The 226,889-nt window shown below is 33.5% G+C and overlaps 1 protein-coding gene across 1 annotated transcript; it reads left to right on the top strand.

Moving 5' to 3' along the window:
• Positions 1-11,924: 11,924 nt before the first annotated feature.
• LOC114336429 (ras-specific guanine nucleotide-releasing factor 2-like) lies at positions 11,925-167,500 on the top strand. Its single transcript, XM_050663572.1, has 21 exons — positions 11,925-12,020; positions 52,302-52,568; positions 77,637-77,768; positions 77,899-78,005; positions 81,461-81,608; positions 90,227-90,710; positions 94,829-95,022; positions 99,388-99,513; positions 111,963-112,189; positions 112,562-112,662; positions 117,715-117,821; positions 117,880-118,147; positions 118,237-118,566; positions 119,977-120,168; positions 120,228-120,700; positions 129,234-129,379; positions 139,891-140,266; positions 141,037-141,134; positions 143,156-143,438; positions 155,623-155,820; positions 166,403-167,500. The coding sequence occupies exons 2-21, from the start codon at positions 52,410-52,412 to the stop codon at positions 166,595-166,597; spliced, it is 4,344 nt and encodes a 1,447-aa protein (XP_050519529.1). The 5' UTR covers positions 11,925-12,020; positions 52,302-52,409; the 3' UTR covers positions 166,598-167,500.
• Positions 167,501-226,889: the final 59,389 nt, after the last annotated feature.

The raw sequence follows: 226,889 nt of genomic DNA on the forward strand, positions 1-226,889 counted from the left end.
ACAGCATCTAGAGACTTGAGACTTACAACCATAGATAAATAATATAGTACATACGGATGCTTACTGGGGTATGCTTACAACTTTTTGCATTGTGTTCAGCGATGATGTCAGGAAAAAGTCTACTATATATAAATGGGTGGAAATGCATAAATTGCATTTTAAAGTGCATAAAATGCATCCAAAAGTGCATAAACATGTCAAAGTAAGTGTTCCAAGGGCCAGATTTTGTTACTCGGGGGTTTTTGGGGTCGCTGAAAAACCGACCACCGGAGCACCTGGTGCCCAGGTTCACTCCTAAGGCACGTCGTCTGGAGTTTCGAGGGATTTCGGCACTAAATTGATGCAAACAGATCACTCGGGGGGTTTTAGAATTACTAAACAAGAATACGCCATCAGATCCAATCCCCGGAGCACCTGGTGCCAAAAAACCCTCCAAACTCCAGAAGATAACATGTCTTAGCAATGACCTTGGGCACCAGGTGGTCCGGGGGTCAGTTCTGATGAAGAATTCGTATTTAGCGACCCCAAAAACCGCCTAATAATCTATCTGCATGCATTCAGTACCGAAACCTTCGAAACTCCAGAAGATGACGTCCCTTAGCAGTGACCGTGTGCACCAGGTGGTCTAGGAGTCGGTTCTGATGGCGTATTCGTATTCAGTATCCCCAAAAATCCCCCGTGTAGTTTGCATCAATTTAGTGCCGAAGTCACTCGAAACTCCAGAAGATGACGTAATCCTAGACACCAGGTAGGTACTCCGGCTGTCAAACTGATGGCATATTCGTTTTCAGCAACCCCAAGAACCCCCCAAAGAAATCAGTTTGCATCAATTTAATGCTGAAAACTCTCAAAACTCCAGTAGATGACGTGCCTTAGCAGTGACACTGAGTACCAGGTGCTCCGAGGGTCGGTTCTAATGGCGTATTTGTGTTCAGCGACTCCAAGAACCTGCAAGTAATCTGTTTGCATCAATTTAGTGCCGATAACCCTCGAACCTCCAGATGATGTGCCTTATCATGAATCTAAAACTTATATGAATCTATTTCTGCACCATGTTTATGTTATGCTGATGACTTAAAGATTTATTCATTGATAAGCGACCTTAACGATTGTCATTTTCTGCAGAGCGAACTGAATCTCGTACATGAATGGTGTAAGGAAAATCATCTGAATCTTAATGCCAATAAGTGCAAGGTGGTTAGTTATTCCAGGAAACAGTCTACTATATACCATCCTTATATTATTGATGGCAATGAACTGGAACGTTTGACTAAAATTAAAGACCTTGGAGTTATATTTGATCACAAACTCACTTTTGTTGAACATGTTAATGTAAAGGTTAGAGAAGCACTTAAATCTTATGGATTTATAATTAGAAATAGTCGAAATCTCACTGATACTAAGGCCATTAAATTACTGTTTTACAATTTTGTACGCTGTAAACTGGAATATGCCTCTATCATTTGGTCACCGTTTTATGATGTACACATCCAAATTATAGAACGGGTTCAGCGTAAATTTTTAAAATTTTTGTTTTATAAAATTAATGGTATATATCCTACGAGGGGTATCAGCAATAATGAGTTATGTAGCGGTTTGGACGTAGTGTCATTAGAATCTAGACGAATTAATGCCTCCCTGGTATTCCTGTACAAGCTACTACATAATCTCATTGACAGCCCTGATATCCTTCGACAAATAAATTTTAACGTTCCGTCTTATCCAGTAAGAAATTCGATTACGTTCAGAAATACACAAGCTAGAACTAACCTTATGTTAAATTCTCCTCTATTCGTCATGTGAAGCTATTATAATGCCTTAAGTATTTACTGCGATATATTTAACTGCAGTTTAAAGCAACTGATTTCTATGGCCAAGATCTACCTAGGTGGTTAATAATTTATTTCTTTAGATTCAAATTTAGTTTTGTAAAATTTTTGTTATTATCGATACCTATGAATTACTAATATTTTATTTAATTTTTTATTTATGTAATATTTTGTCCTGTAAATGGATTCTGTTGGACAATAAACGCTATTATTATTATTATTATTATTATTATTATTATCAGTGAGTGCCCCTAGGGTCGGTACTGATAGCACAATCGTGTTCAGCGACACCAACCCAGGCAACCAAGTGACGGCAGTATCGTCGAGGAAACGTCAGTTTTTGGTTGAATATATACACGTGTTTGAACATTACGTCGTTTAAACGTTTTTTGTAGGTAATTTTAAATACGTAAGATTAATGACGTTCAAACACGTTTAAAAACACGTTTTCATTTCAGACAGCCCAAGTCTGACGTCAAAAAATGGGAGGAGATTAGGTAAAGAGTTAATGCTTATAATGTTTAATGTTGTATATTGACTCCAAACAATTTCGTGTATAGCTTAAATTGTCACAAGAAATTTTTCATTTATTGTTTACGTACTTTGTGTGGTAAAATAAGACTTTTCATTTAGATATTTAGCTGAAGAAACGTGTTAATTAAGAGATTTTTATTCGTTTTTCTCAAGTGAGTTAGTTTAATGCAATAATTCTTCTTGAAAACTGTGTGAAGTTATGTTTTGGTGTTTATTTTCTGTTAATGAACTATAATTATTATGTGTTGTTCACGATTCTTTTTGATTTAATGAACAGCGTTAAATTAAGATATTATGCTGGATAATTTGTTAATAAATTATTTATTAGTTTATATGAAGAGTACAGGGGAAAAACAAGGAATGTCACTTTTTCATGAATTTTGGCTTTTCTCGCCATGTGGTAGCAAAAACTGAGTACTATCGACTAGACTATCGATTCAGAACAATAACCAGAAATATCAGTCTATATAAATTTTCTAAGAATTTGTATCCCGGCGAAGGACCAGGATTGTCCGCACGCCACTGAACAAAAATAAGGAACGTTAGCAGTTTTTTGGTGCATTATTAAATTAATAAGTTAATATAGATTAATATTATATTAAGATTATAGACTAAGAATTGCTAGAATTCTGCTAAGAATTTCCTAAGTAGTTTTTAGATATCATAAGAATTAAACATTTATTCGTGTTTATCTCAATATGTGTAAAATGTGACATTTCTTGCCTTTCCCCTGTATTCTTCAGTTGTTTCAGTTTTGATACAGTAAGTATACCTATCTATATAAAAAGTGAAAATTCTATAACGTTGAATTGAGGGTATTGTAATTCTATGCATTTTATAAAGTCTTCCATTTGGTTTTACTTTTAGCCTATAAGCTAAATTTAAAATAGTTAAATGAAAAATTGCAATACCAATAATGCCCATACGAATAATTATTATTGTGTAGTTTTAAAACCATAAAATGAAAAATAATCTAAAAAACGACATAAAAACTACGTTTTTGATATCACGTATTTAAAACGTGATAAAAATGACGTCAGTTATGGTAGGACATATTCACGTGACCTTCGACGTCGAAAAAACGTGATAAACTGACGTGGTTTGGTGATAATTATGACGTCTTTTCAACGTTTTGTAAATGTTATTTGGTAACCTGGGAAAAACCCCCGAGTAACAAAATCTGGCCCTTGGTACACTTACTTTGACATGTGCACTTTTGGATGCATTTTATGCACTTTCAAATGCAGTTATGCATTTCCACCCATTTTTATACAGTAGACTTTTTTCCTGACTTCCTCCTGAATACAATATACAATGCAAAAAGTTTCAAGCCCGTAAGTGCTGTATTTAAATTAAAAATCGATTTATTCGGGGGTTTTTAGTGCTAAATGCCCCGGTCTACTGTGTTCGTTGTTCTCTGATTCGGATCAAATTGAACAGAGCTAAATGGGCGTCGCCAGGCATCGGCAGGGAGGGGCTGTTGCCCCCCTAGAAATTCGCCAAATTAAAAAATAGTAAGATTAAATAACTACAACTAAATAATAAATAATTAAAAACAAGGCCGTTTGATAATGCCGCTAAAAACTTCATGTAAAAACAGAACGACAACGTTGGCAACACTGTTGTGGTGGTAAAACTATTGTCTCAAAATAATTATATCGTCTTTCGAAAATTTTTCTGTCATAATAAAGGCCTTGAAAACCTTGTCACAAAAGGGAAATAGTGCGACTAGAAAAAATGCCTATCAGCTCGATGCGGCAGCTTCTAAAGTTACGTTCATTCTGGTCTGGCTCCTATTTTGATAGCCAAATATTCAGCTATGATAGAACCAGTTGTAAACGTACTTCAGTATGTAACTTTGGATGCGGTTAAGGCATCCCAGCATATTAAACAACGCTTATTGCAATTGATAAAACAACACCGTGATAGTCCGGATGAGGTCACAGATGAAATTCTGAAAGATGGTAATATACTTGCAGAAAAAATTGAAGTGGAAGAGGACATGAAGTCATTACCCCGTATTGTTGGGAGAGGGTTGCATCGAAGCAATCACCCAGCAGAAAGCCCATCAGAATTTTGGCGGAGGTCTTTAGTAGTCCCATATTTGACTCCATAATTAGTTCTCTTGAAATTCGTTTTTCTAAAGAAAAGACCCCATCATTTGCATTATCTAAATTGCACCCCGTTCAAATGTTAACCATGCCACTAAAAGATCTCACAGAAGCTTGCGATCTCTTCTCACAATTTTAAGGTTTATCAAATATTAAAAATGAAATTGAACTTTGGCAGGAAAAATCTGAGTCAACAGCACTAAGCGATTAAGTGTCCTAAAAGAGACTGAACATTTTTCCCAAAAAATGTTACCGAAATAAATTTGTTCTCTGTTACCTGTAGCGATCAAAACAGAAATCAGTTTATTGCAGCATTTTCTATTTATCGTACAAAGCAGCAATTTAAATATTGTACCTACAGCATAATTTTTTAGAATCTGGGCATTCTTATATGGAAGTAGATTCCATGCACATGGTCAACTAATGCATATCTATGCGCATTTTAGTAGCGTATTTGCCTACTATCGAAATCGTCTGGGAAGCTCTAAAAGTATTGCAAAAGAAACTTGGTCCAATATAAACGATCTTCGAAATAAAACTCAAGCAACTCAAACATTTGCCCTTCCAAACCATGGAAATCTAAACGAATACTTCGTTAATGTGAGTAAAAATATAACATCAACTATTTTGCCGCAACAACAGGAGCGTCATTTGAAATTTTGTTTGGGGGGGGCAAGCACTATATATACAATACATTATATATGATGTTATGATGAATATTGATGTATTTTCTGTAAATTTCAGTCATTTTCAGGGCCAGGGGGGGGCAAATGCCCCCCCCCCTGGACGCCCAAATGACGCCCCTGCGCAACAAGATCCCATTTCCTATCTCCCTAATCCAGGAAAGGTCTCGAATTAATTCTTTATAAGACCAGTTGATAAATCTGAACTGATCCAAACAATCAATAGTATTAAAAGCAAAACATCCTGTAGTACTGATGGACTATATATAAAAATATTCTCAAATCTCCCAGAAAATGTGTTGGAACTCCTCGTCTCACTAATTGATGATTCCTTTGAAAAAGGTAAATTTCCAGAGTGCCTAAAGACAGCCATTATCATTCCTCTTCATAAAAGTGGTGAAAAATCTAATGCCTGAAACTATGTATATACCTATTGCCTTACTACCAGTACTTTCCAAAATTATTGAGAGACTCATAGAAACCCGACTTATGTCCTTTCTCGTTGATAACAAAATTGTATCACAAAACCAGTTCGGCTGGCTCTTTAACTAATGAATGTACCACTGATGCCATGTTTTCTGTACTACATGAGGTTTACCAAGCACTAAACAATCATCTTTATACTGCCACTGTTTTCTGTGACTATGCCAAAGCTTTTGATTGTGTAAATCACGACATTTTTATATAAAAAAACTTGGTTTCAATTGGAATTGAAATTTCAATTGGAAAAAAATTGGATTCAATCAAATTGGTTCCAATCTTACTTGGATAATGATAGGAAACAACTGGTTAGAGCAAATAATGATACAGACTCTAGTCTCAAAAATATTGTATGTGGGGCAGCACAAGGTTCAATATTGGGTCCTCTACTTTTTCTTATCTTTATAAATGACATCACTAATTTAAAAATTGATGGAAAAATTTTTCTTTTTGCTGATTGCAAAAACTTGCTCAATTTGCTTGGTTGTTGGAGCAACTATTGCAACTCTTCATAAAACTATAACTTCTGATCTGCTTACGATAAAAATCTGGTCTAATTTACTCTCTTTTAACGTGGATAAGACAGTAGCATTATCCTATAAAGGTGCTCTTCAACCCTTGCTTGTTAATAACAGCCAGATCTACCGTTGATTTTGTAAAATTTCTTGGTATATTTTTAGACAACAACCTCAAACGGTCCCTTCATATTGACTTGTTAAGTAAGAAACTCGCCTCAGCTTGTAATGCTACAAGATCTCTTTCAAAGGAAATCAATTTAGCATCTTCTAAAATAACATATTTTTCCTTGTTCGAGTCCACAAGGTTCAGTATTGGGTTCTCCACTTTTTCTTATCTTTATAAATGACATCACTAATTTAAAAATCGATGGAAAAATTTTTCTTTTTGCTGATTGCAAAAACTTGCTTAATTTGCTTGGTTGTTGGAGCAACTCAACTATTGCAACTCTTCATGCAACTATAACTTCTGATCTGCTTACGATAAAAACCTGGTCCGACTCTAATTTACTCTCTTTTAACGTGGATAAGACAGTAGCATTATCCTATTAAGGTGCTCTTCAACCCTTGCTTGTTAATAACAGCCAGATCACTACCGTTGATTTTGTAAAATTTCTTGGTATATTTTTAGACAGCAACCTCCAACGGTCCCTTCATATCGATTTGTTAAGTAAGAAACTCGCCTCAGCTTGTAATGCTATAAGATCTCTTTCAAAGGAAATCAATTTAGCATCTTCTAAAATAGCACATTTTTCTTTGTTCGAGTCTCATCTTCGATATTATGGTCTTCCTTTTTGGGGTTCTAGTACAACTGCCCAATCTGATGTTATTTTTAAATTACAAAGAAGAGCAATAAGATATCTGTTCGGTCTCAGAAGAACAACACATTGCAGAAGTTACTTCAAAGATCACGGAATTTTAACCCTTCCATCTTTATACAGGGTGTCCAGAAACTCTACCGACAAACGAAGACAGGAGATTCTTCAGATAATTTTAAGATAATTTAACTCAATTCATTTAGTCCGAAAATGCTTCCTAAGGGATCTAGAGCTCTTTGAAGATGGCGTCTTGTAATTAGTTTTTCTTAAATACCGCCAGAACGCTTCTATTTAGAAAAACAAAAATTAGTACGCGTATTTATCTTCAAGATATAAATCTAATCCACCTATAGTAAATTTCTTGTACCGATCATAGGCGTCCGTTTTGGGTAGGGCAACGGTTATTTTAACTCATAACTTTTTTATCTTTCACTTTTATGCATATCTGACACTGGATTATTAAATTGTGAAGTATTCTAGTACTAAAAGGTACTCTTGTTTTAAATTGGTAGGACACACCGTTTTCTAGAAAAATCGATTTGAAAATTTTTCGCTTTTTAAATAAAAAAAAAAAATTCAAAAAAAAAAACTTTTTAGAACGACGAAAACTGGTACATTTATTTATATTCCAGAGATAAATCGATTTCATTAATTTCGAATATCTAGTACTGGTCATAGGCGTCCCTTTTGGGTAGGTCAACAGTTATTTTATAGCATAACTTTTTGTCTTGAATTTTTGAACATTTTTGACACTAGATTATTAAATTATGAGGTATTCGAGTACTAAAAGTTACTCTTACTTTATGTTGGTAAAATACTTCGTTTTTTGTTGAAAAGTTGTTTCAATTTTTTTTCAAATTCCAAAAACGAAAAACTTTCAAATCGATTTTTCTAGAAAACGGTGTGTCCTACCGACTTGAAGCAAGAGTACCTTTTAGTACTAGAATACCTCACAATTTAATAATCCGGTGTAAAGAATGCATAACAGTTAAGGGCAAAAAATTTATGCGATAAAAAACCCGTTGCTCTACCCAAAACGGACGCCTATGACCGGTACTAGAAATGTGCAATGGATGGAATCGATTCATCTCTGAAAAGTAAATACGCACACCAATTTTCGTTTTTCTAAATAGAAGCGTTCTGGAGGTATTTAAGAAAAACTAATTTCATGACGCCATCTTCAAAGAGCTCTAGTTCCCTTAAGAAGCATTTTCGGACTAGGTGAATTGAGTTAAAATGTCTTAAAATTATCTGAGGAATCTCTCGTTTGTCGGTAGAGTTTCTGGACACCCTGTATATTTTAGAAACTGTTTGCTTAATTCGTAAACACCTACATGTCTTTTCAGCAGCAATGCCACATCATGACTACTCCACCAGAAATTCAACCTTTGATGTGTATTTACCGATCCCTCCACTGAGTTAGTAAAGAAATCTATATTATATTCCGCAAAAGAACTATAGAACCATCTGCCTTTACAACTTAAATCTGCAACGTCTTTTTCCAAGTTCCGTAAAATGTCAAAAGCCTATCCATCTAAAAGACCATATTATTCAGTAGAAGAGTTTTCTAATAGACCAGGGCGCATCTGTAAAAATATTAGTACATTTGGATGTTGAGAGGTGACTCACATTTTTTTGCAGAAATTGATTGGAAATAAATCATATAACTGAGTTATCCTCCCACTCAAAAAGGTCCGGAACATTGTTTAAATAATCAAAATGTCAAAAACTGAAGGAAAAATTCGGTTTTTTTCTTCGTTTTTTGATTATAACTTTAAAAGTGTTCATTGTCTAGAAAAGTTCTACCAACATAAAAGTTGCGTAATTAAATTTCCTACAAGATAGAATTGGTTAAAAATTTTAAACATTGTCAACCTTGTAGCAAAATAGCAATAATTGCGTAAAAACCATAAAAAAACAAGTATTCGCATTTTACTTTTTTCAACCATTTATGCTAGACTTTTCATTTCACATTTCACGCAGAAAAACTTTATGATACAATAAAATAATAGTGCAAATTTCATTAAGATCGGTTCAATAGTTTTTGCAAAATAAGTTGTGCAATCTAGCTTTTGCAAAAAATGCATTTTTTCAAAATGTTGCGGGACTGAAAATAAAGCAGACAGAAAGTTGAATTTTTTTACATGTAGAAGAATACTGTACCTTTTATTTGCAATTTGCAAAATTAAAATCGATTTAAAATCGATTAATAATTTTTTTAGCGAAAACTTTCTTTGTTCATATATATTTTAACTTGAGAATAAAAGTTTATTATTTTTAAACATATGCAATTGTTTAAACAATATTTCACAAAAAATACTCAAATTAGTTTGATTTTTGTGGAATTAAAATACAACAAAATATAGAGTAAGAAAATAATATATTAGATAAAGATTCGAAGAAATTTTGGTGGAAATCAACTTGTGTAAATCGAACACCGCTCTCCTGCGCGTAGCACCAAAAATTAATGTTTATTTAAAGAAATTCCTGACGCGGTGGTAAATAAACTTACGTGCATAGAAATCGGCCAACTTAAAAATTTGGTCATTTTTGATGTCTCATATTTCCTAAACCTGTTGGCCGATTTAAGTGATTTTTTAAACATGTTATAGTCTGTTTTTAGCAATACTACTCTACTGTAATAATATTGTTGTCAAACAGGTAAATTTTCATTGTATACTGGGTGTACCAATCAAACTGTGTTTTTTTTTCAAAGTTCGCGTCACCCTGTGTAATATTCTAGCATTTATAAAATACTTAAATTATAACCCAACTATAGCCTCAGGTTTTATTAACATTTTGTTTTTTTATTCATTCGTTTATGTTGAATAATAAAAAGTTAGGTATTTTAACAACTAGATACATTCTTCATCAATACACGGTGTTTTTAAATAAGTGCGACAAACTTTAAGGAGTAATTCTGCATGAAAAAATAATGACAGTTGGCTTTATAAACGTATGTCCGCAAATGTTTCGTTTCCGAGATACAGAGTGTTAAAGTTTTTCTTACAAACTGACGATTTATTTATTGCTTTAAAACCAGTGGAGATATGCAAATGAAATTTGGTAGGTTTTAAGAGATAGTTATTGCGGATTCTTTGGCATAAAATTAAGAATTTTATATTCACAATTAGCGTGCATACGGGTAACATGATCGGTAATATTACACGTATGCGCGGGTATGGTGAATATTAAATTCTTAATTGCATGTCAAAAAAATAGGCAATAATTACGGCTTAAAACCCACCAAATTTCATTGGCATATCTCAACCGGTCTTAAAGCAATAAAATAAATCATCAGTTTGTAAGAAAAAATTCAACATCCCGTATCTCGGAAAAGAAACATTTGCGGACATACGTTTATAAAGCCAACTGTCATTATTTTTTCATGTAGTTGTTAAGCATGTTAACAACATGTCTAGTTGTTAAAGCACCTAACTTTTTTATTATCCAACATAAAGGAATGAATAAAAAACAGAATGTTCAGAAAACCTCAGGCTATAGTTGGGTTTTAATTTCAGTATTTTATAAATGCTAGAATATTCCACAGGGTGATGCGAACTTTTAGAAAAAAACACAGTTTGATTGGTACACTCGGTATACAATGAAAATATACCTGTTTAGGAACAATATTATTACAGTGGTATTGCTAAAGAATCAGGCTATAATATGTTCAAAAAATCACTTAAATTGGTCAACAAGTTTAGGAAATATGAAACATCAAAAATAACCAAATTTTTAAGTGGGCCGATTTCTTTGCGCGTAAGTTTAGTTAATCGATTTTAATTTTAAAAATTGCAAATGAAAGGTACAGTATTCTTCTACATGTAAAAAAAATTCAACTTGCTTTCTGCTTTATTTTCAGGATTGCAACATTTTGAAAAAATGAATTTTTTTTGCAAAAGCTGGATTGCAAAATTTATTCTGCAACATATATTAAACCGATTTTAATTAAATTTACAGTATTGTTTTATTATGCCATAAAGTTTTTCTGGGTAAAATATTATGAAGGTGCCAATGCTAGCATAAATGGTTGAAAAACGTAAAATGGAAATACTTGTTTTTTATGTTTTTTTCGAAATTATTGCTATTTTGCAACAAGGGTGACAATTTTTAAAATTTTTAACCAATCCTATATTGTAGGAAATTTAATTACGCAACTTTTATGCCAGATCAACTTTTCTCGGAAATGAATACTTTTAAAGTTATAATCAAAAAACGAAGAAAATAATCGAATTTTTCCTTCATTTTTGACATTTTGATTATTTTATTTAAACAATGTTCTGGACCTTTTTGAGTAGGAGGATAGCTTAATTATTAATATATGAGTTGTTTCCAAGCAATTTCTGTAAAAAAAATATGAGTCACCTTTCAACGTCCATCTCAAAACAGATGCGCCCTGGACTATAACGACTAAATAAGAAATTACAGTAACGCACAAGTAACTAAAGTATATTTATCTATATTTGGGTGTCACACGCAGCAGCTTAAACTTATTAGTTCCTATGTTTGTATTTTATTTTGTTGTGTGTTCTATTTGCAATTTATATAAATTTTGCAATATATTATTTTTATTTTACTTTATTAACTTGTATTTTTTTAATACTGACGATTTATCTAAGTTCAGTAAATTGTATTTATTATTGTTATTTTTTTTGACTATATGTAAGCTTTTCCATAAATTGTAAAATTTCCAGTGACAATAAAGCATATTTATATTCTATTCCAACCCTAATAATCAATCATTAAGTTCTTGATCTTGCAGATACACCTGAGGTTCCTGAGGGTCAATACACACGTCAAAACACAAATATTTTAGTTTCATTTCTGTCTACTTGTTGCTCTAATGATTATGATTAGGTGAGCCAAACTCCTATCGATCTCATTTTGGTCAGAGTGTATATTCAACAAGTACGCACGCGCATTGGTCGTTTGTTTTCTCGGCTCTATATGGAGAAAAACTAGGGCCACTCTTCCAGTAGATCTCCAAAACGTGCTCGTGCAAGAACCAAAGTGTTGTGGTGCTCAAGACAGAAGGGCATGTATGTAGGTAAGTCATACAGGTATTTTTAATTTTTTTATTACTGAAATGTAACACAGTTACTCAAAATAAGGTCAGTTTATTTGATAAAAAAATGTAGGGTTGAGTTTTTTAATCTATTAGAGCCTCAAAACAAATTTTAAATGTCTTTTGGGTTTATCAAATATTCAAAATCCTATTTAATATATTAAATTTTAAATTGTCTTACTAAACGTAATAAATAAAAGAATTCTCATTACTATTTTTGTAAACTGCTATTTGTAGCAAATTAAGCCATCTATTACGAACTTTTTTGTTAATAAGACAAGGCAAAAATGATATAAACTAAGAAAATATACACTTCCAATTGAATTCTTATCATATAAATTGTAAAAACTACTTAAACCCTTTTAATACACTTAAAATTTAGAAAATAATTTAAAAAATTGATATATTTTAATTTAGGTAATATTCTTCAATTAATTATGTCTCCTGGATTAGTTTTCGAACAACTGCGAAAACAAATAATTAAAACAAAACTAGCATTTAATGTTAAATTAATATTGATTTAGCTTCTGAATTTTTTATGTTAGTTCTTCAATAATTACTCCACGACCAAAATTATTGAATGCTCAAACTCAAACATAGCTAATTACTTGTTTAATTAGCGAATAATAATTGATTCAAAAAGTATATCAGGTTATTATTACAATAGTTTTGCTGATGTTTTTTGACATTTTTACGAAGGTTATTGATTGGGATAGTGATCTTAAGTGTCGTATATTGCACCAGAGATTTCAGTTGCAGGATAATGCAACAAGTATCTTGTTGTAGCCGTGAAAATAAGTAGAAAGCAAGCTGAAAATTAACGAAAAACTTGTGTTTACTATGACAGAAGCATATAATTGAAGTGTTGAGCTCAACATCAATGTATATAGTTGATGTCGTGTAAATATATGTATATAAAAAAATAAAGGAAATACACATTTGCACGATGTATTTCAAAAATGTCTTTGACAGGATAGAAAAGAACAGTTGTGGAAATAATTAATAAGATGATAAAACAGAGCCTTTACTATTTGGGGAAGTAAAAAACAGCTGAAAAAAATCGTATACAGGTATTTAGAGATTGCAAAATGTATATTATGATTGATAGCTGATGACAAATCCTTGTATACGTTTAGTGTTTAGCTGATTTTGCTTTGTTTTTTTTAAACAATCATAAAAAATTTAAAAAAATATTTCTTGCCTATAAAACGTTTCTTATTTATAATTTTTCTATTACTAAAATGTAACACAATTACTTAAAATAAGGTTAGTTTATTTGATAAAAAAATTTAGGGTTCAGGTTTTTATATCCACAAGGAAGAATTTCTTGTAGCTGGCTGTATACCATTAATTACAAGTAAATTTAATGAAAAATTCGTCTTGGTAAAAGGTATATTAATTTTAAAAGCCCCTAAAAGGGCTACAAATACAGGGTGTCGCGGAAAATAGTGCGTTCCTTGAAGGTATGAAGTGAATACACAATTTAGAACAAAAAAGTCCTATATCATTCTTTTCTAAAGTTAACCGTTTCCAAAAAAAAAGATAACATTGTTTTCCATATAACTGTATTTTAATGTTTGGAAATTTTAATAAACTGGCAACATCGTACGCACTACGGAATAATAACAGATAATAAGAACTCGTTTGTGATTGTGATTTACAGTATTTAAAATAATCCAACCTAATAGTAGGTACTTATGTATTTATTACTATTTGTTGTTGTTTACTAAAATTATTTTCTTTTGAAATGTATTGAAATACCTATTGCATAATTTTAAACGATTTACACATCTTTTAACATAAAAACACATCTTTTAACTGAACTAGTATTAGGTATTTAGTAAGGTTTAAATGTGTTGAATGCTGATTGAATTAAATACACCAGATAATGTCTCAGTAATTTGTTTACTTGTGAACTGAAATAATTAAGTTGTACATACTTGAAAATAATTATTATACTGAATAGATGTTCCAAGTAACCCACTTTCACAAACATCATTCTTACGACGAGAAATACCGGTAAAACATTTTGAAAGAAATTAATTATTATGCCTCTCCATTTAGTGATCTGACATAAATAATCAACGTAATAATATAATAGGTAATACACTCACGATCCGAAAACATTTTCGGCATTGACACTAAACAGGATTCTTTAAAACTATCTGTTTACTATCTGTCTTCTATCTATTTACATGGGACATGGGAGTGTCTATGCTTAAATTTGCGTACCACACGTAGTTGTCAGATTTAAATTTGCATACCAAAATGTATTTTAATTTTTTGGTCAAACGGTTGCATTTAGAAAAAAATGTTATAAGAGTTTTTTGTTCTACATGGTACCTTCTACCTATACCTTTAAGGAACGCACTATTTTCCGGGACACCCGTATAAAAACAAAACGTTTTCGCTCTGTAACAAGAGCATCATCAGTGTTACAAGAACATAGTGAGCCATCCAAAAATACAACCTTTTAAAAATACACTAAAAGTCTTATATACTGGCGAGCAAAAAATTTAGGTCACTAGATGAATTATTTGATGCCTCGGATTTCCTAAACCTGTTGTCCGATTTGAATGATTTTTTTAGTATGTTATAGCTTTATTATTTAAGAATCTTAATGTGTTAATATTGTTGCTAGACAGGTAAATGTCATTTTATACCGGGTGTAACAATCATACTGTGTTTTTCCTTAAAGTTCGGAACACTCTGTGGAATATTATAGCATAGATAAAATATTGAAATTAGAAATCAATTGTAGCCTTAGGCTTTCTTAACATTTTCTTTTTTGATTCATTTGCTAATGTTGGATAATAAAAAAGTTAGGTACTTTAACAACTAGCCATGTTCTTCATCAATACAGGGTGTTTCTAAATAAGGGCGACAAACTTTAAGGGGTAATTCTACATGAAAAAATATTTTTTTTTGTTTATTAGGCAATCTGTTATAACATATAACAATAGGCACATTTTATCTGAGAAATAATGACATGAAGAGATTGTGACCAGCGCCACACATCTGTATAGAGATAATATTAAATAACTGTATTACATATATATTAACTTAGCTACTGTAACAATATTAATGTCTGTGCGGTAAATCTAATGGTGTCTGTCTCTTTAACCGTTTTGTTTCCTGACTGTTGTCTAACAAATTAATTGCAAGCACATTCGCGTGGCTTTCAAGACGTACGATGTATTTTGCACGTAACTCCACTATCACTTCACTGACGGTTTTCGTTTCCAGATCATTGTAAATATCTCTGTTAGTAACAAACCACGGAGCATCGATTATTGAACGTAACACCTTGGACTGGAATCTCTCAATTATGGATACATTCGACTTGGATGCTGTCCCCCAGAGCTGCAGACCATATGCCCAGACTGATTTGAATATTGTGTTGTAGACTAGCAGTTTATTTCTTGTCGTGAGCTTAGACTTACGCCCTAGAAGCCAATAATGCTTACTAAATTTTATGCCCAGTTGTTTCCGTTTGTTCCATATATGGGTTCTCCAGGTTAATCCCCTGTCCAAGTGCATGCCCAGATATTTTACAGAGGTAACTGAGGGAATTACCTTATTATTTATTGTTACTGTAGGTGATTCACCGTGACATTTTGTAAAAACAATATGGTTTGATTTTGTATGTATTTATTTGATTTAATACTCTCTGGAGTTTTGCAGCAGCTTCGACGGGATTTTTGTGTACTGCTAGGATTGCAGTATCGTCTGGAAAGGTGGTGGTCGTTGTATCACGATTTGTGGGTAAGTCTGCTGTGTAAATCAGATACAGTTGTGGTCCCAGAACGCTTCCTTGCGGTACCCCTGATCTGATGGGATATAGTTTTGTAAAGGCTGACTCAAACTTCACTCGAAAGTATCTTTCTGATAAATACGACTTAAGGAGTGTATATAGTTCCTCTGGTAAGTTCTTTTTCAGTTTATACAACAGTCCTTGATGCCAAACTTTATCAAAAGCCTGGCTAACATCGAGGAATGCCGCTGAACAGTAACTTTTTTCTTCAAATGTTTTATTTATAACGTTGACCACTCTGTGAACTTGTTCGACGGTACCATGCTCTTTCCTAAAGCCAAATTGGTGGTCGGGTATCATATTTCTGTCTGTTAGTATTTGTAGAAGTCTTTTTTCTATTATTTTTTCCATGATCTTAGACATTACTGGCATTAAACTAATTGGTCGATATGAAGTGGGCTCATTTGGAGGTTTTCCTAATTTTTGTATAAGGATAATTTCCGCAATTTTCCATTGGATTGGGAAGTGTTTTAGCTTTAGTACCGCATTACACAATTGAGTTAGCATTTTAATTGGTTTGGTAGGTAGATTTTTAATTACCTCACCTGTGATTAAGTCATAGCCAGGTGCTTTCTTTTTTATTAGATTATTGTTGATTATGTTTTGAACTTCTTTGGGTGAAACGTGTAGTGTGTTTTCTCCTGTCGGGGTTTGGTTCTGTAGGAAATTGTAAATTTCTTGATCGTTATTTGCTGCAGCAGCTGGTATAGGTGTGAAAACTTCTTCTAGGTATTCGCCGAAAGTTTCTGCCTTTTCATTGTTTGTTCTGGCCCATGTTCCGTTGGATTTTCTAATTGGTGGGGTATGACGATGTTGCTGTTTTAATTTTTTTGTAGCCTTCCATAGCGCATAATCGCTGGCATCTGACGGCGTTAAATTTTCGAGGTATTCTTGAACGCTGTTATTTTTTAGTTGTTTTAGTAGTTCCTTCAATTGTCGTGCTGCTCTATTGAGCCTTAACTTGTCATCTGGATGTCTAGTTTGCTTCCAAGTTCTACTCAGATACCTTTTTTCAATTATTTTTTCTCTGACATTTATTGGACAATTAATTTTTTGTTTTGCTTTTGTTGGGGGAGGTGTTGATTTCCATGCAGCTTCCTGAATCGTTGTTGTGTAATTTTGGATTTCTTTTTCTAGTTCTTCTGGTGACTTTAGTGATACGTTTAGTTCAATATTTGCTTCAACCACTTCTCTGAAAGCTTGCCAGTTGGTTTTGTAATTGTGCAACTTGGGCAGAGGCTCTTTTTCTTTAATTCCTGAATGTACCGGGTGTCCCAATAAGAATGGCTCTCGGCCATATCTCAGGAACCGTTTATACTACAGCTTTGGGAAAAAAAATTTATAACAAAAGTTGCCCCGAGAAAAGCCTGGAAATTATTTTCATAATTGTAAGTCCACCGCTAGAGGGCGTAATTGAATATCAAAAATTAAAAAATCGAAATTTTACAAACTTTGCCTAATGAAAGGGCACTGGAAATCCAATCATCGTATTCTTCATACAATTCTGTGCATATTTTATTTCACAAGTTTAAGTCTACCTGTGGAAATAAGAGGTGGGGGTGAGTGGGAACCTTGTTACGAAAAAATCGCTGTAAGTCCGGTTCTGCTTAATAGTTATAAATTGAAAACAGCCTATTACCTAATATGCCGGCTAGAAGGCGCTATTTATTTTTGTTTAGAAATCTAGTTTTCTTTGGAAAATATTAAATACAAGTATGTATTTTTTTTCCTGCATTACAAAATTAGACCAACTTAGCAACAAAATACCGAAAATCGCATGTCGATACCTTTTTTCTATCTCGAGATATCTTAAGAAACGTGTAAATTTTAAACATAACTGTTGCTGTCATATAAGTGGAAATATACAGAAGCACGTAGTGTGCTATGGAAAAAAAAAACAAAGGAACATTGTCCAGATGTCACCGTATATATTGAATCAAAACAACAATAAGACAAATAACACTATAAAATATAACAAAAAAAGAGTGTGTGTACTTTGTACGCGAGTAAGAAGTTATACTTCTATTATTATGATTTTAATGAAATAAATATATTTTAAACAGTTTAATTTTATTTTTATTTAAAAATTACACTAATTTTAATACTTAAAATAATACCCAAAAAATAGCGTTAATATGTAAATTTTTATGAATTGTTGCCTCCGCGCATTTGTTTTTCTCTCGATGAATCGTAGAAAATGTAAAAACGTCCGATTTTATACACAAATTTTTAATTTTTATTTCATTATATTTTAATATCAATTATCCTATTCCAAACTAAGATAAATACATAACTCTTATTGTCACCGGTAAACTAAGTTAAGGAAGTCAAAGTGAAAACAAGTAGTGTGCTATGGAAAAAAATAGAACTATTAGAAGTATTAACTTCAAAAAGTCATTATGTGTCAAATTATGTGTCAAATCAGTAAAACATAAAAATTTGTTTATTGATGCGGTTTGTTGCGGTTTGTTTCTATTAAATTTTATATAAAATTTATACAGAGTGAAATTCAAGATAATTCTTACAAACTAAGTTGCATTTGACATGATAGCCACATTCTTTGAATGCATAAGAAATGCAACTGTTACGGTTAGAATATATGCAATGAAATATCCCCAAAGACGTCAGCCCAGTAGTAGAGTTTTTCATATTTGTTTTGATTTATTATATACGGTGACATCTTGAAAATGTTTCTTTGTTTTTTCCATAGCACACTACTTGCTTCTATATATTTCCACTTATATGACAGCAACAGTTATGTTTAAAATTTACATGTTTCTTAAGATATTTCGAGATAGAAAAAAGGTATAGACATGCGGTTTTCGGTATTCTGTTGCTAATTTGGTCTAATTTTGTAATACAGGAAAAAATACATACTTATATTTAATATTTTCCAAAGAAAACTAGATTTCTAAAAAGAGAATAAATAGCGCCTCCTAGCCGCCATATTACGTAATAGACTGTTTCCAAATTAAAACTATTACATTAAGGAAAAAGAGCTGTTTTCAACAAGACCAAGTTTGCAAAAATCGATTAAGCAGAACCGGACTTAAAGCGATTTTTTCATAACAAGGTTCCCACTCACCCCCACCTCTTATTTGCAGAGGTAGACTTAAACTTGTGAAATAAAATATGCGCAGAATTTTATGAAGAATACGATAATCGGATTTCCTGTGCCCTTTCATTAGACAAATTTTGTAAAATTTCGATTTTTTAATTTTTGATATTCAATTACGCCCTCTAGCGGTGGACTTACAATTATGAAAATAATTTCCAGGCTTTTCTCGAGGCAACTTTTGTTACAAAATTTTTTCCCAAAGCTGTACTATAAACGGTTCCTGAGATATGGCCGAGCGCCATTCTTATTGGGACACCCGGTACAGTTGCTACTACAGGAGTATGATCAGACTCTATATCAAGATTTGATTCGATACTTAGATATCCCCTTGAGAAACCTTTTGTAACAAAGAAATCTAAACAGTCGGGATTTTTCTGCGGGTCGGATGGCCAGTATGTGGGCTGATACGTAGACAAATGGTCCAAGTGTTGTTCTGATATGATTTGATGTAGTACCCTGCCTCTTCCAGGAGCGCACAGTCTTGATCCCCAACTAGTATGTTTGGCGTTATATTCTCAACCTGCCAGGAAACGGTTACCAAGTTGGTTAAAGATATTACTTAAAGATTTTTTGTTAGCTCTATAATTTGGTGGGCAGTATACAGCAGCTATCGAGATTGGTCCGATCCAATCTTCTCTTTCAATGGAGACTGCTTGTAGATCTCGTTGTTCAATCTTTTGTAAAATATGGTGTTTTATACCCAACTGACGGTTTATTTGTTGCTCGAAAACCGCTTGAGATATGCAACTGAAATTTGGTAGGTTTTAAGAGGTAGTTATTGCGCATTGTTTGACATACAATTAAGAATTTTATATTCACCATTGGCGTGCATACGGGATGTATCTAAAATATTTATACCCGTATGCACGCCAATAGTGAATATAAAATTCTTAATTGTATGTCAAACAATGCGCAATATCTACCTTTTAAAACCTACCAAATTTCAGTTGCATATCTCAATCGGTTTTAGAGCAACAAATAAACCGTCAGTTGGTAAGAAAAAATTCAACATCCCTTATCACGGAAATTAGGCATTTGTGGACATATGTTTATAAAGCAAACGGTCATTATTTTTTCAAATTACCCCTTAAAGTTTGTCGCCCTTATTTAGAAACACCCTGTATTGATGAAGAACTGATGTATTAAGATTCTTAAATAATAAAGCTATAACATAATAAAAAAATCATTCAAATCGGACAACAGGTTTAGGAAATCCGAGGCATCAAATAATTCATCTAGTGACCTAAATTTCTTGCCCGCCAGTGTGTAAGTGTATACATAGTAAAATCCGAAGGATGGATATAATTCCTATGCATATGGCCTTAGGGTAACATTTGACTCCCACACGTGGTAAGTGGGTTGCTAGGTAATAATTAATTAGTTCATTATGTTGAAAGAGATGAAATACAACTTAGTTGTCTTTCACCTATGTCATATATTGCCCTAAGGCCATATCCATAGGAATTATATCCATCCTTTGGATTTTACTATGTATACACTTATATAAGACTTTTAGTCTATTCTTAAAAGGTTTTAACCTTTGTATTATTGGGTGGCTCTCCATGTTCTTGTAACAGTGATGATGCTCTTGTTACAGAGCGAAAACGTTTTTATATTTGTAGCCATTCTAGGGGCTTTTTATATTAATATACCTTTTTATATTAAAGTCATGCATTGCATTGCAAGCCTAGCACAAAGGGAGTATAGAATTCCGTTCCAGCATATGCGCGTATACCTGAGTACGATACTTGCCTCAATTGTAGGGTACGGTGCAAGTGTATGGGCACACAGACTAACAAATAATACAAATATTGAAAAACTGAATAAAGCACAAAGAGGTTTCCTTGTTAGAATGACAGGAGCCTTCAGTACTACAGCAACATCAGCTTTAACAGTATTGACTGGTGTAATGCCCATGCACTTGGAAACATAAAAACGTGCATGCAGATATTGGCAAAGAAAAGAAAATTATGAAAAAATAATACAATTAATGGGAATAGAAATCAGAGCAAAAAGAGAATTATAAGAAATATTAAATAGAAAATGGCAAAACGAATGGGATAATTCCCCTAAAGCAAGACGTCTCTAGAATTTTATTCCAAATTTAAATAATATACCAAATTATTTTAAACCAAAAAAAGAATTAATCCATTTTCTTACAGAGCACGGTCCTTACCCTACATACCTACATAGATTTAACTTAAAAGACAATCAATATTGTGAATGTGGAGAAATGGGCACACCAGAACACATAGTATTTATTTGCGAAAGACAAACAAATACACAAGAACTACAAAGAATGAGAAGAGACCTTGTTGGCATAAATATAGAAAATATAATACAAAATGAAGAATTATTTAATACACTTAGGGCCGGTTGTTCGAACGCTAATCAAAAATGATCATTATCAAATATTTAATTACTGTTACAACTGTCAATGTCAACTTTGATTTAGTAGCTGAAAACATAATTATTGATTACAATTATAAAATTAATTAATCAATTATGTTAATAATTGTTATGTTAATTGATTAACTAATCTCATAATTATAATCAATTATGTTTTCAGCAACCCAACCAAAGTTGACATTGACAGTTGTGACAGTAATTAAATATTTGATAGTGATCATTGTTGATTAACGTTCGAACAACCGGCCCTTAGGGCCAGTTGTTCGAACGCTAATCAAAAATGATCATTATCAAATATTTAATTACAATTATATTTGATTAAGGGTACTTCTGACAGATGTCACATTTTGAGGTTATGTTGACATTGTTGACTGATTTATTTTATTATTTTGGTTTTAATCTAAAATAAACCATAATTAAACTCTTTCTGATGTTAATTTCTTGTTTTTAATTACAAATCAATAATAATAATAAGCAATTTTTAATAATTTAACAGCTGCGGCTATATATTAATTACTGTTTTACCTACAACCAATGAATGATTAGTGTTTTACATGTATTTTTGATGTCTAGGTTTGATTCCCATCAAGAAAATTGATTACTATAAACTGATTGATTATAATCAACTTCTTGATTAGCGTTCGAACAACCGGCCCTTAGGGCACGGGTTCGAACGCTAATCAAGAAGTTGATTATAATCAATCATTTATTGTAATCAATTTTCTTAATGGGAATCAAATCGCGACATGAAAATTACATGTAAAAACACTAATTAGTTATTGATTGTAGGTAAAACAGTAATTAAAATATTGCCGCAGCTCTTAAATTATTAAAAATTGCTTATTATTATTATTGATTTGTAAGTAAAAACAAGAAATTAACATCAGAAAGAGTTTAAATATGTTTTGTTTTAAATTAAAACCAAAATAATAAAATAAATCAGTCAACATAACCTCAAAATGCGACATCTGTGAGAAGTACGCTTAATCAAATATAATTGTAATTAAATATTTGATAATGATCAGTTTTGATTAGCGTTCGAACAACCGGCCCTAAATAGTTTAGCGGACATAATCAGGGCCGCGCCGTGCACGTGTGCAATGTGTGCGGCGCACACAGGCGCCAGTAATTAAGGAGCGCCACTAGAGTATTCACAAAAATTTTAGGCGGATCAAAATAACACTTACCCTTTTTTTCAATTTCTACCGAACGTTGGGATAAAACAACACTTTGCAGGTCTGGCTTTAAAGCATTTATCTAATACACGCTGGTCCAGCAGATTTGATGCTTTAAAGCCATTATACAAAAATTTGTCAAAAATTTATTATGCTTTATGTGATATAACGCATTTTGATAAAGATCGTGATTGAAATTATCAAGCTAAATGTTTAGGATATAAAATATCAACATTTACATTCATATGCTCAGTTGTTCAGTTTCTAGGTGATGAAAGTTTACTTCGTTAAATTCGCAAAATTTTTCAATCAAAAACAATGAATATGCAGCTGACCTTAAATATTTTACTAGAGATAAAACAATAATTGTTGCTAGAGTTTCGGACAGATATCAAAATGAATGCTGTTATTACTACAGCAAATGAAATTGCAGAGAAACTAGATGTGGAGCGCAGTTATTATTAAAGCTGACAGTTCGATTACGAACGTTAATTCTTTCAAATTTTTCTATAATTTGTACAGAAAACTCAGAATTAAAACTTTCGTGTGGAAATTTGGAAAAAAAACTGAGATTTAATGATCATTTATGTATTATAGAGGGAGACGATTTATTTAAAGAATTATATGAAATATACAGTTTCACCTTTGTTAAAAGAATTAAATAATGATGTTTGTAATATTTTAAAATAAATATTTTTAAAGGAATTAACTATTTCTTCTTCTTGATGTGCCTATCCGTGACGAATGTTGGCGATCATCATGGCTATCTTTCTCTTAGCTATATCCACGCTATGCAGAGCGGAAAAGCTGCACGGATGTGGGTTCTGAGGTATTTTAACCAGGATGTTTTTTTCTTGCTGGGCCTCGCTTTCCAAATATTTTTTCTTGCACGATGGCTTGTAGTGGGTCATATTTGGATTCATTTCGCATAATGTGTCTTCTTCTTTAAGTGCCTCCTAATCGGAGGTTGGATATCAACATCACTATCTTTACTCTATCTACCGCTGCTCTGAAGAGCTTTATAGAACTACATTTAAACCAGTCCCTTAAATTTTTTAACCATGATACTCTCCTTCTTCCTATACTCCTTCCGCCTCTTATCTTTCCTTGTATTATCAGTCTTAGCATTTCTTATCGCTGCCCCCTAATTACGTGTCCCAGTTATTGTAACTTTCTTGTTTGTTATTTTTTGTTTTTATAATATGTACGAAGTATTTAACTTCGAGAGTTGACGGTCGTCAGTACCTCTCGGTTCTTCTTCATTTTTCCTTCTCATTTGTGACCCGGTCAGTCCACGGGATTTTAAGAATTTTACGATATAGCCACATCTCAAAGCTTCCAATTTTCTGTACATATCTTCGTTCAAGGTCCACAATTCAACACCATAAAAAAGGACAGAGAAAATGTAGCATCCCAGCATTCTTACTTTTATACCAAGAGAGAGGTTGTGACTCTTGAAGAAGGCCCCCATACGGTTTAAGATGGATTTAGCTTTTCCAATGCCCACTCTTATTTCTTGGTTGTTAGTCCATTCTTAATTTATTATGGTGCCGAGGTAGTTGTGTGCTTCACTATTTCTACAGGGGCTTGGTTGATTTAGAGTTGCCCTTCTGTTATCTTTTTCTTGCTAATGATCATAAGCTTTGTCTTCATTACGTTCATATTGAGTCCATATTATCGGAATGGGATGCCGCTGGTTCATCGCCAGTCCATTTCATCGCTGGCCGTTTCATCGCCAGTTAGTTAGTTGATCTTGTATTATGGGAGATGACACGACACGACGTTAAATTCAGTTCAAAACTTATGACAAATTAATAGATAAAAAATATTATTATATTAATTTACTGTTCTATTTCTACTTCCGCTAAATTTGATGCTAAACAGTATTAAATTTGTAGTGTTAAATTATATTTTATATTATAAAAGTTTAAAAGTCTATTAAAAGATTAAGTATGGCAACGGGAATGGTCATATCTCGCATTTCCTAGAATTCCTAATTAATCTTCTTCTTCTTAACGTGCCCTATCAAGTCCCCTTAACGTTGGCGATTAACATGGCGAAACTGTCTCTGTCTCGAGCTATTCTAAATAGGTGTTCTGCTTTCTTTATTCCTGTCCACTCCCGGATATTCTTCAACCAAGAGGCCTGCTTTCTACCAATTCCTCTGCGTCCTTCGATTTTACCCATCATAATAAGTTGAAGAATATTATACCGGTCTCCCCTTACTACGTGTCCAAAATAGGCCATCTTTCTATATTTGATGTTATCAAGCAGCTCGCGGGTAGCATTTGCTCTCTTAAGGACTGCCACATTTGTCAGCATAGCCGTCCATGGTATTTTTAGAATACGTCTGTGCAGCCACATTTCAAAGGCCTCCAAACGGTTAATGGTGGATATTTTTAATGTCCATGCTTCGACACCATACAAGAGGACTGACCAAATGTAGCATTTAATCATGCGCTTTCGAAGTTGAAGTTGCAAGGTATCATTACAGAAGAATGACCTCATTTTTAAAAATGTCGTGCGGGCTATCTCGATTCTACATTTTATCTCTTTATCTGGATCTAGTTGTTCAGTAATATGGCAACCAAGATATTTAAAACTGGGTACTCTTTGAATCATATTACCATCAACATATAACCGTGAATCTTGATGTGCCAAACGGCTAAATACCATGTACTTTGTTTTTGAACAGTTTATATTTAGGCCAAACTCTCTTCCCACTCTGTCAATGGCATTTAAAAGGTGTTGTAATCCATTCATATCATCACTTAAAATAACTGTATCGTCTGCATATCTGATTGTATTTATCAGAATTCCATTCAAATGTATATCCAAATCAGATGTATATATCATTTAAAAGGTGTTGTAATCCATTCATATCATCACTTAAAATAACTGTATCGTCTGCACATCTGATTGTATTTATCAGAATTCCATTAACCTTCACACCCCATTCCAAATTATGCAGCGCTTCCTTAAATATTCTATCTGAATACAAATTGAACAACAGTGGGGACAGTATACAACCCTGTCTGACGCCTCTTTGTATTTTGCATATTTCTGTTGATTTTCCATTTATGCAAGCTGTCGCTGTTTGACGCCAGTATAATTTTTCTATGATTCGTACATCTTGACTATCAACTCCTTTATCCTTTAGTATTTTAATTAATTTGTGATGTTGTACTCGATCAAAGGCCTTCTTATAGTCAATAAATACAGCAAAGACGTCTTTCCTTTGATCTCGGCATTTCTGCAATAACACATTTAGTGCAAAGAGTGCGTCCCGGGTTCCCAGTCCATTTCTGAAGCCAAATTGTGTTTCATCCTGGTCTTCTTCACATTTATCTCTGATTCTACTGTGGATGATACGTAGAAAGATTTTCAAGGTGTGGCTCATAAGGCTTATCATTCTATAGTCGCTACAGTTTTTCGGACGTTGTTTTTTTGGTAGGGTTATGAATTCGGACTTTAACCAATCTTCAGGGATATCACCAGTCGAATAAACATCATTGAAAAGTTTAACTAGTATTCCAATGTTTTCCTCATTTATGAGCTTCAACATTTCTGTAGGTATGTTGTCGGGATCAACGGCTTTCTTGTTTTTTGCCAATTTTATAGCATGCTGTATTTCTGATTTCAGTATTTCTGGTCCTTCACCTTCATCTAAAGTGTCCAGTTCTTCGGGTCTATCATCATTATACAGTTCATTTATATAATTATACCAGGTAGTTCGGATTTCGTGTTCGTCTATTATCATTTTTCCCGACGAATCGGTTATAGTATGTGGAGTTTTCTTATAATAAAGACCAGCTACTTCTCTAACTTTTTTAAACATATTAAACGTATCATGTTTTTCATTCAACTTTTCTAATTCCTTGCATTTATCCTCCATCCATTTTTCTTTAGCTACCTTTATTTTTTGTTTAATTAGTTTTTGTTTTTCTTTGTATTCTGTTTTGTTATCTTTCAGTTTTCTTCTCTGCTCCATCAATTCCAGGATTTCATCAGTCATCCATTGTTGTTTTTTGTGCCTCTGCATCGTTGTCGTATATTTTTCCATTACTTTCCAGGTAAGATCTTTAAACGTGTTCCATATTTCTGTATTGTTTTCATTTGTTGAATTCTTTAGCTGATTATTTAGGTCATTTTCTATTAGCGTTTTGTTGGATGCTGATATATGTAATTTTGGTGTTTTGGGGTTTTCTTCGACTTTTTTGAGCTTCACTTGGATGTCAGCTATTAGAGGGTTATGGTCTGAACCGATATCTGCACCAGGATATGTCGTTGATCTCTTGACACCATTCTTAAATCTCTTGTTTACTAGAATATAATCTATCTGATTTCTAATTATATGAAGCGAGTTATCTCCTGGTCCCTTCCATGTATATAATCTTCTTTTGTGTAATTAATACTAAAAATAAATAATAAATGTAACTGTCGAAAATTGGTCGAAAATTCGGAAATATATCAATTAGCGATTAACTGACTGGCGATGAACCGGCGGCATCGAAACGGCCGGCGATGAATCGGCCGGCGATGAACTGGCGGCATCGAAACGGCGGCGATGAACTGGCGGCGATGAAACGTCCTAGACCCCATATTATCGACTGTAATATGTGATTTTGTTCCTAAGGACTTGTAAGTCTTCTAGGTTGTCCGCAAATATTATGGAGCCATCTGCATACCTGATGTTATTTAGTAGGTACCCGTTTAGTAGAATTCCTTTTTCAGTTTCGTTCAAAGTTTCGATAAATATTATTTCAGAGTAGAGATTGAAAATTAGAGTGTACAAAATAGAGCCTTGCCTCAACCCACGCATGATGTTCACGTATTCGGTGTGTTCGTGTGTTCACCTTTAACTCTGAGTTTTGCAGTCTGATTCCAGAAAATGCTGGAAGGCGCAAAAAGTGAATTTTTTCTGAAATAGATATTTATTTTCAAGTTTACCTGTATCTTTAGTTATTTATATTGTTACGCCAAAGATTTATTTTTACTTAATTATTTTAACTTAGCTTATTTTCCTGTTGCATATATGAGAATTTTTAGTTATTTTTATTTGGTTACAATAAATAATTGTTCATTTTCACAATATTTAATTTAACGGGTCGATTTAAAAAATGCGTATTTTTGGGCGTCATTACATGTTTTGCACACAGGCGCTAACACGTGCTGGCGCGGCACTGGACATAATATCAAAGAAACAATTAGAATTATATAATATTAGACGAAGAAGAAATCAAGTAAATAATATCCAACCTCTATGAATTTGAATAAGAAATTATACAAAAAAAAAATTAAAATTACATATAAAAATATAAAATAAAATATTGGAATAATAAATAAATATTTATATAATAAATAATTAAAAATTAATATCAAATATAAAATAAAATAAAATGAAAAATTACAAACAAAAAAAAATTAAACTAAAAACCTGAAATTTTAAAACTCAATGGTCTGAGGCTCACCGAAATACCATTGAGAATATCATAAAGTCGATTAGACCTGCACTTAAAATTATTCGTAAATATTTTTAGATGAATAGTTTTGAGAATCTGAGAATGAGAAATGGGAGCACTTTTATAAAAATTATATGTTAAAAAAAAGTAATAATTTATCTTTTGTTTATTAGTTTTTGTTTAGTTGTTATTATTTGTTCATTAGAATTGTTTATTAGAATTGTTTACAATTTGTAGTTTTCATAATTAGTAGTAGATTAGGGCTATTGTTAATTAGTCAAATAGAAAAAATTCTTAAAGTAATAATATTGTAATAAACTACTGTAATCCCATCAGGAAACGACCTGAATTAGTCACAAGAGGCCAGGTCAATTGTATAGTACTATAAATAAATAAATAAATAAATAAATTTAATATACCTTTTACCAAGACGAATTTTTCATTAAATTTACTTAAGGTTTTTAGTCTATTAGAGCGTCTAAACAAATTTTAAATGCCTTTTTGATTTATTATACTAAGTAACTTTACACATGATAGACTAATAAAATTCAGGGTGATTAATTTAAAATAAGCACGTTATTACAGCTTGATTTTGTTAATAAAAAATCTAATATTTTGACCACCCTGTACAAATATAGGTATAGGAAACCCTAATAGAGATTGAAAGCTAAGTAAATTTTCCACAAGATAGACTAATAAAATACAGGGTGTTCTATTTAAAATAAGTACATACGTTAGTACAGCTTGAATTTGTTAATAGAACAATATAATATTTTGACCACCCTGTACAAAGTTTTGCTACAATAAACATCTAATTAAATATGCTGAGTAGTTCATTATTAAGATCCAAGGAAAAATTTGTCATCGATTCTTAGATTCGTAGATATTTATTATTTTCAAAACCTTACCTATATTTTTATAGAAATCAAAATAAATCAAAACACCCTGTATTTAAGTACAGGGAACCCTTATAAAACTATATCTTATTTTTTAAGGGCAATTCAAAAATGTTATCAGATAATAATGTAACTTTGATATACCACTATTTTTTGGAGCTAATAATATTTCATATATTTTATAACCTCCATAATTTTATAAATATTTCCTTTTATATTCACATTCACTTTGCGAGTTTTTGCCAATAATTTTCCTCATCTATATTTTATATACAGGGTGAGGCAGATAAAGGGCCTATTAGAAATATCTCGAGAACTAAAGGCAACAGAATCATGAAAATTTGAATTAAGGGGTTTTGAAGAGTCATCTCTTTAATGAAAATAGAAGTTGCTTATAACTTAGTTTTTTTAATGGGACACCCTGCATATTTTTACATTTTTGGATTCTCTCGATGTCTTCTTTCTTAAAATATGAGGTTTTGTAATTTTACACAGGTTATTTTAAAAGATAATTACGTTTTTTTTATTAATTTAGTAGCAACATTCACACCCTGTAGAATTGTAGTAGTTTGACATCTAAAACTCTACTTACGTTCAAATGATTTCTAATATAGTCTACTATTGTTAAGAATAATTAGTATAGCTAAATTTTTAATTTTAGTATAGAGGGTTGGTCGAAACTCGGAATGAGTATTTCCTGAGTTTTCTTAAATGGAACACCCTGTATTTTAGTATTGTAATGAAATTATATTTTATGGTACTTTTTTATTTCTTAAGCATTCCCTATACCTAACTGCTTTAATTTGTGCTTAATTGTTAATCGCACCAAAAATCTTAACTACGTAGGTATTTTGATAGCTAAACCATTACTGGTAATTTTAAGAATCAGTCTGGATTAATATGTATTTATTTCTGCAAAATTATTTGTGATTGAATCTTTTCACGGCCACCCTAATAAAATTTTACGTATTTTTTGTTGCAATTAATGTTTAGCTTGAATCACCAATAACTCATAAATTAAAGCAGTTAGGTATAGGGAATACTTATAAAATAAAAAAGTACCATGAAATATCATTTCATTTTAATACTAAAATACAGGGTGTTCCATTTAAGAAAACTCAGAAAATATTCAATCCGAGTTTCGACCAACCCTGTATACTAAAATTTCAAAATTAGCTATACTAATAATTCTTAACAATACTAGACTATATTAAAAATCACTTGAACGTAAGCAGAGTTTTTAATGTCAAACTATTACAATTCTACAGGGTGTGAATGTTGCTACGAAATTAATAAAAAAACTTAAATATCTCTTAAATTACCCCGTATAATATTACAAATCCTCATATTTTAAGAAAGAAGATACTGAGGAGAATCCAAAAATGTAAAAATATACAGGGTGTCCCATTAAAAAAAAAACGAAGTTATAAGCAACTTCCGGGAAGTTGCAAAGAGATGAAAATATTTTCATTTAATAGATCATCCTTCAAAACCCCTTTATTCCAATTTTCATGATTCTGTTGCATTTAGTTCTCGAGATATTTTTAATAGGCCAGTTATCTGCCTCACCCTATATACATATTTATATCAATTCAGATTTCAATTTATATATAGGGTGTACCAAAAGTAGCGGAACGGCCGAATATTTCGCGAAATGAAAATCGAATCAAAAAACTGAAAAATACGTGTTCAATAATTTTGAAAAAACAATCGAATGACACTAAATACGACTCGCCACTTCACCCCTGGAAGTGGGGTGTTAAGTAACTTTAAAATCTTAAATAGATACCCTTAGTTTTTATTGTAGATTTGGACACCTTACGTAAAAGTAAGACACTTTTTCGAATTATGAATAGATGGCGCTATAATCGGCAAACACGATTTATCGTGATACCATAGGTCATAGGTAAATCATAAAGACGGTCTAATATCTCGAGAAATACACTTCAAGTGAAAAACAAAAAAAAGGTGTTTAATATTTTTTAAAAACCTATCGAATAACACCAAACATGGCCCTCCACATCAGTCTCTGGATGTGGGGTCGGGGGTAACTTTGAAATCTTAAATAGGAACTACCATTTTTCATTACAGATTTGGATTCCTCGTGATAAAATAAGTAACATTTGTTTGCAATTTTTTTTAGAATTGTTGATAGATGGCGCTAATAAATCGTATTTTTCCGATTATAGCGCCATCTATCAACACTTTTAAAAAATGTTTCGAACAAATGTTATTTATTTTTTCACGAGGAACCGAAATCTGCAATAAAAAATTGGGGTTTTTATTTAAGATTTTAAAGTTGCCCCCACCCACTTTAAGGGGGTGGGGTAGAGAGTCATGTTTGCCATTATTCGATAGGCTTTTGAAAAATATTAAACATGTATTTTTGGTTTTTTATTTGGAAGTGTATTTCTCGAGATATTTATAATATAATACCTATGGTATCACGATAAATAGTTTTAGCCGATTATAGCGTCATCTATCAACAATTAGAAAAAAATGTCTCGAATAAATGTTGCTTACTTTTACGTAAGGAATCCAAATCTACAATAAATACTGGGCGGTTTCTATTTAAGATTTTAAAGTTACCCCCACCCACCTCCAGGGGCTGAAGAGGGGGGTCGTGTTTGGCATCATTCAATAGATTTTTAAAAATTACTGAAGACCAATTTTTCAGTTTTTCGATCGGATGTTCATTTTGCGAAATATTCGATCGTTCCGCTATTTTTGGGACACCCTGTATATACACTCACTTCACAAAATTCCGCCACTCAAAATTTTTAATTAAGTTTGACAATCTATAACTTTATTATTTGTACTCCGATTTTCAAGATTCTTGCATCATTTTGTAGGTACATGTATTGATGTTGTTTTTTTTATTATTCCCATAACAAACAGTTTTTGCTTAGAATCGCAATTATCGCATCTATTATGCGGGGATGAATGGAATCGTTGTATTTTCTCCTAACTTTAAAATTCTGTGGAAAAATTGGAGGGCTGATTTTGTTTCATGCTCCTTTTGTATTATCCTCCAGGTATCACTAAGGTTTTGTTTTTTGAATTATTATCCGGCTCTTTCCTTGTAAGAGTTGTAAATAAAAACACTGCTTTGAAGGTTTTTTGAATTAAAAATATCAAACCTACTAAAATTAACAAAACAAAACAAAACAATTAAATAGCGGGTATGTCTACCTCTTGCAGCAACGACTGCTCGCAATCTGTTTAGCAACGAATAAAGATGTGTTATCCTTGCCTGAGGAATAGCCCGATATTCCACTACCAGGGCCATAACTGTACCAAATTTTGTGGACGCCTAGGATGACGGCGAATAGCATTTTTTAATTCATCCCATAAATACTCAATAGGATTAAGATCTGGGCAGCATGCGGGCCATTCTAATCTTATCAATCCAACCTATATTTTATGAGTCAATCAGTGTTGTTATTTACAAAAAACGGTACAGCTCTTACAAGAAAAGAGATATTCGGATAATTCAAAAAACACAATTTTAGTGATGCTTCCGGGATAATATGACATGACTATGAAACAAACTCAGCTCTTCCATTTTTCCACAGAACGTTTTAAAGTTAGGAGAAAATACAACGCTTCAATTCACCCCTGTATAATGCCATGCAAGCACAATTTTTGTGTTACCGGACTAATACCAAACAATGTCAATACATATACCTACAAACTGGTGCAAGAATCTTGAAATTCGGAGTACAAAGTTATAAATTGAAATTAATTGAAATTGCCAATAAAGTTATTATAAAACTCACTACTTCCTTTATACATACGTAAATAGACGACGACGGATATTACAAAATGAAACACCATGTCCTTTATCGACTATTGTCCATCCAACAAAAACGTGTCAATTGTGTGGAAAATACAATAACATATTAGGGAAATAGTTCGGATCTTACCCTATTTTTATAAACTTTTATTAAAAATTATCTGCACCAAATAGCATAGGGAATGAATAAGATAAGTGTTAATCACTAGATTCGATAGAAACTTTAGGTAGAAAGAATTACAGACCATCCTGTATAAGCCTCGAAGGAAATAGTTTGTGTAAAAGTGCTAAAATATAATGCATATCAATGCTCAAGGCCATCTACAGGCGATAGGAGATAGGAGAAGATTGAAACCCAATAGAAAAGAGGGAAAGAGGCAGAATCCGCAGATTATGGAGGAATGAAGTGGACTAGGTATTGGAAAGCTGAGACCCTAGATATAGATATATCCATATGTATATTCACAGGGCCGAGCTTTTGATGTCCTCTTTGAAATCTTCGTCAGTACTTCCGAGGTCTCAGTCTTCTGAGGTCCCAGACATTACACTCTCCACTGTTCACTGTAGTACTACTATACTAAATTTACAATCAAGATGTAGTAGAAATATATCTACAAACCAAGGCACGTTAAATGCTACTAGGATCACTCCTGAATCATAATTTACAATGTATAAACTTTGGAAATCATGATTTGGGATTTACAATGTATATAGGTACGTTGTAAATTATGATTCGGGAGTACTCCTAGTAGCATTTAACGTGTCTTGGTTTGTTTATTTCTACAGCATCTTGATTGTAAATGTAGTATAGTAGTTTTTTGCTTATTATTGATAATAGTCGTGCATATTTATGCGCATACACTTCTTTACATTTGAATATGCATATTTGAATATGCATAAGTCTGCTTATGAGTCGATAACAGCTTGGAACTGTAAAAAGGAACAAAAGTAATTGGCAGGCAAGACAAAAGTAACTTGCTTTGGGTGCCAGGGCATATAGACCGGGCTGTATCGTCGCTCCCGCTAGCGAAATTATTCCGATTCGATTTTTTGCACAAACTTACTCAAAAAGAGGTCCTTCCTTATAACATATCAACAGGGTGATGGGCGGTTCCGTGGTCAAAAAATTGTTTAAACAATTTTTTTTAAGAAATTCACAAAAATAACTTTTTCATTTAGAACAACATTTTTTTAGATAATTTGGGTCATTCTGAGCAAAAAAGGTCTCTTGTCATTTTTCTCTAAAATTGATTGTTGTCGAGTTATATGCGATTAAAAATTTGAAAAATGTAAAAATGGCCATTTTGAAGGCTTGTCTAATAACTCGATTCAAAATTATTATTCTGAAATTCAAAAAGTGACCAAATCAAGTTTCAAATCCCTTCTTCAAGGTCCTTAAGAGATTTTGGTCATTATTTTATTACAAAGCTGCTATTTTTAATTAATAACAATTAGCGCTATAGTCCAACTATATCGTCGCCCCCGTTAGCGAAACTATTTCGATTAGATTTTTTTGCACAAACTTACTCAAAAAGAGGTCCTTATAACACATCCACAGGGTGCCGGGCGCTGCCGTGGTCGAAAAATTGTTCAAACAACTTTTTTAAACAAATTCAAAAAAATAATTTTTTCTTGCGAACGATTTTTTTTAGATAATTTGGGTTATTCTGAGCCAAAAAGGTCTCTTAGTTTTTCTCTAAAATTGATTGTTGTCGAGTTATATGGCCATTTTCGCATTTTTCAAATTTTAAATCGCGTATAACTTAACAACAATCAATTTTAGAGAAAAATCATAATAGACCTTTTCGCTCAAAATGTCCCAAATTATCTAAAAAAAAAATTGTTCGAAGTGAAAAAATTATTTTTTGTGAATTTAATTAAAAAAATTGTTTAAACAATTTTTCGACCACGGCACCGCTCGGCACCCTGTGTATATGTTATAAGGACTTCTTTTTGAGATAAGTTTATGCAAAAAAATCGAATCGGAATAATTTCACTAACGGGGGCGACGATACATCTTGGACTATAGCGCTAATTGTTGGTAATTAAAAAAAAAAAAGAATGTGTGTGTACTTTGTACGCACGTAAGAAGTTATACTTCTATTATAATATAATTTAACTTCATATTATGATTTTAACGAAATCAATATACCTATCTACTTTACATAGATTTTTTGTATTGTATTTAAATATTAAACTAATTTTAGAACTAACAAAAAGAATACCAAAAATTAAAATAATAAAAAAAGGATATGACTTTGCCAGGATTTGAACAGGGGACCTCTCAATCCATAGGCGGATGCTCTACCGATCAGCTACCACGGCTTTTGTATCAGTGGACCATTTCTCGGACATAATTACAATCTCGGTGACAGATACTTTAAACGAAAATAAACATTTTCAATAATACTTATTAGGAGGAAGACAAATCCACACAGACATAAAAATTATAATAAATATATTTACTAAAAACACTAATAATATAACTTAAAAGATATGCGAGACGTGAGATTGAAAGACACTTTCACAATGCCACAACACAGATCAGCTTGGTTCCAAAGGAGTTTTACCTACAACGCAGTAAAGCTGTATAATTCAATTCCTCATAATATTAAACTATATTCAATTAATCAATTCAAGTATAAATTTCGTTTATATCTTTTTGATAAACAATAACATTGCTTAACAATTGTGTTGTGCATTGAGCTTCATGGACATATTTTTGGTTGGGCTGTTTTGAAAGAATTTTTTTCCCAATGATGAGTTTGAAAAAAATATTTTTTTTGAGTACTTGGTTAATATTTAGTTTTTTTCCCCACTTTTTTTTAAGTTAGGTTTCTTTTTAATTAGTTAGTTTAGGTTTATTTTTAGATTAATTAAAGCGTCGGGGATTAACATTTGGTTAAGTAAGAGTAGCTTTAGCTAGACTTCGCCAGATGTTATCCCAATAGGGTTTAACTTTTTTGCTTTTGTTCTATATTCTTCAATGTGCTGTAACTATATGCTTATTTGTTTTACATACCAAATGAATAAAAAAGTCTTTATTATTATTATTATTATTAGATGTAGCGACTATTTTTTAATACCATACTGTCCGTGTGCGCATGTGCCGGGGAATGTAAAAATTCACCCTCCTGCCTAAAGAAGTATAACTTCAACGCACAATTGGTTGAACACCCACCTTATTCCCCAGATCTTGCCGCCAGCGACTTTTTCCTGTTTCCAAACCTAAAAAAATGGCTCGGAGGACGCCGTTTCGCAAAAAACGATGAAACTGTTGCTGAAGCCTAGGCCTATTTTGAAAAGCTCGAGGAAAAGTAGGTACTATTCGAATGGGAGAAAAAAATTGGAACAACGTCTTACTAAGTGAATCGAGCTAAAAGGGGACTTTTGTTCCCTATGTTCCCAGAGGCGGCTCTAGCCCATGTAGCGCCCGTGTGCAGTCGATGCCCTGGCGCCCTTTGGTAGGCGCGAAGTCAAAATGGAATAGTTGAATAGGTACCTACCTAGTATACTTGTACATAGGGTATTAAGTACTCTTATAATGTAAACAAAAATCCAGATGCAAATAGCCCAATATTAAATGATGCCGGGAGCCAATAGATATTCACGCGGCGTCAGAACAACCTACCCAAATCTGTTAAAAATATTTAATTAAAAACGAACTTTTAAGGTTGAAAATTGGTTGAGGTTGATAAAATGATGAACTACATACTTACTACGTATTTTCAAAATTACTTAAAAAACCAACAACAAATTTTTAATATGGATAATTTTTTAGGAGCTCTGACTCCGCTGAAAGCCTCAATAATTGTGGTAGTCTTCTTCTTAGGGTGTCTGTCCGTTCCGAACGTTGGGGATCATTCTGGCTATGATGACTTTGTTGGTTGCTATACGGAATAGTTGTGTTGAAGTCTTTCTATACCATGCTCTCAGGTTAGCAAGCCAGGATATTCTTCTTCGTCCTGGGGCCCTTTTTCCTTCAATTTTACCGTGTAAAATGCATTGGAGTAGCTCGTATCTGCCTTGATTTCTCATTATATGCCCCAAGTACTGCAGCTTACGGGCCTTCACGATGTTGACTAAATCTGCGGTTTTGTTCATCCTCTGTAGTACTTCTTCATTGGTGAATTTGTCTGTCCATGGTATCTTCAGGATCCTTATGTACAACCATAGCTCGCAAGCCTGAAGTTTCGATATATTTTCTGCCTTCAATGTTCAATGTCCACGTTTCTACTCTGTATAGACGCACTGAGTACACGTAACGAACCTTATTTTTGTTTTTAGGGTGAGGTCATGGCTCTTGAACCCAGAGCTCATAGTCAAGAATGCACTTTTTTCCTTTCCAATGCGGCATCTAATCTCTTGAGTATTGTCCCATGACTCATTGATTATAGTTCCCAAGTAGTTGTATTGTGAGACAGGTCCAATTATCATTTGGTTCACATACATATTTGCTCCAGTTAGGTATATTTTGCTTGCTGATGATCATTAGCTTGGATTTGCTGGTGTTTATATCTAGTCCATATCTTCTACTTGTTTCCATTATTTTGTTCATTAAGTTTTGCAGCCCTTCTATGGTATTGGAAAACATTATTGTATCATCTGCCTGCATACTGCAGGTTACTGAGCTTGATTCCATTTTTATTGAGATGCCTTCATCAATATCTTTTAGAGCTTAGAGCCTCTTCAAAAATGTGCTTTGAGTACAGATTGACCATCAGCGGTGAAATGATGCATCCCTGTCTCACTCCCCTTAAGATTTTGACCTGATCTGTATATTCTCCATATATTCAAGAGCACTGCTGATTGATTCCAATACAGGTTAGCTATTATTTTCAGGTCTCTTCCGTCAATCTTTGTCCTCTTCAGAACATCCATCATTATTTGTTCATGCCTGACTCTATCGAAAGCCTTCTTGTAGTCCATCAGACATGCAAAAACATCACAGCTGACATCTCTACATTTCTGAAACAACACCTACACGCTAAATAAAGCCTCTTTCGTACCAACAGCGTTCACAAATCCAAACTGATTGGGCGCAATTTATTCTTGGCATTTTCGGTAAATTGCGGTAGTAATAAAAGAAAATCTTCCTTTTAAATAATTTTAATCAAATGAAAAGCCGCTTTGACAAACGCCTTTGAAAATGCCCGACAAGTCCCAAGCAATTTGACCTTTATAGGTTCCACAACTGATTTCGGAAACATTGTCGGTATGTCTTCAAACGGATCAAAAGATCGCCGTCCGTCCGTTGGACAAACAGCCGGGCGGGCGGCATGCCAATGTAATTTTTCATTAATCGTTTTAAAGCATATTTTATGTTGAAACAAAGTAATGGACCCGCTCTTTGGCGATCGGCGCCCCCAACATCCCGGCGCCCGTGTGCACCGTACACCCTGCACAACACAATAGGTAAAGCCGCCTCTGTATGTTCCTTATGTTGAGAAATAAATCGATTTAATCCCAAAAAACTTTTTTTTTCTATCAAAGGCTAGTTTTATATCAATCCACCCTCGTATATGTAGAGGAAATGAAAAATACATATAGTTCTTCTAAGAAATCAAATAATGCTGTGGCAGCAGGACAAGCTGTAGCTTTTGCAACTAAATTTAGAGGGTGGGCGGCAAAAGTGTTTGCATAAAACAAAAATAATTCTATGTGAATAATTTGCTGATATTTTTTACGTTTAAGGCTTTGTGGGGGTCCCGGGCAGCTGCCCAGCCTGCTCTCCCTTAAATCAGGCCCTGACCCTGTCTGACACCTCGTTGTATTTCAATTGCCTTGACGTGTTACCTTTGGTCTTTATGCCTACTGTCGGATTCCAATAAATAGCTTCTATAATTTGAGAATCTCTTTTGTCGATTCCGATGTCGTTCAATCTTTCTATCAAGGTAATGTGGTGTACCCGTTCGAACGCCTTTTCAAAATCTATAAAACAACAAAAAGATCTGTTTGTTGATCTTTGTTACCTGTGTGTCAAAGTTTGAAGACAGAATATTGCTTTTCGTGTCCCCATACCTTCCCTGAAGCCGAATTGTTCTTGACAAATTGATCAAAATATTAAAGCAATCAAATACATATTTGAAATTGATTTGAAATAGAAAGAAAATAAACACAATACATATTTTCCATGACAACAATTGTTGCGTATGATTATAATTCTCGATTGAATTATGGTAAATTTCAGATGCCTGTTTCATTTGTTTTCTCGTATAAAGTGGTAGCTAACACCACTTTAAATATTTAATGGATGCAACTCTATAAATACTCGCTTAAAAGGCACACATTCATTAATAATATAAATTATAAATACCAATTTTCCAGAATAAACCCACATGTTATTAATCCTCCATTTCGACTAAACTAATGGCTTTAATTGGGATTCAAACGTTTTACCAAATCAGCTTTATGGATACGAGGGGAGGGACAAATATTTTAACTCACCTGCGTCCAATCAATCGTCACTATTTGGGTTATTTCTAGCATTTCTACTCATCACTGTGTGGCATAATTCCATTATAAAGTAGATATATTAATTTTGATAAAATTCTTGGTAAACCTAATTATTAAGTACTTATTGTGAACATTAGACAATGGAATGGAATTACCGGCGGTATTAAGAGCATTGGAACAAAGGCGAACAGACTATAGATACACAAGTTTGATAAAACATATATACAACAACACAACAGCATCTGCTAAACTCCATAATAATAATATCGTATGGCATTTTTGCCGGGGAGATCCTTTCGGACAGTTCCGGCGCCATTTACATCTTTAACCCTGTTTCAAGTAACTAGTGCCGATGTACACTAGCCCAGGGGGACCGACGGCTTAACGTGCTCTCCGAAGCACGGTGAGATGGCTCGTGTCATTATTGGAAATGAAAATGGTTTGTTTTTGGCAGGGCTCGAACCCACGTGCACTGGCGTATGAGGCCAGCGATTATGCCGTTACTCCACGGCCGTTCTGCTAAACTCCATGACCGATAAATATAGAATTGAGCAAGGAATTAGACAGGGCTACACCATCTCCCCCCCCCAACTATGTACTGCAGCTCTGGAATAAGCAATAAAAAAACTGGATTGGGCTAAAAGGGGAATAAATATTGATGGTGAAAATCTCAGCCACTTGCACTTTACAGATGACATTGTCATTATAGCCGAGAGTGTAAGTGAAGCTCACAAAATGATGGAAGAACTAAAACAAGCAATAGAACAAGTAGACAGTAGACCTGAACGTAAACTTACAGAAAACAAAATACATCACCAATTTTGTTCCAAGTGATGTTATGAGAGTAGGTTGGTACGAAGTACATCAAGTTTTTAGCTACATCTATTTAGGGCATGAAATTAGAATAGGAAAAGACAATCAAACTTGTGAGATTCAGCGTCGTATACGCTTGGGATGAGCAGCATTTTGCGACATATTCTAAAAGGAACGCTACCGATTCGCTTGAAGAAAAAAGTTTACAACGAATGCATACTGCCGGTAATAACATATGGTTTCGAAACCATAACTTTGACTAAACATTCTGCAAATAAATTGAGAATAACCCAAAGAAAAATGGAAAGAGCAATGTTGAGAATAACAAGAAGAGATATGGTACCAAATAGGACAGTGAGAGAGAGGACCAAAGTGACAGATGTCATAGAAAAAATTGCACAAGCAAAATGGAGATGGGCTGGACATTTAGCACGTTTAATATGATAATAGGTGGAACAAAAGACTCATATAGAGGAGACCCAGAAAAGATAAAAGACACCGAGGTAGACCATCAAAAAGATGGATGGATGACTTGAGAAAAACAGTGGGAAATTGGACACAGAAGGCACAAGATAGAGAAAAATGGAATAATATATAATATATACCTATAGGATACCTATATCTACCTATATCCAACAGAGAATGCAAGAGGTTGAGGAATGATGATGATGACACAATGTGTCGTTTCGTATATCAGTCACCATGGTCTATAAACATCTAACATTGCCCATTAATAACCTTGTACCTTCAGCAAATTACACTAAATCCCACGACTAGACATTGACTGAAATACCGGGTGGACCAAAAGTCAGTTAACCGTTTTGTATATTAATAAAAGCAAAAATAACTGAAGTAAAAAAATTATTGTTTATTGTAAATAAGTAGGTACAAAGAAGTGCATGCTTTACATTTTATGTTCAAAATGTAAACCACCTTCATCAATACATTTTTGGCAACGCTTATACACAGTCAAACAAGTCTTTCTACAGACTTCCAAGTTGGCACGGAGAACTTCAAATTGGCAAAAACTTTATCTTTAAGTACTCCCCACAAGGCAAAATCACAGAGCGTCAAATCTGGCGAACGTGCGGGCCCATTCAATTGTGTCTCTTCTCCCGATTCAATCACTAAATTGGTCATTTAGAAATTCACGAACTTGCAATCCGTAATGAGGCGGTGCACCGTCTTGCTGAAAATATCTAATACCTTGTAACTGTGGATTATTTGCAAGGCCCTTCACAGAGCATGATATATTTTCTTGTTGCGCGTGACTTGTTTTGATAGCGTTAATTGACTTTTGGTCCACCCGGTATATTTAAGCTCGCTTCTGAAGACCAAATTGAAGACAAAGGCTTATATTATTAAATTAAATATGTTAACGATTTAAAAGTTTAAGTTAAATATTGATGAAGTAAACTTTATTTATTCGAAATGTTGGCATTTTTACACGAATCTAAAAAATGCCCTTTTTAACTAACATCTTGGTTCCTATTATAAAGGGTCTTTTATTAAGAATGTTTTTTTTTCACCATATTTTCAGTGAGCCTACTTTCAAGCTCGTGGCATAAAAAATATTATTTTTAATAATAATAATAATGATCAAATGTTGAAATTTTATATATCTTAAAACTGAAGTCTCCAAGAATCGATTGCGATCTGCTAAGTACCAAGTACCACTAGAGTCACTGTTTGGGCAAGTACAGTTCTTAGATCAGGGCATTTAGCACTAAAAACACCCGAATAAATAAATTTTTAAATACAGCACCTAGAGACTTGCAGTTTTTTGCATTATGTTCAGGATGGCGTCAGGAAAAAAGTCTACTATTCAAAAATGGGTGGAAATGTATAATTGCACTGTAAAGTGCATAAAATGCATCCAAAATTGCATAAATATAAAAATAAAGTCAAAATGAGTGTACTAAGGGACAAAATTTATTATTTGGGTGGTTTTTGGGGTCACTGAATACGATTACGCCATCAGAACTGATCCCCGGATCACCTGGTGCTCAAGGTCACGGCAAGAGACGTCATCTTCTGGAGTTTCGATGGCTTTCGGCATTAAATCGATGCAAACGGATTACCCACTGGTTTTAGGGGTCGCTAAATACGGATATGATATCAGAATTGACCTCCGGAGTACCTGGTGCGCGGGGTCGCTACTAAGGCACGTCATCTTCTGGAGTTTCGAGGGATTTCGGTACTAAATTGATGTAACTGGAAACTAGACTACTTGGGGGGTTTTGAGGTAGTTAAACACGAAGATGCCATCAGGACAGACCTTAGGATTACCTGGTGCCCAAGGTCACTGCAAGGGACGTCATCTTCTGGATTTTCGAGGGTTTTTGGTAAAGAATTGACGCAAATGAATTACTCATGGTTTTTTGGGGTTTCTGAACAAAAATACGCCATCAGAACAGACAACGGAGCACCTGGTGCCTAAGGCACGTTATCTGCTGTAATTTTGATAGTTTTTGTACTAATTTAGTGAAAAACGGATTGATTACTCTTGAGTTTTTGGGGTTGCTGAACATGAATATGCCATCAGACCCAACCCACGCAGCATCTGGTGCCTAAGGCAGGTGATCTTCTGGAGTTTCGAGTGTTTTCAGTACTAAATTGATGAAAACGGATTACTCATGGGTTTCTGAGTTACCTTAACACTAAAACGCCATCATAACAGACACCGAAGCACCTGGTACCTACCTGGTACCTTGGAGTTTCGGGAGTTTTCGATACTTAATTGATGAAAAATGGATTACTTTATGGTTTTGGGATTATTGAAGACGAATATGGCTTACATGAGGAATTCTGGAGTATCTTGTGATTACGATAATAACTAATAACGTCAACGCATAATAACACTTATATAAAAAATTAATAGGTCAACATAGTAGAGTTCCTATTCCGCAAACTCAAAAACCCATGAGTAATTCGTTTACATCAATTTCGTACCAAAATTTTTCTAAACTCCATAAGATGATATACCTTAGGCACCAGGTGCTCCGGTGTTTGTTCTGACGGCGCATTTGTCTTCAGCAACCCCAAAAACCCACGAGTAATCCGTTTGAATCTATTTAATGCCAAAAACCCTCAAAACTCCAGAGGATAAAGTGCCTTAGGCCCAGGTGCTCCGGTGTCTCTTCTGATGGCGTATTTGTGTTTAGCAACCCCAAAAAATCCGTGAGTAATCTGTTTGCATCAATATAGTACCGAAAACCTCGCCTAGCGGATGATGCCCTTTGCAGTGACCCTGGGCACCAGGTTCTACGATGGTCTATTTTGATGGCATGTTAGTGTTTCCCGACCTCAAAAACCCCCGAGTAATTTATTTTCATAAATTTAATGCCGAAATTCCTTAAAACTTCAGAAGATGACGTCCCTTGTAGAGAACTTAGGCACTAGGTGCACAGGGGGTCGGTTGTGATGGCGTAGTCGTGTTTAGCGACCTAAAAAACCCTCCAGTAATCCATTTGAATCAATTAACTGCCGAAAGCCCTCGAAACCCCAGAAGGTGACTTGCCCTAGTAGCGACCCTGGGCACCAGGTATTCCGAAGTTCAATTATGATGGCATATTCGTGTTTAGCGACCCCAAAAACAAGTAAGTAATGCGTTTGCATCAATTTAATACCGAAATCCCTCGAAACTCTAGAATATGACGTCCCATGCAGTGACCTTGTGCACCAGGTGATACGGTGGTCTGTTCTGATGGCATATTCGTGTTTAACCACCCCAGAAACCCGTAAGTAATCCGTTTGCATCAATTTAATACACAAAAGCACTCGGAAGTCCAGAAGATAACGTCCCTTGCAGTAACCTTGGGCACCAGGTGATCCAGAGGTCTGTTCTGATGGCATATTCATGATTAACCACCTCAAAACCCCCGAATAGTCCAGTTGCATCAATTTAGTGCGAAATCCCTCGAAACTCCAGAAGATGACGTGCCTTATTAGCGACCCTGGGCATAGGCGTAACCAGGATGATCCTAAGGGGGGGGTTACAACTACTGGAAGGTCTCTGAGGGGTATGGTGTTAAGCGTATAGAGCTCAAAGTCCATCTCAATGGGGGGGCTATAACCCCCAAACCCCCCCTGGTTACGCCTATGACCCTGGGCACCAGGTATTCCGAAGGTCAATTCTGATGGCATATTAGTACTTAGTGAACCCTAAAACCCGTGAGTAATCCATTTGCTTCGATTTAATGCAGAAAACCATCGAAACTCCAGAAGATGACGTCTCTTGAACTGACCTTGGGCACCAGGTGATCCGGAGGTCAGTTCTGATTACGTAATCGTATTCAGTGACCCCAAAACCCCCCAAATATTAAATTTTGTTCCTTAGTATACTGATTTTGACTTTATTTTTATATTTATGTAATTTTGGATGCATTTTATGCACTTTACAGTGCAATTATGCATTTCCACCCATTTTTGAATAGTAGACTTTTTTCCTGACGTCATCCTGAGCATAATGCAAAAAACTGCAAGACTCTAGGTGCTGTATTTAAAAATGTATTTATTTTGTGCTAAATGCCCTCGTCTATCTGTTGTTTAAATAATCGCTCACCTCAATAAAAAATTACAATCTATTTAAAAGAGAAGTGAGAACTCCCAGACCTAAACAATAAATCTGAAACTTCTCGTGGAATCATTTTCTGGTAACATCCTCAATCTTTGCCTTTTACCATTTATAAGGCAAGGAGAAGACGAATAAATAAGACGAAAGGGATTCTACAATATGCAGTCACATTCCGCCTATTCGTCTAGGAAAAATTACAAAGAAAGTTGATTCCTTGTACTCAAAATATGCGGTGTTATCTAACTGCCCCACGAACTACCTGGGCCCATTAATCCCAAGTACCTACTGCCCCATCGCCATGAAAGTTGGGGATTAAGTCTTAATGACAGGAAATTTCAAATTTGATTATAGTTGAAAGTAAGAATATAAATATTTTCGGTTATTCACTTCAGTTGCAAGTATTACGGTATAGTGTCCGGTTTTGTCCGTTAGTGTTTAACTTTTAAATGGCGAATCCAACGACTATGTTTAGTCAAAGGGGAGAACTTTTATTAATAATTAATGAATATAAATATTCAAAGGCCCATGTCTCCGAAGATGGAAAAGTCAGATGGCGATGCATCAAAAAAGGGTGTCAACAAAAAGTGTACACAAAGGAAGGTGATTAAAATTAGGTTATTCTTGAAAAAACATCGGTGGAGCATAATTATGCTCCAGATAACCACGTTGACCGGCAAATTTTAAGTAATTCTACAAAGAGGAAAGCTGTAGAAGATCTATCTGAAAGACCTTTAAAGATTGTCCACAAGGAATTGAGGAAGGAAAATTTCAGCAATTTACCGCTGACGACGAAAGACATTTCTTGCGTTCGAAGAAATATCTATGCTGCAAGACGAAAATCCTCACCATCATTGCCCAAGTCACGGGAAGAAGTTCTACAAGTGTTAGCCAAGCCGCACACCAAAGAAACATGAAACGAAAAACATGAAACATGAAACGAAAAACATGTTTCATGAAAAGAAAACACTGCTAAAAAAATCTCAAAGTCCGCCTACTAATGAAACGAGTGTGATTCATGCTCATGACACATTTTTATTTTCGGAGAGTCTCATAAATGGCCGGATATATATTTGTTTAGCAGTGGTTTATTTCCATGAAACGTAATTTACGTTTCATGTTTCTTTGATGTGCGGCCGGGTTTAGTGAACTTAAATTTAAAAACAAATACAGGTGAAAACTTTTTATTATCTACGAAAAATAATTCCGCAATTTTTAGTTGTTTCACAAATCTTTACTTTTTGTGTATTGTAGATTCTTTGTATGTAGATGTAACTTTTCAATACTGTTCTAAATATTTTTGTCAGATGTTTACTATACATGGCTACAAAAATGGTTTTTATGTTCCTCTAGTATATTGTTTGTTACTAAATAAATCACAGCAATCGTACAAAAGTACTTTTGATACATTAATAACAATATGTACAGATTTGAATTTAAATTTCAAATCAAAGCGAATAATTTCTGATTTTGAAATAGCAATTCAAAATGCAGCCAAGTTAGTGTGGCCCGATATTATTATTTTTTGTTTCAAATTTCATTTAACACAAAATTGGTACCGAAAAATTCAAAATTTAGGTTTGCCCTCGGAAGTTTTGCAATTTTGTGATTACCTAGTTGATAATTATTTACCGGAAGATTCAACATTTCCATCTTACATGTGGGCTTCAAATTTATCATCTCTTATATTTACTACAAACGCATGTGAATCATTTCACTTGAAATTTAACTAATGTTTTTATAAATCACATCCTGACATATTTAAATTTAGACATTTTTTAAATTTTCAAGCAGAAGTATAATATGTGAAAATTAGAACTGCACAAAGATTCGAAAAAAAACTTGATAAAACGGTAAAAAGAAAAGTTGATTTTATTGAAAATAGGCTAAATGAATATTAAGTTAATCAAAACATTACTAAATTAGACTTCATTAAGTCAGTTTGCAATTATTATGCAGCTAACTTTTAAATTCTAAAATATAGTGTTCACTCTTACTTATTTTAATCACTAATCAGGACATTAGAATTAAGCATTGTTATTATTTAACTGTAGTTTTTGTTATTGTATATAAGTTAATGTAGATTAATAAATAAACTTTATTCGACTATATTGTTATAGTTTCATTATTGAATCATTTAAAATTTTCGCTCATGCTTTGGGAATTGGGTTCCTTTTTAAATACAATAAAGTAAAATAAAAACTATATATGTTCACAAAAATATTATCTAAGTACATAAGTAGCGTGGGGCAGTTCGTAGTCGCGTTTAATCCTACTATAAAACTGAACCCATTAAAATCTAGGTAGCGTGGGGGAGTTCGTAGTCGCCCCAAAATATGAGTAAAATCAAAATTTAAAAAACAGCTTATGTTTCAATTCGGTTCTTTTAAATAGTTAATTATATGCCATTATTCAAAACAAAAAGTTATTAACAACTATTATTTACTAAAAAAATAAGAGGTTTTTGAAATTATCTCGGTCAATTGTTTATGTATTTTAATTTAGAGCTCGCAAATTAAAGAACTTTTTAAGATCTACAACTTTTATTTGACTTATTTTTCTTTAAAATGTATAAGAAACGTTTCATAGGCAAAAAATATTTTTTTATGTAATATTTTTTATATGGGTCTCTTTTTTAAATCGTAGAGGACTTCCTTTTATTATTTTAATAATAATTTGATGGCTTTCGTAAGTAATTGAATTTTTAATGAGGGAAAATAATTAGCTTGACAGTGATCTGACACTTACAGTTTTAATATTCAGGAGAAATGTTCATCTAGCGTGTTCCGGTTGGGAATTTTTTAAACATGAATTTTGTATCAATCCATTTATAGAACTGCAGATAAATATGCCAATAATTGATTATACAAGGGATGGTGAAGTTTCACCTGACACAGATATAGGGATTTTGCAGATGGGATTACTAATACGGATAATATGGGATTAATAATAAGGGTTATTGATTATAGTTCTAACACCACTCGACTATCCAATAGCCCCAGGAAATACTGCTATTATAATATAGTATTTCCAATTAGCTAGTCTTCTCATGATTTTTCCAGAACATATACACACAACGCAAAAGTCTAGGGATATTTTTATAAATAGATGTATTTTGTTTATCTGTAATCAACTTAAAAAAAAGTAATACAAAATTTGAAGTTTAAATTGTTGTTTAATACGTCAAAAACCATAAATTGCAAAAAAAAAACAGAAAATTGGAGCAAAAAAATATATTGCAATCACCCATGTTTCACATACCACCATAAAATGTCAAAAATACGAAACATAAACTTGAAATAAAGTATAGCTACAACGTTGGTTTATCACAGCTCTACATCTACTGTTCATGCTCCGAATCACATTGTTACTGTCTGCTTGAGGTAGTTGTGTCCATTGTTCTCTCAGAAGCTCTTTTAATTTAAACTCATTGTATATATTGCCCATATGTGGAGTAATTCTTCGTTGGAGCATGTCCCATACATGCTCAATGGGATTCAAGTCCGGTGATTGTGCTGGACACGGCAATACATCAATACCCTCGTTATCCAACCAGTTTGTTAAAATATGCGCAACATGTGGTCGAGCATTATCATGCATAAAGTAAAAATTTTCTCCAACAGCAGTAGCAAACGGGCGCACAACAGGTTCAAGAATAGCGTCCAAATATTGCTGACTTCTGAGAAAGCCACGTGGGAAGATGAGGTCAGTTCTTCCGTCAATCATGATTCCGCCCCATACCATTAATGTACCACCTCTATATGCTTACACTTCTTGAAGATGTCGTAATCGTTCTCCATTTCCGGGTCGTCTCCAAATTCTTGTCCGACGAGAATATGGATGAAATCCATATCTAGGCTCGTCACTAAACAAAACTGTAGCCCAGTCATTGTCCGTCCAATTCTGAAACTCTTGACACCAGGTTAATCTTGCAGCTCGATTGCCTCTAGATAGAGGTGGACATCTCAGTGGTCGCCGACTACGAAGATTGGCTTCATGGAGACGATTCCTCACAGTACTGCGGCTAATTGTTACATTATGTGTAAGCTGTAATTCATTAACCAGCTCGGGTGCTGTGATTGTTGGCTGCCTTCTGGCATTTAAAATTTAAAAATAAATATCGGTCTTGAACGACGGTTATAGAGCGACCACGTCCTGGATGTTGCTCGGCTGGACTCCCAGTCTCACTAAACCGACGCCACAAACGACTTACGACGCTTTGGGAGACACCCAGCTGGTCAGCAGCTTGAGTTTGTCGCATACCAGCTTGAAGGAGGCCCACGGCTCTATTCATCTCGTCCAACGTGAAATGTTGTCGTTGCATGGTAAAAAGACAATATCTTTAACTCACCTATTAAGCAAGAATGGTATAAAGAGACTAAAATTAAAAATAAACAAAACATAAAAATGTCGATTTTTTTGTCCCTTATAAAAAACATTCTAAAACACGTATTGCTATCAGTTTTACAATTTTTTTTTTTGATAAGAAATGAGTGTCTGTATCAACAATTATAGTACAAGCAAATTTATATGGTCATGAAATTTCTGTCATTGGTATTGTCAAATTATTAAAATATCCTTAGACTTTTGCGTTGTGTGTATTATAAAATTAATAAAATACAAGGTTTTCTAATACCAGACAGAAGGTAGACATTTTAGTCTAGAGAAATAAGGTTTTGTCAGGAGACTTGAGCAGCCAGGTTGCAAATGGGTTTTTTTGGGTACTATATACCTAATACATTAAAAATACAAAAATGCCCGTCACAGTTCGGACGAGAATTTTAGTTATTAACAAATAATCGTCAAAAATGGCAGTTTTTTCGTTTAAATCGCTACAGCTAAAAATAGAGTCAATAAATATCTTATTTAGAGTATTCATCTTTTAGTAGATGAGCAAAGGATCAAAATGGCAGTTTTTGAATTTTGGTTCGATCATTTTGTTGCTTCGCTAATTGCAAAATAAAACTAAAATTTCGAAAATAAAAAATTTGCTATAACTTTTGCGAAAATGCAGTTAATACTTCGATGTTGCATGAAAAGTTGAGACAGCCAGTATATGCACAAAAAATTTCAAGACGATTCGTCAATTAGTATAAATTTTATTCAATTTGTTTATCCAAAAGAGCGCTTTTTTTGCAATGCTATTGTTCAGAAAATAATAATGATATAGCAATACTTTGGAAACCACATGCAAGAAGAACACTTATATTTTCAAAGCATTTAAAAAAATCTATAAAAAGTCATTTTTATCATTCCGAAAATATTTGACTAAAGTAGAGTCATTTTTGGCTTAAAAACAATTTGAATAGGTTTTTTAATATTGACTGTAGAGTAAATCTACTTTGGGATTTCAAAAGCTGGTATATTTACACGAATTAAAAAAAAAGCTTTTTGCCTAAAAGTTAGCCACTTTTATTATTTAATTCACAGTTACTTCTATATACATAAAATTCTTCTGTAACAGTGTTAGTTACCATACTCCTCCGAAACGGCTTGACCAATTTTTATGAAATTTTACACGTATATCCTGTAGGACTGAGAATAGGTTCTAACCTGTTTTTCATACCCATAAATTAGAAGGGTAAGGGGGTTGCCCCCTTGACATTTTTTTTAAATTTTTTTTTGAGAAAATTGTTTACCTTCATTTTATATGGTGTAGAATTAAAAAATACATACAACCCTTCATTTTCAGTCTTCCATCACCAACCCCTATTTTTTAATAGCCATCTATATATTTGCATCTATAAAATCCTCCTGTCACAGTGTTAGTTGTCATACTCCTCCGAGATCGCTTGACCGATTTTTATGAAATTATATATGTACAGTTGTGGCCATTGAATAGTTTACACCCTTTAATATCCAATGGCCAATTTTTTGAATTTTTAGCTCGTTTAAACGCATCTTTTACGTCAAAGTGACGTTACCAGTGGCAGACCCAGAATAGTTTGATTAAAATTAAAAAATCAAAATAAAATAAATCTCTTTTACAAAATGTAACAAAATGGAAATTATAGAAAGAAGTTTTTTTGAATAAAATTTAGATAAAATTATTGAGTTTGGGCATCATTTAAATGTCTATAGGCATTTTGGACGCGTTTAATAGCTTTTAATTTTATTTTTCGATACGCGCGAAATTTTTGACAAGCAATTTGACATTAATTTATTAACTCCGTACGACACTGCCATTTTACAGTATTACATTATAAAAATGAAGGTGTAAACTATTCAGTGACCGCGACTGTACATTCGGTATATTCGGTAGGTATATTCGGTAGGTCTTAGAATCGGTCGTAATCTATTTTTCATATTCCTGAGTGAGAAGGGGAGTTCCCCCTAACATTTTGTAATGTTAGGTGGGGATAAGTTTACATAACGTACTCTACAAGACTACGAGTACGTACAAATTAAAAAAATTATGATCAAAATCCATCAACAAGCTCAGGAGATATTAATTGCAGCATATGCTTGAAGAATCAATTTCATTTTTTGAGTGCACGGATTTTAATAATTCCCCTCCAGTGACCACGAATCGATTTCGTTAGGACGTAACTTTTAAAGCTTTATTAACCACTTTATTGAAGTTATAATTTTACTCAGACTTCTACACATAAACTATATCCTTGAACTTCAAAATGGCGCTAGTTAGATTGCTTAATTGTTATAAACAAAGTAGCTGTGAATTAAATAAAAAATGTGGCTAACTTTGACCGTGATTAACCTAGGCGAAAAAGTTTTTTTTGAAAATTTGTGTAAAAATACTAGCTTTTTAAATCCCAAAGTAGTTTTAGTCTAGAGTTAATATTAACAAAGTTATTCGAATTGTTTATATGCCAAAAATTACCCTACTTTAGAAAAATCTTTTCGGAATGATAAAAATGACTTCTTAATGTTTTTTTTTTAAATATGTTGGAAAAATAACTATTCTTATTTCATGTGGTTTTCATAGAATTGCTATATCAGTATTATTTTCTAAATAATAACATTGCAAACAAGCTCTTTGGGATAAACAAATTGAATAATATTTAACCTAATTGACGAATCGTCTTAAATTTTTTTGTGCATTATGTGGATGGTTTGACTCAACTTTTCGTACAATATGAAAGTCTTAAGGTCATTTTTGCAAAAGTTATAGCAAGTTTTTTATTTTCGAAAGTTTAGTTTTATTTTGAAATTTCCGAAGCAACAAATGATCGGACTAAATTTTAAAAACTGCCATTACAAACCTTTGCTCATCTACTAAAAGAAACATATTATAAATAAGATATTTAATTACCCTATTTTTACCTGTGGCGATTTAAACGAAAAAACTGCCATTTTTGACACTTATTTGTTAATAACTAAAATTCTCGTCAAAACTCTAACGGGCATTTTTGTATTTATATTGTATTAGGTATGCAGTACCCAAAAAACCCATTTGCAACCTGGCTTCTCAAGTGTCCCGAACATGGTATATTTTTTCCTTATTTCCCTGGCGTATTTGTTATCGTGAGATTAAGGGCCGGTACTTTCTACAACTTTCTGTCCCGATTAAACCCCGGTTAGAGGAATTTTGTTATGTGAAATTCCACTAACCGGGGTATAATCGGGACAGAAAGTTTCAGAAAGTAGCAGCCCTAAAAAATTATCTCGTCTATTCTTCTGCAGGTATATTTTCTGGCCATTTGGGGCTGTTTTTAGGCGGAAGAGTGTCTGTTAGGGGCGATCGGGGTGAGTGAATGGGCAGGTAGCATAACAGTAGCCTTTTTTTGCAGGATGCAAGGTTCCACATAAGGCATCTCCAGATGTACTGCTTAATGTCTGGATCGAACCTATAACACAACGTAGTTGATACAATAAAGCCAAATAACCTTGCCAGAATAATGTTAAGTCCTAAGATGCAAAGAACTATTCGTGTAAATGAAAATCAACTACTAATGTTGTCGGAAAGGGCTCACTATGATCATGCTAAATCAGGTTATCTTCACAAACGGTCTGCAGATAGCAGCAAGTGGCAACTGAGGTGGTTTGTGCTATATCAGGTAGGTCAATTTGATATACAAATAATATTATGAGCATTTTGGGGGTTAAACTGTAAGATATAGGTATGGGCAGCCAATAAAACAGTGCTACATACCACATAGCATATATTTTTTATTTTTTTTTTATTTTTTTTATTTAATCAGTTAAGCCCATTCGTACCTTTCGGTGTTGGGCATATATAGCATATATACTAAGGATTTCCACAATTTTCACTGTATTCCTTCACTCAACCGTTCTCTCCAGTTCTTTCTATTTTGCAGTCCCCGTCCTGCAGATTTCTTCTTTCCATTGCTTCATCCACTTCATTCCTGAAAGATTTTCGGCGTCTGCCTCTCTTTCTTCTTCCTATCGGAATCCACTCTGTTATTCTGTTTAGCCAACTTTTTTTTTTTTCTGCTCTTCTGACCTGTCCGTTAATCTCTTATATTCTATGTAGATTATTATATCTGAGTTATTTCCCATTATTTTCTTAATCTTTATGTTATTTATTCTATCTCTTGTTACTCTGTAGCTTCTCCGTAGGAATTCCATCTCTGTCGCTCTTATTTTGTTTTTGGTTTTCTTATTTATTATCCAATTTTCACACCCATGTCACGATACTTCTTGTCGTGTTCTTATATATTGTTCTTTTTGTTTTTATACTGATGTTCTTATCCCACAGTGCCGGGTTCAATTTTCGTACGCAATCTCTTGTTTGTCCTAGTCTATGTTTTATATCTTCTCTAGTTGTTCCTTTGTTTGATATTATGAAACCTAAATACATGTACCGGGTGTCCCAACAAGAATGGCCCTCGGCCATATCTTAGGAACCGTTTATAGTACAGCTTTTAGAAAAAAATATTTGTAACAAAAGTTGCATCAGGAAAAGCCTGTAAATTATTTTCATAATTGTAGGTCCACCGCTAGAGGGCGTAATTGAATATCAAAAATTAAAAAATAAATTTTTTACAAAATTTGCCTAATGAAAGGGCACTGGAAATCCCATCATCGTATTCTTCATAAAATTCTGCGCATATTTGATTTCACAAGTTTAAGTCTACCATTGCAAATAAGAGGTGGGGGTGAGTGGGAACCTTCTTATGAAAAAATAGCTGTAAGTCCGGTTCTGCTAAATCGAATTTTGCATACTTGGTCTTGTTGAAAACACCTCTTTTTCGTCAATGTAAGAGTCTTATTTTCGAAATAGCCTAATAAGTAATATGCAAGCTAGGAGGTGCTATTTAATTATTTTTAGAAATCTAGTTTTCTTTGAAAAATATTAAATACAAGTATGCATTTTTAACCCTGTATAACAAAATTAGACCAAATTAGCAACAGAATACCGAAAACCGCATGTCGATACCTTTTTTCCATCTCGAGATATCTTAAGAAATGTGTAAATATTAAACAAAAATGTTACTCTCACTGGTAAACGAGGTTAAGGAAAAGTAGTGTGCTATGGAAAAAAACAAATAAACATTTTCGAGATGTAAACGTATATAATTAATTAAAACAACAATAAGAGAAACAACACTATTAAATATAAAAAAGAAATAAAAGCAACTACTTATTTAGTACTTAGTGATTGCCTAAATGTTCAAATTGTTGCCCATCATTTTTGATGCAAGCATTTAAGAGTAGATTGAATAGCAACAGATTTAACTGTTTTAGACTTTTATTTATGGGGACGGATTAAAGACCTTGTATTTGACGCTAGACCCACTACTCGAGAAAACATAATCTAGAAAATACGAAACGCCATTCAAAGCATTGCGAAAGCAGAAATTGAGACTGCTGTTCAATCTACTCTTGAAAGAGTAAATGCTTGCATCGAAAATGATGGGCAACAATTTGAAAATTTAGGTCGTCACTAGGTAAGTACCTAGTTGCTTTTATTTCTTTGCTATATTTTATAGTGTTGTTTGTCTTATTGTTGTTTTTATTAATTATATACGTTTACATCTGAAAAATGTTTCTTTGTTTTTTCCATAGCACACTAGTTTTCCTTAACTTCGTTTACCGGTGACCTTTACAGTTGTTTAAAATTTACACGTTTCTTAAGATATCTCGAGATAGAAAAAAGATATCGACATGTGGTTTTTGGTATTCTGTTGTGAATTTAGTCTAATTTTGTAATACAGCATTAAAAATGCATACTTGTATTTAATATTCTCCAAAGAAAACTAGATTTCCAAAAATAATTAAATAACGCCTACTAGCTGGCATATTACTTATTAGGCTATTTCGAAAATAATACTCTTACATTGACGAAGAAGAGCTGTTTTCAACAAGACCAAGTTTGCAAAAATCGATTAAGCAAAACCAGACTTACAGCGATTTTTTCATAACAAGGTTCTCACTCACCCCCACCTCTTATTTGCAAAGCTAGACTTAAACTTGTGAAATCAAATATGCGCAGAATTTTATGAAGAATACGATGATTGGATTTCCAGTGCCCTTTCATTAGGTAAATTTTGTAAAATTTTGATTTTTTTAATTTTTGATATTCAATTACGCCGTCTAGCGGTGGACCTAGAATTATGAAAATAATTTCCAGGCTTTTCCCGACGCAACTTTTGTTATAAATATTTTTTTCTCAAAGCTGTACTATAAACGGAGCCTGAGATATGGCCGAGAGCCATTCTTATTGGGACACCCGGTACTTGTCTGTTCCTTTGATTTGTTGACCTTCGACTATTTCCAGCTGTTTTATTTCTGTATTCACCGATGTTAGGTATTCAGTTTTCTTTAGATTTATGTTCATTCCATTCTTTGTTTATTTCTGTTACAGTTTTCTCATCATAAAGCATTAAAGCTGAGGTAATTTTCGTCTCGTGTGATGACTATTTGGTCGTCAGCAAAACTTAGGGTATATAGGTATTAATTTCTTACTGGTATACCCATTCCTTCGCACTTTCTTTTCCATATTTTCAGGGTTTTTTTCTAGGAATATTTTGTACAGTGTATGGGATGTGGAGCAGCCCTGTAGTAGTCCCTTTATCGTCTTAAATGGACTGCATATTCTATTGCCCGTTTTGATAGCTACTTTGTTATTCTTGAAGAGTGCTTTTACTGCTTTTATTAATATTCGTGGAACTTCGAGGTTCTTCTCTAGCGTGATTCTAGGTATCGATTCATAGGCCTTCTTCTTCTTCTTCTTCTTCTTCTTAACTCAGGCGAGACTCGTTAGTCTCTGGCACTTGGTCATAAAAGCTTTGTACCAAACCCTGTTCTTCTCCTTAAACTTTAATAAGTCCTGTGGCCTCAACGAAGGCCAACAGTTTTCTTATTGGTAGTTTTAGGATCTCTTCTGGTTCAAACCTCATTAGACCAGTGAAGTCCTGACTTACATCACCTAGCACACTGCAATGGCATAGTATGTGTATGGCAGTTTCTTCTTCCATTTCGCACTTTCTGCACCATGGTTCATTCACCTTTCCTAGTTTGTATAGGCACTGGCGTACTGATAGATCAGCGGGCCCTGGTTCCTGTTAGGATGCGGAGCCCCGCCCAAAACATTGAATATAAATCATCATATATCATAAAATATTTCATAAAAACTCAAACTAATTTATAGTTCATTTACTCACGGTTTTTGCTGTGAATTTTAAAGAACTGCTCGGATTGAGATGAAATACCTATTGTACCGATGTGCGCTTCTACCCTAGGGGTGTTGCCCTAGGGGTGCACCTTCTCGGGTGAAAAACATACGTTCAATATAAGTCTGAAATTTAATAAACCGACTAATTCTAAGCAACCATAGTGTTTTCACTAAGTCAATACTTTTCGAGTTATTTGTGAATGAATATGTTGATTTTTCAAAAAAAAAACACGTTTTGAAACGGAAGTGTCATAAGTTTTAGAAACGGACCCTCAGGGAATATAATTGGTGACCCCTGGCTTATATGATCTGTAAGTTTTACCGCTTTAAAGTGCTCAATTTTGAAAACAATTTGGTTTTAAGTTAACAAAAAAATTAATACGTTTGAAAAAAAATTGGTTTTTCAAAATAACTCAACTTCAAAAATCTCAACTAGTATAAAAAAATATAGGTTTTTGCTGTTGTGAATATTTTGGACATTTTGTTTTCCTGAAGACAAAAATTGGTTATACGATATGCCTGTTCAAATTTTGCAAACACTTGTGTTTAGTGACTCGTTTACCCCATTTGACTACAGCCTTTTCAAAAATAAGCACTTTGAGCCAACGAATCTTACATATCTTATAAACAATATGTCAAGTCCTTTGTACTTAAAGGACGTAAGTATTTGTAATGAAATAATACTCGATGTAAAATACTTTATTTTAAAGAATTATGCACATGGTTTCCATTTTCTATCGCAGTATTAAGTATCTCCAGCTGTCGTTCAGATGACAGTAGTACCAACCTACATTCATGGTTAAGGGAGTTTTACACGAACATAACACCTCCTCCCTTGACCATGAATTACAAAAGTTAACTAGAAGTAAAAGTACTTACAAATTCAGTCTGGTAACAGGTTTCCTTACTCTAGTGGAACGCCTTAAAATGGGTTCCTCAGTTTCAGTTTGAGCCCCAGGTACACTATTCGAACTTTCCATATTGTTTGAAATTTCGGATTCATCAGTAATCACTTCGGTAGGTGGTGGTGAGACACTGTGCTCTGGAATTGATGCCTCCCTCGGAATCAAATTGTGAGTAATGGTATCCGGAATGTAACATGTTGGATTATTTTGAGATGGAGTATATTCCCCAATTTGCCGTATTTGGTCTACATGACGTTTCCATGTTCTACCATCATCTAACTGAATTAAATAATGCAATAACCCTAATCTGAGTACAATAATGCCAAATTGCCATTTAGAATGAAAATAATCCCTCACGGAAACCCTAGTTCCTATATCAAAGTTTCTTAGACTCATATCAGTATAGGTAACTCTATCACTACATGAAGGTTTAAGTAAATCTAATCTATTCCTTATTTGTCTTCCTAACATAAGTTCTGAGGGACTTTTACCTGTAACTGTATGTGGGCTTCTGCGGTATTGCATAAGTAGCTTACATAATTCAAACTCCCTGTCATTTCCCTCACTTCGCATAGCCCTTAAACATTTTTTTAGTATTTGGACATATCTCTCTCCCTGTCCATTAGTTGCAGGATGGTAGGGTGCAGTAAATTTTTGTGTAATTCCATTATCTTTCATAAAAGTTCTAAACTCATGAGAGTCAAATTGTCTACCATTGTCTGTAACAAAAACTTTAGGAATACCAAAAGTTGTAAAAATTTTTCGGCAAATTTCAATAGTAGTTTTTGTAGTAGTATTTTTTGTAAAATGAATTTCAGGCCATTTACTGAAGGAATCTACCAATATAAAATAATAACCTCCATTGAAAGGTCCAGCGTAATCAGCATGCACTCGTTCAAAACAAAATTTTGGTGGCTCCCATATATGAGAATTATCTTTAATTGGGTTGTTCTTGTGCTTATTGCACTCTAAACAATTTTTACAAAGTGACTCAATATCCTGGTCTATGTGAGGCCACCAGCAATAACTACGAGCTAAAGATTTCATTCTAACTATTCCAAAATGTGCAGTATGTAATTCTGTCAAAATTTTATTTCTCACTTTAGTAGGTATAACTACTCTTTGTCCTCTCATAATAACATCAGATTGTAATGAAAATTCAGCTTGATTTATATTGAAGCTAAATCGTTTATCAACAGGTTTTCCTGTTTTTAACCCAACAAGTAATTTTTTTAAGGTATGATCATTTTTTGTATGAAAAGCTAGATCTCTAATATTTGTAGGCAAAGTTTCAATTTGATTTATTTCAAAAATATCTGGCTCATCATGTGTGAAATTTTGTTCTGATTTTATAGGTAGACGTGAAAGTGCGTCAGCATTGAGATGAGAATCTGTATTTTTGTAACGAATGTCATAATTCAAACCTTGTAAGAAAATTGCATAATGTTGCATTCTTGTTGCACTTAAAACTGGTAGGCTTTTATCAGGTGCAAAAATTTGAACTAACGGTTTATGATCAGTGAGCAAAGTAAATTTCCTAGCACATAAATAATTGTAAAATTTTTTTACTCCAAAAATTATGCTGTAAGCTTCTTTGTCTATTTGTGAGTACCTTTGCTGTGTAGTAGTAAGAGTTTGAGAAGCAAACTGTAAGGGTCTCTCTGTACCATCTGAAAAGATATGTGAAAGTACTGCACCTACCCCATAGGGTGATGCATCAGTTGCTAGTACTAATGGTAAATTTGGGTCATAGTGACATAAAACATTTCTAGAATGAGTTTTTTTGCTTTGTCAAACGCAGTTTGACAAGTATTCGACCATTTAAAATTGACATTCTTTTTAAGTAAATTATTTAATGGTTGTAAAATTGTAGAAGTATCTTTTAAAAAACGTCTGTAATAATTAATTAGGCCACAGAAACTCCGAACTTGAGTTCTGTTTGTAGGTATTGGAGCATTTGCAATTGCAGTTACCTTATCTGCACTAGTAGACACACCCGTTTTACTCATCTTATATCCACAGTAGTCAATCTCGTCTTTGAAAAATTCGCTTTTATCCAAATTTATATGTAAATTATGTTCAGATAATTTCTTTAAAACTTGTTCAAGTCTTTGTAAATGTAAGGTATTATTTGGAGCTGTAATTCTTATATCATCCTGAAATATTGAAATACCATCTATTCCTTGTAGCATTTGCTCCATTAAACGTTGCCATTTGGCAGGAGCACTAGCAATTCCAAACATTAATCGATTTGGTTGAAATAAACCTTTATGGGTGTTTAATGTAAGTAAATGTTTCATTTCATCTTTTATTGGCAAGTGTAAGTAAGCTTTCGTAATATCTATTTTTGTATATTTGTCCCCACCTGCTAATTGGGAAAGTAGGTCATCTGGTGTAGGTAAAGGGTATTCATCCACTTCAATGCAAGGGTTTAATGTGATTTTAAAATCACCACAAATGCGTATGTCCCCATTTTGTTTAACTACAGGAACAATAGGAGTTGCCCAGTCCGAAAATGCTACTTTCTTTAAGACTCCCTGATTTACTAAGGACTCTAATTCTGCCTCAACTTTAGGGCGTAATGCAAAAGCTACAGGACGGGCCTTACAAAATTTTGCTTTAGTACCAGGTTTTAGATAAATTTCAGCCTCTAACCCTTTTATTTCACCAACTGACTTTTCAAATAAATGTTTATATTTATCTAACAAAGTTGCAATTTCAAAATTTTCATGTAGAATTGTATTTACCTGATGTAAATTGATTTCCAGAGCATGTATCCACTCTCGACCAACCAGTGAGTAGCCATCACCATCCACCACATACAACTTTAGAGTGTGCTTTAATTCCTGGTGCTCAACCTCCACTGAAACTAAACCTAAAACATTCAAATTATTTTTGCAGTATGTAGTTAATTTAACATCCGATTTTTGTAATTGTAATGCAGGAAAATATTTTTCAAATATATTTTTATTTATGATTGTAACAGCAGCGCCAGAATCAATTTCAAAATTTAAAATATTACCATTCACTTTTAAATTTATAAAAAATTTATCTTTGCAATTTCCAGCATTTACTTCTAAGACCTCTTGAGCAGAGTTTACTGAATTTACTTGCCTGTGTGAATTTTGTTGTGCCTTTAAACAAACTTTTTGAATGTGTCCGACGTTTTTACAAAAGTTACAGATTAAATGCTTTTTATTACATTTATCGGCTAAATGCGAGGTGTCTCCGCATCTATAACAAGCCCTATTACGGTTATTTGACATTGTAAAAGTATTATTAGGAGAGCTACTATGATTATTTACTGTATTATTATCATTAAATTTACTAGTGTTTGTATTTTTATGAAAACTTTTTGCTTTCGCATTTAAAACATTTATACTAGCCTGATTGTAATTATTGTTGTGAGAAAATTGATTACTATCCTTTTCTGAAGTTTCCATGCTTGCTGCAATTTCTACGGCTCGGTCCAAGTCCAATCCCTTTGTTTCTAATAGTCTGGCTTGAATCCTCTTTGACTGTAAACCAAAAACAAACTGATTTCGTATAGCACTTTTTAAATATGTGGAAAAGTTGCAGTTTATGGCAAGTTTCTGTAGAGAATGTAGGTATTCTTGTATACTTTCGCCTTCTGCTTGTCTTTTTGATTGAAACCTAAATATTTCAGCAATTTCAAGTGGTGCAGGGTTGTAAAAATTATCCATTAACTTAACTGTATCCTCATATGACTTGTCTTCAGGGACCTCTGGAGCTAGTTTATCGCACAGTGTATCGTATGCTTCCGACCCCATGTAATGTAGTAAATAGGGCAATTTCATTTCCTCTGGAATTTTAAAAACTTTGTATGCTCCTTCCAGCCGTTTTACCCACCTGGACCATTTTGTAGCTGTCTGGTTAAAAGGTTCAACGGAAAACTGGAATGTAGAAACTTGTGTAGACATTACTGGAGCTGTAGCAGGTGCAACTATCGCAGTTGTAGTCGAGGAACTCGTGTTTGTACCGGCTGTAGTTGGAACGTTGTAGTTGATGTAGTGTCTGTAATATTTGTATCCATTATCCTCGTCGCCAAATGTCAAGTCCTTTGTACTTAAAGGACGTAAGTATTTGTAATGAAATAATACTCGATGTAAAATACTTTATTTTAAAGAATTATGCACATGGTTTCCATTTTCTATCGCAGTATTAAGTATCTCCAGCTGTCGTTCAGATGACAGTAGTACCAACCTACATTCATGGTTAAGGGAGTTTTACACGAACATAACACAATAAGTAAAGTAATTTGTGAAGCTGTAACGATTAATATCATTTCGGACGCTAATTAGAAGGTGATTTTCACGACGTTTTTTAACAACCAAAAAAATAGATACTAACATTATTTTTATCGAAATTTACTTACTTTTGATGTTAGAAACTTAAAAAACAACAATAGACTATTAAAACAGTAAATTAATATTAATCCTATCGTTCTTCATTCTCATATCATTGATCACTTTACGCCAGCCGTTTTTATAAATAATGAAACTCAAAAATTTTCTAATGTTGTTCTGAAGGTATTTCCTTGTGGCATTTTTATGATTAACTATTTATATCGGAAATAAGCCACAATTAAATTGAAAAAAGTAATTTTATTAACGTTTCGACGCCCAAAATCGGGTGTCGTTGTCAAATCAGTATTATTTTGTATTTTGACAACGTCACCCGATTTGGGCGTCGAAACGTTAATAAAATTACTTATTTCAATTTAATTGTGGCTTATTTCTAGAACTGAACAAACTTATTAGGAGAAAAACCAGAGAGGATCTAAGAAAACACACTGAAAATGAAATCGAGAAAGTAATTGAGAGAAATAAGGGCCTAAAATGCTTACGACCAAATTTAGGGAAACCACTACTCATTTCAATAAAGGATGAAACAGGACGGGAAGAGAGGAGAAAAGATAAGATATCAGAAGAAGTAGAAAGTTTTTATAAAAAACTATACACCTCAAAGAAAGACGCAAACTTCAACACTCAGGAATATATCAAGAAAACAATCACGAATGTAAACTCAGAAACATTACCAAAAATAGAAAATTATGAAATAGAAGCAGCACTATCACAATTAAAGAACAACAAGGCACCAGGACCAGATGGAATCCTTGCTGAAATGTTGAAAGAAGGGAAAGAAGAAATCTTACAAACATTAAGAAATCTGTTTGATCAGTGTCTACATAAAGGAGAAATACCCGACGAATGGAACGAAAGTCTTACAATCCTGCTATTTAAGAAAGGCGACAGAAAGGACCTAAAAAATTACAGACCCATCTCACTGCTGTCGCAAACGTATAAACTATTCATGAGGATTATCAACAACAGGCTAACACACAAATTGGACTCGTATCAACCAGTAGAGCAGGCAGGATTCCGAAAGGGATATAGCACCACTGACCATCTTCTAACAATTAGGACACTAATAGAAAAAGCTAACGAATACCATATAGATCTGCACTTAGCGTTCGTTGACTACGAAAAAGCATTTGACAGCGTGGAAATGTGGGCAATAGAAAAAGCTATAAATAACTGTAGAATAGATTCCAGATAGAGAATGCTAATACATAATATATAAGAAAGCAACAATGACAGTACAATTGGAAGAAACCACAAAACCCATACCAATTAACAGAGGAGTGCGACAGGGAGATGTTATTTCTCCTTAACTATTTACATTAGCACTGGAAGATGTTTTCAAAACAATGGAATGGACAAACATGGGAATAAACATAAATGGAAAGAAACTAAACCTCCTAAGATATGCAGACGATGTAGTAGTCATAGCATCAAGTTTTGAAGAACTACAAACCATGCTAACCGAACTAGCAAATGAATCCGAGCAAATAGGTCTAAAAATGAATTTTGCCAAAACAAAAACAATGACAAACACACAAGACAATAGAAACGTAATACTAAACGACACCACAATAGAAGCGGTTAATAATTATATATATTTGGGACAGATGATAAAAATAAATAAGGAAAACCAAACAGCGGAGGTAAAACGAAGGGTCAGATTGGCCCTAAAGAATAAAAAAATACAACAATACTTAAAAACAAGAGTGTTTGACCAGTGCATACTCCCAATTCTCACATACGCATGCCAAACATGGACCTTGACCAAGGCAAACATGGATAAAATAATGAAGACACAAAGAGCCATGGAGAGAGCAATGTTAGGAGTAAAATTGACAGACAAAAAGCAAAACAACTGGGTCAGAAATAGAACAAAAGTCAAAGACGCAGGCCAACATATAGCCAGGCTAAAATGGAGCTTCGCAGGTCATAACGCTAGACAAACGGACAATAGGTGGAATAGTACGATACAACAATGGAGACCATGGACAGGAAAGAGAGCAAGAGGACGACCCCAGATGAGATGGGGAGACGACATTAAAAAGATAGGAGGAACGCACTGGAAACAGAAAGCACTAAACAGAAGCGAATGGAGGAAACTGGGGGAAGCCTATATTCAAAATTGGACGAATTAAAGGGTAAAAGAAGGAGAAGAAGAAGAAGTGGCTTATTTCCCATATAAATAGTTAATCAACAATTTTCTACATCCAAAATTCCAGTCATAATTAAAAACCTTAATATCGGAAAACTAACACAGCTTTTAAAAAATGAACATTGGAATAAAATTTATATGAACAAAATAGATTCTCAAATTGCATAATATGATACATTTATAAATAAGTTAAATAATTTCAGAGAGATAAATCGCTTAAATAAAAAAATATCAAAAAAACCTTGGATAACGGTAGGGCTGATATCTTTTATCAAACGACGAGATTTTCTTAAAAAGAAATTAGCGTATATTATAGTGTCTAGTTATCCTTACCACTATTGTCTATATTTAGAATTTAATTTCAATTTTTAAGAATCACCTACCTATATAAAAGTACAGGCTGAATGATGATGGTTCTATAAACACCAGTATCGACCCCATTGTATTGGGATTATTGCAATAAAACTTGCAATGCATATTTACAACTTTGTAGTTTACCTACATCTTATTCATGAATCGTGCTAATATACAAGTTTTTTAGTTATCACGTGTAGTCAGGCCCTGGCGGTTAGTCTTTATAAATGTTGAAACATGGTCTTTGGAAAGCAAAAGCAGGTAAAAGGTGTAGAGAACCTTACAACAGCATTCCCTGTATTTCAATATATTTTGTTTTCAAATTTTTTGAGGAATAGTTATTCTTCGTTTTACGTACACAAAAATTAAAATCTATTAAGTAGTTACATTTTTTATGTGTGTAGGTACTTGTGTAGTTCAAAATGTCCCCATCAAATTAGAAACTAAAGAAGCAAAAAGCGCATTAAAGCGGGCCCCTGCGGGGCCCGGGCCCTGCTTCCGCGGAACCCGCGGAACCATGCTCAGTACGCCACTGTGTATAGGTGATTTCTTAAACGGCAATGTCCAGTCACCATTTCAGTGACCGTTTTGATGTCTCGTTTATTTAGGTTCAACAAACTGTTCGAGAGTTTTTTATCAATATTCTTGATTATTTTTTTAGTCTGGATTTGCCCTTGAGTGGTTCTCCATTTATTTTGATGATTCTTTATCAGCCATTTCTGAACCTCGTTTTTCATAGCATTTTTAGTGATTCCACAGAAAGGTTCTGGGCCTTCAAAAGTTTCTCTCGAGCCTTGTTTCGCTAACATATCTGCTCGTTCGTTCCCATGCACCCCGTCATGACCCGGCACCTATATTAAAGACACTTTATTGTCTTTTACCAGGTTATTGAGGAGATCTTTGCAGTTTCTCACCAGTTTTGATTTGGTGAGAGGGTTCTTTACAGCCAGAATAGCCGATTGGCTATCTGTGTAAATGTTGATTCTCTTAGCTTTAGGGTCTTCATCAATGATTTCATCAATGCAGGCCACCAAAGCAAAAACTTCAGCCTGGAACACCGTTGTATGTTGACCTAGGCTGTAAGATTTATTATAGTTACATGTTTGCCCAAAGACTCCTGATCCAGTACCATGGGCAGTTTTAGATCCATCAGTGAACCATATTAAGTCCCCATTAATATTTGGGACTTTTTGTTCTCTAGATGGTATAATTGTGTTAATCTTCTCAGTGAAGATTAGTTCTGGTGTCATCATATCTGAGTTCATCATAAAGATGGATTCCTCAAGTATAGTCCCAGTAATGTTTGTGTGGCTATTCAATACATAATTTGGCCTCCAAGTATTGTTTGCTTTAAGTCTCAGGAGGGTCATAAAGGCTACCGCCGAAATATATAATTCCAGCGGAGGGAGACCTGTGATAGCCTCTAATGAAGCCGTTCCTGTTCTATTCAAGGCTCCTGTTATATCTAGAAGCGCTTGTCTTTATAGGGTGGTGAGAGTGGTCACACAAGATTGCAAAGCCGTTTTTCTCCACCAGAGTACTGACCCATAAGTTACTGTCGGTCGTATCACTGATGTGTACAACCAACATATCACCTTTGGTTTCAATCCCCAGGTTTTACCTACAACTCGTCTGCAGTTCCAGAAGAGCCGCTTAGTCCTATTGGTTATATGGGTAATATAATATGAGTATTCCAATTGAGTTTCGAATCCAGGGTTACCCCTAGATACTTAACCTCATTGGTTCTTTCCAGTACCTCTCCAAATAATTTCAGCTCACTCAGTCCAGTAAGCTTCCTCTTATTTGTAAAGGCTACCAGTTTAGTTTTAGAAGGGTTCACGGAGAGGTTCTCTATGTAGTGAAGGGCATATCGCATCTGATACGCAACGGTGCTGGGAAATTTTCCCCTAGTTACTATTACGATATCATCTGCAAAACCCTGGACCCAGATTCCTTGGGCGCTTAGCCCATGAATCAGATCATCGACAACTATGTTCCATAATGACGGTGACAATACACCGCCTTGAGAGCATCCCTTAGTTGCCCTCAGATTTATGGTATCTTTATGCGTATCTGTGGATATTATTCTGCTCTGAAGCATCTGAATAATCCACTTGCATGTTGTGTTGTTGATTTTCTTCCTCACCAGTGCGCTTTGTATAGACTCGATTGAGGTATTATCAAATGCACCTTCTATATCCAAAAATTCAGCAAGGGCGACTTCTTTCTGATGCAGACTTCTTTCTAGTTCCGACACTAGATTGTGCAGGGCTTCACCTGATTTCCCTGCCTTCTGAAGATCTACAAAAGCCAAATGGACGGATGTATTTTTCGCCATTCTTTTTCTATTAGTTGTTCGACCATGTAAATATGATCTAATCATGATTTTCCCGCTGCGAACCCTGCCTGATCTCCGATTTTCTCCTTTATATCTATTTCTAATTTTTCCTTTATGGTCTTTCCAAACTGTCTACCTATAGACGATATAAATCTGATTCCTCGATAGTTTTCGCAGTTTATTTCTTTTCTTAAATATTGATGTCATATATGCTTGAGTCTATATTCTGCTAGTATGTCTTCTCCATTCAGTGCTCTCTCAAACATTTTGTGTATCATGCGGAATAGCTTTTCCTATCCGATTTTTATTAATTGAGTGGCCGTTTGCCAAAAGCTAATATGTCCATTTTCGATATTTCTTAGGAGAGCAAATTCAAATGTCCACGATGTCCATAAAATCATAGTTTTAGAAATATCATATTTGGTTTTGAGTTTAATGTTTATACAGCCATTTATGAGTTCCATATAGGTTCGATATATGAGTTCCAAATACCGGAGAAACCATAGAAGAAACGCAAGACACTGCAATTTACACAAGGGAAGAATTTACACAAGGACTGGCAAAAATGAAAAACGGAAAGTCATCAGGGTACGATAAAATAACATCGGAGATGCTCAAATATATGGGAGTACAAGGACAACACATATTATTACAATTAATACACAAGATATGGAAAGCTGAAAGAATACAAGAAAAATGGAAGATATAGTTGATACTACCCATATTTTAATCTGGAGGTAAAATGGAATGCAAAAACTATAGAGGCATAATGCTCTTGTGGTCGGAGATGAAACTGTACGAACAAATATTACAAGAAAAGCTGCAAAAATTATCGATACAACATTAGCAGAATCTCAAACTGGCTATAGAAAAGGAAGGAGTGTGCAAGATAACATCTTCACAATTAAACAGATCATTGAGAAAACGAAACTCAGAAGAAGAAAAGCATATTTTGCGTTTATTGATTTACAAAAAGCGTTTGATCTTTTTCCTCGGCAAAAAGTATTGTCGCTCCTGGAAAAAAGAGGAATAACAACCAAACTAAGGAACAATATCGCATGTCTATATAAAAATACGACGGACTGTGTTATAACTAGAAACCTCAAGTCAGAAAATTTTATAACAAAAGATGGTCTAAGGCAGGGAGGAGGACTAAGTCCAACATTGTTTACGTTGTTTATGGACGAAATAATTAAAAAAATTAGTCAGAGACAGGGCCGCCGAGAGGGCGGTACAGCCGGTACATTTTACCGGGGCCCGGCGATGTAAGGGGCCCGGCGTCGACCAGACCAAAGACGTAATTTTTCCTATTTTTTTGCTCTTCACTTTATGTCCATAATACGTTTAATTAATCCTCGGCTATATTTAACATGACCTTAAAGTAGTTGATTTGGTGTTAAATTTTAACAGCAATAAATCACAGAAGTCAAATTCTGCAGTGCAGTCAGATAATTAACTATGGATATGGAGATTAAAAATATATCAGGGCTTCTAGAAGATTTACAAAAAAATCAGAAATTGGTTGAAGAATATAAAGGGTCAGAATCTAAAGGGATTAGGTCTTCTATTGTTGAAGAATCTAAATTAGTTACCAGCAATTATGGAATAAATCCAGAATTTACATCAAATAAAGAAAAAGGGCACAAGAGGCCTGTGAGATTTTTTGATGATTGCCTGGGCCTAGTAGTGATGCGACTGATAATTTTGAGCCCGACGCAATATTTCGCTGTGAACTATTTAATTTTAGGAAGAACTTAAAAAGTTGTGACTGGCTGAATGGCAAAAGTCTGTTAAAAAAACTATTTAATATTGCCAAATAATAAGCAATTTAACCAGAATATTTAATGCGGCAAATGAAATTCATTCGCTATTTAACATTTTGTGGACATTCCGAGATGACGATGACGAGAATATTAAGAAAAATATCGACATATTGCGCGAGTTTTATAAAGAAGACATCAGTGAAGAATTGATAGATCAAATTTTTCATTTGCGAGCGATATACAAGGATAATATTGGTAAATTTAAACTTTCTCCAATCGTCTTCTTTACGTGCCATCTCCGCAACGAAGATGGGCAATCATCATTGCTATTCTAACTTTTGACACTACAACCCGAAAGAGTTCAGTTGAGCTGAATCCAAACCATTCTCTGAGATTTATCTGCCAGGACATTTTTCTTCTACCTATGCTGCGCCTTCCTTGAATTTTTCCCTGCAATTTCTCCAATAGATTTACTTAATAAAATTAAACATCTCAAATTAGATTCATTATTTCCTAACGTCGTTATTGTGTTAAGACTATTTTTCACGTTGCCGGTGACAGTCGCAGAAGTGAAAAGATCCTTTTGTTTTCTTTCCCGCATAAGGAATGCTGTGATATCTACAATGAAACAGGATTGGTTAACTCGCCTATTAACTTTGTGCATTGAGAATGATTTGGTAAAATCATGCGATTTTTCGAAAGTTATAGACATTTTTTCCAATCAGAAAACTCGAAAAGCACCTGTATTATAAATATTTTCACTATTACAAATATAATCAAAATTTTAATAAAATTTATATTTTAAATGTTTCTGATTATATATTTTTACTATTAATAATTTTATTTCTATAAAAGTTGAACAATTTTTTTCGCTCTTCACTTTTTGTCGGGGGCCCGTTCGTCACTTCTTGCCCATCCCTCTCGGCGGCCCTGGTCAGAGAACAAAACACCTATTTGTAGGATACAAAAATTTGCAACCGATCGAAATATTAGAATGTGCTTTTGCAGATGATATCGTTATAATGGCAGCAAAAGAAAAGGACCTATAAGAAAACTTACAAACGCGGAGTGAAATATTAGAAGAAAATGGCATGAAACTAAACCTAACAAAAACAAAAGTACCTAATGGGAGTAGCAGAAACTAATGAAAACGTGAGTATTCAGATCAATGGTATACATATACAACAAGTTGAATGCTTCGAATACCTGGGTGTAAAAATTGAAGATACAGGTCAACATGGTTTAGAAATCGATAAACGTATAGAGAAAGCAATAAATTCATATTATGCAATGAACACAACTTTTATAGGAAAAAAGGAAATAGCGCAAAGTACAAAAATGAAAGTATTTAAGGCAATATATAGACCCATACTCACCTTCGGTTGCGAATCGTGGACATTAACAGAGAGGCAAAAGAGCAGAATACAAGCGACGGAAATGAAGTACCTAAGAAGAGTGAGAGGAGTCACAAGACTTGACAGGGTAAGAAATGAGCAGATAAGAGGGGACGTGGAGGTGGAATCAATCTTAGAATTCATAGAAAAATGACAAATCAGCTGGTGGGGACATTTACAAAAACTAGACGATAGAAAACCGGTAAAAATGATTTGGTAAGCGAGAGTAAATATCAAGAGGAAGAGAGGAAGACCAAGATAAACATGGGACCAAGCTTTTGGAAAAGTTCTACAAAAGAGAGGCAAATCCTGGAAAGAAGCAAAAGTCTTGGCACAAAATAGAAGTCAGTGGCGTAAATTTGTACACAATATCTAAGTTATTATTGTAATCCCGACACCAATATGGTAGAAGGGAATTTGATTATATACAGGGTGTCCAGAAACTCTACCGACAAACGAAGACAGGAGATTTTTTAGATAATTTTAAGATAATTTAACCCAATTCACCTAGTCCGAAAATGCTTCCTAAGGGAGCTAGAGCTCTTTGAAGATGGCGTCATGTAATTAGTTTTTCTTAAATAACTCCAGAACGCTTCTATTTAGAAAAACGAAAATTGGTACGCATATTTACTTTCCAGCAATGAATCCATTCCATCTATTGTGAATTTCTAGTACCGGTCATAGGCGTCCCTTTTGGGTAGAGCAACGGTTATTTTATCGCATAACTTTTTTGTCTTTAACTTTTAAGCATTTTTGTCACTGGATTATTAAATTGTGAGGTATTCTAGTACTAAAAGGTACTCTTGCTTTAAGTCGGTAGGACACACCGTTTTCTAGAAAAATGGATTTGAAAGTTTTTCGTTTTGGGAATTTGAAAAAAATGGAAAAAAATTTTCAAGAAAAAAAACGATGTATTTTACTAACTTAAAGCAAGAGTAACTTTTAGTACTCGAATACCTCATAATTTAATAATCTAGTGTCAAAAATGCTTAAAAATTAAGGACAAAAAAGTTACGCTATAATATAACTGTTGACCTACCCAAAACGGACGCCTATGACCGGTACTAGAAATTCGCAATTAATGAAATCGATTTATCTCTGGAATATAAATAAATGTACCAGTTTTCGTCTTTCTAAAAAGGTTTTTTTTGGAATTTTTTTTTTGAAATATAAAGAACGAAAAATTTTCAAATCGATTTTTCTAGAAAACGGTGTGTCCTACCGGCTTAAAAGAAGAGTACCTTTTAGCACTAGAATACCTCACAATTTAATAATGCAGTGTCAAAAATGCTTAAAAATTAAAGACAAAAAAGTTATGCGATAAAATAACCGTTTCCCTGCCCAAAACGGACGCCAATGATCGGTACTAAAAATTCGCAAAGGATGAAATAGATTTATCTCTGGAAGATAAATACGCGTACCAATTTTTGTTTTTCTAAATAGAAGCGTTCTGGCGGTATTTAAGAAAAACTCATTACAAGACGCCATCTTCAAAGAGCTCTAGCTCCCTTAGAAAGCATTTTCGGACTAAGTGAATAGGGTTAAATTGTCTTAGAATTATTTGAAGAATCTTCTGTCTTCGTTTGTCGGTAGAGTTTCTGGACACCCTGTATATTATATGAGTTTACATATAAGCTAAAACTGTAATTTTATGGCCGTCGTGGCCATTTGAATTTGCTCTCCTGAAAAGTACCAAAAGTGGATATATCTGCTTTTGGCAAACGATCACTGAATTCATTTGGTATTCCGTCGGGGCCTTCTAGCCCGATCAGGAACGTAAAATTTTACGAAAACCTCCAAAAAAAATAAAGGAAGGATGAAAATTTGGGAATAGGTAGTTGAAATTGTCTATTATTATATAAGAAAAAGTTTACAATTCTACATCCCCTCCATTTTACAAAAATTTGAAAATACGGGGTGAAATATTTTTTCTCGGGGATGAAAAAATATACGTTTAAAATAAGTCAGTCTTCTTCATGTACCATGTCTTTTCAGAACGTTGGTTACCATCATAGCTATCTTAATTTTATTCACTGCCACCCTAAATAGCATGCTTGTATCAACACCATACCAATCTCGCAAGTTCTTCAACTATGTGGTTCTTCTTCGTCCTGGACTGCGTTTGCCTGCTATTTTTCCTTGCATGATATTTTGTAGCAACCTATATTTGGGACCTCTCATTACATGTCCGAAATACTCCAACTTTCTCTGCTTGATGCTTTTTATGATCGCAGTAGTCTTGCTCAGACGTTCTAGTATTGTGGAGTTTCGAATCTTCTCCACCCAGGAAACTTTTGAAATTCTTCTATAGCACCACATTTCGAAAGCCTCAAGGCGATTTTGATCGATTTTATTCACAGTCCAGGACTCGACACCATAAAGTAAGACCGAGAACACGTAGCAGCGAAGTAGGCGGATCCTCAATGCCAATTTTAGGTCTCTGTTACATAACACCTTGGACATCCTTCTAAAAGCCGCTCTAACCTGCTCTATCCTAGATCGAATTTCGCCGTGACTTTCTGCGTTACAATTGAATTGCTGTCCAAGGCAAACTTATCAACTTGCTAAAGTTTGGTATTATTTACATATATAGACGGTTTTATATGCTGTTGTTTACTTATTACGAGTATTTTGGTTTTCCGTATGTTCAGATCCAGACCTGCCTCCCTACAACTCTCAACGACACTATCAAGTAGTGTTTGCAGATCTTCTTGATTAGAAGCTAGGAGTACTGTATCGTCCGCATATCGCAAATTATTGATGACTTCACCGTTCACAAGTATTCTTTCTTGTTTTTCAGAAAGTGCTTTTCTGAAAATTCTTTCGGAGTAAACGTTGAAAAGCAGGGGTGAAAAGAGGCATCCCTGCCGTACTCCTCTTTTAATATTAAGAGCCTGTGATTTCACACCATCTACTAAAACTGATTAAGTTTTAAACTTAATCAGTTTAAGCAATATTTAATTATTTAGCAATAGCAATAGCAATATTTAATAATAAATAATCTAAATTTGCAATTATTCGAACATCTCGGCCGTCCAAGCCAATGTCTTTTAGAGCTTCGATCAATATAGAGTGGTTAACACGATCAAATGCCTTTTGGAAGTCAATAAAACAATAGTATATGTCTACAGATATATCTCGACATCTTTGAGCAAGTACGTTAATTCCAAACAGTGCCTCTCTCGTTCCAAACCCGTTATAGAAACCAAACTGTGTGTCATCCAGGTATTCCTCGCATTTATTGTAGATACGACCATTTATTACCTTCAGAAAAATTTTCAATAAGTGGTTTAAAAAACGGATGGTTCCATAATCAGCACAGGTTTTTGCTGTTGTATTCTTAGGTAGAGCTATAAACAGTGAATTAGACCAACCATTAGGTAGTTGTCCGCTGGTATAAATGGTATTGAAAAACGAAGTTATAGCCTCTAAAACATTGATATCATTTATAAGCTTGTATATTTCAGTTGGAATTTCATCAGGACCAGTCGATCTGCCATCTTTTGATGATTGTATGGCTTTTATAACCTCAGAGCGTGTTATTAGGGGTCCGTCGCAGTTAGTAATATCGGGAGGTGAACTACTCCTATCGTCTTCGAATAGGTTCGTGACGTCGCATTTTTCCAACTTTCCCATTCTTTAAGTTTGTCCTCTACTTCAAATATTACTTTACCATGTTCATCCTGTAGCAATGCAGTTTGTTTCTTATTGAAGATACCAGCCGCTTCTTTCACTTTTTATACATGTTAAACGTGTCGTATCTGTTTTCAAGTTCTTCAATTGTCATGACACTGTTTGGCTATAGATGTTGACTCTTTGCTTCTCGTATTTTGCATCGAATTTATTTTTGTATGCTGTTATAAAGTTTTTCGTTGTTTTTCGCTAGTCGCCGTTGTTCCATCAAATCCATTATCATCATCTAAATCCAATCCAATGTCATCTAAAGTCATCTAAGTCATCTAAAAATAAGTCCGGAATTGGATAAAATGACTAATTCTAAGTATTTTTGTTCTATAGAGTTTTTTTTACTAATTCAATACTTTTCGAGTTATTTGCTAGTGAATGTGTTCATTTTTAACAAAAAAATGTTTTTGGACGGTTTTTCGGAGATAACTCAAAAAGTAAGTATTTCAGCGAAAAAATATTAGTAAAAATATAGCTTATAAAAAATTGAAAAAAATGGTGTATGCGTGAGGTCTGCAGACCCAGTAGAAGCAAAGTTGCAGCTAATGAAATGTAGGTTCTTCTTCGTCAAATTCCAAATCGAATATTTCAATGTGAAATAACCAAAAAACCGGAGCGCTTTTCGGGAAAATTAATTTCAACTTTTTTAAAGTGTTTAAAAAAGGTTTATTTTTGTTTTTAAACAAACTGCTAACATTAAAAGTAAGTGAGTTACGCTCAAAATATTGTTGGTCCCTTTTATTTTTTGGTAAAAAAATGGCGAAAATCATCCCTTAATTAGTTTCTCAAATAAAATTAATCGTTACCGCTTTACAAGTTACGTTACTTATGTATTGTTTATATTATCTATAACTTTCATTGGTTCAAAGTGCTCAGTTTTGAAAAAAATTGGGTTTAAAATAAAACATTTTTTTTAATTTTGAAAAAAATCGTAATTGATTATGGAATTAACTTAAAAACAATTAGGAATACCAAAAATCTCAAAGAGTAATAAAATGTACGTTTTGCTTTTCTGAATATTTTTGATGTTTTGTTTTCTTGTTAGACAAAAATTGGTTATGCTCTGGCTGTATGACCAACAATATTTTGAGCGTAATTCACTTACTTTTAATATTACAAGTTCTTTTAAAAAACAAAAATAAACCTTTTTTTTGCTATAAATGACAATGGTACTAGACTAATAGCCTTATGCGAACAAAATGATATGAAAATCACAAATGGATTCTTCCAACACCGAGATATCCATAAATATACATGGACACAAAATACCCGAGGGCTGAAATCAATCATAGACTATACAATCATAAGACAAAAGACTAAATTGATTGTACAGGATGTGCGGGTATATAGAGGAGCCACTTGCGGCAGTGACCACCATCTATTAAAAACAAAGCTCACAATAGGAATAGATAGAGCAAGAGATTTAAAAGAAGCTGCAGCGGAAATAGAAAAATTAACAGAAAAGAAATACAACCTAAACAGCTTAGAACAAGAAAGCGTGAGGGATTTATACAGGAGTAGACTAGATAAAAAGTTAGAAACCATGCAATTTACCAGCAATGAAGAGCATTATCATTATATAAAAACATGTCTTCAGGAAGCAGCAACAGAGGCCCTCGGACTCCAAATAAAAAACCACAGAAAAACTCCGTATTGGTGGGACGAAGAAATAGAACAAGAGATTAAAAATAAAAGAGAGAAGTATAAAAAATTTCTGAACACAAGGACCGACGCCGATAAGGTAGAATACAAGAGGGTCCAAGCTAAAGTGCGAAAAATGATATGCCAAAAGAAGAATGAGGCTTGGGAGCAAAAGTGTAACATGATTAACACACATTTAGGAGGACGGAGAAGTACAGAAAGTTGGAAAGTATTAAAATCGCTACGACAGGAAAAGAAAAGAGATATAATATCAGCAATCACACCGGATCAATGGGACGAATATTTTGAAAAACTCCTAAATGAGGACAGAGCGGAATTTTTAAATAACAGTGATACCAGCAATGTAAATATCTTAGCCTCACCATTACGAGTAACAACAAAAGAAGTAGAAGAAGTATGTAAGTCTTTAAAAAATAACAAAGCACCGGGACCAGGGAACATACCAGCTGAACTTATAAAATATGGCACAACAAAATTATATGAAAACCTGGCTAAACTCTTTCAAAGATGCATCAACGGAGCGGAAATCCCAGAAGAATGGAAGACATCATGGATATCCACCATACATAAAAAAGGCAGACGGGATCAATGTGACAACTACAGAGGCATCGCTGTAACGAACTCGATCAGCAGAATATACGGAAAACTGATTAAAAATAAAATCGAAAACGAATATAAAGATATAGAAGCTGAAGAACAGGCAGGATTCAGGGCAGGGAGATCAACGGTTGACCATCTGTTTTGTATTACACAGATTATTGAAAAGAAACTGGCCGTCAACCAGGAGGTGCATCTGTTATATGTGGACTTAAGAAAAGCGTATGATAGCATCCCACAAAACAAACTATGGGAAGCATTAGAGAAAACCAATATAAGCGCAAATTTAATAACAGCGACGAAACAATTGTATACCAAAACTGCAGCAAGGGTGAAAGTTGGAAGCAGGCTATCGAGAGGATTCCAAATTAGCAAAGGCCTAAAACAAGGGTGCTGCCTTTCACCGACATTATTTAAGGTCTACCTCGAGCAAACTCTAAAACTTTGGAAACGCAAATGCAAAAACATGGGATTACCGATCAACAACAATACAATATACACTTTGTCATTTGCAGACGACCAACTTGTACTAGCGCAAGACTACGATGATATAGAATATATGACAAGGAAATTAATAGAGGAGTACAAAAAAGGTGGTTTGGAAATAAACATAAAGAAGACCGAATATATGTGTATCGGTGGGACACAGCAGGACCTTACACTGGGGAATGGCGAAATTATTAAACATTGCGACGCATATAAATACCTGGGTATGACCATCACACAAGAAGGAAACGTAGACCGGACGATAGAAGAAAGAAACAACCAGGGAAGAAAAGCAATTACCCTTCTCAATAGCATCCTGTGGGACCAGTCAATATCAAACAACAACAAACATAGAATATACAATACAATTGTTAAGAGTATAATCACTTACAGCAGTGAAGTATGGCAAATAAAAGAAAGATACAAGAGAAAACTTGAAGCAACAGAAATGGATTTCTGGAGGCGCTCAGCAGGAAAATCAAGATTAGAAAGGGTAACCAACAACAGAATTAGGGAAATAATGAATGTGAAACACACAATAGTAGATGACATTAGTACCAAACAGCTTAGATGGTATGGACACGTACAAAGAATGTCCGAAGAACGACTCCCGAAACAAATCCTAACGTGGACCCCTCATGGTAGACGAAAAAGAGGAAGACCCCGCCTTAGTTGGAGAGAAGGCATAAATCGAGAAATGAGAGAAAGAGAATTGGATGAAGACCTTTGGATGGACCGAAGTGAATGGCGACTAGGCATCGGAAGACGTAGGAGAACGTTTTAAAACCGATATATATATATAAAAAAGTTAAAATGAATTTTCCCCTAAAAGTGCTCCGTTTTTGGGTTATTTCACATTGAAATATTCGATTTGGAATTTGGCAAAGAATTTTTTTTGACAAAGAAAACAAAGACACATTTTATTAGCTACAACTCTGTTTCTACTGGGTCTACAGACCTCATGTATACACCATTTTTTTTCAATTTTTTATGGGCTATATTTTTGCTAAGAATATTTTTTTTGCTAAAATACTTACTTTTTGAGTTATCTCCGAAAAACCGTCCAAAAACATGTTTTATTTTATGAACATATTGATTCGCAAATAACTCGAAAATTATTGACTTAGTAAAAAAACTCTATATAAGAAAAGTTGTTTAGAATCAGTCATTTTATCCAATTCCGGTCTTATTTTGAATGTATTTTTTTCATCTTCGAGAGGGGCTATTCCCATTCATTTTTGTAAAATGGAGGGGATATATAATTGTAAACTTTTTCTTATATAATAATAGACAATTTCAACTACATACCTATTCCCAAATTTTCATCCTTCCTTTATTTTTTTTTGGGTCAGATTTTTCTTTGATCGGGTATTCTGCTTTTTTGTTCTTTAGGATTTTGATCGTTCTTTTTACCTCAGTTAATTCGATTTCTTCATGTGTATAGCTTTCTATGCCATATATTTTTGCGTCTTTAAATTGGGGGCTTATATAAATTTTTGGTTAGAAATTTTTGCCAAAGTGTGGGTCACGAATACCTAGGGGGGTCACGTTAAAAAGCTGAGGGGGTCGCGAAATAATTTTAGAAAAAAGGAACTTTTTTACAAGAATGTTTATTTTACAGCTTAAATAAAACATGTCAAATAAAAATATAACGCCCTAATTATCATAACAAGGGCGTAGTTAAAAACTAATAGAATAATTCATGAAAAGTTATTTTCAAAAATATCAAAATAATTAGAATTGCATATTTTGCTCCTGTTTTCACAGAATCTCCTGTTTTACTACGAATCTGAGCAATGTAATCGCCCTTCTGGAATACTAATGCTAGAAGGTTGTTACTGTGAAAGGTTACCAACTACTGGAACAGCATCCAAATCAAAAGATAGTTCGGACAGGCAGGTGAGTGTTATCAATCCATAACGAAATTCGACATTTTTTATGTTCTGTTTTGTGATCACATTACACAAATATACATCTGCTTAAGTGAGTTAAAATATATATTTGGTGATTTTAAAATTGTTTGTTCTAGTTTTGTTTTGCTGTAACATATCGAAGAGAAAATATCAGACAATATGAGTTGCGCGCCCTCAATGAAATGGACTGCAAAAACTGGATTGAAGCGATCAGAGAAGCAAGGTAAAAAAAATGATTTATAATTCAAAAACATTCTGTTGTTGCCTCTGCGTTGTAATTATCTTTTAAATTACCCTATATAATATTACAAAACCTCATATTTTAAGAAAGAAGACATCGAGAAGAATCCAAAAATTTAAAAATATACACCATAATAAAACGAAGTTATAAGTATCTTCCGGTATAACCGGAAGTAGAAAATAGATGAAAGTTCACTCTTCAAAACCCCTTAGTTCCAATTTTCATTATTCGGTTACCTTTAGTTCTCGAGATATTTCTAATTGGCCCTTTATCTGCCTCATCCTGTACTGGGTGGTCTAATAAGCCGATCTCTCGGCTATATATCAGAAACTATTCATGTTATAACTTTGGGAGAAAAAATTCCTTAGTAAAAGTGGCCAAGAGAAATCGCTGGAAATAACTTTCAAGTTTCTGGGTTAACCGCTAGAGGGCGTAACCTGTGAAGAAAAATTTGAAAACCAGTTTTGTGAAATATGCCCAATTATACCAAGTGTTAAATAAGTAAACTAGAAAGAGGCCTAAATTCTGCACAAAGGTGTTCAAGTACTTTTTTTTATTTTTTCAAATAAAGGGGGGGGGGAGAGTGGGAAAGTATTTGTGGATAAATACCTATAACTTTGGTTCGGATCAACCGATTTTAACGAAATTAGTGTCATTAGAAAGAGTGTAGATGAATTAATTTATATCTACTATAAAATAATTGCATTTAGTTTTAATTGTCATAGGTAGAGGGTACTTTCAAATAGAAACAATTTAAATTTGTTTTTCTTCAAAATGTTTAATGGAAACACCTATTTATTGTAAATTATAATGGAACTGGATTAAATTCTTAACAAAATGGTACAAACCGCATGTTGATAGCTTTTGTCGAACTCGAGATATGAATAAAAACGCATAAACATAAGTAAGTATAGTATTGACTCACCTTGTATTATAAATTAAATTAAAAAATAAGTCAGTAGGTACTTTCAAATTTTTTTATAGCAGAAGAATCTTAATTTTGATATCTATTTTGACCATTGTTATTTCATACGATTAAAAATAGTTTTTTCGAAACTAAGTAGGCTACGACAATGAATTTGACGGGGAGTTCATATTGTTTATTTATTGACAGCAGTCAAAACATTGTTAAGAAGTGTTATATTATAATTCGAATTGAAGATTGCACTTTTTTCAATAGATATTAATATTGATAATATTAGTAATTAATTATCAGTACTAATAATTATTCGTGATAAGTATATCAAATGCAGAATTGTATGATATGATTGGAGTTTATTTCGGATATGGACGTTATGTCACCAAAATGCCGCTATTGCCTCACGTATATATTCTGTAAGATATCCTGACAGGAGACATTATGGCAAACAAGTATTTGAAAGAAAGGCAAGAAGATTAAGAGAAACTAGTAGTTTTCATCGTCCTTGTTTTAAACGACGTAGTAGAGGTATGACCGAAGATAATTCAATCAATGTTCTTGCTTTATTTCAACAGAATCCACATATAAGTAGTCGGCAAATCTCTATAGAATTAAACATACCCAAAACTACTGTTCTAAGGATTTTAAAACATCACAGGTTGGTTTTTCATATTATAAAGTGAACGTTTAAGTCAGAAACTTGGAATTCCCTTTAAACTTTAGATTCAACTGTTATTTTAATATTCCGATAAAAACGGCAACACGGTGCTTTTATCCTTTTATCCGTTTCTTAAAAATACTTATGCACGATTTATCTTGTGAAACAATTGTGGATTTTTCAAGATTTTTTGAGTTTAGTAAATATAGTGGTTTCTTTTTCATCAATATTTATTGTTCTGTTTTTTAGACTGCACCCTTATCATGTAGTTCTCCACCAAGCTTTACATGAGAGAGATTTTGATGCAAGGCTGGATTACTGCAATTGGACGTTAGGTCTGCTAGAAGAACAACCGCATATCATGTCAAAGATTTTGTGGACAGACGAGGCTACGTTTAATAGTGCGGGTGGTGTTAATCTGCATACTATGCATTAATGGACTGAAGAAAATCCATATTGGATACAGGAGGTGCAGCTTCAAGGTAGATAGAGTCTTAATGTTTGGTGTGGTATAGTTGATGGAAAGATCGTAGGTCCATATTTCTTTGATAGAACTTTAAATGGCGAAACATATTTGGATTTTCTGGAAAATCAGTTGCCCGTTTTACTGGAAGATATTTCATTACAAACAAGAAGAGATATGATATTACAACATGACGGGTGTCCTGCGCACTTTTCCAGACGAGTTCGAGATTATTTGTATGCAAGTTATCCAAATAAATGAATTGGAAGGGGAAGTATATTTTCATGGCCAGCTAGATCTCCAGACCTAACATGTGTGGACTTTTATCTGTGGGGAAGATTAAAGGACTTAGTGTACCAAACTCGACCAACCACGCGAGACGACATAAAACAGCGCATTATAAACGTAATAAATAGTATATCAACAGCTGAGATTGAAGCAGCTGCTATGTCTACGCGCGAAAGATTACATATTTGTGTGGACAACGATGGAAAACAATTTGAACATTTAATTGGACATTAAGTTTTAATGATCGAGATATTTGTATGATCTTTCTTTCACATATTTAATTTTAAGTTATAATAAAGGGTGAATCAATACTATACTTACTTATGTTTATGCATTTTTATTCATATCTCGAGTTCGACAAAAGCTATCAACATGCGGTTTGCTCTATTTTGTTACGAATTTATTCCAGTTCCATTATAACTTACAATAAATAGATGTTTCCATTAAACATTTTGAAGAAAAACAAATTTTAATTTTTTCTATTCGAAAGTACCCTCTACCCGTGACAATTAAAACTAAATGCAATTGTTTTATAGTAGATGTAAATTAAATCATCCACACTCTTTCTAATGACACTAATTTCGTTAAAATCGGTTAATCCAAACCAAAGTTATAGGTATTTATCCACAAATACTTTCCCACTCTCCCCCACCCTTTATTTGAAAAATTAAAAAAAAGTACTAGAACAACTTTGTGCAGAATTTAGGCCTCTTTCTAGTTTACTTATTTAACACTTGGTATAATTGGGCATATTTCACAAAAAACTAGTTTTCAAATTTTTCTTTACAGGTTACCCCCCTGGCAGTTAACCCAGAAACTTTGGTTTAACCCAGTTTAAACAAAATTATTTCCAGCGATTTCTCTTGGCCACTTTTACTAAGGAATTTTTTCTCCTAAAGTTATAACATGAATAGTTTCTGATATATAGCCGAGAGATCGGCTTATTGGACCACCCGGTACAATATATTTTTGTGTCAACCACGGAGTTCTTTAAAATGGGTTTCTGATTTTTCTAGTACCACACCTTAAACGTAAGCTCACCCATTGGCTGCTTTTGCATCTTCCTTTAGCCAGACTTCATTTCTTATATTTAAAATCTATTATTTTAGTTTTAACAAGCTACTACTTCAAAAAGAAGAACTGGAACAGAAGCATCTGCACTTACTACAGATTGTTGAATCGGAGAAAACAGCTAAGTGGCAGTATACTTTGCAATGCGAAGAGCTGGCAACAGAAATTAAGAAACTAAGGGCTGAAGTAAGTACTTAACTGCTGATTTTTGACAATTAATATACACTTCTCCAAGAAATTAACGCACCACCTTATAAATTAACGGTCATATTACCCGTATGCGCGCCAATGGTGAATATTAAATTCCTAATTGTATATCAAAAAAATACGCAATAACTACCTCTTAAAACCCACCAAGTTTCATTTGCATATCTTAACTGGGTTTAGAACAATAAATAAATCGTCAGTTTGTATGAAAAATTTCAACCCCCCCTATCTCGGAAACGAAGCATTTGCGGACACACGTTTATAAAGCAAACTGCCTTAATTTTTCATGCAGAATTACCCCTTAAAGTTTGCCATACTTTTTTAAAACACCCTTTATTGACGAAAAACAAGGCTAGTTGTTAGAGTACCTAACTTTTTTACTATCAAACATAAGCAAATGGATAAAAAAACAGAATGTTAAGAAAACACGAGGCTATAGTTCGGCTTTAATTTCAGTATTTTATAAATGCTAGAATATTCCACAGGGTCACGCGAACTTTAAGAAAAAATCACAGTTTGATTGGGATACCCGGTATACAATGACAGTTTACCTGACTAGCAACAATATTATTACAGCGATATTTTTAAAGAATAAGGCTATAACATATTAAAAAATCACTTAAATCGGACAACAGGTTTAGGAAATTCGAGACATGCAAAATGAACAATTTTTAAGGTGGAGCGTTAATTTCTTGGAGAAGTGTATTTTTTCGCATTTTTTATGTACAGGAAGCTCCTGATAAAACAAAGGTACAAACATAAGATACAATGAATTTTTTCAATTTTATATACAGGGTGATTGATTAGTGGGGTAAAGCTCCGTAGATCCGTTATAGTAATAGATAGCGATCAAAGTTAATAACAAAAATTGTAGCCAACTTTGAGCTTCATATTACAAAATTAGTTAGAATGTTACAGGGTGTTCGATAACATAGTTGCAGACCAAACTTATGTTTTTTTAATGCAACACCCTATATTTTATTTTATATTCGAAATCCTCTTAACTTCTCTAATAAATATAGTCTCCCGTTTTATACCGCTGACTCAGTTTTGGCATTATAGCAGGGTAGTCTGCTATATCTAGGGCATACGGTATACAAGGAAGGTCACAGGGCCAGTGCTACGTTCAACCGCCTATTACCTGGTTTTACCCAAGGTACTCGGCTGGGTCGACCTGGGGCCTATAGAAATTTTAAAAATGTCTAGTTGTTCTTGCCGACGCTAGGATTTGAACCCCGGGCTACCAGCACGCGAGCCAAGCGTACAACCGCCTGAGCTACGCTGGCCCCTTAACTTCTCCATTACAAAAATATAATGGATTGGTATGTTATACAGGGTATTTACAAAGTTATAACCAATATTATATGAAAATCGTAATAAGTTCAACTCCCTGTATAAATAAAAATAAGCACAAAGGCAGTGGTTTATTGATGCCATATTTTTTTATTTATTGTCAAAATTTTCATAAATGATTGATATCGCTACTTTTCTTTATATTGAATACAGGGTGAGTCAAAACGCAAGTACATTATTTTCTCAGTAATTTTAAATGGAACACCCTATATTTTATATCACTATCGAAAAGTACCATTACCGTATTTTAATTTGTATACAACATTCCCTATGTATAAATTTATTAGTTTTCGAGATATTTTCATTTTTCCATGGACCAGTAGCTTGGCCACCCAGATTACTAGAATTTAATAAACTGGACCGATTTTTTTGGGGTTACTTTAAGAATGAATGTTATAAAATGCCTCCAACAACAAGAGATGAGATGAAAAATAGAATACAAAGTGTATTTTGAAGTGTTCATTTGCAAATGCTTCGTAGTGTAAGTAACTCATTCAATGACCGTTTTTAGGCATGCATAAAAATGTGTTAGGAGGTCATTTTGAACAACTTATGTAATCAAATATTTAAAATATTTTATTAAAAGTAGCTTTTAATTTTTTCAAAAACGTATTTTGTGTTCATATTTTTCTTTGTAAAATTTTTTACTGATAAATTATTTTTCGCTCTTTATTTGTTACATTGTTGCATTTACATACAAAAGTAGTTTTTAATTGTTTTCAGAAAATGTTGAATTTTGTGTTTGTGTTTTTTTTTGGAAAATTTATAACTAATAAATTATTTTTCTTTTCTTATTTGTTACACTTACATACAAAAGTAGTTTTTAATTGTTTCAAAAATGTTGTATGTTGTGGTTGTGTTTTTTTGTAAAATTTATTACTAATAAATTATTTTTTTTTCTTTATTTGCTACAGTATTACATTTATTACCAGATTGATAATCAGTAATCGTAAATTGTCAGTTTTAGACAATTCAGTCATGGCTTACATAAAATTTGGAAAGATTTATACCCGTAATTAATAATTTGTTCTGAAAAATGAAAATATCTCGAAAACTAATAAATTTAGATACAGGGAATGTTATATAAAAATTAAAGTACGGTAATGGTACTTTTCGATAGTGATATAAAATACAGAGTGTTCCATTTAAAATTACTGAGAAAATAATGTACTTGCGTTTTGACTTACCCTATATTCAATATAAAGAAAATTAGCAATATCAATCATTTATGAAAATTTTGACAATAAATAAAAAAATATGGCATCAATAAACCATTGCCGTTGTGCTTATTTTTATTTATACAGGAATTGAACTTTTTACGATTTTCATATAAAATTGGTTATAATTTTGTAAATACCATGTATAACATAACAAACCTTTACATTTTTGTAATGGAGAAGTTAAGAAGATTTCGAATATAAAATAAAATACAGGGTGTTCCATTTAAAAAAACATAAGTTTGGTCTGCCACTATGTTATCGAACATCCTGTAACATTCTAATTAATTTGAAATGTGAAGCTCAAAGTTGGCTACAATTTTCGTGATTAACTTTTATTGCTATCTATTACTATAACGGATCTACGGAGCTTTACTCCACTAATCAATCACCCTGTATTATAATGTTTAATTAACTAATTACTATTTAATTTAAATTAATGAAATTCTGATGATATTGCATGTGAATGGTTTAAATAAGATATCTACGTTTAAATTGTTTTGTCCTATTTTAAAAATCACTATGAAGAAGGGGGATCAATTGACGTTTTATTATTTATAGACAACATACATTTTGTATTGTTGATCAATAGACTTAGAACTGCCCCGATTATTACTAGTATAATTATGAAAGCACGGTGTTTATACAAGGTTTTTTATATATTTGTGTACAGCATGTCTACAGAATATGTGCAAAACCAAAAAAAAATGAGAAATAATGAATTATTTTATTTATGTCCTAATAATTAGATTAGATACATAGATTGGAAGCATTTGAAATGTGGACATATCGAAAAATGCTGAGTATCTCCTGGACAGACAGAATAACCAATGAGGAAGTACTAAGGATAATACAGAACAGCAGAGAGATATTGGATTCCATCAAAATAAGGAAACTTCAATACTTGATCATATAACACGTGGCGACAGATATGAACTCCTAAAATTAATTATGCAGGGAAAGATTCAAGGAAGGTGCAGCATAGGTAGGAGAAAAATGTCCTGGCTGAGAAATCTCAGAGGATGGTTTGGATGCAGCTCAACTGAACTCTTTCGGGCTGTAGTATCAAAAGTTAGAATAGCAATGATGACTGCCAACCTTCGTCGCGGAGAAGGCACGTAAAGAAGAAGATATCAGAATAAGCTCTGATCTAGCTGGCTTTGCCAATTTCTCTTTAGCTGGCTATTGATTAGCCCATTGTGAAGTGTTTGGTACCACACAGCAGCACTATGGTCATAGAAGATGACCTTTGGTCACTTCTCTGCCTTCTCCTAATATCTAGATCTAGAAGGTTAATCCCAACAACTTAACAATTACATTAGACATTAGGCCATCACGTCAAGAGCATTATGAGATTCACCAAAAAGGTTCTGGAACTCCTAAGTGGAGTATAGAGCTTCAGTGAAAACGCGCAATTGAGTTTTGTTTATGCGCTAAGGCCTTCACCTCATTCCAAGACTTCCTTAATCTCTTATCTCGTCCATGATTGACCTCTTTTTCTCTTTCCTTGGGGATTCCACTCAAGGGCAGTCTTTGAGGCCCTAGTCTTTGAAATACTGGAGCTATTTTTCGGGACCGATTCAACTCCACTTTATGGACTTTGTTTCATTTTGTACCCTCTTCTGTTCGGTCAGGTGTAGCAGATCTTCGTTTCTGACGGTGTTTGGCCAGAAAATACGAACAATTCTTCGTAGGCATTTATTAAGAAAGACCTGTTTTTTGTCAATTTCTAGGTTTCACATCCGTAGAATAGAACAGACATGGCATTTGACTGGAATATTCGGATCCTTATCTTTGTAGTATTTAGTTTTATTAATATTGATTTTCAACCTATTTTATTGGCTTCAGTTGAAAGTGTTTCCAATTGGTCATCTACATCTTAGAACCTTTGTCCTATTAGGCAGATATTGTCGGCGTATTCTAGATCTGTTAAGCACACGTTTTATCCAGATTTAGCCATACGGCTCACACTCCCTCTAAGGGGAAAATTGACTCATCCCAGATACCTACGGTATCAAAAGGATTGAGCTCTGGTGGGACTATTTCCGTGTTATCGAGCCCTAGGTGACTTGGTATGCTGGAGTATCGGAGTATCTCCCAAAAATTTTCGTACACTTCTGGCCGTCGCGAGTAGTACAGCTTTCTGCATGGTCTTATAAAGATGTTCATTCAGACCCAGCTTTTTGATGCTTTCGAGGAGGGTCTTCGGAATGACTCCAATAGTAGACATAATAATCGGTATTGTCTGGGTACTTTGCATTTTCCATTGTCTCCGTATTTGAATTTCCAGATCTCTGTACTTGGCGATCTTTTCAGTAAATTTACTACGTAGATTATTGTTGTTAGGTATCGCCACATCAATTCGTGTTGTTTGTCTTGTTAATTTATTAACTACATAGTACGAGATCTGGTCTATTATGTGCCGCTGCTTGGTCTGTGAGCACAGTGCGGTCCAAGTATAGCTTGTAGTTGCCATCCTCAAGCATACTCTCAGGAACGTATTGCTAATAGGGAAGATGGTCCGTTTGAAGAAGTCCCAGTTTGATAGCTATCTCTTGATGAAGGATCTTTCCAACTGAGTCATGCCGTTCATTGTATTCAGTTGCAGCAAATGCCTGGCAGCCCCCGGTAATATGTTGGATGGTTTCTTGGGCTTGACATCCATATCGGCATCTGTCGTTTTGAGTCTGAGGGTATTTGACGATATATTTCAGGTAATTTCTGGTTGGTATAACCTGATCCTGAATGGTCAGTAATGATCCCTCCGTTTCAGGGAACATCCTTCATGATGTCAACCAATAGTTCTGGTTCCCCAGTTTGATCGGTGTTGTATCATCTACTGCGCAGATAGCGCGATGTAGAGTAGATGTCTCAGCCTGCATCTGAAAATAAGTTCTTAAGTTAGCAATTTGTTTGTCTAATTGCTCACCTATATCCATAAGTCCTCTTCCTCCTAAATTCCGTGGTAATGTCGTTCTTTCTACTGCACTTTTGGGATGGTGCTTTTGTGCCTTTGTGAGGAGCGTTCTTACTTTTCGCTGAAGATTTTCTATGTCCGTTTTTGTCCACTTAACAATGCCAAATAAGTAGCTAAGCGCGGAACATGCGTAGGTGTTTAGTGCCTTAAATAAATTTCTACTGTTAAGGTGTGAGCGAAGCAGCTGTTTTACCCTTCGTATAAACTCAGTAGTTATCTCTGTTTTCATTTGTTTATGGTCAATTTTCCGCGCTTGCTTTACTCCAAGATATTTATACATATCGCTTTCACCCATGGCCTCGATGATCTGGCCATTTTGCATAGCGAATCGTCTGAGCTGTACTTTTCCTGTGACTATTGACTATATTTAAAATACGGCACTTGTCTAGTCCAAAGTGCACATTAATATCATTAGAAAAAGTTTCTACAGTTTTTAGCATCTCATCGAGTTGGTTTCGAGTGGAAGCCATTAATTTCATCCATGTACAATAAATGAATAAGCTTCGCCACCACATTGTTGTTATTTTTGATGCTAAAACCTGCGTCTGTGGAGGTCAATAGCTGAGATAGTGGGTTCATAGCTAGACAGAACCACAGAAGACTCAACGAATCTCCTTGAAACAGGCCCCAAGCCATTCATGCGGCACTGAATCAAAGGCCTTCTTGTAATCAATGAAGGCAGTAAAAAGATTCCTCTTTTTGGAATATGCTTGGTTAGAAATGACTGAGTCGATGATGAGTTGTTCTTTGCAACCCATGGAACCCTTAGCGCAACCTTTCTGTTGAGGCTCTATGATATTGTTCAGAGCACAGTGTTGGTAGATACGCCGGGCTACACAGGATGTGACCAATTTATACAAAGTTGGAAGACAAGTAATCGGGCGGTATTTGGCTGGATCTTGGGTGTTATTTTCGAGCCAAATCAAAGCTTATATGGTTCAAAGTACAAAATAATTGTAGGTCTTAAACTAAATAATATAACATAAAACAAATTCTTACAAAGTAAAAATTAAATTAAAGCAAATATTCAAAAGAATTGATTTTTACAAAAGTTCTAACAACAAAAGCAAATTAAAAATAGATACAAAAATTAGAAAATAGGTATACCTAATAATTACAATTTTTTTTTCTCAAAGAAAAAAAACATAAAGTATATCCTTACATTTTATAACAACTATTTTAACAAAAATTGCTAGCATTACACAAACAATGTCCAGTTAGTCCTCATCAAACCTGTTTTTGAAACTATTTACGCTAATAGCTCCTACGATGTCATCACTTAAACTGTTCCATTTATCAAAAACTCGATTTACCAAAAAGTTTTGCTTCACAGTAGTTTTAAAAGGTTCCTTTTTCAATTTATAGTGATGACCTCGTAGTCTAGCATCTTCGCTGATATTAAAAAAATTCGATGTTCCCCAAAATTCCCCCAAAGAATTCTATAAGTAGATATTAAATCGCCTCTCTCTCTTCTATGAGTCAATGGAGACAACTTAAGCTTTCTTAATCGAGTTTCATAGCTTAGTCTTGCATAATTAAAAGGTAGCTTAGTAGCTCTTCGTTGTACTTCTAATAAATTAATATCTATTTGTAAATGAGGTGACCAAACAGATACAGATATAGGTTGCTACAAAATATCATGCAAGGAAAAATAGCAGGCAAACGCAGTCCAGGACGAAGAAGAACCTCATGGTTGAAGAACTTGCGAGATTGGTATGGTGTTGATACAAGCATGCTATTTAGGGTGGCAGTGAATAAAATTAAGATAGCTATGATGGTAACCAACGTTCTGAAAGGACATGGTACATGAAGAAGAAGAAACAGATACCACCAATTCCAGGTGAGGTTTTTCCTGTTTGTTTCCTGTACCGATTTCAGAGGAGCTCCATTCAAAAAATATGTTATATATGGATTATTATATCCACATTGAACAACACAACACTTATGCGTATTTATTGGAATAGCCCATTTCATGCTCCATTCTGATAGCTGGTTAAGGTCACTCTGAAGAATATTAACAATATCGGGACAGTAATATAACTTTTTAATCGTCGGCATATGAAACTGATTTTGACTGCCATCCGCACGTTAAATCAGATACGTACAACAAAAACAGAATAGGTCATAATATTGATCCCTGAGGGGCACTACTGGCTACCGCACGTGGAACACTGCAGTCATTTTCCACTTTGACCGAAAAAGTTCTTTCAGAGAGAAGTTTTCTAACCACAATAACAACTCACCACGCACGCCGTAATGTTCTAGCTTCAGCATTAATTTTTTATGGGTACCTTATCAATTGCACGAGAAAAATCTATATAAATAATATCGATCGGTTAATATCGGTCCAAAGATAAAGTCCATTCATTAAGAGAGTGAAGAAGATTGCTAGTTACAGAACGGTTCGGCAGAAATCTGTGTTGAGAGACTGGAATAACATGCTCTAACCAAAAGGATATTAATTTATTAGCTATTAATTTTTCCATTATGTTAACTGATGTTGGTGGAACTGTTACTGGGCGATAATTAGACGAAAGGAGTAGGTATATTTCCACTTTTATATATCGGTGTTACTATACCAGGGCCAGTAAAGCTGCCATTGGAGCCGATAAACTATCTGCACAATTATGATATAACAGTGGTGAAATATTTTCCGATCCAGGAGATACAGTAGTCTTTAAAGAACCTAATATCTCTATATCTTTTTGTACACATTTAGGCGTGTATCCATTGTATCCCTCTTGTGTCGGATTCTAGTTCGAGAGTAGAATCGGATTCTAGTAGAACATAGTCTACAGCTGTGTTTAAAGAAACGCAGATAGCACGTATCGCTGTTTGGCCAGTAATTTAAAGCCTTAAATACTGCTTAATTATCTCTACTACCCTCATCTAGGCTTGACAGATGAAGAAGTATTTCTCAAAGCTATTTAAATGGCGTAATTTGGTCTTTTTATACCTTTCAAGTCCCCCGCCTTCATCTGGAAGGCATCTGTATAGCATGTATAGCGAATCGGTATAGGAAGATATTAATTTGCCGTATTCTATTGCAGTTATTTGCTCTGAAGAAAGAATGGAGATCGATGCCACACTATCAATTAAACGGCAATATAGCGACATATCAAGGTAACCCTAGCTCAGACGTAGGTAGTCAATTTTCTAACTTAGATGAAGATTCCATTGCACTGCGGAAGATAAAGAAAGTCCAGAGTTTCTTCCGTGGCTGGCTGTGTCGAAGAAGATGGAAGCAAATAGTAGAACAGTACATCAAAAGTCCCCACGCTGAGAGTATGCGCAAGCGTAACAGCCTTGTCTTTCGCATGGTTGAAGATGAAGAAGAGTACATGGAGCAGATGGAAGTGCTAGTCACGTGTTTTCTGAGGCCTTTTAAAATGGCAGCTTCGTCAAAGAAACCGCCATGTTCCCATGAAGACGTAAACTCTATTTTCTTAAACAGCGAGACAGTATTATTTCTTCATCAGATCTTTCTGAAAGGATTGACGTCCAGGTTAGAGAGTTGGCCAACTCTTGTCTTGGGTAAGTACATCAATATATTTGTGTATAGTTTTTTTACTACAACAATACGCTTACGTTATTTAAGATTTCTGACGTCAGGTCAGAGCATTGCCAAAACATTAGAATGTGACTTTTCATCATGGCCATGTTTCTTGTACAGTGAGAAGCTAGGCATATTTTTCTTTGTTCTTGTTTACTGCGTAACAAATAATATCTATAGTGCTAGTCATAAGTACGGTCCCTCCCTCATATCTTTTGAACGGTTATACTTATAATAATGAAATTTATAGGGAAAAAATAAACGGACGTAGGCTTTTCAACTAGTCATAACAGGTGACGTAATAGTGACATATGATGTTACAGCGCCACTCTGACAGATAATTTTAAATGGGACCTTATGACAGGTGGTACCTTGTTTGAAAGGTATTGAAAATACCTATCCAATTATAGTCCAGGGTAATAAGGTTTTTCCCATGACACTCGAGCAGCCAGGGTACTGAAGCGTTTTTTCGACAGGTAATACCTATAAGAGCAAATTGTAACTATTTCCTGCGTAGGATCTGGCGGCCATTTTTATTTATAAACAATTAAGTGTCAAAAATGGCATTTTCCCATTTTTTTTCAAATCAATGGAAAACAGTGAAACTTATGGTTTTTTTAGTACAAATATCTTTGAGATTATGGAAAAAGCTTTAAAATGACGTATTACAAAGTTTGATATACTCATTTATTGTTAATATAATTGCGAAAAAAGTCGGAATTGCAAATGAATTAATTTCGCAATATCTATTGTAAAAATTAGTGTACAGCTTCGAAATTTTTGTCATATAAGGGTTCTTTGGTGCTTAATATGTGATAAAAATTCCAAAGCGATTCATTTAATTGTTTAAATTTTATTCAAATTGTTTATCCCAGAGAGCATTTTTTTTTTGCAATAACATAAGTCAGAAAAAAATAACGTTAGAACCATTCCACAGGTGTCAAATGAAAGAGCATGAGCTATATTTTCAACTTGGTTTAAAAAAAGCGAATAAAAAATGCATTTATTAGTAATACATAATTATGCAAAAGTATCGTAAATCTTTCCTTATAAACTTTTTATTTTGTTATATAAGAAATTATATATATTTATTACAATTTGTTATCAATTATGATATAAATAACATTACTTGGCACTTAAAACAGGGTAAAAAAGTTATTTTTTTGGAAAAAGGTATTCAAAAAGTTTATAAGGAAAGATTTACGATACTTTTGCATAATTATTTATTACTAATAAATGCATTTTTTATTCGCTTTTTTTAAACCAAGTTGAAAATATAGTTCATGCTCTTCCATTTGACATCTGTGAAATGGTTCTAACGTCATTTTTTGTCTGACTTATGTTAGTGAAAAAAAATGCTCATTGAGATAAACAATTCGAATAAAATTTAAACAATTGAATGAATCGCTTTGAAATTTTTATCACATATTAAGCACCAAAGAACCCTCATTTGACAAAAATTTCAAAGCTGTACACTAATTTTTGCAACAGTTATTGCGAAAATAATTTTTTTTGCAATTCCGACCTTTTTTCGCAATTATATTAACAATAAATGAGTATATCAAACTTTGTGTTATGTCATTTTAAAGCTTTTTCCATAATGTCAAAGATATTTGTACTAAAAAAACCATAAGTTTCACTGTTTTCCATTGATTTGAAAAAAAAGGAAGAATGCCATTTTTTGACACTTAATTGTTTATAAATAAAAATGGCCGCCAGATCCTACGCAGGAAATAGTTACAATTTGTTCCTATAGGTATTACCTGTCGAAAAAACGCTTCAGTACTCAGGCTGCTGAAGTGTCACGAACAGGGTATATTTTTGTCTTATTACCCTGGCCTATTATACTAATTTTGTTGGGCTTTAGGTTGATTTTGATGAATAAATTAAATAAATATAAAATTATAGTTTCGCATTTAATTAATAAAAATTCAAACGTCCGCCTATGGTTATTTGTCAAAAAAGTTGACAAGATGACATTAATATTTATCGACATTGGCGTAAATACAAAAAGAGAATTGAAAAACTTCAACTTTTTGACAACTAATCAAAGGCGAAAGTTTAAATATTTATTAATTAAATGCGAAACTACAATTTTAGTCAATTGGATATAGTAATTGAGTCAATACTCACAATCTTAAGTTTGTATTTTTATTAGTTTTTATATAATCATGGGGCAACCGGTTTCGAGTCTTACAATATATGACTCATCATCAGGCCCAGTACCAAAAGTCTTCTCAATACAAACTACAGGCTAAAATCACAAAACGAGAGACATGTACATATACATATATAAAACATAAAAAACAACTTTGTCTTGGTTTTAATCACATACAATAAAGCCAAACAACTGTATAGCATTGAACTCAATAGTCTATAGCATGTAAAAATGAGACATTTTGTCATTGGGAGCTACCAATCTGATGAGAATAGCTTGGTATATAATTTAATATATACTACCATCAATCCTTAACTAGTTAAGGGCTGATGGAGTCATGACAAGATGGTATGCGATCAAACGACATAATATAAAGTTATTAGTAATCGGTATGTACTTCCATAACAGCCACTGAAACTGTTCTACAGCTAAAGATGTACCAGCCCCATAAGAAAAGTTGACCAGTCAAACAGCCCTTAGTCTCTTAAATTGTTTGTTATGTTAACAAATGTTATTAGTAATCGGTATGTACTTCCATAACAGCCACTGAAACTGTTCTACAGCTAAAGATGTACCTGGAAGTCACCAGCCCCATAAGAAAAGTTGACCAGTCAAACAGCCCTTAGTCTCTTAAATTGTTTGTTAACATAACAGCCACTGAAACTGTTCTACAGCTAAAGATGTACCTGGAAGTCACCAGCCCCATAAGAAAAGTTGACCAGTCAAACAGCCCTTAGTCTCTTAAATTGTTTGTTAACATAACAGCCACTGAAACTGTTCTACAGCTAAAGATGTACCTGGAAGTCACCAGCCCCCTAAGAAAAGTTGACCAGTCAAACAGCCCTTAGTCTCTTAAATTGTTTGTTATGTTAACAAACAATTTAAGAGACTAAGGGCTGTTTGACTGGTCAACTTTTCTTATGGGGCTGGTGACTTCCAGGTACATCTTTAGCTGCAGAACAGTTTCAGTGGCTGTTATGGAAGTACATACCGATTACTAATAACTTTATATTATGTCGTTTGATCGCATACCATCTTGTCAGGACTCCATCAACCCTTAACTAGTTAAGGATTGATGGTAGTATATATTAAATTATATACCAAGCAATTCTTATCAGATTGGTGGCTCCCAATGACAAAATGTCTCATTTTTACATGCTATAGACATAGACTATTGAGTTCAATACTATACAGTTGTTTGGCTTTATTGTATGTGATTAAAACCAAGACAAAGTTGTTTTTGATGTTTTATATATGTATATGTACATTTTGTACATGTCTCTCGTTTTGTTATTTTAGCTTGTAGTTTGTATTGAGAAAGCTTTTTGTACTGGGCCTGATGATGAGTCATATTATATTGTAAGACTCGAAACCGGTTGCCCCATGATTATATAACAACTAATAAAAATACAAACTTAAGATTGCGAGTATTGACTCAATTACTATATCCAACTGTATAATGGACTCGCATTGGCAACCCTTTCATCATTTACAATTTTAGTATTTATTTAATTTATTCATCGAAATTAACTTAAACTCAAATAAAATTAGTATGATTAAGTAGGTATTTTCAATACCTTTCACACGAGGTACCACTTGTCATAAGGTCCCATTTAAAAGTATCTGTCAGAGTGGCGCTGTAATATCATCTGTCACTATTACGTCACCTGTTATGACCAGTTGAGAAGCCTCCGCCCGTTTATTACTTCCCTCCAAATTTCATTATTATAAGTATAACCGTTCAAAAGATACGAGGGGGACCGTACTTTTGACTAGCACTGTATAATTCTTTATTCTTATTAATGATGTCAATCGGTTTTCATTAGTTGCCGAAATATATTGAATGACGTAAGCGTATTTTTGTAGTAAAAAAACTATACATACCTATTTTAATATTTTCTTTTCGCTTTAAGTCTTAGATTGTTTATTATGTAATTTCAGGTGATTTATTTTCCATGTTACTTCCTTTATTAAGCATTTATCAAGAATACGTAAGGAACCATCACTATTCCCTCCAAGTACTGACAGAATGTAAGCAATCAATCCAGTTTTCTGCTCTATTAACACGGTTGGAAAGTAAACCAGCCTGTAGAGGACGATCATTAGAAGCCTTTTTGACATATCCCATGCATCAGGTATACCTACTTGAATTTTTTTTAAACCAAACATTACGCCATTACGCGATATGATGAATTGGTGAATGCGCTGAGAATAAAAAATGATCTGTTGCCTCCGCCAATAAATCAAATAAAATAACATTTTAATAATAAGTAAATATAATGAAAAATTCCTCTTGGTAAAAGGTCATCATCGTCATCATGGCATCTACACTCCTAGCGGAATGATTGCCGCCCTCTTTGGGCTCTTCCGATTCGTTTGTCGCGGTGAATCAATCCGCATTAACATTTTGGTTTTACAATTGGTTGTGTGACTTGGCATCTTCTACAAATTTCCTCCATTCGTTCCTGCTTTTGCTTCTGGTTACCCATTCTCTGACTCCCATCTTCTTAAGATCCTCCACTATCTGGTTCTCCCATCTAGTTTTGGGTCTTCCTCGTGGACTGCCTGATACAGGTCTCCATTTCGAAATTTTCTTGATAACAGCTTCTGGATTCCTCCTTTCTATATGTCCCATCCATCTGGGTCTCTGTACCTTGATAAATCTGACGATGTCTTCTTCTTTCAGAAGTTCTCTTACTTCGTGGTTCATGAGTTTTCTAAATTCATTATTACCTAAGTTTAGTGGTCCTGCTATCCTCCGAATTATTTTCGTTTCTAGGATCCTCAATCTTTCTTCCTCTTTCTGTGTCAGACCCATTACTTCAGCACCATATGTGTTTACGGCTCAATTGCTGCTTTGTAAATTTTCAGTTTTTTATTCTGAGTAAGCTTTTTATCTTTGAGGAAGTTACTGTAATTCCAGTAGGTTCTGTTTCCTGCCTGGATTCTTTCATTAATTTCGATACTTATTATCATTAGTTCCATTAACTGAGACTCCAAGCTATTTAAAATGTTCTACCTTTTCAAATTCATATTCACCAATATTTAAGCTTATCATATTAACTGGGTTTTCTCTTGAGCATATTTTGTTTTGTTTTGAATTATTTCTAAACCCCTTTTGGATGCTTCTTTGCATAACTTCGTAAATTCTTCCTTTAAACTGATTAGGTTTCTGCTAATTAATGCTATGTCGTCAGCATACGCCACAAGTTGCGACGTCGATGTTATAATCGTATCTTTTATTTCTGTAGCTCTTATTGTTCCTTCTATAGCGACATTAAATAGTGACGTTGATAGAGAGTCGCCTTGTCGTACTCCACTTACTATTTCTATATTTTTGGTGATTCCAAACGGGTAGTTCTTTTAAGGACGACAGACTCAGTAAAACACAAGTTAAAAATAAAGCAAATATATTAAAGATAATTATATACAGTTTAAAGCAAATAAAATAAAATATAATTCCATCTTCTGCAAAGGAAAAACAATATTAAACTTTATTACAGCCATCCGATCATATCAGCAACATTAAAATAATACGATAAACCATATATACAATAACAATATTGCTACGTTAAATCAACATAGCCTGAAGACCGCATTTCACTACAATGCAGTCACTCGCTCCTTGCTACTACCGCCTACTGCGATAACGATTGCGGCAAGACTTCACGTCACTACGATGGCGTCTACCTAGGCATAGTCCCACCTCACAAACGGTGCATCTTTGCCGAGCCAGCTAAAGCTCGTTCAATACGCGAGCATCAGCTGTTGAGCCATAGTTAGTTCAATACGCTAACCATGACTTATTTTCTCATTCTCCTAGCTCGCCTTAAATATGCTCTCGATGCCCTCTCCTTCGGTTTCCCCCAGCGGTGCTATGAAGAAGGAATGCGCAAACACGGACACTCCATCGGTCGTCTCTGGTAATAGCAGCTCATCGCTTGCCGAGGTATCATATCGTTACACCCCCTCCTCTTTGGAAAACAAAAAAAATGTAGCATACATTTTTTTGTGCCGTGTGTGCAACACGGCTTGGACTCATCATCGGTGTGGTCTTGGTCGGTTCTTCCTTATTTCGTAAACTGGTCCTGGATGGTTGTCAAGAAGATGCTTTCCTCTGAAGATCTTGGGCATGGTCCCCTCATATCCATTGGGGCAGTGTGCCAAGGCTTTTCTACAGCAAATGGTCACATTCTTCCTGCTGGCTGCATCTGCGACGGTTTACTCTTAAGGCATGTACTTTATGTCGGTTTTCTTTTCACAAACTGGTCTGGGATGATTGTCAAGAAGATGTTTCCTTCTGTAGATCTTGCTCGTGGTCCCCTCAAATCCATTGGGACAGTTTGTCAAGGTTTTTCTGCAGCAAATGGTCACATTTTTCTTGCTGGTTTCATCTTCGACGGTTCCATCAACAATGTCGTCTTTTTCGGTGATTCGTAAATTGGTCTCGGATGACTGGTTAGAAGATGCTTCCTTCTGTAGATCTTGGGCGTGATCCCCTCAACTCCATTGGGACAGTATGCCAAGGCTTTTCTACAGCGAACGGTCGCATCCCTTTCTGCATGTTGCATCGGCGACGTTTATTTTCGGATCATTCTCGATTTGGTTCATTTTCGGTTCCTTATCTGAAAACAAACAAGCTTAATCATCTTTGAACGGGTTTTATTTATATATCCACGACGTGGACCTGTTACTGAGTCTGTGTCTTTATCTGTCGGCATTTTTGGTATTTTCCGGGTGTCGAATAACGACGTTTACTTGCGTATATTTCTAATTTTTGCTCGGGCGCCATTTGTAACGGGTAGTTCTTTCAAGGACGACAGACTCAGTAAAACACAAGTTAAAAATAAAGCAAATATATTAAAGATAATTATATACAGTATAAAGCAAATAAAATAAAATATAATTCCATCTTCTGCAAAGGAAAAACAATATTAAACTTTATTACAGCCATCCGATCATATCAGCAACATTAAAATAATACGATAAACCATATATACAATAACAATATTGCTACGTTAAATCAACATAGTCTGAAGACCGCATTTCACTACAATGCAGTCACTCGCTCCTTGCTACTACCGCCTACTGCGATAACGATTGCGGCAAGACTCCACGTCACTACGGTGGCGTCTACCTAGGCATAGTCCCACCTCACAAACGGTGCATCTTTGCCAAGCCAGCTAAAGCTCGTTCAATACGCGAGCATCAGCTGTTGAGCCATAGTTAGTTCAATACGCTAACCATGACTGATTTTCTCATTCTCCTAGCTCGCCTTAAATATGCTCTCGATGCCCTTTCCTTCGGTTTCCCCCAGCGGTGCTATGAAGAAGGAATGCGCAAACACGGACACTCCATCGGTCGTCTCTGGTAATAGCAGCTCATCGCTTGCCGAGGTATCATATCGTTACACGTTATCTGTAATTATTGCTGCAGTCAATCCTTTCATTGTCATTTTCGTAAGCTTTATAAGTTTCATTGATATATCTAGGGTTTTCATGTCTTCTATTAGGTCGGGTCTTGTTAAGCTATCAAAGGCTTGCTTGAAGTCTATGAAAAGGATGTGTAAGTCGATATCATGTTCGTAACATTTCTCAATTGACTGTGTGATTATGTGAACTGCGTCTATTGTTGACCTCCCTCCCTAAATCCGTGATGGTAAAAGGTATATTAATTTAAAAAGCCCCTGGAAGGGCTACAAATATAAAAACAAAACGTTATCGCTCTGTAACAAGGGTATCATCAGTGTTACAAGAACATGGTGAGCCACCCAAAAATACAAAGGATAAATAAAACCTTTCAAAAATAGACTAAAAGCCTTATATAAATTTAAACATGGTAAAATCCAAAGGATGGATATAATTCCTATGGATACGGCCCTAGGGCAACATATGCCTTCCATATAATGACCTAATTAATTATTACCTAGTAACCCACTTACCACGTGTGGGAGTCATATGTTGCCCTAGGGCCGTATCCATAGGAATTATATCCATCCATTTATATAAGACTTTTAGTCTATTTTTAAAAGGTTTTAACCTTTGTATTTTTGGGTGGCTCACCATGTTCTTGTAACACTGATGATGCTCTTGTTACAGAGCGAAAACGTTTTGTTTTTATATTTGTATCCCTTCCAGGGGCTTTTTGAATTAATATACCTTTTACCAAGAGGAATTTTTCATTAAATTTACTTGTAATTAATGGTATGCAGCCAGCTACAGGAAATTCTTTCTTGTGGATATTTTAATAATAAATAATAAAACTATAATACATAATACATAATAGGTACATAATCAGAATAAATAAACATAATCGAAACAATCAGCAATATTAATCGTTTGGCATCAATAAGCCATCAATACATCAATATGTATAGTAAAATTTAAAAAACGCAACAATACGTATGTAACACATAAAATGTATGGTTTTCTATGTGTTTTCGTAAATATTCTCCACTTTATAACATTGAGATTTTCTCCTCAGTTTAACGCATATTTTAGGTACCCCGGTATATAATCACCTTACACGAATTATTAGCACATACTCCACATGACCATGTCGAAAGGAAGAGCTTGCAAAACGCCAGACAACAACTGGAAGATTTATCAAGACAGATGCATGACGAGGTAAGTGTTTTAAGGAATATCCTATTTTTTTGCATTCTCTTCTTCTTAAAGTACCTATCCGGTCCGGATGTTGGCGATCATCATGGCTATCTTGACTTTGTTTACCGCAGTGCGGAACAGTTTAGTGGTAGTCGTGTCATACTACTTTCGTAAATTTTGAAGCCAGGAAATGGGGAAAGAGTGTGAAATTCTCATAACCATCAAAACAAAAAAATTAGAATATCTAGGACATGTAATGAGAAATCAAGAACGTTCCGGCCTTCTCCAACTGATTCTCCAAGGAAAGGTAAATGGTAAAAGAGGACATTTACTTTCCCTTGGAGAATCAGTTAGAGAAGGCCGTAACGTTCTTGATTTCTCATTACATGTCCTAGATATTCTAATTTTTTTGTTTTGATGGTTATGAGAATTTCACACTCTTTCCCCATTCTACGCAGGACTTCCACATTAGTAATTCGGTCAACCCAGGATATACGTAAAATGCGCCTATAACACCACATTTCGAAAGCTTCGAGCCGATTCATAGATGCAACAGTTAGTGTCCACGCTTCCATTCCGTAGAGCAGAACTGTGAATATGTAGCATTTTAACAAACGGTATTTTGTTTTTAATGATATGTCTCGACTGTTGAAAATGGGTATCATTTTAACGTATGCTGCTTTCGCTTTTATTATTCGCTGTTTAATTTCTGTTGAGTGGTCCCATTGGCTATTTAAATTCGTGCCCAGATATGTATATTGCTCAACTCTTTCGATATTCTGTTGGTTGATTGTTGAAGTTGAGCGTTTAGTATTGGTTTTTTACTAATTTTCATAAACTTCTTGATGTTTAGAGCTAGTCCGTATCTGTTGCTGACTTCTGTTATACGATTTGTTAATATCTGTAAATCATTCAGATTATCGGCAAAAACTATGGTGTCATCTGCATATCTAATGTTATTCAACCATTCACCATTTATTAATACTCCCTTCGCACAACCGTCTAACTAAAGCTTCCTTAAATACCCATTCTGAGTAAATATTGAATATTAGTGGAGATAAAATACAGCCCTGTCGTACTCCTCGTTCTATTGCAATTTTATCAGTCAACTGGTCTTCTATTTTGATTTTGGCCGTTTGATTGTAATAAATATTTCTGATAATTCTCAGATCTTTGTTGTCAATTCCAATTTCTTGCATTAGAGTTATTAATTTGTCATGTTTTACTCGGTCAAATGCTTTCTGGTAATCTATAAAGCATACGTATATATCACAATTTACATCCCTGCATCTCTGAAATAGCACTTGTACAGCAAAAAGGGCTTCCCGTGTTCCCAAAACATCACGAAATCCGAATTGTGTTCTTGTTAGTTTTGCATTCATCATCAATTATCCTATATTTGTTTACTGCTGAATGTAGGCTTGCCGTAAAATTGTCCACCTATCCCTACCTTGGGCTCCTTGCATCCAATTTGTGGCGCAGAGCTTTATATCATCCGTCCATCTAGTCTGTGGTCATCCTCTGCTTCGATATGCCTCTGGTTTTCGTCGCCTTTCCAGAATCCTTCTGGAATAATGAATTTTTGCATTAGGATATTAATATTTGTGAAAATGGCCATTTTCATCTCTTCTATCTAGTCCCACCATCCTTTCCTGGATTTTAGGCCGTTCCTTGACGTCTTCCAAACAACATTCTCAAATTTCACAACCATGCGATTCAATTTCTTCGACGGCCTGAATTCCTTTTTTCTTCTATTTTTTTCTGCATTTTGTTTTGTTGCGATCATTGTGGAAATCTTTATTTTATCTGTAGCAGTGCGAACAAGCTGCACAGATGTGTTGAACCAGATTCTGAGGTTCTTTAACCAGGTGATTCTTCTTCTTGCTGGACCTCGCTTTCCAAATATTTTTCCTTGCAGGATGACTTGAAGGAGGGCATATCTGGATCCATTTTATATAACGTGTCCGAAGTATTCTAACTTTCGAAATATGACCGTTCTTCTTCTTTCGTCTGAGGACCTCCTCATTTGTAACCCACATATCTTCGTTCGATGTCCACAATTCAACACCATAGAAAAGGACAGAGAAGACGTTGTATCGCAGCATCCTTATTTTTTAGCGCAGAGAGAGACTGTAGCTCTTAAGAAAGGCCCCTTTCTGGCTGAAGGTGGATCTAGCTTTTATGATGCGCACTCTTATCTTTTGGTTGTTGGTCCATTTTTCATTTATTATGATACCGAGGTAGTTCTAGTGTGTCACTCTTTCTACAGGGGTTTGGTTGATGTAGAGTTGACCTTCTGTTATCTTTTTCTTGCTAATGATCATAAGCTTTGTCTTTTTTACGTTTATATTGAGTCCATATTATTGACTATAATACGTGAGTTTATTCATAAGGACTTGTAAGTCTTCTAGGTTGTCCGCAAATACTATGGTGTCATCTGTATACCTGATGTTGTTTGCTATTTCGTGCAAAACTCCGAGAAATATTCTTTGAGAGTAGAGATTAAAGATTAAAGGAGACAAAATACAGCCTTGCCTCACTCCACGCATGATTTTCACGTATGCGGTGTGTTCACCTTCCACTCTGAGGTTTGCAGACTGATTCCAATAAAGGTTTCTAATTATGAATGAAGTAAAAAAAACGTACTCTCAATCATTTAATGTAACTTCCGACGACCGGTTTCGCTCTCTATAACCCTAATAACACAAAACATTCCAGGAATGTTCCTAGAAGGTACACACAGGGCATTGAAAACATTCCTGGAATGTCCCCAAAAGCACACGAACGTCCCTGGAAAGTCCCAGGAAAGTGCTGTGTCAGCATTTTAAACATTCCTTGAATGTCTTGTTGGAACATTCCATGAATGTCTATGAATGTTCTTTGAACATTCACAGTATATTATTTAGACTGAATGTCTTATTGAAACATTCCATGAATGTCTACCAATGTTCATAGGACATTCAAAGTATATTTTTTAGACATTCTCTGAAATATATCGTCAGTGATGTGACAATACCTCCTATATATTTTTTCATGAGTTTTTCAGCAGACGAAAAATTTTTTAAGGTCACCTCCTGTTTTCATACGTAAGTTTTGACTTGTTTTGTAGTAAATAGATAGTTGAATTTACTACAAAACAAGTCAAAAAATATATGAAACAGGAGGTGGCCCAAACAAGTTTTTAGTCTCTCTTACAAATCTCATGAAAAAACAGATAGGAGGTCCTCCTATAAAATTGGAGTACCTACTTTGTGTTAAAATTCGTCAATAAATAAGTAAATAAAATACACATTGTAAACAAATTGCAATGGACACAAAGACGAGAACAAACAAATAATTTTTGAGCTGAAATAGGTCAGGAGCACTGCATTTTTAACTATGTTAATTCTAGTTCTAATTCTTTATTTTTTCTCTCTAGAGAAAATTTTTACAACTATCACATATTAAAATTGTATATAACACATTCACTTCAGTCTACTTCACAAACAAAATAGCAGGCACAGATTTTTTGGCTGTCTCTCACCAATTATCCCACCTCCCTCAAGAATTTCCATAAACTTGTTAAACTTTACAACATTCTCCGTCTACTCCACTATATCCCGTTAGCATAACTTGAGCAAGATATGATGTTAATGAATACTCATGAAGTAGCCCCTTGTAGCCGAATCATTTAGTGACTTGTAAACGTTGACCTGAAGATGTTCTGCATATTCCTTAACAACACAAAACATTCCAGGAATGTACTACCAAAGTTCTATCAATATTTGAATGTCCTGGACATTTAGGGAACATTCGGTGAACATCTGATTAAATTATTCCTGGAATGTTACCACAAGACATTCTGTGAACATACTACCAATATTCCTATATTTTAAGTTGCCAAATAATAAATACGTGTAACAGATATAACATTACTTATAACAGAAACTTGTGCAAAAACGAAGAGAGGCATTTATAATTATTCTTTTGCGTTCATTTTCAAATTCGCCGCGCATGTATTTGTGCATGACGCTTAGAGAGGGAATCACGTGACTAAAAACGACCAATGTCGACCAACGACCTCACTTCGGCACAGAGACAGTTTCGCCATGTTAATCGCCAACGTCAAGGGGACTTGATAGGGCACGTTAAGAAGAAGGGAGCGTATTTATATGCGATCAATTTTGATGAAATATGCGCATATATATGCGGTAAAAAATTACGAAATATGCGCAAGATATGCACAAAAATTCAAAAAATGCGCATTTCGAGATACCACAAATTTTCTGTTCTATTCTATTTTAAGGGGTTCTTTTATAGGGGCGGGGCGGCAATCTTATTTATTATCTTTCAAATAAAATCATTTTTTTATAGTATATGCAATTTATTCAAAGTTTTTACAAAAACTGCTACCAATAGTTACCTATTGTTACCAATAGTTACCTAAAATAAAACAACAGTATCACTATAAATATATTATTATCTTCGATTATAATTCACTACAATGTGTTTTTCCAAATTCTTTACGAGGAAACATATTCTTTGATTAGATAAAATATTTTTATAACTTGAAAAACTCCTTTCAACATCAATAGAAGTAATTGGGGCGTATTTAAAATAACTTGTTAATTTCCGTTAGAAAATCGTTAAAGTATGGTTAAAGGTGTAAATTCTCTTAACAATAGAGGATTTAAAAGAATCACCAGAATTATAGATACCTACTAAATATAATAAAAATAAATAAAATTCGGATTTCCGGGTAAACCATCCTTCATCACTTTAACATCCTACAATCATTTTATAACGGGTTATTGTGAGCGACAAGGTCTATGCGAAATGTTAAAACCCAACCTGTGATAATCCGGTATTGATACCTATTGTAACACAAACCCCCAGAGAGACATTACAGAGTTGTACTAACCTGTATCCAACATTCAAATAAAATTACCGAAGAAATGTTAAATTTTAAATAATTAGTTTGTTTAAATGATTTTACAAATTGATCTTAACAATGGTTTTTAGCAGTAAACAATCTCGCAATATAGTATTAAAAAAATACTTGAGTTCATCCTTTTTTTTAATTTAGGACTGGCAAAATAACAGCTATTTGTATAACAAGGAAGCAAAGTGCTACTTTTCCTCCCGAGAATGAAGTTTACTTCATTCAAGAATCATTCAAGGGAGGAAAAGTACAACTTTGCTCCCTACAATCAGGTCAGGAAATTAATACTTTCGGTAGAGGTATCTAGGTGGAAAAATATTTTTCAGTTACGAAAATAAGTAGACATTTTGTTTTGTGGGTTCGTCAATGAACACTATTTATCGATATACACAAAATAAAGTAAAACTTATTCCAAATCATCGTCATTAAATATTTTTGTAAAATTTTATCAAAAATATGATGTCTTTGTTTATAACATTTAAAAATAATTAAGAGAAATTCCTGCGGTTGACCTGAATACAAATTTACAAACAATTTTATATTTCCGGTAATTGCTAAGTACTTAGTAAGTGCATTTTCGTAGAATCATTAAATGGGGCGGGATCATTGTCACAATATTTAAATAACGGAATTAGTCATTCTTAAGCAGTATATTTTGTGGTTCTTTCAGCCAGAGTTTGTCGAAAAAAGTGTTGTGATATATTTAATACTTAATAGGTATATTTTCGTAGAATAAATAAATGCGGCGGGATCATTGTCACAATTAAATATTTAAATAACGGAATTAGTCATTCTTAAGCAGTATATTTTGTGATTCTTTGAGCCAGAGTTTGTTGAAAAAAGCGCGTTGTGATATACAATTTAGTATTTATCAAAGAACAATATGTGGCGGCCATGGGAAAGTGATATGCATTTACCTGACGAAAATGAACCTACGGATAATTTAGAAGATGAAGATGAAAGTGCGGGGTCAAGTACTCAGCAAAGGAAGAATTTGTGTGTAGCTGAGCAAAATATGGTGTTAGATGTATTTGACGGACTTTCTAAAAAAATGAACAGATATGAAGCTGTTAAGCAAACAGCGATATTAACCAAAATTTCTTGTGCAACAGTGTATCGTTTAATAAAGACAGGTTCGAAAAGTAGAAAAACAAGAAAGGATTTGGGAAGCTCTAAAAAAATTCAACCTCACCTCTTGGAACCTATTAGTGAGACAATATATAATATGTATGCAGCTAAAATTATGCCTAACCTAAACAATATCATGGCAAAATTAAAAGAAAAACATATGGTTCATGATTGTTCCACAAAGACTCTGGGACGATTTTTGACCAAAAATGGTTTTAAATATAAAACTGTCAATAAGAGACAAACCATAATGGAAAGTAGCCGCCTAATAAAATGGAGGAATGAATATATCGAAAAAATTTTACAATACCGCAGTGAGTGTCGAGAAATTTATTATCTGGACGAGACTTGGTTTGATTCCCACGAAACGATAGATAAAGCCTGGACAAACGGTTTAAGCAAATGCCAAATAGATGTACCCCATTCTAAAGGCAAGCGAATTTGCATATTACATTGCGGAGGACAACATGGATGGGTGAACGATGCGTTATTGTTGAGTTCCAAAAGTATTAAAGACAGTTCTCTAGACTACCACCAAGACATCGAAGGGACGCTTTTTGAATCGTGGTTTGAGAATACATTACTCCCAAATTTAAAAGCAAATAGCGTGATTGTTATGGACAATGCATCATATCACTCCAGATGCATTAAAAAAATTCCAACCAAACAGAGTAGAAAGGATGAAATTCAAGAATTTTTAATAGCCGAAGACCTATATTTTGAGGATCATTACACCAAAGATCAACTAATTCAGGTTCTTCATACAAAAGTCGTAACTAAAGAACATATTGTAGATAAATTAGCCACTAACAATGGACATACGGTTTTAAGATTACCTCCATATTACTGTGTGTTGAATCCCATAGAATTGCTATGGGCTCAGTTAAAAAACCATATCCGGAGGAACAACACATCTCCAAAAGATGCCCAAAGTGTTGTCGAACTAATAAAAACGGAGTTCAAAAATATCAGTGCTCAAAACTGGCAAAATGCTATAGAACATGTAAAGAAGATTGAAAAGGATTACATGAAAAATGTCCCAGCCTTGAAGAAAATTATTATTAATTTGGATGAGAGTGATGAAGAGAACGATAATGACGATGAGTTGGAATAACTTTTAAATCCAACTGGAAGATCCCAAATGAATGTGAATTTTCGAAGTGGCTAGTATATCATTTAATTTATGATAGTAAAAAGACCAATGGGTAACTTTTTGTGGCATCACATGTGACATGTAAGTAAATAAGAACCATTTTTTTCATACCTGTAAGTCTAATTTTAACCTGTTTTACTTTAACTTATGATGGTGTCATGTCCCCCAAAAGCTTTTTCCATGTAACAACGACGACTTTCGTTGCAGAGTTTTTTACTTTTTTACAAAATATATACCTTTTACAAAAAATTTTGTACTTTTATTGTGAACAAATTTTACTTCTTTTATATAGTGATGTCCTAAAATAACGGATAAATTCATTTTCTACCTAAATTATAAGCGCATACGAAAAATCCTCAAATATACACAAGAATACACTTTCTCAATAAAATCATTTAACTACCTTCTTAACCCCCCCAATGGTTAGCTACCCCTTTAAAGAGTTTAAATGAAGGCGTGTGATACGGGGTTTAAGATGGTTTTCAATTCTCTATTCAGAAATGTAATATTTTTATTTCTTACATAAAAAAGTCCTCGACTAAAATAGTTGTCACGATTGACTAGTATATTAGTTATCTGGTTGACAAAAAAGTAACATCGAATCTTTTTAAACATTTAGGTAAATGTCTCAAAAAGTAGCTATTATCCTTATGGGGTTAAGGGGGTATTTGAACGATTTTATTGAGAACGTATATTTTTGTGTGTAAAAATTGACCTGGTTCAGGAGTTTTCATCTACTTTATAATTATGTAGAAATTATATTTATCCGTTACTTTAGGACCTGGCTGTATAATATATTAATATTAAGTGTTCATTGACGAACTTGTTAAAAACCGAAGTACGGTTAATAAAAAAACTTGTAAATCCACCAAAGCAAAATTTTTATTATCGTAACTGAAAAAATATTTTATTTTGACAATCTTAGTTTTGGAAAAAGGGTGAAGGTAAATTTTTCTAAATACTATATATAATACGAGGTAGTTTACTTAAAAAATAATCAGTATATCGATCAATTGGAAAAAACATTTAAGTACACAAATTATATAATAACTCGAAATTCAACACTTTTTCCGATAATTTTATTAGAATGTTGGATACAACTCTGTAAATGTCTCTCGGGGGGTCTGTATTACAACAGTTATCAATAGATACTTATTACCGGATTACCATTAAGCCGGGTTTTAACATTTCTCATAGATCGTGTCCCTCACAATACTATAAGCACTATAAGTACTTTATGTAAAGATCGGGTATTTTCTAAGAAAAAATTAAAGGCAGTGAATGAGCCGTCCTCTTCAGGTAGTTCTCGAATTAATAGATACGACAGCCTGTGCGGGGAAATATTTTGTGTCAAATTAAAAAATTTAAAATTTTTTTTGGACTTAAATGTTTTTTAATAGGCACAAAATATGCATGTTTCTTTAAAAATATGCAAAATTTAGTAAAGTTCTCAAATATGCGAAATATGCATGCATTATGCATTTAGCATAAAATCCGCTCCCTAGTCATTTGTTTCGAGCTTCTGCCATATGTTGTATAATCTGTGTATAATATTAATATACACGGATTATATGACATATGACAGAAGCTTGAAACAAATGACTGTGAATGAAAAGCCCTATACCCATGAACGATCACATCAATCACTTATTTTTATTTGCTATCTTTTTCTATAACAAACGTTTGTTATTTATAGAAAAAGACAGCAAATACAAAATAATTGATTGATGTGATCGTTCATGGGTATAGGGCTTTTCATCGATTATCATTTGTTTCGAGCTTCTGTCAAATATCCTATAATCCATGTATAATATACACGGATTATACAACATATGACAGAAGCTCGAAACAAATGACTCTGAATGAAAAGCCCTATTCTTTCATTTTTCCAACTGTGTATTGTATTATTAATTAGGTTAAGCATATTACCTGTGTGATATAAGATATTGGAACAGCACAGTCTCTCAAACGAACAGTTGAAAGTGAAGTTCTGTCAATATCTTTTTCTAAAAAATGTTTTGAACATACTCCTCTATTAACAAATCTGATCTATACTTCATGCCTTCTTCGCAGGATCTTCTGGAAAGCTAAAAATACAAAATATATGCATTACTAAGCATTATTAACAAATTTTAGTTTTAAATAAAAAATATGATTAATGAACTCACAAAATATTATAAAACAGCTTAGAAATTGTTTATTAGTATAGTCGGTTCCCTAAACACAACTGGCTAGTGATTTTAGTAGGTAATTTTTTGTTTTTGGCCAATTTTGCCAAAATTACTAACTATTTAGTAATTATTAAATATTTAGTTATTATTTTTTTTTTGACAATTTTACCAAATTGGCAAAATTATTTACTAAAATCACTAGCCAGTTGTGTCTGAGACTTAGTGGTACTGAGACTGAGTTTAGCGAACCGACTATAATATTCTGTGTATTCATTTATTGGTACTACTATAGTGTGTGGTCTACCATCCTGTTTATAAAGGCATACATTAGCAAAAACGGAAGAAGAAGAATTATTTTAATTTTACAAATAATCCTTTTGTTATTAGCTTTATTTACTATTTTAGCTAGGAATAAGCGAAGTTTGTGGCTTATTCGCAATTATTAAAATAATAAATGGATATGACCAATTATTAACTTATAAAATAATAATTTTTCTAATTTAGGCATTTTATTTTCTGAAATACAGGGCATGCCTTTGTTTACATATTTGCATACTAACCTTTGAAACGTTATTCATGCAGATTCTTTATCTACATTGCTTCTGCTACTCCAACTGTGTTGAGAACAGGACACCATTGTATGCACTATGTTAATAATACTATTAAAGTTATTATAAAAGTATCCGAATTAAAAAAATATTAAATTGAAGAGTCTCAGATGCAGAATCCACCAATAAAAATTAAAATGGTAAATAGTATTTTAAACCTGAGACTTTTCGCGTTGAAAGTTCTTACTGGTACATCCTTAATCTGCGACTTTTTCAATTAATAAGACAGCAGACGACGAATATAGAAAACGAAAGGGAAACGATCACATTCCGCCTTCATTCGTCTAGGAAAAGGACAGCAGAGGAACTTTCAGTACTCAAACCGAGTAAAGGAAATAAAATAATAAATGATGGTTTTGCTTGTTTTCGATTCAGAGGGTTGCACACCCGCTAGACAGGCTGTTTCTACCATTTCAGGTGTGCACGCTAACAAAAGCTACTGAAGACGCGTGAAATGGTAGAAACAGCCTGTCTAGCGGGTGTGCAACCCTCTGAATCGAAAACAAGCAAAACCATCATTTATTAAAAAAAATATTCTTAAAAAGCACAAATAAAAACAAACAACGATCACGCACGGCAAGGTGGCCAAGATGGCCGAAGTGCCGAAGTGAGGTCGTTGGTCGACATTGGTCGTTTTTAGTCACGTGATTCCCTCTCTAAGCATCATGCACAAATACATGCGCGGCGAATTTGAAAATGAACGCAAAAGAATAATTATAAATGCCTCTCTTCGTTTTTGCACAAGTTTCTGTTATAAGTAATGTTATATCTGTTACACGTATTTATTATTTGGCAACTTAAAATATAGGAATATTGGTAGTATGTTCACAGAATGTCTTGTGGTAACATTCCAGGAATAATTTAATCAGATGTTCACCGAATGTTCCCTAAATGTCCAGGACATTCAAATATTGATAGAACTTTGGTAGTACATTCCTGGAATGTTTTGTGTTGTTAAGGAATATGCAGAACATCTTCAGGTCAACGTTTACAAGTCACTAAATGATTCGGCTACAAGGGGCTACTTCATGAGTATTCATTAACATCATATCTTGCTCAAGTTATGCTAACGGGATATAGTGGAGTAGACGGAGAATGTTGTAAAGTTTAACAAGTTTATGGAAATTCTTGAGGGAGGTGGGATAATTGGTGAGAGACAGACAAAAAATCTGTGCCTGCTATTTTGTTTGTGAAGTAGACTGAAGTGAATGTGTTATATACAATTTTAATATGTGATAGTTGTAAAAATTTTCTCTAGAGAGAAAAAATAAAGAATTAGAACTAGAATTAACATAGTTAAAAATGCAGTGCTCCTGACCTATTTCAGCTCAAAAATTATTTGTTTGTTCTCGTCTTTGTGTCCATTGCAATTTGTTTACAATGTGTATTTTACTTACTTATTTATTGACGAATTTTAACCCAAAGTAGGTACTCCAATTTTATTATTTCCTTTCTTTTATCTGATTCAACAGTTTACTAACATTTCTTTACTACTTAAACCATTAAAACATAGTCTCAATTTACAGTCAATTAACTTTTAACTTAATATTAATTTTCAAGTTTTAACGTTCTTTTCTGTTTCTCCCTTTTATTTTATTTATATCTCATTTCATGTACCTACATTGTTGTCTAACAATTCACATTTTATTATTATTTTAGTACATGACTGCTAATACAATCATTTAGCTACAATTTTTAAGCTTTCCGACTATTTCATTCATCATCCCTTTTGCGACCACTACTCTCCTCATCAGAACATCAAGGAGTATTGCACAAATTGGGTAACAATTGCACATCCAGAGCTAACATCAATATTAGATGTCAACCCGTTTTGATCCAAACGTTGTCAGCCTTACACCAACGCATACATAAATAAATAGAAATCTTTTAATAAATATTAATAAAAATCTTTAAAACCATCACATATTAAAATTGTATATAACACATTCACTTCAGTCTTCTTCACAAACAAAATAGCAGGCACATATTTTTTGGTTGCCTATTACCAATTATCCCACCTCCCCCAAGAATTTCCATAAACTTGTTAACCTTTACAACATTCTCCGTCTACTCCACCATATCCCGTTAGCATAACTTGAGCAAGATATCATGTTAATGAATACTCATGAAGTAGCCCCTTGTAGCCGAATCATTTAGTGACTTGTAACCGTTGACCTGAAGATGCTCTGCATATTATAGAGAGCGAAACCGGTCGTCGGAAGTTACAATAAATGATTGAGAGTACATCTGTTTTATACTTCATTTAAAATGAACTCTCACATGCAACCCATTCAACGTTTCTAATTATTTTCAGATCTTGGTTGTTATGTTAATCCCTGTTTTTTAATATTTGCATTATCTTGGCGTGCTGTACTCAATCAAACGCTTTCTCATAATCAACCAGACATGCGTATACGTTGCAATTGACGTCTCTGCATCTCTGGAATAAGAATTGTATTGAGATTAACTGACTTGACAATATATTATAGGTATCAGAAACTGAAAATCTTCGCAAAAACTTAGCCATTGAAAGAATGATAGTAGAAGGTTGCGACATACTGCTGGATGTCAACCAGGTGTTTGTACGGCAAGGATCGCTTATTCAGCTTCCAAGTGAAAAGACAAAAACCCCAAAAAGTAAACTTCCTTTTAAAATTGACAAAGAAGTTGTGAGGCAGTGTTTTTTGTTTTCAAATCATCTTATTATAGCTACTAGGTAAGTGTACACAGACTGTTTAATGTTTGATTAGGTATAGCCCACCGAAGGAAACGGTAAAATCGGCAACATTGCTTATGAGAATGAGTTGCATTTCCACTGTAATGGAATTCCTACAACATGTAGAACGATGAACGACGAAGTGAATCGGCGCGAATCAGGTACATTTATTAGGTGTGCAGCGGGGAAGCAGTGTTGCCATTATAGGGCGTATAGGTATACATAGAAGTATTTTTTATAAAAACAGAATATTCATTAGTAGGTAATTGTAGATTCTAAGTTCACTAAGAATTCATAATTTGAATGTGATTTTAGTTTTTAATTGATTTATTTTTTATATCAATAATTGAACTTCTTCTTTCCATATTTTAGGACGTTAAGTGGAAAACTTCATTTAGTTCCTGGCGTTGGAAGAATTACGCTTGCTGATGCTCGTTTGATAGAAGATCCGTCAGAAAATCCTGAAGAGGATGGTAAGCAATACTTTTGATATATGACAGTAATCATTAAATAACTTTTTATGATCTTATTTATTTATTTTATATTTTTGTGGTTGTTCAGTGATTCCCAAAGCAATCATCATCAATCCTTACGCGTCTACTGCTGGGCATAGGTCTCCCTTAGCTCTTTCCACCTGTCTCTGTTTTGTGCGGATTGCATCCAGTTACCGATAACATGCTTCAGATCGTCGGTCCATCTGGTTAGTGGGCCGTTTTGTCCATCGGTTGTCTGACAATCTGGCGACGTGTCCTACTCAATTCCACTTTAGCGACGCCATTTTTTGACAGCGTCTGTTGTTTTTTTTTCTACGACTTATTTCTTCGTTTGAGATTCGGTCTCTCAGGGAGACACCCAACATCTGGCGCTCTATAGCCCTCTTAGTTAGGCGAATCTTGTTCACTACTTTTTTGTGGGTGTTAATATTTCCGCTCCATAAATGAGGCAACACACGTTGGATGGTCACGAATTTTCCTTTTCAGGCATATGGTTAAGTCCGATTTAAACACATAGTTCAGTTTACCAAACGCTGCCCAGGCTAATTCTATGCGACGTGGGAGCTCGCACGTCTAGTTATATCTTCCCAACCGAATTTCATTTCTCAAGTACTTATAAGATGCAATCTGCTCAATATCCATTCCATCAACAACAATATTACGAAAATAAAATAAAAATTCCATTTTTATTCAGTTGCAATGCGAAGGCAAAACAATCTTATTTTTCAATTAGAATACGGAGCGCAGTCCAGCCCTCTGAATCGACGATTTTCGACTCTTGTTGGAGTCTCATCGGAGAGAACGTAGGCCTGCTACTCCATACTCCAATTGACCAACACCGAGAGTTTATCCCCCACACCGCAACTGACGTGAATGGACTAGGTGACTAGCGTCACCTAATCCTAATAGCAATATTAATAATATTAAAAAAAATCTTTTAGTAATATTTTAATATTTTTAAATATTATTAATATTGCTATTAGGATTGAAAACTACTTCATCTTTCAATTGCTAGATGACGCTAGTCACCTAGTCCATTCACGTCAGTTGCGGTGTGGAGGATAAACTCTCGGTGTTGGTCAGTTGGAGTATGGAGTAGCAGGCCTACGTTCTCTCCGATGAGACTCCAACAAGAGTCGAAAATCATCGATTCAGAGGGCTGGACTGCGCTCCGTATTCTAATTGAAAAATAAGATTGTTTTGCCTTCGCATTGCAACTGAATAAAAATGGAATTTTTATTTTATTTTTATATTGGTCGTTACTTCTTCGACTAACTAGGTCCATTTTCTGTTGGAATTTACCAGCTGAACAGACGGGGTCGTGAATTGTAAGTTTTTGAATTCCCTCTTGTCTTCTTCGCTTCAGCATCCATCGGGATTGCAAATTTTAGAAGCCATGAAGGTGTTACCAAGGAAATGGACCAATAAGTTTTCAATTTAATAATCTTTTAGTAATATTTTAATATTTTTAAATATTATTAATATTGCTATTAGGATTGAAAACTACTTCATCTAACAATATTACGATTTAGTACCAGATTAGTCATTATTTGCTTCTTGTTGATGTTCGGTGTTGGTGATCTGTAGTCCGACCTCTAAGTAAGCATGATATAATAGGGATGTTCACAAAAAATTAAAAAGTCATTTCAAACATGTAAAACGATTAAGAAACACCCTAGGAATAATTGTCAAAAAATTTCAACAAAATTGAAAAAGCCTTTCTATAAAAATTCTTTATTAGAAATCTAGCATTATTTTAAATTTCAAGAACGCTTCTCTATTGACCTGACGTCACTAGTTGCATACCCCAAGCGCGCGCCATTCTCATAGTGTTACTGTTTACCTGTTTGACGTTTCAGGTCATTTTATTTTGTTCTCTTCTTGTTTTATCTTTATCAGGGTTAAAGTGGAGTTTTATAGTGAATTTGTTTAGTTGGGTGGGTTGTGATTGCGCGCAGCGGTCAAATACCTCCTGGGGTACTCTACACTCTAATACCCGAAAGTTAGGTTTGGACCGAAGGGTTAGGAAGTGGATAGACTCTTTGTAAGGACATATTTTGGGTTTCACAAAAATAAACAAATAAAATGGAAGAAGGTTTTCAGAAAGCCGATTCGTATAAACTACCGACTGTAGTGTAGATGTAACAATGGTGTATGATTTATTGGCATCTTGTAAAAAAATAAATCTACCACAGAGTGTATATTCCATATAATTTTTCATGTCTTCTTTAAGCCAAAAAAATAAATGCTTAATACTCCACAAAAAAAAATAAAGAAAGTTGTATGCATGCATTGTACGCATGCATATTGTATACATACATTGGCTGGTTATTACTTTACCTTGGTTAGGTGTATTAAAAATATTTTTATTCTTCTTCATGTGCCTTGTCCGTTGTGGACGTTGGCTATCATCATGGCAATTTTAATTTCATTTGAGGCGTTTCTGAATAACTCGATCGATTTTTGTCCAAATCATTGGCGTAAGTTTTTAAGTCATGAGTGTCTTTTCTTCTGGGTCCGCGTTTGCTCTCTATTTTACCTTGCGTTATCAGTTGTAGTATACGATATTTATCATGCCTCATGATATGACCGAAATATTTAAGATTTCGTTTCTTAATTGTAAAAGAGATTTCTTTTTGTTTTCCCATTCGACGCAATACCTGTACGTTGGTGTGGATCGCCCAGGATATTTTGAGGATACGTGGGTACACCCACATCTCGAATGCCTATAGCTTTTTCATTAATGTTTCCATTATTGTCCAGGCCTCTGCGTCATATAGCAAGACCGGAAATAATAACATTTTAGCAGCCGCATTTTTAGTGGGAGAGATATTATGTCGCAATGGGTGAAAATATTTCTCATGCATGTTGTAAAATGTTGCTATGTCCTTTTCAACTCTAGATCTTATTTCGGTTGTTTCGTATTTCGAGTTGACAACTGTTCCAAGGTAAAAAATATTTTTGAACTTGGGTATTATACATTTTCATTTCAACCAATCTTTTCACTAAATTATTAATGATTTTAATATAATATAAAGTCATACCTACATCCACATGTAGTTATTTCAAGGTTTACTTTTACTGTATGTATTATTAGAATCCCGTTTTTAGGAATATCCCAGTTTAAGGAATACAAATTTGAGGTCCCGAAACTTTTTCATTTACTCTTTAAGGGGGTAGGTGCAAAATCTTGGTCCAATGCTATTTAAATTCATTCATTTTTTTTGAATCCTGAGAAAACTAATAAGTATTTTTGAAAAATGTAAATGCAGAAAGAACACTTACATTATTACCAAGGGCCGAAAGTCTCTGGAAAACTTCTATAATGTTTATTTTATTAAGTTAGTTCTTTAAGTTAGTTATTTTAAGTTCTAGCTGCAACAAACCATTTCTTTTTCTGTTTTAAATTGGCTGGAACGGTAATAAAAATCTTGTCAGAACTGTTTTTTGATGTATTTACACACCCAGGAACAAAACACCACTTATTTGGCTTTATTTTTAATAATTAAATACGTAAAAAACTGCGCACATTCAAATACACTGTGTAAATAAGTATACAAAACTAGTCGTCGATCAAAGACGTTACGACTGCTGACGTCACAGACCGTAGCCTCGCTGCAGGGTACCGTTTTTCTAGCCTCCAAGAAAATCAACATTATGAACTCATTTATCTTAAAAAATATACATTTTTAAACAGTTTTATGATTGTTACGTTTTTATATACCTTGTAATCTATTGAATTTAACTATATTTAAAAATTAGTGAACATCCCTATTTGTTGAACATTATTGTTACATTATCCATACGATCGGCTATAAGGACGATGTCATCTGCGAATCTCAAAGGACTGAGCTTCTATCCATTTATGTTGATAATATATTCGTTCAGATCTGCTTTCTTAAAAGTGTGTTCTAAAAGGGTTCTGAATAGATTTGGCGAGATAGTGTCTCCTTGCCGTACTCCTCGCTGTATACAGAATTTATTTGTTTGTTGTTCAGATAGTCTTAGGCTAGCCGTTGCCTTTTGGTAGATATATATGACTATGTTAGTGTAGCGATGGTCTATTCGGCATTCTGTCAATGCTTTTAACATTTTCTGCTGGCGCATGGTATCGAATGCTTTCTCGTAGCCAACGAATATCAAGTGCAAATGGTTTGTTTTATTCTGCAGACTTCTATATCAGGTTTTTTATTACCAGTAAGTGGTCGTTAGTGCTATATCCGAATCGAAATCCAGCTTGTTGCCTAGCTTGATAGAAGTCTAACTTAGCCTCCAGTATTTCTGTAATTTTTGTTAAAAGTTTATATATGTGTGATAACAAACTAATAGGACGGTAGTTTTTTAGATCTGTTATGTCACCTTTCTTGTATAATAAAACAATGACTGCATTGTTCCATTGAGAAGGGATTTTTCCTTGGTAAATACATTCGGTGAAAAGTTTGGCCAAAGCCTGATTAAATTTTATTTCCACCTTGTTTGATTGCCTCGATGCCTAAAGGGGTCTCCGATCTAAAAAAGGTTGGAAAACACTGATATATGTTATATGTAGAAGGATCGTCAATTTGGGCATTTTTAAGTATAAATGACCTATAGTCCGTCCTACCTTGACTTTACAGTATAAGGAACATAGGAAATACAGTCCTTATGAGAGTTTTTAGCACGGTGATGGCGATTTTATCAAAAATAATTTGTAATCGAAGATTAGAGAGATTAAATTAAAACTGTTTTAGAAATTCAATCTACAATTTTAGGATTCATATGCGTAATGCCTTTAGTATATCAAATAAGCTTAAACGCATATGAATCCTAAGATTGTATATTGCCTATCTAAAATAGTTTTAATTTGATCTGTCTAATGTTCGATTACAAATTCTTTTTGATAAAATCGACAACACCGCGCTTAAAACTCTCATAAAGACTGCATTCCCTATGTTCCCTATACTGCACAGTCGAGGTGGGACGGACTATAGTATTAATATTGAAATTATTTTTGCTAGAATTATTGTTTGAACATAAATTTCTGATGTCTAGCATCTAGCCAATCGACTACAAGTGAAGCTTCAACCAGCACAAGTGCATATCACAACAGAGATTTTAAGATCGTCATAGAAACAAAGAGTCTGACGCAATCCAGTCAGGCAAGTCAATTATTTCCTAAAAACCTGTCTTATTCCTAAAAATATATTTTTTCTACAGGTTTGCGTCCATTTATTAGCATCAACAATGCAAGAGAAGACTGCCTGGATATCTGATATAACCCAGTGTCTGGACAACGTACAGTTCAGCGATATTATGGGACCAACAATGCCAGACAGTAGTTCCATAAGCCTTCCACAGTCTCTTAAAGATGATCCCAAATTGTTTAAGAATGAAGCTGATATTAGGTTCAGTCGTACTTTGAATTCATGTAAGGTACCACAAATTCGGTATGCCACACCTGAACGGTTGCTACAAAGACTGACAGGTAACTAAAGATATTAAATCGTCAGTTAAATACATATTTTGTGTCAGGGAAGACAAAGGACTTTATTACTTTCTATATTTTTGTTCCAGACTTGAGATTCCTCTCCATCGACTTCCTTAACACTTTTCTGCTAACTTATAGAGTATTCACTGACGGCGTAACAGTCCTGGAAGCCCTAAAAAAGGTTTTCTATAGTATTGAAGACTGCCTTGAAGTATCTTTAGATGGACTACAAACTGAGAGAAATGAGAGTACCTTGCAAACCTTTGAGGATGGAAGAAGACGGAGTAGTTTTTCACCACGAAGAACCAGTGGTGCCAGTTCTGTGTCTGGATATGGGTCTGAAATGAGCGATAGGGACAGATCTCACAGCTATGACTCCCAAGGCCATAAAGTTTGGAAGGCAACATTGCAAATGTGTAAGTAGAGATTTAATTCTTCATCTCATTAATAAACATGTTAAATTATGTAAATAAAAGTTGTAAACTAGGCATTTGTTAATTTGGTTTGAACAATTTAAAAAGAAAAGAAAATTATATTAAAAAAAAAAGAACATATAATAAAATAATAATAACAAAAAAAAATAAATAGATAAATAAAAAAAATAGAAACAAAAAAAAGAAAAGAAAAATAAAAAAAACAAGTAAAAAAAATAACAAAAAAAATAGAAGTAAAAAAAGTGATTACCAGAAATTAAAATATATAATAAAAAAAATATAATATAATATGTTGTATCAAAAAAATAATATTATAGTACTTCTTCTTCTTTAAGTTTCATCTTCTATCGAAGGTTGGAAATCATCATGACAATGCGGACCCTGTTGACTGCCGCTCTAAATAGCTCTGCACTACTGCATTCGAACCATTCCCGTAAGTTCTTAAGCCAGGATGTTCTTCGTCTTCCCACATTTCGCTTTCCTCGGATTTTGCCTTGCATAATAAGTTGTAATAATGAGTATTTTTGCCCTCTAATCACATGTCCCAAGTGCTCAAGTTTTCTTTTTTTGACAGTTAGTATTATTTCCGGTTGATTTCCTATCCTTCTAGTTACTTCCACGTTCGACATTCTTTGAATCCATGATATTCGTAGGATTCTTCTGTAACACCAAAATTCAAAGGCGGCCAACTTATTCAAATGGACTTGTTTCAACGTCCACGCTTCCAATCCATAAAGAAGAGTAGAGAACACGTAACATCGAAGCATCCTTAGGCGTAGTTCTAACCTTATATCCCGACAACAAAGAAACTTTTTAAGTTTAATGAATGATACACGTGCTATTTCAGTACGTGTCTTAATTTCTTTGGTTTGGTCTACATTTGATGTTATCCATGTTTTTAAGTATTTGTAGTTATCCACACTCTCAATCACAGTATATTCAATAGTTAATTGGACATTTAGTTTTCTTTAAATTCATCTTCAGTCCGTACTCATGACAGCGTTATTATTACTGTATCGTCTGAAAAACGTAAGTTGTTCAAAACTTCTCCATTGATAGATATACCTTCTATTGAATCTGAGAGCGCTTCTTGAAATACCGCTTCACTGTAGACATTGAAAAGTAGTGGAGACAGCACGCAACCCTGACGGGCTCCTCTCTGTAGTACTTACGTTTTGAAATAAGAAATTTATGACTATGAATCTGAAATCAATCACAAACAAATCAGGCCAATTGGCTTTGCCAAAGCCATTTTTCAAGCAAAAAAAAGTAGAGATTTAATATTCTAGATCTGGGTAATACGGATTTCTAAAACATAGCATTTTATATAGTTAGCTCATTAAAAACATGTAAGTTTTGTTTTCATTTTCTAAATAAATAAATTTATTTTAGACAGAGAAGAGGGACAAGAAGCGGAGAGTCCCAAACTGCTCAAAACCAGTCCCACTAAAACTGGAGACAATTTGTTATGTCCTGGTAATAAATCTATCTTTATAAAAGTCGAATCAGCGAAAGTTGAAGAGAAAAACAATTTTTTAACAATTTCCAAAGTAGCGGCCTCCAGCAGCAGTGATACCTTAACTGGTAACAAAATATTTCTTTAAACATTTGTCAAAATTTTATTTTCTTACTTTTGTTTTTAGATGTAACCGTCCTTAACGCGCCATATTCCCCCAGCAATCTGAGCTCAATAACTTTAGTCGCTTTATCACCATCAGATAGCAGCCGCCAAGACATTATCCCTTCCCCAGCTATATCTCCACCAAAAGACTCATCTGAAAAGACTGCACAAAAAGCATATCCAAGCAAGACAACCACTTCTACCAAAACCATAACCACCACAAGTGTGAAAGTTTCAGTGGTTAAGTCCCCTACTAAGTCTGCCATTCAAACACTTTTGTCTCCTACCAAAGACCAAAAAAGAACCGAGCAACCAAAAAAACCTTCAGTTAAAATGAAGCAGGAATCAAGTGACAAGGCTAAGGTAATACAAAGAGGGGTTTCAGTGGAATCAGAGGATCAATCAGATGAGCATCATTTTAATAGTCACAGCCAACATGCCTCATGTAGTTCTTCAAGATCAGCGAGTATTTCTACTTCAACAGGAGTTATGCAGGTAGTAATGTTACTATAATATGTAATATACAGTATGCGGCCAAATAAACAGTACTGAAATGAATATAGAAATGTTTATGATTATTATGTTTATGAACATTATGATAAACGTTTATAAACATTATTCACGACGACGCACAGATGTTAAAGATGCCCTCTCGTCAATCGCGGATCTACGGCGAGGGAAAATGAGGATATTTCCTCCACTAACAAGGTCCGAAATTAAAGAAAAAAAATGGTCAAACATAAAAATATATTAGCTGACATAAAACCTAAACCACAGAGACAAATTCAACCCAATAAACACGCCAGTTAGGAAAATTAAGGGAACTTAATGCCTATTAGTTATTATTTATGTCTTTTATGTAATCTGAGTTTATCTTTTTTATATTGGAAAAGACTGTAAGACTCGTACACACTTCTAAGTAGGTCAAAACGGCAAACAAGTGTGTGTTCTCAAAAAAATTTGATAGTGTGTAAAAAATGTTTTATTTTCAGCTAAGTACTTTCAACACATTACGTGTCATCATCCTCCTCCTCCTCAGTCGTTTCCTCATTGCTGAGTGTCGTGATTCCCTATAATACGAGCAACTATCTCTTTCCATCGGCTTCTGTCCTGAGCTTCCCTCATGGATTCAGATAATGTTTTTCCACTGGCTTTCTGTACTTGATCCGTCCATCGAGTAGGTGAGCGACCTTTACTTCTGCGCCCTTCAACGTTTCCCGAAATTATAAGTCTCTCAAGATTATCATCACTTCTTCTTGCAATATGACCGAAAATTTTTAAGACGGTGGAGAGGCAAATAGAGAAAAGTTGAGTCTGAATATTAAGCTCTCGGAGGATTGAGTGATTTGTTCTGTGTTCCGTCCATGAGATCCGAAGAATTCTTCTCCAGCACCACATTTCAAAGGCGTCAATCATTTTTCTGTCGTCCGATTTCATTGTCCATGTTTCGGATCCGTAATTAAATATGGGAAAAATTAAGGCACGTACTAATCTTATTTTGGTGTTCTTCGACAAGGAGCGATCTTTCCAGATTTTCGATAATCGACTCATAGCGGTTTTGGCCATGCCTATTCTCCTACGTATTTCTGTTTCACAAGACCCGGTATTACTGATGTAGGATCCTAGATAATTGAACTCGTTAACCACTTCAAACTGGTCCAAGGCTTCTCTTGTCTGAAGTGAATTTGAATAATCTACTATCATAATTTTTGTTTTTTGTTTATTGATCTTGAGACCACATCTATTGCTTTCGGCTTCCACTAGCTGCAGCAGGCTGGACATTTCTTCTTCGGATGCAGTTATTAATGTTGTGTCATCATCAGAGCTTCCTAAAAGGACATTTAAGATAAGATTTTTTTTTTATAAAAAAAGATTGAAAAATTTACGTCCTCTTATAAAACCTTCGTAGAAGAGCAATTGCTAAACAACACAATAAAAAACATGGATACTGGGCAAAAGCCACAGATATCGGGTATAACAACCCCTTAAAATGAATAAATTCACATCTAAATTCTTTTTTATTTTAAAAAGAAAACATGGCTGAGTCAAACCATTTTGTGCCCACGTGAACAGCTGAGGAAGACTGTCATTCATTAAAATGATAAAGAAGGAACCACAATCTTATGCGATCTCTATATTCGTAAATAATAAGTAAAATTAATTAAAAATTTAAATGACTAAAAAGCCTTGTATAGGTTAAATGAATTTTAAGTTAATATACTAAATTTTAAAGTTAAATTTTCAAAAAATTACTATTATTAATATTGAAGTGAAATGTTAACGTGTATATAAGTTACCAAAATTCTTCTAAAAACAAAACTGTTATAGTTTGACCAAGTGTGGAGGAAGTTAGATGAAATCAAACCTAGGAGAAATCTCATTTGACAAGTTCAGAGTTCGAAAGCTGTTATTTTATAAATTAACAATCTTATTAATTAATTCAGACAAATCTCAAATATTTTACTTGTTTACAAATAATATGTAATCAATGAAAGAAAACTCAAAAATACCTAAAAGTAATGTTCAAAAAACTTTTATAAATTGTTGGATATACTGTATACTAAACAAAAATTATTAAAGAAATTTCTTAAAAATAGGATCAAATTTACAATTTAATTGAATCTGGGTGTAAACACAGTTTTGAGGGTTTCTTTTCATTTCTCTACTTATTTCTAGATCTTCTAGTAGATTCATTTTGGTATAGTTATTATTAAGTATGCTATGTAGGATCCTACTATCTCTTTGTGGACTAAAGCTATGTTTCGATGCATGCAAATGATGACCAAAGCTAGATTGATCGATCTTTGACAGATGTTCTTTGATACGAGTATCCAAAGGTCGCATCGTTCTATCCACGTAGGTCACAGAGCAGTCACCATATGACAATTTATAAATGCAACTCTTTGAAGTTTTTTTAATTTTGTCTTTAGTATGAGAAAAAATAGACTTGATGTTATCTTTACATTTAAATGAAAGTTTTAAGTTAGGAATGTTATTTAAGATTTTTGCTATATTGTCTGAAGGATAACCTATGTATGATATATATCTATACATAACTGCCGAATTGGAATTGTCCGGGGCCGCATTATAAGCTAGAGATCTGTTCCTTTTATTCCTTAATTTGTTGAGAATGTTATCAACCAAAGTAGGGGAGTAACCGTTATTATGTGCAAGTTGTTTAATAATATCTAATTCAGAAGTAAAATTTGTGTCTGATAATGGTAAGCTAAGTAAACGATGGATATAGCAATAAAAAGAAGACATCTTCTGTTGAAAAGGATGATTCGAAGATCTAGTATGGTCAGTCTGAGTTGGTTTTCTAAAGACTGAAAAAGTTAATTTGTTCTCTATTCTAGTAAATGTTAGGTCTAGAAAATTAATAGAATTGTTAGACTCTGTTTCTAAAGTGAATGTTATGGCTGGATGTAAATTATTGAGTGAAACTAGAATATTTTCTGCATCTGAGGAATTTCCATCTATAATAGCTAACACATCATCCACATATCTAAACCAATACAAGAATTTTTGTAAAAGATTGTGATTTGAAGAATTATTATCAAAGATATTAATCTCAAGGTTAAAAGAAAAGAAATCTTGTGATAAACAAAATTTAAGTAAACCCAATATGTGGGAAATTGTATCTCTATTAATGTTATTGTTAATAAGTAAATTCTCCACTATAGGAGTGGTTTCATCTCTTGGTACGTTCGTAAACAAGTTACTAACATCGAATGAAACTAAAAAAAAATCTCTGGGTAAATTTAAAACTGACAATTTATTAACTAGATCAGTAGAATTTTTAACAGAATAGTTAGGTTGTAAAGATATTGAAGATTGTAAAATGGTATTAATGAATTTAGACAGTGTAGCAACTGGAGTGTTATAAAAACTAACCACTGGTCTCATAGGAACATTTGGTTTATGAATCTTTGGTAAACCATATAGTCTAGGTATTTGAGGATTTGACAAAATGAAGGTTTTTTCTTTCATCTTATGTAATAGAAGGGAATCTTTATGTTTAGATAAGGTAGCTTTTAAGTCGGTAACTAATTTATTTAAATTAGTTACCAACTAGTTAGTAACTAACTATATTAGTTTATCTTTTTTATGTCTAATGGTTGGTTTTTCTTTAGAAGTTCCCCCTAAGGCAAATTTCTAGATCCGCCACTGCCTCTGGTACGAAAAAATCTGTAATCGCAGTTCCGAAATGGCAGACGGTGGATCTGTCTGACTCCTTCAGTATTCCATATGAACGCATCTGGTGGAGTTAGTTCTGGTGAGCAGTATTCGAAGAGACTTCCTGGCAATGTGACAGATTGTCCCGTCCTGCTGAAACCATTGTTAATTTTAAGCTTGGACACTTTTCATGACCTTTTCGGTATGACTGAAAATAGTACTCCACCATAAAACTTTTTTCTGCAAAACTGAGAACAATTCTGAAGCACCTACATTATCACGATCACGCCATTCAGAGAGGTTATAAAGACGTTCGGAAGCCACTCAGTACGTTTGGGCGCCTGACACATGTCATACAAATTTGAGACATACGAATTTCAGTACTGTTTATTTTGCCGCATACCGTCCTTGTATGTCGTATTTATAATAACTTGTACATTTAACTTTTTCGCATTTGAGGCCTAATCCCAAACGTTTCTACAGAAGATTCCCTTTTAAAACATCTAGTAACATAGATAGATAGATAGATAGATAGATAGATAGATAGAATTTTATTGTTTATAAAAACTTTACAGTTTCATAACAAGAAATTTAGTTCGCTACATGTACCTACATAAATAACTTAGATATATAATAGCATTAAAAAAGTATAAAAATGCAAGTAAGTTCTAGAATATAAACTTATACATATATAGACATACCTATATTACATATTATATAAACATACACACCTATACCCACCTACCCGCATACACATACATATACATAATTACATATCTAGGAAGAACAAGATAAATATATAATGAGATTAAGGCAACACGTAACTGCAATATTACTTACATTATAAATTTTAAAACAAATAAATAAATAAAAAGGAAACAAACTTGTGAGTTATTCGGATACTTTTTTTGTAAGTGCTACTAATAATCTTTTAAGGTACGCTAATAATACATTGAGAAATTAGAGCTTGCGTTATTAATTTTTTTTATTCGTTAATTACGAAAGCTCGTAGCTTCAGAATATTCCATATATGATTTGAAATTGTTTTCGCGGTAGAGGGTGTAATATTATTCAGGGTGTTTGCTAAATGTTCTGGATTTAACAGATTGGTAATATTCTGTGGTCTCATTGCTGTGTAAATAGGACATTCGAACAGAAGGTGACGCAGAGTTTCCAGCTCACGTTTGTTGCATATTGTACACAACTGTTTTGGATCAATCTTATATGTTAGTCCTTGAAAAGTGAACCGAATACAAAACTCATTCGACAGTCTAAGTTGTGCTATTGTTCTGGTGACCCATGTTCAGCTGCCCCCCCCCCCACTTGCAAAAATTAAAAAACAAATAGCCCTTATTTATGAGCTTTTATATTCCGCAAATTAAAAATTTTGAGCTCGTTCCACTGAGCAGGAATTTAATACTTTAGTGGGGGGGGGGGGGCTGAGTCAGCCCCCCCACTACTTAAAAATAGGAATATTAAATCGGTTTTTGCGGCAGAATTACGAGCTATTTATGAGCTCTTGAAATTATATAGTTTCGATTTTTGAGCTCATCCCCTTCACCCCCAAACAACCCTTTAATTGATTTAACTTAAGAGAAAAATGCTGAGAAAACTTAAATTATATCGTATTGCGAATAAAATTCGTATAGCTTATATACTCTAAGAATAAACTATTAAATCACGTGCATTTCGATTATTGAGCTACAACCCCTTCGCAAGAAAGCCACCCTATCTTCCCGGCTTAAGAGAAAGTTGTACTTAAATGCATTAAATTAATTATTTGGCTACTACATATTGTTTAATAATTTATAAGCTTCCAAATTACGCGCATTTAGATCAGTAAATTGCAATTTATTTTGTATAGTGCAGTCACTGAAGGTAAAAATCAAAGATTACCTTCAATTTCGGTGAACCTTCATCGATTTTTACGAAAATTGGTCAGTTGTTAGAGGATACGTCAAGAAACAAAGGTGACATGGTACCACCTTGCGCCTTTACCCTGAGGGTCGCTACCGCCCCTTCTCGGGGGTGAAAATTATTTTATAAAAAATAACTGCACAAATCTATAAAAGAACAAATTATAAGCAAAATTTATTATATAAAGTTATTAAAATAAGTCAATACTTTTTAAGTTATTAAAGATCAAAAATTTTAATTATTCGTGAAAAAATGCATGTTTTGAAGCGGTTTTTTGTAAATCACTGAAAAACTGTAAGTTTTTACAAAAAAGTTAATAGTAGTTTAATTCGTATAGCTTATATTCTAAGAATCAACTCTTAAATTACGCACCTTTCGATTATTGAGCTACAACCCCTTCGCAAAAAAACCATCCCATATTCCCGGCTTAAGAAAGAGTTGTACTTAAAATAATTTAAATTAATTATTTGGCGACTAGATATCGTTTAATAATTTATGAGCTCGCAAAATATACGCATCTCAATTATTGAATTGCCAGTTTCTTTCTATAGTGCAGTCACTGATGGTAAAAATCAACTATGACCTTCAATTTCGGTAAATCTCCATTCATTTTCACGAAAATTGGTGAGCGGATTTTGATGCTATCAACTTTTTCTGGAGCTAATTTTTGATAGGTAGTTCTAAGTACGTTGACAAGTATTTAGTACCTAAGTGTTATAAAATGCATCTCTTTCCCGTTGTTTAAGCTTGAATCCTTAGATTTGAATAGTCGCAGAAAAAAATATACATTTAATTACCAATAACTTACTTTAAATTAACATTAAAGGGTTTTTCAAGTAAGCAATTTATTACATTTTTTATTAGCTTCAATTTTAGTGATAAAACTTTTTTGTAAAAACTTACAGTTTTTGAGTTATTTATGAAAAATCGCTTTAAAACATGCATTTTCTTTCACAAAAATTAAAATATTCGATCTTTAATAACTCAAAAAGTATTTATTTATTAATAACATTATATAACAAATTTTGCTCACAATTTGTCCCTCTCTCGATTTGTGGGGTTATTTTTAATAAAGTAATTTTCATCCCCGAGGGGTGACATATACCCCAGGCTAAAACCGCAAGTTGTTATTGTCAATTCGTGAAAATGAATGGAGATTTACCGAAATCGAAAGTCATAGTTGATTTTTACCTTCAGTGACTGCACTATAGAAAGAAAATGGCAATTCAATAAAATTGAAATGCGTATATTTTGCGAGCTCATAAATTATTAAACGATATGTAGTCGCCAAATAATTAATTTAAATTATTTTAAGTACATCTCTCTCTTAAGCCGGGAATCTGGGATGGTTTTCTTGCGAAGGGGTTGTAGCTCTATAATCGAAAGGCGCGTGATTTAAGAGTTTATTCTTAGAATATAAGCTATGCGAATTAAACTACTATTAACTTTTTTCTAAAAACTTAGTTTTTCAGTGATTTACGAAAAACCACTTCAAAACATGCATTTTTTTCACGATTAATTAAAATCTTTGATCTTTAATAACTTAAAAAGTATTGACTTATTTTAATAACTTTACATAATAAATTTTGCTTTTAATTTGTTCTTTTATTGATTTGTGCAGTTATTTTTTATAAAATAATGTTCACCCCCAAGAAGGGGCGGTATCCACCCTCAGGATAAAGGCGCAAGGTGGTACCATGTCACCTTTGTTTCTTGACGTATCCTCTAACCACTGACCAATTTTCGTGAAAATCGATGAAGTTTCACCGAAATTGAAGGTAATCGTTGATTTTTACCTTCAGTGACTGCACTATACAAAATAAATTGCAATTTACTGATCTAAATGCGCGTAATTTGGAAGCTTATAAATTATTAAATGATATGTAGTCGCCAAATAATTAATGTAATGCATTTTAAGTACAACTTTCTCTTAAGGCGGGAAGATAGGGTGGTTTTCTTGCGAAGGAGTTGTAGCTCAACAATCGAAATGCACGTGATTTAATAGTTTATTCTTAGAGTATATAAGCTATAGGAATTATATCCGCAATATATTTTAAGTTTTCTCAGCATTTTTCTCTTAAGTTAAATCAATTAAAGGGTTGTTTGGGGGTGAAGGGGATGAGCTCAAAAATCGAAACTATATAATTTCCAGAGCTCATAAATAGCTCGCAATTCTGCCGCAAAAACCGATTTAATATTCCTATTTTTAAGTAGTGGGGGGGCTGACTCAGGGGGGCTACCAAAGTATTAAATTCCTGCTCAGTGGAACGAGCTCAAAATTTTTAGTTTGCGGGATATGAAAGCTCATAAATAGCTCATAAATCAGGGCTATTTGTTTTTTGATCTTTGCAAGTGGGGGGGGGGGCAGCTCAACACGGGTGTTCTGGTGAATTGTAGAGGCATTCGAATATGAAGATACTGTTGTGGTTGATCGCTCAGGTCTAAAGCCCTATAAAAAGTGAGAAATGATGAGTCATTCAGTTGTCGCAAATCATGTTGGTTTACCTTTTGTTTAAATGTGTCTATTAAGTCATTTTTGTTTGCTTTTAGGAACGCTACATTAATATCTCTCCATGATCTTTGACAGTTTGCAAATTCTAACAGATTTTTAACTTGCGATGCCCAATTGTATTTATTCTCTATCCTTGTGATTTCCAGTTGACGTAGAAAGCACATTTTAGGTAGTCGATTTTCTTCCATCTCATAAAGTTTAATGAGCTAGTTTAGCATGTGTTTAAATATCACAAGTGAAAATTTAGCTGTACTTGTTTCAAGTCGAACAGCAAAATCTGGCGTATTGATAGGAACCAAAAGGATACGTTTTAAAAATGTTAATTGCACCCTTTCTAGTATGTCGGCGTATCGTAACCCCCAAATGGCAATGCAGTTAGTTACTGTTAACATCTAGTAACATTAAATATATGTTATTTTTCAGTCGTTTTTTCAAAGCTACTATGGAATGAGCCAATCAGGAACGGAAAAAGACGTGCCAACAGCCAGATCAAGCTTCCAGGCGGATTCTCCATCAAGACCAAGTCGTGCTGGTGTTGTAATCACCTCTTTTCGAAAATCGAAACGAAGGTAAGGGGTCTGTTGTGTATAATGAAAATGACGTTTTTTTTTATCCTTCACCTTTTTTCATAATATGTTCTTTACTTCCGTCTTTATATTGAATTTTTTTTCCTTCTGTCGTATCTTCTACGTAATATATACCTCTTCCACTTTTATCTGGTGTTATCCAGTTATTTTTACTATTAAGTAATTTTGTGTCTCATCTAAATACATGTCCTCCTGTGCTTTTATTTCTCTATATTCCAATTTTTCTTTTCATATTTCATCCACTCTCTTACATTACATATACAGGGTGAGTTTTTAGTGCGGGATCGATCGATAATTCCATTATGGTATGGAATATCAAAAAAAGTTATTTATAAAAAATGTAGACAATGATATTCTCCAGGCTTGGAAAATATGTTACATTCTACAGGGTGATCAATAACTGCGTGGTATATCAAACATATAATTTTTTAAATGGAACACCCTATATATTTTTATATATATATATATATATATATATATATATATATATATATATATATATATATATATTTCTCTCATAATTCTTGTTCTTATAATATCAGGTTTCATATTACTATACAGAGTATTTAAAACGTTATGGGTGTTTTTATTTCAAAATCTCTATGAGATTAACACCATGTATGTAAAGAAGTAATTCATAAACAATTATTTATTTTATATAAAAAGATTAACAATATACTGTAATTTCTAAATTAAGCTCAATTGAACTCATTGACGAATATTTGTATACAGGGTGAACTACAAAACCAAATTACGATTTTCTCAATTTTTTAAATGGATCACGCTATATTTTATTTTTTATAAATATTGTATTTATGACACTCTTTCATTTTTATATAGCATTCCCTATACCTAAACTCACTACTTTCGGCGATATTTTTAGTTTTCTACAAATTTCGGGAATACATTAAATTTTTTCAGTGGAAAGTTAGTATTGAGTGATAATAATATAACAAAATTATTTTTATTCAATAAATAACTAAGAAAAAATATAAACCATAACAATATTTAATGAATGTAACCTTCTTCTTCTTTTAGTGCTTATTCGTTTCGAATATTGGCGATCATTCTGGCTATAATTATTTTATTAACTGTTGCTTTAAATAGATTAGTTGTTGTTGTGGAGAACCATTTCCTCAGGTTCTTTAACCATGATATTCTTCTTCTCCCAATTCCTCGCTTTCCGAATACTTTACCTTGAAGGATTACCTTCAGTAATCTGTATTTAGTGCCGTTTCTCATTATGTGTCCGAGATATTCTAACTTTCTCCTTTTAATGGTATACATCACCTCTCTTTCTTTTCCCACTCTTCGTAATACGGTCTCGTTGGTTATCTTGTCCATCCATGATATCCTTAGGATTCGCCTGTATAGCCACATCTCGAAGGCTTCAAGTTTTTTCTCCATTGCTTCAGTGAGTGTCCGGGATTCAACTCCGTAGTATAATATTGAGAAGATATAACATCGTAGGAGCCTTATTTTTATCTCCAGATTAAGGTTGTGGCTTTTAAAGAGTTTGGTTATGTTATTGAATGCACTCCTAGCCTTCTCTATTCTACATTTTATTTCTTGTGAGTGCTCCCATTGTTCGTTTACTATTGTTCCAAGATAGTTATACTATGTTACTCGGTCCACAGGTGTATTATTGATAAGTAGTTGGGCTTCTCTAATTTTATTTTTCCTGATGATCATACATTTAGTTTTTGATATATTTACTTGAAGTCCAAATCTTTCACTTACTTCATTTACTTTGTTTATTAGTTGCTGTAAACTGTCTGCAAAAATAACGGTGTCGTCTGCATAGCGGATGTTGTCTAGGCGTTCTCCATTAAGAAGTATTCCATGTTCGCAATTTTCCAAGGCTTCACTAAATATTTCTTCCGAATATAGGTTAAATAATATAGGTGAAAGTATACAACCTTGATTGGTTCATTGGTTCATTGGTGTGAATGAATGTAACGATTAATGTGATATTAAGGAAATTAGTCTGAAAAGTAAATGTTCAAATTGTCCACCTCCAACGTCTATGCAAGTTTGTAACCGATATTCAAATGACCCAGCCACATTTCTTAACATTTGTAAGTCAATATTATTAAGAGCTTCTCTTATTCTATTTTCCATATCATTTGGTGTTTTTGGAGGCTTCTGGTATACAAGGTTTTTTTTTGTATAGTCCTACATGTAACGAATGTCATTTTTTGAACATTCGCGAATACGAATGCGAATGCGAATATCTGCTACCGACATTCGCGAATGCGGATGCGAATGCGAATATTCAGTTTTTTTAATTTGTGTCTATTTTTGTAATGTTTCCTAAATTTATAATGAAAAGTTAATTGATATTTAGTGTAAATCAATCTGAATCTTAAGCTTTATTACATAATACCAAATAATAAAAAAAGTGAAGGCTGATAATGTGATTATACAAGGTTAAGTTCTATCTATCTATTGCCCTTCATTTGTCCAAAGTTGAACGTAGGCCTCCCCCTTATTTTTCCACTCTTCTCAGTTCAGTGCTAATGCTGTCGATCTGGTCCCTGCGCATCTTTTTAGGTCATTCGACCATCTCGGCTGTGGTTTGCCCCTTTCTCTTTTGTAGTCCCAAGGTCTCCAGTGAGTTATCGCTTCATTCCATCTTCCGTTTTTTTGTCTGCTGTTGTGTCCTGCATATTTCCATTTGAGAGTAGCTGCATGTTTGAGGTTAAGTTACCTTTTCTTAATAAAAAAAGATGAGAAGTGAATAGATTTTGATTTTATTAACCTAATATTATCTTAAAATTATTTTTTTTTCTGGTTTTCATATTCGCAAAACATTCGCACAAATTTTGCGAATGCGGATGCGAATGCGAATATGCAAAAACATGCGAATATTCGCGAATGCGAATGCGAATACGAATATTCGTTACATCACTAAGTCCTACATGAAAATTTTTTGGAAAATTTCGTTGATCGTGGTGGCCTCAGTTAGTCTTCCTCTGCCTATCCACCTCTCAGGAAAGTTATTATACAGCTAATTATTTAGATGATTGTAAATAAAAGCAGTGTGGTGAACTGGAGATGTAAAAACTCTACAGAAAAAAAAGAACTACATTTGCAGTGGTATTGGCTAATGATTATTTAGAAAAACCAGATAGGTATATGACAACATTCACACAGCCGTCAAAAAATGTGGGCCAATCACATAATCGCCAACAATACCACCCCAAATATTTATAGATCACTTAGTTTGACTATGAGTGTTAACAAAGTAGGGATTGCTTGATGCATAGTAATGAAAATTAGTATGAAAATTATATCATTGATAACTGCGCGTTACAACCTGCAATTAGGGATGTTTTACTAAAAACTTCTTGGCTTAGAATACTGTTGGTATGTATAACAATCTAAAAACTGTTACATCAGTTGTATAATGTTTTTATGTTTTTAAGTTTTGTGTAAGTTATTTATTGAATAAAAAATAATCTTTTTATATTACTATATACAATACATATTTTTTTTTGTAAGAATATTACGATTCTTGAATATTAGAGAAATATGATAATTCCTTAATATCACATTAATTGTTACATTCATTAAATAGTGTTATGGTTTATATTTTTGTTAGTTATTTATTGAATAAAAATAATTTTGTTATATTATTATCACTCAATACTAACTTTCTACTAGAAAAATTTAATGTATTCCCGAAATTTGAAGAAAACCAGAAATATCTCTGGAAGTAGAATAGAATAGAATAGAAATATGCTTTATTGTCATTGAAAATTTTTACAATTTTATGGACAAAGCTTACATACAGTCAAAAGAAAAACATAATATAAATAACAAATAACAACTACAATTTATTGAAATTAGATAAATCGTCAATAATGTACAGTATAAGATATAAAAGCCAAGACAAAAACAATTTATTGCAAAATATATATAAATTGCAAATTGAACATACAACAAATAAAATAAAATAGGTACAACATAAGGAACTGACAAGTTTATGCTACTGCGCATGGAACCCAATTTTCTTAGTTATTCATTAAAAAATTCTTCTATTGAATAATATGGTCTTTTGGATAGATAGGCTTTTGTCATTTTTCGGAACTTAGGGAAAGATGTTGCAGATTTAAGTTGTAACGGAAGATGATTGTACAGTTTCTTTGCGGAATATAATATAGATTTCTTTACTAACTCAGTGGATGGAATCGGTAAATAAATATCAAAGATTGAATTTCTGGTGGAGTAAAGATGATTGGGCCTAGATGGAAAGACGTGAAGGTGTTTACGAATTAAACAAACCGTTTCTAGAATATATAAAGATGGAAGTGTTAAAATTTCGTGATCTCTGAAGTAACTTCTGCAATGTGTAGATCTTCTGAGGCCAAACAAATATCTTATTGCTCTTTTTTGCAATCTAAAAACGACATCAAATTGAGCAGCTGTACTAGAACCCCAAAAAGGAAGACCATATCGAAGATGCGACTCGAACAACGAAAAATATGTTATTTTAGAAGATGCTAAATTGAGTTCCCTTGAGACAGATCGTATTGCATAGCAAGCTGAGGCGAGTTTCTTACTTAACGAATCGATATGAAGTGACCATTTGAGGTTGCTGTCTAAAAAAATACCAAGAAATTTTACAGAATCAACGGTACTGATCTGGCTGTTATGAAGTGGCAAAGGTTGAAGAGCTCCTTTATAGGATAATGCTACTGTTTTATTTACATTAAAAGAGAGTAAATTAGAGTCAGACCAGGTCTTTATCGTCAGTAGATCCGAAGTTATAGTTTCATGAAGAGATGCAATAGTTGAGTTGCTCCAAGTGATACTGGTATCATCAGCAAAAAGAAAAATTTTCCCATTGATTTTTAAATTAGTGATGTCATTAATAAAGATAAGGAACAGTATAGGACCCAATACTGAACCTTGTGGTACTCCGCATACGATGTTTTTGAGACTAGAGTCAGTATCATTTGCTCTAACTAGTTGTTTCCGATTATTCAAGTAGGATTGGAACCAATTCAAAGAAATACCTCGAATTCCATAGAAATTTAGTTTTGTAATCAAGATGTCGTGATTTACACAATCAAAAGCTTTGGCATAGTCGCAGAAAACAGTGGCAGTATAAAGATTATTGTTTAGTGCTTGGTAAACCTCGTGTAGTACAGAAAACATGGCATCAGTGGTACATTTATTTGTTAGAAAGCCGAACTGATTTTGTGATAAAATGTTGTTATCAACGATAAAGGACATAAGTCGAGTTTTAATGAGTCTCTCAATAATTTTGGAGAGTACCGGTAGTAAGGCAATAGGTCTATAGTTGCAGGCATCAGATTTTTCGCCACCCTTATGAAGAGGAATAATAATGGCTGTCTTTAGGCACTCTGGAAATTTACCTTTTTCGAAGGAATCATTAATTAGTGAGAGGAGGATTTCCAACACATTTTCTGTGAGATTAGAGAAAATTTTTATAGATAGTCCATCAGTACTACAGGATGATTTGCTTTTGATACAATTGATTGTTTGGATAAGTTCAGAGTTATCGACTGGTCGTAAAAAGAATGAATTCGAGACCTGTCTTGAATTAGGAAGATAGGAAATGGGATCTTGTTGCGGCAAAATTGTTGATGTTATATTTTTACTCACATTAACGAAGTAGTCGTTTAGACTTTCAGGATTTGGAAGGGAAAATGATTGAGCTTTGTGAGTTTTATTTCGAAGATCGTTTATTATAGACCAAGTCTCTTTTGCAACACTTTTAGAGCTTCCCAGACGATTTTGATAATAGGCTTTTTTAGCTGACCTGACAAGTTTTAGATATGTTGTCCTGTACTTCATAATATATTCAGTGACAGCAACATTGGTAGTAAATTTCTTGATGTATAGTAGTGAACGCATATTCTTAGCTGATATGCGAATACCTTTCGTAACCCAAGGTTTCCGATGTTTTGGCCTAATAGGAATTAAAGGAAATGCCTTATTGAAGATGTGGAGAAGCTTATCTAGAAAAACACTGAAATTATAGTCCACGTCTATAGAAGGAAATTGCCACTCAGAAGTCAAGCATAAATTTTGGAATTTACGAAAATTCTGGGCGGAAAAAATCCTACCTAAACGTCGGGTTTTTGAGGAGGGTTTGCTGAAGATGTTAAACTTCGTATACACTGCTTCATGATCAGATAGTCCCGCATTAATAACTGTAGAGCAGACATCAAGGGGTGAGAAATCTGAGACAATATAATCGATTATGGTAGATGTAGTTTTTGTAATCCTTGTAGGAGAATCAACGTGCATTGAGAGACCATACGATTCAAATATGTTTGCCAGGGACACTTGGGTAGCACTAGCAGCAGCATAATTAATGTTAAAATCACCGCATAGAATTTTTCTGCTTTTATGAGGCAGGTCATCTAACAAATTTAGCAGGTTCTGAAAAAATAGTTCCACGGTAGAATCAGGTGATCTATAAATGCAAATAATGTAAAGATTAAGATTTTTATTATAAACTAAGGAAAACTCAAAGAATGATTCACTTAACAAAAAGTCATATTTTGTTATCAGAGAAAAATCATTATTTCTAGAGAGAATCAGGGTGCCTCCATGAGCCGAACTTGGACGATCATACCTGGCAATTGTGGTATATTTTTCTACAAAAAAAGGCTCGTTAACTTCAAGCCAGTGCTCTGTAACCGCAACTATCGGAGGAAATCCTAATTCCTCCAGAAACAAAAACAATTCATCAGTTTTATTTCTTATAGAACGAATATTAATCAGAACCATGCCAAAGTTGTCATCACTAAAATAATTTGAGGTTTCTAGTCCCTCAGAACACGTCGTGTTGTTTAAAAATTTCGCTTTGGAGAGCCAGTGGAATAATAACTTCGGTGACATTCCCTTGACTTTTGTAGGTGTATAATTCTTTCCGAAGTGAGATAGGACCTATAAGCGGCAAGATCAGCTTCCACTTCAGCTGGACCAATTCCATAGGCATGGTTAAATTCTAGAAGAACTTTTCGTAGTTCTTCAGTCTTAGTAGGTAGTCCTTCGGAAGCCAAAAAGAGTTTCACGCTGGTGTTGGTATATCCGTCGTAAAATACAGAAGCAGGCTGATCGTGAAGAAAAGCAAGATGTAGTTTAATTGCCTTTAAGATGTCCGGTTCCCTTAATCTTGCAAGAAGATATCGACTGTTCGAGTTATTAGTTAGTCTAACTCTTGGTGGTGTTAAAGGATCCAAATTTATGGATGGTTCCAAAGTATCTTTCTTAACAAAATTGATATGGGAACGGAAAGGCTCTTGAGATTTGCAAATTGTGATGGCCTGCTTGTCTGTAAATATATTGGTGTCTTCAACTTCATTTTTGTTGTTGCTTGGAATGGTAATTGGGTTTTCCAAGCTAACCTGGCTTCTGATGTACTTCGGATTCATATTTTCTTCAGATGAAGTCTTTGGTTCAGAGTGTGGTGATTCTATAGACCATTTAATGTTGACACCAGGTGGCCAAATTTCCTTATTAAAAAATAAGTCGATAGATGGTTTGGATTTTATGCCTATTTTGAATGAGGAACCAGTTGCTGTGTTGGCGTCTTTAGGGAGAGCGTAACATCTAATATAATCCTTGATACCTAGCCTCTCTTTAATGTAGTGTACTATTTGTATAGGGGTGTATGCTGCGGTTAAGTTACTGATAACAACAAAATGACACTTATCTTCTGAAACTTTTGATTTTCTTTCTGGACAGGTTTGGAAATGTTGAGGGCCTTCAGTTTGGGTGCTTGAAGTGACATACACTATCTTTTTTTTAGATACCTCTTTTTCAGTTTGTATAGCAGGTAGTTTGCTGGAAAAATTACTTATCTGATTAGATATTTCGCTGATGTTTTCAGATAGCCTTTGTAATCCCAATTTTATCTCGGATGAATTTGAGTCTTCAAGTTGAACCTTAATAGTATCATCGGAACAGCCGAAAAAAACTGACGATATATTGAAGATATCTTGTTGCATTTGCCGTACCGATTTTAAAAGATGTTCAGGATTCATCAGGCTATTTAATTTATGGATCTCGTCAATTTTTTTTGTAAGGTAATCCAATTTGCCATCTTTTTTTGTTAATAAATCGTATGTCTCTATGAAAACGGGCAAATTATCAGTCAATTTTTTAGTTAGTTGAATTAAGGCATTAAAGTTCTCATGAGGTATCTGATTTTTTGATAGATTTGTTATTTTTTCATTTAAATATCTGAGGCTAGGCGAATCACATAATTTACAGAAAAATCTTAGATTTGAATTTTTTGGGTCCAGGAGAGTTTTGGTGATGGTCTTGTTGTATCCAGAACAGTGCATGCAGAAATTTCGCTGACATTCCCCAAAACAACGAAGCTTATTATATTTGTCATTTTCGGGGAATTCATGTAAACAATTCTCACATTGGTAGTTTGCCATAGTTATGGTCAAGGTCAATTTGCAATATTTAACTGGGTCGTTGATAAACAAAACATAAAATAAATTAAACAAAGCTGGTGCAAAACTTACAGTTTCGTTCACTCCAATAACAATAACAAAATAACAATAACACACTCGTGTATGTCGACCGCTAAACAGAACAAAAACAAAACGTGTTAACACACCGACGATTCAAATACGAATGATGAAAGTAATGAGTTTAGGTATAGGGAATGCTATATTAAAATGAAATAGTGTCATAAATACAAAATTCATAAAAAATAAAATATAGAGTGATCCATTTAAAAAAATTGAGAAAATCGTAATTTGTTTTTGTAGTTCACCCTGTATAAAAATATTCGTCAGTGATTTAATTAAGCTTAATTTGAAAACTACAGTATATTGTTTACCTTTTTATATAAAATAAATAATTGTTTATGAATTACTTCTTTACATATGTACATGGTGTTAATCTCATAGGGATTTCGAAATAAAAATGGTCATAACTTTTTAAATACTCTGTATAGTAATACTAAGCCTGATATTATAAGAACAATAATTATGAGAGGAATATAAATATGAAAAAATATATAGGGTGTCCCATTTAAAAAATTATATGTTGGATATACCACGCAGGTATTGATCATCCTGTAGAATGTAACATATTTTCGAAGCCTGGAGAATATCATGGTCTACATTTTTTCTAAATAACTTTTTTCGGTATTCTATGCCATAATGGAATTATCGACCGATTCCACACCAAAACCTCACCCTGTATATGATTATCCTATTTTCTTTATTAATTTATTTAAAATATTTTAGTGGTTTTTCTATTCTAGTAAAGATGATTATTTGTGCAACATGAAATATTTTGTTTTTAAAAATTTCATCTTTGTGTTTCAGGTTTTTTAATATAATATCATATACAGCTCAACAGGTCTTAAAGGCCCATGGCTTGGAAGTTTTCCTCCATTTTCTTCTGTCTATGGCCACAGTTCTCTAATTTGTTATCCCCATTGTTTCCAGGTCTCCCTTACGCGCTTCTAGCCGCTTTTCCCGTGGTCGTCCTCTTCCCTTCTATCCTTTGCCCACATTTCGTTGGCATTCTCGCAAGATGATCTAACCATCTAAGTCACTTTGTTGTGATGATCTGGCTATTTATGGTTTCCGCTACAGCTCTCTGATCTCCGCATTTATTCGTCTCCTCCAAACGTCTTCATCGTCTTTTACTCCCCTAATTATCTTCCTTAGAACACTCCACTCCTAAATGTTCTGTATTATTTTCTTGATTTTTGTTCATAACCCATATTTCGCTTTCGTAAAGAACTGTGGGCTGGATCACTGTTCGGTATAGTCTCAATTTTGCCTGTCTAGAGATGTTTTTTCTCTTAGTAGTGTGTGTAGGTCTCCGACAGTCTTAGTTCCTCTCGAATTCGCTTCTCAATTTCTTGGCTTTCTTCCCCTTTACTTGTTAGGTTACTCCTAGATACTCAAACTCCGTCACCTTTTTGAAACAATTCTCTTTACTCTCGTTATTTGTGGTAGTCTTCAGTTGTGTGTCTTCATATGTGGTCTGCCCCATTTCCATATACTTTGGTTTTTGCTCACTAATAATTAGTCCATACTGCTTAGCTTTCGCTTCAAAGTGTTTGAAAATCCTCATCAGTTCCCTTTCAGCTTTCAGTTCTTATCAGTAACATTACATCGTCCGCAAAGGCCAGGACCTGGCTTCTGTTCTCATAAATCATACACTTCGTTCGTATTCCACTTTCTCTCGATATTACCTCCAACAGTAAATTGAAGAGTACTGTGGACAGCGGATCTCCCTACTTGAATCCCCTTTTAACTTCAAATTTTCCTGTTAGACTTCCTTCTATCCTTACGTTATTGTCGGTCTTCATTAAGGTCATTTTTACTAGTCTAATCATATTTTGACTGTACATACTGCTCTGAAATATTTTTAAGACAAAAATTTGATTTATGGTGGATCTGCGCTTTTTGAATCCTTTCTGGTATTCACCAACCGCTTTTTTAATACAATGTGAATAATTTATTTTATTTCAGAAGCAGTACATCAACAGCAGCAGCAGCTTTTGCCGTTGCTACTTCTGGCTCCAGTAATCCTCGAGATGTTTCCCCGTGCAGAGAGCAAGAGGAGTACAATGCAGAAAGAGTCCGGCACAAGGAATCGGTCACCTCCACAGCATGTACTATGCGCGTACTGAATGTGCTGAGACACTGGATCTCCAAGCATGCTCAAGATTTCGAAAATGATCAATGTTTGAAAAACTTAACGGTTGAGTTTTTGGAAGATATTATTTATAGTCCAAATCTGTTGCCTGCTGAGCATAAAGCCGCTGTTCAGTTGTTAAGGTTGCTTATCAAGGAGGAACCGAAGAGTAGCAAAGTGGATGTGCAACGTTTGCTTACTCCTTCACCGGTAAATATTTATATATGTATCTCTTTTTATATATGCTATAAATAATAATACCAACAGTATTTGAAGAATGTATACACTTTTTCAATTGAAACCCATCTTTGGTCAGGTTAGCCTTGGAAACAATTGTAATCATTCAAATGACAGTCTTTAATATTAGTTATATTTGTAGACTTCATAATGATGAGTTCATATCATTAGTATTTAACTACAATTTTACGTATCGTGATTTTTTCATATTATTTTCTGCCATGAAGGACCCTTGTTCATTTAGTTTACAGTACCTAGAGTGGCAGAGTGCACATCAACCCAAACCTGTACAATGAAACTTTTAACAAGCTCAATCAAGCAATATTATGACGAAAACGTTCAAGGACGCTCTTATGTGGTGTCATTTCTCTGTATGACAATGTTCAGCCACATCTCAAATGCTTTCAATTTTCTGCACATATCTTCGTTCAAGATACACGATTCAACACGAGAGGTTATGGCTCTTGAAGAAGGCTCCCATCCGGTGGAAGGTGCATCTAGCTTTTCCGATGCGCGCTCTTATCTCTTGGTCATTGGTCCATTTAAGCCTTCTGCCCACACTTTATCACCACTATGTTAGCCTGTTCCAGAGCTTCGTTTGCCAGTATTATGTTTACCGGTACCTCCACCCAAGCCTATCGATTTATTTCTTTTGCTCGCCAACGCAGAGGTGAAGTTGATCTTTGCGCATCAACAATATGACTCTGTAATAATTTGGTAATAATTAAGGTATCTATTTACAGGTAGCCAGCAAAGAGTCTATTGAGACATTGTCAGCTTTAGAAATAGCAGAGCAGCTTACCTGTATTGATCATCAAATATTTATAAATATTTCGAGCGAGTAAGTATATGAAAATTTACTACTAGTATTCATATTACACAGTACCATACTTTTTAATCCATCCAAATAAGTTTTATAGAAGATCTGTTTGATCTCTCCATCGAGGTATCGTTTCTTTCGTATCTTTCATCATCTCAATCAGCCAATTGTATGTCATCTACCTCCCCATTGGTTTATCTGTTCTTGGTCTTCATTCGGTTAACTTGCGTGTCCACCTTCCATCCTTAATTCATACCACGTAGCCAGCCCATCTCCATTTCAATCTGCAAGCTCTGTAACAACATCTGTAACTCTGGTTCTGTTTCGTAAGAAGTCTTCGTTTGTGATCTTGTCTTTTATTTTTGTTACTCCTATCATTGAACGCTCCATCCTCTTTTGTGCTACTCATAGTTTTGAAGATCCTTCTGGGTCAGATGCTGTTTGCAGCCGTTCACTGTGGATCAGTCACTACATGTGTTCTAGTTTTGGTTCACCCCGAGTATTTCATTTCTCCGGTATCACCCATATCTGGGAGACATTCCCGTATCCGCTACCTGGGGAGAGTCCGATGAGGGATTATACTCCACTCAAGATTTATTAGCTAATTTAGTATATTTTACTTTATTCTGTTTATATATCATTGAACCTTTTAAGTCGAAATTACTAGCAACATCTTGTTTTGCTATTATGCTTTAACAAATCAATCAATATCTTCAATGCTCATATGGAATCTAAAGACAAATCTCCTTCTTCTTCTTCTTTTTCTTCTTCTTCTTGTTTTTGTATTGACATGACTCTGTCTGTTTTTTCAATATGCCTCTAGTAAGTTGTCGTTCCATCGTTTTCGTGGTCTTGCCACTGATCGTCTTCCTATTGGGAAACCGTCTCTCGCTGTCGTGACTATCATATTTGTTGTCATTCGGCTTATGTGGTCATTCCATTCTATTCTTCTGTTTCTTACCCAGTTATTAATGTTATACACCTTGCATCTCCGTCGTATATCTGTACTTCTAGCTGTGTCCCATAGAGTCTTACCATCGATTTTTCGAAGGGTTTTTATCTCCGTTGTTTCGAGCAATCTTTTTGTCCTCTCTATGTCGGATCGTGTTTCTGCCGCGTATGTCATTATTGTTCTGATGATTGTTTTGTAAATTCTGCATTTCATTTCTTTTCCGATATTTTTATTTTACCATATTGTGTCATTCAGGCAACCTGCGGCTCTGTTTGCTCTATTCACTTGATCTTCCACTTCTGTTTCGAGCCTTCCGTAGCTAGATAGTGTGATGCCTAGGTATTTAAACACCTTCACTTGTTCTATTATCTGACCTTCCACCTCCAATTTACATCTTATTGGATCTGCTGTTATAACCATGCATTTTGTCTTTTGTGAGGAAATTAACATGTTAAATTTTCTGGCGATTATGTTGAATTGGTGCAGCATACGTTGTAAATCATCTTCACTTTGAGAGATTAGTATTGCATCGTCCGCATAACAGATTATTTTAAGTTGTTTTTCTCCCATTTGGTATCCTTCCTTAGTTCTTACGTTTCCCATTACCTCGTCCATGATCAGGTTGAACAATAAATGACTCAAGGAATCTCCCTGTCTTATCCCATTGTCGGCTTCAATTGGGTCAGTTAATTCATCGTCCACTTTTACTTTTATTGTGTTTTTCTGGTAGATGTTTTAGATCGTTTTAATTATTCCTAGAGGTACCTCTCTCGAGTATAACAAATGGATAACGTCCTTTAATGTGATCCTGTCAAATGCTTTCTTAAGGTCCACGAAACATAAATATGCCAGTTTTTTGTATTCCAACGATTTCTCTTGAACTTGCCTCAATATAAATATAGCGTCAGTGCATAATCTTCCCGACCGAAAACCTTGTTTTTCTTCTGCTAATGTTAAAAGTTCATTAAATTTGTTTGAAAGTCAAATCGATAAAGATAATTTATTCTAATAGTCTCAGATTCCAAGATCTCGCTTTACATTTCCTCTAAAACATTTGTGTATTTAAAAGTATAGATGATATTAATTTTAGAGAACTCCTGGGGCAAGCTTGGATGAAGCTCGACAAAGAAAAGCGAGCCCCCCACATTCTTATGATGACTAAACGCTTTAACGACGTCTCTCGACTGGTTGCTTCAGAGATCTTAAGACGCAAGTCGATTGCTGCAAGAGTATCCACCATTGAAAAATGGGCAGCAGTGGCGGACATCGCTAGATGTCTTCATAACTTCAATGGAGTACTACAGATATGCTCAGCGTTCACCAATACGTCGATATTTAGGCTGAAGAAGACATGGGAGAAAGTCTCTAAAACGGTAAGATATTCATATTAACGTTTCTTTAGGAAAGCAGTGATCATAATCAAAAAAGGAAATAAAAACAACACTTTAAAAAAAAAAATAGTTTCGATACAGAGCCCCCCCCCCCATTCGTTTATGCACATTTCATTCTCTTAGACTCATCAGAGAGACCCAGAGACCTCTGAATCGAAACTGCCATATTAGAAAATCATTAAAAATAATTTTCAATAGACGCAACAGCGTCTGAAATCCAAAGAGCCGGAGGTCTAAAGATTTCTTACGTTGGAAAACAAATTCTGGTCACAATCTAAATGAACCATCCTAATACCCCTCTTCAAAAAAAAAAGACAAATCGGACCCGGAGAATTACAGAGGAATTAACTTATTAAACACAACATTAAAATTAACAACCAAAGTTATAACAAACAAATTGAATGAAATTATAACATTAGCAGAAGAACAGCAATGTTTTATGTCGGGAAGATCATGCACCGAGGCTATATTTATAATGAGGCAAGTTCAAGAGTAATCATTAGAATACAACAAACCGGCATATTTATACTTCGTGGACCTTAAGGCCTCAAAGAAACATGAAACGTAAATTACGTTTCATGGAAATAAATCACTGCTAAACAAATATACGTCCGGCCATTTATGAAACTCTCCGAAAATAAAAATGTGTCATGAGCATGAATCACACTCGTTTCATTGGTAAGCGGACTTTGAGATTTGTTTAGCAGTGTTTTAGTTTCATGAAACATGTTTTTCGTTTCATGTTTCATGTTTTTCGCTTCATGTTTCTTTGGTGTGCGGCTTGGCTAAGCATCAAAGAAACATGAAACGTAAATTACGTTTCATGGAAATAAAACAGTGCTAAACAAATATACGTCCGGCCATTTATGAAACTCTCCGAAAATAAAAATGTGTCATGAGCATGAATCACACTCGTTTCATTGGTAGGCGAACTTTGAGATTTGTTTAGCAATGTTTTAGTTTCATGAAACATGTTTTTCGTTTCATGTTTCATGTTTCTTTGGTGTGCGGCTTGCCTAAGCAAGCCGCAACACCAAAGAAATATGAAACGAAAAACATGAAACATGAAACGAAAAACATGTTTCATGAAAAGAAAACACTGCTTAACAAATCTCAAAGTCCGCCTACCAATGAAACGAGTGTGATTCATGCTCATGACACATTTTTATTTTCGGAGAGTTTAATAAATGGCCGGACATATATTTGTTTAGCAGTGGTTTATTTCCATGAAACGTAATTTACGTTTCATGTTTCTTTGATGTGCGGCCTGCTTTAGAAAGCATGAAATGTGGATCTACCGGAGAATACTCAAAATTTTATGGACATCGCATACCTCAAACGAAGAAGTACTGCATATAATAGGCAAGAGAGAGAGAACTTTTCAACACAATGAAAGTTAGAAAAACATCATACCTAGGCCACATACTGAGAAATAATAAGTACCAATATTCTTAACTTATAGTGAAAGGAAAGATTGAGCGAAAGAGGAAGGAAAAGACTATCGTGGCTAAGAAACATCCGACAATGGACAGGGCTAAATTTTGAACAGCTCACAAGAACAGCTGAAGACAGAGAAGAGTTTGCAATTGTAGTAGCCAACCTCCATTGAGGAGAGGGCACTTTAAGAAGAAGAAGAAGAAAGCATTTGACAGGGTCAAATTAAAGGACGTTATCCATTTGTTATACTCAAGCAAGGGAGCTACCTGTAGGAATAATTAAAACGATCGAAAACGTCTACCAGAACAACACAATAAAAGTAAAAGTAGAAAAAGAATCCAAGCTCCCTCAGATAACTTAAAAAACAACGATATACAGACTATAAAAATAAATTAAGACTTTTAGTTAAAACTGCAAAAAGAAATTAGACAAAACAACGAATTGAAAAAAATAAGACTTCTTCTTCATCACTTTGGAATGTAATTAATTCATTGTGTGGAAAAATAAAAGGAAATACAAAAATTGAGTCGGTTAAAACCAAAACAGGAGAAATAATAACTGACAGAAAAGAAATTTCAAATGAATTTAATACAATATTAAATTACAGTACATTAAGACAAAAGTATGCACAAAAAATACCCATTTGTAATGACCAGATTGAGGAAATAGATAGGATAGAAAGCAGCATGTACTTGTATCTCGTTGACCAAAAAGAAGTGGTAAATGCAATACAATCTTTAAAAAACAAAAAATCTCCTGGCTGGGATGGGATTAAGACAGAAACCATCAAACAAATTAAGGAAGAAATTATTACTCCTTTAACTTTTCTCATTAATGCATGTTTTTAGGATGGTTGCTTTCCAAAATGTCTGAAAACAGGGAAAATCAAACCTCTGTTTAAAACAGGAAATAAAGAAGACGTGATTAACTACAGACCAGTCTCCCTGTTTAACTGTTTTTTCCAAAATATTTGAAAATTTTTAAAAAAATAGATTAGTAAATTCCTTGGAAAGGTTTAGTATAGTATCGGATTGCCAATACGGTTTTGGAAAAAGAAAATCGACACGAGATGCTATTTGTAAACTGACATCACAAATATCAGAAGCTTTTGAGTCTAATAAACGTAGTTTATGCATATTCGTCAATCTCTCCAAGGCGTTTGACATGATCGCTCACGAGATCTTGTTGAAAAAACTTGAGAAGTATGGTCTGAGAGGACGGGTTTTGATATTACTAAAAAGTTACTTAACTGACAGAAAACAATTTGTAGAAATTGATGGTGTCAAAAGTGATCCAGAAGTAATTAATTATGGCGTACCGCAAGGGACCGTATTACGCCCTCTACTTTTTACACTCTATGTTTATGGCATGCTCAAACTAAAAACTGTTGGAAACATAATTAGTTTTGCTGATGACACTGCAATTTTTTATAAGGCCGATAATTGGAACGAAAAAACTAAATATATACCTTTTGCAATGTATAAAAATTATCTGCCAACCTTTAATTCATTAAAGATAAATAAAAAACAACAAATATGTAAAACAGAGTGCATACAATATTTAGGAGCTATAATTGACAGGCACCTTAAATGGGACTTACAAATAAAAAATATTATAAGAAAAATACGAGGACTGCTACCAAAGTTTTTGGATGTTGAACAGCTTAAAATGCTTTACCTGTCTCTAGTACAATCGTATCTTCTATATGGGATTTTAGGATGGGGTGGAGTAGCTCATTGCCATCTGGTGACCCTTCAAGATACTCAGAAAAACGAAATGGAATGAAACTATGGAAAACGAAAAACATATCCCTTTTTCCAACTTTTTCATGAAACTCAGGTTCTTGATGTTCGGCAATTATTGTACTGCTTAGTAGTGCTTAGAGCTACTTAAAAATATTCATAAAGATAAAATTCCTCTTAAAGTAAAAGTGTCAAATTATGAAACAAGAATAAAATTGAATGTCGAATGTATTCACATTTTAAAAACAATCACGCAACGGTCAATTAAATATTTTGCTCCAAGAATAAACAATCAATTGCCCATAAATTATAAAAATATCAAACAATTTTTATTTGTATAGAAAATTAGTTACTGCTTGGGTAAAAGAAACAAGGGAGTTGTATAACAATTTAATAAATATAAATTATACTAGATAAAAAAAACAGAAATAGATTAGAAACTGTAAAAATAAAATAATGATTTGTAAAAAAACAATAAACATAAACCTGTCAATATTAGACAGATTAAGTCAACAAGCATGTTTATGCTTTTAAGACTTTTTTACGTTTATTTTATTGTAAGTAAACTGAAATTGTAAATTATTGTAATAACTAGATACTGATTTGAATAAACGTATATTATTATTAATTAACTGATCCAACTAAAGCTGGCAATGGGATAAGACAGGGGGATTCCCTGAGTCCTTTATTGTTTAAGCTGATTGTGGATGAAATAGTAAACAAAGTAAGAACAAAAAAGTTACCAAAAGGGAGAAAAACAACTTATAATAATCTGCTATGCAGACGACGCAATACTAATGTCTCAAAGTAATGATTTACAACTTATGCTGCACCAATTTAATATAACCGCCAGAAAATATAACATGTTAATTTCCCCAATGAGACAAAATGCATTGTTAAAACAGCAAATCCAATAACATGTAAATTGGAGCTGGATGGTCAGTAATATAACAAGTGCTGAAGTTTAAATATCTAGGCATCACACTATCTAGCTACGGAAAGCTCGAAACAGAAGTGGAAGATCAAGTGAATAGAGCAAACAGAGTCGCAGGTTGCCTAAATGACACAATATGGAGAAATAAAAATATAGATAAAGAAGTGAAAGGCAGAATTTACAAAACAGTCGTCAGACCAATAATGACATACGCGGCAGAAACATGAACTGACACAGAGAGGACGAAAGGATTGCTCGAAACAGCGGAGATGGAAACCCTTTGAAAAATCAACGGTAAGACACTATGGGACAGAGCTAGAAGTACAGATATACGACAGGACAGAGATGCAAGGTGGGCAACATTAATAACTGAGTAAAAAACCGAAGAGTACAATGGAATGACCACAAAAGCCGAATGACAACAACAAGAGTAGCAAGAATGGCGAGAGACGGTTCCCCAATAGGAAGACGATCAGAGGGAAGACCACGAAAACGATGGAATAATAACTTACTGGAGGCACATTGAAAAAATAGACAGAATGATGTCTATACAAAAAGAAGAAGAACATAAATCCCAGGTTTCTACACTTTACAAAGCAATCGGACGGTAAATAAAAAAACGTGGGGAATTTACAATGTGCATTCCACAACACGCCAATTTATCTAGGTACAAATCCAACGAATTTGATTCCTAGTACTCAATTTGTGAGTAAACGAAGGTAAAGAAAGACAGTTTAAAAATGGTGGTCGTATCTGTATCGAATCTAAATCTTGAACGTCTTTCCTTAGCTTCGTTTACTCACAAATTGAGTACTAGGAATCAAATTGGTTGGATCCTTACATAAATAAATTGAAGTGTCGTGAAATGCATATTGTAGATTCCCCACGTCTATTCATTTATCGTCCGTTTGCCTTGTAAATTGGAGAAGGCTCGGATTTAGGTTGTGACCAGAAGTTGTTTTACAATATAAGAAATCTTTAGATCTCCGGCTCTTTGGATTTCGTTTAGCACTTTTTTAATTTAACCGTGAAATGATATATATATATATATATATATATATATATATATATATATATATATATATATATATATATATATATATATATATATATATAACAAAGGAGCACTCGTAAGTGTAGGGTTTTATCGGTCAAGTGGGTGAAAAAAGAGACAAAGAATTCAGCTACTTCATCTATTTATTGAAGACGTTTCGTCTACTGCTCAGTAGACATCATCAGTTCATCTACAAAAAGAGTGTTATAAGAAACAACATCCAAAAGAGAGGTAAAAAAGCACTAGCGTTACCTTAAAAAGACATGTAGCAAAAGATAAGATGTACATAGTAAAAAAAACCTTATCCATGAACCAATGTAATGTATAAGTATGTAACATTTAAGTGTATAGTTAATATTTAAAAACTTTAGTACAGCCAAAGACAAGACCATGTGGTAACAGTCACATATAAAAAACAAGTGGAAAAAAGCTGGCTTGCTTTTTTTCAAAGTCAAGAATGAACCAAGAAAAAACCAGATTCACACTTCCAAAAATTTAGTAGTGTTTAAGCATACTTCATTTTAACCTTAGGCAACATCATTAAATGAATATAGTGCTAATATGCAACTTCGAAAATTTAAAGTTGAATAGTTACCAGCAGGTCATCCTAGCCCAACGGACACACAAAAGAAAATGGAGTTTGAATTATCAGGTGTAAACTGACATCTCGCCAAGAGGCAGGCAACCTTTAAAAAATTTTATAACAAAGAGTGACTGACAACTGCAGCGCAGCGCGGTAAAATTTAAATTGATGTATTTAAAACAGTTATAAAAGTGTTTAAAAAGTGAAAGTAATATCAAGAAGTAATCAAGGGATGTACCTTACACCTCGTAGACAAGAATCACAGTTTATTTTAAACAAGTGAGGGCACTTCACACAATTATATGGAAAAGTGCCTACGTTAGTACTGGTCATCCAGTTACTAACGAATATATAAGATAGTACAATAGTATAACTCCCATATATCGCAGCTCAAAATGCAAGAAAAAATATGCAATAATTTAAGAAAATTTATAAAACAGTTTAGCAAATTGTAATTTATAATTAATATCAATAATGCAAAATTTTATCCTATGGAAAATTTTAAATTGTTCAATCTATTAAGTAACTGTTATTATCAAAAAAAAAAGTGGGAAAGCTTGAAAAAACCACCAAAAACTTTTTTACAATAAAATAATTTAAGTGTAATAACATCTACTGATTCCGCAAGATCAATATTAAAAGAAGTGGGAAAAGCCTGAAAACCACAAAAACTTTTTTACAATATAATAATTTGAGTGTAATAATACCAACTAATTCTGCAAAATCAATGCATGGTATATTTGACTCAAGTTACTGATGTCAGTTCTCTTGTTAAGTACATTAGAGGTTTTTAATATGAAACACATCTCTAAGAACTGTCTTTTCGACAGGTTGCGTTCATTGCAAAGGATCTTGGCTTCATCAAAGTCCACCTTATGTTTTGTATCTATTGCATGTTGGGCTAAGGCACAAGTTGGTTTTTTCAAATTGATATCACTACGGTGTGAAATTAAACGTGATTTTAAAGCTCGCTTTGTCTGCCCTACATAACATGCGTCACATTCAGCACAAGGTATGTGGTAGACCACATTAACCTGTTCCAAAGGGGACAAGGGTGTTTTAGTCTTAGAGAACAAATTTCTGACTGATCTTGCGTTCTTAATTGCAATCTTAACAGGAATATTATTATTTTTATATAGTTTAATAAGTTTATCAGTAACCTGAGGAAAATAAGGAAGTGAAGAAAACTGGGAAACAGGAGTCCCAAGATTAGTAGTAGGCAGAATTGTGATGTTAACAGTATTATTCGATATTGATCTAAGTTGGTCACCATTGGGTATGTCGTTCAGAGAAGAACCGTAACTTTGGGAAAAAAGAAATTTATTGATAAGGGATGAAGGGTAGGAATTATCTACCAATATACTTCTGAGTAACAGAAGGGATTCCCTTCGATTAACCGGATGTGTCAACCTATGTAGCCTGCAGCTTAAAGCTTTAATAAGATTTATTTTATATTTAAAAGGATGACAAGAATGGTAGTTGAGAAACCTATTAGAGGCCATTGGTTTCCTATACCAGCTTGTACAGAGTGTGTTATCTCCACTTCTAGTGACACGCATGTCCAAGAAGGGGATACTCTGGTTGTTGGGGTCCTCGAGTTCACATGTGAACTGCAAGTGAGGATCAAACCCATTGAAGATGGACAAGGTGGCCTGAGTCTTGTCTGGTGGTAAGGCTAGTAATAGGTCGTCCACATAACGTTTAACAAAAGGAACTTGAAAATCTAAATAACCCAGCCGGTCAGAAACTAAATCATCCAAAACATAATTCACTAGGATGGGTGAAATCGAGGAACCCATTGGTGTCCCAAAAATTTGTAAATAAAATTTGTCGTTGAAGACCAAAAAATTAGTGTCAAACACTAATTGGAGCAATTCTGCAAACACTTCCCAGGAAACTGGAGAATTAGGTTGGATAATATTCCAATGATTTCTTAGTGAAGTAAGGACACTAGCCAAGGGAAGGTTAGTAAAAAGTGAAACTACATCAAAACTCACCAAAATATAACCATGTGGTAGCTTCAAGTCATTAATAAATTCACTAAATTGAAAAGAGTCAACAATGTTGTAATCATTATTGTAATTATAAGATTTTGACAAGATATCAGTCAAAAATTTAGCAATATGTATATTAGGTGAATTAATTGAGGAAACAATAGGCCTCATGCTCAATGTGGGCTTGTGAATTTTGGGCAGACAATAAAATCTTGGAGCATAACCATCATAATTATGTAATGACTTAGCTAAAGTTTGATCTATGATCTTAATATTTTTTAAGTGAGTAATGAATTTATTAATTTTGTTAGAAAATTTTGAACAGGGGTTTGAAGTAAGAGGTTGGTAGTACCTAACGTCATCTAACAATGATTGACTGAGGCTGATGTATTGATCTTTATCCATAAGAACAGTGGCATTGCCTTTGTCACTGGTGAGAACGAGAAGATTAGGGTGGGTTTTTTTTTTTTTTTTTTTAATGGAACAGGTTAATGTGGTCTACCACATACCTTGTGCTGAATGTGACGCATGTTATGTAGGGCAGACAAAGCGAGCTTTAAAATCACGTTTAATTTCACACCGTAGTGATATCAATTTGAAAAAACCAACTTGTGCCTTAGCCCAACATGCAATAGATACAAAACATAAGGTGGACTTTGATGAAGCCAAGATCCTTTGCAATGAACGCAACCTGTCGAAAAGACAGTTCTTAGAGATGTGTTTCATATTAAAAACCTCTAATGTACTTAACAAGAGAACTGACATCAGTAACTTGAGTCAAATATACCATGCATTGATTTTGCAGAATTAGTTGGTATTATTACACTCAAATTATTATATTGTAAAAAAGTTTTTGTGGTTTTCAGGCTTTTCCCACTTCTTTTAATATTGATCTTGCGGAATCAGTAGATGTTATTACACTTAAATTATTTTATTGTAAAAAAGTTTTTGGTGGTTTTTTCAAGCTTTCCCACTTTTTTTTTTGATAATAACAGTTACTTAATAGATTGAACAATTTAAAATTTTCCATAGGATAAAATTTTGCATTATTGATATTAATTATAAATTACAATTTGCTAAACTGTTTTATAAATTTTCTTAAATTATTGCATATTTTTTCTTGCATTTTGAGCTGCGATATATGGGAGTTATACTATTGTACTATCTTATATATTCGTTAGTAACTGGATGACCAGTACTAACGTAGGCACTTTTCCATATAATTGTGTGAAGTGCCCTCACTTGTTTAAAATAAACTGTGATTCTTGTCTACGAGGTGTAAGGTACATCCCTTGATTACTTCTTGATATTACTTTCACTTTTTAAACACTTTTATAACTGTTTTAAATACATCAATTTAAATTTTACCGCGCTGCGCTGCAGTTGTCAGTCACTCTTTGTTATAAAATTTTTTAAAGGTTGCCTGCCTCTTGGCGAGATGTCAGTTTACACCTGATAATTCAAACTCCATTTTCTTTTGTGTGTCCGTTGGGCTAGGATGACCTGCTGGTAACTATTCAACTTTAAATTTTCGAAGTTGCATATTAGCACTATATTCATTTAATGATGTTGCCTAAGGTTAAAATGAAGTATGCTTAAACACTACTAAATTTTTGGAAGTGTGAATCTGGTTTTTTCTTGGTTCATTCTTGACTTTGAAAAAAAGCAAGCCAGCTTTTTTCCACTTGTTTTTTATATGTGACTGTTACCACATGGTCTTGTCTTTGGCTGTACTAAAGTTTTTAAATATTAACTATACACTTAAATGTTACATACTTATACATTACATTGGTTCATGGATAAGGTTTTTTTTACTATGTACATCTTATCTTTTGCTACATGTCTTTTTAAGGTAACGCTAGTGCTTTTTTACCTCTCTTTTGGATGTTGTTTCTTATAACACTCTTTTTGTAGATGAACTGATGATGTCTACTGAGCAGTAGACGAAACGTCTTCAATAAATAGATGAAGTAGCTGAATTCTTTGTCTCTTTTTTCACCCACTTGACCGATAAAACCCTACACTTACGAGTGCTCCTTTGTTATATTGGAATTGACGGTCGTACTCCTTTATGATATATATATATATATATATATATATATATATATATATATATATATATATCTATATATATATATATATATATCTGTATATATATATATGTATATATATATATATATATATATATATATATATATATATATATCTATATATATATATATATCTGTATATATATATATGTATATATATATATATATATATATATATATATATATATATATATGTATATATATATATATATATATATATATACAGGGTGAGTCACCTCTAACGGGACGGAACATTACAGCGAAATGGTAAAAGATTTGAAAAAAATTTTAAATTAGTAGTTTGTAAGTTGATAAAACCTACATTTTAAAATTATTTTGAAATATACAGGGTGTCCCAATAAATGGCGGCGTATCAAAGTTATATTTTTTCTTATGGAACACCCTGTATTTTATTGCATTTTTTAATTGTCCGCAAAAAAGAAGGTATAGTTTCATAAGACTTCCCTATACCTATGTACAGAGTGTTCTGAGTTATGGTGACTTTTCTTAAAATGTAAAGTTTTAAAGAAGGGTTATTCTCAAGGTATTTAAGAAATTATGAAAAAATACTTTTACATCTAAATAGTTGGATATTTATACAATAATAGTTGGATAATATACAATGTATCTCATTGTATGACATCGTCATTTGTGACAGTACGGTCCAGTAATTATCAAAAATATAAACATCCGTGTATGATATTCAAATTTAATTGTTCCTAAAAATGAATCACGTTATCTACGAAACAGTAGACATGGTACTTTGCATTGGGGAATGTTTGAAAAATTGTATCTTACCTTCTTAAGTTTACGCTCAAAAGTATCCTGATAGAAGACATCCAAAAAAGGACGTTTTTGAGAGATTTCAATAGATTCCGTGCTACTGGTAATGTTGAATACGGAAAGTTAAATAAAAATAAACCAGTTATTTGTGATGACGTCAAGGAGCTTGATGTCCTGCTTTCTGTTACGGAAAACCCAAATACTGGCAAAGAAAAAATTTCGGGTAAATTGTAAATCAGTCAAACGACTGTTAGAATCCTTAAGAGAAACCACTATTATCCGTATAAAACTCAACTACACCAGTATTAGACCAAACAGAATTATGATAAATATTTAACTTATCGTTTATGGACTTTAGACTATATAGAAGATCCTGATTTTTTTAATGTATTGTATACAGACCAATATACCTACTTTTCATAATAATGATCAAGTAAATAGACATAATTTTCTCATTATGATACAGTAAACAAACATTTATTTCGTACTGTTTAAAAATCGAGAGTGACTATAAATATTATTTTTAAAATCAATTTACCGTTTCAGAAAATTGTAAATTACGCAAAAACTATGACTGCTACTTATAAAACATCCCTATACCATTCAAAAGAGGAACCTGTGTTTAGTATAATAATTTATTAATATACATGGTGTTCTATTTAAAATAAGTATCATATGACACATTAAATAATCCAATAATGAAACTGTAAATTTTGAACACGCTGTAAATAAATGTGTAATAATCAATCATGGAATACATTAATTATAAAATAATTACCAGACCGTACTGTCATAACGTGACAATGTCATACAATGCCATTAATTAACTACATCTTTTGTTTTAAAATCGATTTACAGATTAAGAATTTAAATAATTGTAAATTATGCAAAAACTATGAGACCTAGGTATAGGACATCCATATACCATTCAAAAGAGGTAAAATTGTTTAGTATAATTATTTATTAATATACATGGTGTTCTATTTAAAATAAGCATCATATGACACATTGAATAATCCAATAATTAAACTGTAAATGTTGAACACCCTGTAAAGAACTGTGTAATAATTAATCATGAAATACATTCAACCAATATCCAACTATTTAGATGTAAAAGTATTTTTTTCATAATTTCTTAAATAACTTGAAAATAAACCTTCTTTTAAACCTTTACATTTTAAGAAAAGTCACCATAATTCAGAACACTCTGTACATAGGTATAGGGAAGTCTTATGAAACTATACCTTCTTTTTTGCGGACAATTAAAAAATGTAATAAAATACAGGGTGTTCCATAAGAAAAAATATAACTTTGATATGCCGCCATTTATTGGAACACCTTGTATATTTCAAAATAATTTTAAAATGTAGATTTTATCAACTTACAAACTATTCATTTAAAAAAAAATTCAAATCTTTTACCATTTCGCTGTAATCTTCCGTCCCGTTAGTGGTGACTCACCCTGTATATATAATCTATTAAATAAAGCAACTATTGTCTATATTTTACAGATTTACTTAAACTTAAAAAATATCAATCTTATTTTTAGGCCAAACATACGATTGAAAAGCTGCAGACTGTTGTATCATCAGACGGGCGTTTTAGATCTCTAAGGGACGCTTTACATAGATGTGATCCACCCTGTATACCATACCTTGGCTTGTATTTAACGGACTTATCTTTTATCGAAGAGGGAACCCCAAATTTTACTACCGATGGTCTTTTAAATTTTTCGAAAATGCGCATGGTAAGTTATTTATTCGACGCTAATTGTGATATGGCATCATCAATTGTTCTCGTACACCTTAGGGAAAAACGAGTAACTGATTATATATATTAATATGATATTGTAATTTTGAAATTAGATAAAACAAGCAAATTCAAACAAAAAATTATTTAATAAATTTTTATTTCAGACGCCAGATTAATAAATATGTTTTTCTTATCTCAGGGTTCTTAATTGAGTTCAAAAAAATACATTTCCTTTTAATAGTGTTTAAGAAAAAAGAGGAGTTGAAGGAAATAAATAAAAGAAATCAATTGGTGCAATAAAATCAAAATATAATGACAAAATACTTTGTAGATTTTCATACATGAAATAAATACCTTATAAATAAATGTTTCCCTAAAGTAATCTGTTGCATATACAATTAACAAAAAAAAAAAAATAATTCAAAATAAATGTAGTTCTTTAATGTCTATTTTCCACAATTTTGCTCTGTATCTTTTAAACCGAATGTGCTTTAATTATTTCCCTATCAAACAAACTCCTTCACTGGTTCTGCTTATCAAAACAAAAACTGTAGACAGTTCCCTATCAAACAAACTCCTTCTCTGGTTCTGCTCATAAAAATCAAACTCTAGACAAACTCCTAATCAATATTTATTGCTCCTGTTGGGTCAAAATTCTCCTTAGCTATGCTTTGCTCCAAGAATAGTAAATGATTTCTAATTACAAATACTGCAACTTTTTCATACTGTAACTCACAACTTTCAACACTTTTATTTGCACTACTTATCACAACAATACAATTTTATTTTGCCCGCTTTTATTAAAAACAAACTTGTCGACACCCTCTTTCGATTCGATCTTTTCTTACTTGAAGTCAAACAGCAACTGCCCCTTCCTTTCCTTCAAAATCATTTCCGTCTCCTCATCCCTTGCATAATTTTTGATTCATCAATTAAATCATTCTTTCTTTCACATTTAAGCAAAATCCAAAACTTTCCAAATTCTCAAAATTCAACTACTTTCTACTTTCCCAAACTTGTGTACAAATCCTCTGAGACAAATTTTCTACTAATACACCTTAACCCTCCGTTACTCGCACACGGTGTGGGAGACCGGGCCTGTAAATAAATTCCTGTAACTCTGCTTGTAGTGGGGATTTTGAATGGCTACTTCGTATACTTCTTCAGTGGTCAATCAACTGTGGGTAAAGTCAGTTCGCAGTGTAAAAAATAGTACTGTCCTTTTTTTATTACGCAACACGGTCCCGTACACCGTGTGCGAGTATTTGTGCACCAATTTTTGTGTTTGGATCACACATCGATATTTTTAATTAGTACGGTAATTTAAGATCTTTTCCTTATTTTCAATGTTTATAGATTAGTTTATTTATATTTATATATATAAATATATAACTTAACCAGAACCATCAGAATGAGGTTTAGGGAGATATGTGGTTTACCAACAGAACAAGTACCAGTCGTAACACCAGGAACTTCAGATCGCTGTGCTGTTTGTGATTGGAAGAAAAATAGAAAAACAAAGTTTTACTGCCAAATATGCTCAAAATATCTGTGTTTGGAACACCATTGTTCCAATGAATGTGACACCATTGTGTATTTCATGTTTTAAAAACGTTAATTAATTTTTATAACTTTTTTTGTTACTACAATTACTCTTTATTTTTAATTTTTTTGTGTATTGAATTAAGATCTAAAGTTCTTAGTAAACAAATTTAACCATATTCAATTTTTTTTTCACTTCCAAAGTTTTTGTATATACATATAAATGGATAACAATGAAAATTATTAAATTTTTGATTAAAGTAATATAATGTGAACACAAACGCATATCTACAAAATTATATGATCATATATTCATTAAATAATTTAATCGTACACAATTTTGCAAAAAAAAATAATTTTAAAACACTGCTGACCCATATTTTTGGACCCGGTCTCCTGCACCGTGCGCGAGTATCCGATCACAAAAAGTTGGCGCGAGTAACGAAAGGTTAATGACCTGTTTCGTGTTAAGAGAAATTAATCCTTGAAAAAGGTAGGTAGACAAGTCATCTTTCAATGCAATATATTATTTTTTCTACGACCGTTTAATAACATGCTCATTATTCGCTATTTTTTCATAGATAATAGCACCCATTACTGTACCCGTGAGTAATATTTCATTACTCACGGGCTGAAGTTACTCACGGGCCATTACTCACGGGCTGAAGTTAGATTCAAGTGACGCATGTCACTTTTAATATTAATCGTATATAAACTGCAAATAAAATTACTTAAAGTTGTTCATTTAATACAATAATTATTGTAATATATCAATAATTGATTTCGAAAAATTTTTGAAGGAATTTGAACTGTAACAATCTGCCCTGTGATGGATGACCGAAGTTATCGTTAACGTAAAGTTATCCTGTAGTTATGTTATAACCATCGAATTGGTGTGATGTATCATACTTAACTTAACTATTTGCGTTATTTCTTGACAGCTCTTGAGTTATCTGGTCACTTTATAACGCGACGTTAAACCTCAAGTTATGAGATAACTCTGTAGTTATGCAAGGTTAGGTTCATCTTTTGACTTGTTTTTAGACAGACATCAAGTGAATTTAGAAGCTAGTAATTTAATAATTAAGAATAGAAGGGTAATACAATTTTAAAAATTATACAAAATCAAATCGAGCGATATAAGTTGAAATTTTATTTTAAGTACCTACTGAGCTTTCTATCCAGAGTTGCCAGATGATATTTTATAAATCCCCCACTTACAAACTGAAATTCCCTGAAATTGAAGCTCAAATACCCCAAAGTCCCCAAATTTAAATTGTTGCCGCATTTTAATAAATTATTAGTCAAATGAAGAGAACAGTAAAGCAAAATTCATACTACAATGTCAACGAGGGCCATGGAAATAATTCATAGTTCCTATCGTCTTCGATTATATGGGAGTATAATATACAGTTCTATGTACATTTGCAAATTTAATTTACCATGACCCCTTAAAATCATCCATAATTTTCCGCCCCCAAAAAATCCCACTACAATTTCTGCTTAGAAAAATTTCAATAGACGCTTTCAAATTAACCCAAAATTTTGGGAAAATACACCAATCTGGCAACCCTGTTTCTATCTACCGTTTGAAAGCAACTTAGAAACACCAAGGAACCCAAACAGCTGTTTGCTGTTCGGTCATCGGCAGTAACCGACGACGGGTATGTTCGGAACAATCTCTCGCGCTCACTCCAACTTGTACTATTTGTACATAAGGTTCTCTTTGTTACTTCAAAATTTGTTCCTCAAAACTTCTTTCTAATATAACGTTGATGATATAACTATTTCATAACTGGGAGCGATACATCACACCAAATTTTACCTATACAGTTATGAGCACGTTATTCCTGAGAGTTATCTTAACTTTAACTCAAACGTTAAACTTAACTTCGGTCATCCATCACACGACTGAATGTCAGTATATTTTTTACGTTTATATCTTGTTTACTAAAAATTTTGACGTTTATCATTTATTTTAGTGACAGTGATATTAGCTTATTTTGTTTACCTATATTAATTGGAATTTATAACTAATATTGTGTTTATTTTTCAAGTTATTGTGTTAAATATGATATAGTTATATATTATTTATAGTTATAGTTAAATGTAAATATACATTATACCTATTGAAATACGTCCACCGACAACAGCCATTTCCTATTTAGTAGATTAATTGACAGTGGGTACAAATTTAAGCTTATCATTTTTCGAAAACGAATAGAACTTATATTGACTATTTCTAGTTGTATTTTTACAATAAATAATAATTTGGTAATAGTAGGCAACCAATTATTCATCCACGTACTAGGGGTAAATAGCATTTAGGTATTCTTGTAAATTATTATAATTTAAATCTCGAGTAGTTGATAATTAATTTTTTTACTAATTAAAATAAAAAAAGGTGGTAGAAAAAGTATAGTATTCTACTCGCATGTAATGGCTATAACTCACTCTGATGAATTACGACACTCGCCTACGGCTCGTGTCGCAAACTTCATCATCGTGAGTAATAGCCATAATTACATGCTCGTTGAATAATATACTATACTTAAACTATTCCTAAAATGTACTGGTTTACATAATTTGGAAATCCCATTTCAAAAATAAATCGAAAGTCTCTTTTACACTAGACCAACACAATAAATTTAAATCGTAAATCTAAACATACCATAACTATAACATAATTTTACAAATTTCTCTTCTTCTTCCTTTTCTCTATACATTTTTCTTTATATACCATTTCAGATCATACTAACATACATATATTGTCTTCTTTTCTTTGTTATTTTTCAAAAGAATTTTTCTCAAAAGTCAAATATCTACAGATATAAACAGATCACCAAAAATAATTGTGAAAATACCATAACAACCCAGACAATTTTTATAATTCTTCTTTAACCCTTAAACGCCCAACCTTTTTTTAGGTTCCATGTACGCCCAAGGGTGGGTAAAAAATGTCCACCTCGAAAATAGCTAATATATTTATTGAGAGTTGTTGGAAATGGATTAAACTTAGGAATCTTATGCTTAATAAACACAGCATCTTCTAAAATATTAATATAAACAATTTACAAACCTTACAACAAAATTACAATGTACATCAAAATTAACATACCAGTAAAAGCCAGTAATTCAGATTTGTCGATTTTCTCCACATTCTTCCTTTCAGCCTCTGCATTGGCGGATAATTATGTGGATTATGTAATTATACGTCGATAATTATATGTATTATGTTCCTACCAACGAGAAATTAAATAGAAACCTTTAGTAACAAGTTTTACCAAGTGTGTATTTTTTATGACAACCCATATTTAACTCAAGATATTACTTTTATTTTCGAAAATATCGGTAGAACCAATTTAACATTCGATAAAAAGCTGTCTTTTTAACAATAAATAATTTTTGGAAAATTTTTAAAAACGTAATAAATATGTTACAAGGGAATACGCATTAGGTGGACATTTTTTACCCACCCTTGGGCGTTTAAGGGTTAATAGACAGCCAGAGCCTATTTTACTTCAAATCAGGCCCGAGGCACTACACAATTTTCGGGCCCCTAAATATAATTTAATAATAACTTTTTTAAATGTATTAATTATTTAATAGAAAAATATAGTTGCACAAGACAATAAAATTTTTATTAACAATAAATAAAATTTATATTTAAACAATTAAACATTGTTTAAGGGGATAGGCGCAAACTTTCGGCTTCAATGCTATTTAAATGCATTCGTTTTTTTCGAAGCCTGAGAAAACTAATAAGTATTTTTGAAAAATTTAAACGCAGAATGAAAGATTACGTTACTACCAAGGGCCGAAAGTCCCTGAATTCTTCGATAATGTTTATTTTAATAATTTACAGTGGTGAAAAAAAGAGAAAATTGAGTGTAATTTTTAATTTTAAATATGTAGGTATCGTATTCTAAAGAAACTTTTTATTTATTCTAAGGGACATTCCGCCTTCGGTAATAATGTAATATTTCATTCTGCGTCTAAATATTTTAAAATATTTATTAGTTTTTTGAGGATTCGAAAAAAAATGAATGCATTTAAAGAGCATTGAAGCCGAAAGTTTGCGCCTATCCACTTAATTATAACTCTTATGGTTATCATTTATCATTGCCTGTTCGTAAAATGAAAGAATTTTGAAAATTTGTTTTGTTATTGTAATAAACATATTTTTGTTTGGTGATCTTTTCGGGCCCCATTCAAATACGGGCCCGAGGCAGGTGCCTCACGGGCCTAGTGGTAAAATAGGCCCTGTAGACAGCTTGTTTTCTTTTCGATTGAGAGTAGACCATACAGCCTCTCTGAAGATCCCTGTAGATCCCTGTAGAAGTGTTAAGGAGAATAGGCAGAGAATAGGCAGAGAGAGGTAAATTAAAAACACAATAAAAGAAAGGAAATTACAATATCTTGGACATGTGATGAGAGGCGAAAGATGTAACATCTTGAGACTCATAATTCAAGGAAAAATAGAGGGAAGGAGAAGCGTAGGAATGAGACGCGTTTCCTGGTTAAAGAACCTGAGAGAATGATTTGATTGCAGATCAAGGTAACTGTTCAGAGCAGCTGCCTCGAAGGTCAAAATAGCCATGATGATTGCCAACCTTCGTCGCGGAGACGGCACTTAAAGAAGAAGAAGAAGATCCCTGAGAGGGTGAAACGAACGTAAGGGGATGATGGTCGTCTCTGAACGGAAATGAAATATAAGCTATATTTCATTTTCTCTCAGTTTACTCATATTGTGAGTACCTACACGAAATCAACTTTCGTTAAAATTTTTACCTAGATGAATGGACGGGAGGCGACTGCATATTTTAGAGTTCCTTTGGTCTGCTTTATTCATCGTCTATTTGCTTTATAAATTGAAGAAAGCATATGAGGTTGTAATCAGAGGTTGGCTTTACAGTAGAGTATTCAAAGATTCAAAAATTTATTCACTACGTTCACAAAAAATTTGAATGTAGCAAGAAAGTGTATAACATTATAAAAATATAAATACATTGAGGCACATACACAAAATAAGACATAGGAAAACATAGTGAGTATATTCATGTTCATGTGCCTTAAAATGATCAAAATATTCACTAACAGAATAAAAAGCAAATCTCAGAAGATATTTTTTTAGAATCACTTTAAATTTATTGATTGTAAGCTGTTTAAAATCCTTAGGTAGGACATTATACAGGGTGGTTCATCTTATCCGCCTCGGTCTCTGTACGGAAAACCACTTGATATTTAAAAAAAAATTCTTCACAGAAATATTCAGGGCCTTTAATACTACAATTTAAAAATAATGTGAATTATACAGGGTGCTCTAAAAAAGAGTGGTATATCAAAGTTATATTTTTTCTTATGGAATACGCTATATCTGATGACATTACTGAATTGACCTTAAAAAATAAGCTATACTTTCATAAGGGTTCCCTATACCTAAATACACGGTGTTTAACAGATGCTTATTGCAACAAAGTTTCTTACAGGGTGGTCAAAATATGTGATTGTTCTATTAACAAATTCAAGCTGTAATAACTTACTTATTTTTAATAGAATACCCTGTATCTTACTAGTCTATCACGTAGAAAATTTACTTAGCTTTCAATTTATATTAGGGTTTCCTATACCTATCTTTTTACAGGGTGGTCAAAATATTAGATTGTTCTATTAACAAATTAAAGCTGTAATAACTTACTTATTTTAAATGGAACACCCTGTATCTTACTAGTCTATCGCGTAGAAAATTTACTTAGCTTTCAATTATTATCGGGGTTTCCTATACCGATTTCCCTTCATTTTTCAAATATTTAAAGATTTCCTAATTTGTAAGCTTTAAAATTAGAATTAAGTACCTATGTCGTGGTTATGTACAACACATCACCAACACCGGCAATATACATAAATATCTTAGTCAAGATACTTTCGTTAATAAAATTCACATTTTTATCATTTAATCACACAGAGTGTTCTTATTTTAAATGACATACTCGTTATTCCATGTAAACATTCTCAATACACATGATAGTTTGTAAATATAAATGCCCATGTTATTCTGTAAATACCCATTTTTACATATTTTTGTACAATAGGCTCGTTTTCGTCATAGTAGCCATTGCATTTAATTGTTTGTAATTGCGATTCAAAGATTCAAACAAAAAGTGGTGTTCTTAAATTTACTTAATAACCGTCGGTTTAAGATAAATATGGAAAATACTTATACGGATGAAATATAATTTAAATATCTTCCAGAATACGGCATCTAATATAGGGTATGCAGTTTAATAAAAACATATTCAATATTCAATGTCACATGTAGGACAAAATCAACTAAAATAATACAACACTCTGTGTGATTACATGATAACAATGAAAATTTTATTAATGACAGTATCTTGTCTAAGTATATTGCCGGTGTTGGTGGTGTGTTGTACATAACCACGACATAGGTACTTAATTCTAATTTTTAAAACTTACAAATTAGGAAATCTTTAAATATTTAAAAAATGAAGGGAGATAGGTATAGGAAACCCTAATAAGAATTGAAAGCTAAATAAATTTTCTACGCGATAGACTAGTAAGATACAGGGTGTTCTATTTAAAATAAGTACGTTATTACAGCTTGAATTTGATAATGGAACAATCTAATATTTTGACAACCCTGTAAAAAGATAGGTATAGGAAACTCTAATACAAATTGAAAGCTAAATAAATTTTCCACGCGATAGACTAGTAAGATCCAGGATGTTCCATTTAAAATAAGTAAGTTATTACAGCTTGAATTTGTTAATAGAACAATCTCATATTTTGACCACCCTGTAAGAAACTTTGTTACAATAACCATCTGATAAAGTACGCTAAATAGTCTATTATTAAGATCCAAGAAAGAATTTGTTACTGTTTCTTACATTCGTAGATATTTATTTTTTTCTAAAACCTTACATTTTTATAAAAATTGAAATAAATGAAAACACCCTGTATTTAGGTATAGGGAACCCTTATGAAAGTATAGTTCAATAATGTCATCAGATATAGGGCATTCCATAAGAGAAAATATAACTTTGATATACCACTCCTTTTTGGAGCACCCTGTATAATTCACATTATTTTTAGATTGTAGTATTATTGGCCCTATATATTTCTGTGAAGAATTTTTTTTTAATATTAAGTGGTTTTCCGTACAGACACCGAGGCGAATAAGATGAACCACCCTGTATATGTTAAAGTCAATTGAGTTTTTTGTGATTTGCTCAAACGATATTTTACTGTTCTGATATTATTTGCACCTCTTGTGCTGTAATTATGTAAGTCAGACTGTTTGCAAAGATTCCAAATAACTAACTTTTGCAATTATTTTAATAGCTTTTTTTTGTAATTTAAATATTGTTAGGGCATTGCAAGAGTTAACACCATAGCTTAAAACAAATGGCAAAGAGTACGTTATTCTTAAGGTATCAATATTTGTAACAAGTTTTAATTGTCTTAGTAAAAATAAAGTACCTACTAGAAGGTTTACCTTTGAGATGGTCAATATGGTTATACCAAGTCAGTGTGTTATCAGTTGTTATGCCCAGCAATTTTACAGTATTTTTTTCAACACGCGCATCGAAGAGATTAGATTAAAGGATTAAATTTTGAGTTTTGTTATCATTTGGTCTAAGTTTATTTGCTGCGAACCATGATTGAGCATTAGAATTTACATACGTAGAACCAGCAAATGAATACCACATTCCTCTATATATAGCGTACATAGATTCCGAAAAGGCTTTCGACAGTGTCGAACATTGGGCAGTGAAAAGTTCTTTGGTTAACAGCAGAATTGACCACAGATATAAAGACCTAATAGCCAATATATATAAGGAAGTCAAAAGAACAATTAAAGTATATGAAGGAACACAACCAATACAAATAAATAGAGGCATGAGAGAGGGTGACACATTATCACCAAAACTTTTCAATCTGGAAAAGGCTCTGGAGGGATATTTTTAAAAGATTAGAATGGGAAGAAAAAGGTATAAACATTTGTGGACAATGCTTGAACCACCTAATGTACGCTGATGACATCGTATTTATAACCGATAAAAAAGAAGAATTTGAAATGATGAAAGAACTGGACATAGAAGCTGGAAAAATAGGCCTTAATATGAATTACAGCAAGACCAAAATCATAACAAATACAGATGAGTACATCACAATGACGATCGGACAAGATGGAATAGAACAAGTTCACGATTACACATATATATCTGGATCAAATTATAAAACTTAACAAGGAAAACCAAATAGCAGAGATCAAAAGACGAGTTAGACTGACATGAGCGTCATTTGGCAAACTAAGCTACATCCTTAAAAACAAGAGATATCCACAACATCTTAAGACCAAGGTATACAATCAATGTGTACTCCCTGTTCTCACTTATGGTTCCCAAACGTGGACGTTTACAAAAGCCAACATGGACAAAATCATAAAAACGCAAAGAACAATGGAAAGGCAAATGTTGCACATAAGACTAATGGATAAAAAGAGAAACGAGTGGATAAGAGAGAAAACCAAAGTTACAGATGTTAGACCAAAAGTTGCAAAATTGAAATGAATATTGGTCAGACGCAATATAACAGAAAAAGAAGACCGATGGAACAAAATTCCTATAAATTGAAGACCGTGGGAATATAAACGAAGTAGAGGAAGGCCCCAAATAAGATGGGCAGATGATACCTATCAAGAAGAAGAAGCACGTGGGCTCTAGGGGGATGACTGTAGCGACAGACAGAGAAGAATGGAAAAGGATTGGGGAGGCCTATGTCCAAATTTGAACCGAAGAAGGCTAATTAGATAGATATATAGACCTCTGATACCGTAAAAATGCAGTTTTTTTAGTAAGATATCATGAGAAACACAGTCGAAGGCCTTTGAAAGATCACACAGCGTTACGGCAGTTTGGGTATGTTATAGAGGTTATATTTGGTTTAGTTAATCTAAAGACCGATTTTCGGATCTGGGACTTCCCATTGAATTATATTTAACTTTTTTTCAGATTGCCCATGTTATTCGAGAAATCCGCCATTTTCAGCAGACCCCGTACAATATAGAACTCATACAAAAAGTAGCCAATTATTTGTTAGATACTTCGCTTATTATGGACGACGAAGAACTATATAACACTTCTCTGGAACTCGAACCAAGGACACCTCGATTGGTCTCTCAATTATCAACAACTATTATCAAGTAAATTTTACCAATATATTCTTATGTACACGGCAATCATATACTGGTGTAAAAATTTGACACATCACTCAATAATCCTTGAAGCAGAGCAAAGAATTTATATTTATTAAATATTATCTTAATGAAACCATGTATTAAATTTTTTTATTTTATGAATCATTTTTTAATGACTACTATTTAGGAATATCTATTATATTCCAAGTTCTATTCTTATTTTCTCATAAATAAAATGTATAGGATAACATAATATTATTAGGCTCAGAGATGCAGAGACGTCAATTGCGACATCTAATCCGTAAAGCGTTTGATCCAGTACACCTCGCCAAGATGATGCAAATACTAAAATAAGCAGGAATTAACAACCAAGATCTGAAAATAGTTAGAAACCTCTACTGGAATCAGGCCGCAAATCTCAGAGTTGAAGGTAAGCGTACCGAATATGTGAAGATCATGCGTGGAGTGAGCCAAGGCTGTATTTTGTCTCCTATAATTAATCTTCAATCTCTACTCTGAAAGGATATTTATCGAAGCTTTGCACGAAACTAAGAAAAGCATTCTACTAGATGGACACCACCTAAACAACACCAGGTATGAAGATGATACGATAGTATTCGACCTACAAGCCATGAACAAAATCACGTATTACAGTCAACAATATATACAGGGTGAGGCAGAGTCAAAAGTCCTATTAGAAATATCTCGAGAACTAAAGGAAACAGAATCATGAAAATTGGAATGAAGGGGTTTTGAAGAGTGATCTCTTTAATAAAAATATTTTCATCGATTTGCTACTTCCGGTTATACCGGAAGTGGCTTATAACTTCGTTTTTTTACATGGAACATCCTGTATATTTTTACATTTTTGGATTCTCCTGGATGTCTTCTTCCTTAAAATATGAGGTTTTGTAATGTTATACAGGGTAGTTTAAAAGATAATTACGTTTTTTTTCTTAATTTCCTAGCAACATTCACACCCTGTAGAATTGTAGTAGTTTGACATCAAAAACTCTATTTATCTTCAAATGATTTTTAATATAGTCTACTATTGTTAAAAATTGTTAGTATAACTAAATGTTGAATTGTATTATACAGGGTTGGTCGAAACTCGGAAAGACTATTTTCTGAGTTTTCTTAAATGGAACATCCTATATTTTATTATTGTAATGAAATTATATTTTATGCTACTTTTTTATTTCTTAAGCATTCCCTATACCTAACTGCTTTAATTTGTGAGTTATTGGTGATTCAAGCCAAACATTAATTTCAACAAAAAATACGTGAAATTGTATTAGGTTGGTCGTGAAAATATTCAATCACAAATAATTTTTTGTAAATAAATACATATTAATCTAGACTGATCTTTAAAATTGCCAATAATGGTTGAGCTATCAAAATACCTACGTCCTACGTAGTTAACATTCTTGGCGCGATTAACAATTAAGCACAAATTAAAGCATTTAGGTATAGGGAATGCTTAAGAAATAAAAAAGTACCGTAAAATGTCTTTTCATTGCAATACTAAAATACAAGGTGTTCCATTTAAGAAAATTCAGAAAATCCTCATTCCGAGTTTCGACCAACCCTGTATACTAAAGTTTAACATTTAGCTATACTAATAATTTTTAATAATAGTAGACTATATTAAAAATCATTTTAATATAAATAGAGTTTTTGATATCCAACTACTACAATTCTACAGGGTGTGAAATTTGCTACGAAATTAATAAAAAAACGTAATTAGCTTTTAAACTACCCTGTATAACATTACAAAACCGCATATTTTAAGAGAGAAGACATCGAGTAGAATCTAAAAATGTAAAAATATACAGGGTGTCCCATTTAAAAAAACGAAATTTTAAGCAACTTTTGGTATAACCGGAAGTGGCAAATTGATGAAAATATTTTCATTAAATAGATCACCCTTCAAAACCTCTTCATTCCAATTTTCATGATTCTGTTGCCTTTAGTTCTCCAAATATTTCTAATAGGCCAGTTATCTGCCTCACCCTATATATAACACCGGTTTATAGCGTCCTGCGCCTTCCGGTTCCTATTCTCCAGCCGCGTCGATCTGTCCAATCTCCTGGTCGGAGATCTCTCTCAGACATGGCTTTCTGGATTCCACTTATCCAGGTAGGTTTCGGTCTGCCTCTTTTCCTTCTTTCCGGGGGTTGCCATTCCATTATTAGCTTTGGGAGTCGATGTTCCTCCATTCTTTGTACATGGCCATACCAACAAAGTTGTTTTTGTTGGACTTCTTCAATTATGTTTGTTTTATATTCATAATATCTCGTACCCGTTCATTCGTTATATGTGAGAGCCTGGAGATGCAGGCCGATCTTCGCCAGAAGTCCATTTCCAGTGCGAGCAACTTCTGTTCTGTTCGCTTATTCAGTTGCCAGGTTTCACATCCATACAGTACCACGCTTTTAAAGATGCTATTATAAAGCTGTGTTTTCTTTTCTTTTGATATGGTTTTTGACCAAAGTAGTGAGTTCAAAGCTCCTATTACCTACTTTCCTTTCATAATTCTTTCCTCTATTTCGAATTCTGTCCTTCCACTTTGTTGGATTCTCGTTCCAAGGTATACATAATCAGAGCTTGGCTCGATAACTATATTATCCTCTAGTTGTAACTCACTTTTCTGTCCTCCTATACACATATATTTGGTTTTTTTATATTAACGTATAGGCCCCATTTTTTGTATTCTCGAAACAGCCGGTTTGTCATAAATATTAGATCATCTTTATCCTGGGCAATCACCACCTTATCGTCAGCAAAATGCAGTGTGTATAGTGTTGAGTCGTCGTTTAGCTGTATCCCCATTCCAGAACCCAATTTCAGCCACTTATTCAAGACCTCATTTATATAGATTTTAAACAGTGTTGGCGATAACCTGCATCCCTGTCGTAGTCCCTTATTCACCATGAAGCTATTGGATAATCTGCTGTTGATTTTTATGTTTGCTTGGATATTGTTATAGAATTGTTGTACTGCTTTTATTAAAGTTATATTAATAGGGGATTTTTCCAGGACTTGCCATAATTTGGTACGGTATCATATGCCTTAGTTAAGATCGACGAATAGTAGATGTATTTCTTTTTCTCTGGCTACTTTTTTTTCGTTGAGTTGGTTGATCGTGAAGATGTGGTCGATACAGGATCTTCCTGCTCGGAATCCTGCTTGTTGTTCGATCTCTAAAGGTGCATATTCATTTTCTATTAGAGTTTTTAGAGTTTTCCCATATAATCTGCTAAAGGTGCTGGTTACAGTAATACAGCGATAGTTCTGGCAGTCTTCCTTGTTACCATTTTTGTGTATTGTGGTTATCCATCCTGTTTTCCAATTTTCTGGTATGTTTTCTCCATTTGTGTAGTTGTTGAAAATTATGGTTATTAATTTGATCAATTTTGCAGTTCCATTTTTTAAGTTCCGCTGGGACTCCTTCTGGACCACATGCTTTTTTATTTTTTAGTGATTTAATAATTCTCTCAACTAATTCGTCATTTAATTCTACGACTTGATGATTTAAATTGTAGTGTTTTGGTGATGTATTTATGTATTCTTCTCTATTTTCTTGAAGTTCTTCTTTGTAGTGGGTTTTCCATTTCTTTAAATCAATCATTTGAAGGTTTGTATTATTTCTGTTTTCATTTCTTAGATTTCGAATGAACCTCCAAGCTTCTGAGGATCTGCTTCCACCTAGATGGCATTCCACTTCCCTACATCTCTGTTCCCAGGTATTGCTCTCATTTTTTGTTAACATTTTTTTATACATATTTGATTAATTCTTGGCGGTATTGGATTTTATCATATGCGTTTTGTGATTTTAACCATTTATGATATTTCTGTTGTTTTATTTGTTTCTGTTGTTCAAGTTCATTGCTCCAGACTAGGTTGTTATTTTTCCTGGTATTTGTTATCTCCTCCATGCCTAATGCTTCACTGGCTGCTTCCTTAATCGCAAGTGTTAATATGGACTCAATATAAACGTAAAGAAGACAAAACTTATGATCATCAGCAAGGAAAATATAACAGAAGGTCAACTCTACGTCAACCAAACCCCTGTAGAAAGAGTGAAGCACTACAACTACCTCAACACCATAATAAATGAAGAATGGACCCACAGCCAAGAGGTAGGAACGCGCATCGGAAAAGCTAGATCCACCTTCAACCGGATGGGGGAATTCTTCAAGAGCAACAACTTCGCTCTTGGAATAAAAGTCAGAATGCTGCGATGCTACGTCTTCTCTGTCCTTTTTTCAGTGTTGAATCATGGACTTTAAATGAAGATATGTGTAGAAAATTAAAAGCATTTGAAATGTGGCTATATCGGAGCATTGTAAGAATTTTTAAACTTAATTTAGATTTTTCAAATTTTACCTTTAATTATGATTGTTCAATGTTATTTTCTACATGTGTTGTCAACACTATTAGTGACAAACACAGCCTTACACCATCTCAATCTGTTCAACTCGATTCTGTGATGAAATTATTTAAAGAAATAGGTCCAGAGGATTCTATTGGTAGAACTCATTTGTATACGCATAATATTGATACAGCAGACAATAAGCCAATTAAGCAGAGACAGTATTCTTTGTCTCCTGCCATGCAGAAAATTTTAAATGAAGGAGTTGATGAGATGCTGCGGTTGAAGGTAATACAACCCTTAACTACTCCCGCTCCTTGGTTTAGCCCTCTGTGGCTTGCTAAAAAGAAAGACAGTACATATCGCACGTGTTTTGATGGCCGTAAATTAAACTCTGTCACAATACCTGATAGTAATCCCATGCCACTTGTTGATTCTGTAATTTCTAAAGTTCGAGATGCGAAGTATATTTCATCTATTGATCTCCGTCATGCATTCTATCAGATTTCTCTAGACGAAGAATCTAGATTAAAGACCGCCTTTTCAATTCCTAACAGAGGAGTTTTTTGTTTTAATGTCTTACCGTTTGGATTAAAAATAATAGTGCACAAGCTATGAGTGGACTATGTTATCGGACCAAAACTTGATCCGTATGCCTTTTATTACATGGATGATATTATAGTTGTCACACCAGATTTTGAAACCCACATGAGAGTACTCAAAGACCTATTCAGGCAATTAAAATCTGCTAATCTTACTGTTAATTTTGATAAGTGTGAATTTTGTAGACCCTCGTTGAAGTTTCTTGGTTTTGTAGTTGATAAGGAGGGTTTGCGAACTGATCCTGATAAGGCTCAGTCTATTCTTGACTATCCTGTGCCGCAAAATACGACACAGATACGTCGTTTAATTGGGTTGATAGGATATTACCGCCGATTCCTCCGTAATTTCAGTGCTGTAAGTAGCCCCATCTCGGTTTTGTTAAAAGGAAAGAAAAAAGGACAATCTGTTACTTGGACCAAAGAGGCAGACGAAGCTTTCGTTAAAATCAAAGAACTTTTGACTAGTGCTCCTGTATTAGCCAGTCCAGATTTTTCTAAAAAATTCTACTTAGCTTGCGATGCTTCCGACCATGGAGTAGGTAGTGTTCTTTTTCAAAAAGAAGATGGCTTCGAACATCCGGTCGCTTACTTTAGCAAAACGCTACCGAGAAAGAAATGCTTTCTATCTTGCTGTCTATTGAGAAATCTCGAGGATATATTGAAGGTACTGAGTTCTGTGTTATAACAGATCATGCTTCCTTGCAATGGTTAGCTACAATGAAAAATCCGTCACCAAGATTGGCTAGGTGGATAATGAAATTTTCCTGTCACAAATTTTCAATTATTCAGCGTAGTGGTTCACTAAATGTAGTGGCCGATTCACTATCTAGAATTCCTGATAAGGTACCTGAAGTTTGTATCCTAAATGAATCCAGATATGCCCTCCTACAAGCCCGTCTAGAAGGAAAAATATTTGGAAGAAGAAGAACCCCTGGTTGAAGAGCCTCAGAACCTGGTTCAATATAACGTCTGTGCAGCTTTTCAACAGCAATAGAAATGGACTGAGACAGACAAGAATCAGCGTGAACGAATGGAAACCAGGTGGAAGAAGAAAACGTGAGACACCGAGGAATTTGGAGGAGCTAAGTAGACAAAGATTTGAAAGCTTTGCAAAACACTAAAATACATATCTGTACCGTTGGGGTAAACAATCGTATATCCATAATGTACACATTTGCAAGAAAGCGCAAAACATACAGACTAGTCAATAAACTATAAAAACATTTTTATAGTCGGTTCGCTAAACTCAGACGCAACTGGCTAGATATTTTAGTCAATAATTTTTTTGTTTTTTGCCAATTTTGCAAAAATTGGCAAAATTGCTAACTATTTAGTGATTATTAACTATTTAGTAATTATTTTTTGCCAATTTTACTAAAATTGGCAAAATTACCGACTAAAAGATCTAGAAAGTTACGTCTGAGTTTAGCGAACAGACTATACTTCCATTAAGTTGAATTCAACATTATTGGTATATATAATATATAATATATAATATATAATATATAATATATAATATATAATATATAATATATAATATATAATATATAATATATAATATATAATATATAATATATAATATATAATATATAATATATAATATATAATATATAATATATAATATATAACATATAATATATAAAATATATAATATTATATATAATACATAATATAAAATATATAATATTATACTACGTAAATGGAAACCAATTACTGGATAGTATTATTGTTAAGAAATTATTCACCTGGTGTATGATATTGGGAATTACGACTTTTTACCTCTATATCTTTAATTTAAACAGGTAATATGCAAAATAACAATCGTAACTGATTACAAAAATATTATATTCCGTATTTAAAAAGGCAAAAACCAAATCACGATGTTTGGAACAAAAATAGAACTCGTTAGAAAACAAACAAGAGATAAAAAATATATAAAAACTAAATATCTTAATCTTAATAAAAGTGATAACTTTATTTTAATGTAAAAATGGAGCTACGATTGTTTACCACTACCGCATACCAAAGCATAGGTACTTACTATCGCGTAGGGGAGTGCAATTAGAACGAAAACATGCATTGTTTCGGAAAAATTCAAACAAGCTTATATTTTTCTAAAACCTTTTTTGTTAGTTTATATGCATGTTAAAGTAAAAAGTTCTACTCGCAGATTTGCCGCTAATTGTTTATTAATTGTTTAAACAATAACAATTGTTTTGTATAAATAATTTTAAAAATATCGTTAAATTCATCATTTTACTTTGATCAAATAAGTTTCTATTTTGTTTTTGATTATGCTGAATCCGAATATGGCATTGCAATTTGAAAATTCTTATACAGAAGCTCTTATACAGTGTATCTGCGTAGCTAGGAACCACATGGAAAACTTTTTTATTATCAATTTTACGAAAAAAGCTATTCTTAATAAAATACTCTGGATAGTCAAAAATCTAAAACTGAACCATCAGATATCAAATTTTATCAATTTTATACGAGTTATGTCAAAAATATGAATTTTGTTAAAGAGTAAATTACCTTTAATTTCCAGAATATCAAAAAATGCTATTATGGGAAGTTGTTTGAAATTAGAAACTATGTCTAAATATACAATTACATCATTCTACTCTAAAAAAAATTTTTCAATTTTTTCTCAAATTACGGATACTCATCATCATTTTATTACAATTATGATAACTATTTTATTATCACTTTTACGAAAAAAAGTTATTCTTCATAAAATGCTCTCCCTGGTATAAAATCTACAGATATCAAACTTTTTTAATTTTATACGAGATATGTAAAAATATGAATTTTTCTTAAGAGTTGTACCTTTTTTATTCACAATATTTTAATTAGAAGGATGTAATTGAACACTAAAACAAATTTTTTAATTCCAAACAACTTTTCTTAATTTTCGATATTGTGAAATGTAAAGGTACTTTACTCTTGAGTGAAATTCAGATTGAGTGAGTGAGTGAAATTCAATTGCATCTTAGATTATATATGATGCAGAGTATTTTATAAAGAATCACTTTTTTTCGTAAAACTGATAATAAAAAAGTTATCAATAGGTTTCAAGTTACGACATACTGTATAAGAGCTAAATAAAATTTTTTGCTGAACATTTATTATTGCTGAAGCTTATTATTAAATGTATTTTAGGTAAGTTTTACAGAAAAAAGTTTTGATCACTTTGTATAAACATTTTTTTAGCTGGTAATTTTCGATTTTTGTATTACATTTTTGTTATCTTTCTTAATTTTCTTAAAAAGAAATAGTTAATTTCACTTCTAAAGTAAAATAATTCAGTGCATTTTAAAGATTACATCCTAAGCTTTAAAAGAGTACTTATAAAACTGTAATAGATCTGTTCAAACTTGAGTAATACCGTCTTAAAATGGTGGTAATTCTATAAAACTGCGAAGATTTCAAAAATTACATTTTTTGAGACGTCATATCATTTGATTTAAATTTTTGACATTTTTTTGAATAAAACATCATTTAGTAAGATGCTTTGAATAGTAAGTTGTGCAAAATTGAGAGTTTTATAAGAAAAATTGTATTAGTTACACATTTATAAATCATTTTTAAACAATATTCATGTAAGGCTCACTTTCCGCCCACACCGTACTTATGCCCATACATTTTATTTCTTTCTATTATAACCATAAGATAGCTTAATTATTCTTCTTTCATGTTCAATTTGTAAAATTTCATTTGATGCATTAGTTAAATAATTACATTAAAATAACTCGACCGTGAACTTCGGCCGTACGTTAGTTTAAAGTGCGCCAATGTTTGTGAGAAGGGTGAATTTAGCGTTATAAATAAAAAATTATAGAAGATACAGATTTAATTTTAGAAAATTCTTTATATAAGGTGTTTTTGTAGAATTTTCTGAATTTTTCAATGGTCAAGTCAGTTTTTTTCTAAAATTTATAGTTTCGGAGTTATTTAAAAAAACATCTAATTTCGTAGTTCATTTGTTTAATAAAAAAGAAGCACCCACTTCTCGAGTAGAACTTTTTGATATGTTGTTTATTAAACATTTCTTAATGAAATTACAAAAAGTTCTATCTTGTTTGATTTTTTCCGAAGTGAAGATCTATATGCACTCCTCTAATGGATATACTACTGATTACTTACTGACTAATGGAGTTGCTGTTGTTTCTAAACGCCTTATCTAGGCAACTAATAATGCTGGACGTACGATTTTTTGCCACCAGATGCTATGAAAATCTGACAACAAGAGCGTGGTATTAACTCCATTTCGGCAAAAATTGGAGTTAAGACTGTTTACCTCAACGGTACAGATAGATAGGATGTATTATAGTCTCGATTATCAACTCTTCTTAAACGAAAGTTCCATGTTAAGTGCTGATGACGCACCGGTGTGTCAAGCTGTTTCTTGCAGAGATGGACATGACGCACCGGTGCGTCATATGCCCTATCGACTATAATGTTTAGTTGTATGCTAGCACTTGTAAGGTGAGTATCGTAGGAGTTATAGTAGACCAGGGCGCATCTGTAAAAATATTAGTACATTTGGACGTTGAGAGGTGACTCAAATTTTTTTTGCAGAAATTGCTTGAAAATAACTCAAATAATAATATTTGAGTTATCCTCCCTCTCAAAAAGGTCCGGAACATTGTTTAAATAATCAAAATGTCAAAAAATTAAGGAAAAATTCGATTTTTTTCTTCGTTTTTTGATTATAACTTTAAGAGTATTCATTTTCGAGAAAAGTTGTATTGACATAAAAGTTGTGTAATTAAATTTCCTACAATATAGAGTTGGTTGAAAATTTAAAAAATAGTCACCCTTGTTGCAAAATAGCAATAATTGGGAAAAAACTATACAAAAACAAGTATTCGCATTTTCCGTTTTTCAACCATTTATGCTAAATTTAGGACCTTAAAATTTCACCCAGAAAAACTATATGATACAGTTAAATAATACTGTAAATTTCATTAAGATCGGTTCAGTAGATTTTGCAAAATAAATTTTGCAATCCAGCTTTCGCAAAAAAAATTAATTTTTTCAAACTGTTACAGGACTGAAAATAAAGCAGATAGCAAGTTGAATTTTTTTTTGCTTATAGAAGTGTACTGTACCTTTCATTTGAAATTTGCCAAACTAAAATCGATTAACCACCACGGCGTCACGAATTTTTCTAAATAAACATTAATTATTGGTGTTGCGCGCATGACACCGGATAGTTTGCTCTGATTCGGCATTCCAATGACCTTTGATAATTATTGATACATTTTAATTTTTATTACATTTCAATATAAATAAATAAATTTGTTTATTGCAAAATAAAAACACATACTCTATCCTTTGAAATAACACTTTTTTTAGCAAAAACTTTCTTTGTTCATATATTTTAACTTAAAAATAAAAGTTTATTATTTTTAAACATATACAATTGTTTAAACAATATTTCACAAACAATAATAAAATTAGTTTGATTTTTGTGGAATTAAAATATTAAAATACAACAAAATATAGAGTAAGAAAATAATATATTAGATGAAGATTGGAAGAAATTTTGGTGGAAATCAACTTCATGTGAATCGAACACCGCTGTCTTGCGCGTAGCACCAATAATTAATGTTTATTTAAAAAAATTCCTGACGCCGTGGTAGTTAATCGATTTTAATTTTGCCAATTGAAAATGGAAGGTACAGTACACTTCTATACGTAAAAAAAATTTAACTTGCTATCTGCTTTATTTTCAGTCCTGTAACATTTTGAAAAAATGAATTGTTTTTGCGAAAGCTGGATTGCAAAATTTATTGTGCAAAATCTATTGAACCGATCTTAATGAAATTTACAATGTTGTTTTACTGTATCATAAAGTTTTTCTGGGTGAAATATGAAGGTCAAGTGTAGCATAAATGGTTGAAAAACGTAAAATGCAAATACTTGTTTTTGTATGTTTTTTTTCGCAATTACTGCTATTTTGCAACAAGGGTGACTATTTTTTCAACTTTTAACTAATTCTATATTGTAGAAAATTTAATTACGCAACTTTTATGTCAATACATCTTTTCTGAGAAATAAATACTTTTAAAGTTATAATCAAAAAACGAAGAAAAAAATCGAATTTTTCCTTTATTTTTTGACATTTTAATTATTTAAACAATGTTCCGGACCTTTTTGAGAGGGAGGATAACTCAAATATTATTATTTGAGTTATTTTCAAGCAATTTCTGCAAAAAAATTTGAGTCACCTCTCAGCGTCCATCTCAAAACAGATGGGCCCTGGACTATAGCACTGAACGTGTTAATTTTACCTTTGATTATTCATTTAATTTTACCTCAATGGTACCTGCGCATCCACCAAATATTATAGAACTCAGATTCTAGATCTGATTCATCAAATCTAGTGTTGGCATTTGCTGATCATCTAGATCAGTGATACTCAACCTGCGGCCCTCTTGCGTTTTTTATGTGGCCCGAAGGCTAACTTAAGGGCTCTGTAAACGATCAAATTATTTTGAACTTGAGTAAGATAGTTGGTGGTGGCTTTTAGCATTTATTTGCGACATACCAGGAAAACTTGGTAAACTTAATATGTACGTCGTTTACAAATTAAAAGGTAAACATAAAATTATTTCGCAGTTAAAGAATAAAGTATTTGCTGTCGAGGAGAAGCTAAAGATGAAGGTACATCGAGGAAATTAATATAAAAAATCTGTATAACTTTTCGACATTGGTAAAAGGTCAACAAGATGGAATTGATGTATCTCCAGAAAACTTTGCTACTATTTCTAATTACTTAGTTTTCTTGAGCGATGAATTTCAGGAAAGATTTAATGATTTGCAAAAAATTAGGAAATATCTTCTATTAGTGGAAAATCCCTGGCACTTAGAAGTAGCCGCTACTACACTACGCTACGCTACTATACTAGCAAAGTTGTCAGATGAACTAATTGATTTTAAAGATGATACAAATCTGGAGGCAATTTTTAAAGAAAAAAGAAACGCAAATCAATATTGAGAATTCTGGAAATTATTACCGAATAACTATAAAACTCTCAAAAGTTTAGCTTACTTCCTCTTCACGTTGTTTGCTTGATCATGCCTGTGCGAATCTTCATATTCAAAAATGAAATATGCAAAAAATGTTTAAATTGCTGAATAGAGCATTGAATAACCTTTCAAATGAGCTAGCACACGAACTTTATTCTTGTTTAAAAAAATCATCGATTACGTCATCACACTAAGATGGATGACGTCACTAGTATAACATATATGTCAAAAAATCATAATTTAAAAATAGAAAATCGACCAGCTTCAGGATTTTTCCTCATAGTCGCCAATTTACGAAATAACGAATTTATTCCTTTCATTTGTATCATACTGTATATTACTTCACCTAGATTGCGGCCCGGTAATAGTAATCGGAGACTTTAATGCAAAAATAGGAAATGATAATAAAGGACATGAACATGTGATGGGAAAGGAGGGAATCGGAGAGAGAAACGACAATGGAAATCGATTAATCGAATTTTTTGAGCAAAACGAGCTTTTAATAGGCGGAAGTATCTTTAAACATAAGCGGATACATAAGGAAACATGGAAATCACCAGGAGGTAGATACAAGAACCAAATAGACCACATAATAATTGAATATAAATGGCGAAGCTGGCTGCAATATGTCAGGAGCTTAAGATGTGCTGATGTGGGATCAGACCACATGCTAATCAAAGCGAGACTAAAAATGAAATTAGCCAGAGATAAAAACCAAAAAATCAGTAGAAGGTACAAGTACAACGTTGATGCCCTAAAACAAGAATGTATAAGAAATAAATTCGGTGAGAAACTGGCAATTAACCAAACAGTATCACAACAAACTGGAGAGTCAGTCGAAAAAACATGGAAATATTTTAAAGAAGTGATGATGAATACAGCAAAAGAAACAATCGGATTAAAAAGAAGACAAAATAAAAAATGGATTACCAAAGATTACTCTACTACTGATAGAAGAAAGAAAAAAAATCAAAGAAGAAATTCTACAAAAGGAAGGATCGGAAGAAGAGAGGGCACTTGAAAGGAAATACAAGGCAAAAAACGCAGAAGTAAAAAACAAGCCAGAAAAGATAAAAGAAACTATATAAATGAGATGCTAAATATATCAGAAGAAGCAGCGAAAGAAAACGACTTACGAACACAATATACAATCATACGAAACTTAACAGGAAAAGCACAACGAAATATATGAGAAGTAAAGGATAAACAAGGAAATAGAATAAAAAATGAGAAAGAAATAATACAAAGATGGAAGTAATACTTCGAAGAGATATATGCTAAGCATGAAATAACTCAAATCATAGAAGATAAAGTAGAATCACCAGAGCTAAAAGTGAATACTGGAGAAATTACAAGGGATGAAATTGGAAACACCCTAAACTACTAAAAAATGGCAAAGCCGCAGGAATCGACAATATACCCATTGACATAATAAAAAAGCAGACACCGAGCAGTCAGTAGAGATGCTACATACACTTTTGAATAAAATATGGACAGACGAAGAATTGTCAAAGGAGTGGAAAGAGGGATTGATTATAAAAATACCCAAAAAAGGAGACCTGAGCAAATGCAACAATTGGCGTGCAATAACACTACTAAGTGCCACATCCAAAGTGCTGACCAAAATCATATTGGAAAGATTGAAACCGGAACTAGATAAAAAACTGAGAAACAACCAAGCAGGCTTCCGTTCCAACAATTCCACTATTGATCACATCTGCACCCTTAGAATTATCTTGGAACAAACAAATGAATGGAATAAAGATATAGATGCGAGTTTTATCGACTTCGAAAAGGCCTTTGACCGTGTAAATAGGGCACAGATGTGGAAAATCCTTAGATTATATGGGATACCACTAAAAATCATAAACTTTATTAAACTCTTCTACGAAGGATACAAAGCCAAACTAGAACATTCAGGTGAAGTAACAGAAGAAATATCCATAGAAAGTGAAGTCAAACAGGATTGTTACTATCCCCTACCCTATTCCTTATTATGATAGATTGGGTAATGAGAAAAGTAATCGACGATCGAACAGGCATCAGGTGGAACCTTTTCAAACAGTTAGAAGATCTCGAATTTGCAGATGACATCTGCCTGATAACTGAACACCGAAATTATATGCAAGTAAAAATTGACAAATTGGCACAGTACTCCGACACGATCGGACTTCAAATAAACACAGAAAAAACTAAACTTCTAAAAAATAATAACCATCCAAATAATAAAATAATGATAAACGGTAAAGAAGTAGAAGAGGTAGACAAGTTCACATATCTGGGATCTGTCATGGAAAGGAGCGGGGGTGCAAAAAGGATATACAGACGAGAATAACAAAGGCGCAACACGCATTCAACGCTTTAAATAGAATTTGGCAAAACAAACGAAATATCGGAAACAACAAAAATTAAAATCTTTAATAGTTTTTTTAAAAGTATACTGCTCTATGGAGCAGAAACATGGAAACAGGACGAAAATACAACTAAAAAACTACAAACATTTGTAAACAAATCTCTAAGAAAAATCCTGAAAATATATTGGCCAAATAAAATAACCAATACAGAACTATGGGAAAGGACAAAGCAAACTAACATATCTACTACAGTCAAGGAAAAAAATGGAAATGGATCAGCCACACTTTGAAGAAAGACCAAAGCAGCATAGCAAGACAAGCACTTTAATACCAACCAGAGGGGAAAAGAAAGAGGGGCAGGCCAGACAACAGGCGGAAAAGAACAACAACGAGAGAACTCGAAAAAATTGGACTAAGATGGGGCGAAGTCAAAAAGAGAGCAAAAGATAGAAGAGAGTGGAGGGAATTAGTTCACAATTTATCCAGAGAATAAAAACAAAAGAAGGTGCGTTGTCCCGGCCAGACAGCAATCTTACACTTTTGGCCAAGAAACGCATAAGCGCCCAATACTCCACAAGGAGGAATGGAACGAGAGAGAGATTGCGGCCCGCAAGCTGTGGCAATATCTACTATGTGGCCCAGGGAAAAAAAGGTTGAGTATCGCTGATCTAGATGCAGTCGCTCATTCTACAAGAGACGTAAGAGAGATATTTTCAGAATTCGAGGAAGAAATAGGTAGTTTGGGTCTTAGAATAAATGAAGAAAAGACGAAATACGTAACCAAAAATCCAAGGCCAAGAGTTAGGCAGAACATAACTATTAATGACCACAACTTCGAAGTAGTAAAAGAGTTTAAATATCTGGGAGCGGTAATCATAGATGACAACCACATAGAAAAAGATATCTCAGCAAGGATAGCTACGGGGATAGCATGGTTTCGGTGACCTTCATTATTAAGATCTAACCTGCTGGTATTTGAAAGGAAGGTTCTGCGAATATATTTGGCCAACAAAGAGATGAACTGACAGAGGAATGGAGAAGGCACTATATATAATGCTGAATTTGTGACTCTGTATGGTACTGAAAACATCGTCAGACATATAAAAGCTAACCGTATAAGATGAGCAGATCATGTGGTAAGATCAGAGGAAGACAGAGTGTCAAAGACAGTATTTTTTGAGAGACCAGACTGTAGAAGATCTGTAGGCCATGCCAGAAAAAGATGGAAGGATGATGTTGAAGCCTATTTATCTATGATTGAATTGAGGGCTATAGTGGATGCAGCGAAGGCTCACCGCGAGTTGTAAAGCCATTTAAGAAGAAGAAGAAGATTCTAGATCCAGGTTCTAGTTTCGTTATTGCAACAAAATTCCTTTTATACATATCGTTTTTCCAGATCAAACGTTGCACAGACAAGATTTTAGTTTTTAATATACCAGCTTTTCGGGGGCAAAACACCACAATTTTTATTAAATAATGATTTTTTTCTTGTAATTAAGTTAAAAATTTGAGACAACGGAGATAAATGTCTTTTAAATAGAATAATTTCTCTGGATGTTCCATAATTATTTGTTGCCTAGTTGAATTACAGAATGCATTAAATAAATTGTTTAAATGAATCATACCTTCAGCTTTCTTTCTACAGGGTGGATCGTTTAAATTTAGTTTAAATTATTTAAATGGGCAAATATTTTATATCCAGGGGATAGACAACAATAGGAGAATAGCAAAAAATGTCGGATGTTTAATCATTATTTTAGCAATACTTAGTTCTAACGAAGATGAAAAAGCGATAATGAAGATACTTTGTAGAAAGAATTACTCTTCTTCTTCTTCCTTCTTGTATGTAGGCTTTAAAGCCTGTTTCTTCTTCAATATTAGCCTCCTAAATTGTTTAAGTTATCGCACCATCTTTTTCTTGGTCTGCCAATACTTCTTCGTCCATTTGGTTACTTATCTCGTGCTATTCGTACTATCCTATCCTCTGCCATTCTACTAATGTGTTCGTTCCACTCCTGTTTCCGTTTTGTCATCAATCCATTTATATCTTCTACATTGCATGATCTTCTTATGTTTTCGCTTCTCTCCCTATCCAACAGATTTTTCCCTGATATTCGTCGAGTATTTTCATCTCTGTTATTTCTAGTAGTCGTCTCGTTTTAGATATGTCAGGTTTTGTCTCCGCCGTGTATATCAATATAGGTCTAATTGCTGCTTTATAGATTCTTGCTTTTGTGTCTTGTCTTAGGTGTTTGTTCTTCCAGATTGTGTCATTAAGAGATCCCGCCGCTTTACTTGCTTTTAAGCTTTGTTGTCGCTCTTCAACATCTCCGTAACTGGTTATATCTATTCCCAGATATATAAACCTTGCTTCCTGCTTTATTATTTTCCCATCAATTTCAATTTTACATCGTAGTAGGTATTTAGATGTTGTCATACATTTGGTTTGTTTTGCTAATATTATCATATTGTATTTCTTGGCTGTTATATTGAAGATGTGTGTTAATTTTTGAAGATCGTCTTCTGTCTCGGCGATTAATGCGGCGTCGTCTGCATAACATAATATTTGGATTTCTTTGTTTCCCATTCTGTAACCATGGCCTTTACGTACTGCTTCTATTATTCCGTCCAGAAAGAATTACTTTTAAGAATGGAAAAATCCAAATCAAAAATAGTATTACAAAAGTATAATTCAAAAACATACAAATTTACTCGAAATAATAATACTATACATGAATTCAGAATATATAAAACATAATCAAAAAGCTCAATAGATCCAACAAAACAAGAATATGATCCACACACAGGCTCACCTCAAAATGAATCAGGGATACAGAATGGGTAACCGAACCATGAGAATACAGTAAGGTCTCTTTTTATGCGGATTATTTTAATGCGATTTTGAAGTTGTGCGGCTTGTATTTCATCCAAAAATTTCTATTATTACCAACTATTACAATTAATATTAACTATATAACTAATAACCTCCAGAGGTCAGTAATCTGAGGGTTTGAAATTCGGCGATTCCCCTTGTTACAGACATGATGTAGCATGTAGCTATTACATCAATCTGAGTTTTGCATTAAAATGTATAGCCTGTAGTTGTTTTGAGATTAAATTTAAATGTTAAAGTGTGTAAGAGTTTAAATGTCAACATTTTTAAAATAACGAGTTGTGACATAAAATGTCACATTACATCTACATATTAAATGTGACATGATGTCCATGGTCGTCGTCCACACGTGTACCAAATTTTTTTTAAAAACTCATTGTTTCCATAAATTATAAGCGCTAAAACAAATTCAGCAATTTCCCTAATCTATTTTGCAAAATACAAAATAGTGTCTCAATACTTGCCTATAAATTTGACGCACTGTCCGTCAACCTGTTATGATTTTATTTGGCCCAATGGAGAAAAAAAAACATCAATGACAATCAATTTTTGGTGGACAAACATCCACCATTTTATATGATTTTAGAAAACTACGGAACGTATCCCTACTTTTTCAATGTAAGTAAAGTCTTTTTTAATGCGATTTTTTTATATGCGCTTTCTGTATAACGTATCCACCGCATAAAACGAGACCTTACTGTACTTTGCTACGCAGATAATATCTTAATAGCCGAAAACAAAGATGACTTACAATGCCTACTACAAAAATTTAAAATTTCCGCCGAAAAGTATAACCTGAGACTATCAACAATCAATCAACCCAATCGATGGTAATGTCCAAGAACCCAATTAGATGTAAATTAGTAGTGGACGACCATATTATAATCGAACAGGCAATGGATTGTAGATACCTGGTTGTGAAAATATTTAGCGACAGGCATCTGTGGCAAGAAATAAAACAGCAGGCAACGAAAGCATCGAGAATATCTGGTTTCCTTTGGGATATAATCTGGCGGAATAAATATATGAGCACCGAAAGTAAAGTCCGCATTTCTAAAACCAAAACTGACATACGCAGCTGTGACAAGGGCCGAGAAAACAAAGACCAAACAAATAATGAGAACAACACAGATGAATATTTTAAGATCCATAAGAAGTATCACACTCAGATAAGATACGAAACGAAGACACATCGAGAGAGCTAGGCGTTCAAGACGTAGTGAGATGGACAAGAGCACGACGACACATGTGGAGAGACCACGTATAGATCGGATGGACCCTGAACGTATGGCGAAATGGTGGAAGACACAGAAGATTAACACCAAGCAACCCATAGGAAGCCAGAAACCGATGGTACGAGAGCTGGAGCTCCGGATCGCAGATTTTTACCAGTTTTCTATATATTTTAAGACCTAATAATAAAAAAATTAATAATAAAACTCTTGCGTATTTGCAACTGGCCAAATAATTTTGAAACAGGCAGTTATTTTTTTATTTAAATAAAAAACTCAAGAGTGATGGGTCAATTTTTCCCCCTTGTAGGTTAACTAGTTTTAATCACAGGTGTCTTAAGCTTTTGGACAAATTTTAAAAACCTTGAACATATTTTAAAAAAGTGTGATTGTTCGACACGATTTTCACGATGTTCTGAGTGTGTCAATATGTCTGTTCAATCGATTTTACAGATATTTTACGAGATAATACTTATTAAAATAGATATTACTTCAATTTTATGAACTGTTACCACTGAAAGTGTGTATATAATATATACCTGTACATATACATATTATATACATATATATGTGTATAATATATACATATAGCATGTTTAAACATTATCATGTATGTTGAAATCTTGAACTTTAAATTTTTTAAAAATATAAAATATACGTTTTACCTGTTTTTCCAGACTTTTACTTCTCTTTTTTACAATTTATTTTTATATACAGCTCTCCCAGCTATAAAAGTATACAGGGTAAGTCACGCTCAAACAGAACTATTATACTACTGGAAAAAAGCTAACAATAATAAAAATCTTTGACAGAAACACGTCATTAGATGTCTGAAATCAGAAAATATTTACATGAATACAGATAGCTCGAAAGTAGAGAAACTATATGAACTATATGAGCAACAACGTACTATGCCTGTACACATATACCTATGCTTCTAGATACTACCTGTCCTGCACTAAGAAACTAAGAAATAAAGTGGTAAGAAATAAGAAATAAAGTAAAGAAATAAACAAAGACAATCAACAATCTTACAGAATTTTCTTCTTAGCTACGTATATACAGGGTGAGGCAGATAAAAGTCCAATTAGAAATATCTCGAGAACTAAAAGCAACAGAATCATGAAAATTGGAATAAAGGGGTTCTGAAGAGTGATCTATTCAATGAAAATATTTTCATCTATTTGCTATTTCCGGTTATACCGGAAGTTGCCTATAACTTCGTTTTTTAAATGGGATACCCTGTATATTTTTACATTTTTGGATTCTCCTCGATGTCTTATTTCTTAAAATATGAGGTTTTTTAATATTATACAGGGTAGTTTAAAAGATAATTACGTTTTTTTCTTAATATAATAATAATTTCGTAACAACATTCACACCCTGTAGAAATGTATTAGTTTGTCATCGAAAACTCTGTTTATGTTCAAATGCTTTTTAATATAGTCTACTATTGTTAATTGTTAGTATAGCTAATTTTTTAATTTTAGTATACAGGGTTGGTCGAGACTCGGAATGAGTCTTTTCTGAGTTTTCTTAAATGCAACACCCTGTATTTTAGTATTGTAAGGAAATTATATTTTATGGTACTTTGTTATTTCTTAAGCATTCCCTATAACTAACTGCTTTAGTTTGTGAGTTATTGGTGATTTAAGCCAAATATTAATTGCAACAAAAAATACGTGAAATTTTATTAGGTTGGCCGTGAAAATATTCAATCACAAATCATTTATCGGAAATAAATACATATTAATCTAGACTGATCCTTAAAATTAGCAATAACGGTTGATCTATCAGAATAACTACGTAGTTAAGATTGTTGGTTCGATTAACAATTAAGCACAAATTAAAGCATTTAGGTATAGGGAATGCTTAAGAAATAAAAAGTACCATAAAATATCATTTCATTACAATATTAAAATACAGGGTGTTACATTTAAGAAAACACAGAGTTTTTGATATCAAACTACTACAATTCTACAGGGTGTGAATGTTGCTACGGTATTAAGAAAAAAAAACGTAGTTATCTTTTAAACTACCCTGTATAATATTACAAAACCTCATATTTTAAGAAAGATGACGTCGAGGAGAATTCAAAAGTATAAAAACATACAAGGTGTCCCATTTAAAAAAATATTTGAAGCACTCATGGGAGTGCCGATAGAAGTGAAAACTTCTTATAGTATATACAGTGCGTACATAAAGTAACGCATAAATTCATTATTTCGTAAACCGGCGATACTAAGGAAAATCCCGAAACCGGTCGATTTTTATTTTTAAATTCCGATTTTTTGGCATATATATCATACTAGTGACGTCATCCATCTGGGCATGATGACGTAATCGATGATTTTTTTAAATGAGAATAGGGGTCATGTGATAGCTCATTTGAAAGGGTATTCAATTCTCTATTCACTAATATAAACATTAACATATTTATTTATACAAGGTGCTCAAAAAAACATTTTTTTCAATAAAATAATTGAGACAAAAAGAAGAATGTATGTAATTTATTTCATTCAAAATACGTTTTACTGTTGTCAGAAAACAGGAAAAAAATGTTTATTTGACAAATAAATATTGTTTTTCGCTTAAATTCAATGTTAAAGCTGCCACCCACCTGTCTCTTTGCAGTTTGAACATTTCGTTTAAACGAAAATCAATGTTTATTTGTCAAATAAATTTTTTTTCTGTTTACTGACAGTATTGACTAACTTTCTTGTTTACTGACAGTAAAATGCATTTTGATTTAAAATAAATTACATATATTCTTCTTTTTGTCTCACTTATTTTAATTAAAAAAATGTTTTTTGAACACCTTGTATAAATAATTATGTTAATGTTTATATTATTGGATAGAGAATTAAAAACCCTTTCAAATGAGCTATCACATGACCCCTGTTTCCATTTAAAAAAATCATCGATTACGTCATCATGCCCAGATGGATGACGTCACGAGGATGATATATATGCCAAAAAATCGTAATTTAAAAATAAAAATCGACCTGTTTCGGGATTTTTCCTTAAAGTCGCCGGTTTACGAAATAACGAATTTATGCGTTACTTTATGGACGCACTGTAAATTACGAGCTCACTGCTTTTTCCCCATCCAAAAAGAAGTGCTATAGCTATATTATACGCGTTGCGTACGTTCTATGCTACTTATGTATACATACACATAATATCGGTGGCACCCAAAATCCCGACAGCCAAAATCCCGACAGCCAAAATCCCGACGGCCAAAATCCCGACGGCCAAAACCCCGAAACGCCAGAATGCCGACACGCTAGAATCCCGACAGGCCAAAATCCCGACATGCAACAATCCTCGCATAAGTAAAAATCCCGACCACTACATTTTGAATATTTATTGTTTCAAAAATGTATAAACATTTTCAATTTCTTGGCAACACGAAAATGCAGCAGCTGCATAGCATAATACTCTGGTTAAATCGGAGAGTACAGGAAGAGTCTATACCGGTTTCGGAGGTATTTTCCTCCTCATCAGTAGTCCCATATCCTCTTCTCTCCGATTTCTCCACGTATCATACTTTCGGCCTTTCCGAATTGCAAAGAAAGAAATGTCACGGATGAACTAGAGCCATCTACCGAAAATCAAAGTAGGTTATCAATCGAAGTAGCACAGAAAACGACAATAAATATCGTTTCCATACCACCAGATTGACAACAGGTGGAATAATTTCTTTAGTTACACCTCCTGAGATTTTCAAAATTTATAAATCAAACAGGATGCCGAGGAAATTAAAATGAGAGAATTTTAAATAATTCACAACTCATCTATTCAGCGTGGTAAAAGTTCCAACAAGAAAGTTTCCTTAATACTCATACAATAGAGTAAATGAATTAAAAATGTATAAACATTTTCAATTTTTTTCCATCCATCCATCCAATGGCACTACAGCCCAAATCGAGCCTTGGCCTCCTTCAACAAGCTTCTCCAATCATTTCGATTTACCGCTGTTCTTTTCCATGAACGCGTTCCCAGGAAGTTCCTGGCATCCTCATCGACTTCGTCTTCCCATCTCTTTTTAGGTCTTCCAACAGGTCTTTTTCGCTGTATTCTTGCATTCAGCAATTTTCTGGGGATTCTATTCTCATGCATGCGGGCCACGTGCCCTGCCCACCGTAATCTCTGCAGTTTAGTGTATTGTGCTAGAGTTGGTTCGCTATATTGTTCGTATATTTCTCTATTATACCTAATTCGCCAGTTGTTATTTTCACTTATTGGGCCCAGTATCCTACGTAATATTTTTCTTTCAAACACATCTAATGCATTGGCAGATTTCTGTGTCACCACCCATGTTTCGCAGCCATAACTTACTATGGGCCTGATTATTGTTTTATATACCCGGAGTTTGTTTTCCGGTGTACGTCTCGCGATTTGAATATGTGGCCCATCGCGAAATAGGCTTTATTTGCCAGCACAAGCCTTCTATTTATTTCCGGTTTTTCTTGATTGCTTGCGACCAGATCCATTCCTAGGTACGTGAATCTATTCACATGTTCTATATCGTCAATAAAGTGTTGTTGCGCCGGTCTATTTGATCTGGTTTGTATGAGTAGTTTTGTTTTATTTGTATTTATTGCTAGCCCTACTGCTTCTGCACTCTGTTTCAACTCAACGTAGGTTTCTTCCGCTGCATTCATTGTTCTGCTCATTATGTTTATATCATCTGCGTTTGCTGCTAATTGGGTAGATTTGTTTGTAAGTATGTTATTTCCGCTCACCGTTTCAATTTCTTTGCAACACGAAAATGCAGCAGCTGCATAATACTCTGGTTAAATCGGAGAGTGCAGGAAGAGTCTATACCGGTTTCGGAGGCTTTTCCCCTCATCAGTAGTCCCATATCCTCTTTTCTCCGATTTCTCCACGTATCATACCTTCGGCCTTTTCGAATTGCAAAGAAAGAAATGTCACGGATGAATTAGAGCCATCTACCGAAAATCAAAGTAAGTTATCTATCGAAGTTGCACAGAAAACGACACTAAATATCGTTCCCATACCACCAGATTGACAACAGGTGGAATACTTTCTTTGGTTACACCTCCTGAGATTTTCAAAATTTATAAATCAAACAGGATGCCGAGGAAATTAAGATGAGAGAATTTTAAATAATTCACAACTCATCTATTCAGCGTGGTAAAAGTTCCAACAAGAAAGATTCCTTAATACTCATACAATAGAGTAAATGAATTAAAAATGTATAAACATTTTCAATTTCTTCCCATCCATCCATCCAATGGCACTACAGCCCAAATCGAGCCTTGGCCTCCTTCAACAAGCTTCTCCAATCATTTCGATTTACCGCTGTTCTATTCCATGAACGCGTTACCAGGAAGTTCCTGGCATCCTCATCGACTTCGTCTTCCCATCTCTTTTTAGGTCTTCCAACAGGTCTTTTTCCCTGCATTCTTGCATTCAGCAATCTTCTGAGGAATCTATTCTCATGCATGCGGGCCACGTGCCCTGCCCACCGTAATCTCTGCAGTTTAGTGTATTGTGCTAGAGTTGGTTCGCTATATTGTTCGTATATTTCTCTATTATACCTAATTCGCCAGTTGTAATTTTCACTTATTGGGCCCAGTATCCTACGTAATATTTTTCTTTCAAACACATCTAATGCATTGGCAGATTTCTGTGTCACCACCCATGTTTCGCAGCCATAACTTACTATGGGCCTGATTATTGTTTTATATACCCGGAGTTTTGTTTTCCGGTGTACGTCTCGCGATTTGAATATGTGGCCCATCGCGAAATAGGCTTTATTTGCCAGCACAAGCCTTCTATTTATTTCCGATTTTTCTTCATTGCTTGCGACCAGATCCATTCCTAGGTACGTGAATCTATTCACATGTTCTATATCGTCAATAAAGTGTTGTTGCGCCGGTCTATTTGATCTGGTTTGTATGAGAAGTTTTATTTTATTTGTATTTATTGCTAGCCCTACTGCCTCTGCACTCTGTTTCAACTCAACGTAGGTTTCTTCCGCTGCATTCATTGTTCTGCTCATTATGTTTATATCATCTGCGTATGCTGCTAATTGGGTAGATTTGTTTGTAAGTATGTTATTTCCGCTCACCGTTTCAATTTCTTTGCAACACGAAAATGCAGTAGCTGCATAATACTCTGGTTAAATAGGAGAGTGCAGGAAGAGCCTATACCGGTTTCGGAGGCTTTCCCCTCATCAGTAGTCCCATATCCTCTTTTCTCCGATTTCTCCGATTTCTCCACGTACCATACCTTCGGCCTTTTCGAATTGCAAAGAAAGATGTGTCACGGATGAATTAAAGCCATCTACCGAAAATCAAAGTAAGTTATCAATCGAAGTAGCACAGAAAACGACACTAAATATCGTTCCCATGCCACCAGATTGACAACAGGTGGAATACTTTCTTTGGTTACACCTCCTGAGATTTTCAAAATTTATAAATCAAACAAGATGCCGAGGAAATTAAGATGAGAGAATTTTGAATAATTCACAACTCATCTACTCAGCGTGGTAAAAGTTCCAACAAGAAAGACAACTCTTATTTGTTCTTGGCCTCCATTCAACAATTCGCTTCGTCTAATAGTTATCTACATTCTTCCTGTGTCCTATCCAGTTCCGTTTATTTTGTCATTGGATTTTGATCGCTGACCTTAATGTGAGCATTTTCCGTTACATAGCTCTCTGAACTGTCGACTAGGTTGTTGTTAGAAGCTTATGTTTCAGTTCCATATGTCAGAACCGGCAATACGTACCGATCGAAAGTTTTTGCCTACTTATTGTCCAGATTTATATCCTCTTTACAAAATTTTACCATTTTTTTACATTGTATGTTTGGTATATTTTACGTACTCCTTCTAAGGAAATTTTTAATATTGTTATTTATTTAACCAGGAGTCTTTCTTTTATTGAGAGCGACCTACCTCGTAAATATATACTTTTTATTAATGTGAGCCATTTCTTATCTAAAGGGGGACACTTTTTTCTTCATTCTTTACAGTTAAAGCTTTGAAATTTCAGTTATTTTTGCTCCCCTCTTCTAAAACAGATTTATTTTATTTTTTTTGCTAAGTAGGGGAACAAGGGACTTGTTGTAACAGGGTAAGTAGTAACACCGCTTTTTCATAGGTTATTTGACCGTTGTTAACTAATTTAGCTGGCTCAATCTTATTGTCTTATCGCCCTGCAAATGACACCGTCTAGCCAGTCAGCCTCCCATAGTTGCAAATAGTAGTTTTGTGCACGAGCTTAAATTGGATGAGTTAATTTAAAATTTGACACTCATAAAATTTTGGTTATCGCTATTGTTTTAAATTGAAATGAAACTTTTGGTGTTTATTTCTTTTCTAAATTTAGTTATTCTTTGATGTTGCTTAACAATTTTACGATTAAGAAGATATAAGATAGTAACAAAACGTTGGGGCTTGTTGTAGCATGTTGTAATATGGCTTCGTATATTCTGAAGTGAGCTGAAATATATTTTGGATTAATTCCCATGAAGATGCAAAAACTGTCTTATCAATGTGTCGTGAAACTCAGTGCTAAGCAACTTCTTTCTTATTGGTATCAAAATTATAGAGTTGGTCCAGATTGGGTTCAAAATGTTATGCGTAGAAATTTACATTTATATTTAAGAACACCGGAAGCCACGCTATTAAGTCGAGCAACATCTTTGAAAAGGAGCAACGTTCTTATTTTCTTCGAAATATACCAAAAAATTCAAATTATCGTACTGTTTCAACCTGCCCCAATAGATCTTACAACTAGCCTCAAGCGTGGGGTAACTTTTAACAATGCACTTTTTTTCGTAAAATGCTAGTTGATTAAAAAATACTAGTCTTTTTAACTTTTTTTCAGTTCAATTTGATTCAGAAAGAGTTAAACTAGCGTTGAGTGTTTAATTAGTGATAATTGGGAAAATAGCTGTCAAGATATATTTGATTTTATGAAAATTGTTACAACTAGCCCCCTCCTCCCATACCTACGTATCTTATTCCTATTTTTTTTAATTCTCTTTTTAATTATTTCTCTAAGTAAGACCAAGTATTGCCATCTGGATGTGTGCATTTTAGCTTATTAGAGCCTGATTTTGTTTTTTGTCCCAAAAATGTTTTGCAATAGTTTTATTTTCATTTCAATATTTTTGAACACATGAAAATGCATGAAAAACCGAAATTTTAAACAAAATAGAAGGAACAATTAATAATTAAAAACTCAGAATCCAAATAAACCTCCTGAAAAGACATAAGAAAACAGAAAAGGCAAATGTGTGCTCTCCGAGCATATATTAAATATAAACGGTGGCAGTACGTAGCCTTGTAGCACTCCCTGTTCGATATACTACACAATATATGGATAAATATTAATATAGGAGGTATATAAGTACATACTAAGATCATTAAGTATATAGTCTTAGTAAAAGTTTAGTTGAGTACTTAATTTAAAAAATATTATATACAGGGTGTATCAAAAAGGTAGGTCATAAATTAAATCACATATTCTGGGACCAAAAATAGTTCGATTGAACCTAACTTATCTTAGTACAAATGTGCACATAAAAAAGTTACAGCCGATTTTTTCCAATATATCGAAAACTGTTAGAGATTTTATATTGGAAATTTGTGCACCCCATAAAAAATTTTATGGGGGATTTTTCCTTTAAACCACCCCAAATATTTGTGTAGGTCCGAATTAAATTATTATTGTGGTACCATTAGTTAAACACAATGTTTTTAAAACTTTTTTGCCTCCTAGTACTTTTTAGATAAACCAGTTTTTACCGAGGTATTTTGAACATTTGTAAAATCCGTCACATATTTTTGTAAATGGTTACGTAAGATTATAGAGACCTGATAATAATATTATAAAAATGTATTTATAATTTACATTTTGTTAGGTACTCAGAAATTTTGAAATATATTAAAAAAGAAGCCGCATGTCGATAAAAACTGGCTTATCGAAAAAGTACTAAAAGGCAAAAAAGTTTTAAAAACATTGTGTTTAACTAATGGTACCACAATAATAATTTAATTGAAACATACACAAACATTTGCGGAGTTTAAATTCCACTGTTCTTTTTTAAGGTATTCTTGCCATAAGAAAGCCACATGTTAATTTTCAATATAAAATCTCAAACAGGTTTCGGTATATTGGAAAAAATCGATTTTCATTTTGTAAGTTCAAAGGACTGTAACTTTTTTTATGTGCACGTTTGTACTATTCTTAATCCCAGAATATGTGACTTAATTTATGGCCTACTTTTTGTTACACTCTGTATATATTATTTGCGAAAACTTTCCATACTTTACCGCAATAACTAAAAGAAAAAGAAACATCCTTTTAAATACAATTATTTCCATCCTCTATCCTCTACCCCTTTCCAAGCGGCACTGGTTTTAAATATTTCACGACGTCAGTTCTTCCCGTGACGTCACGGGCTCTAGCAGCATCGAGCGCCGAATAGTGAGGACAAACTTGTACGACGCCGCAATGTTGAATTCCCGGTTCCCGCACCGGTCGTATATATAATTTAACTTAATTGTGAGACGGAGAAAGCGAAAAGGGCATTTGGTATTCTATTGTACTCGAATCGTTAGAAAAGTCCTCTGGAACTGATTTTTTAGTTGAGAGATGGAAGAACATGGGACTCTTGAGAATAAGGCAAATGTATATGTTTTTTAAAAACATTTCAATGTAAGTAAATAAATATTCTTTTTAAAAGTAAGTTATTAATAATTATAATATCGCGAAAAAAATTGTTTTTTCCTTAGTGGAGGGGATGACGGAATATTGGGAGTAGGTTTTATGGTGAACAAAATAAATAAAAATATAATAAACCGTTTTAATCCAATTTTAGAATGTTCAGACTTAAAATAAAAACGAAACAACATTCTATAAGTAAGTATTTTGAATGTGCATGGGCTGAGCAATGATAAGAAGGACGAAGAAAAAGAGAATGTTTATGAAAACATAGAAAAATATTTAAAGTTTTTACCAAAACATCCTAACGACCTCCGAAGTGGAAGTCGAAACGTCAATAAATTTACATGTGGCTTATTTCCCAATAAAATAGTAAAAAGCATAATATAAAGATAATAATAGGAGATTTTAAAACAGAGATTGGAAAGGAAGAAATGTAAAAGATAAGCCAATATTAAGTAGTTTTAGCAAACACGAAATTACCAATGATAACGGACAAAGACTAGTAAACTTCAGAAGCAACAGAACAGAAGCAGAGCAACAACAAAAGAACTATCTGTTATAAGCACAAATTTTGACCATAAAGACATTCATAAGGGTTCCTGGCAAGCTTCAGATGGTAAATTTACCAATCAAATAGACCACGTGCTTATTCAAAGAGAATATGAGAAGATGGTAACAGATACAAGACAGAGGAGCAGATGCAGATAGCGATCGTTTTCTGGTGAAGTTTGTTTAGCAGTAAATGGTTGACTTCAATTAGTGCGGTCGTAAATATTATTAAATTTATCTGACTTGGCCCATTGTTAAGACCGGTCCGGAGCGATAAATAAACGAGGTAGACAGAGTTGGTCTTTTTACAATTAACACTGACTAGACGGTACTCCTATAATAAAGCAAAGGATCCACAAAATTTACAATAATTACGAAGACAAAAACAAAAAAACGGATGTAAAATATATTGCTTTGTCTTATATACCCGAAATTAATGTTTTCAAATGAGTTTTAAAATAAATTAAATCTATTTTAATTGCTAAGATTATAGAAAAACAAATATTCAAACATATTTAAATTTTACCTGAAACCGGGCCTCTTATACTATTATCGGTTAACCCAGGATGTTTATAGTCGGTACTATTTGAAGTCAACCATTTACTGCTAAACAAACTTTAATCACAAAATTTAACCAAAGATTTGAAAGAAAAAATATAAGTAACTTAACCCTAGAAGCAATTATTATAATATACAACAGCTAAAATAAGAAAAGGGGACAAAGCAGATATAAAATCTACCGTCCAATAAGACTCCTCATTGTAATGTATAAACTCTTAACAACAATTTTAACCAGTAGATTGACGACAAAATTCGACGGATAGTCGAAAGAACAAGCTGGTTTTAGTAAGGGATTCAGCACAAGTTACCATTTATTAAGTATGAAAATCCTTATAAAACGATCAAATCCACATTCCTCTATACATAGTGTTCATAGATTTCGAAAAGGCTTTCGACGGTGTCGCACATTGGGCAGTGAAAAGTTCTTTGATTAACAGCAGACTTGACCACAGATATACAAACCTGATAGCCAATATATAATCTATAAAGAAGCCAAAACAAGAATAATTAAAGTACACGAAGGAACAAAATCAATGCAAATAAATAGAGGCGTGAGACAGGGTGACACAATATCACCGAAAGTTTTCAATCAGGCTGCGTTAATTTCTTGGAGTAGTGTATATCAACAAAAGAGTAAATAACAAAAGAACAGTCGATTGATAAAACAAATGACCAATTTAATTTAACTACCTACAGAAAAAACTGCTATAAATGTCCTTTTGTTTTTCATGTATTTCACTGTAAATATTTCTTTGTTGAATGCCTCCTAGACAGTATATCGTTAGTAAATATTTGGGTATTTGGTTACACGGTATAGCCGGCACGGCATTATTTGTCTCGTGATCGTAATCACACTCAGCAGAAAAATATACATAATAGTCTTATTATTCTATATATCAATATGATTTGTGGTGTTTAAATTCCTAGAAAACTAATTACCGAAAAAAATGAACTACTTATTAGGTAGGTATATTTTTTATCAGCATATGACATATTTTTAAAAAGTTTCGATACATTAATTTATGAATGGAGGGCGGCTATTCTCAAAACCTGGACAATTAATTTCAGGGCGAAGAATGTATGTTTGTTTATGGTATTGTTCGTAAGGCGCATAAGTCTAATTTTACAAATTTTTTTGCTTCTCATAGAGTACCTAAGAATATACCTGAACTAATATACTTTATAAAAGGACCCTTAGTTCTAATTGCAAGACGTAAGAGTCTTGCACGCTAAGTCTTAGTCTTGGTCTTGCTCAAATTAGGCGGTCTTGGTCTTGCGAAAACGCAAGAACAAGACCAAGACTGATTTTGGGCTACACTAGCTAAACCAAACACAAGAAGAAATTTTTGGAGGTGTCAAAGTGAAGGAGGAATGTAGACGTAGAACCAGTACCGAGATCATGTCTTTTTGAAAAGCCCTTCTTTTTGAATCTATGTTTTCCGTCACCTCCCTTCGGGTAGGGATTTTTGGGGAAAGCCCAGGGGTAGGAGTGGCAAACTTTGATTCATCTTTTTGGGGTCCAAAAATTGACATTCTCAGCAAAATTGAGGTTGTTCGTCTCGTTTTTAGAGCTCAAAACTTTTACGACTGGACTATAAGCAGCCGCGAAAAAGATAAATATTTCATTTATGTTTCTGGTGGCATATAATAACGGCTAGCACATTAGCGAACAGCTGTACATTGTTTTAGAGAAAAGTGAGTACATAAAGTGACAGAAAATAGAATTAATTAACCAGTATTGTTTCATTATTAACTTCATTAAATTTGGCGGAAAAAATATTTGTATTTAGATGGAAGCGATTATGAAACAAATTGGACGGTGAATTATTGACGAATGTTGTTATTTCTGGAACACCTTGAACACACCTGATGCTGAAATCAAGTGATTTTTTGAATTTGGCGTAATTTTAACAATGTAGTCAAATAGACGTTCGGTCACAAATTACAGGAAAATTTTTGCTGAGTATATTTTACATAACTTCCTTTGTTTTTTTAAATCTATAATACACTCACCGGCAAAATTAACCGCCCACCTAAAAATGGGCTTTTTTTATGTCTCGAATTTCCTAAACCTCTTGTCCGATTTAAGTGATTTTTTTAATATGTTATAGCCTTATTATTTATCTATATCGCTGTAATATATTGTTGCTAAACAGGTAAATTGTCATTGTATACCGGGTGTACCAGTCAAACTGTGTTTTTATCAAAGTTCGCATCAGCCCGTGGAATATTCTAGCATTTATAAAATACTGAAATTAAAACCCAACTTAAGCCTCATGTTTTCTCAACATTTTGTTTTTTGATTCATTCGGATATGTTGGACCATAAAGAAGTTAGGTTCTTAATTGTATGTCAAAAAATGTGCAATAACTACGTCTTAAAACTCACCAAATTTCATTTGCATATCTCAACCGGTTTTAGAGCAATAAATAAATCGTCAGTTTATAAGAAAAATTTTATCACCCCCTATCTCGGAAACGAAGCATTTGCGGACGTATGTTTATAAAGCAAACTGCCATTATTTTTTCATGCAGAATTACCGCTTAAAGTTTGCCATACTGATTTAAAAATACCCTGTATTGACGAAAAACAAGGCTAGTTGTTAAAGTACCTAACTTTTTTATGGTTCAACATAAGCGAATGAATCAAAAAACAGAATGTTGAGAAAATACGAGTCTATAGTTGGGTTTTAATTTCAGTATTTTATAAATGCTAGAATATTCCACAGGATGACGCGAACTTTGAGAAAAAAAAACACATTTTGATTGGTACACCCGGCATACACTGACAATTTACCTGTCTAGCAACAATATTAGTATAGCGATATTGTTAAAGAATAAGGCTATAACATATTACAACATCGCTTAAATCGGACAACGGGTTTAGGAAATTAGAGACATCAAAAATGACCCATTTTTAAGGTGGTGCGTTAATTTCTTGGAGAAGTGTGTCTATTAAACCATTGGAGAAGACACATTTTAATGGTCATTTGTTATTCCCATAGCGGCCTCCATACGAGGAATAGTATGTACACTTGGTCATGGCCCACCTTGTATTATTACAAAATTTCTACATATCTATCTATACGTTTTTTTAATTTTACCGATTGTAACCCTGATAAGAAATCTGAATCATGTGATACTTGTTTGCTAGCTACTTCAATCAATAAAATCGTAAAGTGCATTTTTTGCTATTAATTTTTGCCGTTAAAATCAGTTTTATCACAAGGTTTCAAGTAGTATAATAAGTACCTATGTATTTTTAAGTATCGATTATTCATCCGTTTAAAATGTATAATTATAATTCCACGAAAAATCTTAAAAATATTAAATATTAAGAATTATATAGTTAAAAAATTATTTCGTAGAATTATAATTCCACGAAAAATCTTAAAAAGCGAAGATCGTATGACACACTGGGGTTTTAAAAAAATTCCATGCAACTGCAATTATTGCAATTTACTATTTTATTTGGAAAATAAGCCACAATTTATGTTTGAAATTAAATTTAAGATATATATAGATAGATCTCAAATTTATGTAAACATGCATGGAACAATGAACATAGAGTTTAGTGGAAAAATTCAAGTATCATCTTGAAAGAAATAGATGGTAAAAAGAGAAAAATCAAAGAAGCGGCTCTAAGTATATTAAATGAAACCAATTGTGTCGCAAATTCCTCGGTAGAATGCAGTAGGTTGTGGGTACCCATATTAAAAGAGAAAATCATTATTATTATTATTAAGTCAATAACATATCGAGGATACATCATTTATAATTTAAAATAACATACATATAAAATCAGAGTTTGGTGTTAGTTTTGAGAGTAAACTGAATGTAAGACAAAATACTTACAATGTCGGGATAGTATCATGAGGTTTTTCCTGGTTTTTCCTCGTGATTTACTATGGAATCTTTAACACGAGAATTTTATTGTCATCATTGCATTTAGTTTTCTGTTTAACGGCAAATCACATGCTTTGATTTTTTCTGACGTGATTTTTTTTAGTTAAAGTTGATTTCATGTAATCGAATGATCTTCCAATAAAGTCATCCGAGGAGCGCAACTCATAAATATTAGCAATATCATTTTTAAGTCGTCTACTTTAAAATGTATAATATAGATATGTCTGAATTGTCAATATGAATGAGTCAGATAAAATTAAATTATTAGAAGAAATTTTTCACCAAGCAACACAAACAAATTTTGTTTAATTTATTAATTTTTTGTATTTTGATAACGATTTCCGAAGTGGAAGTCGAAACGTCAAATAAATTTAATTTTAAACTTACATTCTGGCTTATTTCCCAAATAAAATTATAGTGAATTGCATAAAGGTGCCACAAGGAAAAAGTTTTAGAATAATATCTGCAATTGTATTTTCAATCTTGTAATATATTTTTATGATCGAGTGCCACATCAAGCAATTTTTTTATTTCTTTTTTAACTGATGTTCTATTTTTGAAGTGAAAACTTCTTTAGGGACGTTGTCCGATTTTTGGATAGGGGAAAAAGCATTAAATTCGAGACCGTCGCGTCATTGCGACCGTCATCGCGACCGTCATCGCGACCGTCATCGCTTATGCTATATATTATTTGTATGTACAATATGTAAATTGTATAGAAGTACTTAAATTTAAAATAAATGTAAAACCTATTTTAGGATGGGGTAAAAGAATTTATTTCGCGACCGCCTTCGCGACCGCCATCTCTTCGGCGAAATAAATTTTGTACGTATCTATATTATGTGTATGTATACATAAATTGTATAGCAGTATTTAAATTTAAAATAGATGTGAAACCTATTTTTGGATGGAGAAAAAGGATTTATTTCGCGAACGTCATCGCGACCGTCATCTCTTCAAAAAAATAAATTTTGTACGTATATTTATTGAAGTGAAAACTTCTTTAGGGACGTTGTGGACTTTTTGGATGGGAAATGTATTAAATTGGTGACCGTCATCGCGACCGTCATCGCTTCGAAGAAATAAATTTTTGAAGTATAAACTTCTTGGGGGACGTTGTGCACTTTTTAGATCGGGAAAAGTATTGAATTAGCGACTGTCGCCGAAATAAATTTTTGAAGTGAAAACTTCTTTTGGGGACGTTGTGCACTTTTTGGATGGAAAAAAGTATTAAATTAGCGACCTTCATCGCTTCGATGAAATAAATTTTTGAAGTGAACACTTTTTGAGGGACGTTGTGCACTTTTTGGATGGGGAAAAATTATTAAATTAGTGACCGTCATCGCTTCGACGAAATAAATTTTTGAAGTGAAAACTTCTTTAGGGACGTTGTGCACTTTTTTAATGGAAGAAAGTATTAAATAAGCGACCGTCATCGCTTTGATGGAAGAAATTTTTGTATTGAAAACCTCTCGAGGGACGTTGTGAACTTTTTGGATAGGGAAAAATTATTAATTTAGCGACCGTCATCGCTTCGGCGAAATAAATTTTTGAAGTGAAAACTTCTGTAGAAACCTTGTGCCCTTTTTAAATGGCGAAAAAGTATTGAATTAGCGACCGTCATTGCTTCGACGAAATAAATTTTTGAAGTGAAAACTTCTTTAGGGACGTTGTGCACTTTTTTAATGGGGAAAAGTATTGAATTAGCGACCGTCATTGCTTCGACGAAATAATGTTTTGAAGTGAGATCTTTAGGGACGTTGTGCACTTTCTGACTGGGAAAAAGTAATAAATTAGCGACCGTCATCGTTTCGACGAAATAAATTTTTGAAAGGAAAATTTCTTTAGAGACGTTGTGTTCTTTTTGGGTGGGGGGAAAAGTGTTGAATTAAAGACCAACGCGACCGTCATTGCCTCTACGAAATAAATTTTTAAAGTGAAAAGTTCTTTAGGGACGTTGTGCACTTTTTAGATGGAAAAAAGTATTAAATTAGCGACCGTCATCGCTTTGATGAAATAAATTTTTAAATTGAAAACTTCTTTAGGGACGTTGTGCACTTTTTCGATGGAGAGAAAGTATTAAATTAGCGACCGTCATCGCTTCGACGAAATAAATTTTTTAAGTGAAAATTTCTTTAGAGACGTTGTGTTCTTTTTGGGTGGGGGGAAAAGTGTTGAATTAGGGACCAACGCGACCGTCATTGCCTCTACGAAATAAATTTTTAAAGTGAAAATTCTTTAGGGACGTTGTGCACTTTTTAGATGTAAAAAAGTATTAAATTAGCGACCGTCATCGCTTTGATGAAATAAATTTTTGTAGTGAAAACTTCTTTAGGGACGTTGTGCACTTTTTCGATGGAGAAAAAATATGAAATTAGTGACCGTCATCGCTTCGACGGAATAAATTTTTGAAGTGAAAATTTCTTTAGGGACGTTGTGCATTTTTTGGATGGAAAAAAGTATTAAATTAGCGACCGTCATCGCTTTGATGGAAGAAATTTTTGAATTGAAAACCTCTCGAGGGACGTTGTAAACTTTTTGGATAGGGAAAAATTATTAAATTAGCGACCGTCATCGCTTTGACGAAATACATTTTTGAAACGAAAATTTCTTTAGAGACGTTGTGTTCTTTTTGGGTGGGGGGAAAAGTGTTGAATTAGGGACCAACGCGCCCGTCATTGCCTCGACGAAATAAATTTTTGAAGTGAAAACTTCTTTAGGGACGTTGTGCATTTTTTAGGTGGAAAAAAGTATTAAATTAGCGACCGTCATCGCTTTGATGAAATAAATTTTTGAAGTGAAAACTTCTTGAGGGACGTTGTGCACTTTTTGGATGGGGAAAAAGTATTAAATTAGCGACCGTCATCGCTTCGACGAAATAAATTTTTGAAGTGAAAATTTCTTTAGGATGTTGTGCACTTTTTGGATGGAAAATATTAAGTTAGCGACCATCATCGCTTCGACGAAATAAATATTTGAAGTGAAAGCTTCTTGAGGGACGTTGTGCACTTTTTGGATGGGGAAAAAGTATTAAATTAGGGAACGTCATCGCTTCGATGAAATACATTTTTGAATTGAAAATTTCTTTAGGGACGTTGTGCACTTCTTGGATGGGGAAAATGTATTGAATTTGCGACCGTCATCAGTTCGCTAAAATAAATTTTGTACGTTTATAAATTACGTGTATGTATATATAAATAGCATAGGGCACACGTATCGCGTATATGATATAGGTATAGCACTTCTTTTTGTATGGGGAAAAAGCATTGAGTTCGTAATTTATTTACTATAAGAAGTTTTCTCTTCTGTCGGCACTCCCAGGAGTGCCTTCAATTTTTTTTTAATATCGTTGTTATCGGTATTGGTTTTAGCATTAAAACTACCTAATCCTCACAAACCCTTTTTTTATATTTTCTATGGATTATTGTCTTGATTGATATGTTTATTTATACCTAGACTAATCGCAAATCCTTATTAGTTAAATTTATACAAAAATATAAAGCAAGTAAAAAATCTGATTCACTGATGAAAGGTAAGGTTCACAGCGGAAAAAGAATGCTTAGATCACATTTACACAGTAGAACAATTAATAGAAAAAATAATGGCCTAAAATAGATCCGTTCATCTGACTTTTGTGGATCTTAAGAATGCCTATGACTTGTTTCGTAGAACCAAGCAATGGGAAGCAATGGAAGACATCGAAGTTCTATGAACATTAATAAAAACAAAACACCTACTTTAAAAGCAATAAAAAAGACTGTTAGAACTTACCTTTTCAACAAAATCAATGTAGAACCATATATCCTATTCTTCTGGTCTGTATCAGTATCAGCATCCATTACTCCTAAACTAGCGCTTGTCTGCATATTTTCAACCCGACTTCGCGTGAATCACTCAAGACATTCTCTGACCCCTGATTCTAAATCAAATTTCGACACTAAACAAGTCGCTTTCAATATGGCGACGTCGAAATGCGACTGTGCGAGCCTTGTGGATTTTAGTTGAACTAACGAAATGACGTCACGAAATAGCGACTATCGAAATTAATAGCGACTCCAAAAAAGTGGTTGATATTATAATTTCGATGTCGAAATTATTTGACACGGAGATGGATGAATGGCCAAAAGCGAGGTTAGGTTTAGTTTAGATGTGTTTTGTTTATTTCTTGCAAGGAAAACTAAAGCAAAAGGTATTAATATGGCTGGGTTTAATTGAAATTTGCTTGTTTTGAGGAATTAGATAGAATAGTATTAAATTAGGGGTGACCAGACGTGATCGTATAAGAAATGAAGACATACGTGAAAGGTGCGGTATTGGAAGGACCTTAGACAGACTTGAAACGAAACAGTTATCGTGGTTCGGACATATGGCGAGAATGGGTGAAGGTAGAACTGTAAAGAGGGTACGGAAAGCGGCATCCGACAACAAACGAAGAAGAGGCAGGCCAGCAAGAACGTGGAACGCAGATATTGGAAAGGCTTGCGTAAACAGGAATATTGGGTGGAGAGAAGCAGAAAGACTAGCTACTGACCGAAAGGCATGGAGACGTCTGATTTCTCCACTTACCTCGACACCGTAAGGTACAAGAGGACGGCTTAAGTAAGTAAGTAAGTATTAAATTAGAAATATAATAATTGAGAATGTCCACAACATGAATCATCAACTCAATGAAAGATGTAAGGTAATAATCTGGGAAAATTAGTAAAAAAGAAAGGAAAATTAATTACCAGCTATTTTATTGCTGGACATGCTGAAATCAAATCTTAAGATTTCCTATATTAGTAATATAGCTGTGCAAAGTCCACAGAAAGTGTGCTATTTTGTTTATAAACAAATTAGCGCTCCGAAATCTTTTTTTAAATTATTGCTCTATAACTCCGAAAATTTTAACTTTAAACCAAAACACTCGCATAAAAATTGACAGTAATTTAATTCTGCACATTGATAATTTATTCCAATTTCCTTCGACGGAAATTTTCCTCGGAAAATTCGGGTTTTATGGAATTATGGAATAAATTAATTTTCTCTAAAATGGACGATTTTAGAGAAAAATCCCGAAACAGGATTTTTATTTTTAAATTAAATTTTTTTGGCGTATATTTCAAACTAGTGACGTCATCCATCCGAGCGTGATGACGTAATCGATTATTTTTTAAATAGGAATAGGGGTTCGTGTTGTAGCTCATTTACAAAGGCGTTCAATTCTCTATTCAGTATAGGGCTTTTCATTCACAGTCATTTATTTCGAGCTTCTGTCATATTTCGTATAATCCGTAAATATTAATATTATACACAGATTATTCAACATATGACAGGAGCTCGAAACAAATGACAATCGATGAAAAGCCCTATTATAAACATTAATATCATTATTTATACAGGGAGGCCAAAAAAATTTTTGAATTAAATTAATTGACGCAAGAAGAACAATGCATTTAACTCAAAATACATTCTATTGCTGTCAGAAAATAGAAAAAAATGTTTATTTTGCAAATAAACATTGCTTTTAGCTTAAATTAAATGTTCAAACTGCCAATAGGTAGGAGAGAGGCTGTTTGTGATTTAATTTAAGCGAAAAGGAATGTTTATTTTTGAAATAAACTTTTTTTCTATTTTCTGACAGCAGTACAATGTATTTTGAGTTAAATAAATTATATACAATTCTTTTTGCGCCAATTAATTTAATTCAAAAATTATTTTTTGGCAACCCTGTATAAATACCTAATGATATTAATGTTTATATTACTGAATAGAGAATTGAACGCCCTTTAAAATGACCTAACACACGACCCCTATTCCCATTAACAAAATTATCGATTACGTCATCACGCTCAGATGGATGACGTCACTAGTATGAAATATATGCCAAAAAATTGTAATTTAAAAATAAAAATCGACCTCTATCGGGATTTTACTCCAAAATCGTCCGTTTTAACCCGGCACCTGCCACGTGGCTTTGCAAGGCGCCAAATGCCACGTGGGGTGCTCACAGCACCACGTAAAAATTGTCTGTGATCTACTTGATTAAAAAACAAAATAATGTGTTCAGTAACACAAGAATATAAAAAACATGTTTAATTAACTTATTAGCCACTAATATGTTATAAAAGTTAAAAAATAAAATGAAAAAGGTGTTATAAGCAAATTAGCAAGTACCAAGCCGTAATAAATTAAATCAAGTAAAATATCTAAAAAAAATAATATTTAGTGAGTATAGAGTCTATATTAATAATTTAAATCAGTTATTTCAATAAAAATGTAAATTTGACCTGTTTATCAGAAATACAAAAAAAAATTAAAACTTGTCAGATGATGACGAAGATGATGAAAAAAGTGCCAGATGATGACACCCCAATTCGACTTTAGAGCTACAAGTTCAGAATGACACTAAATAACCACTTCAAACACTAACACATCTATGCTATATAATATTATAGAAAGCTACTATGACGCACAGCTCGGTTACCAAACTTGAAATACCAAATATTTGATAAAAAATATGTTATGGCGTGCTGGTAGCACCCCACGTGGCAGGTGCCGGGTTAAAGAAATGAATTTATTCCATAATTTAGCCCCTCTGTATAATCTACTATAATAAATCTTTCATGTGATCAATTATTTAATTATTGATAAATAATTAGGTACTTCCCTAAAACTTTAAAATGAAAATAGCAGATTTTTTGGGAAACCTCGGATTTTCTGAGTAAAATTTTTGTTGAAGGAAATCGGAAAAAAAATAACTTTGTGCAGAACTAAATTACGGTGAATTTTTATTTGAGTGTTTTTGGCTCAAAGGAAAAATCTTAGGAGTTACAGAGCATGCAGTAATTGAAAAAAAAAAGAAGATTTAGGAGTGCTAATTTGTTTATAAATAAAATAACACACTTTCTGCGGACTTGTCATACCCCATATTACTAATATATGCAATCTTTAGATTCGATTTTAGCAATAAAATAGCTGGTAAATAATTTTTCCCAAAAATGGCATTTTTTCGATAATTTTCCCAGACTATCAACAAATTCCAATAAACCGGAGCGCCAACCCAAATTCTGAGCAGTGTCAACATGATAAGGTTAATATCCCCAGTTGTAACTAATATCGAAATGAATAAGAATCGCTATACTCTGCGGCTGTCATGGCGGTGTCGAAATGAAATTGCGACTGTCGAAATGAATTAAAATCAGGCCCCAGAGGCCTGATTTTTCAAATTGGGGCCTGATTTTTCAAATTGGGGCCAAATTGTTCCGCAAAAACGTAAAATCAATAGTTTTTTTTAATATCTACAAAACGAAACATGCTAGGTACAGTTACGGTCATTGAATATGAATAGTTTACAGGCTTACGTATCTAGGAGCCAATTTTTTTAATTTTTACCTCGTTTAAACGCACCTTTTACGTCAAAGTGACGTTGCCAGTGGTGTACCTAGAATAGGTTGATTAGAATTAAAAAACCTAAATATTATACTCGTAAATGTATTTTACAAAACCTAACAAAATGGAAAGTATAGAAAGAAGTTTTTTTGACTAAAATAGATTATGGTCTTAATAACGAAAATAAGGAAGTCTGGTTTTAAAATAACCATTTTATTTTACATCTATTTTACATTAAATAATGACAAACGATGATAAATAATAAACAATAATTAATTTTTGGTGGAAGCCCCATTATTGCAATACAACTTTGCAGTCTTCTGTTCATAGATAGATACCACCAATTCCCTCATATTATAGTCACCAAACTCTTCACATGCCTGCTCAATTGCTTCCCATATTATAAACTCTTCCTCGGCCATTGCTATATAACTGAAATACTTTTTCATCGGTAACCCTAGACCAAACCTTCGTCGTGTTTGGCAATTGCTGTTGCTTTTTGCTCATCATTTAAATGCATTCTAACTATTTTGGAGGAATTTGATATCGTTTTATTTTATTTTTCAACACTCGCGAAACTTCTGACAAGCACTGACTGTTAAAAATTTTTTGACTTTTACATTTATCAGATCCGTACGACACTGCAATTTTACAGTATTACAATATAAAAATTAAGGTGTAAACTATTCAGTGACCGTAACTGTACATACAACCTTATACCAAAAGAAAGGTTGTAATATTTACTACAAAAGGCAATACTAATATACAGGGTATCCCATTTAAAAAAAATGAGAAAATTTTGTATTTGCAAATAGTGATTAACAAATATGTTAATTTATTTAAAAATAACAGTATTTAAATTTTTCTTACCTTGAAAGCCTAATTCATTTAGCACTTTGAATATTACCATTTTTCTCAATAAAAATGTAAATATTTCGAAAACTGTTAACTTTAGGCCTATAATACCTTATATAAATTCTTAAAATTTTTAAAAAATATATGCAAAAGTATTTAATATATAGGGTGTTCCATTTAAAAAAACACAACTTTGGTTTGTACCGTCGTTCTGACTCACCCTGTATAATCGAAAATAATTTAAAATTATAGACGGCTTCGATATACAATAATTTTGTTAAAAACATTTTTTTGTTTATCCCATAATTTAGCCGTAATCCAAGAAAACCAGAGGTTTGGCGCACCCTGTATACTCTTACCTTTACCGATAACAACGACCCAATATCAACGACACGGTTCTGTCTGGATGATGTAACAAAGAGAAGATTTATTAGTACATACAGATTAGAGTGTTCTGAAAAAACCAAAGTTTAAAAATGTTGATCTCCCCGGCTGTTTTCTTTACTCAATTTCAAGTTTCAGCCCAATATGTTAACCCTAACCCTTGTCCCTTAGCCCCCCAAAAATATGTTTCTTGGGGTTTTTAAAGATTTTTTAATTATCTTTCTCTTCTCTTTTTTATCTACCCGGCTATTTACTAGTGATGGGTAACCTATAAACCCTTAATTTCAAATTTCAGCCCAAAATGTTAACCCACTTGTCTCCCACTAACACTTGTCCCCAAGCCCCCAAAAAATTTTTTTTTGGGTTTTTCAAAAATTTTTAATTATTTTTAATCTATACCTTTTTGTAAGAAACAGACAATTAAACTCAGTTTTAAATTTCATTTACATATTTATATGTTCAGAAAAAAATCATAAACCATGTTAGCAAGTTTAATTTGGGGATTAAAAATAATAAATATCACCTATTTTTCACATTTATTGGTCTTTCTCAAGATATCTTGAGTACCTAACTATTAAAATTAATCTCGTTAAAAAAACAACACATTTTTATAACTAATAAATCTGAATATAAATGAATATAAAAATCTGTTACAAATAATTAATTTAAATGGATAATAGTACCTTAGTAACTACATCAGTAAAAGTGTTTTAAAGGTTAATAAAAGGTGCCTTTCTGAAATCGGGAAAATACTTTCTGTGATTTTCAACTACTTGTAATACACTTTGCTTGCTTTTTTCATTTCAGACATTTCATTGTCCCTCACAAAAGTTGAAAAAAGCAAGCAAAGTGTGTTACAAGTAGTTGAAAACCACAGAAAGTGTTTTACCGATTTCCGAAATGCAACTTTGATTAATATTTAAACAAAGTTTTTATCATGTAGTTACTATTTTTCATTTAAATCAATTTGTAACAACTTTGTGCATTCCTTTATATTCAGATGTATAATTAGTTAGAAAAATGTGTTGTTTTTTTAACGAGAATAATTTTCAGTTGGGTACTCAAGATATCTTGAGAAAGACCAATAAACGTGAAAAATGGGTAACATTTTTTATATTTTAATCCCCATATTAAACTTGTTGTCATGGCCTATGATTTTTTTTTTCTAAACATAATATGTCCAAATGAAATTTAAAACTGAGTTTACTTGTTTGTTTTCTTACAAACAGTTATTGGGACCGTGCAAGTCCGGAAGAGCGACACCTGGTTTCATAGCTCAGTAAAAATTTTAGCACTTTTAATTATATTGGCCAATTATATTAGTCCCGGTTGCTGGATAATTGTCAAGGACATAGCCCAAAAAAAGAATAAGAAGAAAAAGTAAGAATAAGCTTATGTTATTAAAAGGTAAACAATAGGGATTTTCACTAATTTTTAAATATGGTTAAATTCAATAGATTATAAGGTATATAAAAACGTAGCAATTATAAAATTGTTTAAAAATGTAAATTTTTTAAGATAAATGAGTTTATAATGTTGATTTTCTTGGAGACTAGAAAAACGGTACCCTGCAGCGAGGCTACGGTCTGTGACGTCAGCAGTCGTATCGTCTTTGATCGACGACTAGTTTTGTATACCTACTTATTTACAAAGTGTATTTGAATGTGTGCAGTTCTTTACGTATTGAATTAGTAAAAATGAAACCAAATAAGTGGCGTTTTGTTCCTTGGTGTGTAAATACCTCTAAAACATTTTTGACAAGATTTTTATTACAGATCCAGCTAATTTAAATCGTAAAAAGAAACGTAAAAAAGAAGTATGTATCAATAAAAAATACAAACTGTTCTCTTGCGAAAATCACTTCTTTATTGTAAGTTATGGATCTTTTCCTAAACAAATGAGTTTTTAAATTAAGTACTCATTTTTAACCAATTCTATATGTTTTAGATTTAACTTAGCTAGGTTATAAAAAAATAAATTATAAAAATTCTTAATACCTACAGTCGAAAACTTCGTATTTTAGACTTCTAAATATCTGTTTCTAATTATTCAGGCAACGAAATGGGTTAGCAAGAAAATTTTTTACACATATAAAAAGTAGGTACCTAGTTTATGATCTTTTAATTTGTCTTGAGGTTTAAAAGACTTGGTGTCCATAATAGTAATAAAGTACCTACATATTGATTACCGACAGACTCTATAATGCTGGAGCCACAGTAACGTCTAATACCGTTAATTAACACATTATTTGCATTACAGAGATGGTAAATAATGCGTTAATTAACGGCATTAGACTTTGCTGTGGCCCCAGCATAAACTAGACATCATTTAAATTAGTAGGGCAAAATTTGGGGCAAATTATTTTTAAATGCATTAGTTTTTTCGAATTCTGAGAAAACTAATAAATATTTGTAAACAATTTGAACGCAACATTAAAGATTACATTAGTACTGAGGACCGAAAGTCTGTTACAATAAACAAAAAGTTTCTTTTGAATGAAATATTTGAATTTAAAAATCACACTAAATTTTCTCTTTTTTTTCACCCCTGTACCTTAACATTCCACTACTCTGTGGTTGATTTATTTCTTTACAAGATGACAAGAAATCAGACATCATTGTTACATGTACAGTAGGTAGTTTAAGAGAATCGGCTATTTTAAAACCTTTCATTTTATTGATTTATTTGTACTACCCAAAATATGTCCTTTAAAACAGTCTATCCTCTTTAAACTAAAAAAAAAATTGAAGGCACTCGTGGGAGTGCCGACAGAAGTGAAAACTTCTTATAGTATATAAATTACGAACTCAATGCTTTTTCCCCATACAAAAAGAAGTGCTATACCTATATCATATACGCGATGCGTATGCCCTATGCTATTTATATATACATACACGTAATTTATAAACGTACAAAATTTATTTCAGCGAACTGATGACGGTCGCAAATTCAATACATTTTCCCCATCCAAGAAGTGCACAACGTCCCTAAAGGAATTTTCAATTCAAAAATTTATTTCATCGAAGCGATGACGTTCCCTAATTTAATACTTTTTCCCCATCCAATAAGTGCACAACGTCCCTCAAGAAGCTTTCACTTCAAATATTTATTTCGTCGAAGCGATGATGGTAGCAATGACGGTCGCTAACTTAATACTTTTCCATCCAAAAAGTGCACAACATCCTAAAGAAATTTTGACTTCAAAATATTTATTTCGTCGAAGCGATGACGGTCGCTAATTTAATACTTTTTCCCCATCCAAAAAGTGCACAACGTCTCTCAAGAAGTTTTTACTTCAAATATTTCGTCGAAGCGATGACGGTCGCGATGACGGTTGCTAATTTAATACGTCTTCCCATCCAAAAATTGCACAACGTCCCTAAAGACGTTTTCACTTCAAAAATTTATTTCATCGAAGCAATGACGGTCGCGATGGTCCCTAATGCAATACTTTTCCCCCACCCAAAAAGAGCACAACGTCCCTAAAGAAATGTTCACTTCAAAAATTTATTTCGTCGAAGCGATGACGGTCGTTAATTTAATACTTTTTCCCTATCCAAAAAGTGCACAACGTCCCTCAAGAAGTTTTCACTTCAAAAATTTATTTCATCAAAGCGATGACGGTCGCTAATTTAATACTTTTTTCCATCTAAAAAGTGCACAACGTCCCTAAAGAAGTTTTCACTTCAACAATTTATTTCGTCGAGGCAATGACGGGCGCGTTGGTCCCTAATTCAACACTTTTCCCCCCACCTAAAAAGAACACAACGTCTCTAAAGAAATTTTCGTTTCAAAAATGTATTTCATCAAAGCGATGACGGTCGCTAATTTAATAATTTTTCCCTATCCAAAAAGTTCACAACGTCCCTCGAGAGGTTTTCAATTCAAAAATTTCTTCCATCAAAGCGATGACGGTCGCTAATTTAATACTTTTTTCCATCCAAAAAATGCACAACGTCCCTAAAGAAATTTTCACTACAAAAATTTATTTCGTCGAAGCGATGACGGTCGCTAATTTAATACTTTTTCTCCATCGAAAAAGTGCACAACGTCCCTAAAGAAGTTTTCACTTCAAAAATTTATTTCATCAAAGCGATGACGGTCGCTAATTTAATACTTTTTTCCATCTAAAAAGTGCACAACGTCCCTAAAGAACTTTTCACTTTAAAAATTTATTTCGTAGAGGCAATGACGGTCGCGTTGGTCCCTAATTCAACACTTTTCCCCCACCCAAAATGAACACAACGTCTCTAAAGAAATTTTCCTTTCAAAAATTTATTTCGTCGAAGCGATGACGGTCGCTAATTTATTACTTTTTCCCAGTCAAAAAGTGCACAACGTCCCTAAAGAAGTTTTCACTTCAAAACATTATTTCGTCGAAGCAATGACGGTCGCTAATTCAATACTTTTTCCCCATCTAAAAAGTGCACAACGTCCCTAAAGAAGTTTTCACTTCAAAAATTTATTTCGTCGAAGCAATGACGGTCGCTAATTCAATACTTTTTCGCCATTTAAAAAGGGCACAAGGTTTCTACAGAAGTTTTCACTTCAAAAATTTATTTCGCCGAAGCGATGACGGTCGCTAAATTAATAATTTTTCCCTATCCAAAAAGTTCACAACGTCCCTCGAGAGGTTTTCAATACAAAAATTTCTTCCATCAAAGCGATGACGGTCGCTAATTTAATACTTTTTTCCATTAAAAAAGTGCACAACGTCCCTAAAGAAGTTTTCACTTCAAAAATTTATTTCGTCGAAGCGATGACGGTCACTAATTTAATAATTTTTCCCCATCCAAAAAGTGCACAACGTCCCTCAAGAAGTGTTCACTTCAAAAATTTATTTCATCGAAGCGATGACGGTCGCTAATTTAATACTTTTTTACATCCAAAAAGTGCACAACGTCCCCAAAAGAAGTATTCACTTCAAAAATTTATTTCGCCGACAGTCGCTAATTCAATACTTTTCCGATCTAAAAAATGCACAACGTCTCCCAAGAAGTTTTTACTTCAAAAATTTATTTCTTCGAAGCGATGACGGTCGCGATGACGGTCACCAATTTAATACATTTCCCATCCAAAAAGTCCACAACGTCCCTAAAGAAGTTTTCACTTCAATAAATATACGTACAAAATTTATTTTTTTGAAGAGATGACGGTCGCGATGACGGTCGCGAAATAAATCCTTTTTCTCCATCCAAAAATAGGTTTCACATTTATTTTAAATTTAAATACTGCTATACAATTTATGTATACATACACATAATATAGATACGTACAAAATGTATTTCGCCGAAGAGATGACGGTCGCGATGACGGTCGCGAAATAAATCCTTTTACCCCATCCTAAAATAGGTTTTACATTTATTTTAAATTTAAATACTTCTATACAATTTACATATTGTACATACAAATAATATATAGCATAAGCGATGACGGTCGCAATGACGGTCGCGATGACGGTCGCAATGACGGTCGCGAATTTAATGCTTTTTCCCCTCTCCAAAAATCGGACAACGTCCATAAAGAAGTTTTCACTTCAAAAATTTACAATAAAACTCCACGTTAGCCCTGATGAAACAATAAGAGAACAAAATACAAAATAAAATGACCTGAACTAACGTCAAACAGGTACCTAAGAATAACACTCTGTGGACATGGCGCGCGCTGGAGTATACGACTAGTGACGTCAGAAGCGTTTTCTTGAAATTTAAAATAATGCGAGATTTCTAATGAATTTTTTTCATAGACAGGCTTTTAATTTACTTAATATTTCGGACAATTATTCCTAGGGTGTTTCTTAATCGTTTTACATGTTTAAAATGAGTATTAATTTCTTTGTGAACATCCCTATTGTATGTATGTAGTAAATAAAATTAATTATTAAAATGCAGTGTTACAAGTAAAATACCTACAATTAATTAAATTCACTTTAATAATAATTGCATATCATAGCAATATTTTGGAGTAATATTAATGCCCGATTTCATAATGGCAGTGAGTATAAAATATGTCAATATCAATTATTGACAATATGAATTATTTAAGTAATATGCTAAGAAAGTTATAAAATTTCTACGTTATTCGCGCACGATCGTTTCTCGTATCCCCTCCAATTACTTGCACATAGCGAATAGATTAGAAATAATTAAAAATCTTTGAAAAACCCAAAACAATTTTTTTGGGGGGGTTTGGGCCAACAGAAGCGATTAATCTATTACAGACATGTCAAAAAAGCAGACAGAAAACTTGGATAAACAAAATAACAGAGTGGAGTAGTGGAGCCCGATAGTAAGAAGAAAGAGAGGCAGGCCACGAAGATCTTTCAGAGATGATGTGGACGAAGCAATGGAAAGAAGAAATCTACAGGAAGGGGACTGACAAAACAGGAAGAACTGGAGAGAACGGTTGAGTGAAGGAATACAGTGAAAACTGTGGATATACTCAGTAATATATAGTAATAAAATATTAACAATAATTAAAGAAAAACTAAATAATAGAAAAAATAAATTAAAACCTTTGGCAGTGATCAAAGAGACACTAGCCTAGCAGCAGTAGTAAATAAGGGAAAGATTATGCAATTATCTGTCAACATTTTAGGAGGAAAAACAAGAAGATTTTTTAATACTGGTTGCTTATCATTTATTATCAATATAATGCACTATTTTAAATGTTAAATTGATATGAATACTAGCAGGACGTGTAGTAATATCTAAAATAAAACACAAAAGAGCCGCTAAAAAATTGTTAGAATGCCAAGTAAAATATATTTCGCAGTCAAAGTCAAGGGCAAGCTTTGCATGTGAGATGAAATATTCTCCATTCAATTATAAAAATAAGAAAATAATAAATTCCTATTAAATAATACTATGTGATGTTTTGACTCACTTGTAAAAAATACGCACAATTTTTATTTAACATGCTCTACAGGCCTTGGAGGCCTAGGGCTTTACAACTTAACAATAACAATTTTACATAATACAAATGACAATATATATTAATGTCTTATATTTATTATATAATTTGATTTAATGTCTATGTAAAAATTGCTGCACTATGTTTCTCCACTGTATCCTGTTTTTCGCTTTCTCTATCCAGTCTGTAATTTCCATCGATCCTATATCTTCTTGAAACTTTTCGTGCCATCTTTTTCTTGGTCTACCTCGTCTCCTTGTCCCAACTGGTTTTCTTAATAGTATCTTCTTTGGCATTCTTGACCTATCCATCCTCTCGACATGACCTGCCCACCTGATTCTTTGTGCCTTTGTGTATCTTGTAATAGTTGGTTCCTTGTAAAGCATTTTTAATTCTTGATTAGTTCTTCTTTGCCAACCATCTGCCGTATTTTTCCCCCGAAAATAGTCCTCAGTACCTTGCGTTCCCATCTCTCTATCATTTCTTCTTCTGTTTTGTTTAGTACCCATGTTTCACATCCGTAGGTGACTGTTGCTCTTATTACAGTTTGGTATATTCTAATTTTCGTCTTTCTTGATACGTAATTTGACTTTAATAATTTTTTTAAACTGCCGACCTTTCGGTTACCTTTAGCTATCCTGTGCTTTAGTTCGTTTTGCTCGTGTCCTTTTTCATCTATAATGGCACCTAGATATGTAAAGTGATTTACTCGTTTAAATTTATATTCTTTTCCATCGAACGCTGTTAACTTTAGCATATCTACAGGTTCTCTTTCTGTGTTGCCTAGCACCATATACTTCGTCTTTTCTTCATTTATTTCTAGGCCGAATTTTTTTGCCTCTCTGACTAATCTTCTCATGATTTTCTTTAATTTGGTATTAGTTTTTGCTAGCAGTGTAGAGTCGTCGGCGTAGGCCATGCATTGATGTTCGTTACGGTAGATCGTTTCTTGTGTTTCTATTCTGCTGTTCCTTACAATTGTTTCCAAAACTAGGTTAAATAACACAGTTGATAGAGGGTCACCTTGTCTAAGTCCTTGTTTGACTATAAACTCTTCCGATTTGTGACTGTTCCACACTATTTCGTTAGATGTCATATTTAGGGTAATTCTTATTAACTTGATTAGTTTTTCTGGTATTTCCATTTGCCATAGGGCTTCATACATTTTTTTTCTGTTAATTTTGTCATAGGCCTGCTTAAAATCTATAAATAGTGCATATAAAACCTTTTATGTTCGTAGCAGCTTGTTTGGATTTCTTTTATGTTAAATATTTGCTCTGTCGTCGATCTATTGTTTCTAAAGCCTGCTTGGTATTCTCCTATTAGTTTCTCTGCGTATACCTCTAATCTTTCTCTTACAATCCTAGCAAATATCTTATAGCACACGTCCAGCAAAGCAATACCCCTGTAATTCTGCAACATCGTTGCATCCCCTTTTTTATGTAATGGGATTATCCAGGCTCTGGCCCACTCTTCAGGCATATTTTCTTCTTTCCATGTAAGTTCTATCAGTTCATACACCTTTTCCAGTAGTTTTCTTCTCCCTGCTTTCAGCATTTCTGCACTTATTTCATTTGGACCTGGACTTTTATTGTTTTTCAATTTGCTTACAACTCTTTGCACTTCGTCTTTGGTTGGTTCGGCTATTCTTATATCTGCACCCTCTGTTCTGTCTTCGTCCTCTCGCTGATCTTCATCCTCACTGTTTAGTAACGTTTCGAAATACATTTTCCATTCTTTCATAACTTTTCCCGGATCACTTACTAGCTCTCCTTCTATGGTCTTTATGTAGCTTGTTTTGCTTTGGTAACCTTTCTCTACTTTTTTTACCTCTTGATAAAATGATCTTATTTCATTGTTTTTAAATTTTTCTTTTATCTCCTGCAACTTTTTTTCATTGAATTCTCTCTTTTTCTTCCTGCAACTTTTCTTTAACTGTTTTCGTACTTGGTTATACTCTTCTCTGTTTTTGTCGTTAGGGTTTGTCAACATACGTATTCTTAACTTTTTCTTCTCTTCTGACAGCTCTACACACTCCCTATCAAACCACTCCTTAGTTCTTGTCTGTTTTTTAATTCTGGGTATCAATTTTCTGCTTACTTCTTTTGTAATGTGTTTTATTTTTTCCCATCTTTCTTCTACATCTGTGGCTTCATTCTTTGTTTCCAAAAACAATTTTTCTATTTCTTCTTGATACTTTTGCCTGGTTGTTTCTTTTTTCAGTTCAGCTACTTCGTATGATTTTGTTCTTTTTGCATCCTCTTTTACAACTATTATTTCTTCTACTTCACTTTTACATTCAATTTTTACTAAAAAATGGTCTGAACTGCAGTCTGCTCCTCTCATACTTCTGACATTTGTAATAAATTCCGCGTGTCGTTTTTCTATCATTACATGATCAATTTGGTTAACGGTTTTTCCGTCCGGAGATGTCCACGTACCCTTATGTATCTCTTTCCGCTGTAGCTGTGTACTTCTTACCACCATATTTTTTTCCATTGCAAAACTTATCAGTCTCTGTCCGTTGTCATTTGACTCGTCGTGTTTGCTATGCTTTCCTACTGTATTTCTGTAGATTGCCTCTTTCCCCACTTTTGCATTTACATCTCCCATTATAATTTTGACGTCATGTTTCGGTATCCTTTCATATTCCATCTCCATTTTTTCATAATATATGTCTTTTATCTCTTCATCTTTTTCTTCGGTAGGGGCGTATACATTTAAAATACTTATATTTCTTTTTTTCCCTTTTAGTCGTATATAACACATCCTTTCCGATATGGGATTAAAACTTATAATCTTTTCTTTTAGACCTTTTCTTATAATAAAACCTGTTCCCAACATCCTATCTGCTCCTCCACTTTTGAAAAAAAACACATTTTCTAATTCCGATATTTCTGACCTCAATTTTTTTTGTTTTTTGTGCCGCTACAATATCCAATTTATATCTCCCTACTTCTTTTACTAATTCCTTCAAGGCTCCTTCCTCATAGGTGCCGCGTACATTCCATGTTGCCATTCTTATTTTCTCTTTTTTCCTTTTTTCCACTCTTCTTTTTTCTTTACCCATTTCTTTACCTTTTTCATCATTCTCTACGGAGTCAGACTTTTGATCTCTTGGCTTTTCTGACTTATGGTTTTGTTTTGCCTCGTTATCTTGTTTATACTTCGTATTATCATTTTCCAATCTCATGTACTTGTCCGTTGCTTTAGTCGTTGTACTTATTGGAGTCGTTTCTGCATTCCTTTTTAGTTTTTTGGGAGTCCTCTCTGGCTGTTCTGTGTGCTTTCTGTCAGTTTACCATTATCCTTATCATATTTCATATCTTTTCCATTAATATTTAGCTTCATATACCTTATTTTTGCTGTATTACCCTTATCTTTTTCCTCCTTCACTATTTTCCTAATTATAGCCTGTATTTCTCTTTCCATTTTTGTCATGTCAGACTCTATATATACCCCTTGTCCTGTTATGTTTCTAAGTTTACTTTTGTTCCTTAATACCGAGATTTTATCCGTCATATTTTCCATTTCTTCCAGAAATGATTTATCACCAATTTTATTTCCTTCCCTCAGTTTAACCTTTAGTTGCAGATTTGCTTTAATAAACTGTTCTAGTTTTTGTTTAGTAGACCTGTTATCATTGCTATCGAAAGTTTTTTTTCTTTTATCCTTCTCAATTGTGATGTTTTGACTCACTTGTAAAAAATACGCACAATTTTTAAAGGTATAAAATTCTGAATTTAAGGCTAATATACAACTTTAAGAAGCCAAGAAAGAGACCAAATAGATACCAGTAACTATAGATGAATCATGCTACTGAACACCACATAGAAAATATTGACAAATATCTTGAGAAACAAAATAGATAAATACGCCGAAAATACACAAAAATTAAAGAAAACCAGAGTTAGAACAGTGTCTGGTTGTAACAAAATGCTAATAGAAAGCCAAAATTTTGAAAGGTATGTAAATGTTGATATTTAGAACAACAAACAAATACCGTATGCACACACAAGAGGAAACAAGTACTCATAAGCAAGCACACGCACACAGATGCATGAGGTTTATGACTATTTGTTAAATTAAAATTAAAATAAAAAAAATTAGGGCACTCGTGGGAGTGCCGACAGAAGTGAGAACTTCTTACGAAGCAAGCCCCTTCGAGTATACACTATATCCCTCCTCCAACCATTATAACTTCGGTCGAACTTATACGCAATTCACGCTAGAGTATATAAATTACTAATATCTGCCGTGTCGATAACGACCGCGAGTTCAATGCTTTTTCCCCATCCAAAGAGAAATGATATACCTACATTATATACCCATTGGGTGCATCCTATACCATCGATATATACATACACATAGTACATAAACGAACAGAATTTATTTAGGCGAAACGATGACGGTCACGAATTCAATGTTTTTCCCCCGTTCAGAAATTGCACAAAATCGCTACAAAAGTTTTCACTTCAAAAATACTTTAAACTTAACTCTAATAAACTTATAATGATTGGAGTAGGGACCGTGTGGCCTCTTATGAGCTTGCTTCGCAAGCTCCTTCGGGTACACACTCTATCCCTCCTTTAACCATTATAACTTTGTTTGAACTTATACATACACAATTCAACCTATAGTATATAAATTACTAATATCTCGCCGTAGCGATGACGGTTGCGAATTAAATGCTTTTTCTCGATCCAAAAAGAAGTTCTATACCTATATTATACACGCACTGCGTGCGTCCTAGACTATTTATTTATATACATACACCTAATATGTAGGTACAACAAACGCGAAAATTTCAATCCAATAATCCTGTTACCACATCCGTACAGAATGCTTACCAAAATAATTACTAACAGGCTATCAAATAAGTTCGATAGTTACCAGACTGTTGACGTAGTACCATAGAATACCTACAGACAATAACGACACTCATCGAAAAATGCAACGAATACAATGAACCTCTTCGTTTGGTATTTATGGATTACAATAAGGCATTCGATTCCATAGAACTCTGGGCTGTAGGAGGAATGAATAACGCAAGGATTGATTCTAGATATAGAATACTCCTCATATACATATACGACAATGCAACTATGCAAATAAATTTATCAGAAGATCTAACAACAAGCAAAACAAGAACGGAGAGAGAAGTTAGGTAGAGAACAAAAACAGATAAAACAAAAGTGATGACAAATCAATATATCACAATCGACTTAGATGGAAGTGATATCGAAAGTGTCGAAAAGTATACCTAGGTCACACGATCAAACTAGGCAAATATAATCAAACGGCAGAAATAACTAGAAGAATCCGAATGGCTTGGGAAGCAGTAGCAAGACTCAGTGATGTGTTGAAGAACAACAAGATACCAATAAATCTAAAGAAAAGGGTATTCAACAGTTGTATTCTACCAATTATGACGTATAGAATGGAGACGATGACACTTACAGAGGTATCAGCCAATATATTGAGAACGACACGGATCTCTGAGGGAACATATACAAAATGAGGACATGCGAAGTAGGACGAAAGTGGAATATGTAATTGGAAGAATTGAAATGCAAATGAAACGGACCTGAGTAGGACACGTGGCATGACAAAGCATCGAAACGTGGACGAGAAACATTTTACATTGGAGACCACGCGAGCACAGTCGTAGTAGAGTAAGACCACAAAAACGATGGCTAGACGACATCAAAGCAAAAATGGGGAGAAACTGGCACCAAATAGCAAAAAAACAGAGAAGAATGGAGAACTCATGCGGAGGCCTTTGTCCCGGAGTGGATGCAAACAAGCTGAAGAAGAAGATAATATATACTTACAAAATTTATTTCGACTAAACGATGACGATCGCGAAATCAATTCTTTATCCCCATCCAAAAATAGGTGTTATACCAATATTATATACGCGTTGCGTGCCTTCTACAGTATTTATATATACATACACATAATATATTATAATATATACGTACAAAATTTATTTCGCCGAAGCGGTGACGGTCGGAATGAAGGTCGCGAATTCAATGCTTTTTCCCATCTAAAAAGTGCACAACGTCCTTAAAGAAGTTTTCACTTCAATAATATTACTACTATTATACGTACATTATAATAATATACGTTCAAAATTTATTTCGTCGAAGCAATGACGGTCGCGATGACAGTCGCAAAATCAATCCTTTCTCCCCATCCCAAAATAGATTTTACATTTATTTTAAATTTAAATACTTCAACACAATTTATATATACATACACTTAATAAATATACGTACAAAATTTATTTTGCCGAGGAAATGACGGTCGCGATGACGGTCGCCAAAAAAATCCTTTTCCCCATCCAAAAATAGGTTTTACATTTATTTAAAATTTCAATATTTCTATACAATTTATATATACATACACATACGTACAAAATTTATTTCGCCGAAGAGATGACGGTCGCGAAATAAATCTTTTTTCCCCATCTTAAAATATGGTTTACATATTTTAAATTTAAATACCTCAACACAATTTATATATACATACACATAATATATAGCATAAGCGATGACGGTCGCAATGACGGTCGCGATGACGGTCGCGATGACGGTCGCCAATACAATGCTTTTTCCCCTATCCAAAAAGTGCACAACGTCCCTAAAGAAGTTTTCACTTCAAAAATTAAAATAAAAATTAAAATTAAATTTTAAATTTTGATCTACTTACATGCCGTTACAAGGGATGATTTGTAAGTTCATCCGTAACATGTTTAAACGTCCAGATTATGCTAGTAGGATAACTAGGTGAAGGACTGGGTAGGCGGTCCTAGTTAACCTTCACCTAGTTATCCTACTAGCATAATCTGGACGTTTAAACATGTTACAGATGAACTTGCAAATCATCCCTTGTAACGGCATGTAAGTAGATCAAAATTTAAAACTTAATTTTAGAGCAAACTTAACTATAACAGTTAAAGATATTGGTATTCAGCACAGTGAGAGAGTATATGGAAGAATTTTAAAATATATGATTGAAGACTATAGACAATACGGGGTAAAAGAACCAAGAGGCCTTCGTATTATGCACCAACAATTTATTTCTTGATAAAAAGTGTTCCACAAATGTATGTTTTTTCGTTATTTGTTCTTTTAAAATGTCAATGGACGATATACATAGTCCTGCTTTGACACAAAGGTACCCTATGAAGCGAACTCAGCATAGAGGCATACACAAAAGAGTGGTAATAGTGTGACCAAGATGATCTCAGGTTCTGATCATAAAAGCAGTTAATAAATTCTTGTAAGGAGTCTAGAGTTTAATGTTTAATCATCATCATCAATCAGCTAATCGCGTCCACTGCTGGACATAGGCCTCCCTCAGTTCTTTCCACTGGGCCGCTTGTAGCCAATTTCCCGCTAATATTTTTACGTCGTCGTGTATATAATTTAATTTCTTGAAAAACGTTGAAACAGTTCCAAGACTTGATATATTTGGGATTTGTCCTAATATACACTCACCGGCACAAAATTTCGCCACCCAAAATTTTTGATTAAGTTTGACAATATATAACTTTATTATTTGTACTCCGATTTTCAAGATTCTTGCATCAGTTTGTGGGTACATGTATTGGTGTCGTTCGTTATTATTCCGGTAACAACAAATTTTTGTAGCGTTGTAATTTCTCCTAACTTTAAAAAATTCTGGGGAAATATTGGAGGGCTGATTTTGTTTCATACTCCTTTTGTGTTATCCTGGAGGTATTACTAAGGTTTTGTTTTTTGAAATATCCGAATATCTCTTTTATTGTAAGAGCTGTAGATAAAAACTTGTTTTGAAGGTTTATTTCATTAAAATTATCAAGCGCACTAAAATTAACAAGACAAAACAAAACTAACAACAAAACAAAACAATTCAATAGCGGGTATGTCCACCTCTTGCAGCAACGACTGCTCGCAATATGTTTGGCATCGAATAAAGATGTGTTATCCTCATGATCGCCCATGCCCATAAGCAGGGGAGGCCGTGGCCCCCCTAGTTTTTCGTCGGGTGCTTATACTGTACCTATATTGTCATCCAAAGTATACAAAATGTAACATCTTCACTCTGCCCCCCCCCTAGAAATTTTTATATGGACGCCCATGGTTATCCTTGCCTGGGGAATAGCCTGATATTCCTCTACGAAAGCCATAACTGTACCAAATTTTCTGAAGGCCTAGGATGTCGGCGAATAACTTTTTTTAATTCATCCCATAAATGCTCAATAGAATTGAGATCTGGGCTGCTTGCGGGCCATTCTAATCTTATCAATCCAACCTGTATGTTATGAGTCAATCAGTGTTTCTATTTACAAAAAATGGTACAGCTCTTACAACAAAAGAGATATTCGGATAATTTAAAAAACAAAATTTTGCCCCCGGGATAGTATGACAGGACTATCAAATAAAGCTCAGCTCTTTCATTTTTCCACAGAATTCTTTAAAGTTAGGAGAAAATACAATGCTTCCATTCACCCCTGTATAATGCCATGTAAGCAAAATTTTTTGTTACTGAAATAATACCAAACGATATCAATACATATACCTACAAACTGCTGCAAGAATCTTGATAATCGGCTCACAAATAATAAAGTCATAAATTGTCAAACTTAATCAAAAATTTTGGGTGGCGGAATTTTGTGCCGGTGAGTGTAGAACAGAATAGTAAAATATTTAATCGAAATATGTTCGCCATCTAAGTGCTATGATGAAGGTCCTTCACATTAATCAAATTATCAATGTCATAAGACTGATATTAACTTACATTTATAAATTTTTCATTTAATCCTGCTATCTAAATTGTCTCAAGTGTTTTGCGCACTTAAATCGTGATATCTACGACCGTATTAACAATAATTTATATTTAAATTTCTCAAAAATATTTTGGTGCAATCCTCTTGGCAACAAAACTCAGTTGAAACGTTACAGATTGTTAAACCTAGGTACAATAAAACTTTTACAGGCTTGATGAACCAACAGTTCAAAACAAAATTAACCGAAAGGTAAGAGGAACAGATCTATAGAACAAGTTACTTTTAAAAGCAAATCAAAGGACAACCGCTGAAATAAGAAACGCAATGAAAAAAATTGCTAGAGCTAGATGGCTTGGTCACATTATACTAATGCCAGAGAACCGAAATGTTAAAACAATACTGAAAGAAGAGAAATGGAGAAAAATAAGAGGGCGTCCAAAGAAAAAATGGTTGGAAGTAGTAAAGCAAATTACTGAGAAATCACTAGAGTACATTATACCAGTATTTCTATGTTTATTTCTAGGATTTAACATACGGGCAAAAGACTTCAATATGACAATTTTATCTCTTCTTCTTCTTTTACGGCACTACAGTCCAAATTGAGCCTTAGCCTCCTTTATTTTTTGCCTGCACCCTTGTTTATCTGTAGCAGCTCTTCTCCATTTCTCCATACACGGACTCCTAAAAGTGCTTGTGCGTCGCTGCTTCTGTGTCTTCCCAGCACTTTTTTGGCTTTCCAACCGGCCTCTCTCCTGCATTCTAGCGCTCAGTGCTATTTTTGGTAGCCTATCCTCCCTCATCCTTATCACATGTTCGGCCCGTTGCAATCTTTGTATTCTAATGAAGCCTGACAGGGGTGTTTCCTTATAAAGTTGATAAAGCTGGTTGTTGTATCGAATTCTGAGGATTCCGTTTTCCCTCACAGGTCCTAGTATTCTCCTAAGTACTTTCCATTCGAATGTGTCGAGTTTGTTTTTGAATGTTTCTTTCAGGACCCATGATTCACTGCCATAGCAGGCTATTGGTCGAATTAAGGTTTTATAGATTCTCATCTTTGTATTTCGGTGAACACTTTTAGACCGAAATATTTGGGAGAGGGAAAAATAAACTCTGTTTGTCTGCGTTATTCTCTTCCGTATTTCTCCATCTTCTGATCCGTCGGCATATATTTTTACTCCTTGGTATATAAACTTTTCAACCGTTCCAAGTAATGGAAATAAAATACTTTGGAATTACATTGTCAAGCTACGGAGACCGGTAAAAAGAAGTGAGTAATCAAGTACAAAAATTAAATAGACTGGTAGGATGTCTTAATAACTCTATATGGCGAAACCGACATATTAACACTAACATCAAGTCACAATAAAAAGACTACTGGTCTTATAGAATTAATAAACACGCACTTTCCGGGCTCAACATTTCTGAATGATGCAGATAGGCGAACCAACATAGACCAAAGGCTGATTAGGCCAAAATCTATAGATTGGGAAATAGCCACAGCAATCACAAGACCAAACAGAATTAGATGGGCTATAAATAAATTTCGGCCATATAAGTCTCCTGGGACAGATGGTATATATCCGATACTGTTGCATATGGGATTGGAGGTATTGATACCACACCTATGCAAGCTCCTCAAAGCCTGTTTAGCATGGGGAGTCATACCGGAAATATGGCAAAAGGTTAAAGTTATATACTTGCCTAAGGCAGGTAAAGTATCAGACTTAACACCAAAGTCATATAGACCAATAAGCCTATCCTCTTTTCTATTAAAAACACTAGAAAGGCTTCTGGATAGATACATCAGGGACGAAGTGCTAAAAGATAATCCTCGTAGCAATCGTCAATACGCATACCAACCTGGTAAATCTACGGACTCTGCATTGGATGATCTAAATAGGCTTATCTCAAAGTCAATGGAGGACAAAGAGATAGCAATGGCCGCTTTTTTAGATATTGAAGGGGCATTTAATAATGTTACTACCAGCTCTTTGATAGGGGCTATGAGTAGACGAGGCGCACCTGCGGTAATTTGCAGATGGATAAGGGCATCCCTGGCGAATAGGATAGTAATATCCACTCTGGGTAAAGCAACCATCAAAGCAAGAGTAGGTGGAGGCTGTCCACAGGGAGGAGTTCTTTCACCTCTACTTTGGGCAACCTTGGTAGATGATCTTCTCAAAAATCTGTCCACAGAAGACTTTTACTGTCTAGGATACGCGGACGATATAGCAATCGTTGTCAGAGGCAGGTTTGCTCAGGTGGTGTCTGGAAGAATGCAAGCAGCCCTAAATATAGTTGACGACTGGTGTAAACAAGAGAGAGACTGATAGTCAATGCTCAGAAAACACAAATCGTCAACTTCACCAAAAAGACAGCACTACAAGGCCTAAAACCACCGGTGCTGGGAGGAAAACAGATTTCATTTGCCAAAGAAACAAAATACCTTGGAGTTTATTTTGATCATAGGCTTACATGGAATACTTACATCATAAAAACCACACAAAAAGCTACTATGTCCTTGGGCAGATGTAGAAGAATGTGTGGTAAGAATTGGGGGCTTAACCCCAAAATGACTCTATGGTTATACACAAGGGTTATTAGGCCCATGATAACCTACGGCTCGGTGACGTGGTGGACAAAGACGCAGCAAGTGGGAGCAATAAGTTTGCTAGGTAATACACAAAGGCTAGCATGCCTGTGTATTACGGGGGCCATAAAAACCACTCCTACAGCAGCGCTGGAAGTCCTACTGAATCTACCACCACTTCATATCTTTGTGCAGG

Source organism: Diabrotica virgifera, chromosome 10, assembly GCF_917563875.1.
Source record: "Diabrotica virgifera virgifera chromosome 10, PGI_DIABVI_V3a".
Taxonomy (NCBI): Eukaryota; Metazoa; Arthropoda; class Insecta; order Coleoptera; family Chrysomelidae; genus Diabrotica; species Diabrotica virgifera.

Bases quoted from the DNA above. Each gene is read 5' to 3' on its own strand.
- LOC114336429 (XM_050663572.1), top strand. From the start codon at position 52,410: ATGTTAAGTCCTAAGATGCAAAGAACTATTCGTGTAAATGAAAATCAA. The intron at 118,148-118,236 runs GTAACTAAAGAT...TTTTTGTTCCAG, and splicing joins GTTGCTACAAAGACTGACAG to ACTTGAGATTCCTCTCCATC. The intron at 141,135-143,155 runs GTAAGTATATGA...TATTAATTTTAG, and splicing joins TTTATAAATATTTCGAGCGA to AGAACTCCTGGGGCAAGCTT.